Below are 251,660 nucleotides of genomic sequence, written 5' to 3'. Positions count from 1 at the left end.
TGGTACACTTACATTAACCATAATTTTGGAAGAACATTTAATTAGATGTATAGTTTTTACTATTTTTACAAAATTACAGAGTTATATTCCAATAAAAGAACTAGACAATGATTGTAGTTGTGTGCGATCGACCGCACAAAGTATATGGTGGTGACTACACAGATCTGGTCTGATATAACAACTTTCTTTAATATTTTATTTTCTTTTTTAGACGTAATGAAGTAATGAACGCAAATCGTCATCATCATCATGCACCAACAAATTTAATCAGTCTTACCCTAAACAAAAACCATAATTGGTACCAATTTATTTTGGAAATATACACATACACTAAGGGCGTATTAGATAACCCTACATTTATAATAGTGATAAATGACCTTGACCTTTAAACTACTCCATTCTTACCATTTTTGACCAACATAATTTCACAAAATTAAAGTGCGTTCAAATATTTTCATCAATCAATTTTGCCAAAAATTTATTTTAGAATTGCTTTGGTTTGAATTCTCAAATATCGGTCGTCTTCTATTTTACACCGCATGAAGAAAATAATACATATAATTGGGCGTATATTATTGGGTCTCATCTCATGCACTAATTAATTACGTTTGAAAACATAAGTTTATTCTGCTGTAATTAATTGGGTCAATATCATTGAACAATAGTCGTACTATACTAGTATTAGTATAACATAGAGTATTATTTTCATGCGTTTCGCGAGCTAGGAGGAGAATATATTGAACTCATGGTGTTTCTCAAAGCAGAACAGAGAAAATGATTACTAATTTTCTTTTCTCAATTTTTTTACTAATTTCTTTTTATAGGATATGAAATAAGTATGAAAGAGCAAATACGATATATGATTGTCATAATCACCAAATTCGGATATACTAATCTAATCGTGGACAACCAAATAATTAAGCAGTCAGTTAAATAAAGGAACGTGTGTGATCTCTAATCCAGTACTGCTTAATTATTATATGCAAATTAAAAATATATATATATGACTCATGCAAATGACCAAGAATGCACCACAAAAGGTATAGACCGGTCAAGTATGTTAATCTCATAATTCCTATTTTTAAAAAAACGAAGAATACACGTAGCATTGTTAACTTAATTTCATATACTTCTCTTGTCATCAGATTTATAATGTTTGAATTGTTGGATCTAACAAGAAAACATAGTTATAACACGAAGATTGACTTAAAAACCGTATATAGATGGATACGTTACATGCATGTTTTCCGAGGTTAACTAGCCGATGAACATTATACGTATCTTATGTTGTCTCTTACTAAATGCTTAGTCTCTAAACCGTACAAAAATTCAACAAACCCTAAATTAATGTATAGTAATTATGATTATTGAATATGCGTTTCTATCTCAATAATTTTTTCACCAGTTATATTCTAGTCTCCCATATAGTCCCATTTACAACAAACATCATCATCTAACGAGAGATAAATAAATAAAATGCGAAAAAAAAACGTAAAATAAATAAATAAAAAGTAACGAGAGATGAGCATAATGGAAATGTGGGAGGCGTATAGAATAAGAAGAGTTCATCTGAGGAGGGTCTCAATCATTTTCATAAGCTCAATACTTGGACCGACTCAGGTTTTTACGGAATAAAGAGAGAATCGATCATAAATTTTTTTTTTTTTTTTTTGTGATCAAACTTTATCGATTAATTATTAAATGAAAGTGTAATTAAATGAAAATGTTGAACAAAAGAGAAAGAAAAAACATGCTGGTTAGTCTCCCACACCGAGTCAGTCAGCATTTATTTAATCACCCCAAAACCATTTTGATTCAATTGTTTGACACGTGTTATTCATCCTACAACTCTATTCATAATTTCTTTGACCAATAGATCTTTTAGTCAATACACCTCCCCTCTCTTCTACTATTCATTATTTATTCAATATGAGTAATATTTAGCTTTTAATTTTGTTTTCTTTATAAACTTCTCATAGGTTGATGAATGGATGGATACCCAAACGCATCTTATTACATTTGTTGTGTCTTTAAGGTCCTTTTTGTGATAAAACTACTATTTACGTACATAATGACAATGATATACGTACGCATATACAAATAGTACTATATGCCATATGGATCACGCATGCGTGCGTGTATGTATATACAAACAACATCACATGTAATATGTATATGTATATTTGTCTATGTGACTATGTGTATAAATATATAAAAGCATCGCCACGCTTCAAGTTTGTCTCTCTTTATATATTAAACTGAGTTTTCCTCTCTAACTTTACCTTTTTTTTCTTCCTCATCCTCTCTTGATCTCTCTCAAGAACCCTAATTAAAATTTAATCGATCAATGGAGATTTTACCGGAGAACTCTTCTAACTTGGATCTTACTATCTCCGTTCCTGGCTTCTCTTCCTCCCCTCCCTCCGGTAATTAAGCTTCTTACATACACACACATATAATTAAACACTATAATTATAATCTATTATTTTATTATATTGATCAAATGATATATATCTATGTAATTAGGCTTGTGTTTGGATTCTATGTTTCTTTTCGATGATGACCTGACTATATATTCTTTCGTTTGAATTACATGGAAACATCATGAGTTCTCTAAGCTCTTATATTGGCAAAAAAGAAAATTTTTTAAATATATATATAGAAGTAATGTTTATATCATCTTATTAATTTCTCTTTGGCCACAATATTTTCGTTTAATTTCTGTCGTTGTTGATATAGTAATTAATGGTATGAACACAATAAGTTTCAGATGAAGGAAGTGGCGGAGGGAGAGAACAGCTAAAGCTAGACATGAATCGATTGCCGTCGTCTGAAGACGGAGACGATGAAGAATTCAGTCACGATGGCTCTGCTCCTCCTCGAAAGAAACTCCGCCTAACCAGAGAACAGTCTCGTCTTCTTGAAGATAGCTTCAGACAGAATCATACCCTTAATCCCGTAACTAACTATTCACAATTTTACATATAATAATTACTTATGTTTTTTTTATAGCTTTGTTTTATTTTTATTTATAGTATAACTTTAGAACAAAAAGAATTGTAATGAATGTTTTTTTTTCTCGTAAAATGTAGAAACAAAAGGAAGCACTTGCTAAGCATTTGATGCTACGGCCAAGACAAATTGAAGTTTGGTTTCAAAACCGTAGAGCAAGGTACGTTTTTGTGTGTGGCCAACTTTTGTTTGTTTTTTTACATCATTGGTGAATAAATAAAATATCTGACTATATAATATATATGAGGTTAAATAATAAGCTGGTGGTTGATGATTAACGAGAGAGTTCACATAAGTGTTAAACGTTGACGGAATATAAAAATAAAGCAGAAAACAAAAAAATGAAATCTGAATCGGATTCGACCCACCCCGTTAACATATACTTATACAAGTCGTACCCTTAAATAATAAAAAGTTAACCTTGTCCTTTTCATAACATTATTATCTCAATTCCTCCATCAAATTTTTTTGGTTATTATATTGCTTTCCTTCTAGGTCCTTCTTAAATTCTCGAAGAGTCACCACTTGTAACATGGAATATATACAAGGAAAATGTCAATTCATTTGACCAAATCTTTTGAAGTCAAACAAGTTTACAGAAAGAAGCTAACAGCCACCCAATTAAACACACATATTAATCAAAAGTAATATACTAGTGTTGAAGTAGTTATATATATCAACATCACGTACATATGTGTTGTTGCATGGTTATTTTCACAAGTGACAACAGCATTTTGGAGCCGCCAATTGTGATATCCATTAACACGTTGTTTTTAAAAAAAAATGTGTGATGTAACTCGGAGCCAGTTTTGTTTTGAGAAAAACACTTTGGCTCCTGTACGTCAATACGTGTATTATATACATTAATAGTTTAATACATATACATATGTATTCACGTGTCGAGGTCTCACGAATGTTTCATACCATTAGTCGTTTTATTACAATATATTTTTTTTTTGGTAACGTATAGTTCTTTAATTAATTTCTGCATGGATCTGTTTGTTTCATGTGTATAACATATACTATTTGTTATACACATGAAACAATAATAGTATATGTTTTGATTGTGTATATACTATTATTGTGCATGGATCTGTTTGTTATATATGATTAGTCAATCTATAATTCGTTAGTCATTGTTACAAGACAAATTGATAAACTGGTTAAAAATTTTAAATATCTTTCTTTTGAACACAAAGAAAAATAATTTTATTTATTTAGATCCCACAATAATTGTGAACAGATGGGAAATGTGAATGGTGCAATAAATAAGAAGAGTTTCAACACTGGTCGTATTACTATTATGACGGTTTCCCAAAACATAGCTATAATCATAACCACAACCTTTTTACTAGTATAATAGAAGTACACTGTATTTTCTAGCCTCTTTTTTATTTTATCTTCAATTTCAGTTTATTTAATTTATAAATTCCGAGCAATTCAATCAATGTGTTTTCTTTTATTTTTCTGCCTCGTGTACTTACTTTCTCATCAATGCCCTTTGACTCATAATTCATTGGGCAGTTCATGCGTTTTCATTTTCCATGATTTTTATAAAATATAGTTGCATCGTCGACGAAGCATTTGATCTTTGTTTGGATGTCATCATATATTTACAAATCGTCTACGAGTTTAATTAATTATGTTAATATTCGCATAATAAATAACTAGTAACGTACTTTTTTTGGATTTGTTTGTTTTAATTAGGAGCAAATTAAAGCAAACCGAGATGGAATGCGAGTATCTTAAAAGGTGGTTTGGTTCACTAACGGAGCAAAACCACAGGCTCCATAGAGAAGTAGAAGAGCTTAGAGCCATGAAGGTAGGCCCACCCACAGTGAACTCCGCCTCCAGCCTCACTATGTGCCCTCGCTGCGAGCGAGTCACCACTCCAGCGAGCCCAGCTTCCATGGCGGTTCCGGCCAGGAAAAAGTTTCCGCCGCAAGAGCGTGACGATTGATATATGTATCTTAAATATTGGAGTATGGTTTAGGAGTCGACGAAAGTCACCCATTCAGCCCCAAAAATATTTGATGATCACATAATTTCGTGTATATAGTACTTAGAGATCTTGTGCTGCACATCAACTCTTTGTAAATATTATTATTTTTTTTTAAAAAATTAAAAATCCAATATCCTTAATTTGGAAATCGAAATAAGAAATAAAAACAAAAATCTATTTTAGTATTTTCAAACAGTTCATTACCACAAAATCCAATTGTTGAGATAGTGCTCTCAATTAAAAAAAAAAAACATTGAACTAATAATACGTAAACTCTATCTTCACTATTTCAGAAAGCAAAACGTAAACTGGAGAACAACATACGGCAATTTTATGAGTTTGATCACCAGTCACTGATTTCGAAGTACCGATAAGATTACAATTACGAAAGGAAATGAAGAACAACCAAAAAAATATACCATTCCAGGGGAAAAAAAGGGATGCTCCGGTTTTACACTCCCAACCACAAACCAGTCATCTAACCAAATCCAAGGTGAAGAAAGGATGATCCTTTCTCAATGGGATTTTAGTTTCTAATTTTTTGTAGCTGGGCTTCTGGCATTGGGCTTTTTCTTTTATTTAGCCCTGTAAAACTCTTTGGTCATGCTTTAATTTGAATGCCCTTTAACAAAAAAAAAAAAAGAAAGGATGATCCTACGCTAACTGTCTAACTCCAACGACTCGTATAACAAACCCGGCTGCATGCCTTCCGCTTGATTACTTAAGCCGCCCCTTTAGTCTCAACCTTAATTACATTTACCTCATCGATGAAATTGGCCCATAGCCCATTAGAAAGGCCCATAAAGTTTCGAGTCCATTTTATATCTGCAAAGTTTTGAGAAAAAAGAAAACCTAAATCCTTGGTCGGTCGGTGGGTCGATTTCTCTGCTCATCTGATGTTTTGATTGGAGGATTAAATACTATAACTGCGATTAATTTTCCCCATTTTTCATTAAACCAGTGTCAAATAGTTCTCCTGTCTTCCTCGAGACAAAATAAGTCTCCGCCGCAAAAACTAACTTGCAACGTACGGTACCAACAATGGAGTTCTAGGGAAAGAGTTTATATGTTCTATTTTACATCATTCTTAAACCATTTTGCTTATTTTTAATTCATAGCTGCATCTAGCTGATTTCGATTCTTAGATTATTTCAATTTTTAGCTGCGTTTAGCCGAAACGCTTATATTCCTCAAGTATTCAACATGCAAATGATGTAACCATTTTAAATTCCTCAACAATACTTTAACAAATTCCTCTAAAATCATGTTACCATTTAAAGCCTAAATGTTAAAATTTTAATATATTGAAAACAAACTGAGCACCGAGATTAGACATCTAGTAGTGAAAAAATTGAAACATTTATCTTTTTAGAATACAAATTATAGTGTTAGGACTTAGGAGTGGAGATATTAAAAAGTGACTCTCTTAGGCTTATGTGCCATTGCAAATTTCACATTTCCACGCCAGGCCCCATAAAGTACTAATGGATTTACCCAAAAATCTACGGTCATAGAAAAAGAAAAGGAAAAATTGGGAACTGAGTACAAAAACTTTGAGAGGCCTTGGGGTTTGGTAGCGACGGGGACGACCCGGCGCGAAGTAGAAAGGCATGTATAGGAAATGGACCACGTGCGTGTCACGTGCCATCATTATGGTAGCTTTATATCCAGACACCAGTCTTGATCAAGACCACGTTGACCCCTCTCGTTGGTTGGTTTGGTTGGTTAAACCCACCAGCGTGTGTTTTAGGGAATAAGGACGCTTTAGCTCTTTTGTGAAAAACAGAGCGCTAGCTGTGATCTTTTTCATGGGTCCAGAATACAGATCATCGTGTCTTACCATTAACACGAAAAATTTATTAATTAGTGAGATACTTATTATCTACAACGAACGAACATGCATGTGTTTAAATATTATAAGCATACGAAAAGAGCATTGATTTTGTAGGTACGCCAAACTCGATACTCTCTATCCAAGGGTCCATAATAATATTTATTTATAATATCGTAATCTTGATACTATAATTTAAATGTAATTGATTGGTAGTTTATTTGTAGTTTATGTAAAGAACCAAAAAAAAAGAACGATTTGATTATTGGTGATGTGACTCGTGCTCTCGTTTTCTCCGGTCTTCAGCATGTGATTTGGTGTGTGTTAGAAAATGTCTCGTTAACAAATATACTTCCTCTTTCCCGCAAATGCATGCTCTCACACTCTTAAAACAATTTGCAGCAATAGCATCCCATGATTATTGATTGGGTTGTATATATCAAGTAGTATTCGGTCAAACTATATCCGTCTAGCTAGAACAAAATATAAGGATATAAAATCGTATCTATGTGATTGGGTTGGAACATAATGGAGGTGTCTTATGCGGGCTGTTCGATATAATTTGATTTTGGACGGAAAGTGATATTATCAAGTGCTTAACCAGTAAGATCCTTTTGAGTTTGAATAAGATTATCTAAATACAGGTTCTGGTAGAGAGCTAACTATGACTGTTTCAAGGTCATTACCTACAACACATTAGTTATCATTAGCAGAAAAAATGTAAAATCACATTCTTAAGACTATTTTGGTTACCAAGCAATAATCACATTTATAAATATTGTGGAGAGAAATAAAAACTAAAATTTTTATTACCAATCATTGGATGCCATTTGTGGCCGTAGTTGCCAAGATCTGATCGAGTTTGTCCCTAGGTATGTAGAGACGTAGAGTTATAGAATCTAGATAAAATTGTACTCTCTCCCTGATAAATTGATGTTTAGAAAATATTTTTTGTCTCTAAAAAATTGATATTCTAAATAATTTTAATACTAAAAAGGTGTAAAAGTAGAAAAGTAGAAAAAATGTCAGAAAAATAAATCATCACATATGCATGAGATGACCAAAAATAAAAAATAAAAATCATAAAGAAAAAAACTAAATAATAAATTAATCATATACACCATCATCTTAATATGTGTGAAAAATTATAAACATCAAACTATTAGAAACAGAGGGAATATTAAGAATCATCCAAATATACCCTAATCGAGAAGAAATAATATGAGATCAACGGTTTGCCAAAAAAAAAATAATAATAATATGAGATCAACGATCACAATTGGCTAATTAGCAAGACTGGCCAGAAGCTGAGAGACTAGTCAGACGTGTCTTCGTGGGAGATAGTGAAGCTGATCATCATTCATCATAACAGTTTTTCACTAGTAAAAGCTAAGAAGGAAGCCTTAAATTCTTGCGGAAACTATATATAAAGCTCAAAATTACTACTTCTACTCAATTGTCTTGTGTAAGCAAAAGAAAATTATAATAGAGATCGCAAGTGAGATAGATACCTTTAAAAACGGAATAAATATTGTGTGCTTATAATTAAATTCAACGGTCCAGCAGCAGTGGTTTGGACCTAACACTAATGACATTTGTTCGTCTTATCATTTTGTTTCCCTGTACCACCAACGAAGACAAAACCTATTTAATCGTATTTGGGAATCAGACGATTATTACGTTCTACGAAGAAAAAAGGATTACAGAAACAGTAATCCGTATTATTTCTTAATAAAGTGGGATGAATCGGATCTGGTCTTCTATTAGCTAAATGCTTAATAAGAAAATATCAGCCTTTTTCTCTCTAATTGCCCAAAATTTTGGCTCCTTTTATCTGATAATGACGTATACTATATATAGTGGGCCAATGATCTAGGGTTTCTTCCAATCCTTTGTAAAATTACGATTTTGCCCCTGCGGCCTATTGGGCCAAATCCAAAATTTCTGACCCAAATCTTCCTGAAATCTTCTACTTGGACTTCTATAAATGTTGGGGGCAAAGCCCATATCCAACACTAACTTTGGTTGTCAAGTGAAAATAATAGTAGTGTATATATATTCTCCTTGGCAACTTTAAAAAGTGCAAAAAGACTTGACCACTTTTATTTTTTCTTAAGTAGCAAAAAAGAAAAAGCACACGAGGGACTATTCCAATGATAAATAAAACTGTCCACGTACCGCCAGAAACTCCCCCATATGCGATCTGCCACGTGTCCCCACTCAACAACACACTATGATATCATTATCATTTTAATCTCACATAAAGTAAATTAACTAATTATTATTCGCTTAATTAAAAAAACGTAATCGTGTGCAAACGAGTGATGATGATGATGATGACGGACACTGTCACTGCTTCAAAACCTCTCTCTATATATATGATGAGTCTGGTGATGAGGGAGGCCCCCCTCTCTCGTCTCCTAAATCCTTTCTAAAATTAGTATCATCTCTCTCTCCTAACGGTTTCTTTATTCTTCCCACTTTGCCCTTCTCCTCCCTTCTAATTCCCCCTCTCATGCCACTTCTCTTCTAAAGTAAATCCCACCGGAATAAAATGATTACGTGGCACGACTTGTACACCGTCCTGACCGCGGTGGTGCCGCTCTACGTGGCTATGATCCTTGCCTACGGATCCGTGCAGTGGTGGAAGATATTCTCCCCTGACCAGTGTTCCGGCATCAACCGCTTCGTCGCCATATTCGCCGTCCCGCTCCTCTCCTTCCACTTCATCTCCACCAACGATCCTTACGCCATGAACCTCCGCTTCATCGCCGCCGACACGCTTCAGAAGATCATCATGCTCTTCTTGCTTGCTCTTTGGTCCAATCTTACCAAGAACGGTAGCTTGGAGTGGATGATCACCATCTTCTCTCTCAGCACTCTCCCCAACACTCTCGTCATGGGCATCCCTTTGTTGATCGCCATGTACGGTACTTACGCCGGCTCTCTCATGGTCCAGGTCGTTGTTCTTCAGTGTATCATCTGGTACACTCTCCTCCTCTTCCTCTTCGAGTACCGTGGCGCTAAGCTTCTCATCATGGAGCAGTTCCCTGAGACTGCCGCCTCCATCGTCTCCTTTAAAGTCGAATCCGACGTCGTTTCCCTCGACGGTCATGATTTCCTCGAGACGGATGCGGAGATCGGAAACGACGGGAAGCTTCACGTCACGGTCAGGAAATCAAACGCCTCGAGGAGGTCGCTGATGATGACTCCACGGCCTTCCAATCTCACCGGAGCTGAGATCTACAGCCTCAGTTCGACTCCCAGAGGTTCTAATTTCAACAATTCCGATTTTTACTCGGTGATGGGGTTCCCCGGCGGGAGGCTTTCTAATTTCGGTCCGGCGGATCTGTACTCCGTTCAATCTTCTCGTGGTCCGACTCCGCGGCCTTCCAATTTCGAAGAGAACAACGCCGTCAGATATGGATTTTACCCTAACCCGGCGACGGCGGGTTCGTACCCGGCTCCGAACCCGGAGTTCTCATCCGGTACGACGGCTGTTTCAACTAAACAACCTAACAAAGTCCCGCAAGATAAGGATAATAACAGCAAAGCGAGCCATGACGCTAAAGAGCTTCACATGTTTGTTTGGAGTTCAAGCGCTTCCCCTGTTTCCGACGTGTTCGGTGGAGCCGGAGGTGCCACAGAGCAATCTGAACAAGGCGCCAAGGAGATCCGGATGGTTGTCCCTGATCAACCTCGAAAGAGTAATGCCGCCAGAGGTAGTAGGTTTCTTTTATTTTAGTACTATACATATCAAATTCATATTAATCCTAATTTTTGTGTGTTTTGGTCAGGTGGTGGTGATGATATTGGCTGTGACGATGGTGGAGAGGGTGAAAGAGAGATAGAGAAAGCTACGGCAGGGCTGAACAAAGTGGGGTCTAATTCCACGGCGGAGCTAGAAGCGGCCGGAGGAGATGGCGGCGGCGTCCGCATGGGAACACATATGCCGCCTACAAGTGTGGTGACGAGACTGATTTTGATAATGGTGTGGCGAAAACTCATCAGAAACCCGAACACATATTCAAGTCTTATCGGTCTCATCTGGGCTCTTGTTGCTTACCGGTCAGTCAGTTAGTCAGTCCAATCATTTTCTGACTTACCCATAATGGATATATATTATTATCATTATAAAATTGGAAATAACATAATCAATCATATAGTATTCATTCACATATATGCATGGAATAATTGTAATGGGAACTAACTAAACTAATAATGAGTATGGGTTATTGTGGAAGCAGGTGGCATGTGGCTATGCCCAAAATATTACAACAATCCATCTCCATACTCTCAGATGCTGGTCTTGGAATGGCTATGTTCAGCTTAGGTAAGTCAAAACTTCTCCATCTTTCTTTTAAAAGGACTAGACTTCTGTTGATGATGATCTAATCTTAAAGATTAATATAAAGCGTAATGCTGGGTCCAATTTGTTGTCAATCATATCTGTTAAAACTTCATTTAATGCAAAAGGTGGGTCTGGGTGTTTATTTAGTCGTAGTTGTCCAGCTTGTAATTGGTAAAAAAAAAAAGTCATATGGACTGTACAAAGCACTTACCCTTAAGAGAATACGGACCCTCTCTGACCTTGTGACCCAGACATGTTGGTAGGTCCGGTCCCCCCCCCACTGGCTGTGTGTACTTATTTGGGTCTTACCAAGTAGCTGGCCTAACTCTTGCTGTCAATTTCTCAAAATCCCTTAATTAATTCATTGCTTATTTTTGGTCTATTCTTAAGGTTTATTCATGGCACTTCAACCCAAAATCATTGCTTGTGGGAACTCCGTCGCCACGTTTGCCATGGCAGTCAGATTCATAACCGGTCCGGCCATCATGGCTATTGCTGGGATTGCCATTGGGTTACACGGGGACCTTCTCCGTATAGCCATCGTTCAGGTATACATATTTATAGTGTTACATATGCATGATATATGTCTATAATATAGTCTTACATGATCATGATGATGATGTTGAGTGCATGAATTATATATATAGGCTGCGTTGCCTCAAGGAATAGTTCCGTTTGTGTTTGCAAAAGAGTACAATGTGCATCCAACGATTCTCAGTACTGCGTAAATTCCAAACTTATTTATATTACTGTTACAAAATCGTTATTTTTGATCAAGTAGTATATTAAGATATTAACACATGTATATGTTGGTGAAAATGGATGCAGGGTAATATTTGGAATGTTAATAGCCTTACCCATAACTCTGGTCTACTATATTCTTCTTGGCCTCTGAATTGGTCCCTTCAGTTTCAACTGGCTTTTGAGAGCGCCTCGGAGATTGGGTTCTTTATTCCTCCTCGGTAACCAGGAAATAAACAAATCCTTTCTTTTCGTGGGAAAGAGTGGAAGGTGGGTGAAGAAGAAGATATGCCTTTGGTTTTTGGTTCCAATATTTGTGGAACACAACAAAAGTACTTAGGATTTCGTGAACAAGATTTGAATGGATTAAGGATCTTGTCTCCGTTAGACGCCAAAACAAAAACAAAAAAACTCTTCCATCTATCTTTTTCTTCTTCTTCTGTTTATGTTAATTTATGTGTAGATCCTAGCTAAGCATATATGTAACACATTATTACACACCCGTATGTGTATATGCACCTTTTTCTTAACTGAATCTTATAATCCAGTGGTTTGTACTAGAATAATCACCGTGTAGTTTACTTTGATAAGAAATCGATGATGCGCGAGAGTGTGAGTTTGTAAATAAACGATACAAAAACAGTACTACTAGAACTAGCTTTTGAATTTTGTTTGGGTTGGAGTACAGGACATACAATATATTTGCACGGCCTACGATGCATGTTTACAGTTCCGTTGTTTAAAGCATCCTAATTCCTAAGATGTTCACTCGTGAATTATCACTATTAATTCGGCCGGTTCATAAAGCGAATTTGTAGAGACACTACAAGAAAATAATTTTATTAAGACGAAATATTTAGTCACAATACAAAGTATTTAGTCACAATATAAACATTGTTACGAATTTGTGACGATTTTTGAATGGTTGCAATACAATGGTCACAAATTTTTATTTGTAACAAAAACGTCACAAGAGTTGCAAGGAATATATTAGTAACCATTTTGTCATCAAAAACTACGACACCAAAAAGTAACAAAACTGTCTTAATTACAGACTAACAAAACGTCTTTAAATCGTCACAATTCATGTTTAAAATAACGTTTTAATTATGTATCTTATTGTTACGAAACTATAGTCTCAAATGGTTGTCGCAAAATTTTAAGAAATACTCAAAAATAATGATATTTTGTGACTATCATAATGTCCAATTTTATCATTAGAAGTTATTTTCAAATGGTGTTATTAATAAAAATTCATTGCATATGATAAAAATTATAACTAAAAAATCAATCTCAAAACAATATTATTTTTTAAATTTATTATCATACAAATTTTTTATAATCATAAACATTAGATATACATTATAAGCTATCTTTATTCTTACAAAAAAAAAAATCACAAATTCGTCCAGATGAACATATTCGATGATAACTTCCATGTTATAACTCCTATGGAAACGATTTCAGGCTTTCTGGAAAGGTAAGACTCAGATCTTTCCAACGGTTGGTAGATCAGCTTCTGGTTCAATTTGTAGCAGTGGAAAACGATTTCACAAGATGACTGATGTTAATTCGCGGATCTGCGCAGAATAGGTTTGAAAAAACATGTATAACTTTTAATCTACAAAAGGGGTTACAAAATCCTTTGGGGAAAACTTACATCTATGGGTTGGGAAATTGCTCACCAAAATTCGTCCATAAAAGAGTCCGTTTACCCCTTATTTTCCACCATCTCCTAGAGCATGTAAGATCTGTCCTTAATCTCAATTGTGGCTCCTTGTTCTGTTTCTCTCAAATGGTTCTCTCTCTCTCTCTAGGTTATGGAGGCACGAAATTATAAAGAATAAAACCCTAATCATCTCTTAAATAAGTCTTGTTAAATTAGGGTTAGAGACTTGGCTTAATGGGCTTTGTATAAATGATATAACAATTTATACTATTTTATGACTAATGTTTACTCATTTTTATGTCACAAACTGTGACTTGCATATCTTTTATAAGTTCATAACTAATTTGCAACAACATATTGGTCACAATGTAGTCATAATAGTGACAATTAATATTATCGTAGCATATTCGTACTAATTGTGACAAACTTTTGTTACTGAGTTTTTTCGTCATAATATAGTGACAAAAATACTATGAATTTGTTACAAATAAACTTAGTCATAATATCGTATTTAAAGTGTCACAAATTTGTGACGGAAATTTTTTATCTCAAAAATACGTCTCAATAAACTTATTTTCTTGTAGTGAGAGAAAGTCTTCGGAGTTCGGATTATCAACCATAGTCTTTATGCCAAAGTAGTGTGAATCTCATCTTATTTAATAAGAACCTAGATTACTCGGATCAACGCAAACATTTTAGTGTTGAGATTTTCGTATTAGGGTTCGTCATTAATAGAGTTAATATATTTACATACTTAATATATCAGTACTATTTTGGTAAAAGGCATCAAATTACTACATTTATAAAACAGAGCAAATCTTTGCCCAAAAAAAGAAAACAAAGCAAATATTCCGAAACTAATAGAGAGTGAATATGAAAGAAATTCAATGAATGCAAATCTAAGAAGACGATCGACCAACATGGCAGGCTTCCCCCGAAAGCGACGAGGCATTTTTACTCAACGACAAAAGTTAACTTTTTCTAAATATCTTTTTTTGCAAGTTTATATACACATATGCCCCCGATATTTTCAAATTCTTATATTATTAGTATATACTCCCTCTTTTTCACAAAGAGTGTCATTTTGGGAGTTTTTCTTTGTTTCACAAAGACTGTCATTTTGTATTTCCAATGTGATTTTTAACATCAAATTTTCTAATTTACCCTTACCCCAAAGCTTTTCTTATTGAATTTCAATTATAAACTACTCATTAAATAGGGGCATATATGTATAATTTAATTTTTTCTTAATTTGTGTGTAGTTGGTCAAAATGACACTCTTTGTGAAACAGAGGGAGTATGTATCAACATATGTCCTCCTAACTTTTTGTCCAAAAAAAAAAAAAATGTCCTCCTAATTTCAGAGTAGTTCTTTACTTCTTTTGTCTCAAGAAAATTTTCGACAATTATATTATCATTAAAAATATCTAACTCTATTGTGATGGTATCTAATTATATGTGATTGTGATAAAAAAATATATACAAACAATAATTTTGTGACGTAACTTTCCAGCAACACTCAGATTTACACATACGGTTTTGCATGTAATGTATGATATCTTTATGATTCACATACTATTCCGACAACACATAAGATCACATCCAATAGTTTTACATGCAATATTACGGACTCTTGGTAAAATTTACACCATTAATCTATAAAAAAGCTCTATTTTTGAAAAGTCGAATCTCTCAAATCTAGTAAAAAGGTAAAATTTTAAATCTTTGACCAAGTTATTTAATTTACTTAGATTTTAAACAGGATTGTAAGAAAGATATAATTCAAAATTTTAGGTAAAAAGAAGTAACAAAAAAACCTCCCACATGTAAATCCATACAAAAAAATTCGAGCATCAAAGAATGATAACAAACATGGACCACACTTTTACTCGCATTTCAATTATATCATACTTAACTAAGCTAATATACTTTTCCCTGGAACTAATCAATAGTCAAAATGTTGAGTAGTTTATCGGTTTTATCATGAAAAGAGATTTTACATCCGCTCAAAAAATAACTTCGATTACGTATCCACTTTGAGAGTAGCAGAGATTTTTTTTGTCTCGTTATCTTTTTCTAATTTAATTATAACTAGATTTTAACTCGCGTTACACCGCTGAATTATTTTTTTATTAAAATCATTAAATTTTAAATTGTAATTGTTAGTTAATTTTTTACGTTTTATTTGAAGTTTAAGATTGTATTATTGTATTTTGATTGTTAATTCTACGATTTAATCTGCAGTTTATATACAACACAATAATTTAAATTTGCTATAAATTAATTTCACCAATCCAAAATAAAAATATTCGGAGGATGAGCCAGAATTCATTACAAAACTTATTAATATCCGTTTATATTATTAAGTTGTACCCGTTTGTTTATAATAATCATGTATATAGAGGTGTCAAACAGGTCGGTCCACATTTCTTTTTTCATGGACCGCAGCGGGTCAACCTGCTAAGACCGTGGTCGTTAAAGTTATGCCCAAACATGTCCTCAACCTAAATTTTATATTTGTAGTTTTTGGGACAACCTGCCAGCCGCAGACATACCATGCTAAAATCCGTAATCCCGATAGACTTAATTGTAATGACCATCTTTTAACGGTACACCACAGACCTATATTTTCTATATAAACTATATCTTTAGAAATTTATTACTTTTTAGTATAATATACTGATGGTCGTAGCGATGGATTATTTACATTTTAAATTTATAAGAATATCGATCATAACCCGTCCTATAATAATTTAAATTTATTAAAGTTTATTAAATAATATATTTAAAACATTTATAAAAATTAAACTATACAGAAATCTGGCTGTTTAGAAATTTAAAATTTTTTTGTTTTATGTATTTTTTAGGGATTTTATTTGGTAATGTTACTTTTCTACAAATCTTGTTATAGATTAAATATTTTATATTTAGTAGAGAAACTCTTTAGATTTTCTATATATTAAAGACGGAAAATCTGGAAAATTTTTTTTAAAAATTAAAAAATTTGAAGTAATTGAATATGATTGATTGAAATGAATATAGAGTTTTCTATATCGGAAAAGCGAAAATTTTGTTTAGTTTTGCAGAAAATTAGATTTAGAGGTGGAGATAATTTAGGAAAATTATATTGGATTGATAGGAGAATATTTAATTAACATATCTTATTTGCATATTTCGATTTTTTGTTTTATTTTTTTTTAAAATATATTTTTATGGTAATGGCATTGGTTGTAAATACTTTTGAACTCCAAGCCTTCTTCTCAAAAATGCTGTGAAATTAATAATATAGATTATAATATTCTATTTATTTGATTATAAATTTGACAGGTGGCATAGGGTAACAAAAATTTACTTTTACATTTATTAAAATAACATTAAAAGTAGCAGAATACTTAAAATTCCTAAAAAAAAAAATAACGGTAAAAAGTATATAGTAAAACCATTTATGTCACTGTTAAATATTTCAGTAGTTTTTTTTACTATGATCATCAAAGTGTATACTAATCAGTCCTTCTCCATACATGAATGTTTTCACTCGAAGTTATTGGTTAGAACTAGTCTCATCGACAAATCTAAAATTTCTCAAGCTCTAGTCAATAGAACGAACCTACTTTCACAAAAAAACTTCATCCATCTAAAAGAAAATACAACTTTATTAAGTATTGGACCATCTATAACAATTATCTCAATTTTACTAAGTTATTCAGTAATTCTCTTTAGCAATCACCTTGTTTTGGCAGATCTCATAATCTCAATATTGATACTTCTATATTAATTGGCATCGTAAGTATTGCCGCAAATCACAATGTGGACCTCATGAAATCCAGTAAATAAATATGGTCTGAAAAGATTGTATTCAAGTGGTCGTTTGGCTGTAATAATATGTACTTTTGCTTGTTTTGGACCAATACTTCTGTTATATATTGCGCTCAAGTTTCTTTTCAGTCTAATCGAATATTCTTACTTCTCTCTCTCTGCTAGATCTGATTTTCTCAATTACTGCAGCATAATGTATTCTAAATTCATGAAGCAAAAAAAAAATTAAGTCGTGCAAATACAAAGACTAACAGCCATATATATCAGATTAAACGATTTTACATACTGATACGGCCATTGGACATAAAATTTTGGAAAAAGATACAGGCTGTAAAATAATTGAATATAATTTTATAAAGTTTGAAGCGCATTAATATTTTTATTAAATGCTACTATATGATTTATCGTTAGCGGATTATTGGTCCTTTCATCGTTATAACTTATATGTTTATCGGTTTTGGATTTCCAAGTTTTCATATCTCAATTTTCATTTTTGAGGTTTACGAGTAGAGATACCTAATTCAGCTATTCTTTTTTTTTTCATAACACAAAAAAGTTTTGAACTGGGACTACGATGGGTTGTATTGTATACTTTGTTGTACATAGTATATCTCTAATAGTAATATGAGTTTTGTGAAACGAAATTATGATTTGAATAAAATGAATTGAAAAAAAATGCAAACAAAGTGAAAAGCACCATCTATAAAAAATATAAATCGAATAAACAATAAAAATAAATTAATGGGGATAGAGTGAGAGGGAAAGGTGATGGGCAATGTATGAGGAACCACGAACACTGGTCTAAATCGTAGGGTCGTTCTCCTTACATTTAGATGCAACGGTCCAAATAACAGAACATGCATAAGATTTACATCTCAACGTATCTATCATATCCAATTTAATGTCTTATGGATAACAAATCCATGCGTGTGCATACAAACAACAAAACACCAAGTACTAAAGCCTTATATGTCTGGTGTGGTGGTGGCCAATTGGCTATATATATCGTATACTACATAGAAGTTTTTTTTTTTTTGTTTTGATTATTCTAGTGCACATATATAAAAGAATACCAAATTGATTTTCACGTAGCAACAGTTCAATAGTTATAAGTGATGAATACTGAAAAACCTTGATTTATCTTAAACCACGATTATAAGAGTTATACATGTATCGTGTTCACTTGCAAACAGTGGCCATCCATGTTTTGCGCTTGTTTTTTTTTTTTTTTTTTTTTTTTTTTTTTTTTTTTGTTTTCTGGTTTTATTGGAAATCAACCATTGCTGTGTAGATAAATGTGAAGCAGAAAGAGACAATTGTGGTTTTTTTTTTTTTTTTTTTTTTTTGACGATCAAACCCCATATATTAAGTTATCGGAGATGATTCTCTTCGAGAGAGAACCAATTAGGTACCGACGAGCTTACATGGGAAAAACAGAAACCTCGTGCTCTTGCACATTTCGCAAGTTTATTGGCACGGATATTATCCTCTCGGGAAATATTTTTAATACTAAAATTAGCAAATCTATCTCTGAAATGAATAAAATCCTTCAATTCTGATGAAAAGGTCGGCCAATCCTCGATGTTAGACGTCATCCTTAGGAGGTCTGAACAATCCGTAGCAAAAAGAGCTTTATCCAGGTCCAACACTAATAAGCACCCCATAGCCCAAATAAGGGTATCTAGCTCTGCATGTAATGGGGATAAGCTTCTGCGCGATCCTTTTAGCCCCATGTGCAGGATTCTATCACCGATAGACGCAATCCAGCCATGCCCACTCCTATCCACCTTTGTATGCCAAGATCCATCTATAAAGCATACAAGAGATTCTTGAGGAATTGGGATCGAAGGTATGCATGCTTCTACTACCGCTGGTGCTAAGTCTCTGTTATTTGCTCTTCTCCAAACTTCTTCTTCTTGGATAGCTTTCTCCAGTGTATCTTGCGGAGATTCGGAGATATTTTCAAACACTTTCTTATTTCTTGCCTTCCAAATGTACCACAACATCCACGGGAACGTTCTCAAGTTTTGATCAGTTGCACCAGAGTCTCTACCACGCCCATATAGAAAATCGAGGTTGCTATATAGGGAAGATGAAAGGAACACCATAGGATGGGAAGGGATTGTCGATAAAGCCCATACTTGACGTGCTGGGGGGCATTCAAATAGCATATGGTTTATAGTTTCCTCCTCCGCTCCACATCTAGGACAATTTTTATCTCTACCAATATGGTGATAATGCAGGCATTGACATGTTGCCAAGCACCCAGTCACACATTGCCACACGAAATGCTTAAGCTTTCGTGATGTTTTTAATTTCCATGCTTGCGCCTTAAGTGTCGTAACACTAGGTCCCTGAGAAGGGAGGTCGCAGGCAGGGCGAGAGATAGCTCTCGCGGCTTCGTATCCAGATTTAACGGTATAATTTCCTGACTTTGTCAGAGTCCAAGAATAGCCATCCCTCGAGGCATTCAAGCTCGGTTTAATCCCCAAAATAAGGGTAATTTCTTTTGGGGGGAAGAGTTCCCGAAGACGTTCAATCTTCCACTTTTTTGTGTTAAAATCTATCAAGGTGTTAACACAAATCAAGGGATTTCTCTCATTAGTTAAACTTTGGGGTGGCCGTGCTAGCGTATCTGGGATCCATGGTTCAGTCCAGATGCACGTATTAAAACCCAAGCTTATGGTCTTACGAATTCCGTACGAAAGAACATGCTTTGCTGCCAACATGCTTCTCCAACCATATGAAGGTCGATTAGATACTTGTATCTCTAATGGACTACAGTATTGAAAGTATCTCCCTTTTAGAACTCGGCTAAGAAGGGAATCTGGAAATCTCAGCAATCTCCATAGTTGCTTTGCCAAAAGGGCAAGATTAAATTCTTCTAGTGTTCTAAAGCCTAGCCCACCTTCTGAAAGTTGATTGCACATTTGCTCCCATGATATCCAATGTAGTCCTTTACTGTCTGCTTTATTGCTCCACCAGAAATTGGCTATTGCGCTAGTTAGTTTTGAGCATATAGTTTTTGGTAAGAGAAAACACGACATTACATATGTCGGAATTGCTTGCGCCACTAATTTGATCAGGACTTCCTTGCCTCCCTTGGATAGAGATTTCGAAGTCCATAAGTTTACCTTCTTATGGAGTCTATCCCTCACGAATGCAAAGACTTGTGCCTTTGACCCATGAATCTTCTCAGGGAGACCCAAGTATGTACCCATGCCTCCTTCTTGTGATATCCCAACAATAGTTTTGATCTCTTGACGTAGATGGGGCGGGACCTCGGTTCCAAACATGATGGAAGATTTGGAGAAGTTTATTTCTTGTCCAGACGCCTCGCCATAAAAGCGGATTATATCGATAATTTCCTTGCATTGCTGAGGGTCGGCTCTACAGAAGAATAAGCTGTCGTCTGCAAAAAGTAAGTGGGAAACACGTGGACTTGCGTTCGAAATACGTAAACCCTGGATCTTTCCCTCTCTTTCTGCGTTCCTAATCTGAGCAATTAAGGCCTCAGTACAAAGTATTAGAACACATGTATGGTATTAACTGATGAACTTATGTAGTTCAAGTTAGAATGAGAATTTGATAAGAAATTTAGAACCGAAGGGAAAAATAAGTAAAAGGGCCGACATATTGGTTATAGTACCTAAAACTTGGAATCAGAAATTGAAGTATTTGAAGAAAATGATACAAAAATAGTTGGTTAAATGAGGTCAACTGGTATAACTTTCATATAAAACTTAAAATCGCACGTTCAAATGACGTTTGAAATGAAACTATACATGCCCACGTTGAGAATTTTTTTTGAAGTTATTAAAATGGAAAAAATTGGAAATTGGGTTATGTTATGAAATAAGTGTGATTATCCATCACCACATGTGTCTTCCATTTTAATGACATATATCCCTTTGCTTGGTGTAACACTTGTTCACCACTTGTCCTTCATATTTGTACACTTGTCTTTGTTACCTTGTGTACTGCATGAGTCATCATAATCTTATCACTAGTATATATAGAGCTTATGTATGTGAGAAAAATGAGAGAGATGTAGATATAATAAGAAGAAGAGAAGAGAAATCTTATTATCTCTCTAAGTTTTCTATCTAGTTTCCCTCTAACTTCTCTCTAAAGTCCATACACTCATTCACTAGTTCTCTTCTCTTTTGATCCTTCTCATAATAATCATCTTATTACCTCCAAGCTTATGATATAGTTCACAACACGTTATCAGCACGATGTCTTTACCGTTGGAGCTTTTATAAGGTAAGTAAGTTTATATTGTTTCAATTTATGTTTATAGAACATAAATATTATAGACATCATGAGATTATGCATTTTTCCGGATTGATTGTTATAAGTAGTAGGCTTTGCCTCTTTTACAATCAAATATATAGCTAAGTGATTTCCGGACCGATCGTGAGATATATGGTAGGCTCTGCCTCCTTCATGATAAAAAAAAGCTTGTCTTTTCTGGATTGATCGTTATATATGGTAGGCTCTGCCTCCTTCACGATTAATAAAAAGCTATGTCTTTTCCGGAAAGTTTGTTTTATATGACAGGCTCTGCCTCATATACGATCAAATATAAAACTATATAAATTCCGGATTGATCATTATACATATATAGGCTCTGCCTAATCTATGAACAAATAAAAGGCTTTGTCTTTGCCTCACTAAAATGAAAATGAGGCCTCTTGAATCCTTAAATGGGAAGCTATGATTTCTATTTTATTTTTTAAAAATTTTCCATCTATTTATTTTATTCGCTAAATGATAAATATATTTTATATGAGATTTAATGAGATGTCTTTAAGATCAAAAATATATTTTTCTTGTGAGAATATATTAAGCACATGTCAGTATATTTTAGACAGTGCAAAACTAATTGGAAGGTATAGATGAGTTAGTCTCTCGACTTCAAGGCATCAGATTTATAATTATCGATGTCTAGTGTTCCCCAAAGTCTCAAATAAACTCATGAAGTTTCAAAGACATTCTGTCTTAATAAAATTATTAAGTTGAGACTATAAATAAATATGGTATCGCATGTTTGACCATATTGGAGACACGCATGTATATATAATTATATCATGCAAAAACAAAGATGGCAAAATGACAATAAATATGAAATTCTCTAATGCTTCAAGCATTGTGTTACCGTCAAGCCATCCCGGTCAATCAATGATATTAAAAATCATTGTGGATTTTTTTTGGAAAGAATTACTCAAATGTTATCCAAAAGTTGGTTTATTACTCAAATCTATAAATCTTTTGAAAATTACTAGAATGTTTAGTGCTCTGGGTGTAATTACAATTTACCCCTTGGGTTTTGTTTTCCGAATTTGAGTAAAAAAAAAAAAAATACACATCAACCAATTAAAATACACATCAGATATGAATTAACACGTCATTAAGCAGTTTTTTTTAGATCCACAGTTTTGTTTTCTCTCGTTTATATCAAAGAGAGGGAAAGTGAATAGTTTTAACTATTCACAAACCGCGAGAAAAAAAAATTATCGAAACTCTCGTCTCTCGTCGCCGGCGATACTGTCATTGTCCACTCTCTTGCCATCAATCTCCCGCCGTCATCTCTCGCCGTCATCTCTCGCCGTCATCTCTCACCGTCTTTCTTCGTCGTCGCACTCTCTTTCTTCAATTGGCTCTCTCTCTCTTTTCGTCTTCTTCGCCTTCTTCTATCTGGTATGTGTCGACTGTTTAATTTCGAGTTTTCCGGCTGAATGTGGGTTTTTTCGATGATTTACGGCTGATTGTCGCCGTTGTTAATGACGGCTGATTTGTTAGATTTATTCGATTCGATGGCTGATTTACTTTTTGTTTTATGTTGCGGCTCAGTTATTTTAGGGTTTACGGCTGATTTGTTAGATCTATTCGATTCGATGGCTGATTTACTTTTTGTTTTATGTTGCGGCTCAGTTATTTTAGGGTTTATGGCTGATTTGTTAGATTTATTCGATTCGATGGCTGATTTACTGTTTGTTTTATTTTGCGGACGGATGAGTTGTGACTGAGATATTTTGTGCTTTAGATCTGAGTTATGTGTTTGTGGCTGAGTTATGTTATGCTTTATGTATGAGTTTGTTTTATTTATGGCTGATTTATGTTATGATTTACTTATGAACTATAACAGATGTCGATGGTGATTATTTCTTCTGAAGAACAAGCAAGGGATTACCCCCCAAGACTATACGCTAAAATAGAGTCTAGAGATATAAACACAAATTTCAGGATGAAAGAATTCCCTCAGATTAGGGAATCAATAGGACTGGATGCGTGGGATGAAACGAAGAAAGTACCAATTGGAATAATCTCTAAGCTAGTTGATAGCCAATTCGTCTGGTCTGGTAAGGTTGTTTATTTCCTACTATGTAACCAGTTAAGGGTACATAAGAAGGAGCTTTGGTTTGTGGTCGGCGGTCAACCTATCAGGTTTGGGTTGAATGAATTTCATTATCTGACGGGGTTAAACATTGACCCAATGCCTACTGAACAGTTTGAACTTGAAGAGGAACACAAAAAGTTCTTCCGACTTTTGAAAGTGCCTGGTGGGGTAGGTCCATCGCTACTTGAACTCAGGGAAGCATTAAAAGTGTGCCGGGGATGGGTTAACCTTGATCATCATAAATGGTTGGGGCTGTTGCTTCTTCAACACATTGGACTTTATGGTTTGCATCATAACTCTAGAATTCCATATGAAAGTGCCAAAAGAGTTTTTGATGATGAAGCAATGAAGACGTATCCGTGGGGTCGGTCAGCATTTGAAGCTCTTGTTGATTCCATAAAGATGCTGAACCCTACGGGAAAGTCGTACACCCTTAGCGGGTTTACACCCGTGTTACAGGTTTGGGCGTATGAGTCCATCAAATGCTTTGGAGAACGGTTTGGGAATGCATCAGCTGAAGATGGTGGCATACCGATGCTTTAATGGGGTGGAAACCATACACGTTCATCGCTGGAAACCGCAATTGCTGAAGAGATCAAAGCGCTTGGTGAGGTAAGGTTTATATCTGGTTGAGTGATTGTTTAGTAATGGATGAGTATGATTAGTTATGGCTGAGTTATTGTTTAGTAACGGCTGAGTTATGTTTTATTAATGGCTGATTTATGCTTTAGTGTTGGCTGAGTTATGTTTTAGTAATGACTGATTTATGCTTTAGTCTTGTCTGAGTTAAAACTTACTGATGGGTTTCATAATCTCTTATGTTACAGCTGCGTGTGATTAATATGGTTATGAAGGAAAATGGCTGCGAGCTATTTCATTCGTGGCCAGAAGAAGAAGACGACCCAGCAATCGATCGCCTGATCGAAGACATACATCTGAATACGTTTGTTAAAGGTTTTTGGGATGTTAAGGGGAGTGATAAGAAGAAAAGGAAAAAGAAAGCTGAAGCAGTTGTTGAGTCTGAATCTCCTCCCGCAAAGAAGCGGAAAGTTCAGAAGATGAAAGTTTACAACAGTCAGGAAACTAGTGAAGGAGTTGCACAGGAGAGGAAGAAGAAAGAAAAAAAGGTAAGTGAGGAGGAAGATGTTGGAGAAGATGTTGGGGAAGATGATCTCTACGAATTGATCTCTAAGTTATACACAAGGTTTGACACCGTTGATAGGAACATTGAAAATGTATCGGCGAATCTGGAGAAGAAGATGGATGAAAGGATTGAAACCAGGCTTGGATCTTTTGAGACGGACCTCAAACAGATGAAAGAGCTCGTGCTTCCAAAGAGCACGACTGACCAAACTTTAAAAATGGGACAGGAACTAAACAACCTGGGACATGGACAGGAACTTCAGACATCAAAAGGTCCACCAAAAGTTCCAGTAATGTCTGGTTTATCTTTGTTTTATGGCTGATTTTTCAGAATGTTTAGGCTTAGTTATTATAATTTTAATTGTCTTCGCTATGATATACAGGAAAAGAACTCTTTGACTTCTCCTAAGAAGTCTCCAGATGCTAAGAAACCAGCTGATACGAAAACAGGGCCTTCCACGAGGAGAAATGCCAAAGAGTTAGAGGCGTCAGAGAAAGCCAAAGAGTTAGAGGCGGGAGAGCCGGTAATGTCTGGTTTATCTTTGTTTTATGGCTGATTTTTCAGAATGTTTAGGCTGAGTTATTATAATTTTAATTGTCTTCGCTATGATATATAGGAAAAGAACTCTTTGACTTCTCCTAAGAAGTCTCCAGCTGCTAAGAAACCAGCTGATACGAAAACAGGGCCTTCCACGAGGAGAAATGCCAAAGAGTTAGAGGCGTCAGAGAAGGCCAAAGAGTTAGAGGCGGGAGAGAAAGTAATGTCTGATTTATCTTTGTTTTATGGCTGATTTTTCAGAATGTTTAGGCTGAGTTATTATAATTTTAATAACAGGAAAAGAACTATTTGACTTCTCCAGATGCTAAGAAGTCTCCAGCTACTAAGAGACCATCTGATACGAAAACACGGCCTTCCACGAGGAGAAATGTTAAAGAGTTAGAGGCGGCAGAGGAGGCCAAAGAGTTAGAGGCGGCAGAGAAGGCCAAAGAAGTAGCTGCGTTAAAGAAGCCCAAAGAAGTAGCTGCGGCAAAGCAGGCTAAAGAAGTAGCTGCAGCTGGAGGTAGAGGTGAAGGTAGAGGTAGAGGTAGAGGTAGAGGTAGAGGTAGAGGTAGAGGTAGAGGTAGGGCGCCTAAAAATCCTACTGCTGCTGTTGTGGCTGCTGGTGTTAAGCCGTTGAAATTTGTACTACCTGGAGGTTCAGAAGCTGGTGCAGAAGCTGGTGCAGAAGATATTACAGACGAGTATTTTGCTGAAGCCGACTCACTTGAACCTGAATCTGAGGATGATGAGGAGGAAAAGATTAGGCTTGATAGAATTAAAGCTTTAAGGCTGGAGAGTGTTAAGCTGTCAGCGGATGGGAGTGCATTGAATACACAACAAGATCATCCAAGCTGGATTTTCCCTAATATTGGAGACAACGGACTGATGTACATGAGGAAGAACTGTTCACGTGGACCTGGAATATATGATCCTCTGGCACCTGTTGATCCGGTCAAGGTTCAGAAACTTTTGGAGCACCTAAAGAAAGCCGAGTATGACCCTTTAGACCCTTTTGCTTAACAAGTTAATAACAGCTTGTTAACATTATATTAACTTGTGTTTATTTGTTTGTTAGGAATATCCCGTTAGGCAAAGGCGGAATGGAAATTGAATTCTATAGGGTGCTAATCACCGATCGAAAGGACTGGCCAGAGAAGCCAGAAGAATATGGTAGATATGGGTGGCTTACTGATGAAGTAAGTTTATCTTAATGTCTTAGTTATTGTTGTCGTTGTCTGACTTATATTACATTATGGCTGCGTTGTTGTTTACTACTCAGTTTTCTGTTGTACAACACTTGGGCGCGTTTATGAGAGCCCTTAGGTGTAGGTACAACGAGATCCCTTCTCATTTCACAACAAACGCATTGCGTTTATAGACCCGTGGTTCACCAGTGAAATGGTTCACCGTCATTATCCGATGTTCATGTCCGCACCTAAGTTTTTTACAATGACTGGCAATTGTTATGAAGAATTAGTTAAAGGTTTGATTCCATCAGACGAACAAACTAATTTGAAGTGGATAGAAGATGTGGATCACTTGTATATTGCTCCACAAACTGGAGGCGATCACTGGGTGGCGCTGCACGTGGATCTCAACAGAAGGCATATTGATTGCTATGATAGCATCGTGGGAGAAGTAACCGGAGAGAGTGAGCTTAGAATGCTGAATGCTTGTAGGGCGTTTACGCGGATGATTCCAGCAATGATGAACGCGAACGTTCCTCACAAAATTCGTACACCTACTTACAAACAGTTTACCTTCAGGAGGAGGACAGTCTCCAAGGTCCCGCAAAACGTACAGGTTGGTGACTGTGGCATGTACGCTTTAAAGTTTATAGAATGTCTAGCGCTTGGTGTGTCTTTCGATGGAATCTGTGATCAAAACATCCAGGGTATACGTGTTAAAATGGCAGCAGAAATCTTCGATGAGTCACCTGATTTTATGAATCAGTTCACTTAAAAAACATTTGTATTTCTTTTGGTAGGTAGGACTTGCACTTTGGATATGTAAAAAAACCTTTGCATTTCTTTTGGTAGGAATTGTACTTGAATAAACATATATGTTATGGCTGAGTTATATATTTCGAACGGCTGAGTTATCTACTTCATACGGATGAGTGAGTTATGGCTGAGTTATGTACTTGGTATGGCTTCGTTTAGTCTTTCGTGCCGTGTCTCGATATTACTAAAAGTGTTGTTGGGGAAGCCCAAACAATAATTCTGTGCCTGCTCAGATCCACACGCGTAATCAATTTATAAAGTTAGTTTTTTCACAATATATTATACAAAATAATTAAAAAATTGAACTCAAAATTCGAATAAAAAATCTTAAAATTAAGAGCATGGTTAAGGCATATTGATTGCTATGATAGCATCATGGGACAAGTAACCGAAAAGAGTGAGCTTACAATGCTGAATGATTGTAGGGCGTTTACACGGATGATTCCAGCAATGATGAACGCAAACGTTCCTCACGAAATTCGTACACCTACTGCCAGTCAGTTCGGTTTCAGGAGGAAGAGTGCCTCCAAGGTCCCTCAAAACGTACAGGTTGGTGACTGTGGCGTGTACGCTTTAAAGTTTATTGAATGTCTAGCGCTTGGTGTGTCTTTCGATGGAATCAGTGATCAAAATATCCAGGCAATACGGGTTAAAATGGCTGCAGAAATCTACGATGAGGCACCTGGTTTTTTTTATCCAGATTAAATAATGCATTATGTCCTTCCTTCGTTTCGTTTCTTTTGGAATTGTACTTGGATTTGTAAAACTTTGATTTGTCTATTTTCAAAATTATGGCTGGTTTACGGTTAAGTTACGGCTGATTTACATACTTCACACGGCTAACTTATAAAATATTTGTAAATTATAATTATTATAACTCAAAATTAAAATATAGAATGAAAAAGGAATATTACAATCACTATAAGCAATAAAAAGTAATAATTATAGACAAAGATTGATTTTTACACATTCTCACCAAAGATGTGTAAAACATACAACACATGACGTTTAGGGGTTAGGGTTAGGGTTAGAGATGTATGTTTCATATTTCCAACATTATGGGTTTTAATATAACAGTTTGGTTTTGGTTATATTGTGTTTGGTTTAAGGTGGTAATTTGGATATACTAATATGATAACCATTTTTCAAATCTTAAAAAAAATTTTGAAATTATTTTTCGGTTATTTCCGGTTAGTGTCGGTTAGACGACTATATAACCATAAATAACCCAAACGTTTCAAAATTAGGTCGATTAACTTAATATAACCGATATCAAGCCAAATATAACCGTAATTAACCGAAAATAATGGAAAAATAGTTTCCGGTTTGGTTCGGTTGGTCGGTTATTTATTCATTCTAATTTGGGGTTGGCTGAGTTATGGTAAAGTTATTGCTGAGTTATCGTTTACGGTATATTAATTTATTATATACCTTCTCGAGAAGACAAAAAGTATTGTTGGAGAGACACAAACAATAATTATATTTACTGTTAAGAACCACACGCGTAATAAGTAAGATTTTAGCGATTTTTTATTTAAAAAGAATTTAAAATTTGAATTTGAATTAAAATTTTTTTTTTTTAATAAAAGTATTTCTCAAACATTTGACTCATACGGCTGAGTTGTCGACATAAACGGCTGACTTATGAAATATTTGTAAATTATAATTATTATAACTCAAAATTAAAATATAGAATGAAAAAAAGAATATTACAATCACTATAAGCAATGAAAAGTAATAATTATAGACAAAGATTGATTTTTACACATTCTCACCAAGGATGTGTAAAACATACAACACATGACGTTTAGGGGTTAGGGTTAGGGTTAGGGTTAGGGTTATAGATGTATGTTTCATATTTCCAACATTATGGGTTTTAATATAACAGTTTGGTTTTGGTTATATTGTGTTTGGTTTAAGGTGGTAATTTGGATATACTAATATGATAACCATTTTTCAAATTTTTTTAAAAAATTTTGAAATTACTTTTCGGTTATTTCCGGTTATGTGTCGGTTAGACGACTATATAACCATAAATAACCCAAATGTTATCCAAATTAGGTCGATTAACTTAATATAACCGATAGCAAGCCGAATATAACCGTAATTAACCGAAAATAATGGAAAAATTAGTTTCCGGTTTGGGTCGGTTTGGTCGGTTATATAGTCATTCTAATTTGGGGTTGGCTGAGTTATGGTAACGTTATGGCTGAGTTATTGTTTAGGGTCTTCTCAATAATATGAAGATATGAAAACGTATTCTTCTTTCTTTCTTGGGTTTTTTGTTTTGTCAGATTACTAATAAGTATTAAAACGTCTCTCGATATTACAAAAAGTGTTGTTAGGGAAGCGTGAAAAATCACTAATTCTGTGCCTGCTCAAATCCACACGCATAATAAATTCATAAAGTGAGCTTTTTATCACAAGATATTATTGCAAATAATTAAATAATTATTTTTCGAATTTCGAATTTTATTTTTCTTAAAGTATTAAAACGTCTCTCGATATTATTAAAACGTTTCACACATTTTTATTTTTTGTAAAAGTATTTGTCCGACAATTTAAATTAAAATTATTATAACTCAAATCTAAATTTAAAATAATTATTCAAAGTGTTACGGTAAAGTGATGTCTGAGTTATTCTATATTGTGGTTGACTTATTGAACTTTATGTTTGAGTTATGATTCTGTGATGGCTGAGATATCGTAATAACGACTGATTCCCTTCCCTTATATTAATATGAAAGTACTAACAAAACGAAATAAAAAAGTAAAAAAACACAAAATCATAGTTCGTAGTTCATAGTTCATTAGTTCATGTAGAAGACGACATAAAAGTACAATGACAATCACTTTTTGAAACCGACGTCATCTGGGCCAAATTCTTCAAACATATCGACCAAATCATTCCAAACTATGCTAGTCAGCATCTTGGGTTTATTGCCACCACTCGCCCATATCCTCTTGAGAGCACGTATCTGGGATCTAAATATCGTTCTAGCCACCAAATTAAACTGCGTCCAGACCGTTAAAGTATGCTTTGGATCCCACGTGTATTTACGCTACAATTAAAGGAAAGGAACGATAAGAGTAAAGAATAATATCAATATGGTTTGTTTTATTGATCTTACCGCGAGGAGGAGAAACCACCGTCTCTTAAAGTGGAAGGGAATCAAGCGGTACGTCGGCCACGCATGGTACCAGTTGTGTTGAAGTATTCCTCCAATCGCGATAGAGAGAACGTGAAGGAACTTTAACCACGTAACAGTGGTTTTGCCAACCAAGGAACCCACACCAGGGTTTAGAACCAGAATATTCTCCCGACCAGTGGCGCAGATGATCGCTTCGACATCTCTAAAAAACTGTCCATCGATGTGAGGAACAACTTCCATGTCGATAGGAAGATGTAACAGATAGACAGATCTGTGATTTAAGAGAAGATAAAGAGAAACAATAGAAACGAAGAAGAGATGAAAGAGATGAAAGAGAGTCAGACATATGAATGAGAAAAATATAAAGGAAAAACAATAGGAAAAACGAAAGATCGCGTTTATTATTAGGTTAACTTATGGTTTCCCGCTAAAATATCGCTTGACGGCTGTGTTATAATATATACGGGAAACGAAAGGACATATTATAACTGAGTTATAGAGAGTAATGGCTGGGTTATTACAAGAAAACTTTTTAAAGGTAAATGAATGATATATATGATTTGACGGCTGAGTTATACTATTATATACGGGAAAACGAAAGGTCATGTTACGACTAAGTTATAGTGAGTTATGGCTGAGTTATCGAAAGAGTAATGGCTGATATATTCACTTTACAGCTGAGTTGTAATATTTACGGGAAAACTTTCTTGTACTCTGGTCCAACCAAATAATATAATATTATTCCATCTCTGTATATATACAAGTATTTCCGTTACTTTAGTCTATTACCTCTCAACTACAAACTAGAATAAAATTATTTTTTACAACACTCTGTCCGCTCGAGCACCCAAGATGCCGGATCTCCCCGACGATGTTTTCATAAAATTCGTTTCCCTTGTTGCAGAAAATGTTGCAGAATATGGTGAATGGTCCTCACTTGGTTCTATTTTAAGGGCTGGTCATAGGGGGAAAAATGCAGTATACAGTGACGAAGTTCTAAAGACAGCTGCTATATATTGGCTTTGTACTGATCCATCAGAAATCAACACATCCAATGCCCCTGATAGTAGCCTCAAAAATGAAGGGCGGCACAGGCCTTTCTTCGTCAAATGCTTTGAGGCCGGCAACCCCATTGCCATTTACTACGAAGGGTTACGGGTTGTGGCTGAGGATAGAGATATCCAGCGTGGGATTGATATTCTCAGTCGTATTGTAACGGTCGATGCTTATGCCACCTTAGCATGTGGGGTACTAAGTATTTGTCAAGGGAATGAGGATATGACCGTCCATTACCTCCAGCTGTTTGATGCAAATCATTATCCTCTGAAATCTTCGGATGCCATGTTAACCGGTAATTATTTTATGTTTGAGTTATCTCGTTATAAGACGGCCCGAAAAAACTCATACACAGTCTCCCTTCGCTATCCTGACAGCCCGCTACTCCCTTCACCGGCTTGTGTTGTGATGTGTTATTTAGAAGACGGTCTCCATCATCTCAACGGTCTCCTTCCTCTCCACTGTGGAGACATCTTTGAAATCATGTGCAAAAACTGTTACCTTTGGTGGTTGTCCGTCAAAGTCTCTGAGATCCTTTAGGGTTTCCAGCAGTGAATTTCAGTTTTACTTTATCAACTCGCGACTCTAAAGTCTGTTTATTTTAAAATAATTATTTTCCATTTCTTGTATTAAAGGCAAGTATCTTTTTTCATGTACTAAAGGTCCCTATTTTCCACAATTTAGTATCTCCTCTCCTCTCATTAATGGCTGAGTTATCACAAGAAACAATATGAAAGTAAATGAGTGATATATATGACTTGACGGCTGAGTTATAATATTTACGGGAAAACAAAAGGTCATGTCATGGCTGAGTTATCACAAGAAACAATTTGAAAGTAAATGAGTGATATATATGAATTGACGTCTGAGTTATAATAGTAACGGGAAAACAAAAGGTCATGTGACGGCTGAGTTATAGTGGAGAAGTTGATTGAACCAGAGGTCAGTGATGAGAGACAGACCATTGAATATCTTGCCAACCTCTACAAATCTGATAGGAGAAGGTTTGAAGCAATGGCTAGGGAGATGACTAATCAATACGCTGGGAGAGGAAACTTAAATATGAACTTAAATAGTTCAAATCTATTTTTAAGAACTCTTGAATAATTTATCTTGTATTTGTTCTTTTTAATTAAATATTTCAGTCTCTGCTGTTGTAAACTCCATTTTTAATTAAATATTTCAGTAACGTAATGGCTGAGTTATCACAACAAACAATCTGAAAGCAAACGACTGAGTTATACTAATGTATGGCTGAGCTATGGTGAATAAGGGAAAACGAAAGGTCTCGTCGATTAATATAACGGCTGAGTTATATTGATTTATAAATCCGCAATGGCTGAGATATCGTAATACCGCTAAAATGGTGTTGTCTAACTGGTGTTAGTTGCCTTGATACCGTAATACCACCAAATCATATAACTATTTTTTCCCGCCAAAATATAATTTTATGGCTGAGTTATTGTATTTTCGGGAAAACGAAAGGTCATGTGACGGCTGATTTATTATATTTACGGGAAAACGAAAGGTCTCGTCGATTCATGTGACAGCTGATTTATGGTTGAGATAGTAACATAATGGCTGAGTAAAGTGATATATATGACTTGACGACTGAGTTATAATATTTACGGTAGAACGAATGGTCATGTGACGTCTGAGTAATGGCTGAGTTATCACAAGAAACAATTTTGAAGTAAATAAGTGATATATATGACTTGACGGGTAAATGAATGATATATTATAACGGCTGAGTTATCAAAAGAGTTATATTATTTACGGGAAAACGAAAGGTCAAGTTACGACTGAGTTATAGTGAGTTATGGCTGAGTTATCAAAAGAGTAATGGCTGATATTTTCACTTGACAGCTGAGTTGTAATACTCTGGTCTAACCAAATAATATAATATTATTCCATCTCTATATATATACAAGTATTCGGTTACTTTAGTCTATTACCTCTCAACTACAAATTAGAATAAAATTATTTTTTACAACACTATGTCCGCGCTAGCACCCAAGATGCCGGAGCTCCCCGACGACGTTTTCATCAAAATTGTTTCCCTTGTTGCAGAAAATGCTGCAGAATATGGTGGATGGACCGCACTTGGTTCTATTTTAAGGGCTGGTCATAGGGGGAAAATGCAGTATACAGTGATGAAGTTCTAAAGACAACTGCTATCTATTGCCTTTGTACTGATCCCTCATCAGAAATCAACACATCCAATGCCCCTGATGGTGGCCTCCAAAATGAAGGGCGGCACAGGCCTTTCTTTGTCAAATGCTTTGAGGCCGGCAACCCCACTGCCATTTACTTCGAAGGGCTAAGGGTTGTGGCTGAGGATAGAGATATCCAGCGTGGGATTGATATTCTCAGTCGTATTGTACCGGCCGATGGTTATGCCACCTTAGACTGTGGGGTACCAAGTATTTGTCAAGGGAATGAGGATATGACCATCCATTATCTCCAGCTGTTTGATGCAAATCATTATCCTCTGATGTCTTCGGATGCCATTGTAACCGGTAATTATTTTCTGGATGATTTATCTCGTTTTGATACGGCCCGGAAAAACTCATACTCAGCCTCCCATCGCTATCCTGACAGCCCGTCACTCCCTAAACCCGTTTGTGCTGTGATGTGTTCCCGTTCTCTCTGCTTCAGAGACTTTGAAATCAAGTGCAAAAACTGTTACCTTTAGTGGTTGTCCCTCAAAGTCTTTAAGATCCTTTAGGGTTTCTAGCAGTGATTTCCAGTTTTACCTTATCAATTTGTGACTCTAATTTCTGTTTATTTTAAAATAATTGTTTTCCATTTATTCGTATAGTTTCCCATTTTTTCATGTATTAAACGTCCCTTTTTTTCTTCGGCTAATTCTATGTATCCACCTTTCATGCTTCCACATTTTAGTATCTACTCTCATGTATTGGCTGAGTTATAGTTTTACGGGAACATGAAAGGTCACGTTGATTCATGTGACGGCTAAGTTATAGTGAATAACGGATGAGTTATCAAAATGAACAATATATATGGCTGAGTTATCAAAAGAAAGGTCGATTCTATTATTAGGTTAACTTGCCAAAATATTGCTTAACTGCCGAGTTATAGTGAGTTATGACTGAGTTATAGGAACAATCTATATGGCTGAGTTACAGGTCATGTGACGGCTGAGTTATAGAGAATGATGACTGAGTTATCATTATAAACAATTTGAAGAAATGACCTTCGTTTCTAATGATAACTCAGCCATAATTCTCATCGATTCATGTATTGACTGAGTTCTAGTTAGTAATGGCTGAATTATCAGTAGGAATAATCTGAAAAGGTCTCGTCGATGCGTCTATTACAGGAATAACTTATGGTTTCCCGCCAAAATATTGCTTACCAATAAATTAGGTTAACTTGCAATAATTTTATTGTTTAGTTTCCCGCCAAAATATTGCTTTACGGCTGAGTTATAGTTTTACGGGAAAGCGAAAGGTCACGTCGATTCATGTTATGGCTGAGTTATAGTTTTAACTTATGGTTTCCCGCCAAAATATGCTTAACCCTAAAATCATTAGTCTATTTATTACCTCTCAACTACAAATAGAACCAAGTGTCTGAGTTATAATATTCCCGTTACTTTAGTCTATTACCTCTCAACTACAAACTAGAATAAAATTATTTTTTTCAACACTATGTCCGCGCTAGCACCCAAGATGCCGGATCTCCCCGACGACGTTTTCATCAAAATCGTTTCCCTTGTTGCAGAATATGGTGGATGGACCGCACTTGGTTCTATTTTAAGGGCTGGTCGTAGGGGGAAAAATGCAGTATACAGTGATGAAGTTCTAAGTACAGCTGCTATATATTGCCTTTGTACTGATCCATCAGAAATCAACACATCCAATGCCCCTGATGGTAGCCTCCAAAATGAAGGGCGGCACATGCCTTTCTTCGTCAAATGCTTTGACGCTGGCAACCCCATTGCCATTTATTTCGAAGGGCTAAGGGTTGTGGCTGAGGATAGAGATATCCAGCGTGGGATTGATATTCTCAGTCGTATTGTACCGGCCAATGGTTATGCCACCTTAGCATGTGGGGTACTAAGTATTTGTCAAGGGAATGAGGATATGGCCGTCCATTACCTCCAGCTGTTTGATGCAAATCATTATCCTCTGAAGTCTTCGGATGCCATTGTAACCGGTAATTATTTTCTGGATGATTTATCTCGTTATAAGACGGCCCGGAAAAACTCATACTCAGCCTCCCATTGCTATCCTGACAGCCCGTCACTCCCTAAACCCGTTTGTGTTGTGATGTGTTGTTTGTATTATGGTTTCCATTCTCTCCGCTATGGAGACTATGAAATCATGTGCGAAAACTGTTACCTTCTGTGGTTGTCCCTCAAAGTCTCGGAGATCCTTTAGGGTTTCCAGCAGTGATTTTTAGTTTTACCTTATCAATTCGTGACTCTAATTTCTGTTTATTTTAAAATAATTGTTTTCCATTTATTCGTATAGTTTCCCATCTTTTTCATGTATTAAACGTCCCTTTTTTTCTTCGGCTAATTCTATGTATCCACCTTTCATGCTTCCACATTTTAGTATCTGCTTCGACACGAAAGCACACGAAAGGTCACGTCGATTCATGTGACGGCTGAGTTATAGTGAATAACGGATGAGTTATCAAAATGAACAATCTATATGGCTGAGTTATCAAAATAAAGGTCGCGTCAATTATTAGGTTAACTTGCCAAAAAATTGCTTAACGGCTGAGTTATAGCTTTACGGGAAAACGAAAGATATAGTCGATTCATGTCATGGTTGAGTTTTAGTGAGTTATGACTGAGTTATCGAAAAAGACAATATGAAAACAAACGACTGATCTATATGGCTGAGTTATCAAAAGAAATGTTTTTGTAATTATTAGGTTAACTTGCCAAAATATTGCTTAACGGCTGAGTTATAGCTTTACGGGAAAACAAAAGACGCGTTTCATTAAATGTGTTGCACGGTCTTTTATAGTTATTCTCGGGACACAGCGGAATTTTCGCTGCAGTCTGATTGGTGGACTCAGCGGCGGTTACATCCCATGACTCTATATAAATAGGGATGAAGGTTGGGGGAATAAATCATTCTAACTTCCACCAGCGTAAGAAATAGAAGGATGCCAGCAAGAACTCGATCCGCATTGCTGAGACAGGCCCGGGAAAGGATAGCCGCCGCATCCGACAATCGGGAGCCGGAAAATCCCATTCCACAGGAGGTAGGAGAGACGTCCCGATCTCGTGAGGTCGCTCCGAACTCAAATACTGTCGACCCTAGTGTGTCTCCCCTTCAGCTAGAACTCTGAGAGTACCGAGCTCGGCGAAAGAGGATGGGCGCGTATATTCGGGCGCTTCGGCTGAAACTTGACCAGCTCCATCGTTTTTACCGTTTAGAGGGAACCATTCTAGTCCTGGAAGACCTTATCGTCGAAGGTTACTACTTGGCACACTGGCGAATGGTCCGTCTACTTGATGAGCACAAGGCGTGCAAAGAACTGGTCGATCAGATGGATGTACCCGATCTCCTGAAAGGTGATCGCGAACCCCTGAGGGAAACCGCCTTCCCGTTCGTGACGGATGTCTGGGCCTATCGAGCTTGCTTGACTAGGTTAATCCGATACGTCAATTTCCTGGAGTCGTCGGGTGAAGCCTTCCACGAGCGCCATCTTCTTGAAGGCCCATGTGCCTTTATAGAGGACATGATGTCCAGAGGCTCCAGATTGCCAATCGAAAGGCTAGAGGCCTTACAACGGGTACGAGATTTCTGTCGAATTGCGGTGAACGAACTCGCAGTGGAGGAACCATTGGAGACTGACATATCTGGCCCAGCTCCCGTTCTGCGATTGCAGGACCGTCCAGAACGCTAGAGGGTTGGTGGCGAAACTTTTCGATCGGGCTCCCCCGACCAGAGATCTCTCGTTTAGGCGTTGTTATTATATATATTCTTTGTTGTTGTTTGGATGAAGTGTAATGGAAACTAATCAAAATGATTTTAGCGAAGTTTAATGTCATGGCTGAGTTATAAAATTTACGGCTGAGTTATAGCTTTTACGGGAAAACGAAATATATAGTTGATTCATGTCATGACTGAGTTATCAAAGAAACAATATGAAAACAAAAGACTGATTTATACGACTGATTATATGGCTGAGTTATAGTTTATTACGACTGAGTTATCATGATACAGGACGAAATATCTCGTCGATTCATGTGATGGCTGAGTTATAGTGTGTTATGGCTGAGTTATACTACTTGACAGATGAGTAATACCACAAAATAAAGTAATAATACTTTGACAGATGAGTAATAACACAAAATAAAGTATAGAGCACAAGTTTTCGCATTGTGCCCAACTTGCTTACATCGCGAACATGCGTGTTGCTTCCTAGGGCGTTTATTTTCAGTGGCAACTTCCAAAGATGATTTAATCCTACGCTTCTTTGGTCTTCCTGGCTGGTTCACAACAATCGGAGGCAAGCACTTCTGATTATCCACAACTTTAGGAGCAGGGAATGATTCATCTGGAGGCATGATTGAACCAGCCCATCCGTTAACCAAATCGACACTCCTAAATTTCGTATCGCACATGGATATACGAGACACATCCATATGCTCTGCAGCTGCGATTGCATGGATGCATGGTATTTTCTCGTGGTCGAAACGACGGCATGTGCAACTTTTTATTTCTAAATTTACAACATGCAAAGATGATCCATATTTCACTTCAACACGTACAGCATCAATCGTTTGTACCTCTATAAGTCTTGCTCCGGTGACACGGTCCTATAAGGGAGTAGAACAAAAAACAAAAACGTTTTAGGCTGAGTTATGAAAGCAATTATGGCTGAGTTATTGAAACAACAATGGCTGAGTTATGGAAACTATAATGGTAATGGCTGAGATAAGGAAACAATTACGGCAGAGATATGGTAACTGTTACGGCTGAGTTATCAACATTGACGACTGACTTATGTAAAATTACCTGTAATAGTTTCTCAACACCACGAGTGAGCGTTGTTTGCTGCGATTTCGCATCCTCTCTCCATTCAGAAAACCATCTGGTCATCATATCCCGTATCGATTCTAGAAGTTGAACTATGGGAAGACTTCTAGCATTTGACAGTGCATGGTTCATTGATTCTGCAATATTCGTTGTCATTAAATTGTACCTTTCACCCGGGAAATGAACACGCGCCCACATTCGGACACCAGCTCGTTGGAGGTATCCATGTAGTTCGGGATGACGTGCTTCAATCACATTGAAAGCCTCATTAAAATCAGTTAGCCTAAAACACTTTGCCGCTTTTTTCACCAGAGGGAACAAATGTTTTCCTTTGAACTTCACCAAGATGTTCTTATACAAATGGTAAGTGCAAATTCCACGTGAAGCCAACGGATACACTTGTCGAATCGCTTTCCCTATTGACTGATGTCTGTCAGAGATTATCGCAAGATCCTTTTCGTCTGGAATGGCAACTTTGAGTTGTGTAACGAACCAATGCCAAGACTCATCATTTTCAGTGTCAACAACAGCGAAAGCTAATGGGAAAATTTGAAAGTTACCATCCTGAGCTAGGGCTGTTAGAAGTGTCCCTTTGTAACTACCATGGAGAAACGTTCCGTCGACAACAACAACTTTGCGCATGAAAGCAAACCCAGCAATACTCGCACCAAAAGCAATAAAAACATATTTGAATCTATCTTCATCACCTATTTGAAGACGCGTGACTGTACCCGGATTTTCCCTTTTTAACTTGTATATGTAAGAAGGCAACTCGCTAAAACTTTCCTCAGGAGTTCCCTGATGGATCTGCCTTGCATTCAGCAGCGTTCGATATGCCTTCCAATAACCCATCTGTCGACACCAACAAATTAATAAATCAGCCATAATATATAAATAACTCAGCCGATACATTCGAATAAGTCAGCCTTAAATAATCAATAAATGAGACGTAAAATGTAAATAACTCAGCCTATACATACCTATAACTCAGCCATTGTTATCAATAAGTAACTCAGCCTATACATACCTATAACTCAACCATTATTATCAATAAGTCAGTCGAAACATAGTAATTACCTTTAGACTAAATTGCTTATTGAAAATGACTCCGACACTTTTAGGTTTAACATCCAGACCAAGATCACCAAGATAGTCCCTGTAAAGACCTGCCAGTACATCAGCTGTTGATTGACGGCATCTAGTAGAATGTTCCGTCACAGAACATGTGTGTTCCGAATCGTATACACGAACATGAAAATCTGGGTCATCCCCTTGTACAGATGCACGAACTCTCCAAAGACATCCTTTAACCCAACACCTAAAAACCACTTGTCTCGGATTTGAGACTGGTACATTAAAATCAAATCCATCCCTACCCGAAATAAGTTTCACGTGATTCCTGAACTGCTTTTTGCTACTGTATCGTTGTCCTACAACAATTTTTAGCATTGACACCTCCAACCTAATAGCCTCCGGATTCATCTTCGATCCGGCAAAGTTATCATCTCTATGAGCTTTCTTCTGAGGAGGCGGAGTAGGTGGGTCTTCCACTGTACTCTGAGGCTCGCCCAATACAGAAAACTTCTCGTCATCAGATGACTCACCATCGGAGTCATCGAAAACATCAAATCGGGTTGAAAATTCATCGTCTTCTTCTTCGTCAGATGCTACTTCGACAGCTTCTTCTTCGTTTTCTTTGTCAACAATCTTACCATAATCAAAACAAGTGCCTTCAAATCCCCCACCGCACACTTCGTATGTAGATTCTGCTTTCGAGTCTCTGCTTCGCCGAATCATACTTCCTCTAGCTCCACTAGTTTCTGTAGACTCTTTCGCCGAAAACTCTACACAGAGACGTAGCTGATCGGTTTTCCATAGCCCCAAAAAACATTGCAAATGTCGATCATTGGAGACAAAAACTGGTGGAGTATCATGTGCCATATGTTTCATTGCCCTGCTCGAGAACATGTAGCTCAGCTTTAGCTCATGTCTAAACGAGTCCAATCCGTAGTCTTCAAGAACAAGCTTAACAAGCTTGTCGTATGTTGTGCCTCCATCTATCTGCACAACTATACACCCTCTCTCGTCGGAGTTAAATACATATCTCTGTGTCTTTATCCAATTACCGGACACAACTAGTACCGGCACTGGATCCATGAAATATAATGAAGAACAAGGTGGAGAAGAACAAAAGTAGAAGAACAAGGTGTGAAGAAGAAAGTGAAGAAGAAGTAGAAGAACAAGGTGAATAAGAAGGTAAATAGTTCACTTATTAACCAGTTGAAGAACCAGAGTCGAACGACGTTTCGTATTTCCGGAGAAAAAAGATGATGACATAGAATGCTGACATGGATGCTGCATCCGACGTGGCAAATCAGCCATGAAACAATACAATAACTCAGCCTAACTAAAACCCAGCCACAACACGAAAAACATTACAGTAATTAAAAAGCAAAAAAAATTGCTGCCAAACTCAGCCGCTTCATGAACTGAAAATATGTAACTCAGCGTATCGTTTGATAAGTCAGCCGTAACTGAAAAACATTCTAGTAATTAATCTTTTGCCAATAAGTCAGCCGTCAAACGGCTGACTTGTCGATAAGTCAGCCTATGACGGCTGAGTTATAGTTTTTTTACCATACCTCAGCCGTAACTACATCTCATAAGTCAGCCATTTTTCATAACTCAGCCAGTCGGAAAATGGCAACTCAGCCGTGTCGTTGTGATAACTCAGTCAAAATTTTGACAACTCAACCGTGTCGTAGCGATAACTCAGCCAAAATCTTGACAACTCAACCATCAGGTGAAAACTCAGCCATTACTACAGCTGAGTTATGCGCATAACTCAGCCAAATTAAATAAGTCAGCCATAACGCTTGGCTGACTTATGAGCATAACTCAGCCAGATTTTCCTAAGTCAGCCGTCCGCTCTTACTCAAATGTTTTTCCGATAACTCAGCCGCAACATACTCTGTATCGCGTTACGGCTGAGTTATGGTTACACGTCAGCGATTTCTGACGTGGCGTCTGACGTGGCAATGGCGTTTTTGTAATAACGTTTTTTCCGGTAACATAAAACAGGGGCACGCTGGGTATTTTGAAAATACCCGAAACATTCTAGTAATAAAAAAGTTTTTTGTAGATTCTGGTAATATTACCTAAAATGAGTAACATTTGAGTAATTCACCCTTTTTTTTGAGAAACAAATGAAGTTGTAAGCACACCACTTCATTCATATTTCAGGTAACATCTAATTTATGTTGAATTTTTATTTGTTTATTTAAATTTATTTATATTTATGGAGTCGATGGTTGTATACTTCCTCCTTAATAATTTGGTAGGCTATGCCTCAATAGTCATATAATCTTGGCCAAAATCACCATTTTTTAAACAAGCTCATAATATATATGATGGTTCATTTCTTTTCTACTCCCCATACTAAACCCCGAATACAACCGATCTAAAAGAAAGATTCGGTGCAAGATGAATAGTCATGAAAAGTCATCATCTTGAGAGGGGATGATACTATACCCACATCTTTATAAGGATCTAAGATAATACAAATGACCGAAATCGGTATGTTGTTGATCCTAATGTGGGATTCAGTACGAGATGAATGAACTCCAAGAGTTATCATCTCGAGGAGGAGAATTAAAGAATCCCAAATTGACAATATGTTGATAAATTTTGGTGAATTTGACACCCCATAGCGATATAACTTTGGTGAAGTCATATCCCATAATTTATCATATATATGTCACATGTGATAAAGTATAACATCCATGATGTTTACTCTCAAAATGAGCTTTAATGAATTGTTCATAGTGCAACTCCAAGAGATGGCAAAATGATTCATGGTGATGTAGTCTCTATGAGGCCAACGTTCATAAGAAAAGTTTTTCCTATGTTATGTATTCATGGTTGGAGATTAAATATTTCTCATTTTGAATCTTATGGGTGTGTGATATATATTGTAAATGCTCCTCTACACCGCATACAAATATCACCCAAAGAGGATGAAATATATAGATGCGGGAGATGAGTCTCCGCTCTAATAATATAGAGCCATCTTATGAGATTTGCATATCATCAAGTTGGATGATAAAAGTTCCCCTTTATTATGGGAGAATCATCGAATAGTTTTCGATCTTTGAACAAATGAATCTAATGAATATGAACTTGAAAGTTCAAAAGTTCAATAGATCACTATTCAAAATATATATTGCAAATCAAATGCAAAAAAAGCTGATGGATGAGATATAATTATTGATCCTCACATAAATAAATATGAACTTGAAGTTCTAAGAAATCTCACATCCTAGCTAAAAATGCTCCAATTAAAATATGTCTCTGGCGGATGACATACTAAGTCTATGACACATAAGAAACATGATAGACTACTTTGGTTCCTAAGATATATAAAATCCTCGAAAAGAAAAAGGAGCAAATTAAAAAGAGGATTATACTCTCAAAAGAGGAGCAAATAAACTCTTAAAGAGGAGTAGATAGACTCTTTAAGAAGAGCTAATAGACTCCCAGAGAGGAGCACAAAGACTCCTAAAGAGGAGCAAGATACTTCTCAAAAGGAGTAGAGAAACCAATTGATATGATTAATAATGAAATCAGGTACCTGTATAAAGTCATTTATATAATGATTAAAGAGATCTTGTTTAACCATGTCATTACGGGAAATATGGAACCAAAGACATAATGTCAACAATAAAATTATTATATAGCGCAATGTGATTAATGAGGATCATAAATCTCCGCTCTGTGAGCGTATAGAGATATATATTGGCCAATAAAGAGGTAATCAAGTCTATATAAACTCTTATGAAAACGAGTAATTTTTGGACTATTGGTCCAAGCATCAGAAGGGTATAATTATATATAACAAAATGGTGTGTCGCGCCATATTTTGTCAAAATACCTTATCAAACAAAATGGATGCTATATGGATGACTTGAAATACATCTCATGGGATGCTTAGAGCTTATCCCGAAAGATATATAATATCATAATTATGTTCGCGAGAACTCATTAATGATCATCAAAACCTTTAAAGGTTATTTGCAAGAAAAGATCTTGGAAACATCTTCCGAAATAGATGCTATAATAATCAATTCTAATAGAAGTCATATATATATAGTCATATAATATCATGTATAAATGCTGACGAGCATTTATGTATCTTATGAATTGTGCATAGCATTTTCTACTAATCTCTTTGCAGCATAAAACTCATTCTCTATGAGTAGATTTTGAGTATGAGTGAAAACGTATCTTTTATTGCAAAGTTATGATTAACTTGGGCTTAATATATTTTGGAACCCCCAAGTTTGGTTTAGTTGGTTTTGCAGATGGAAGATTTATATCGGATCAATATAAAGATATATCGCAAAACAACGACTTCACGACGTCAACCAATAGTTACCCGCTGAAGACGGGAGCCTCGTAACATGTTAGCGAAGAACTTTGAACTGAGGGTTCGATCAGCATCAACTAGTTAATGCTTGTTGAGACCCATTAACAAGAAGCAATGGAAAGGCAACAACTCTGTTTGAAGACTCTGTTGCATATGTCCCCCAAATCAAAGGAAGCTACACCAAGAATGACAAGACAAGACATATTCCTCTCTTACGCTCAAGACTTCGAGAAGAATAAGGAAGTTGATAGCCAGTCCATCAATTCAAGTAACAATGTAGCAGAGTTATTTACAAAGGTGCTTCTGAATACCTCATTTAGAATGCATATTCAGAGATCAAAATGCATCGTTTGAAGATAATACTTTCAGGGGGAGAATATGATGATTCGCGTGGCTGCACTCTTTTTCCCTTATCATTGTTTTTATCCCACTGGGTTTTTCCATGACAAGGTTTTTAACGAGGCAGCAAATAACACGCAAAAGATCGACCTTGAATGAGAATGTCAATAATGAAGGTGGAGATTGCATCACTATTCGTTGAAAACTACGAAGCATATCTACAAAATCATTTCCTACTTCAACATTGAGAAAGCATATTCACAGTATTGGAATGCGTCATCTACGAGGTCTTTGAAGTCTTTTCGAGGGGGAGCTTATGTCATTGTACTCTTTTTCCCTCGTCATGGTTTTGATCCTAACGGGTTTTTCCGTGACAAGGTTTTTAATGAGGCAGTGCATAACTCATTATTGGTGATGGATACTCAAGGGGGAGTGTTATGAAATAAGTGTGATTATCCATCACCACATGTGTCTTCCATCTTAATGACACATATCCATTTGCTTGGTGTAACACTTGTTCACCACTTGTCCTTCATATTTGTATACTTGTCTTTGTTACCTTGTGTACTGCATGAGTCATCATAATCTTATCACTAGTATATATAGAGCTTATGTATGTGAGAAAAATGAGAGAGATGTAGATATAATAAGAAGAAGAGAAGAGAAATCTTATTATCTCTCTAAGTTTTCTATCTAGTTTCCCTTTAACTTCTCTCTAAAGTCCATACAACTCATTCTCTAGATCTCTTCTCTTTTGATCTTTCTCATAATAATCATGTTATTACCTCCAAGCTTATGATATAGTTCACAATAGGTTAGTTAAAACTTCAACAATGATGATTTGTTAAAATTATTATGGTTTCAGAGAAAGAGCGTTCGGCCTGATTAGTCAATAAAGGATAGGGTAGATCCGTAGATAGAGAGAAAAGTCTATTAAGAACACAACGAATCAAATTGTAGCCCATTAGTTACATAAATGGGCTTGATCTCCTTTGAATAGATCGACTTGATGATTTCTGAAATTTCTGTAAAAAAATCAAACATGTTGTCGTCGTCGTCATCATCTTCCACTCGATGCAGATCGTTCTTCGTCTTCCCAATTCTCTTCGCCGTCGTCCTACTTCCGGCTCTCTCCTCCGCCGATAAGCGCCACGTTATCAGCTTCCGATCGCCGGGACTCTACCCGGAGGGATTAACCTGGGATCCAAGGGAGCAGCACTTTCTGGTTGGTTCGCTCCACAGCCGCACTATTCATTCCGTCTCCGACGCTGGAGTCATCGAAACTCTTATTTCCGATCCCGATCTACCGGAGAACGCTACTATCCTTGGTCTCGCCGTTGACTCTACTAATCGCCGTCTGCTTGCCTGCATCCACAGTTTGCAGCCTCACCTTCCCTTCAGTGCCCTAGCCGCCTACGATCTCCGCAGCGGAGGCCGTCGCATCTTCCTCTCTCCTCTCCCTTCGCTTTCCGGAGACGACGAAGACATCGCCAGAGATGTCGCCAATGACGTGGCGGTTGATTACAAAGGCAACGCTTACGTCACCAACTCAGCCAAAAACTTCATCTGGAAAGTGGATCGCGACGGCGCAGCCTCGATCTTCTCGAGATCTCCGGTGTTCAATTCGCAGCCTGTGGCGGCAGACGCTGACGAAACTTTCCGCGATTGCGGCTTGAACGGGATCGTGTACATAAGCAACGGGTACCTCCTGGTCGTGCAGAGCAACACGGGGAAGGTGTTCAAAGTGGACGAAGAGAGCGGGACGGCGAGGCTGGTGTTGCTGAACAGAGATCTGATTGCGGCGGATGGGGTGGCTAGGAGAAAGAGGGACGGCACGATCATGGTGGTGTCGCAGAAGAAGCTTTGGTTACTAAAGAGCCAAGACAGCTGGAGCGAAGGAGTGGTTTATGACGAAATTGACCTCGACGTGGAAGGGTTTCCGACGGCGGTGACTGTGGCGGGGAGGGATAGGATATATGTCTTGTATGGGAAAGTGATGGAAGGGATAATGAAAAGTTACAAAGGAGAAGGAGTGAGGGAATGGTTTGGGATAGAAGAGGTTTGGTCGGACAAGGAAGGTGGGGAAGATAAGGTTTGGTTGTATGTGTTGATCGGCTTTGGCTTCGCTTACTTCTGTTTCTGGAGGTTTCAGATGAAGAATCTCATCACAAACATGGACAAAAAGATCACCTAGTCTTGTTTCTTCTATTTTTTATCTTCTGTCATCATCTTAACACGTTTTGTAATAATAGGAAACCTATAGCACAGAACAGCATGTAGTGTCATTTACTCAATTGGGATGTTGGAATGAAAAGCTTTTGATTCTCACACATTGTGTCTCTAAGAGTAAACAAAAGAGAGAGAGCGAGGGAGAGGTTATTGCAGCATGTTTGCTTCCACCACAAGAGGAGGAGGAAGTAGAGGAAATACTTCTTCTTTCTCTAACTCTTTATCTATCTTTTGGTTTCCTGACTTGTTGGGCTCTGACTCTTTTGCTTTCGCCCTCAGCTTCTCCATTGCTTTTCTTCTGTTCTCCTTTCTCCCTACTCGAGCTTCTGCGGCTTCACCATTGAGAATGTTGATCCCTCCAAGAAATCCAGCCGTGAGATACAACATGGTGTTTCTTCTTGAAATATCTTTGGCATCAAGGACTTGAAGCTTCTTGGGTTCCTTAATGTTTGCTTCAAGTATAGGCTGTCAAAGAAAATGCAATTATAGACTGACCTCAGAGCTCTGCACAAACTAACAAAAACTGATGCTTGCAAATGCAGACTTACACTAATACCAATCTTCTTCTTTCTTCTATTGACTATGAGAAAACAGCAGAAGCAATCAACAAAACCAATCAACAAAACTACTTGGAATCATATAACAGCTGAATTCGATGTTAACCTAAAACAGTTGGATCGAACCTTCTTTTAATAGCTCAACCTAAAACTCAACGGTCTCGGATTCATTCTCACATAGACAGAGCACAACAAATCTCTCCGGGAAAAGAAAAAACTAATTTTGATCTTTGAAAGCTGTTGTACGAACCTGATGAGAACCTACGCTGGTGGCAAAAATCATCCGGCGTCGGGAAATTTTAGGTGATTCTCCGGTCATCGGAGAAAGTGAGATCAAAACAGGCGTCCAGATAGAGCACGATCTCGCCATCTCTTTTCTCCGGCGTTAGTACTCAGTCGTACTGCTAATCAATCTATCAGAAATGTCTGTCAATAAAATGAAATTTAATAAATGGGTGGTGGGCTTAAAACAGTATAGGCCTCATATTTGCACATTAATGGGCCTGGGTTAAACATATATCCTTCACCTGTGCTGAAATCAAAATTACAGATTTGTAGCAAAGAGAAGATCACATATCTTGTCTTCAGCATGAACATTTTCCCGGAAACGTGCAGAAGCAGCAAGACTCTTCTTCTCCTTCCTCAACAACGCTGTTTCTCTCTGGAAATCACTGGTTTTCTCAAGACCAGACAATAGAACATTGTATGTCCCCAGGGAAGGCATTATCTCTCGCTCTCTCATCTCTCCCAATATCTTCATTGCTTTCTCTGGACTCCCTGCTGAGATATAAACATCCATCAACGCAGTGTAAGCAGCTACGCCCTTTTGATCATCCGGAAGTAAGTCGAAAACCTCTGCGGCTAAGCGAGGTCTTCTCCCAAACCCGAGCCTGTGGATCAACATTGCTCCTTGGTACACACCGAGCGAGTGTTGCGCTTTTAGCATCTCCTTGACCACTTCAATCACTTTAGGAAGCTCGTTTACTCTCAGAAAATGACCAATTAACGCAAGATATGCTGACTTCTCGAGATGAATTCCCATTTTCGAGCTGTAATCAAGAGTCAACGAAGCCCCCTCAGTTCTACAACGGCCACAGTTTGTTTCTACGATAGCTGAAACAACAAAAGAATCCAACTTTATGTTCCTATCTCTCATCTGGTTAAGTATAAGATCAACTGCAACCAGATTCTGCTTCATCAAGAGAACAGAGCTGATAACTCTACTATCATCTGAACGCTTATAAGTGTCATCAACTTGGGCTGTTGGAGTCTCATCAATGTCATTGGAGCAGAAAGATTCAGCAGAAATATGCGAGTTAACTTCCCGTAACAGATCATCACTTTCGCCTGCGGCTTTCAGGGTCTCCAAAGCTTCAAGAAAGATAGGGTAACGAAGGACGATCCCATTTTGTTTCATATGTAAAAGAACTCGAGCTATGAATGATGTTTCCCCAAATTTACAGGCTTTTGCAATCAGAATATTGCAAGCTGCTTTATCTGGCTGCACCCCAATCTCCTGCATTTTAAAGAAAATGTCCAAGGCTTCCTCACATTTTCCTGCAATTCAAACGAACAAAACTAACACATCATCATCATCGTCAAGACAACAAAAGCATTCAGGAACCATTTTCTAGTCTTACTCCATATGTTTATTTCAAATCATTTGACATAAAGCAAAAGCTGTAAACTTCAGCTAGGCATTTTAACAAACAGTTGGTGTGCATAGAAAGAAGCTCACCTGTGCCGACGAGAAACTCCATCAAAACAGTATAAGTGTGACAATTGGGAGAAACTCGCGACCGTAACATATCCTTATACACCTCCGTGGCTTCTTCCACCCTCCCATCGGCGAAAAGAATCTTCATGTAAGCCGTGTAAGACACGACGGTAGGTTCGCACCCATTATCTCTCATCTCCTCCCAAAGCCTCATAGCTCCGTCGACATCGCCGGAACTTGAAACCCAGTGAATAAGCGATGTATAAGTAACCGTATCGATCAAGACACCCTTCTCCTTCATAAGGTGGAAGACGGAGAACATGGATTGGATCCGACCGGCTTCACCGAAGATATCGAGCATGGTGGTGTAAGTGAAGTGGTCGTGTTTGAAACCCTTGATTTGAGAAGCCCAGTTGAAAAAGAGCCAAGCTTTTTGCATCGGAGGGTGTGCTTTCAAGACACGGTTGATAATGTGAGAATCCCATCTGAGGCCGAGATGAGGGAGCTGTTCTCGAGCTGATTCCCAAGTGGAGTACTTGAGGATGTTATAGATGTTGGATACGACGTCTCTTGTGTAAACCCTGGGGTCGTCCTCTGGGGGAGTCTGTGTTTTCGCAAGTTTTGGTTTTTCGAAGGATCGCTTGGAGTTGGAGGGGTTTCTAGGTCTTGGTCGGGGCAGAGAATGAAGTAGCTTGACGGAGGAGCTCCTCCGGCGATTGGAGAATTGGATTGTGTGGTTGCGGAAGATGGTAGAGAAGCGCATGAAATTTGCAAGGTTGAATTGAAACTAACGCTAGTGTGCCCAGGAGAGAGCCAATATTTTTATTCCAACCTCTGTTTGTTTTTTTTTTTTGTTCTTTAACAAAGATCAATATATACTAAAATGCTTTTTTTTGTGAAATTCAATTATAACATGGTCCGTCAATAAAGCTATATCAGTGAAGATGTATGTAAACTGTAATTAATATTCATGCTTTTTTTTTTTTTTTGGTTAGGATTTAGTTTATGTTTTCTTTTTCCCCTGTGAAAGGGGTTTTAGAAGAAACTGAAGGCAGAGGGGTTGGTGAAGAAGATGACAACGACGATCTGTTTGGTGACCGACTGATTTTGAACACCCATTCGAGGGCACTGGTATGTTGTTTCCTCTTTGTTCTATCCAATTGACTTCTTTAATAATCTAAGTATTGTGTAGTGTGTTTTGATTCTAAACTGAAACCTTATTATTATGTTTTGGAGCTGAAACATTAGTTGTGGTTTGCTTTGTTTTCTGAGTGTAGATGAGCTGGCTGAGTTTGATGCTTTAAAATATGACTACAAGGTTGATTAGCACGTAAAACACCTGCAGAAGATAAGTTCGACTTCAGAAGAGCTCGAATTGAGGTCTGGATTAGAAGACTTGCTTGTATCAGAAGGATAGTATTTCTGAGAGGGAGGGTATGTGAGATAGAAAGCTGTATCTACACCACGAGTATGCCAAGACATTTCAGGATTAATGGGAAGGAACATGGCTAGGCTTGGAGAACTTTGGTCAGATATGTTGATGAGACGAGCAGAGGAAGCAACGTTGGTTACTCGGTTTAGAGGGAAGCAGTAGAAAGTGATTGGATTGGTAATGAGAAGATGGAGGAATCATAAGAAGAGAAATCAAAAGTAGATGAAGAACTGAAGAAAAGACAAGAATTTGTCATGTTGATGAGACGAGCAGAGGAAGCAACGCTGGTTACTTGGATTAGAGAGGAGCAGCAGAGATTAGGCCTTGCTGCAGAAAGTGATTGGATTGGTAATGAGAAGATGGAGGAATCAGAAGAAGAGAAGATGGAGGAATCAGAAGAAGAGAGACCAGAAGCAGGTGAAGAAGTGAAGAAAAGACAAGAATTTTGTGAGAGTCATGGCCTTGAATTTCCCGGTGTTGGACATCACGGCCTCCAAGAACAGCATCAAGTTTAACTGTTTTAACAGCTGTTGTTCCAGCTTCAACCTAAAAACATCAAACCATAAGTTAGTATAACATTAAGGTGAACAAATAAGCATCCCCTTTATTTTGTGTTGTCTGCGCAAACCATGTGTTGTCTAAACATAGCATGACATTTTGTAAAAGGGTCAAATTCTTTTTAGCCAATGAACCTGTCGGGTAAAAAAGAAACAGAACGAAGTTATAAGAAAAAATTGAGATTGTCATCTAAACTGAACTGGTTTGATATAACATATGCTAATAAGTACACAGACAATTACAATCTAGTTGGAGATGAGATACATACACCTCTTCATTAAGACGTCAGATTTTCTCTCTTTCTCTTTAGTGCTTTGCTCGAGCCGCAACCCATCAAGCGTTGCACAGTAATGTGCCTTCGCTAACAAGAAGAGCTTCAAAAGCTAGGCATCATCTAAACTGAACTGGTTTGATATAACATATGCTAATAAGTACACAGACAATTACAATCTAGTTGGAGATGAGATACATACCTCTTCATTAAGAGGTCAGATTTTCTCTCTTTCTGTTTAGTGCTTTGCTCGAGCCGCAACCCATCAAGCGTTGCACAATTACAATCTAATGTGCCTTCGCTAACAAGAAGAGCGTCAAGAGCTAGGCATTGAGCGTCAAGAGCGTCATTGAGAGCCTTGAAGCTTAACAGTGTTTATAGCAGATCATTGAATATATATTCTCCATCAATATGCAGATCATTGAGAGTTTTTAAACTCAAAAGTTTTAAAGCAGATCATTGAGAGCTTTTAAGCTCAAGAGTCATTATAGCAGAACTTTGAATATATCTTCTCCATCAATATGCAGATCATTGAAAGTTTTTAAAGCAGAATATTGAATATATCCTTCTAAGGACACCTTTAGAAAAGCCTTAGTATCATGCTGCCCAGCCAGCAATGAATAAAAGATAATGGCAGAGATTATAGGACAAGTCTTACTGTGTTAAACACATGCTTAGCGACATATATCTCTGTTTCACTCACACTCTTAGGCAACATTATATGACAAGTCTTACTGTGTTAAACACATGCTTGTCTTATGACAAGTCTTACTGTTAGATGGCAAGTCTTATTGTGATAAACACATGCTTGTCTTACTTGGGGACAATTATATGACAAGTCTTACTGAGATAAACACATGCTTGTCTTACTTGGGGACACTTATATGACAAGTCTTATGCAAGTCTTACTGTGATAAACACTTGCTTGTCTTACTTAATGACAATTATATGACAAGTCTTGCTGTTATATGGCAAGTCTTACTGTGATAAACACTTGCTTGTCTTACTTGGGGACAATTATATGACAAGTCTTACTGTGATAAACACTTGCTTGTCTTACTTGGGGACAATTATATGACAAGACATACTGTTATATGGCAAGTCTTACTGTGATAAACACTTGCTTGTCTTACTTGGGGACAATTATATGGCAAGTCTTACTGTGATAAACACTTGCTTGTCTTACTTGGGGACAATTTTCCCAAATTAGAAACCGGACAGAGCACAATTATATAATGTGTCATCCCTTTCTTTTGGGTTTGAAGAAAACAGAAAACGTTATTCTTGAAAATCGATGAAATATTGAACATAACAGAGTTCATGAGTCTGTTCGTTCATATGAAAAGAAAGTTTGATAAAAAGGGTTTCTTCTAATCCATAAAAAAAGGAAACAAATCGTTAAAACGTGATCCTTGATCAGAATCCAACACATGAACAAAAATCTTTCAAAAAGTAATTAAGAAATCAAGGATCTATAAAGAGGGCTCTTGAATATAGAAATTCTAATTTGTAACAAAAACAACGAAAGGTAAAATCTTTGAAGAACCTGAAACGTTAAAAAAGAGTGCTTTTGGTTTTGAATTTGCGAAATTTGAAACCTTGCAGAAACTATGAACTTGAAATACTGTCACCCAACTCAGAATCATACTTGTTTTGTCCCGATAGACTCTTCACCAAGATCAGACATATAAAGATTGATTAAAGGTAAAATAAAGGTCTAACCTTGAGCTCCTGTCTCATATTGGAAGCGGTATCATCAGCTGTAATGTATCAACAAACTGCTCAACCTGCATAGCAAACGAAAAGATAGTATCCATAAAAAAGAAAGAACTCAAAAACGCTCTGAAAATTTCAAGTATTACCATACCAGTTCGGATCCACTAGACAGACAAAGATGATTGCAGAACCAACTGATGCATATCTAACACCTTGAACATGTCTTCAACAGTCCCAGTTTGTCCAAGATAGCTATGAACGAAACGATCAGCTGTTCACAAGATTTGCAATATTCAATCTCTAGTTTTTTTCTTTAACAGTCAAAGAACATCAATGAACTTGAGAATTTATAATGAATCTAACACAAAGGAACATGAGAAATATAATTATAAAAACAAAACCCAGAAAAGTTGGGGAAGAATGTTAAACCTAAAAATCCAATTGGGATCTTTCCATTGCAAAACCTGAAGACTTGTAGAAACTACGAATCCAAACATTAGGGAAACATAATCACGAAAGCAAAACCCTAAAGAGATTAAAGAAAACACAAATCGCGGAAAAAGAAGTTTTTTTTTTTTTTCTTCATTCAAAATTCAATTGCATAATCAACATACAAATTCAATTTAATGAGAGATTTACTGAATCTATTGAAACAAAAAGAGAAGCAGACAAAATTGATGTTTATGGATCTGTTGTAGAGAGATTTCGAAAATTTAACAACACAAAATCAAACAATCAAAAGAGGGCTCGGGGCTCTCTGTATATTGCAATAAACATAAAAAAAAAATCACAAGAAAACCCTAAATTAATTCAAAAGAGCAAAGATAAAGAGAATGAAACCTGGCGATGATGGTCTTCGAAGGAACTCAGTATCGCCGCTCCGGAGAAGAAAATAAAAGAATTTATTTTACCCTTGCAAATTTCTAGTTTCTATTGATATCATGGCAAGTCGAATGTTTCACATATATGCCTTTTGCCATATCATGATGGTGGTGATCAAAGTTATCCATCTAACAGCCCCATATCATACTTGGAACTTGTCTTTGTTTCAGTTCACGATTTGGTTGGCTTATCATTTCAATCTGTTTTCACCGATGGTTTTGACATCTCCATCACACCAATGTTTTTCGCCTTGTGCTATGTCGATTCGTTTGAATCGTAAAGTATCTTTTAATACAAAATTTGTTTCCGGTGGTCTCATCCCCTGGCGTCATCTCCGGTTTGTAACCGATGAATCTACTCCTAACTTATGGTTTGGAGAAGTCATTTGGATATTCGATCCGGGAATCACGAAGGAATTTTTTACGATTGAAGGAATTGGCTTATGTGATAACTTCCTCATTCTAAGAAGGCGATTCGATGATGGTGATGTTCACGCTGTCCTCCGATCGGTTTCTACAGTTTTATGGAAAAAGAATTCATGGCCACTAAGCAACAACGATGGAGAGGGCGTTACAAAAGACATGATCCAAAACCAGTTCAAGCAACATATCAATGTACTCTTTTAATCAAAATGATGCAGGAAGCATTTGGGAGTTTCATCTATAAGATGTTAGCCTTTTACAAGTATATGAAGAGGAGACTTAACAGATTATGTTTGTTGCCAGTAAGGCTTCCGTTTGGAAAGCATGGTCACTTCCACTTCTTCATCGAAATTGTGTTCAATTTCCTTTATTTGGTTCAATGGTTGTATTTGAGGTTTTGTATTTCATGTATCTTGTAACACATTACTAATTTAATATAATTGATTTGCCGTTAAAAAAGAAAAAAAAAAAAAGAATTTATTTTGAGATTTTGATGAGATTGAGAGCCACAAATCAAAAGGGTACATAGAGGATCTAGTGACCGTTGTGAAATACATAAACGCGTGATCTCTCTCGCTTATGCTTATGTGTGTTATTGGGCTTGAAATTAACTTATAAAGGCCCAGCCCATATATTGATTGATTCATAATATCTTTTAGGCAGTGGCACAAGATGTCCTTATTATGTCACCTTCCAAATTCGTGTATTTTGCTGAGGCACAGTAACGGCGGACCAATGTGTATCAAAGGAAGGTCAGCTGACCTCCCCAAATTTAAAAATTTTCTTTAAGATCATGAGTTTTGTGTATTTTTATCCAGCCAATTTTGTTTAGTAACATAATATTTTAGTAATTTGACCTCCCTTAATTTTCTTGTGACATCAAAAGTCCATTAGTCCATAAGGAAAGAAGAAGATTTTATATTCCTTTTAAATTAGAAACAAAGTTGGCCTAATCTTTTAATCTTAGTATTAAATTATTAACCATTAAATTGAATTAAGAAGAAGAGATCATCACTTATATGTGCCTTTTTAGTTTTTTTTTAAAAAAATTTCACGCAGAGTAAATCAGTAACTGTGACTCTTCAAAATCGAGAAAGTTTACATTTTGGTGAAAAACTATACTTTGTTTTAAGAATTATATTAATGAGATTTTATTAAACTTTTGATAATACTTAGAATTGTATTACAATTTATGATTTTTAAAAGAGGAACAATTTGTAATTATAAATTTGAAATCATTTTGTTGCATAATCATGTGTAAAATTTTGGTTAAACACGATTTTTGGATGTTGTAGAATGTTTTATATTTTGTATTAAGAAAAATAAAATTTGTTTATGTTTTTCTGACCTGGGTAAAGAAAATTTCTGGATCCGCAGTACTGCACGTGAAAGCCATGACATGACAGACTCTTTACAAAGCCATCAACATATATCTCAAGGTGTATCAGTGGCAATGCACAAGGGCTATTAGCTATAGTTAATGATGAAATTATACACCTTTTTATAGTGTTTTTAATTTATGTCCAAAACATATTACACGTGCGACTCTTTTGAATTTGGAGGAGTCGGATCGGGTTAAATTATGTATAAGAAGAGAGATGAAAAAAAGAATAAAAATGACTGATCAATTCAAGGGCAAGCAACATAAGTGTGGGAATAATAAACTTTTGAACGAGAAAAAGGTTTTAGTTTGTTGTGACATAGAGAAGGCTGTGACGGAGGGACCGGACCTCGTTGGAGCTTATTATGCAAAGCAAACCTTCTTCCTATATCTTCATTCTTCATCCTCAATCTTGCCGTCGCGGCGCCTGTTCCTCTTGATCCCACCAAAGCTATAAAATACATCACTATAATGAATTTCCACATGACCCTCATGGTATAACGACGAAACAATAATAATGCAAAAAACTCGATATCGGTCTTGTACACGTGTGACGTTGGGACATAAAACCTAAATGAAATGAATGGGTTAGTGGTTGATAGTAAGGAAACGTTGAATTATCTAACAGTGGAACGTTTCGAGATAGAAGAAGATAAAGAAGATGAGAGATAAAAGCTGCTTTGATGGAGGAAATATATATGGAGAGGGGAGAAGTGACAATGGTTTTATTTGAATGTTGTTTGATGATATTGTGAAATTTTCAAAATAAACGAAAGAGGGAGGCGGCTTCTTCTAACTGTTTGACTTATTTTTTCTTACTTGTTACATGCTTTGTGTAGGTGTACTTGTTATGTTTTTATGTTGAATTTTGTTGTGTGCATATACTCGTCACTCTAGCAGCCTATTTAGAACCATTTCTTTATTTTATTAAAATTTTGCAGACATGTTTATATGTATACCTAGAATAGTATTTTATTTATGTCACACATTTTTTTCTATCGTTTTTTTTGAAGCAGTCAATTATTAAGAGATATTTTATAGTAGAACGACGTATATATAATGTAAGATTACAAAGTTGTCGTTTTAGTTGATTTAGATTTAGAAAAAACAAACCCTTGAATTAAATCGTATAATATTTCCATATCTAATCGTATATGTATAATAATCAAATTTCATCTATACTATTAATTGGGGAGTACAAAACAAGATTTTAGAAAGAAAAAAAACATATTATATATCCATGTTGCCAAACAAGTCCAGTTATTTATATAATTAAAAAAATAAATAAACAATATATGGTAAATAAAATCTGTTATTGGAAAATCTAATATTTATGGAAATAATAATTACGAAATTAATTATAAAATTAAATTAGCCGATATTTTTGGAAATGATTTAAAGTTGTTACCATAAAAGTAAATTATTAAATTTGAAATTGTATATATAACGTAAATGGTTCTAGATTTTGAGATATTTATAGAAATCTAATTTCATATTTGAATATTATACTTTATTTTAGATTTTTAAATTTTCTTAACCAAAAAAACTATGTTAATTAATTCATCTTAATACATATGGAAAAACAGAAAAAAAATATGAAAACCTTAGTATATATTTACTATTAAAAATATGAAAACCTTAGTATAGATGCGTATACAAATAGATTTTTTCAAAAAATGAATTTAATCAATTTGTTTGATATATAAGAAAATCACAATTTAATTCTACAGCCATATAAATAGAACCGATAGTTACTCAATATCTTTGAAAGCTATTTAAAGTTTGGTTCCATATATATATGTAAACATATTTGATTTGGTTTTATATTGTGAGATATTTACGAAAATAACAAATCAATTTAATACAATAAGATAAAAACAAACATTTATTTAGTTTAGATTTTGCAATATTTCCTAAACGAAGTTTAAGTAATTAATCACGATTAGTATAGAGAAAAAATAATTAAAAATCAAAATTTTATATATGTAAAAAAATTTAATTTGATTATATATTAAAAGATATAGAAAAGTGTATGTAGAGTCTCACATTAGCTAAATATATTTATACTATTAAAAGAGAAATATTTTTCATTATATAGTCATAAAGTTTTCTATTATTAAATGTAATGTCATTCAAGTTAGAACAAACAAAAAACAGAGAAAATGGTAGTTTGGTCAAAATAAAAACTAAAAAACCCGCGGATCCTAAAGTAACCCGGTTCGTTTGTAGTCGGGTTAAATAAAAAATATGCGGATCCTATGCTATCCGGTTTGAAAGGATTTGGATCCTATCCAGCGGGGGTAAAATAATAATACTCACTACAAACATATTTAATCCCTAAAATCACTCAAACTATTTAATGCATTTAAATGAAACTATCCAATTACAAACAACTAATTTAAAATTCAAATTTAGAAAAAGTAAATTTGTTACTATCAAAATCGGGCAATTAAATTTAAACTTATATATGTAAACATATTTAATTTAGTTATATATTTTGAGATAAAAGCCATTTGGAATTATTTTAGTCTAAAATTAAAATTGGTAAGAGCCATTTGGAATTATTTTAGTTTCGAATTGACATTTCATTTTTTTTCTTTACTTTACTTAAAATTTGTAATGAATTTTGAGACATCAAAAATGAAATTTGACTTATATATTCTGCCTTCTCATTATTATTCATTTTTTCTGTTTTTATGTTATAAAGTTCTCAACTGTTTCTTAAAAACAATATTGAAATTATTTAAGATTTTTTGTCTAAAAATAATATTTACAAAAACACATAATTCTCATAAGAAAAACAATCTACCCTTTTTTGTGTGCATAATGTTGATGGTGGTTACTGTGTTTGTAAATTAGTTTATTAATTATCTTTTAATAAACCGATCAAATAATTACATCCACTCCAAAATATTTGTGATCAAGAATTCCCAAAATTGAAAACAACCACAAAGCAATTAAAAGAAACTTTGTGATCCTTACTATTTATAATTAAAAGCAACATAAACTCTCACCTATATATATAATGATATACCTTTAGAACGTATTATAAATAATTATTATATCTAACCATATTATTTTATTTTGAGCTAATTTATCTATTTATTTTCCTCGAAAATATTATTTTATTTTTGAATTATATCGACGCTTACAATCTTATATGTAACATGTTTTTTAAAAGGCATTAAAGTGTGTTTTACAATATTAAAATTTTAAAAACAAAGAAACGTAATGCAATATAAATGAACCAGACATAAAATAATAAGAAGAAAAAATTCAACTAATTTTGTAAAATTGTTTTATTATATGATATAGAAATATACTATGAACTATATTTGTGTTTGTCCCAAATTGTATTTTGGTAATTTTTGTATTTGTTCCATCCCGTTTCCAATCGGGAATAATTTTTTTTGTCAAATATCGGAAATATCATATATCGAGAATCTTCACTATTGGGAATGAATTCTCTATACAACTAGAATTCAGGTACAAGACGAAACATGAATTACATCCACTCCAAAATATTTGTATCAAACATGTTTTAATTAATTTATATTTTTTTACATATACTCTTATGTCTTTTTTTTTAAAAAACAAAAGTTATAATATAAATGCTATATCAAGTCATTATTTTTGGGTACTCGGTGTACTAATCAGTTCTCAAATTTGTAACCCGCACTGACCCGAAGCCGATAGTACCCAAACTAAACCAAACCAATATATTGAAAAATACTTACTAGGTTCTATTTTCTAAACCCGTTTAACCAAACTTGATTGGATAATATCCTAACCTGAACGGGTTACCCGAAGGTCCGATTCTACTAAAAATAGGTTTGCAAAAATAATCCATATATACATTATATATTGAAAATTTGATTACAAATTTAGTTTTTGAAATTAACCCCGCACGTACGTGCGGGTCCGAACCTAGTTTTAACTCTTAATAGCCTTTTTATAGTGAAACTCAACAATTTAATTTGTTTACGTAAATAAACATGTTTTCATTGATTATTTGGTTGAATAATGAATATAATAAAAATATATGTCTAAACATATATTTGTTCATCTGCTAAAGCGTTAAATGCATTCTCTATCCAAAATTTCAAGAGATTTTTTTTTGTGCGTTTCAAGTCTCTCCTTTTACAGTACTACAATCCTCCTCGTGGTATAATGAATTTTCCACATGATCCTCATGGTATAATGCAAAAACTCGATCGGTCTTGTGACGTTGGGATTAAAACTAAGGGGGTGTTATTGGATTGAGGATTTTAATAGATTTTAATTAATCCAGGACATTAGTGGATTTAAAAGTCTAATGCATTTGTGTGGACTTTATAATGCATATAAGGTGGATTTGAAAGTCATTGATAATGTATTTTTGGTGATTGTTATGGATTTTTTAAAAAGTTATTGTTAGAAAAAAATATATATATATATCTATAAACTGTGTTATACACCAAAATTATATTAAATTAATAACACCCAGACTTTTACACATGTCACAGAAAACTTGAATTAAACTGTATTTGTTTTCAATCCAGATTTTTGGTGTAATTAAAGAACCCAGATGTCATGAACCCAGAAAAAAAAAATTAAAGAATACAAAAAAACACAGATCTGATGAATAAGTGTGATTATATACAAAGGGTTTGAAGAGGAAGAAAGAGAGATTGAACCCAGAAAAAAAAGTGTGATTATATCATAAACCAAAAAAAAAAGTTATAGATCATGAACCCAGAAAAAAAAGTTAAAGAACACAAAAAAAATTCTCAAAAATAATACATATCTGATGAATAAGTATGATTATATAAAAGGATTGAGAAAAAAAATCAAACAATAATATGTCAAAGGCTAGAGATACATCTGAAGAGAGGAGAAGAAAATGAAATGATTGAGAAAAGTGTGGTATTGTGTTTGTTCATATTTTAGAAGCAAAGTACGTTGAAATCCAAAATCACACAAAATCCAGTAGATATTGAATAACACTAGATTTTAATGGATTTTTAAAAATACCCAATTGAATAACACCTGATTCTTAAATAAATCAAACTCCTTTAAAAACCACGATCCAATAACACCCCCTAAATTAAATGAATTGGAAGTTGGATCTCATATTTCGAAAGCAAATAAAATGGGCCTTCTTAGGAGACATAAAAGCCCAATAGATAGTTTCTTGGTTCAAGTCAAACAACAACCAAACATCATCTCTCTTTTGAGACAGAAGACCACCACATCAACAAGAAACAGAGTTTCTATTCTTTTTTTTTTCCCGACAAAAACAAGAAACAGAGTTGAGTCAGTCAAGTAGCCTAAAATGATCTCTGTCTCTGTCTCTGTCTTCTCACCTCAATTGGCCGCAATTCCAAGGTTTTTTTATCCGACAAAACAAAAACCCAATCTTTTGGTTTGCCTTCATTTTCTCTGATAAAACATTAAAACCCAATCTTGATTGTTCTCAGGAGCTTTGTGAGAATGTCTGCTTCTGCGACTCAAACGACCGGAGGAGTTTCACAAGGTTCCATGGCCATCAAGCCTCCTTCACATCCTACTTACGATTTGAAAGCCGTTGTCAATTTAGCCCTAGCTGAAGATGCTGGTCATACAGGTTCTCTCTCTCTCTCTGTCTCTCTTCACTTGTTTCGGTCTCTAAAGTAAAAAGTTTCCATTTTTATTTACATTGTTGTGAAATTGATGATTTTTGAGTGAAGGAGATGTAACGTGTTTGGCCACGATACCGTTTGATATGGAAGTGGAAGCTTATTTCTTGGCCAAGGAGGATGGTATCGTTGCTGGAATTGCTCTTGCTGATATGATTTTTGAACAAGTTGATCCCTCTTTGAAGGTTTCCCATCTTTCACCCCCTTCAAAATCTGTCATTTTGCTGGAATTTGTATGTGTCTCTTTGGCTAAGTGATTAGTGTTGAATCTCTCAGGTTGAATGGATGCGAAAGGACGGAGATTATGTTCATAAAGGATTGAAGTTTGGGAAAGTGTCAGGGAATGCACATAAGATTGTTGTTGCTGAAAGAGTTGTCCTCAACTTTATGCAGAGGATGAGCGGAATTGCTACCCTTACCAAGGTCTTCTCTTTTTAGATTCTCAAAACTTATTACTGTCTACCGATTTGTGTGGTTGCATTCATATTATTAACCTAGGTGATCTTATATCTTAATGAGAAGGCTTTATTGGCTTAGTATTTGGTTTATGGTAATACATCTATATCCATTCCTTTTTTGGTTCTATAGTGCAGTGTTAGTAATGAGTGAATCGTTTTCATCTAATTGTTTATTGTCTGTTTGTAAGTTATATGGAGAGTTTTTAGATTGATGAGTTTGTTTTGTGCAGTTAATGACAGATGCTGCATGCCCTGCACGTATACTGGAGACAAGAAAAACTGCTCCTGGTTTGCGGTTGGTAGATAAATGGGCGGTACGTTCCACAGTTGCTTTACCGATTTCAAACCCGACCATTGAGACACCTTTGGATTTCTGAGATTATTATCTCTTGATACACCTCAAGTTTTCTTACTTAAGCTTAGGTTCTGATTGGTGGAGGGAGGAATCATAGGATGGGATTATTTGACATGGTGATGATAAAAGATAACCATATCTCAGCTGCAGGAGGTATAGTAAATGCCATCAAATCCGTTGACGAATATCTACAGCAAAAGAATCTCGAAATGGATGTAGAGGTAAATAAGTTTTCTTGTGGCTGCAAGTAGTTACAAGTGAAACATGTTTTAATCACTATCTATATCTCTTTCTACTTGAAGGTGGAGACGCGGACGCTTGAGGAAGTGAAGGAAGTGCTAGGATATGTTAGTGGATCCAAGACTCGGTTGACTAGAATAATGCTGGATAACATGGTTGTGCCGTTAGATAATGGAGACATCGATGTCACAATGCTTAAGGATGCGGTAGAGCTAATCAACGGGAGATTCGAGACAGAGGTATGTCTGTTAGTGTGTTAGAAAGAAAGAAAGATGACACATTTCTTAGTGAAACTACACTCTGATGGAAGACTCTACTCTGATTTCATGATGCAGGCTTCGGGGAATGTTACCCTTGAGACAGTACACAAGATCGGACAGAGTGGAGTTACATTCATTAGCAGGTAAGAATTTTTTTCTTCAAACCGGTTTGATTTACGCATTTGGAACTTTGGTCAGATAAAAACTGAAAGAATATATGAATGCAGCGGAGCTCTGACGCATTCGGTGAAAGCACTAGACATATCTCTGAAGATCGATACAGAGTTGGCTCTTGAGGTGGGAAGAAGGACAAAACGAGCATAAAAGAGCATATATGAGTTCCACGTATTTTTACTTTCTTTTATTACCGGCAAACACAGTAAAAAATGTAACCAATAAGGTGAGACAAACTTATAAAAATTTACTGTTTCTTGATGTAATAAATAAACTCTGAATACATATATATAGTGGAGACATGCATGGATGAATATTGAATAAGCTTTCTCTCAAACGTTTTAGCGTTGTTTATGTACATAGAATTTGCAAGAAACGTTGGGAAGCACTCTTTCTAATAGCGTATATATATTATCTAAGCGACGGTGATCTCGCTCCCTCCCTCTCTTTCCGCCATGAAACTCACTCGTCTCTGAAACATACCAATATCATCAATCAGTCAACATTGTTGTATACAGCAATTTATATTATTTTTTTAAAAAGTAAGAATCTAAATTTGTGTAATAATTTTGTCCTATCTGGAAAGTAACAACAACAACAGTATAAAAGTGTTAAAAAGTAAGCATGCAAAATTTGACCCCAACAAGCATTTCTCTATATCTACTCCAACTTTTCCGAAAAAAGTGCTTAATTTTTAACACAACTAAATTCAAAACTAGCTATTTGCCACTCTAAGTTAGTAGTCGCCATGTAACTACAAAATATTTTTGCTTGTTATTACCAAAACCATTTAAAAAAAAAGAGAGAAATAAATATAAGGAACATACCAAACGGGATTTGACTTCTCTCGTGGTGGCGGCGTTGGAGACAGTGGCCGTGGGCTCTTCTGTATTGTGAGGCGGTTCCTGGTGGTTCTGTTTGGCCATAAAGAGAGCAGCTATCTTTTGGGTGGCTTCGGCCTCCGTGGCTCCTTCCCTTACGAGCCTTTCAAGCTCCGCCTTGGGAACCCTCACCTTCACCCTAACCGCACCTCCTTCTTCTTCTGACGTCGTCGTCCATCCTTCTGCTGGTTTGAGTATGGAGAGATCTGAAGAGGATCTACGGGCAAGCATGAGGCTCTCAAGCCTCTCCTTCGCACTCACGTGGATTCCCGATCTTACCCTTCTCGGTGGACAATCTTTAACAGGCTCCACCACGAAATATAGCCGCTTCGCCTGCAACCTCTGCTTCCCCTGAACCCAAAAAACATTAAACGCCTCAGTTTTTGTCCATCAAAACATATGCATGGTTCGTATAAGTTCACAAGAAAGTACATCATACTATATATAGTAGTTTTGATATATAAAAATCATACCTCAAGTGGTTTGGCTCGGGCACCGTAGTGCTTGACGGATTCGGAGTCTAACACAACGTGGCCGGGAAAGTCTTTCAAGACCTCCTCAGCCGTCACCGGAGTTTTCAGCTTAAAACTCTCGCCGTCTATTTTCATGATTTTGGTCGTTTTCTTGCCGCCTAAACTGTTACCCATCTTATGCACCCCTAAGATCAATTGCTCTCCCCACAACCAAACAAAAACGGATAATAAAGGTTAATACGGAACCTTGAAATGAGGGCAGTGAGACAACAACTCGGTTGGGGGGTTTTTAAATGATGGGGTTTGCAGACATGTGCAAATTGGGTGGTCGATTTATATAGTTGTAGTAGATAGATACGTGGAAAAGCTGGTCCATTTTTTTTAATGTCAAAATTAATGGACAATTTACCTTTGACTAGCACGATACGATTTTTTACAAGCCTTAGTTAATTTAAATGATTAGGATATGCTTTTAACAATTAATATTTCGAATTTTGTTAAATTATAGTATATACTACTATTCAACAAAAGATTGTACTTGTGTGAATCACCTGCAAACTATTATTAATCTATTATAGCTTGTAGTGCCATGTTTATTTGAAGAGAAATTATTATTATTTAAAACAGAAGAAAAAATCGCCGTTTTCCTATTCAAACTTTTTTTTTTTCTTCCTATGCCAACGTTGAAGTTGTTGCATTTTTGTAAGAATCGCCGTATTTGACTCAGTTGATGAAGGTATAAATGTCACCATAAAACCCCAACATTGTTATAGAAAGACAGGCTATATATATATATGTTAATTGAGGATCCCTTATGATACTATTTAAAATGAAAATAATTAGTGATAAAAGTGCTAACTTTTTGGGAAATGGATTCTAGGTTGGAAAAAACAGGACTCTGTAAGCAATTTTCAACTTGACAACATCATGCGGATGCGTTACAACTCTTCTACTCTTGTGGACCATATACATCAATGCTTTGATTTGATTGATATTCGCATGCCTTATGCATACATGTTCAAAGCTTAATGGGTTGGTAATTTGCGATAATCATTGATCTTTTGCCTTTACGTTGATTACGGAAGACAAAAGGTGCATGCCAAAGAAAATTACATATTTCTCTCATTTACTATATACTATAGATGCACATTTTTGTCGATGAAATCTGAAAGTGTACTTGTCAGGTACATTTGTAAATACACTTTACACACAGGTGTAGTCGTGTCTAAATTCTTAATTATTAATTATGATCCACTAACGAGAGAGTTAAAAGGTAACATGCATATTATTTGGTTGTGGACCTAACCGCAAGTGTCGACTGATACTACAAAGATGAGAAAAGAAAAGTCCAAAATGATGGTCTCCTTTGCAACTTGGAAAGCTCATTAAATACATAACAGCTGACACAATATTTCCACATACTCCTAGCTTTATCATATAAACTATATATATAGAGGGTTCCCAAATATCATTAATCATCGATTATGAATTGAATAGTGTACAAATAATCACGAATTCATAATCGGGTTGCAAATATTTCCACATATACTCCTATCTTCATCATGGGGGTTTCCAAAAATCATTATATCATCATCGATTATGATTTATGAGTTGTATCAGTAGATTTTTTTTTTCCTATATCAACTTGCCAATTATTTGTACACTACATATTGAAAGTCAGTCGGCATTTATGTAGCTTGATTTAAAGAAAACAAAAATTAGGCTACATTTTTGACGAAATCATAAGATAACCTGAACTTGTGATCACATACAATAATAATAACATGTTTATATATGCAGTATAAACGCTCTATATACAAATACAATTAAACGTGGTTGTTTATAAATGCTGACAAGGAGAATCTAGAAGTAAGAAATGTTCAAAGAACGTGGCAAGACCATGAGGGTTATTATCCAAACAAAAATGAAAAGACCATGAGGGTTAGTTAAACAAGTACGTAACGTAATCACTGCGTGAGAAGCATATATATGGGCCCTTAATATCGATAAATATGTAACTTGTAAGCTCACGCAGTAGCATTTCCTGCGAAGTTGCCTTACCTCGTCCACTAATAATGACTTAAAACATTTGAATCTTTCTTTATGGTCAATATCGGTCATCAGTAAGTCTTAAAAATATACTTTTCGTCTGGAATGGATTTGAGGTCTCGAAATACATTCAACAACAGAGGAGTAACAATTTATTATTATCGATACAATATTGAACATAATCTATGTACGTATTAGTACTTTAATTAATAGTATAAAGATTATTTTATAATTTGCTGATATATGGATACGTACGTACATCGTGGTTCAAATTAAACAGCTACAGCAATTAAAACACATTATTTACACGTGCATCATCCGGTATATATAAATATATATCTCGTAATTCGTAGTTGTTAAAAGCATAGATCATAATATCCTTTTGTCCGGACGATCTTTGATGATAGTTGTTAAAAGCATAGATCATCCATCTTGGACGTAACGTAAGGAACAAAAATTCAACAATGGTTTCTATGAATCATACTACTTCCGCTGCTCGACTTTCGTAAGCACCTGAGCTTCACATGAACCGACATCACTCTTGCAACAAAGATGGATCTTTTCCACGTAATTAACTAATTAAGAGTATCAAAAATAAGAATAACAAACAAATATGGTGTTGACCCGGATCGGAGTGTGTTTCCTTGATAAGCAATCTCTATAAGTCGGATATAGAGATTTCCTTATTGTTACAAACAAAAGACTAGCTAGAGTAGAGAACTAACTAACTCATATGATGATCATATATATCATTTCCTAGCAGCTGCTAGCTGCTCTCCTAAAAGCAGCTGTTGTAACGGAAAATGCACATTTTGAGCTTTGTACGTTGAAAATGATCGATTTTGATCATTTGTATAAATCAGAGAGCTCTCGTGCTTTAAACGTGATCATGCATACATTTAGACCAGGTGAGGAGAAGCGAACTAGTTAGCAAATGGTAGGGCCACAATTTATTATTACATTTTATAATGATGAAATACAACATGAAAAGAACAAACCATGACGACAAACTCAATAACCATTGGACGACCTGAAAAAGATGGATTGCTACTCAACCAGTTGTATGACAAAGAATAAAACCGACTTATACATCAATTTGTGTGAATTGTTTATGGAAGACTCTTATCTCAATATATGGTTTGCCCATTTCATAGTTTGATCTGTTTTAGTTTCAATTTGGCATTTTAATTCTCTTTTAGCCGTAGAAGCTCCTTGCCCCCCTTAAGCTTTTATAGTTAATTTTGTTCCATTTTGGTAATACAACTTCACATTTTTTTTTTTTTTAAAAAGAAGCTGAAACACCTAGAAAACGGTTCAAATTTTAGTGGGGAAAAAGAAATATATATCAGTTAATGATGCACTCACACAGGAATTAAAATTTAAAGACCACAAAATTCACATACATAACCGAAAATGTTAAACCGGACCAAAAAACCCGGTAAAACTCAACATTAGAATTGTTGATCATAGAGAGGGAGAGAGATGGATGAGTCAACGCTGGAGCCCCGACAGCAAACAGGTAATGTTATTAGGGATGTCATATGCTTATATAATAGCACACTAATCTGGTAGTGCGGTACTTGCAAATTTGCAGGTAAAGCTAAACAACATGTTGTTCCACACGGCTCGTATAAACTGCTTGGCATGGTCACCAAACAACATCATGGTTGCCACTTTGCGTCATTGTATACGAAGTTGACAAGCCAGCTTCGAGTCGCATAACTGTAAGAAAGAATGTGTCTGATGACTCACTCTACTTCTGTAGTCAGTCAGGCGATAAATGTGTCTGATGAGTGTTTGCTGTTATTTTCTCTCGTTTCAACTGAAAAACTAGTGAACTAATATTATGTGATAATAATATTATGGTTTTGTGAATGAACTCTTCAGAAGAGTTCTTAAAGCCTAGCTCGATTTCTATATCAATTTTCTCAACTTGTTGCAAGAATAATGAGACATCATGATCGTCTGGGTGTTCTTCCAAACCATAGTACCCTCGATTAATCTTCACTCTACCCAAATTGAGTGTCAAAACTCAAGAATCAAAATATACAATACAAGTATAAAATATCATCTCTTAATACAATCCAAAATCATAACCATCCTCTTCCTCTTCTTCCATTTGGTCTTCATAGAATTTCTCATCTGTGTTCATCTCGTATGGTGCTGCGTCATGTTCTTCATGTTCTTCATCTTCTTCATCTTCTTCATCTTCAACAGTCTCATGCTCTTCCTTGTTCTTCTCTGTCACTGTCTCGGTTTTCGATTTCTTCTGTGACTTCTCAGCTGGCTGAAAGAAGAAACAAGAACAAAATTGTATGTATAGACCTGGAAGTGATGAGAAGTAAGGAAACAAGAATAAACTTACGCAATTAGTATCAAAGAGCTCGTCCAGGACATTGTAGTTGATTAACCCACTGAGTCTCTGTGCAAGACTCAAAATCAGAAACACAGGAAAACTCCAAACGGTTTCTATCGAAAGCTATATATATTTTTGACAAAAGATACAAATAGATATTTTACCTTCCTCTCAAGTGTTCGTCGAACTGCTTCCCCGACTGTAGCTGGTGGAGGCGCGTTCTTTGCTTCCTCAGCACGTTTTTCTCGCTTTTCCTTTCTAGATTTCGCCACGGCTGCTTTAGAAGCTTCGTCAAGGTTGCCCGAGTTTAAAGCCTTCCGGGCTGCTTCCTTCGCTGCTTGCTCCTACCAAAACAGTATAAAATTCTTCTCAGAGTGTCTGAATCCAAGAGAAGATAACTATAGCCTATATATATTAACCACCTTAAGATAGTCTCTGTTTTCTAGATTCCAGCCCATCGTCTTCAGCTGCGTTTCTTTCTCATCAAGAAGAATATCATCCACCTGGTAAGTATTATGACCAACGAATCAAATGTTAATAAGTTAAAACTCTAAGTACTAAAAGACTGCTCCATTTCATGTCGACTTAATTAACATCTAATACAAGACAAGAAAGCAAAACCATTGCCCACCTCAGAATCATCGGCGTCAGAAAGGTTGCCTGATTCATCCGACGCCCCATCTATTTCTCCATCTCCTTTCTCTGGAACAATGCACGCACACAAAGAGCTCAAAACAATAGCTAATCTGCTGCTGATTATTAGACATCATGCAAGTACACTACTCACCCTGACATTGTTTTTCCCTTTGGCTTACATTTACTTGTTCATAGCTACCAGTTCCTCCCTCGTTTTCTTCTCTAGCCGCTTTTTCCATTCTCTCTTTCTCTGCTCGCTGGAAAGCAGGAGGATCCGACCCACCAACAACTCCACCAGAAATTTTAATGAACTGCCGGAAAAATTATTTCTGATTGTCAGCTCTCGATCGGAGCCATTAATTTGTCGCCAGTTGCATAACCATAAAATAAAAATGGAAAGAGACAAGTCCGGAGACTTACATCATCGTGACAGTCCTTACATAATCCATAACCAAAAGGTTTTAAATCCTTATGTTTACAGTTCACTACTCCTTCGTCAGAATTTGATGTTCGGGTATAAGTTTGTTTACGCAATATGTTTTCGCTTTTATCAAGCTCATCAACCTAGACAAGCATGTACAAAGAATTGAAAAAGGATCAGCATAAACTCAACAAGTAATAATATATATGAGGCAAAAAAAAAAAATTGACAACATCTAATATATTAGCGTATAACTCTACAATTAGAAACGATTTGTAACATAATCCTGCAACTCACAGTTAAACTTGCAGCCTCGGTATTAGCAAACTCATTCAATCTTTTGGTTATTGTTGCTTCACACATATGCACCGTTTTTGCCTGAAAAATATTTAGAAACACACACATCAAATCGAAACATCTCCTTGCTCTCTCATCTTTATAACAATACAATATTCTTTAAAAAAGAGGCTTAAAAGATCATATTCTTACAATATCTGCCCTAGAGCACGTGATACCATGAGAAAGTGCAGCTATGTAAATTGCTGCTCCACATATTCCACTTGGTTTCCGGCCGGTCTGCAAAGCCAATAAATAGTTGGCCAGCATCAACACAAGCCATAATAATAAATAACTCTAAGACAAAAGAACATGTAGGAAACTATCCTTGTAACAATAAAAATCGCACCTGCATCCAATCTCTCTTCATACTAGATATAATGCTTGTAACCGTTTTCAAGAAATTTTTTGGAATATTGTTTGCACCTTTCAATAAGCCTGCAAGTGTATAATGAAACAAGGATTTGATATAACTGTTTGTATTTGGACTGATATGTTCACACACACCAACTAAAATATATATAAAAAAAAATAGAATGTTGTGCATAGATAAAGAAAAAGAATGGGAGCCAAAAAGACGACATACGTACTGTTTACGAATCGAGGAATGTAGATTGAAGGATCAACAAGCTCCTCATAGTTCCTGTTTTCCACAAGGTACAGCAATTCGCAGAGTTGCAAGTAGACAGAACCTAACTCGTAACTAGACATGAAACCAATATATACCAGCATTACTCAGACTCTGCATGCAGTAGTCTTAACAGGCACGCTAATTAGGCTATCAAATAAAGAGAAAAGTAGTATGGAAAGAAAACAACTCATCTTACACGCTAACTCGAAGGTAGCTTGAAAAATCAATAAGAAGTAACGGAATTTTCTCTGTCCTACCAAGTAAAGAGAAAGTATTTTGGTTAACATATATACAGCGAAATAAGGCATCACCCGTAACATCATAACTCATCAGCATGATATATAACGAGGGAAAGAAATCTGTAAGTAGGATTTTACTAAGATTCTAACCTGCAAGTCCTGCAAGTCAAGTAGAGACAGGAAGACTGTACAAGTTCAGTTCTGCGCCCTTTAGTGAAGTTTTGGTGAAGTGCCATCTTCAGAAGATAAATACAAAGTTAGACAGAATCCTGACAGATTGACTAATAAATAATATTCAGACGATATGTAAAAACCTAAACATCATACTTCAAAGAATTTGGCAGCCGTCTCAATCAAATAATCTTTTTCATCACCAATTCCCAAGGCATCTTTCAAATTCCTTAACTCATCTTTAGCTGCCAAAACAACAAAAGGTAAAAGCATGTCTCTGTCAGAGCAAAACAAAGGATGGCCTCAAATTTGGCAGGATGTGAAATACAAGTAGAGAATAAGGAGTGAGGAGGCTAAAAGATGAGCCAGCAGTGAATGTGTGCAAGTGGTAAAGATCAAACCGAACATAAACGAAAGTTGAAGACTAGCTAGATCATGTATCAGTGGCAGTACTATTAAGGCCAGGCCAGCAGTGAAGAGAAGAAAGTCTTATTATACCTATTCTCAATCTCCTTTCACGTGAGACTGAAATCCCACTCTGAACACTCCTCACAATGTTACCAGACGCTTGGCTCTGCAGACACAGAAATAAATAATTTCAAACCACTAGCTAGGGAGAAGAACATCATCATCTTCATATCTTAGAAGAGATTTGGCAAATAATAATAAATATATAGTCTATTTGATCACACCACCACCACGTACGTGGATTCAATTCATTCTAGGTCTAAATAAGAGTGAGCTTTGCGTAATTAGATAGACCTGTCCAGCCGCATTCTTAACGAATGTAACATCAGTAGAGAAATTGAAGTTTTCCAATATCCTCCCACATAAATCACATGCCCTACAAAAGCAAAAGCTCATCATAACTCGGAGCTATAGAAACCGCAAGTTTTAAAAATCCAAAATACTTACAAACCACCGTCAAAGGGGCGAATTCCGGGAACATTCTTGGCACAATGGTTACACCACACCATGGCTGCCCCTTCTCTAAAACTCAAAATACAGTACTATTAAGGAATTAATATTTGAAACAAGAGTGATTTCATTGCTACGAAAAGCTCGCGAGCAAGTGTAAAGGGAATATTCATTCGTGTTTGAAAATATAAACTCACTGAATATATAACCAACATACCCGTGCTAGCTGTGACGGTGACGGCGACGGCGACGACGGCGGAGGCGCGGAAGAAGGCAGAGAAAGCTGAGAGATTTTGCGATGTGTAAAAGTGTAAAGTGTAACGCAAAAGTTCGCCTAGGATGTTAAAATGGGCCATAATTTCGCGGGATGTAAAAATGGGCCATAATTTCGCAGGCCTGTCTTATAAAAATTAGCTTGATCCTTATAATCCCAACCGTTCGATTCTTTTTCAAACTTTTTTTTTCTTCTTATGCCAATTTGTTAAATTTTTGTAAGACTTAAGTTATTGACTCAGTGAATGAAGGTTTAAATGTCACCATAAAACGCCCAAAATTGTTAATTGAGGGTCCCTTATAATACTATCTAAATTGAAAATAACTAGTGATAAAAGTGCTAACTTTTTGGGGAATGGATTCTAGGTTGAAAAAAACAGGATTCTGTAAGCAATTTTCAACTTGACAACATCATGCGGATGCGTTACAACTCTTCTACTCTTGTGACCATATTCATAATCGGGTTACATATATTTCCACATATACTCGTATCTTCATCATGGGGGTTTCCAAAAATCATTATTTCATCATCGATTATGAATTGAGTAGTTTTTTTTTGTTCTGAATCAACTTGGCAATTATCTGTACACTATTAAAAGTCAGTCGGCATTATGTATTAGCTTGATCTAAAGAAAACAAAATTAGGCTACATTTTTGACCAAATCAAAAGATTACCTGAACTAATGATTACATATTTACATGCAATAATAAGATGCTTATATATACATTATGAAATCTCTATATACAAAATAGAATTAAACGTGGTTGTTTATAAATGCTGATAAGGAGCGAGAAGTAAGAAGTGTTCGAGGTCAAAAAAAAGTAAGAAGTGTTCAAAGAACGTGGGAAGACCATGAAGGTTATTATCCAAAAAAAAAAAGACCATGAGGGTTAGTTAAACAAGTACGTAACGTAATCACTGCGTCAGAAGCATGGGCCCTTAACATCTGTATGTAACTTGTAAGCTCACGCTGTAGCATTTCCTGAAAAGTTGCCTAATAATGACTAAACATTTGAATCTTCTTAGAGCATCATTACTAGTAGTTACTTTCCCAAAGTTCTCTTATTAAAAACTAATTAAAAACTATAAATAAGAAAGAGAAAGAAAGAAACCGGTGCTCAAATTACTTAGGAAAGTAACGTTTTTAACCTTTTTTAACAGATGTCATTTTCCTATAAGTTATATATTAAAATATTAATTTTTCTTTTTTCTGAGTAACGATTAACTTGTTCTACCAGTAAAGATGGTCTAAGGTCAATATGACAATATCATGTCATCAGTACGTCTTAAAAATATTTTCGTCTGGAATCCGAATGGATTTGATGTCTGAAATACATTGAACAACAGAGGAGTAACATTTTATTATCATTAATATGATATTGAACATAGTTTATATACGTATTAGTAATCTATATATACATTTTTGGAGACATTTATGAAATAAATCCTCAAGTTCAAACATATTTACAATCATGCCATTGACATTAAATTTTACAATTATTTTTTATTTTAAATAATATCAAATTCAGAATCTAATTGAAGAAAATTTTCTCCTATTCAAATTTCCAAAAGTATCTGCCCAACATCCATTAGCATTAAATATTTTATATTTAATTAATCCATTTTCTAAAAAACAGTACTAAATATTAAACACAATTGATTAACCATAGACAATAATAATATCCTAGATTTCCGATTAAACTTCTTGATTTAAAAAGACTTTACAAAAAAATACTCCACCATTTTAATCGACTTGCACAACTATAAATACAAAAGTGTTAAATGATATAGAAATAAAACTACAAAAGTTACAAATTAAATGATATAGAGATAAAACAACAAAAATTACAAAATCAAATTATAGTATACTCGTATAATTATAAAAATAGAATATATTATGTAATATTATTATCTCTACATTGTAAATGAAAAAAAAAATCACAAAAAGTATATTTATTGACTAAATTAAATTTAATGAACAATAAAGATATCCTAACTATATAATACACCACTACATTTGATAATGGAAGCTATACACTACATAATATAGTAGATTTAAAAAATACAAAATATATTATTTACATATATAATTAATTTAATAAATAAATTCTATATTGCTTTTTTAAACAAAAAATATAGCTCTGCGGTGTATATCTAGTTTAGTAGTATAAAGATTATTTTATAATTGCTGATATATGGATACGTACGTACATCGTGGTTCAAATTAATCAGCTATACTAATTAATACACATTATTTACACGCAGGACTGTTTACACGTGCATCATCCAATATATATAAATAGATATTTCGTAGGTAGACGAAAGATGTTATTCATTTTCTAAGTTAAGCTGCTTCAAATACTGTATTAGGAGTTTTTATTTTTATTCTTAGGCGAAAAGTGTTTAAATTCATTTCATTAATTACGGTAATTCGAATATCAAAAGTTTTAAACCAATATCCAAAAAATAATTGTAACGTATGTTCTGTGAAAGCTTGGCAGAAAGGACACTTTATATGTTCTGTTCGTATGGGTGGACCTAGGTATAAACAAGGAAGGTAGGTCACATGACCTGGGTAAATTTTTCAATTTCCCTAATTGTTCTTGAGAAAAAAAATAACACATTTACCCCATCAAATTTTTTTCTTTTGTTCTATTTGACCTGGTTTAGAAATCATCTTGGGTGACCTTTTGTTCCAGGACAATATTCTTTGATGATAGTTAAAAGCATAGATCATAACTGTTGTAAATGTTTGCTTCATATGGGCTTATTTGGTCTGAACCAAGAACTGGGCCTTTATTGGTGTGAAGCCCATATAGGATCTGTGTTGTGTGGCCTACAGGACTAAACCGACATAAGCTCTAGGGTTTCACTATAAAAGGGAAACTAGGGTTGAAGAAACATGTATGCTGAAGAAAGCCGCAGAGCACGCACTAAAGAAGCTGGAGGTACATTGGTGACGGCTGTAGGGCACAGCGCAGGACGCTGTGCATGGCAGACACAGAGACGCAGGACGCAGGGCGCAGTGCAGAGAGCATGCGCAGGGTGTCGTACATGGAGCTTGAAGCTGTGCGCAGAACCATGACAAAGGAGCAGAAGCTCGGCTGGGGTCGAAGGGCAGAGAGTCGGACATAACCTTGTCTAGGTTTAAGGTGTCTTCAGGACACTCTGATGAGAGACGAAGGTAGAGCTGCTTCTTTGGGGTTATGGAGGTGTTTATGGGTTATACATGGAGGGGAGAGCTGAACCAGAGACAGAGAGAGGAGAAGAAGAAAAGCTAGATCTATTATGTGTTTTCTTCTTTAGGTTCTCTGTAGTTGTTAGTTCTCTATGCTTTTATATGTAACACTGTGTGTAAACCTTGGTTGATTGATAGTGGACGTTTGTGGGAGAAGGTTCCCACACGAGATGTACCCTCTGCATGAGGGGAACTCTTTAAATCTCTGTGTTATGTTTATGTTATGCAAACTGATCTGTGAAGTAGAAGAGGAGTAGGGGCAGAGTCGCGGTCTGCGGTTCACTACAGAGGTGAATTAGGGTCTGCAATTCTCAACAAGTGGTATCAGAGCACAGGCTCAGGAATTCACAGACTCAGGCATGACGCTAAAAGCATACAAGGAGGATCCGGAGACTGTTGTAGAAGACTCGAAGGTTGAATCAATTATGGGGTTGGTTTAAGGTGGAGTTATCTGCAGAATATGATTCAGGTTCATGGATGGATGTGTGAAGGTGATTTGCACATGGCTGTGAAGAAGGAATTGAAGCATCATCCATAAGGCTCAAAATTTATCAAAACAGGAGTTCAGTTTTCCGCTGCGGTCACAAGGTACATGTGATGTTCTGTTTTGAAGCTTCTGAATACTCAAAGCTGTTTCAGTTTATGGAATCTAGACGCTAGGAGAACGCAAGGATGTAGACGTCTTCAACTATTGAAAAGTCAGTTTTCGGTTGTTGAAAGTCTGTGTAGTGGTGTTCAGAAATTGGTTGAAGGTACAATTATTGGAGTCACAAATTTCCTAAGGGACGCCTTCAAAGGTAAATCTGTCTAAGAGGGTTGTTAGGTCAGCTAGTTGTGTCGAAGATTCAAATGAGTATGAAGATTGACCAGGCAATTTGTGTTGAAGTGGTCAGATTTGAGAGGTGTTGGGTGAATGGTGAAGTCTCAAGAATGGATCAGGTTGTTAGAGATTTGAAAGGACTACAATCAAGGTAGGTCTATAGAGAATGGGAATGCAGAAGAGTACCAAGAGTCGAAGTTGCAGCCAATGCGATTTTATTTGTCAAGGTGGAGTTGGTTCTTCAAGGTGACTTAAAATCTCTGGAAGACTTTTGTAGACGTTGCAGGACTGTGCAAGAGTTTGCAAGTAAGTGCAAGAATCTACAAGGCTGGCGGAAGGTGACTGGGGTTAGGTTTTGCATTGAGAAGAGAATCAGGAACAGAAAAGTTTTGGTTCGCCTGTTTGCATCTACAGAGATGATCTGGTGGATGAATCTTCTGAAGGTATCACTTGTAGGAAGTTTAAGTGTTTGTTGACACTTAATAAGGAAGCATGTGAGTATAAGGGGAGGATTCAAGTAGATCTCTGGTGGTTAAAGATGCAGGTTATGATAGACAAGACTAGTAGAAGACTAGTGGGTCTAGCAACATCATTAAGTTTTCTCAGGAGAGTCACTTACACGAAGGTTAAGTGAGGATTCATCAATGGTAAAGACATGTCAAGTTGTATTGATGAATGGTGAGAAAAGGTATGATGCTGGTACCAAGGTTCTTCTTGGTAAGGTCTGCAAACGTGAAGAACTATTGCAGGGTTATGTTAATAGTGGGTGTGGCTTCAGGGATTCTAGAGTGAAGCACTAAAGGCTGTTACAAGGAGACTAGCAGAGGTTTTTAAGCTGTTGGTCGGACATCTGTTTTTAACATGTGGTTGAACAGGAGGTTGTACTGTCAGATCGTACAAGCTGGATTCAAGAATCAATTGGTTAAACAGATGGGATGTAAACTCAATCTCAAGAGTAATGCATTGGGTTGAGATTGTTTACATGATGAATCAGAGATTGTTTCAGGATTGAAGCATGTATGATTCATGTGTTCTGCATGAGATTCAAGGAAGTTTGGTTCAAGCTCAGTGCACATGAGGGGAATCAAAGGTCGACCAAGTGAATCAGGTTGCAGACGGATACAGATGATATACAATCATGATAACAGGTCTGTGGTATTTATCAGAAACCATGAAAGAGGTTGTGTGATTGTTGTAATCGTGTTCTGAGAGGTTGATGTCTCAGGTTTTACTAGTTCTAAAAGTTTCAAGATCAAGGTTCCATAAGCAAGCAAGGTGTTACTTGCGGGTGAATTAGAAGTTCTGGTTCTAGGTGGAGCTGTTGTGAGGAACAGGAGAATCGAGTAAAGGTCTTCATAAGTGTTTCTAAGACCAGGAGAAACAAGGTTGAAGAAGATGATTCGTGTAAGGAGTGACACGAACTTGTTGGGACAGCTGAAGAGCATCATAAGCTATTCAGAGAAGCTGTCAAGAACAAGGTGAAGCTGTATTGCTTTGCAAACTGAAATTTCAGAAAGTTCGAACATAGGGACAATCATGACAGTCTAAAGATTTGATAGGTGCTGGAATTTCAGAGCAATAGAGGATGGCATTGAAGAACACAAAGGAACATTAAACGGTTGGTTGTGTTCTGTATTGATTATCAAGAAACAAGGTTGTAAGGGTTTCTTCAGTTGTCGGGTTCAGTGGTCGGAGTTTGTTGTAAATGTTTGCTTCATATGGGCTTATTTGGTCTGAACCAAGAACTGGGCCTCTATTGGTGTGAAGCCCATACAGGATCCGTGTTGTGTGGCCTGCAGGACTAAACCGACATAAGCTCTAGGGTTTCACTATAAAAGGGAAACTAGGGTTGAAGAAACATGTATGCTGAAGAAAGCCGCAGAGCACGCACTAAAGAAGCTGGAGGTACATTGGTGAAGGTTGTAGGGCACAGCGCAGGGCGCTATGCATGGCAGACGCAGAGACGCAGGGCGCAGTGCAGAAAGCATGCGCAGGGCGTCGTACATGGAGCTTGAAGCTGTGCGCAGAACCATGATAAAGGAGCAGAAGCTCGGCTGAGGTCAAAGGGCTGAGAGTCGGACATAACCTTGTCTAGGTTTAAGGTGTCTTCAGGACACTCTGATGAGAGACGAAGGTGGAGCTGCTTCTTTGGGGTTATGGAGGTGTTTATGGGTTATACATGGAGAGGAGAGCTGAACCAGAGACAGAGAAAGAGGAAGAAGAAAAGCTAGATCTATTATGTGTTTTCTTCCTCAGGTTCTCTGTAGTTGTTAGTTCTCTAAGCTTGTATATGTAATACTAGCCCTGGGCGTTCGGACATCGGGTCGGTTTCGGGTCGGGTAATTTGGATTTCGGATAATTTGGATATTGATTCTAATATCCATACGGATTATTAGGCATAATTGTTCGGATGTCGGGTCGGTTTCGGATCGGGTTATTCGGATTTCGGATAATTTGGATATTGATTCTAATATCCATACGGATAATTTATAAACTTCGGATCGGATTTCGGGTCGGATTTTTCTTGTATCGGATATTGTTTTCGGATATTTCAGACCCGATTATTATTTTAGATGTTGTTTGAAATTTTTAATAAAGCAACATCTTAAAGCAATAACATCCGACTTGGGGGAAAAAAAGCAATAACATCTTAAAGAATTCATAACATCTTAAATTGAAACCATGTGAATGTCGATAACAGCTTAAAAATTTGAAAACCAAACCTATAAGGCAATAACATCCTAAAAAGGTAAATCACCATCGTAAATTTCAAAACCAAAGTAGAGCACCATGCTAAAGAACAAAGATAAATAGAAAGATAAAAGATGATCTTGCAATAACAACCTCCAATGCAAGCCACCAACAACGACCTCCTCAAGCTTCTTAGTCCCATACTTCGACTTCTTCATGCCCCTAATACACCAAAGTAACAAATTCTTAGTTAAAAACCAGTGTAACAAAATCTTAGTTAAAAACCAGTGTAAGCATCCTTAAACATTTACATTACATCCGAGTGATGTGTTTATGCAAGTCTTCTAGTTTAAGTCTTCACCTTCAAAGTCTGAAAAGAAAGAAAAATAGCAATTGATAAGTGACGGTTTTAAAAACAAATAACTACTAAGGATGAAGTAAGTAGGTTTGGGCATACCTTTCTCAAGTTTATCAAGCAGTTCAATGTCTGCAAGCAATTGTGCATTTGTAACAATTGCTTTCTCACCAAAGTGATTCTCATTCTTCATCCACTGCTGCAAGCATATCAAAACTTCCACCATATAATGTGTTAAGCAACTTCTGTGTGGCTCTATGACCCTCCCACTAGTACTAAATGCACTTTCAGATGCAACTGATGAAACCTGCATTGCAAGAACATCCCTAGCTATTTCTGATAAAACTGGATACCTACCACAGTTGAGCCTCCACCAAGACAACACATCCCACTCGGAACCAACAATAGTTCTAGGATTTTCCACTTTTTCATTCAAATACACATCCAACTCATCCCTACCATCATCAACCCCAATCTCATCAACCAACTCCTTATAAGCAAAGTCCATCCTCTCATACGCCCCCATACTATCAGACATTAAATCAGTGGACTCACCTTGGCTAACAGAAGTTGATGTCTGAGTGGACTGTGATGATTGACCACTTGGTACTTTCTGAAGACGACTGCTATACTCCTTAAACAGAGATGTCAGAAAAGTGGTGATTCTATCACTCATCTCCTTAGAATCAGTTGTATCTTTCCCATAAAGCTTGTCAAAGCACATCTTCGCAAATTGCATTTTCTTGCGTGGATCAAACACACTTGCAACAATCAGAAAAACATTGATGTTTCTCATTCCATCCCAGTACTTCTCGAATTTCAACAACATAGCATCGGCTTTTGATTTCAAATCAGTATCAATACTATTGCTAAGTGACATTAAATTCCTCTCTATAGTTACTATCTCTCCATAGCACTTAGAAGAAGCAACTGAGGTTGAAGCAGACACAACCAAAGTAGAATTGTAGAATATGATTAGAAATCTCACTAACCTTTCTACAGCACTCCAATCAGCCCTTGTAGGCGGCCCAATCTTTTTCTTCCCATTCTCGACCTCATTGAAGTAGTCATTGTACATCTTGTCCTCCGCCTCCATTCTATCAAATGCCAATCTAAAATCAATAGCTCTTGACAACATTAAGTATGTCGAATTCCACCTTGTTTTGATGTCCACTGGTAAACTCCCTCTAGTCATCTTCCCAGTGACAACTTTCTGCTCAAAGGAATCACATCTTGAAGTAGAAGACCTCACATACTGAACTGCATTGCGTATGGCTGTCACATTTTCACTCAACTCATGCAAACCGTCCCTAACAATCAAATTGATTATGTGAGCACAACACCTCATATGCATACTCTCTCCATTTAAAACAAATGCTTCACTGTTCCTTAAGCTGAATGCCTCCTGAAATTTCTTCAAAGCAGAAGTATTTGCAGTTGCATTGTCGACTGTCACAGTTAAAATCTTCTCTATGCCCCACTCAGCCAAACAGTCAAGAAGAACTCGTGATATTGTTGCTCCTTTGTGATCGGTAATGTACTTAAACCCAATAATCAGCTTCCTCAATCGCCAAGAAACATCAATAAAGTGTGCTGTAATCACCATGTAACTAGAACCTGTAGCTTTAGCAACCCAAATGTCAGTTGTCAAAGAGACTCTTGGCTTACTAGCAACAATCCAAGTTCGCAGACTTGCTTTCATCTCCACATACATTCTAACAATGGCCTTTGTAGCTGTTCTTCTCGAATGTGGCTTGTAGAGGTTGACTCTGTTGCAGAAATGCTTCCAACCGATGCTTTCAATGAAAGCAAGTGGCAGCTCTGACAGCACAATCATCTCATTTGAAGCCTCCCTGAACACTTCTTCAGTAACTTTTCCACTCTGAAGCTGTCCCTGACTGTTAATCACAGTCTGTGATTGTTTCTGCTTCCATGCTTGAAAATGCTTGCAGCTCTCCATATGAGCCTTCAAGTGAGAAGTCCCTGACTTTGAATCACAACCGTAAGACTTGTGGCAGTAATTACACTTACATCGCTTAACATTGTCATCAAATCTTGTGAAATGTCCCCAGACAGTAGATCTTGTACTCGGCTTTCTCTTTGGTTGGTCCGGTTGTGTTGAGCCTCCACCATCTGCTGGACCATCTTTCCTTTTGTTTCCACTCTCAGGTATCAAATTTGGGTCAGCTTTCTCCTTGTCAATGTTGTCTGCAAATGTTGAGGAATCCATCTAAAAATAAAAAGAATGCAAGTTAATAAACCAACTTATACGAAGCATATGAATTTTGTTTCTATCTAAACATGAAAACCAACTTAAACGAAGCATCAACTGTGTTTCTAACTGGACAAGAAAACAATAATACTCACTAGTCACTACTAAGAATCGGGATTGCGTACAAGACATATACGGATCATACTTATCATTCACACTACTCAAAAAAAAAAATTCTTTCTATCGGATCATAACTTGAAAACTAACTTAAAAGAAGCATGAACTTTGTTTGTAAATGGAGAAGAAAACAATAATACTCACTTGTGACTTATACGGATCATAAGTATCATTCACACTACTCAAAAAAAAAATTTCTTTCTATCGGATCATAACTTGAAAACTAACTTAAAAGAAGCATGAACTTTGTTTGTAAATGGAGAAGAAAACAATAATACTCACTTGTGACTTATACGGATCATAAGTATCATTCACACTACTCAAAAAAAAAAATTCTTTCTATCGGATCATAACTTGAAAACTAACTTAAAAGAAGCATGAACTTTGTTTGTAAATGGAGAAGAAAACAATAATACTCACTTGTGACTTATACGGATCATACTTATCATTCACACTACTCAAAATTTTGTGTCTATCGGATCATAACTTGAAAAATAAACTTATACGGATCATAACTTTGTTTCTAATTGTGGAGCTGAGAACTATAATACTCAAAATCGGGATCGAGCAAACCATTAGCTAATCTAATTTAGGAGTTAAGAATCAAGCAAATTGAAACACAAAATCAAGCAACTAACATACATATTTCACACAAAATCAAAATCACGCTCAACAACTTGAATTCCTCTCAAGGAAAAAGAAGAATAATAGAATAACTTAGACTTACTGATATCGATTTCTTGATGCCTTTGACGGAGAAGACTGGGGCCACGAGAATTGTATTAGGGATTCCATGGAAAGGGTTTTGCCTTTATATGTAGAGAGTCGCGAGAGATAAGGGAAGAAGATCATGGATACAATCATACCGGTGTATGGATCGCGAGAGATAAGGGAAATGGAGATCGATGTATATCGGAGTGTATATCGGAGGATCTCGAGAGAAAAGGAAATGGGGATCGGATGAGTTCGGTTGTTCTTCGGGTTTCGGATTTTATCCGATCCGGTCCGATGTCCGACGGATTGATAAATCAATAACCATTCGGTTATTGTCTTCAGTTCGGGGTATATCCGTATCCGAGTTTTTCGGATCGGATACGGTTCGGGTAATCGGATACGGGTAAAAGGCCCAGGCCTATGTAATACTATGTAAAACCTTGGTTGATTGATAGTGGATGTACCCTCTGCATGAGGGGAACTCGTTAAATCTCTGTGTTATGTTTATGTTATGCAAACTGATCTGTGAAGTAGAAGAGGAGTAGGGGCAGAGACGCGGTCTGCGGTTCACTACAGAGGTGAATCGGGGTCTGCGATTCTCAACAGAGTTCGTCTGCAAGTGGGATTACAGTCATCAGAAGAAGGAAGCTTGAAGGAGAGTCGCAAATCTCTTTAAGTTTCTGAAGATGAAGTTAAAAATTCCTAAGGTGGACAAAAGATAAGGATCATTGGGAGTTGCAGGTTCTACAGGAGAAGACAAGCTTTGTTTTTCTTTTCAGGAAAGAATCAACACAAAGGGGATTTTGTGAGTTGGACCAAATGAAGCAAAAGGTGGAGTTTGTTGTAAATATTTGCTTCATATGGGCTTATTTGGTATGAACCAAGAACTTGGCCTTTATTGGTGTGAAGCCCATACAGGATCCGTGTTGTGTGGCCTGCAGGACTAAACCGACATAAGCTCTAGGGTTTCACTATAAAAGGGAAACTAGGGTTGAAGAAACATGTATGCTGAAGAAAGCCGCAGAGCACGCACTAAAGAAGCTGGAGGTACATTGGTGACGGCTGTAGGGCACAGCGCAGGGCGCTGTGCATGGCAGACGCAGAGACGCAGGGCGCAGTGCAGAGAGCATGCGCAGGGTGTTGTACATGGAGCTTGAAGCTGTGCGCAGAACCATGATAAAAGAGCAGAAGCTCGGCTGGGGTCGAAGGGCTGAGAGTCGGACATAACCTTGTCTAGGTTTAAGGTGTCTTCAGGACACTCTGATGAGAGACGAAGGTAGAGCTGCTTCTTTGGGGTTATGGAGGTGTTTATGGGTTATACATGGAGGGGAGAGCTGAACCAGAGACAGAGAGAGGAGAAGAAGAAAAGCTAGATCTATTATGTGTTTTCTTCTTCAGGTTCTCTGTAGTTGTTAGTTCTCTATGCTTGTATATGTAACATTGTGTGTAAACCTTGGTTGATTGATAGTGGATGTTTGTGGGAGAAGGTTCCCACACGAGATGTATCCTCTGCATGAGGGGAACTCTTTAAATCTCTGTGTTATGTTTATGTTATGCAAACTGATCTGTGAAGTAGAAGAGGAGTAGGGGCAGAGTCATGGTCTGCGGTTCACTACAGAGGTGAATCGGGGTCTGCGATTCTCAACAATAACCATCTTGGACGTAACTGAACAAAAATTTAACCATGGTTTCTAGGAATCATACTACTTCCGCTGCTCGACTTTCGTAAGCACCTGAGCTTGACATGAACCGACATCACTCTCGCAACATATATAGCTGGATATTTCCTCGTAATTAACTAATTAAGAGAGATGAAAAAAGAAGAATAACCAACAAATATGTGGTGTTGACCTGGAGTGTGTTTCCTTGATAAGCAAGCAACTATATATGTTGGATATCATGTAGTAAGGAGGATGCTTAAGAGAGATTTCCTTATTGTTACAAACAAAAGACTAGAGAGGCCGAGTCGCCGAGAACAGAACTAAGTAACTCATATGATGTATATCATTTCCTAGCTAGGCTGTTTTAGGAGAGCAGCTGTTGTTACGGAAAATACACATTTTGAGCTTTGCACGTTGAAAATGATCGATTTTGATCATTTGTCTAAATTAGAGAGCTCTCTTGCTTTAAATGTGACTATGCATACACTTAGACCAGGTGAGGAGAAGCGAACTAGTTAGCAAATGGTACGGCGCCACTAAATTATTCTTACATTTTTAGAATGATCAAATACAAAATGAAAAGAACAAACCATGACGACAACCTCATTAAGTAAACCATTGGACAACCTGAAAAAGATGGATTGCTACTCAACCAGTTGTATGACAAAGAAAGAAACCGACTTATACATCAATTTGTGTGAATTGTTTATGGAAATGGAAGACTCTTATCTCAATGGTTTGCCCATTCATAAGTCTTTTTCATCTACTAGTTTTATAGTATGGTTTAGTTTAAATTTGGCTTTTTAATTCTCTCTTCGCCGTAGAAGCTCCTTGCCCCTAAAGCTTTTATAGTTAAATTTGTTCCATTTTGGTAATACAACTTCACATTGTATTAAAAAAAAAAAAAAATGAAACACCTACCTAGATAACGCTTCAAAGTTTAGTGTGGAAAAAAAAAAATCAGTTAATGACGCACTCACACAGGAATTAAAAATTAAAGGGCACAAAATTCACATAAATAGGAAAAGCTAATTGAGATTTAAGCTATGGTCAAACCAGCAACGAAATAACCGAAAAAATGTCAAACCGGACCAAAAAAACCCGGTACAACTCAGCTGAGTCAAAATTAGAAATGTTGATCATAGACGCTGTTTAGCTGAGCCTGGAGCCCCGAAAACAAACGGGTATTGTTATTAGGGATGTCATATGCTTAAAAGCACGCTAATCTGGTAGTGCGGTGTTTTGGGTTTGCAGGTGAAGCTAAACAACATGTTGTTCCACACGGCTCGTATAAACTGCTTGGCATGGTCACCAAACAACAGGATGGTTGCCACTGGGTCCACACTTGCGTCATTGTATACGAAGGTTACAAGCCAGCTTCGAGTCGCATAACTGTAAGAAAGAATGTGTCTGATGACTCACTCTACTTATGTAGTCAGTCAGGCAATGCATTTGTCTGATGAGTGTTTATTATGATTCTGTTATGATATATATGTTTGCTGTTATTTTCTCTGGTCTCAACTGAAAAACTAGTAAACTAATATTATGTAATAATAACTTTATAGTTTTGTGAATGGAATTCTCCAGTTCTTAAAAGCTTAATTAGCTCGATTTCTATTTCAAATTTCTCAACTTGCTGCAAGAATATTGAGACATCATCGTCTGGGTGTTCTTATGTTTTCAATGCTAAATTTTGTCGACCACATAACGATTTGAGTTACTCCCGTTGTAATATTTCCATTTTGATTTAAGTCCGATAGAATGCGACGTATGTTTTAGTAAGAAAAATGAATCAAAATATATACGATAAAGTATCATTAGTACAATCCAAAATCATAACCATCCTCTTCCTCTTCCACTTCGTCTTCATAGAATTTTTCATCTGTGTTCATCTCGTATGGTGCTGCGTCATCTTCTTCATCTTCTTCATCTTCTTCATCTTCAACAGTCTCATGCTCTTCCTTGTTCTTCTCTGTAACTGTCTCGGTTTTCGATTTCTTCTGTGACTTCTCAACTGGCTGAAATGAAGAAGAAACAAGAACAAAATTCTAAATAAAGACCTGAAAGTGATGAGAGAACTAAGGAAACAAGAAGAGAGGATAATAAACTTACGAAAGTATCAAAGAGCTCGTCTAAAGCATCGTAGTTGATACACCTACTACTAAGTCTCTGTAAGAGACGACGAGTCAAGACTCAAGTCAGAAAGAGGAAGAAACACACTCCAAAAAGTTTTCTTCAGAGCTATGTATTATTAGATATGTTCCGGTTTCAGGGTTTAATTTCGCAGATGGTAATTGCTGAATAAACTTGGTTACATCACAATACTCCGCTTCTAATTATTAAAGGCATCAAAGAAGATGCATAGTTTTACCTTCCTCTCAAGTGTTCTTCGAACTGCTTCCGCGGCTGTAGCTGGTGGAGGCGCGTTCTTTGCTTCCTCAGCACGTTTTTGTCGCTTTTCCTATATCAAGAGAGAAAAGAGAACAAGAGTTTGATTGAGAGAAACCATATAGGTCATTAATGGACATCATAATATTTTCCATAAGTCAAATACTTGATATAAAGCATGAACATAATAATTGCAAACTTTCAAATCGAGAGCACCTTTCTAGATTTAGCCACATCTGCGTATTCTGGGAAATTAGCATTGCTCGCAGCTTCACTAGCTGCCTTCTTAGCTGCTTGTTCCTAGAAAACAATATAATTTGGTAAGATTCTTATCTTTATAACAACTCAGAAGGAATACAAGAGAAGATAGATGATATATACCCTAAGATATGGTCCGTTTTCTAACTCAAACATGGTCTTCTTGAAGAGTATTTCGTCCTCATTGAGAAAACAGCCATCCACCTGGGACACAGTGAAATATCAAATCATCAAATGTAAAGTTAAAATGTTGTAAGGAAAACAGACCGAGATAGAGTGAAAAGAATTTTTCCATTTCATGTTCCATCTTTCCAGGTTAAAACATTCTACTTAGAATCTAATACAACACAAGGAAAAGTATTGCCCACCTCATCATCACCATCGAGATAGGAAAGATTGCCTGATTCATCCGAAGCTTCAGCATCCCAATCTGTTTCACTTTCACTTTTCTCTGAGACATACCACAAAAAAAAATTCTCAAAGGCTCAAACAATAGCAAAAAAAAAGAAAAAAACTCTAATCTATTTCCATAGTTGTTCATCGTACCAATTCCTCCCTCGTTTTCTTCTCTAGCTGCTTTTTCCATTCTCTCTTTCTCTGCTCGCTGGAAAGCAGGAGGATCCAACCCACCAACAACTCCACCAGAAATTTTAATGAACTGCCGGAAAAGTTATTTCTGATTGTCAACTCTCGACCGGAGCCATTAATTTGTCGCCAGTTGCATAACCATAAAATAAAAATGGAAAGAGACAAGCCCGGAGACTTACATCATCGTGACAGTCCTTACATAATCCATAACCAAAAGGTTTTAAATCTTTATGTTTACAGTTTACTACTCCTTCGTCAGAATTTGATCTTGGGGTATAAGTTTGTTTACGCAATATGTTTTCGCTTTTATCAAGCTCATCAACCTAGACAAGCATGTACAAACAATTGAAAAAGGATCAGCATAAAATCAACAAGGCAAAAAAATTTTTTTTGACAACAACTAACTAGCGTATAACTCTACAACTAGAACGATTTGTAACATAATCCTGCAACTCACAGTTAAACTTGCAGCCTCGGTATTAGCAAACTCATTCAATCTTTTGGTTATTGTCGCTTCACACATATGCACCGTTTTTGCCTGAAAAATATTTAGAAACACACACATCAAATCGAAACATCTCCTTGCTCTCTCATCTTTATAACAATACAATATTCTTTAAAAAAGAGGCTTAAAAGATCATATTCTTACAATATCTGCCCTAGAGCACGTGATACCATGAGAAAGTGCAGCTATGTAAATTGCTGCTCCACATATTCCACTTGGTTTCCGGCCGGTCTGCAAAGCCAATAAATAGTTGGCCAACATTAACACAAGCCATAATAATAAATAACTCTAAAGACAAAAGAACATGTAGGAAACTATCCTTGTAACAATAAAAATCGTACCTGCATCCAATCTCTCTTCATACTAGATATAATGCTTGTAACCGTTTTCAAGAAATTTTTTGGAATATTGTTTGCACCTTTCAATAAGCCTGCAAGTGTATAATGAAACAAGGATTTGATATAACTGTTTGTATTTGGACTGATATGTTCACACACACCAACTAAAATACATATAAAAAAAAATAGAATGTTGTGCATCATCAACCCGATAGATAAAGAAAAGGAATGGGAGCCAAAAAGACGACATACGTACTGTTTACGAATCGAGGAATGTAGATTGAAGGATCAACAAGCTCCTCATAGTTCCTGTTTTCCACAAGGTACAGCAATTCGCAGAGTTGCAAGTAGACAGAACCTAACTCGTAACTAGACATGAAAGCAATATATACCAGCATTACTCGACTCTGCATGCAGTAGTCTTAACAGGCATGCTAATTAGGCTATCAAATAAAGAAGAGAAAAGTAGTATGGGAATGAATGAATGAATGAAAACAACTCATCTTACACGCTAACTCGAAGGTAGCTTGAAAAATCAATAAGAAGTAACGGAATTTTCTCTGTCCTACCAAGTAAAAGAAAGTATTTTAGTTAACATATACACAGCGAAATAAGGCATCACCCGTAACATCATAACTCATCAGCATGATATAACTTGGGAAAGAAATTGTAAGTAGGATTTTACTAAGATTCTAACCTGCAAGTCCTGCAAGTCAAGTAGAGACAGGAAGACTGTACAAGTTCAGTTCTGCGCCCTTTAGTGAAGTTTTGGTGAAGTGCCATCTTCAGAAGATAAATACAAAGTTAGACAGAATCCTGACAGATTGACTAATAAATAATATTCAGAGGATATGTAAAAACCTAAACATACTTCAAAGAATTTGGCAGCCGTATCAATCAAATAATCTTTTTCATCACCAATTCCCAAGGCATCTTTCAAATTCCTTAACTCATCTTTAGCTGCCAAAACAAAAAAGGTAAGCATGTCTTTGTCAGAGCAAAACAAAGGATGGCCTCAAGTTTGGCAGGATGTGAAATACAGTACAGAATAAGGAGTTAAGGCTAAGAGATGAGCCAGCAGTGAATGTGTGCAAGTGGTAAGATCAAATCGAACATAAATGTAAGCTGAAGACTAGCTTGATCATGTATCAGTGGCAGTACTATTTAGGCCAGGCCAGCAGTGAACAGAAGAAAGTCTTTACTATACCTATTCTCAATCTCCTTTCACGTGAGATTGAAATCCCACTCTGAACACTCCTCACTATGTTACCTGACGCTTGGCTCTGTAGACACAGAAATAAATAATTTCAAAGAAACGCAAAAGGGAATGAAAACCAAAAAGAGATAAGCATCCTAGAGAGAGAAACAACTCTCTAGATATCACTGAAAAGAAAGATTTATGAACGAAAATCCGTTGTCTATTAATCTCTATTATTCATATATTTCTAATGATTTGTAGCCAATTAAGGTGGTGTTTCATGTTTTGCAGTACTCTCTCTCGGGTAGTATAGTATATATAATCTGGCACCATAACAGCCTGACCGAAAAGTATTGGTATATCTAATTTACTATCAGTAGACACGAGTCTAACTTGTCATACAATACAACATCCTATCCTAGAAGAGATTTTGACAATCTATACTAATAATAATAGTCTCACATCCCTCCTCTAATAATATTGCATCCTATTGACCACATTACCACACATACGTCTTTCTAGGTCTAAAGAATAAGAGCAGAGCTTTCTTTGAGAATATGTATACGCAGGTGTACCTGTCCAGCCGCATTCTTAACGAAGGTAACATCAGTAGAAAAATTGAAATTTTCCAATATCCTCCCACATAAATCACATGCCCTACAAGTACAAACAAACAAAACTCGGAACTAGCAAGCAAGCAAAGAAACCCTCAAATCTAAAATCCAAAATACTTACAAACCACCGTCGAAGGGGCGAATTCCGGGAACATTCTTCGCACAATGGTTACACCACACCATGGCTGCCCCTTCTCTAAACTTCACAAGAGATTTTTGAGATTGTTAGGAAAATCTCTGATTCTTTCTCCCGAGTAAGTAAAAAAGGATCCCTATATTCATATTCGCGTATGAAAATAAAAATAAAAACTCACTAACTACATATATACCGGTGCTAGCTCTGTGACGCAAAAAGTAAGTTCGCTAGGATGGATGTTAAAATTGGGCCTATTTGTGTCTCGTCGGAACCGAATCGGCGAATCCGAATCAGCGATTGAATCAGAACTCCAATTCGGGAGAGAAGGATCTGATCTATATATATATATATTGTGTCGTGGAAACCAATATCAACGATGAACCCGTACTATAGTGGCGGAGGACTTCTCCGTCCTTGAAAAATCGCAGCTTAACTTAAGTTTAATTCCCCTGTGTGCTTTACAATTTACGATTGGAACCATTCAAGTTGTGCTGTGACTGCTTTATATCGATCGAGTTCCTCGGGTCGGAAATGGATTTATTAAATGGGTTTTCACAGGCCTGTTTAATAGATTGGTTGGGATTAATAAATGGGTTTTCACAGGCCCGTTACAATTTCATTTCCGATTCCATAGTTGGTAATCTCTCTCTCTCTCTCCTTCCGCCAAGTGAGACAGAATCGTTCAAAATCCTCAATCCTTAATTTCCGCCATTGTTTTTCTTTTTTCTCCTAAACTCTCTCAAGAAGAAGAAGAAGAGATGACGCACGCATTCCCTTGTCCTCCCTCTCTTCTACCAATTCGACGATGGCGAAACTGCTCGAAACCTTCCCTTGCGTTCCCTCCACCGAACGAGGCAGGGGTATTCTTATCTCCGGCGACCCCAAATCCGACTCCATTCTCTACTGCAACGGCCGCTCCGTCTTCATTCGTAGCCTCCGCCAACCTCAAGACGTACAGGTTTACGGAGAACACGGCTATGCCGTTACCGTCGCTCGCTACTCTCCCAACGGCGAGTGGATCGCTTCCGCTGATGTCTCTGGTACGGTTCGCGTTTGGGGAACGCACAACGGTTTCGTGTTGAAGAACGAGTTCAGAGTCCTCGCTGGTCGCATCGATGATCTCCAATGGTCCTTCGATGGCCTTCGTATTGTCGCTTCCGGCGATGGAAAGGGCAAATCGCTTGTTCGATCCTTCGCGTGAGTTCCTCTTCGCTGATTTCTAGATTCAATTTCGAATTGTATGCGTTTCCTTGGAAATTTGGCTAGTTAGGTTCCATGAGGTTTTCTTTGATTAGATTATCTGGAACTATCTATAGAGGCTTGATCAGTATGCGTTTGTTGTATAGATGGGACTCAGGGAATACAATGGGAGATTTTGATGGCCATTCTCGTAGGGTCCTGAGTTGTACCTTCAAGCCAACGCGACCTTTCAGAATCGCCACTTGCGGGGAAGACTTCTTGGTTAACTTTTACGACGGTCCACCTTTTAAGTTTCACTCTTCCCACAGGCAGGACATTTCTTTTCCTCAATCTATCATATAATCTCGGATAATCAACTCTTATGTTTGTATTCTTGACTAATTGTAATAATACATCTGTGCTTCACAGGGAGCATTCCAACTTCGTCAACTGCATCAGATATTCACCTGACGGTACTAAATTCATTACTGTAAGCTCCGACAAGAAGGGTATGATTTACGATGGCAAGACTGGAGATAAAATTGGAGAATTGGCCTCCGAAGATGGCCACAAAGGCAGCATCTACGCTGTTAGCTGGAGCCCCGACAGCAAACGGGTAATGTTATTAGGGATGTCGTCAATGTGTTGCCAAACTCTCTATTTGCAATTTTACTGACATTGATGAGTTTTTTTTAGGTGCTCACGGTCTCTGCTGATAAGTCTGCCAAGGTATGGGAGGTAGCTGAAGACGGAACTGTTGGGTCTGTGATTAAGACATTGACGTTCATGGAATCTGGTGGAGCAGAAGACATGCTTGTGGGATGTCTTTGGCAGAACGATCATCTCATTATAGTGTCTCTTGGCGGTACCATGTCCTTGTACTCTGCTGATGATATGGATAAGCCTCCCTTGCTCTTTTCAGGACATATAAAGAACGTCACATCTCTGGCTATTCTCGGGACAGACCAGAAGACGATTCTGTCTTGCAGCTATGATGGTCTCATTGTTAAATGGTTACAAGGGGTTGGGTACTGTTGCAAGCTACAAATGAAAGATAACACCAAAATCAAGCGCTTAGCGGCTACTGAATCTGGCCTTTTCTTAACCGGGTTTGATAACAAGGTAAAAAAAGTTATGATCTCAAAATGCATGTCTTTCTTTAATGGGATTTGAGTTTGGATCGTTGTTGAAGTCGGTTACATCATCGAGTATGACTTCTTCAATTCTTGACAGGTGTGGAGAATTCCATTAACTGGCAACGAATTTGGAGCTGCAGAACATGTAGATATAGGCCATCAGCCTTTGGACATAAGCATAGCCGTTGATTCGCCTGAACCCACAACATTAGTCTCGTTTGATTCTGGAGTTGCATTGCTGAATGGTCTGAGCATTTTGAACAAGATCGATCTGGGTTTTGCGGTAGCAGCCTCTGTGATCTCACCTGATGGGAGAGAAGCGATAGTAGGAGGGCAAGACGGGAAGTTACACATTTACTCAGTCTCAGAGGACAACAGCCTCAAAGAAGAAGCAGTGCTTGAGAAGCACAGGGGTGCTTTGACAGTGATACGTTACTTTCCTGACTTAACAATGTTTGCTTCTGGTGACGCCAACCGCGAAGCTGTAGTCTGGGATCGCGAGACCAAACAGGTGACGGGATTAGAGGCGTTCTTGTGTCTCTTATATGGTTAATCATATGCTTAAACGCACACTAATCTGGTAGTGCGGCGGTGTTTTGGATTTGCAGGTGAAGCTAAACAACATGTTGTTCCACACGGCTCGTATAAACTGCTTGGCATGGTCACCAAACAACAGGATGGTGGCCACTGGGTCCATAGACACTTGCGTCATTGTATACGAAGTGGACAAGCCAGCTTCGAGTCGCATAACTGCAAGAAACGCTCATCTTGGCGGAGTGAACGCAGTTGGCTTCGTCGATGAATGCACAGTAGCAAGTTCCGGGGAAGATGCTGCAGTTCGTTTATGGCAGATCGAGCCTCAATGACCCAAACCAGAGTTGTTGTCATAAGCTTTTTTAACCATCCTTGAAAAATTGTCGTAGTCTCTATCTATTTTTGACTGTGGTTTGTTTGTATTTTAAGCTTTTAATAATAAGTATCTTATCATGGAATGCACACGTGTCTAAAATCGAGCCAATCTCAATGGTCAACTCACTCCGTCGTGGTGATTAGTCTCTAAAATGATGACGAGTCAAGGGACACAAATGGTAAATTAATTAAGGGAAAATTAAAATTTAAACAAAGGTTAAATAATTAAGGGGAAGAGATAATGTTTGTTTTGGAGCCTAGCCTCTTGGTTGGTTCTTACTTGTTACTATTTGCTTCGTACGGCGTTGAAGCTTTACCTCACCGGAGGTTCCAAGGAGAAGACGACACTACACTGATACAGCGAAACATATTACATATTATGGCGCCTTTTGGCGGGAAATCCATAGTCGACGCTGTTTCTGGCATCGGAGGGAATGGAGTTGGCCGGGCGCTGGCCGCGGTGGCCGCCGCTCTGTTGGTCCGCCTCTTCGCTGGACCCGGCATCGCTCTCCTTCCTGAAAACGAAGCTGACGATGATTACGCTGAGGCGGAAGACGGTGGTGATTCTTCTCCGGGTAAAATTCGCCCGGTGACAATCCGTTGGAGGAACATCACCTGCTCTCTCTCCGATAAGTCCTCCAAATCGGTGAGCACATTTCTTCCTCCTTTTTTTTTTTGCATGTTTCGAAGACGCGCTGATATGAGTCTTTCGAACTCTTGCAATTTGAACATGATGTATATCCATTTCGATGTTGTATTGATCTTTTTAGCTGAATGAATCATACTTGCTTTGATTACTATGTATGTGACTCTCTCAGGTGCGGTTCTTGTTGAAAAATGTCTCTGGAGAAGCAAAACCAGGGAGGTTGCTAGCGATTATGGGTCCTTCTGGATCTGGGAAGACAACATTGCTCAATGTTCTTGCTGGACAGCTTGGTTCATCACCACGTTTGCATTTGTCTGGTCTCTTGGAGGTCAATGGCAAATCCAGCTCTAGCAGGGCTTATAAGTAGGTCTTTTTTCTGTGTTATACAAGTCTTATAGTTGTGTTCATTCTTATCTTTTTTTGTTTGACGGAGTTTCTTGCAATGGCAGGCTTGCCTTTGTGAGACAGGAGGATCTCTTTTTTTCGCAGTTGACTGTCAGGGAAACACTTTCTTTCGCAACCGAGCTTCAGCTTCCGGAGATCTCTTCTTCTGAGGAAAGGGACGAGTATGTGAACAACCTCCTGCTCAAACTTGGTCTGGTGAGGTTTCCATTCATCTCTGCATTTTCTAGATAATCTGGTGGTGAATTGACAATCTTGGAATTTGTTTCTTGATTATTCTTTGTTTCTCTCCAAAAGGTCAGCTGTGCAGATTCATGTGTTGGCGATGCAAAAGTCCGTGGGATCAGCGGTGGAGAAAAGAAGCGGCTGTCACTTGCTTGTGAATTGATCGCTAGTCCCTCTGTCATATTTGCTGATGAACCCACAACTGGTAGATTCCTGCTCGTGTCTGATTCTAATCATTTTGATGGGTTGGGTTTAAAAACTGATGAAATATTCTATGTGGTCTTCAGGGCTTGACGCCTTCCAGGCTGAGAAAGTGATGGAGACATTGCAAAAGCTTGCACAGGATGGACACACTGTCATCTGCTCCATACACCAGCCTAGAGGTTCCGTGTACGCTAAATTTGACGACATTGTGTTACTTACGGAAGGAGCTTTAGTCTATGCTGGCCCTGCAGGGAAAGAACCTCTGTCATATTTCGGGAACTTCGGGTTGTTTTTTCTGAACGCTTCCTTTTAATATATCAAGCAAGTGCTTTAGGATCGTCATCTGAAAATTGTTCCTCTGATCCATGAGCAGGTTCCTTTGCCCAGAGCACGTAAACCCGGCTGAGTTTCTTGCTGATCTTATATCAGTTGACTACAGTTCTTCAGAGAGTGTCTACTCTTCGCAGAAGAGAGTACATGCTCTTGTTGATGCGTTCTCTCAGCGTTCATCATCGGTTCTTTATGCCACTCCCCTCGGCATTAAAGATGAAACAAAGAACAGCATGAAACCTCGCAGAAAAGCCATTGTTGAGAGAAAAGATGGTTGGTGGAGGCAGTTCTTTTTGCTGCTTAAGCGTGCATGGATGCAGGTATGCTCCTATCTATGCATGATTTAAAGAACTCTTTCTATAACATGTTTTCTCTAGACTTCAAAGTAAAACTTGACAGTTTTTCTGATATATTTCTTCATATGACTCCATAGGCTTCTCGAGATGGGCCAACAAACAAAGTTCGTGCAAGAATGTCTGTTGCATCTGCTCTGATATTTGGGTCCGTTTTCTGGAGAATGGGGAAGTCTCAGACGTCAATTCAGGACAGAATGGGTTTGCTTCAGGTCTAGCACATTTTTTCTTTTGCTATATACATCTCTCTTATTTGTGTTGTTTGAAGCAATATTTAGTAAGCGTAGCTTTTATATATATACTAAGCAATGATATATGTTGTATACTTCAGGTTGCTGCAATAAACACGGCAATGGCAGCTCTCACAAAGACAGTTGGTGTCTTTCCTAAAGAGCGTGCCATTGTGGATAGAGAACGGTCCAAAGGGTCTTATTCTTTAGGCCCTTACCTGCTCTCCAAGACAATAGCTGAGATTCCCATTGGAGCTGCATTTCCTTTGATGTTTGGTGCTGTACTATACCCCATGGCTCGCCTAAATCCCTCTTTGTCAAGGTAATTCCTATGATTCCGATCTTTTGCTGTTCCTGTGGCCAGGTGGTCCCTAACCTGCATGGCACTGATAAGCCATTCTTGGGTTTTCCCCGTGTACTTGACCAACCAATGAACTCTTGAGAGATGTACATGACATGACAGCAATGTCCCTAACAAACAATTTTCTTGGCAGATTTGGAAAGTTTTGTGGGATAGTGACTGTGGAGTCTTTTGCTGCTTCTGCAATGGGTCTAACTGTTGGAGCTATGGTTCCAAGCACAGAAGCTGCAATGGCTGTGGGACCATCTCTCATGACAGTTTTCATCGTGTTTGGAGGTTACTATGTCAATGCAGACAACACCCCAATCATCTTCCGTTGGATTCCTCGTGCTTCATTGATCAGATGGTGAATCACCTCAACATAAATTACTATACAGAAATGATAACCCTCTCGCGTATATAACTACTCTATTTACTCTTAGCATCCATTCTTCTTTGTTCAGGGCCTTCCAGGGACTTTCCATCAACGAATTCAGCGGCCTCAAGTTCGATCATCAGAACTCATTTGACGTCCAAACTGGAGAACAGGTAACAACGAGTTTATATCAGTTTCATTGTCCTTGTCTTTGAGGTCATCGGAGTTTACGTGTTTGCTGCAGGCATTAGAGAGACTGTCGTTTGGAGGAAGACAGATAAGGGAGACGATAGCAGCTCAAAGCCGGATTCTGATGTTCTGGTATAGCGCCACGTACCTTCTCCTGGAGAAAAACAAGCCAAAGTATCAAAAGCTTGAGCTTCTTTTTGACAATGGAGATACTGAGAATCCAAGAGTGCAGCTGGATGAAGCAGAGGTTGATCAAGGGGAGGAGGAGCCTGAAGATGATCTCAAGCAGCCACTTGACGAGCAAAGTAAAACATCGGACTCAGATGAGCTTGACGAAATCCGTCCCTTTGTCCTCGAAGGTTTGTAAAATTGTAGTTGCCTACTAATAATCATTGAAAAGAACATACTAAGAACAAAACAGGCATAATAACTAAAAAGGTGAAAGAGAAAGATCAATGTATACATACTACACATTCGTGATAGCTTATTACAGTTAGTAAATTGAGCATTGTGGTGATTATGGATTCATCTCCATCCTCCAGCAGGTAGCAAGTGAGAGAGAATAGAGGGATTTGAATAAAAGAGTTGCTCCTCTTACCTCTCTATGTCTTAAACCCGATGTAAGACCCATCTCCGTTTCTTTAGGCTTCTTCAAATCTCTTGTTCTATCCACAATAAATATATATATTAAAAAAAAAAAAACAAGGTTTTGGCACTAATATTCATAATTTAGTATAGATTTTAGGTGAAGAAAAGGTCCTTTGCGGTGACTTTCAAACAAAACAAAAAAATGTGAAGGAGGAAAGAACGTAGTATATACTACACTGAACATTAGCTGAAAATTCAAATTCGATACTGGTAACGTCAGGACCGACGTCTGAAGATTCCCATTCAACCAAATTCAACTTAAAGATTTATTTTGATTATACTAATAACCCAATTAATTCACTAACTAAAGAATTGAATTACGATAATAATAGTATATATATATATAAGCCGCCCATTGGGAGAAAGTCAAACACCCATCTGATTCATGATGAGTGGACGTGGCGTCCGGTTCAAACATTCTCGTACCCTTTACGTTGCCAACAAGTATGTAGTAGTATATTTTTTTAACAAACTAAAGAAGACCAAAACGAAGACAAATAGAAGCTTCGACTTGTGTACTAATAAAACATCCAATATTAAGCGCAGGATTGAAAAGTAGGGCACCGACTTGTACGCCTTTTCAGGTGCAATTACATAAACAAATGGGAAGGTCAAATCTGTTATAAATAAATGGATATAATATTCTAGATTCTAGAGAGTTATATTTTTATTAATATGGTTGTAGGGAAGAGTCGCTATATGCATTTTTGGGGTACATATACATCAATTCATCATGTGCTATTATTTGTTAATGGAGAGGGGTTCTCTTCTCAATTTCACATCACTTTCCTATTCCCGTGTCTCCCAATCCAACAAGCTATCATCAAATTAAGCTAACGTACCGTATGAAGTTTTCACAATGCATATCAATTGTACAAACCTTGTCAATGCATCGTCATCACCATCTTTCTTTTATCATTACCATATCTTATTTGATTGGACATTATTCTAAATCATCGAACGAGAATGTACAGATAAAATCTAAAATTTGAAGTGTCTCAATTCCGGAAGCAGGGGATATGTATCATATCATTAACAACAACTAGGTCAAAAATATGCATATAGTATATCAATTGAAAATTCAACATTTTCGAGCTGGATCAGAGCAGAAAAATGAGAGTACAAAACAAGAATGGAATGGAAACACCGCCAAAGAAAACATACATATAAAGCAGAACCGAATCAAATCAAAAGATAATATAACACAAGTTGGTTGATTTTAATTTGATGGTGACTAGTAAAAAAAACGTGTAATGTAAGCAGATTTTAGTAGCATCACCGAAATCCAAATGATACGAAAATGAAAATGACGTGAAGGAGAAGGCAGGCAAGTGGTTCCAATTAATCAAATTGAGAGGATGGCAACGCGCTTAATCATAAATCATATACAACCCCACACCAGTTATAATTAAATAAATAAATATATTAATTAATGGATGTACTTTAATATACTTTTTTTTTGTTAATATAAAAATTGTTTAATTATTGTTAATATAGATGATTCGGTTATAAATACCATTTCCAACTGTCCATCATCTTCTCCAACCAACAACACATTCCAATCAAAATCATAACACAACAATCAATTTCATAGTTACGTACATACAATGGAGGCTACACTGCTTTCTTCGCTAGCTTCGGTTTCACCACTCCGTTTCCACCCATTGGTGTTATCATCATCACGGAGAACTACGACTTCCAATAAGAAGATGAAGATGATGAGCGTCTCTGCTGGGGCGTCTTCAGGAAAAGACCATTACTACTACGGAGGAGGGAGGTTGGTGGACGAGAACATGATCGTTCTTAGGAAACGCATACACGAGACGAAGATGGTTGAGCGTAACTACGAGCCTCCTTCTCACTGGATGGATTGGGAGAAACGTTTCTACAGCAGCTACGACTCTGTTATCTGCGACTCCGTTGGTCTCCTTCAGAGCTTCCTCATGAACTCTCGCCCCACCGTAGCCATCGCAACGCTTCTCATCCTCCTCGTCAGCGTTCCCGTTTCCTCCACCGCCATCGCGTTTCGCCTTGCTGACCTCCTTCAGTGGCTTCTCGCCGCCGCTACATCTGCCAGCGTGGCCTGATATTTGATTATGTTAAATGTTACTTGCTTAATTTGTAAACCAACCCATATTCTTTGATTATTTATCTGATGTTTTTTTCTACATTAGCTTAAGCCGTAAGATATGTACTGTACAGAGCTCGTTATTTATTCTTTCATGTGATTTTGTAATTTTCTTGATATGTCCTAACTATATGTCAATTAATGAATGCGATGGTAATAAAATATTTGTTGACGAAGTTTAGTGGACTTTTTTTTTTGTTGGTCCAATGTAATAATTTTGTTGGTAAATTTATTTTCTACAATTTGTTTCATTATTTTTTTTCCCCATAAAAGAAGGCGAGTGGACGATAGAACGGCGTCCCTGGTCGCTCCTTTTTGGTCCAAACAACTACTGCTTGACCTGTGACCATTTATATATAATCTTAACTTATAGTAATAGTAATCTAATCTAAAATGGTACTAGTATTTAATCAACCCACTACAATATTTCGATCGATATATGAACAACGTTGTCCCAATGTTTTTCCTCTTGCTCAAAAATTGACCCGTCAATCTCCGCCGTCACGCTTTTTGATTTTATAGCTCCATCATACTTAAAATCGTTTATTCTAATATTAATCTAGAGAAAACCATCAAATGTATCATAAACAGTGTTTTTCTTTCCAAATTTGCTATAATTGATTAAGTTTTTCAAATCTGCCGAAACTTTCTTAAAAAATATGGCATATTTGACAAAAATTCCATTAATCTAAGCAGCTTTACTAATTTAGGGCGTGTGTGCGTCAAAAGAGTTCAAAATGGGAAGGTACTTTGGAAATGTTGATTAGAGTTAAGAGTAGTTTATGCAAAACAAGGACAATAGAAATAAAATAACAGAATCCGAAAGATTCGGGTCTGTCCTGCCCTCATTAATAACTAGGACCTCGAGAAAGACAAGTCTGTGTGTGTGTCTTTTATGGTATTCGTCTGTTCTCTCTCTCTCTCTCTCTTCTCCCCACAGACACAAACACAAACCCTATCTTCTTCTGTCTTCAGTCATATCTTCTTCACTTTAATTTTACTTTTCTCCGCCACCACACAAAACCACATTCTTCTTCTTTGCATATTTCTCACGCTATTATTTATTTCTTCCATCTCTATCTTTATATATATATATACACACTCCACTCATTCGACCTTGCATATACATATCTTCCCTCAATCCCTAAATTAAAAAAAAAATCAAACCTTTCTCTCCCAATTCTGCTTCTCCATTTCCTTTTCTTCTTTCTGCAAAATCCATCCGAAGAGGGTTTCTTGCCAATGGCGCTTGCGTATGATCCTCTCTTCATTTCCTCCTCCGACAAATCTTTGTCCGCCATCGATGTTGTCTCGCCGCCACACCCCATGGTTTTAACCCAAGACGAGCTCAAACGTATCGCCGCTTACAAAGCCGTCGAATTCGTCCAATCCGGCATGGTCCTCGGCCTCGGTACCGGCTCCACCGCCAAACACGCCGTCGACCGCATCGGCGAGCTTCTCCGCCATGGCAAACTCGACAACATCGTCGGTATACCGACGTCTAAGAAGACCCAGGAGCAGGCTCTGTCTCTCGGCATCCCTCTCTCTGATCTCGACGCACACCCCGTCATTGATCTCTCCATCGACGGCGCCGACGAGGTCGACCCTTATCTCAACCTCGTCAAAGGCAGAGGAGGGTCTCTGCTTCGTGAGAAGATGATCGAAGGAGCTTCCAAGAAGTTCGTGGTGATCGTGGACGAGTCCAAGATGGTGAAGCACATTGGTGGGAGCAAGCTTGCTCTTCCGGTTGAGGTTGTGCCCTTCTGCTGGAAATTCACGGCGGAGAAGCTCCGGAATCTGCTGGAAGGGTACGGTTGTGAAGCCAATCTCAGATTGGGGGAGAAAGGTAAGCCCTTTGTGACGGACAATGGGAATTACATAGTGGATATGCACTTGGAGGAGGACATGGGTGATTTGGGAGCAGTGAGTGATGCCATTCTGAGGCTTCCTGGAGTTGTGGAGCATGGAATGTTTCTGGATATGGCTTCCACTGTTATCATTGCAGGTGAGCTTGGTGTTAAGATCAAGCACAAACACATCACGACCTCCTCTTGATTTTGTGTTTGGAGAATATTTTAGGATTGTTTAAAAGAGGATTGGTATGGGAGAAACGGATCTAGAGAGTATCAATCATGGTTGTTGTATTGATTTAGATAGGTTTTTGGAGGATGTCACTGTGAGTGTGTGAGGAGTGAGGAGGGATGATGATTATTATTCACACAGTTTTGGATGCATTGACTATTCACAATTGACATCATTCATTATCATATCAATCTTTGTGAACGGCATTTTGTTGCTTCATTGCCCTTTTGAGTTTGAATGCTTCTCTTTCTCAAGTACTGTTGTTGGGCTTTGCTTTTGATTCATAGGCTCGCTACTATATTTTCAATCAAAAGCCTTAAAACTACAATCACATGTTGGGTTTGAATCCATAGATAAAAACTATATTCAGACAATCACTCACTCACCCTAGTTTTTGCAACAAAGTAGACAGATTATACAGCTACTATATTTTTTTTTCACAAGAGCAATAATACTCGACGCAATGGTTGGGCCATATGAGGTTGAGAAGGGAACAAGGGATTATCATTTTAATTGGTTTTGGTGAAGTATTGGTTGGCCTAGAAAAATCAAATACTATATCCATAAACAAAAACTGTTGTTATTTGGTTAGTTTATCAACCTGTCAAATGATGCCACAACTCATTCCACCGTGACACGGTCACATACGTAACATTGACACGTGTCGTGCAGTTCATGAAGAACAAACAAAACAAAAACAAAAAAGAGGGAGAGAAACAATCCAACAAATTTGGTGGCTTTTTGTCAATTTCATATATTGTTTTAAGGTATTATGTTTGGGTTGTTTTCTTGGCCTAGCTACTTCCCACGAGTCACTTACCTCTTTGAGTATCTCCAATTCATTTCTATATCGGCTTTTATATTTGTTGAAAAATATAGTAATCTCTATTTTACAAGTAAAATTTGTTTTAATCCATCTCTATTCTCACCTCTAATCTATATCTATATTTGTTTTTATAAGTAAAAGAAAAATATAACAATTATATTTTAGAGACAAATTTATTTCAACTCACTTTTATTTTCATCTCTAAAATAAATATTGCTATATTTTTCTCTATTTATAGAAACAAAAAAAATAAAAGTCCTCTATATATAGAGTAAAAAATAACAATTTCTATTTCAAAAATAATAATAGAAATGGATTGGAGTTAAACTCATATTTATTATAAAGTTTCTAATTTTAAAGATAAGAATAGGAAAACCATATAAAGATGGCTATGTTTTTCACTATAATAGAATTCATCTTTATTACAATTAGAGATGATTTTATATTACTATTTAGTATTCAAAAGGCCACGTGTATGTGTATCCATGTACTACTACTACATACGGGATACGTCTCCAAAACTGTTAATGATATTTTTCTTTTCTTTTGGGGGGGGTATAATAGAGTAAACTAACAATCATAAGATTCGAGAATCTATTACTCCATCTCGTTGCTTCATCTGTAAACACACACAACTTTATCTTTGATGCCCCTCTCTAAATCTAAACCTGAATGAGAATAATTCGGAAATCAGAGAGAAAGAAAGGAAGCTTTTGTGAAGGCTTTAGCGTCAGGAAAGGTAAAATTAAAATAATAAAAAAATACGATTCTCGTCTTTTAAGTCTCCTTTTTCTTCGCTTTTCCACTTCTTCTTCTTTTCTTCTTCTCTTCTTTTCAGACAAAATAACAGAACAAAACGGTACAACAACCATCCTTTGCTCTTTTCCTCCCTGTCCTAAAATTTGGCTCTGCCTCTCGCTTCTTCCTCTGTTTTTGGTTTACTTTTTTTCTTCTTTGCTTTCTATTATTATTTTTTCTCCTAAGTACGATTTCATATAAGCGTATTCTTGATTCATTCAAAAGCTTCTTTAATTTTTGGGGGTAAAATTCAGATCCCTTACGACGTCCTTCTTGTTCCTAGATTTTTTAACTTTTTACTTTCCTTGTTTATATAGTCTCGAGTAAACCGTTTCGATAAACTTGTGCAGCTTATTTATCTGGTCAAAACTCAAAAGAAAAGTACAGCTTTTGTGTTCTGGTAACCAAACCAGCTTTTGATTTAGCTTTACCTTAACCACCATGGCTGGCAGAAAACTGTTTGCTTCAATCTAAATGTTTATCTTCATTAATGAGCAGCTTCTAATTTAATCCACATGTTCATGTTGCGTACGGAATCTCCTTTAGCATTGAATGCAAAATGCTGACCACTAACCCCATTATTTTCTATTCGCAGCTAAAAAAGAAAGGGAAAAAGATATATAAGAGTTGTTTCTTCAGCTGCAAGTTTCTTACTATACCGTAATAATAGAGAGAGGCAACATGGGAGATCATTTCGTGCTGCTGGTGGATCGGTTGATAACAGAATCCACCATCGAGGCTGCCATTCAGAGCAGGAACCGTATGTTGCAAGCTAATTCACCCGTCGAGGAATGTACGGTCCTCGATGAGAAAACCCTTGAGAAGCTGCGTAACGGTGATTTGTCAATGGCGCAGTGCAGGATCTGTCACGACGAGGACTTGGATTCAAACATGGAGACTCCTTGCTCTTGCAGCGGCAGCTTGAAGGTAAACAGATAAACGTTCCCCAGTTAAGAAAACATAGGTCTGATACTCTGATTAGATGATCCATGTTGTTGTTGTTGTTGGCAGTATGCGCATCGGAGGTGCGTGCAGAGATGGTGTAACGAGAAAGGTGATACAAACTGCGAGATTTGCCATCAGGTTTGTCCCCTCCTTCTCCGTCTCTCTCTCTCTCTTTCTCTTTTCCTTCTGAATGCAGTCTCATCTGATCATATATGTATGATTTGTTCAGGAATTCAAGCCGGATTATACAGCACCGCCTCCCTTGCTAGAGTTGGGTCATGTTCCTCTCCATTTCAGGGGAAACTGGGGAATATCTCAACGGGACCATCGTTTCATCACAGTTGTACCTGCTGATTCCACTTTTATCGACCAACAATATCCTCTTTCTTCCACCACAAGCTTCATATGCTGCCGTTCCCTTGTCCTCATTGTACGGACCACCACTATCCTCTTTTTCCCCCACCAAACCAACACTTTGATGTCTTTACTCATCATGTTTATGTTTGTAATCTGCAGTTCATGGCTCTTCTCATTCTCCGACATACCCTCCCTCTAGTCCTCACCGGATCAAACCTCCATGTCTTCCCTTTGTTCACGGTGAGTTTATCACTCTCACAACAGATTCAAAGGGAGTAAATTGATGAGCCCTAATTTGATTACTTTGGTTTTCAGTTGTTGTTTCTAAGAGTACTCGGAATCATGCTACCCATCTATGTCGTCACCAAAGCAGTCGCTACCTGCCGCCGCCATTCTCAGACCTTAGACACCTCTTACTCCGAAGATTCATCGGATGATGAAACAGAACCATGGCGCCTGCCTCAAACGCAATCTTACATTATAGGCGTGCGATGAGCACCATTATTTTCTTACACACACACACACAAAAGTCAAATGTCACTGTAAATATAATTTCTGGCTTATACATGTAAAATGTTGGATTGGTTTAACAGATTGAAAAAAGAAAAGAAAAGTATCTCATTGGCAAAGCTCCCTTCTCTTTCCCAGATCTGCAAATTGCGTATGCAGATAGACAAAGACTCACCTTGAATTTCTTACACAACAACTCTAACCAGATAGTCCGATACAAAATTATAAAACACTATAAAGACTCCTATAAAAAGATCCCAACATTCACAAGTGTCTCTGCGTGTGTATCCCAAAATTCAAGAGAAGAATCGGGACTATCTTTCAAAATCAGAGACAAAAGTTACAAGGAAAGGACCTGCAGCAAGCGACTTCGGGATCCCAACTCCAAACAAGAACCCTTGTGTTTGTTGTCTGTAAGTGATGAAAACATCAAGAGCTTCTTGTAGTTTAGTTCCAGCTTCTCCTCGGCCTGAAAAGAAAAGATGGCCACAATTGGTAAAGAAAACAGGAGTTGGTAGATACCGCTAGATTTATATAGATAGATGGAAGTAATACTTGCGATTCTTCTGCTGTGTCCTCCAGTAACAGGCAAGCGCCCCAAATGCACAGCTGGCGATGGCTATTGCTAATGCAGCTCCAATCGGCACAACCAAAGCGCTGGTGGCTACTGTCAAGTCTTCAGTGGCTGGAACAGTTTCTTCCTTGCTCCCGATGACACTCTTTTCCTTGTAAAGGGAGACGAGCTTAGACCCATAGTAGTTCTTCAAAAAATTGTAGACATGGTCGTGGTCCCACTCTATGCTTTTCTGATTACTTGAGAGATAACACAATGGGCAAAGCTCCTTTGGTGGCCATATGATCTTGGGGAACTTGGGGTCACCTGTACCAAGAGAAGCTTCGTCTTTCATAAGCCTCTCGTTGACCTTGTTATGTGTGCTCCACACCCACAAGACAAAATCACGTGCCTTTTTGAAAGGGGTTTTGACACTATCCATGAAACGCATGGATATGTGTGGCTTAGACGTTTAGTTGAGCAAATACCACGATTATTCGAGCTATGAGTTGTGTTTTTATTGTTACCTCAAACACATGTCGTTGAAATGCAGGCGGCATTCATCACACATGAAGAAGTTGTTGACGAAATCGCATATTGCCGTGAATGCAAAATGACTTTCTCCATCCTCAACCCTCACGGAAAGTGAATGCATCAGAACCCATAATCCACAGCTACAGTCCAGCATTTGAGAAATACTTCAGATACATACCAGTGGGGAAAATGGAATTGAAGGATCACGGTATTAAATTTAGAAACAAACTACAGTACCTGAATCCACGAGTATCGTTCTTGCTGCCACGGCAAAACATCTACCAAATAAGATATTAGGATAATCAGATCTCTAATGTGGATATACATGAAAACAGTAACAGAGTTGGTAGCTAGCACTCACGTAGTATCCACGTGGAACATCCTTTCCACAGATAGGGAAATTTCCCAAGGTATCTTTCCCTCCAGATTTTTCGTAAGAGCAATTTCCCGAAGGGCATAAATCATCATAGTTAACTAGAATTTCTGCAGCTCCTTTCCGACACCTATAGAAAATCAATTCACAATTAGTGTGGAAAAGGAGATTGTGACGGCATTAGAGTGATGAAACTTTAGTTTACCTCCTGGAAAGATGATGTGCTGCTAGAAGCTGGATAAATCTTATAAATGAAGCACTTGTTTCAGATGACTTAATGGCCTGTAGATGTCATGAAACTACTTATTCATTGACAAAACTGAACGAAAGGAAGAAGGTAATATACATACACAATAATCATACAAATTTCTCTACCTTCTGCACTAAAATGATATCAAAAGCTTCTGCGGTTGCTTCCTCAACGTCATACACAGCCTGAGAAATCTGTGGCAAATCAGCACCCGGAATATCTTAAAGCTGTTTAATCTTAAAAGAAATGCTAATAATCTCAGTAAAACTAAGCAGAGATCAGTCTCGAAACCTGGTTGTAGTCGGTAAGATTCGACAGGGCATGTTCGTTTTCGAATTTCTGACCATCCAAGGCATAAGAACTGCAAAATATCGAGAAATAAAAAACAGAGATAAGTCGGATGTGATTTTGCCAAACTAGCTCAGGAAACACTTAAAAGCTGGAAAAAAAAGTTCGAATATGTTAGATACATTTCGAGCCAGTGCTGAAGATAAAAGTCCAGGGCATTCACGGCACAAACCTGTCTATCTGCTTGTTAATCCAGTTGAGCAAACGCTCAGCTGTGCGGCCGTCATCAATAACAAGGATCTCGCTTTTATCCTTTTTAGGTTCCCAAGTGGCAGAGACAAACTTAGTAGGAGGACCCCAAAAGAGCATTGGATAATGAGAAACAGAGAACTTGTCACAGAGCTTGGTATTCGTCTGTGCATCAGAAAACACCATGATATACATAGCATCAGAAAGTCATGATATGGACGGACTTAGCATCAGAAAACAGTGAACCAACAACAACATGATATACATAGATGAATTTAGAACCGACCATGAAGTAAGTACCTTCAATGCACAATCAACTCTGGTCATCAAAACGATTCCGGGATGTATTGCGTCTGGTCCATTGAAGAGCCTTGCTACTTTCTCGTAATGAGGCTGCAGAGTATAAAAAGGTTTTAGGGAATTTCAATTAACAGGTAGAAGAACCAAAGATGGCGCTTTGAATAGTTATGTTACCTTGTAGTTTCTACAGGCAGGACACCTAGGATAAAGTACACAGATCAGTATACGTCAAAAACTAGTACTGTGGAAAATAAAATAAAAAGCATTTGCTAATCATCTATTAGCAATGATTAGAAAGAAGCATCACGAATAGTAAGAAGGACCATAAAGTTAAAAACTCTAAATTCTGATAAGAACACTTGCAACGCTAGATCCAGCAGCACCAAACTTTAGGTAGAAAAAAAAGTGCAAAAGAACCCCCCCACCCACCAACCAAACCAAACCCAAAACTGGAGATTTTAATTTCAAAGCAATCCAATTTTAATAATAATTAATGGTAAGCGGGATTAGGGAGAACTGACCAGTGAGCGAAGAATTCGACGACGGCATACTTGGCGGGGGTGTCTTTAAGAACTGAATCGAAGTTGGAAGTGTTCAATTCAACAGCTCTGTCTTTTTGATCGGCGATTTCCCGGAGAATCAAGCGCGAGCCAGGGGAAGAAGACGCCGCGATTACAAGGCCGAAGAACAAAAGCAGATGCACCAAAGACATCAAATCGAATCTTGTTGAAGACGAACCCCTCCCTCCTCTCAGATTTCAAAGTTTTTTTTTTAATCTTTTGTTTTTGGTTTTCTTCAACAAAGAGAGATGGGAGAGAGACAGAGGAGGAAGCGAAGAAGATCTACAGAAAGCTTCTTCCCTCCTCTTCCATTGAGAAAACGAAGCGCTTTGTGATATAGAAGCTCTAGAACGACGTCGCACTCTTTGAACTCTCCGTTACTTTTCATAATGGGCTTTATTCACATAACTAACTCTGTTGGGCCCTTTTGGGTTATCTATCGTATCACAGATCACCTTATTCGAAAACTTGATCATATTTGTAAAATATTTTTCTAATCCAATTTTTTTTATATTAAATTATTATTAAACTCATAATTTGTGGTGGACCTTGGAAGCCAGGCAAAAAGAAGACTATAATTAGGTGGTCATATGTGCACATCCCTCTAATAGTAAATAATAAAGGCTACTTAACTGATAAAACTAGCCGGCTATTGCAGAATGCAGCAGATTCACTTGCACTATATAATTAGTACAAACATATGAAATTGATTGCATTTCACTCGTATCAAGAGTTTTATGTTAATCTATCATGTAAGTATTATTATTTGACTATAACAATTTGAATGCCTAAAATATAAGAAAGACCCAGCAATTTAAAATGTTATGTTACTTTGATGTCATTGTCAATATTGAATGATGAGCGTAGTAGTAGTAGGTGGACAAATGCATTAGTTGAATCAATCTTGAATGGTATAGTAGTAGTTTATATTCTTGAACATTGTGAAGCTTATCTCTACGAACGATGGAAAAAACCAAAAAGAATTAAAAATAGGATGGAAAAAGACCAAATGTTTTACAGCCATTCTTTTGTTTCTTTTAGCTGACTAAAAAAAATATGCCAATTTGCCATATACAGTACTATATATTTAAATCATCTTGTCAGCATATCTAGCAAGCAAGCAGGCAGTATCCACCATTAATTTTAAAAGAAAGAAGCAGCCTCCCCTCTACCCCTAATATTGCTGGCTTTTGGTGATATATGTCTTTCTCTTTTTTCATATATTTCTCATCTGTTTTTATAGGGTTTTTACATTCACAACCTCAAATTATTGAAATGCAGCCGAGCAGTCTAAAATAGGTTTGCATTGCCTTATGATTAAACCTCTTTTAAGTGAAGGCGTAAGTTTGAATAACCGAAAGTTTGGGGGTAAATCTGTAATGAAAGATCAAATATGAGGGAGTAAATGTGGTAAATCCAAAATCACAAGGGGCTAAATGTGTTAGGCTTTTTTTTCTCTCTCTCCCTCTCCGAATACGAGAGAACCAACCAATCGAATTCTTTTTATTTTTTATTTTTTTTTATTTCTCTCTAGAGCCTAGTCATTTCTGCTTCATTGACCTCTCCTTTATTTGAAAATCCAGAAACTCATCTATTTCTCTCTCTCTCTCTACATTACCCGAATCTCTCTCTATCTATTTGGATTCCCTCTTCCACTAATCGTTGCCTGTTTAATCGGAGCTTTAGATATCTCATCAAGGAAGGAGAGGCTTAAGGGGGATTTCTCATCTTTTTTTTTGCTTGGTTCAATCAATTCGATCCATTTAATTATTTTCCCCAATCTTGGAATCTCCGATTCGACCACAGCTTCTTCGCCGTCACATCGATCGGAGACACATATTCACCTTCTTTTTTTTTTTTTTCAACGCCCAATTGGAAAAAAAAAAATCAACTCATTAAACTTAGATAGATAGATAGATTTAGATAGACCTCAGGTCAAATCAACTACAACGAGTGCTGGCGGCAAGGACGGACTGTGTGTTAGCTGTTTAAAATCCGATCGAACGATCGAAGTCGGAGATGTTGGGGGCTGGGTTTCAGTTGACGCGTGGTCGACACGGCGACGATCCTTTCTACTGTTCCGCAAAAGCTCGCAGGGCCAATCATCACCGCATCGATCAGCTCCGTCAAAGCGACGACGACGTCTCTAATGTCCCCCCATCTGCTCCTTCCAAGGATTACCTCCACGATTCTCAACATTTACTCCCGTCCTCCTCCGCTTCTTCTTCGTCTTCTTCTGGTGGTAATCTTCAACGGTTTTTAGACTCCGTCACACCATCCGTTCCCGCCCAGTATCTTTCTAAGGTTTCTTTTTACATACTCAAATTTCTCATACTTGGCTTCTTTGTTGTTATACCTATGTATATGGATATGGTCTCTGCAGACATCGCTAGGGGAAAGAAGAGCCGATGCTGCTGCTGCTGATTATAAACCTGTGCCTTACTTTGTGCTTGGAGATATTTGGGAATCATTTGCTGAGTGGAGTGCTTACGGCACCGGAGTGCCTCTTGTTTTGAATAACAGCAACAACAACAACAACAACAAGGAGGATCGTGTTATCCAATACTATGTCCCTTCTTTGTCTGCCATTCAAATCTATGCTCATCCTCATCATCCCTTTAATTCCTCTCTTCAACCAAGGTTGGTCCTTTTTATGCACCAATATATCCAAAAACATGTTTCGTTGTTTTCATAGCCTTGGCTCTTATATACACTTTTCCTGTGGCAGGCGTCCAGGTGATAGTAGCGACAGCGATTTCCGGGATTCAAGTAGCGATATCAGCAGCGATAGTGATTCTGAACGTGTTTCTGCTAGTCTGCACCATATCTCATTGAGAGATCAACTTCTCGAAGATTCATCCAGTGACGACGGCGAACCTTTAAGCTCTCAGGGTCGTTTGATCTTTGAGTATCTTGAAAGAGACCTTCCTTACATCCGCGAACCTTTGGCTGATAAGGTTTCTTCCTTCATTTCTCTCTACTAGAAGAACCTTGCACATTATATTTCAAAAGCATACCCTAGATACTAATTACTCATTAGGGGATTACCAAATACTAAGATGGTTTGTCTGACCAGGTAACTTGAAATTTAAAAACTGATGCTTAGAGTTGAAAGATGGTTGATACTTACCCCTTAATTTGGGTCAACTGTTGGCTATCAACTAATCAGAACTGTTCAATCTTCTCACGAACTGGTCATCCTCAACGTAAACTAGACCACATTCTAAACTCACACAAAAATAGGAACTTGTGTGAGCCTGTTGTTAATATATGGGCTCCCACTCATGACTAGTGCCTATTTTGTAATACAGGTTTTTGACCTCGCAGCTCAGTTTCCCGAGCTGAAGACGTTGAAAAGCTGTGACTTACTTCCGTCAAGCTGGTTCTCTGTGGCATGGTATTGTTACTTGTACTTTTTCGTACCAGTTTGCTTGCACTGTGCCAATGTATCTGTTTATGTCTCTGAGAATCCATTCTATTATATACTTTTGCAGGTACCCAATTTACAGAATACCCACAGGACCAACACTCAAGGACCTGGATGCTTGTTTCTTGACGTATCATTCCTTACATACACCCTCTGGAGGTAAACCATAACTGTTTTATTCTATTCTGAGGAAGCTTGCTTAGGAATTTTATCTTATCAGCCATGGTTCATTTTTTACGAATGTTGAAAAATATACCTGAGTGGATGCATAATGTAGCAATCTTTTAGTAGCATCATTTGACTATTGATCAACTCGACATCATAACTAGATGGATGTTCAGCACAAGAGTTAGAGTCAGGTGTTGCGAAGTCAAAATTTCGTTTGAAGGATAATTGTTTGGTAGATAGATGTTTTCACATCGTTGACCTATTGTAGGTGAAGATAGTGCACAACCAAGGGAGAGTGAGAAGATGTCATTGCCTGTATTTGGGCTTGCTTCATACAAGTTAAGAGGTTCTTTATGGACGCCCAATGGGGGTTCAGAGCACCAGCTCGTGAACTCTCTGTTCCAAGCGGCTGACAAGTGGCTGCGTTCTTATCATGTCAGCCACCCTGATTTCCTCTTCTTCTGCCGCCGTTGAGTAGGATTATAAAAGGAAGTTTCGATAAGGAAAATTGCGAAAAGATATGAGCTTGTTCAAACTGTTGATATGGGTTTGTTGTCAGCCTCAGGTTTTTAAAAGAGTTGCTTTTTTTATAATTAATTTAAATCTGTAAGTTATATAGATAAACGAATTTTGTTTGGTCAGATGATGTATGTGAACCCTGGGCTAACCTTTTTGTTGTATACACCACCAATACTATTGTTGTCTGCAATTGAAACTTGTGGAGTAAAAATGTGAAATGTTCAAACAAAGTTTAGTTGACAAGGGAAAATGAGATGCCAATGTCAGGTTAAAGAGTAAACAGCTTAACAAGAAGAAGAAAAAAACTAAACAATGCGCTTGTCAGGTTATTCACTTCGGCTGGGAGATAGATGTTCCCAGAGCCATTCAAGAATTGTCAAGAAAAAAACTACAAATCTCAAAAATTGGGCCTAATCAATTTGAATCACGAATAAGACTGATAGGCTTTTAACAGATAGGCTCAATAATGAATAATGGGCTGGTGAGGCCCATAAATTTCATACTTTAACCCTAATTTGAGAGGCAGAGAGCATATATATAAAATCTCTCATCGCCGTATCGCCTCTGAGAAAATCCGTTCCGAGTCGAGTAGAGAGAGAGAGAGCTCCTACCACACCGAAGGAAGAGGTTAGTGTCGTCTGTCTTTGTATTCGTCTCTCATCACTTCTTCATCCATCGATTAGTATCGTGTTCATGTATCTCGGATTCCGAAGGTAAAAAAAAAAAATCAAAATCTGGTGTTGTTGATGTGCAGGATTTAGGAAATGGCAGAGTCGAAGGTTGTAGTTCCGGAGTCGGTGCTGAAGAAGAGGAAGAGAGAGGAGGAGTGGGCTTTGGAGAAGAAGCAGAATGCTGAGGCTGCCAAGAAGAAGAACGCTGAGAACAGGAAACTCATCTTCAAAAGAGCCGAGCAGTACTCTAAGGAGTACGCCGAGAAGGTTACATATCTCTCTTTTTTTTTTCCCTTGAAGAAATGAATCCCCAAATCTAAGATTTGTTTTTGAAAGTGAAGTTGATCTGTCGTTCCTCCTGATTTTACCAGGAGAAGGAGTTGATCTCGTTGAAACGCGAGGCCAAGCTTAAGGGAGGTTTCTATGTTGACCCTGAAGCTAAGCTCTTGTTCATCATCCGTATCCGTGGGTATGTTTGCTCTTTGTGTGAGTATTATCATTTCCAAGGACATGTTGCGATGTTGTTGTTGTCCCTTAATCTGTTGTTCCTTGAATTATTTTGCAGTATCAATGCCATTGACCCTAAGACCAAGAAGATTCTCCAGCTTTTGCGTTTGAGACAGGTTCGTGTTCATTTATTTTTATGTTGTTGTTGCTGTGGTATATTTCTAATGATAGGGTTTGTGTAAATGATGAGTCTTTTTGAAAAATTGTCACTTACTGCTAGTGTGTTAAAATTGCTATGCAATTAGGTTTAGGACCTAAGAGATGGAAATGATTCTGTTGTGTTTAGTTTATTGATAATCAAGTGGTCTGTTATTGGTCACTTGTCTTAGCAAAGACACTATACAAAATGTGCCGTTTGGTAAAATTGAATTTGGCATTGTCTAATGCAGATCTTCAATGGTGTTTTCCTTAAAGTCAACAAGGCCACAATGAACATGCTTCGTCGTGTTGAGCCCTATGTGACTTACGGGTATACATCTTAGTCTTTCTAACCTTAAATCTTAGGCCGTGATAGCAAGTCTTTTATTCACAGTCTGACCTCTCTTATTTTTTAGGTTCCCTAACTTGAAGAGTGTCAAGGAATTGATCTACAAGAGAGGTTATGGAAAGCTAAACCACCAGAGGATTGCTTTAACTGACAACTCTATCGTAGAGCAGGTTTGTAGTCTGCCTCATTAACACTAACTTCTCAAATGTTGTTTTGTTGTGATGTAGTAGTTGTAACTCACGATTTCTTCTTCCATACACAAACGAAAACAGGCTTTGGGAAAGCACGGGATCATCTGCACTGAGGATTTGATCCACGAGATTCTAACAGTTGGACCTCATTTCAAGGAAGCCAACAACTTCCTGTGGCCATTCCAGCTCAAGGCACCACTCGGTGGCCTCAAGAAGAAGAGAAATCACTACGTGGAAGGTGGTGATGCTGGTAACCGTGAGAACTTCATCAATGAGCTTATCAGGAGGATGAATTAGGATGTTTTCTTTATCAATGTCAAACTTCTCTGTGTTTTCATTATATGCCTCCTTGATTTTGATCTTCTATCTTAAGTTAAAACGACATTTTGCATCTTCTCTTTTATTGTCTATGGACCTTATTATGGGTTGTGGACACCCCCTGGTGTTACCACACTTTTCTCAATGGCTTTTTTATGACACAGTCCACTTCTTGATGTCGATTTTTGTGTATCAATCGTTGACAAAAACATCTTTTCTAAACATCTGATCCAACAGTTGGTATTCACACACATAAAAGAGAAGGCACTGGTCCGTTTAACTCTCTCGAGTCCGCAATATTAAGCTCTAAATCATCGAACCATAACCAACAAAATTATCATATCACTAAAGTCAACCCATTGAGATATAATCAGTCTGATCTTCAATTTGGTTCTTCAATTTGTATCCTATATATTTTGGTTATTGAAAGTTGGATTGAATTTCTTCATATGTATAATAATAATATCGTATATAGCAAATAAACATAATGTATTTATACATTCATTTGAAATTATGTAAAAAAATTAAGAGATGTATATACTGTAATTTAAAATGGAAAGATATAAATGAAAAAGGTAATATATTGCTGTTTAAAAAGTAGATACAAAATGGTTGTCCAAAAAAAAAAACAAAAAAAAAAGATACAAAATTAGAGAACCGGGTTTAGGTAAAATATCAACAAAGTTACAAGATTTTTTTGCGTGCAAATGTTGTATAGAGTGTAGGAAACGAGGCCCGTGGCGTTTGGTATATTAATTGCTAGTTGCTACCATAAATAAGCAATGATTACAGTTTAATTAAGACTAAAAAGCATGCCAAAAGAAGCTGACATGAGGAGATTAAATGGAGATTTATCTTACTTATATATTCACGACTGACTATGGCTTATGAATTATGAACATTGCAAATCTCGTTTCAAGAATCAAACACAGCATAACCAATGTCTCTTGTAAATAAAATACTTGGTGAAGGGGCAGGTAACATTATAATCTGCTTTATCATTTTCTTATAGAAACTCTTTCTTCTCATCTACAGCTTTACATACTAATACTTTTTGAATAAATGTATTAAAGAAGAGACTTACACGCTTTTGAATAAAAAATACATTGGAAATGTTGTTGCAGTGGCGGATCTCTGTGTGTGGAAGGACAAGATAAACTCGGGGATAACACTTGTAACGGCAACACTTTTTTGGTTCCTCTTGGAGGTCATGGAGGCTCGATTTGTTCCACTTCTCTGTTCGATCCTGTTTCTCTTCATGCTTCTACTCTTCTTTTGGGCCAAGTTCGGACAACTCTTTACAACACGGTACGTACCAAATACCAATATATACATATCTTTTACATTCTAGTACGTCATTTATTCTGAGAAATGAACTTAGAAAACCAACACTAGAGCTCTCTCGTTTCACCAATTCTGTGATCTCACACAGGAGGCCTCCCACTCCAGAAGAGATAAATCTACCAGATTCCCGACTTAGAGGCTTTTTATTAAAGATGGAGGGCCTTCTTCTTATGCTCTATGAGATTGCATATGGGAAAGATATCAAAACCTTTCTCTGGGTGAATCTTTGCTACCTATGCTCACACTATTTTCTTTAGTTTCCATACAAAAGATTCATTGTTCATTTATAATTAAACTTCATTCATGTGGCAGACCATCCTTTATGTGGCCATCTTAGACATCATTGGGAGCTACATCAGCCTCCTCACAATTTTGTATATAAGTAAGAACACAACCTGTTAATGTATCTCTTTCTCTTTTGATCATGTCCTCCATTTGTCTCTAATAAACTATATCAACCAACACGCTTCCAGGCTTAGTCTTCTTGATGACAACTCCGGTTTTGTACCTGCAATTTCAAGAGGCCATTGACAGTTTCATCGGGACGGTATCGGAAGAGAAGAACAAGATACTTGGAGTATTCAAATCCAAAGTTGTCTCAAAGATTCCTAGGGCCATCAAGGTGGAGTAGTTGAGTTCATGTGAAATGAAAGCACCTCTATATGCTACTATCATAGTTTTAACTATATTTGATTTAGAAGGGATACTTGGCTGTTGTATTCCTTCCTAGCTACTAGCTAGTACTAAAAATCCGTGTTTAAAGGATTACAGAAACAGAATAATAAAACTTTTGGGAGTTCTTGGACACCTCTATACAAAGTATAAGGTTGCAACTACAGTAGTATTACACACAAGCATTGCAAGAACAAAGAAAATATCCTTTTCCAAGCTGGTGCAGCTCGTTTGTGCAATACGTAAGCATTCCATAATAACTAATAAAATGGAACAATAAAGATCATATCAAAAAGCAACTGCACAGAAGAAACTGTCTTGCGACCCCAAAACTTAAATGCGGGTCGAAAAGTCATTAATTCGTGTATTATGAAGTAACACCCCCTTGGTTTTTTCTTATCTCGGTAGAGGATATATCCATCCGGAATTTTTCTGCTGGAATTGAGATAAACATGTCGATTAATTCCTCTGGAATATCCAGATCTTCAAGAACCTGCAGAGGAGCAAGGATAAGGCATTAGGCATACAATCTCATAGACAACCCTCAAGAGAGTAAATTTGAATTAATCGAAGTTCTACTGCTCAAGTCAAACCTTAAATACACCATCTACATTGCGGCCACCAACAAGGAAAGTGCAACCTGTCCGTTTGCAATCACCAAGTATTTCCAACATCCTTCTGTAGCTTCCTTCATAGTACTTTGGCTGCAAGAAGTTCAGTTCCTTAATCATCTTTGATAGTACGGAATTGGAAGATAATAGAGCACCTCAAATGTCTGTGACTCATTAAGTTCTTAAGTGGCTGATCGCAACAGTGTAGCTTAAAATATAATTGTAGTTCAAGGAAAGAAACAAAAAGAGGATCAGGAAAAGTTTTAAGTAATTACATACATTGACAAGCCTTGCTGCAGTGTCAGCGCCAATTACAAAACTGCTTCCTGGGAAGAGCTCAGCTTTCTTGTAGAAGTATGGCTGATTTGAAACTATTACCGTCTTTCCTGCCAACCAGATACTAAACCAATATCAAATGATGGCACAAGCAAATAGACATAAAATTGCATTGCAAACATTTATAGCTCGATTCTGGATCACAAAATTGATTGGTCTTTCCTTTATTGGACGCAACTGGATCATAAGATTGTTGTAACTTAGAGATGCCAAACAAAAGTGGTGCACGGAGTTGAAAACATAAATAGATAGTGCGTGAATAAAAGATCCGCCTACCAACTGCTTCAAATTGCTTTACACGATCTTTAATCTGTGCAACTGAAAGTGGTGGTTTGTCTGCATTTATTGCGGATATTTCAAAGCATGGGTACCCGCCGCCACAAACGCTGCATAAAAAAATATGCTAGTAAGATTGTTTACATTTTATGTTGCAGAGAAAAAGGACAGTTATCTGATTTGCTGTACAGCACGTTTAAAATGCCAGAGGTCTCTCAAACTCCAATCACAACATGTGGAGCACAACGAAAAAAAATTATGAATTACTACTTACCTTGCACAAAATAGCATATTAGATTCAACTAAGAAACAGAGAGTCAGCATGTCAAAAAAGAAACATAGAGCCAGCAAAGAGCCAAAGACAGAAAAGATACAGAGAAGGCTTAGGTTATACATATGATTAACATCAACCAGTGTTTTTCTTTTAAACATGTTCACCTGAAAGAGAAATAGGTACTCGTTAAGCAAAAAATAAAGACATACTAGCCTACCTCATAGCAACTTCTAACAGCTTGAGGTGACCGTCATGTAGTGGGTTAAAAGAGCCAGGCAGTATAATCTTTCTATCTTCATCAGACCCGTATGCTTCTGCCACAAAGTTAGAACTACATCATTACTGGCAACGAATGCCAGATTAAGTTTGAAAGAAAAATTATAAGTCTCATCGGGTCAAATGACAAAAACCTTACCACCAGAAAATGGATAAATCTTACAGCACAACTCCCCATTTATAAGCTGTTCTAGTTCTTGTTCTTCACTAAACTGGGTTTCAGACTCATAAGGCACCTCAGTCTCGGTCAAGCCCGAGTCAAGAGTCCCAGAAACTTGGCATGCCTTGGCCATAGCCTAAGACATCGACAAGAAAGGTTTTAAGAACTCAGTCCACATGATGAACCTCAAAATACAATGCTTTTCGAAAAGTTATGCTAGGAACGTATGAACAACAACTGCTCCAGAAAGAATATGTATTTTTAGTATTATTCAGTAAAATGGAACAGAAACGTCAACAGGTACTTGAATCTAATACAAGTAAGTGAACTAATTTGCCAGTTTTCTTTTTTCCTTAAAAGCAGAGAAATCATACAGCAATGCACTAGGCAGATAGGAGGTTGTATAATTTAGCTATGTAACAAACCTGGATCAGTGCACAGCTTGACACCTTATCTTCTTCCTCTCGGCTCCGTAGATTCTAAAGTATTAGGCAATAAGATAAAAGACATGAGTAGTTGATATTAAGGAGTAAAAGAGGACGGGAGAAAGAAGGTCGTAAAGACCTTGGTTAGAGTGACAGAAGATTCCCAGATCCGGTCGGATGCTCTCATAGACAAAAAGAACCTACTCGGGCAGCAACAAAACAACAAGTATGAGTAATAGAAAGCAATCGAAGCGGCCATGATAGAACATCAAAATCCCTAAAAATGATATGTTTGGATAACAACCTACTGTGGTAGCCTAGGCATTAAAACATTTCAAGAAAATCATAAATATTATTAAAGGAGCAGGAAGCAAAAGTTTTGCATAACCAACCTGTGATCCCCACGCTTTGGAAGAGAAGTTGCCAAAGATCCAGTAAAGCCCACACCAAGAACCGGATATCCTATAAAAAAAACACCACCAGATAAAAGACAAGTAAGACCAATCCGGGGTTTACTAACAAGCAAGCAAGGCAACAACGATGAAGAATGAGACCATATAATATGAGAAAACCTGGTCTAGAGAGCTTAAGAGCCCGATTGTAGGCTAACAAGGCCATCTCCTTGGCCATTGCTTGGCTGCAGTGTTGGCTCGGAACCTAAGAAAAACCCAGGTGAGATAATGGAGAAGAGAAGAGGATTGCTTGCTGCCATATAAAAAGAGAGAGAGAGAGAGAGGTATGTATGAGATTACTGATTACGAACCCTGCCGAGTAATTGGACCATAGAAACTCTGGAATAAGGAACCACGGCTTCGAGAAGCGTGTTGGAAGCTCCAGGAACCGACATCAACCAACCTAAAGCCTGCGAATACATATATACAGTTTTCGTATCGTATCACTCAAAGCAAAGCCAGAGGCAGAGAGCAATCACATGTATATTGAAAGCGAGAGTGAGAGTGAGTGAAACCAGAGAGGCACCGCCGGAAAGATAGACGACGGCCTGCGTCGGAGATGAGTGAATCGCTTCGACGATGGCACGAATCGCAGCCTCTCCCATTGTTTCTCTCCGTCTCGTCTCCGACTCCCATTGATGATCGTTCCCAATCAAATCGTGTCACTTGGAAAAAAACAGAAAAAAAAAAAAAAAAAAAAAAAAAGCCAAATTAGCCCCAAATGTTAAAGTATTTACTATCTGTTCCCCAAAATAGTTGAATATTACGCTAAAACCACAATTGTTTGAATTACTAGAATGTGCACCCCTGGCGCTCCCTCTCGCCGTTACTCGTCGTTAGTCCGTGACTGGGAAATTAGGCCCACTGACTCTCTCTCTCTCTCTGTGTATAGAGGTGTTTAGGGTCTCTCTCTATCCTACTCAACTACGAAACGAAAAATCACACTCCCCCTTCACAATCACAAGTGTCCTCTACCTCTAGTCTCTCTACTTAAAATTGAGTTTTTTCCTAATGGTATCATGAAAACGAGTATAACGACAATAAGGGCCGGACAAAGTGTGTGTACAACATATCTGTACTCTCTTTTTTGTTTTTTTGGCAGTTTTTTTTTAACTACTAATTAATAATCCTTCAACATCAGTGTTTGATCAATTTAAGCTTTTACCATTTCTTCTTTGAAAAAACTAGTCTCCGTCTATTTATCTTTTAAGATGTAATGGCATTGTGAATCCTGACAACTTATATGTATATTAATAAGAGAGATAGATGAGCTGTGATTTACTTCTTGAATGGTACTTATGTGGTAAAGTAATAGAACTAAAGATTAAGAGAAGCCTTGGGGAATAAAGAAACAAGGAGCGTGGTATCCTATTATGGTGACGTTCTCTAGTAATAATTTTTTACACTATGATTTATTTTTTTAACGACCATAATTTTGGTCAAAAGGAGCTAAGAAATGACAGAGAGATGTTAATCAATAAAGAAAAGGATTAGTGGACAAATTAGCGTATGGATTAGTCCACCATGGGCTTCTCTTTTGTCCAACTTTCACCTCTTTTCTCACAAACTTGGTCTGTCATTTTTATTTTGTTGTTGCTTCTCTTCTCCCAATGCAAGGAAAAAAAAAAGCAGAGCTCTTTCTCTCTCTCTCTTCCTTTTGTATTCTTTCTTCCTCCTTTTTCTTCAACGAAGGTATCTTTTGTTTATTCTTTATACTTTACTCTTTTACTCCATCACTATCAGTCTCAATATCACTCTCTTTTGTACAAAGTCTTCTTAACTCTCGTCTTTTTGTTATAATTTTGCATCTGAAATGTTGGCTTTGCTGATAATCATCGTTGCTCTTCTCTGCAACTACAACTACATCCCCCTTGTGACTGTTAGTGGCTTAAACGACGAGGGCTTCGCGCTCTTAACGTTCAAGCAGAGCGTCCACGATGATCCTAGCGGTTCCCTCAGCAATTGGAACTCATCGGACGAGGACGCATGTTCGTGGAACGGTGTTACTTGCAAAGAACTCAGGGTGGTGTCTCTTAGCATTCCAAGGAAGAGCCTTTACGGTTCTCTCCCTTCGTCTCTAGGGTTTCTCTCCAGTCTCCGTCACTTGAATCTCCGGAGCAATAGGTTTTATGGGTCGTTGCCTGTTCAGCTTTTCCAGCTTCAAGGACTCCAAAGTTTAGTCCTTTATGGCAATTCCTTTGATGGGTCCTTGTCGGACGAGATCGGTAGGCTTAAGCTTCTTCAGACATTAGATTTGTCGCAGAACCTCTTCAACGGGTCGCTACCGCCTTCGATTCTGCAATGCAGCAGGTTGAGAACACTCGATGTCAGCCGCAACAACCTGTCTGGTCCTTTGCCTGATGGGTTTGGCTCAGCGTTCGTCTCTCTGGAGAAACTCGACCTCACCTTCAACCAATTCAACGGTTCGATCCCTAGTGACGTCGGAAACCTCTCTAATCTACAAGGAACCGCTGACTTCTCTCATAATCACTTCACCGGTTCAATCCCACCTGCGCTGGGAGATCTTCCTGAAAAGGTTTACATTGATCTCACTTTCAACAATCTCTCCGGTCCCATTCCTCAAACTGGTGCTCTTATGAACAGAGGACCAACGGCGTTTATCGGCAACACTGGGCTATGCGGCCCGCCATTGAAAGACCTTTGCCCAGGATATGAGCTCGGCCTCAATGCCTCTTACCCTTTTATCCCAAGCAACAACAAGCCCGAAGATTCTGATAGCAACTCTGAAGCCAAACAAAAGTCAAGTGGTTTGAGCAAAAGCGCCGTCATTGCCATTGTTCTCTGCGATGTTGTCGGAATCTGCCTCGTGGGTTTGCTTTTCACTTACTGCTACTCAAAGTTTTGTCCTTGCAACCGCGAGAACCAGTTCGGATTCGATAAAGAATCCAAGAAAAGGGCTGCAGAATGTCTATGTTTCCGGAAAGACGAATCTGAAACGCTATCTGAAAACGTAGAGCATTGCGACATTGTGGCCCTTGACACTCAGGTTGTGTTTAACCTGGAGGAGCTACTAAAAGCGTCAGCCTTTGTTCTAGGCAAGAGCGGAATCGGGATTGTGTACAAAGTGGTTCTAGAGAACGGTCTCACACTGGCCGTCCGGAGATTAGGTGAAGGAGGGTCTCAGAGATTCAAAGAATTTCAGACTGAAGTTGAAGCCATAGGGAAACTGAGACATCCTAACATTGCTGGCCTTCGAGCTTATTCTTGGTCTGTGGATGAGAAGCTTCTCATCTACGATTATGTTCCCAACGGTAACCTCGCAACCGCCCTCCACGGTGAGTCATTCTTTTTCTCATTTCGAGATGCATCAGCATCCTTCGACTGCATCACATCATGTTAAGTCACTATATATGTGGGGTGTGGTGTGTTAAGTCACTATAATATATATGTGCCTGTGCAGGAAAGCCAGGCATGGTGACTAATACTCCCTTGACATGGTCTGTACGGCTGAGGATTGTGAAAGGGATTGCGACAGGGCTTGTTTATCTCCATGAGTTCAGCCCAAAAAAATACGTCCATGGAGACCTCAAGCCCAGCAACATTCTCATCGGACAAGACATGGAACCTAAGATCTCTGATTTTGGACTTGCACGGTTGGCTAACATTGCTGGAGGATCTTCTCCGACCATACAGTCTAATAGAATCATCCAAACGGATCATCAGCCGCAAGAGAGGCAACAACACCATCACAAGAGTGTATCTTCAGATTTCACTGCTCACTCTTCGTCTGGATCCTACTACCAGGCACCCGAGACTCTCAAGATGGTCAAACCATCACAGAAGTGGGATGTTTACTCTTTTGGGATCATATTACTGGAACTGATCGCGGGTAAGTCTCCAGCAATGGAGGTTGGGACATCAGAAATGGATCTAGTTCGGTTGATACAAGTATGCATTGAGGAGAAGAAACCATTATGTGATGTTCTTGATCCTTGTTTGGATCCTGAGGCAGATAAGGAAGACGAGATTGTCGCTGTTCTGAAGATTGCAATCAGTTGCGTGAATAGCAGTCCAGACAAAAGGCCTACCATGTGGCACGTTTCTGATACTCTCGACAGATTACTTGTGGCCAGCGATTGAGACATTTAGAGATATGCACATAAAAGCTTGTTTTAAAAGATGAAGCTGCAATCACTTGGAGCATTTGCACCTGACGATGCTGATGTGGTTACCATTTGTTTTGTTTTTTATTTTTACTTGTCCCGTCTTTGTTAGTGGTTATTAATTAAGTTGTGCCACTCTTCATAATCGTTTTTATAGCTTAAAGTTTCTGGTACATCAGATGTTAAATATTAGAGACCACAAGTAAGCTAATTTGAATCTTAGATAAACAGTGAACTCCCTAGAAGAGAGAAGCTTCGACTTAAAAGCTTAAAAGGGAGGAAGAACATGGTTTCTTCTTGCAATTCTCATCCGATCCACGCTTTCGACAAACTCCCTATTGAGTTTCAGGCAAATTACAAAAGTGATTTACTTAAAAAAATTCTATAGAGAAAGTCTAAGAGCTTACTTCCATGGAATGTCCCCAACAGTCCTCCAGATACCTTCGATGTCTCTGTAGACTAAAGAGAACTTAGACTCAGTCTGGAACAGCCTCAATCCTGACACGGTCTGCATCCCTGCAAATTCAAATTGATGTGGCAAAAGCTTTTGAAACATACTAGTAGCTGGAAGCACTACAAGAAAAATCATTATTCATAGCACACGATAATGTTTGATAGCGTTTTCATAAACGCTAAGTTCTCGGCAGCTATCTTAGGTACCACCTATATTATAGCGTTTTTATGGTATGCTATTATTGGGTCTATCTACCATAGCAGTTTTGTTATACGGTGCTATAACATATGTAACCCTATCATAGCGTTATTCACATGCCATAGTTTGTCTTTATCAATTATGCTCTTATTGCTATAATATGCATTGTTATGACTCTTATATTATGCAATGGTATAAAGCTAATCAATTTGGTGGAACCTGCTTAATTTGCAAAATATCCAATTTATATATAATAAACATCCACAAGATACACATCATTTCATAAAACAAACATTATTCACCCATAACACAAGTCTCAAAAAAATACTTAAAAGCTATCATCCTTTAATATAATGATAGATACCAGACTCTTCATTAATGTTAATGTTCTCCTGATCTGAGGTCCTTGGCATGATTCAAACATTCTCAGAGAGCTTGGAACCCACTACTCCAAAAGCTGGAAGCTTCTTTTTTTGAGGAAATGATTTGGAGTATCACAAACCGACCCATGTTGGAAACTCCAAATAGTCAGACACTGCACAAACAAGAAAGATTATAAGTGTCTATAACCAAGCTCTCACAAAGCAGATAAATGGAAGTCTAAAAGTAAGAATTTAACTTTATCATCTGTTTTTTTCAGCCATTGAGACATTGAGACACTATAACCAACACACAGATGAATAAGAATAAGAATCAAGCGAAGTGAGACACAGATGAATAAGACATTAAGACACTATAACAGATTCCAAGAAATAAGCGAAGTGAAAAAAATATATAATTTAAGAACTAGATCATAGAGGCAAAGAGAGAAAACTAGTAATGGACAAAAAAAAAAGACAAGACACTAGATGAATTGCTAGACATGAAAGTATTTTAAAAACCTGCACATTCAAGTAAATGTCAGACCAAATGCAGCAATACAAATTGGTAGGAAGCGGACTATCTAGCTAAGAATTTCAAGGTCTTGTTTAGTAACAGTAACACAGACCATACATGTTTCTTAGTCCAATCGTATTGTCATACACCAGCTGAAGGAGCAAACTGGAGCAGTTGTACAATTAGAGGCTCTTTGATCTTTGGGAGAGAGACTTACGTCTAAAGCCACAAACTCTGGTGCTCTTGGATCTACTGTTAACGCAGCTTTCCTTTGTATATCGAATGAACAACAAAAAATCTAGCAGGGGATCCTTCAGCTATCAAAATGAAACAAAGAACACAAGTAAGCACCAACTAATAACGAGTTTCACACACGAGCTCCATGTCTAGATATAAAAAGACTTCTCTTTTTGGATCTTAACAAATTTCTCGTAACTAATAGTTTTCAAACTTCCAATTTCAAAATTTTAACAAAGCTAAAAACCTAAAGTAACCAAACCTAAAGTAACCAAAACAGAAATATGCGTAAGACCTCAAGGAAGCACGAATCTGCAAGATAAAAACCATAAGAAAAGCGAAAGATCTAACAAACCAAATTGGTTTGATGTGATGGTGTGAAGTTTCATTCACCTGTTTTTTATGTCAGATTCTCTTCTTCCAAGCCTTGGAGTATCAACGGTAAGAGCGATCGCTTTAAATCCAGCTTCTTCAGCTCTTTTTACAAGCTGTCTTACCACATTTCTATCCTTATACACCTGCATCAAGAGAACAAACAGACGATTCAAAGCCAGATTTTCAAAAGACCAAGTAGAACTATATGAAACTGACATAAAGTTGTTAAAAACGAATCCCTGGTCCTGTGGAAGCAACTTCCGCAACACTACAAGTAGCCCACGAAGATAAAGTCTGAAAACATCAAAGAATACACAAAAAATGAATACATAAAAGAGATATCTAATCAGGTGAAAGAGACAGAGACGGCAAAGAATCAAAACCATATTGTTCCAGCAGCAGAAGAAGCTCTCGCGGTTGCAAGCTCGCCTACAACGATAACAAAACCACTTCCCATAGTGAACTCAAGATCTTTAACAGTATAACAATCTAATCTAAGAACATCAGATAAACTGATAAAGTAACTGTAAACCCTAGAAACTCAGCGAGTCCGGTTCACTGATTAAAAACGAATCCATTAAAGAGAAACGAAATGCTTACCAGAGAAGAAGACCTCTTCCCATTGTATATATAAAACCACCTTGAGCAACAAAATCGACTAGGAAGAAGGACCAGACAAACTCCGGCAGACACTAGCGAAGAAACTCAATGGGAAACCCTAACGAAAGGACGCCACTCTCTAGACCCCGGCTCCATCGTCTCCGCTTATCCCGTAACAATCGCGTCGCATCCGTCGTATTCGCCACCGCCGTTTGCCAGGACGCCACTCTCTGGACCCCGGCTTCGCTTTCTCTCATCGAATTGCCGCTGAATCGCTTTTCCACATCTCAATCGATATTTCTAACTCTAGACCCGGAGCTTCCTACACGAGAATTTATGGCTAATAGAGGTACCAAGAAACCCAAATCGTCCTTTGAAGGTTGTAAAGTTATAATTAGCTTAGAGAAAACTATGAGGAGAACTGGGGAAGAAGAGCTTCACTATTGTGAAGATCTGGGTTTTGATTCGGTGGAGAAAGGGGATTTAGGGTTAAAAGTTTTTTTTTTCCTTGCTCTATAGCTTTTTTTTTGGACTCTACTATTTCTATGTAAAATAGTAGAGTGGTTTTTTAGTCCATTTTTATTAAGTGTGGACGGAAAGAATGGTTTTTGTTTTCCGCTTACATATTTTGAGGTATAGCATTTTAAAAACGCTATATATAAACTCATTTTTAAAACTTTTTTAACGATAGCATTTGTGAAAACTGTGCTATGTTTTTCTGCTATCAATGTCCATATTTCTTGTAGTGAAGCTTTGGGGATAAGAACACGGCTTACCAAACATATCGTCAAGCTGAAGGGCAAGAGTTGAGTAAGCTCCTTGACTAAGAAGGCAAACCTTGCGGCCCACCACTAGGCCATCTAGATTTACCTTTACATAAGTCAATGTTCCTCTGCTCTCTTTTTCATTATTGTAATATCCCTGAGCAAGTCTTTGGTTTCCAGTATTCTCACTCTTCAGCTGCGTATTTTTGTTATATCTGGTCTGCGACCAGTCTATGAAATCTCCATACCCGTCAAGACCTATCACTTTGATTCACATGTAGATATTGAAGATACCAAGTAAGGATGAAGAAAAGTAGTAACTAACAATGAGGTGAAAGCATTCAGCAAAGAAACTCACTCTATCCCGATGATGGGAGGTAAGTTTCATGTTGTATGGTCCTAAGGCTTAGACCTAGATCGATTACCCCACCACCCTTCTTGGTATGTGAGTAATATGTATGAAACTTGGAAGATCCTTGGAAGAAGTCTGCAGGTGTGTTTGGGTCCATTGCCTGATGCTTCGTTATGTCTAAAAAGATGCAGAGAAGGGAAAGTAGGATGAGAAAAAAAAAAGAGCACATTGATAAAGATTTATAGCATGAAGCTGATGCTGAAAGAGTGTCAGAAAAGTTTAAGAAAGAAAAAGACATAATTGCAGACATGAAATAGACAAACGACAAGAAGAACCCATTTAAGATACAGTTGGTTTGATGCAAGGGATGGGGGAGCTGACAACAAAGAGATTTGGTTCAGATTTTGTAACCCAACCGGGCCAGCCGGTACTTCAATGCTTCTGATGCACAAAATCACAAAAATACATATCTCCCTCCACTCAGTGAACTGCCAGAAAAAATATCTGAGACTACGGATAACTCGATTCAGGGAGAGGCTGTGTCTTTGTGAAAGAGCCGTGTAGTGCAAGAGTAAAATATCCTGAATCGAAAGTATGGGTAGAGAGAGCGAAAGGGTTGGGTCTGGTGTTACATAATGACACAAGTGCTCTCTCTTTCAAAAGAGATAGTTATGTTGCTAAACTGGAAGACAGGTCAACTTTGTCACTACCTTCTTCACCCACACCTTGTCTGAGAAGTTGTAGGGTTGTGTGTACTTTTGCAAGACCACACACATGGATTCATGTCTGTACTTATGCTCCCATGGATAAGAAAGAAGAAACGACGAAGAGGAAGACATGCATTATTCCAAATATTACATGTTATACATCTCAGATTCTCATGTGTCTTAAATCTCTGAGTCTTTCTAAACAATATTAGAGCCTTGTTAAGTCTCCAACAAGTACGAAAACAAAAAAAGGGCGATGATCAAGGAGTGATACATTTACAATATAAAATGTATGATAATAATATGATATAAGATCTAGGAAAATGGTAAGAGCACAACCAGTATCAATTGCAACTATAATGTAAAACCCCACGAAGCAGCACTACTTCCTTATTTTCTAATTACTCACACAACACTTACAACATAATCCATAATACCAAACCAACACGAAGCCCGACTCTTTTTTGATGCAGCAACTTGTAAAAAAAAAAGTAATTTATATATTTATACGTTTAAAAACCAACCCGGGTTTTCTTCCTCCAAAATTGTGTGGTTCATCTTCATTGTTCTGTGTGTGTCACAATGGCTGTGAACTCCGTATCTGTTGAGTCATGTTCTCAGCTGGAAGCTTAGCAGCAGCAGAACCATCAGGCATCACCATGGCAGGTGGAGGTCCGGTCATTGTCTGGTACTGTGCGTGTCCCAGAGGTTGGGTATAGTATATTTGTGTATGAGCATTGTCAGCGTATTCATATCCATAGTTAGGAATCCCAGCTGAACCCGACTGAGGTGGGTGATGGATCTGCGAATACCCCATGAATTGCTGCTGGCTTGTTGGAATCTGGTGAATTATCTGAGCACCGCTCACACCTGGGGCTGTTGTGTAAATCCCAGCCTGTCCCATCTCAGGTTTGGCACCAGTAACACTTCTCATGTGGTTGCTAGGAGGTGGAGGCATCATGGTAGAGTTGGGAGGTGCCTGGAGATGGTTAGAAGACAGAGAACCTGGAGCCTCGCTAACAGTTGCAGATTGTGGCACAGGCATACTGTAGGGCCTAGGTGGGAGTGGAGCAGTAACATAATAAACAGGATAACGCTGTTGATCCAGTCGACCATGGTGCTGGTGGAAAGACTGCTGGTGCTGCTGCGGTGGCTGTTGTGAAGAGTACACCTGGATGTAAGTCTGGAGAGGAAGGCCGCTAGAGGGATGGTGATGAATGTATTGAAGTGCAGCAGTAGTGTGTATGAACTGTTGCTGCTGCTGCTGCTGTGGCTGAGATTGCTGCTCGAATTGGGGGTGAAGGATGTAGCCTGGGTCCTGATTCTGATTGGGGGATAAAAGCGTGCTTGGATCCGAGGGGTTGATCATACCAGTAACAACGGTGGAAGCAGCAGAGGACATCTGAGCAATTGGTTCTTGATAGACAGAAGGTCTTTGGTGAAACATAGGGTTGCTCATACCGCTATCACTGAGGCAATAATAATAATAATATAGCAAACACAATCAGAAACTAACAATATACCAGTCAAACAAAACAGAGGCACATGCAAGAAGAAGAGGAGGTACCTGGAAACGGAATTGGGTGATGGCAGCTCGCTATTAAATTTGAGCTGAGGCGGCAGATTCTGCGGCTAGGAACGCGGAGTGGGAGGTTTCCTGTATCCAGCAGGCACACTGTGATCGGATCTCTCATCGTCAGAGATGAACCGCGTGTGGGACTCATTTGAAATGGTCGCAGCAGGAAGCGCGATTGTGACAGGCATCGGCGGTGGTGAGGACATGGCAGCGAATCCGTCGTCCTGCTGTTGCTGGAGCTGCTTACTCCCAACGTTGAAGCGTGTGAACTGCTCCTCGATTCCCAGGTTTTTCTGATCTGGGAGAGTCCTGACGCCGGTGGGTTCCTCAACATGAACACGAATCGGAGGCAAATTGGCGAGAGAGGGAGAGGAAGAAGTAGAGCCAAAAGAAGAGGAGGTGTCCAACATGGGAGAATCAGGCAAGCAGTGAACATCTTGACTTCCTTGCGGTTGCGGTTGCTGTTGCGGGGTAGGAGGCTGCTGGATCTGCTGCTGCTTGGCGCTTTTGACGGAGCCATCATCGCGGAGATCTCCTTCTCCAACATGGTCCAACCCAAGAAAATGATTGACGTTGGTGTCAGAATCAGAGAACCCTCGGTTGAGGAGACCAGCGCTATTGAGAGCGTTGAGGAACCAATCGTCGCTCTTGGCAGAGCTCTCGAGGATCTGACCCATAGACTGAGTAGCCTCAGGCTTGGAGGTGAAGAGAAACAAACGGAGGCGCGAGGGTTTGGTGGAATTGGAGGCGGAGATGGTACGGTCGTACTCCTCGATCATGTTGTCCAGATCTTCGTCGGTGGTGACGGAGATGAGAGAGTCAAGGTCTTCGCTGGGTAGCTGGCACTTGAGGGTGAAGGAGCGGCCGTCCAGGAGCATGTTGGAGAGGCGAGCAAGGAGAGAAGAGAGAGAGGTGTTACGGTCAACGACTATGATGCGAGTGTCACCGACCATGTAGCAGAGGGATTTATCGTGAGGACGAGGGAGGATATGACCACCGTAACTGCACATGAGACGGATTTTAGAAGAGACGGTGCTTCCGCCGCCACCGCCGGAAGGAGCAGGGAGGTCATCCCAGCCATCGGTGGTGCGAGAATGAGGGGAGGATTCAAGAGACTCGGGGTAAGATGAAGTTACATGAAGTGGTGGAGGAGGAGGAACAAGTGCGGTTGTGGCGAGGATGGAGGTGGATGCCACCGCGGTGGAGGATAGAGAAGGAGGTGGTGGTTCCATGTAATTCAATTCAGCCACTGTTTTACAAAATTCGACCAAATTATAATTAAAGTAATATTACTAAAAGTTTATATACTAATTTTTATATTAAAATAAAATAGCAAAATTGAATTTGGAGAATTTGTTATATCTTCTAAAATACTCTAACTACGGAGAGAGAGAGAGTTATAATAGGTGCTGGTGCTGGTGCTGGGTGTGCTAGTCCACGATTCGTATGTCTACTAATGTAAGACTACAGCTGTTTTTTTTCTTTTTCTTTATTTTCTCTTTAAATTTAATTTAAATATGGTAATAAAATATTAAAACTATATGCTTTGCTGTTTAGTATTTACCCTATTTGATGAGATCATGGACGGCTCAACCGAACCACACGGATCTGAGGAGCAGTTTGAACCAGAGGAAGCACCGGAGGAGCAGCTTGAACCAGAGGAAGCACCGGAGGAGCAGCTTGTACCAGCGGAAGCAGCGGAGGAAGCACTAATCGTTCCGGCGGGTCCTATAACAAGGTCACAGTCCAAGAGGTTCAACCAATCAATCCAAAGACTACTCAAGGAGCTGGACAAAAAGCTAGAAGACGAGACTCAAACCACTTGGACGTTGCTCACAGCTCAAGGTGCTCGGTAAAGGATAAAGTGTTACTTTGGTGCTCTTTTTCCCTTGGTCAAGTTTTGTCCCATTGGGTTTTCTTGACAAGGTTTTTAATGAGCCCTAAGTAACATTTTCAAGCCCCCTTTACCAGCCCAAATCGTGGTCCAAGGTTCCCCACAAAGGCCTTGGCCCATTTTATATCTCTTTCTCATTCAAACTTTACATTTATTGCTTTGTAATTTCCTAGACATCTTGCATGAGCTTTAACTTGAACTTGCAAGGTTGTCTAGGGTTTTCTCTCCTCTATCTCGTCCTCCCCTTCTCCTATTTAAAGACCATGTATCTCTCTTTTATTTCTCATCAAACATTTTAATCAAAAACCTTTCTTTTACTTGTTTGATCTGAGAAGTGTGTAATATCTTCTCAACTTGTTTTCTTCTTAGTGAGACATATCTAAGTTGAACTCGAGCCTGAAGTCTAAGAGATTTTCATCTCTCTTGGAAGTTCACTTCAATCCCCCTTTCTATCCGCTGCATCATTTCACCATTCCATCTCTTTCAATCCGCTGCATAATCAACCCCCTTCACCTTCCATTTGTCCGATCTATTGCATCTTCGGTCTCTTGATCTTCATCAGTCCGATCCATCTCCTTCAAAACCCTGCGAGTGTGTTCTTGGGAAGCAGATTCCTCTTTAGGAGTCTATCACTATTATGGTGATATTTCTTTCTCTTTCTAACCCTATTTCTTTCAGTTTTTTTTTATTCACTTTATTTAATAAATGATTTTTAATAGAATATCAGAATAACATTTCATGGAAAAAGTATCTTACGTTGTTAATCACATTATCATATATATAAAAAATCAATATTTTGGATATGTTTTATTAAATAAGTAGAAAATTTATTGTTGAAAAATGGTTTTTTCAATGATTAAAATGTTATCTTTAACAAAATCAACATATAACCTTTGGAAAAAATTAATCGAGACAAACATGTTCTTGTAAATGGATACATTTTAAAATATTTACATACTGTATAATGCATGATCGATTATGTAGATTCTTCGTCAAACAATTAGTACAATTTATAATTTAATCTAGCTAGATTTTGGGAATAAGAGTTTTCAACAAAATCAACATACTGTACGACCCAACATTTGAAACTATTAATCCAGAAAAATATCATTTCGGTTAAACAATAAATATAAATTTAACTAGAATTGGGAATTAGTATTTTCATATATATTAAATTTAAATCGCAAATTTTTGTATAAAGCGAGCTCTAGTTTAAGAAAAATATTTGTAAAATGAAAAAATATGTTGCAAAATAAATCATTCAGATGGCGATCACAATTATCAAAATATTTTTAGTAAGTAGAGTGATTTTTTAAAGGGAGATTCTCAAAAATAGCACCAAAATAAGTTTTTGTTCCAAAGTTAGCACAACATCTCTAAAATTCCAAAAATAGCACTAATTAATCTTTTAAAATTAAATTCTAAATTCAAAATACTAAACCCTACCCCTTAAAAATATACCCTAAATATGAAATTGAGAACCCAAACATAAACAAACAAATTCTAAAAATTAATTTTAAATATTTTAATGTGTTAAATAGTGCTATTTTTGGAAATTTATGGAATGTGTGCTATAATTGTCCATAAAACTTGGTTTAGTGCTATTTTAGGGTATTTCTCTTTTTTAAAAGAAAAGAAATTAATTGATGGCAATTTAGTTTTTTTACCATATATATATATAAAGATATACCTTTATTCAGCCGTTATAAATAGAACTAGGTCACATGAAAAGGATGAATAAAACCCCCAAAACAAATATATTGTGGCATATAGCAACAAATGCAAGGAATTATTAATTTTTTCCAGTTACTTTATTTTTAATACGTTGTTATTGTGTAATAGAAAGAAAAAGAAAAACGTATTAAATGAGAATAGAGTTGCCTAAAACGAAACGAAATGAAATACTAATGTGTTTAATGTATGTGGGATCAGTAAAAGGTGAGAAGGCGTGTTCATGATTTGATTACTACTAAGGTCATCTCTAACTTCACTCTAGTTTAGAAACAAAACTTTATTATAACGTAATATTTGTTTTATATTACTCTATATATAGAGTAATTCTATTCTCACCTTTACTTTTTATACTAACTCAATGCTCTATTTTAGAAAAAAAAAATAGAAATATATATTGGAGATGGTCTAACAAGGAAGAAAAAAATAACCGGTGCGATGGAACACTTAGAGGGATATTGAACTTAAGATTTTAAAGGAGTTTAAAGTATTCTTAAAATCCTTTCTTATTCAGTTGAGGATTTTAAAAAATCTTATGAAATCATATGTTATTCAATTAATATTTATATAAAATCCTTTAAAATAATTCAGAATCTTTTGTTATTCAATCAATAGTTTATAAAAACCAACTTCAAATCTCTTGTTATTCAAAATATCACAACTGCTTTTGGAGGGAGTATTTATATTTTAAAGGATTTGGTAAGATTTTAACATTTTAGAATTTTGAAAGATTTAGGAGATTTTTAGGAGATTTAATTGTGTTTTAGATTTTTTTTTTCTTTTTAGAAAATGAAATGTGATTCTATGAGATTCTATAGTAGTTTACAACACAAAAAAAATTCTATAGCAAAATATTTATTAATTAATCGCTTATTTGTGAAGTTGTAAGAGATACCATAGAGTCTAAATCCTGCAACAAAGAAACGAAGCTTTAAGTGAGATGAAGAACAGAGGAAGAAGCTCAGTGAAGAAGATGAGCAAAAGGAAGAAATGTCATGAAGAAGGTTAAGGACACATTAGGAGAAGAAGGAACAAGTCAACAAGGAAGTTAGGCTTGGTGGTTTTGTGTGTGTGTTGTAAGAAAAAATCCACGTGATCCGATATTTCAATGGATCTCTCAAGAACCAAAACAGAGTAGAGAGAGAGAGAGAGAAGCAAACGATCAAGAACCAAAACAGAGAGAGAGAGAGAGAGAGAGAGAGAGAGAGAGAGAGAGAGAGAGAGGAGCAAACGTGAATGTGAGGAAAATAAAAAAACAAAGAGAAGCAAACGTGAATGTGACAAAAACCAAAACAGAGGAATTAAAATTTCGTGAATGAAAACAATCTAAAATAAAACATAGTCGTCTGCATCAAACATGAATGTGACAAAAACCAAAACAGAGGAAACAAAGTGTCATGAATGAAAACAATCTAAAATAAAGCATAGCCGTATGCATCATGACCCCATATTCATAGCATCATTCCACATGCTTGCAGCTATATTTGCTCTCTAGGAATTAGCAAGCACTCTTTGTTGTTCTTAAGTACCATGAATCTGTTCTTCCTCATTATTCTCCTCACCATTTCTTTGATCAATGTTAGTTTCTTCGAGAACATCTTCTTCTGGAGGAAACAAATCGGAACAACATTCTTTAAGGAGATAATTATGTAAACCAACATAAGCAATTACTAACTCTACTTGCGTCTTATATATATGGAAAGAGTGATGCATATTTGAAGATGTGAAATCTGGACTTGAAGATACCAAAAATCCTCTCTATTACATTTCAAAAGCTAGAATGACAATTGTTGAACAACTCATTTGGATTTACTGGATCTTTCCCTTGTCCTATAAATTCTTTGAGATGATAGCAAGTACTTCAAAATGGAGCTAATAAAAACTGCATCGATTGGCAAATCCACAATCAACTAGATAAAATATTTTTAGAGTTTAAAACGCATAAAAATATAGGTGAGATAAATTGCAGGTAAAGAACATAACAATTTAGTTTTATACAAAGATAAGTGAGACATACCTTCAGGAACTATTAATTTGTTTGTGTTTCTTGTTAAAGCATCCTGTAATACCTTTGCATCGTAAGCTGAATCTTCCCACCCGCTAAGAACATATGTAAATTCTACATCAAAAGTACATGCAGCTAACACATTTTGTGATAATTGTCCTTTTCGATTACGATAGCTAGCCGTGTATTGTCCGAGTATCATTGCAAGGATATGAGTTCCATCAATAGCCCCCACACAATCCTAAGAATAATAGAAACAAAATATCCATCATATAGTTTATTGAAATACTTTGGAACGAGCAAAAGAAAAAATTCTCATATCTTGAAATAATGATAAAATCGAGTGTTGTCTTTTATTTTTGTAGGAACTGAAAATCTAGGCTTAGCCATAAATCTTGGAGCAAGTGCTTTTAATGCCTTTAGAATTGTGTTAAAGCTCATACTTATCGAGAATTTCGATCTCTGAAATCTATCTTCAGCTACAACGTACCTCACATTTTGACCAACTATGAACAAATATGTGGCAAGCATTTCTTCAACATAAACATATGTTGTGTCGGTTAATTCCATCTTCAATCTAAGAATAGAGCATAGTTTCAGAAGTGCTTATAGATACATATGATATAGCTCTCGAAATCCTCACGTTTTTCACCCAATGCATTCTGTATATACTATATACTCATGTCCAAGTGTTGTTGCTGATTTTCTAATCTGACGTGGTATATGCGGTACGAAATACCAAATTTTCGCTGACAAAACCAATAACATAATATCAACATCTAGCTTGAATTTTCTCCTTCTTTTTCTTTTTCTTTTAGATTGTATTTGTTCACTTTCATGAACAATGCGATCCATAGTCGAAATCCTACACAAAAAACATAGCTATGAATCATAAGAAACGGCTCGTAATAAAAAAAAAAGAAACCAATGAAAGCAGCGAGTATATAAGATTTATAAGCATAATAAAGAGAAATTTACACAAAGTCACATACGTAAACAAAATGTGTATTGTAAACAGAAAAAAAAGCATATAACAATGAGAAAATTTGGAACTTACGAGGAATGATTGACGGCTAGTGTGGAAAAAAAACAAATGAAGGTGAGCGGCTGAATATATATATTAACCCTACCTCTAATGGGTTTGCCCGCCACAATAGTCCTAAAAAACTATATTTTACCCGCCACAATAGTCCAATCTAGAACATGAAAATAATGCAAACATGTACGTAGACTTATTTTAAGTATCTATATATACATTTTTTGAGACAATTATGAAATAAATCCTCAAGTTCAGTACTATTTACAGGGAATGCCATTGATATTAAATATTTACTTAAATTTATTTTTTTAATAAAAGCTAATTGTTATACATAGTAATTGTTAGAGGAGCATATGCCATAAATTTTGGTTTAATTGTTATAAATAAATTCGAAATGTATTTATAGAAACTAATTAGTTCTACCTAAATTATTAAATAAAATAAATATACCTTTTATATTTTAACACCATTTAAAAAAATGATTATTTCTATGTTAAACTTAATAAAAATTAAAATATTATGAATCTTTAGATTTATAAATGTTAAAAATCTCATAAAACAAGCTTTATTTCAAATCGGGTTATAGCAACATTAGCATAAATTTTAAATTTTATTAATCAAATGCTAGAACATAGGTTAAATTTTAATTAATGTATAAATATAAGGGATAAAGATTTAAAATATACAAAACATTAGTCATATACTCATATATATATATATATATAGTTAGTCTACTAATTAAATTATATTTTTCTTTTCTAAAACAAATATAGCTCCGCGGTGTACCGCGGGATAAAATCTAGTGTAGCACAAAACTTGTAAATATATTCTTTGCTTTGCATTTCTCTTGTGAAATATATGTTTATATAAAAATAATTTAAGTTGATTTATATGTAAAAAGAAAGAAATAATCATGACCAATCTCAAATAAATAAATAAATAAAATAAAGGAAAGCTCATCAAGTATTATTAAAATGAAAATGAAAAATTATAAAATATCAAATAAAATGAAAACGGAAAAGTAATGAAAATAGAAAAGTATAAAATATTAAATATGAAAAACCATCTTCAGTGCATGCATTCAACTTCATTTTCATGGTTTATGAAGGTTTCGTATAATCCATCATTTACGCTCTGCTATCGACATATGAACGAACCCATATTTCATACCTAAGCTGTGAACAAGTGTCATGGCTTCGTAACAAAAATCGTCCTCCAAATCAAGCATTTCTTTGATAGCATCCCACACACTATTAGCCTTCTCCTTAGCTTCTTTTTCTTCAGATTCCTTTTCCCACCTTTTTGTATCATGTCAAAAATATGGTTACTAATTTATGTCATTGTGTTCACTTCATCAGAATCCTTGGTCGAATTAAGCGCAACAGTTCTAGCTTTCTTTCTATGGGATAGCTTTTCCTCTCTTCTTTTCTCTAATGAAGCAAAAACTTCATGAACAGAAGTATCTTCGTATGTTGTTTCCTCTAAATCATCCTCTATTTGAACATGAGTTGAATCATTTATCCCTTCATTGTCTCCAACTTGATATGGATCTTCAGCTACAACATCACCTAATCCCATAGCATTTTTACCAGTTGCAACATTTGTTGAAAATATCATGTGTAAATCTCTGAAATCTTCATATGACTCATCACATAGATAAGTTTTATTGGAATGAGCCTGTTCAAAACATAAATACCATATTAGTAATTTCGGTACATAAGCAACATTACTATATTCACAAATTTTATGCTATAAATTTTCTTACCTTCAAAAAGTCATCCCATACTTCATCTCTAGCAGTGAATTTTTTTGTTTCAGGGTCCCATCCAAAACCAGAGCTTAAACGAAAAAGTTCTGCCAAGCCGTTGTACCTCCCCCTCAAGACCTTCATCCTATTTGTGTAACCTTATAAGTTTTGGTAATTCCAAGATTTTTGTTTATAGTTGATAATACTTTTGTCTCCACAGATAATTTGCTGAACTTGCCACTAACATCACGATAACCGTCATTGATTGCATCCACTAACAGCCGCACTAAGATCTTGCTTTCTGGTTCTAACCAATGATTATATGAATTTTTATTTTTTCACAACCTCCTGTGAATTTTCCATGGTATTATGGCCACACAATACAAAACAAAAAACAAAAAACCAAAGACATTCATATGAGTTATGACAGATCCTAGATCTTAACAAGTATTATTATTAAATAGCCGTCAATACGTTTTTAAGCTTAACTAACTTGAAATTGCTTTCGTTGGAAATTACTAACTAGGAACATATTTTTCTTATAAATTTCATGATACAAACGTGAAAATACACAAAAACGTGGAAAGTAAATTAGTAGTCAGTTTTTAAAAATACTCACCTTACGGAGATGAACCTTGATGATGATAATTGTGCAGGGAGAAGAAAGCTACTAATCGATGTGTACCCCGATATATATATATGCTCCAATAATTTAACCCTAATAAGAAAACAAGATAAAATTCCATATACTATATAATCTTTTTTCTAAAAAGAAGAGCCCATTAAGAAGGGGACCGTACGGCGACTATGATTTACGACTAGAAGATAATACCATTATCTTGCCCAGACAGCAAATTGCAGTACAAAACTGAGAGATTCAAATTAGAGGGAGAAAAGAGAGAGATCTTACCAAATAGAGATGGTGGTGGTTTGATTCACAGGAAGATACAAAGCTTCATGTTCACCGGTGGAGAAGGTGGATGCTGATCTGCGGAGATTTGAGTTGCCGGAGTTATCTTTTATGATTGTTTTTTTTTAATAAAATCCTTTAAAATTCTACCTCAAAGGGTATGATTTTGAGTGGAGTATTTTTCAACTAAAAAAAAAGTCTCATATAATCACAACTATGCTCTATTCTTAGATTGAAGATGGACTTAAGCGACACAACATATGTTTCTGTTGAAGAAATGCTTTCCACATTTTTGTTCATAGTTGGTCAAAATGCGAGGTACGTTGTAGCTGAAGAAAGATTTCAGAGATCAAAATTCTTGATAAATACGAGCTTTAACACAATTCTAAAGGTATTAAAAGCACTTGCTCCAAGTTTTATGGTTAATCTTGGACTTTCAGTTCTTACAAAAATAAAAGACAACACTCGATTTTATCCTTATTTTAAGGTATGAGAATTTTTTCTTCTGCTTGTTCCAAAGTATTTTAAAAAACTATATGATAGATATTTTGTTTCTATTATTCTTAGGATTGTGTGAGGGCTATTGATGGAGCTCATATCTTTGCAATGATACCATGACAATACACGGCTAGCTATCGTAATCGAAAAGGACAATTATCGCAAAATGTGTTAGCTGCATGTAATTTTGATGTAGAATTTACATATGTTCTTAGATGGTGGGAAGATTCAGCTCACGATGCAAAAGTATTACAGGATGCTTTAACAAGAAACACAAATAAATTAATAATTCCTGAAGGTATGTCTCATTTATCTTTGTATAAAACTAAATTGTTATGTTCTTTACCTGCAATTTATCTCACCTATATTTTTATGCATTTTAAACTGCAGGAAAATTTTATCTAGTTGATTGTGGATCTACCAATCGATGCAGTTTTTTAGCTCCATTTTGAAGTACTCACTATCATCTCCAAGACTTAAGAGGACAAGGAAAAGATCCAGTAAATCCAAATGAGTTGTTCAACAATCATAATTCTAGCTTGGAAAATGTAATAGAGAAGATTTTTGGCATCTTCGAGTCAAGATTTCACATCTTCAAACATGCACCACCCTTTCCATATAAGACGCAAGTAGAATTAGTAATTGCTTGTGTTGGTTTACATAGTTATCTCCGTAAAGAATATCGTTCTGATTTCTTTCCTCCGGCCCTCCAGAAGAAGATGTTGTCAAAAAAACTAACATTGATCAAAGAAATGGTGAGGAGAATAATGAGGAATAACAAATTCATGGTACTCAAAAATAACAAAGAGTGCTTGCTAATACCTGGAGAGCAAATACAGCTGCAAGCATGTGGAATGATGCTATGAATATGGGGTCTGATGCATACGACTATGCTTTATTTTAAATTGTAAACTCTTATAATCTTTGATTCCAATGGAACACTAGAATCTTCGATTCTCTCGTCTTCTCTACATCTCTCTCTTGCCTTTTTTTTTCTTCTTCTTCTTATAACCCCCTCCTCCCGATCCCCCAAATCGATTTGGGGATTCTATAATTTATTTTCATATTTCAATTATTTTAGTTTATTAAATTTTGTTTTAGTTTTATTAAAAAAAAAGATGCATGTGGCCAATAAACCAAATAATTCAACAGAGTTAACTCTTGTTAACTTGCTCAGTTAAAGGATTCATAAATTCTGTTAAATATTGTGGTCTCATGAACAAAGAAGCCAATTTGAGATATTATGTTATGAATATTATCACTTTAAGTTTAAGGTATAAAAGTGGAAGTGCAAAATCTCCAAAGTTTAAACTGGGAGCTGATGTCACTTTAAGGTTTTTTTACTGGGATTTTCCCTAATCAAAATATTTATTATTATTAGTGTCACTGTTTTCTCTCCTCAATCAAATGATTTATTTTCTGATTAGTGATTACTAAACTAAATATACTTACCCCAAATGTAATAATGGTATCTTTTTCTTATATTTCTTGAGCTATATAAAATTTATAATCTACAATTGTTATTGTGAAATACTGTATATGTTTTTGTGTTTTGTTTTTGGTAAGAAACTGGTGATATATAGTATTCCCTCTGTTTTATAATATAGGATGTTTAGAGAAGATTTTTTGTTTCATAATATATGATGTTTTCAAGTTTCCATGTAACTTTTAGATTAGTTTAATACTTTATCTTATGCAGTCTTGTTTGTGATTGGTTAAACTTTTTTAAAGTGATCATTTTTTAATCTGCATGTTTTACTCTAAACATTTTATATTTTGAAGCGGAGGGAGTAATATATTTACAAATTTTAAAAATAAGTGAAGTGAAATTGGTGTGTGCATTTTGACACACGAAATATACAGGGTCGACCTCTTTTCCTCAAATACGTGTATGAGGTTTTTTTAAAATACGAGGATTTGACAATACAATCCCCCCTTGCATTCAACAAAAGAAAAAATGACAACAAATTGTAACTGACAACGTCGGTTATTATATCTGCATTCCCATCATCCTATTCTATGGGCCAAATACGAAGGCGGAGCCATCTCACTCCTATGTGACGTCGTGGGTGGAGACATAGGAGAGAGAGAGAGTAAAATAAGGTACGACGCAGTTTTCACGCGTTTTGGAATTTTGTTTTTAAATAATAAAAAAGAAAAAGGCGCGTGAGTTAAAAGTTCAGACAAATAAAAAAACTCGCGTCAAAGCTCCATCCAAGCGGCGCTCATGCAAGCAAAATAGTACCACTTTGCAAAAACATTGTCATACTAGTATAATTTAATCTCATCTTTAATCTTTTTTATTTTTATTTTTGTGTGGTAAAACCTCATCATTAATCTTTTACACTTAGTTAACAACATCGTAGATTAATACGTATTACTGAAAAGAAAAATCAAAAGAAGGTGGGTTGGTTGATTAATTGAGAAATACGATCGTATTGTAATCTTGCAAGCAACACAAAACCTTAAACTATATACTACCACTAGTTTACAACCAACTCTAGCTGTTTTACATATTTACATTACCGAGGGTAGTAAACATACATCTTTTCCTTGTACTATAATTTTATTTATCTTTCTTCTTTCAGTTGTAGTCAAGACTTTTTAAATTTTCATTTTTATTGAGTATATAATTCCAACGGGGTCAACTCTCTAGCTACGTACGACATGTGCTTTGTGTAAGAAGAGGTGATTACGACATTAAAAAAAAAGAAGAAAGATGATATAAATAGTAGTATATCTATAAATTAATAAGCATAAATTGAGAAAAAGTAAGTAACGTCGCATTCGAAACTAACGTTACATTAATTTCATGCCAAAACACGATAAATATGCATCCAATCTAAAAGAGCTTGTTTTAATTGACAAAGATGGGGGAGGTTGGATTATTCCAAAAATGGTTGATAAGAATTTTTTTTTTTTTTCCTTTTTTTTGTTAATCCAAAAGAATATGATCAGGCTTGCAGATATGCTGATACTATAGTTCTTGGAGGGGTCCACCACGCATATATTTCGTCAATTAGATGGAAAAGAAAAAGAGAAAGAAATGAATTATCCATTTCATCATAACAACAAAACATGCATTATGGAAAATATAAGAATATAAAAGAAAACACTGGTGAGTATGATGAATAGATTTTTGTTAGACCATTAATATTGGGATGAAGTTTATCCAACTTTTTGATATGATCGGGATTGTCAGTATCAAAGAGTAGACGCTTGTTCTTGTGTGCAATTCTTGAGTAGACCATTAATAGATTTCTGTCCCTCAGTTGAATGGGACGATCTCTCATTTATAATCTATGAAGAAGACTAGTTAAGAAAAGAGTAGACGCTTGTTCTTGTGTGCAATTCTTGAGTGTCATGTATATATGAGTTGTCTTTCTTCTCTTCTCTTCTCTCGATTAATAATAATATGCAAATAGACCGTCAGGGGTGTGTATATTGCATTGTTGGTGGGTGTGATAATTGAAAGAGGATTATGTTTTAAAAAATAAAATTAAAAAGTGAAGGAAACTAAAAAAAAGAAAAGTAAGGATGAAACTATAAGGGCATGTTTATAGGGAGATCAGTTTAGGGTGTTCTTAGAGTATAAATATTGTAAAAATAATGTAAGATCAGTAGTTAAAAACTTTTGTTAAGAAGTTAGTTATTGGGAGAACATGTGTAAAATCTTAAAATTTAATAATATGATATTCTTATAGAAATTTAATAATATTTAATAAATACATAGATTAATGTTTAATAAATAATTTAAGAATGTTTAATACTATTTAATAATATAATATTTATTAATATTTTTAAACATATTACAATTATAAAAATTTATAAAATAACATTTTATTGCAAACTTATAAAACTTTTACTAAAATTCAAAATACAATGCCATATTTTTATGAAACAAAAAAAAACATTGTAAATAATTAAAAAAAAAAAAACAAATATATTACTTAATTAATTAAACAAGACAAACATTTTATTTAATTAATTCTTTTCAATCCGAGAGAGACACGTCACACAAGATCAGGCCCAAGAACAGTTCTAGAATAAGATCAATGAGCATGATCTTAAATCCACTATTCAATTATTTTCATTTTTAAAATGCCTAAGAACACCCTATCTAATCTCCCTATAAGGCCATCATTAACGGGACATCTTTTACACTGATCTTAGATATAAAAAAATAGAAAAAATTCAAACAGTAGAAGAACAAGGAGAGAAATGATCTTGAGCAAGATCTGATCTTGAGCATTGATCTTGATATTTTTCTCTTTTGCTCTCTCTTACCTTACTATAATATTATTATCTCATTATAATATTATTAAAATTATTTTAAGATCAGTTATGCCATTAAGGATGCCCTAACCATGGCCTAAGAAAAAAGAGAAGATTGGGTCCAACCAACTCAGTGGTGGAACAAACAAACGGACAGCTCAGCCAAGGATGCTTTTTTGCAGCTGGCTTACCTTCTAAATAATCTTCCTTTTTTTTTAATAGTTATATAGTAAATATTAAATTCGTTTCATTACAGTTGTTTTTTGGTAGTAATTTTTTTTTTAATAGGTGCCTGACTCGAAGGCCGAGATGTCGTCAAACACCTTCGGATTGACCACTCTGTCTCTCCGTTTGCCTTTTTTTTTCTTAGTATATTTTCTTTATAAAAAATTACTTATAACCATAATTTTATTTATCAAAAAAAAAAATTAACCTTAAAAAACCGTCTTAAATAAAAGGACAATATTTATTTATCCAATGAAAGTATTTGCAGAGGCTACAAAAGCAATAATCTTGACTGTCTTTTTTTCCTCATCAAATAAAAATTATAGCGTGCAGCATTGCACATACATGAGATTAAATCTGTTTCTATAGTGTTGTAAACTTGTAAAAAGTTGAGGATTGAAAAAAAAGAAGAGATGCATCCAGTTTTAAAAGCCCACCCCACCTACTGGACCCACTCTGTAACGTATTACTCCAACTAGCCGTACTTTTTTCTTTCCTTAAACTCATAATAATTCGTTTTTGGTTTTCTGTAGTTATTTCTACCCTAATGCAATAAACAATAGCATATTATTGCATGAAATATGATTTCAGAAATACAACAAAATAAAAATAAATAAGAAGCTAAATTTATAATATTACTCTTATCTGTTACTATTAGAATCAGTAGTATTCCTTTTATATCACAGACTACAAATATATAATTGGTTGGTAAAAAGATAGGTAGGCAGGTAGCTGCAAAGGAAAATACGAGAAAAAGGTTGTTCTCGGTCCGATAACGTGCTCCACAAACTCATGTTCGAAGTATTTATTAGTTCAACCATAGATTTGTTTGAAAGTCCATCGACGTCACGTCCGAGTCAAGTTGCCATGTATGTATATGCAGACAAGAGTTGTGAGTTTGTGACTTTTCGACCCTCTCTCATTACTTACTTCATTTTGTTCAAGTCTCTGGGCATCCACCTCCACCCACCCCTACAGTAAGTTTCCACTTTCTTCGTCAGTTGTGATCCGATTTTGGATTCTTTCCTATTTGGGTGCGTTTCGAAGAAAATGCGGCTGGTATAGGGAGGGGATGGCTGGGCTTCCAAAATGATATATGGGCCGGGTATCAAAGTTTGAAATATGGATATGACTCACAGTCATCACTCGTAAACAAAATTTAAAAGATGTAAAAAAGAAAGGAGAGCAGTACTGAAGAAGGCCCAAATGAAGGCCCATGTTCTGATTTCCGAAACTTCCTAAAACATGCGGGGGGACCCACCACAGCACGCGGCTGAGAAGAAGGCCAGATTATACCGACGACGATTAACTGAAAAGTCAAACCACGCAACCGAGCGAAAAATATAATGAGTTTCTTTCTTTCTTCAACCGTCGTCGTCAGGTGGAAGGGAAAAAAAAAGAAAGAGATATTTAGAAATTTAACGAAGACACAAACGCGTCTTCTTCTTTTTCCTCGCTCCTCTGTTCCTATTTTAATGTTGTTATAACACACAGTCATCGCACCAAATCAGATTTATTTCGTCTGCGTCGTCTCTTTCTTTATTCCTAATAAGTTTCGATCCACATTGCTTCTTTTTTTATCCCAAGTCTGAAGTCTCTCTCTCTCTCTCTCCTATCTCTACTGGTCTATTATTTGGAGAAGCTTAATCGTGAGATCTTCACTTTCCCGATGACAATTGGCTCGTTTTTCTCTTCTCTCAAGTTCTGGGGCACTTCTCAGGTAACCAACCACCCACCCCCAAAGCGACTCTTCTCTGTTCTCTCCTTCCTTCAAAATTATCCTCTCGTTTTTAAAAAATTTATTAATCATTATAAATTCAAAAAAAATACATTTTTCTCTAGAAAGGAAAAACAAAACCAACTTGTTTGTAAGTTAAAAATCAAGTCAACGAAAACATTGTTAATGAAATAACCCTTACTACAACACTGTGCTTAGCACAACGAATCGGACAGACAAAAACTGGCTGGATCCAATTGATGTCGTCGTGCCTTTGACAAAGTTCCTTTTTGTGTTAAACTCTTCTTTCTGCCTTTTTTTTTAACCAATTTATTTTGTTCATCCGAGAGAGAGATGATGAATTGCATTCCCTTATTACTGTCACCCAAACCGGAGGTTTCAAACCCTCCTCATCCCCAAGTATTACGTACATTTCTTAGTTTGTTGTTTGGATCCAACAGAAATTAAATTAGTTGTGGTTGATTGTGATTGTACTTTCTTTTCTTTTTTTGGGCAGGAGCAGCAGGAGCCACAGAGAGGGAGGATGCAAGAGATCGATCTTGGTGTTCACACTATCAAGAGCCATGGAGGACGAGTCGCCTCTAAACACAAGCACGATTGGATCATACTCGTCATCTTGATTGCCATCGAGATCGGCCTCAACCTCATCTCTCCTTTCTACCGTTACGTCGGAAAGGACATGATGACTGACCTCAAGTACCCTTTCAAGGACAACACCGTCCCCGTCTGGTCTGTCCCCGTCTACGCTGTTCTTCTTCCCATCCTAGTCTTCGTCTGCTTCTACCTGAAGAGGACTTGTGTGTACGATCTGCACCACAGCATCCTCGGGCTTCTCTTCTCCGTTCTGATTACTGGTGTCATCACCGACTCCATCAAGGTCGCCACCGGACGCCCTCGTCCTAACTTCTACTGGCGCTGCTTCCCCGACGGCAAAGAGCTGTATGATGCCTTGGGTGGTGTGATCTGCCACGGCAAATCAGGTGAGGTCAAGGAAGGCCACAAGAGCTTCCCGAGCGGACACACCTCCTGGTCCTTTGCGGGGCTCACCTTCCTCTCCCTCTACCTCTCTGGCAAAATCAAGGCCTTCAACGGAGAAGGACACGTGGCTAAGCTCTGCCTCGTGATCTTCCCTCTGCTCGCCGCTTGCCTTGTTGGGATATCTCGTGTGGATGACTACTGGCACCACTGGCAAGACGTCTTCGCCGGAGCTCTCATCGGATCCCTTGTAGCCGCCTTCTGCTACCGTCAGTTCTACCCAAACCCTTACCACGAAGAAGGATGGGGTCCCTACGCATATTTCAAGGCAGCTCAAGAACGAGGAGTCCCTATGACCTCCCAAAACGGAGATGCCTTGAGGACGATGTCTCTGCAGATGGATTCAACTTCTCTAGAAAACATGGAATCTGGCACTTCCACTGCTCCCAGATGATGATGATGATGATCCTTCTTCTATTCCATTATTTGATTCATTATTTGTCTTTTCATTTTGGTCGTTTGTGAGATTGTGGATGGTACGGTATAGCTACGTTTACGTATGTATGTATGCATGTATGTGTGTATTCAACCCTCTACCCAAAACCCTTGCATTTGTAAATGTACTCCCTCGTTTTTGGGCTTTCGGCCCTTTCTCTTTTGTTTCAGTAGAGACAAATATATTTTGATGAATTCTAACAGACAGTTTGAGTTGGGTTTTCATAATGCGCAAAGGTTGAGAGTTAGGGGGATTATGTTCATGATAGTATGTGCTGGATCTAAGTGGACGATAAGGGAGCAATTTCCACCGTTGAAAACTGAAGAGAAGTTTTTTTTGTTAAAGCTGAAGAGAAGTTGATCCTCTCGTAACTGAGAGCTTATGCTATCTCCATCCGAATGAAGGCGGAGCCCCACACGGCTCTATTCTATTGAACACGGCATTTACATGTCGTGGTCGAATTAATTTTTGAAAGAAAATCATCTTTAACAACATAATACAAAATAATTAACGTTAAAATGATACATGTAGATCACATTGTATAGACTAATAATGTCTACTGCAATAGTTTTGTTTGTCACAAATATGGAATGGTGATGGTAGTATGAGGACCATGAAAATTGTCAACTAGAGATAGTATGGTCAAAGACTCTAACGGTTTTTTTATTCCTCGAGTTTTACAAATATAGTATAGAATTGTCTTAAAATCTATTATAAAAGGTAAAAGAAATAAAATAAACTTTGGAGCAGAACAATATCTCATCCGGAAGAATCAGACAGGTCAACAAACTAACAAGTGTGGACTCCGAGGATTATGGGCGGAGACTCCGGCGATTATCAGCCCGCCATGGATTCCGGTCAAGTCCGTCTCAAGGAGCTCGGCTACAAGCAAGAGCTTAAGCGTGATCTCTCGTCTGTCTCCGCTCTTTATTTTTTCTTCTTCTTCTTCTAGATTTGAATATCTGTAAGTTTTTTTTTTTAAAAACAATGGTTAGATATATTCTCAGGGTCTTCTCCAATTTTGCCATCTCATTCTCCATCATATCGGTGCTCACGGGGATCACCACCACCTACAACACGGGCTTGAGGTTCGGCGGCACCGTCACTCTTGTCTACGGATGGTTCGTGGCCGGCTCCTTCACAATGTGTGTTGGCTTATCGATGGCCGAGATCTGCTCCTCTTACCCAACCTCCGGGGGTCTCTACTACTGGAGTGCTATGCTCGCCGGCCCTCGATGGGCTCCACTTGCCTCTTGGATGACCGGCTGGTACGAATTTTTTTTGTAGTTAGTTATTTGTAATTTGAATTTGCAATGGAATCAATCAAACTTTTGATGTTGACCGTCTTTCTCACTCTCTCTCTGATTGACTTTTGATGTTGTTGCATTTCACAATCTTTCTCAGGTTCAACATCGTTGGTCAGGTGACCTTTCATCATCCTTCAATGAGGCAAGGCTTCACTTTTTTTTTTTATTAGATCACTGTTTAGGCTAAAAGTACGTTTTGTTTGCAGTGGGCTGTTACGGCGAGCGTTGACTTCTCTCTGGCACAGCTGATTCAGGTGATCGTGCTTCTCTCCACCGGCGGTAGAAACGGCGGCGGATATGAAGGTTCCGACTATGTTGTGATTGGCATCCATGGTGGAATCCTCTTCATCCATGCTCTTCTCAACAGCCTGCCCATCTCCGTCTTGTCTTTCATTGGACAGCTTGCTGCTCTCTGGAATCTCCTCGGTACCCGTCTCTTTCTTTCTTTCTTTCTTTCTTTCTCTTTTGTAACTTGCGTGTTTCATACCATACCATGCTCTCTTATCAACAACATCTCTTCTTATATATAAATATAAATATCCCACCACCAGGGGTTTTGGTGCTCATGATTCTGATTCCTTTGGTTTCTACGGAAAGAGCCACCACTAAGTTTGTCTTCACCCATTTCAACACTGATAATGACCTCGGCATCACCAGCTACGCTTACATATTCGTTCTGGGGCTCCTCATGAGCCAGTACACCATTACAGGGTATGATGCCTCTGCCCACATGGTCAGTCTCCACACTTGAAAAGTCATATTTTGTATTTTGTCATGATGGAAACCAAAAAAAAAATTGCAAAATTGCAGACAGAGGAGACGGTCGACGCAGACAAGAACGGGCCAAGAGGAATAATCAGTGCAATTGGGATATCGATTATCTTTGGATGGGGTTATATTTTGGGCATAAGCTATGCGGTCACAGACATACCTTCCCTTCTGAGTGAGACCAACAACTCTGGTGGGTACGCCATTGCTGAGATCTTCTACTTAGCTTTCAAGAATAGGTTTGGTAGCGGTACTGGTGGAATCGTGTGCTTAGGCATTGTTGCCGTTGCTGTGTTTTTCTGCGGCATGAGCTCTGTCACCAGCAATTCCAGGTATATATATATATTCATCTTTGCTTTAGTTATACTGCATTTAGGGCTTTGATCATATATGCATGTATGTTTGCGTTAATCAGGATGGCTTATGCGTTTTCGAGAGACGGAGCGATGCCATTGTCGCCGTTATGGCACAAAGTGAACAGCAGAGAGGTCCCCATTAATGCAGTTTGGCTCTCTGCCCTCATATCATTCTGTATGGCCCTCACCGTAAGTCCCTCTCTCTCTCTCTCTTTCTGTGTTGGGATTACTGTTTGATTAACGAGATGAAACTGGCAGTCCCTAGGGAGCATAGTGGCGTTCCAAGCAATGGTGTCGATAGCAACGATTGGACTGTACATAGCATACGCAATCCCGATCATTTTGAGAGTGACGCTTGCACGCAACACCTTTGTGCCTGGACCATTCAGCCTGGGGAGGTACGGAATGCTAGTCGGGTGGGTGGCAGTCGTTTGGGTTGCAACCATCTCCGTCCTCTTCTCATTGCCTGTAGCATATCCAATAACCGCGGAGACACTCAACTACACTCCAGTAGCGGTCGCTGGTTTGGTGGCCATAACCCTCTCATATTGGCTTCTCAGCGCCCGGCACTGGTTTACGGGTCCTGTCTCCAATATTGTTAGCTGAAACAACGTTTCCATCGTTATAGTAAAGCCATTCAAACTGTAATTGACTCTTTTTTTTCTTTTCTTTTTTTATGTACAACAAGCAACAACATCTCAGTAATCTCACATTTTCCCTATTTCATCATCACTGCTCTAAACTTTAACAAATGAAGTACTTACTAAAAATAATTAACACAAAAGTGTTGTTTTTATACGGACCTCGACGAAGCCCATCAAAGAAAACTAAGGCAAAAAAAAAAAGTCGCTAGAAGGAGGGGTCGAACCTCCGACCTTGTGGTTAACAGCCACACGCTCTAACCAACTGAGCTATTCCAGCATCTTGATTACTTAATTTGTTTATTACTTATCATTACTAAAACTATAAACTAAATGAGGTGCTATGATATTTTCTTGGAGAAATCGGGACACAATTATAAATATTTTCCTACCATTCATTCACTTGAATAGCAATAAATGCAAAGTGTGGAAACGAGAACAAAGTCCGCAAGATTCAAGCCCAGTATGTTGTTGATGTTCCCAGGACGGAGGCATATCCAAAAACCAAATCCAACCATAAACTAAGATGTCAGCAAGACTAGATGTGATAGTAGGCAAGAAAGAGAGGAGAGGAGACATGAAAGACAAATGGCTCGGATCGGAAATCTCAACAGCTTAACTAAAAAGTCCTCTTTTTATACTCTCATATGTAGATGTCAAAACAACTCTAAAGGGATCCTTAACTCACTAATTGTCAAAATGGTAACAATTCTTGTTTAAACTCTCCTAATGGATAAAAGATAGAGAGATAGAAAGTACGCAATATGAATTACTACTAGTTGTCAATCTTGTGCGAAATTTAGCATATTGCAAGCTTGGATTACTTACTAGTTACTACTTACTACTCTATTTCTATTTCAAGTTTCAACCCAAAAAAAAAAAGAAATTAATAAAAAAGATTCGATTCATCTAAAAACAATAAGACTAAATTTAATACTAAAAATTTACATGAAATCTGAAGAAGAAAGGACCTCTCCGATCTGAGGGGAACCCTAAAAAAAAAAAAAAGGAAAATAAAAAAAAAAGAGAGAGAAGGGGAGATTTTGAAGAATCTTCTTTAAGTGACGAAGAAAGAGGAGAAAAGGCGGCGAGATAAAAAAACATCCTCGGGGCTCCCTTCATCTTCTTCTTTAATTTCTTTGAACTACTGTTCACATATGAGACGATGATGAAGTAGTAGTGGTGGTGGTTGAGCCAAGATGGAAGGGTGAGATCGCCGCATCATCACTTCCACGACATGGACGAGGTAGCAGCAACGGAGATCTGCAGAGCGGGCAATTGAAGTTGAGATGTTGGAGCCAGCCTTCCAAACACTGCTTATGGAAGACGTGTCTGCAATCGAGCTTCCTCACTTCTTCTCCGGTCTTGAGTGTGGAAAGGCACACGATACAGTCGGAGGATGCGTTATCGGCGTAGCGGTAGCGGTAGGAGAAGAGGCGGTTAAGGTTGAGCTGGTCGGCGAGGGCGCTGATGTTTGAGAGTCCAGAGGTAACAACAACGGGGGCGGAAGAAGGGAGGAGGAGAAGAGAGCGGACGTGCCTGAAGAAAGTGGCGAGGAGAGCGACCAGCATCAGAGGGATCGAATCGGAGGATACGTCGGAGAGCTGACCTTGTAGTCCCATTTCCACTCTTTTTTTTTTTGCTTCTTCTTTTTTTTCTTTATGTTTGTTCCTTTGTTTGCATATATGCTCTTCTTTCTTCTTCCTCTTCTTCTTTATATGGATTAGGATGAACGAAAGACGAGAGAAGAGAGAGACAAAAGACAAATGACACAGGCCACGTGTTGTGGGACCCTCTGTTTTTGCTTTTTGTTAAGCCCTTTCGCTTTCAGTCCTTTTCATTTTTTTTCTTTCTGTTTTCATACTTTTCTCCCCGCTATCTTGTTTGTTTGACAAACATGCCCCAGAACATTTCACTTTTTCATTTCTCCCCCTCCCTTTCTTCCTCAAATTTCTTTCGGTTTTGTTGGAAGTAAGAGAAGTGAGAGAGAATAATTACAGTCTAAATTGAAAGAGTTAAAAGTAAATGACGCTAGTGTTTTTGAATTCACACGGACGAGGATGATTGATGACTGTCTATCTATCTATAAAGTCTAGCCTAGCTCCTTTGTATCCCAAAAGACCAAACAAAATTAATAAGTTTTGGAATTCAACTTCAATCATTGAGTTTTGGAACCTTAGACAAAACAGAGAAGCCAAACAAAAAAAAAAAAAAACTGGAAAATAAAATGATGATGGGTATCTCCTATTCTACTGTGTGGCGGTTCCTTGTGTAAATTGTGTTGCGTGGAAAATCATCAATCATGGTAACAATAAAGTACCAACATCCAACAAACACTACATGTTCTATTCTCATTCATCGCATTATCAACCCCAACCGACAAGACACTAAATGTTCTGTACCTCTTACGAATTACTTACACTGTTTGTGGAGTATTATTACATGACAATGCCACCACTTACTAGTTTAGTTTTACATTTTTATCATAAATCCAATAACAATACTCTAGTAATTTTTATTACTATTTTGTTTGACGCGCTACAAAACCTCAGCTAATTAATTAATTAAGTAGTAGTATGTTTCAATTACTATTTTTTTTTTTAAAAACGGCTTCATTTAATAATAATTCATCCATCTACGTCTTGTTTATAGATATTGATTTACTCAAGTGTAGAACATTGGAGAAGAAGCATTTCAGGAATATAAAAAGGAAGTGGGCGGTTTGTGGATTATTCTTAATCAACAACTGACAGGGAACCAACTAATTTTATATATAGATTAGCATTAGCATTAGATAGCTCATAGCTCTATTCATTTCTGGTGACTTGACGAATATTTTAGCATGATCCTCGCCTCGCTTCCTGTCTCCCCCGTGACGCATATCTAGCTAGCTACTTGTATAGTATTACCCTAATACTAGTCCACTTAATTACATATGTTTGATCTTGATTAGTTCTATTGACGCAAAATTCTAGTATTCGTTCACTTCGTGCTACCTATATTGAATGATCGATCATAAGCTTCTTTTTTTTTAAAAAAAAAAAGATAATTACTAGTATGATTTTGTTTAGAGAAAACAAAATTAAAATAAAAATAGAAAGTGAAGGTAGGTGTCCCGCCGTCCAAAAGGTTGTGGAAATGGAGATTAGCCAACCAGCGACAACCACATCGACTCTCTTTGACCTAATTATTTGACCCTCTCTCCACTTAATCTACATCATAAATTCATAATAAGCACTAAATCTTAACCACTTACCATCTCTCGTCACCTAGCCAGACAATCTGTCTGTGTCGTTGTTTTTCTTATAATTGTTATACTAGATTCTGACCCGCACATACGTGCAGGGTTGATTTCAAAATAAATCTAAACCGTATCCTAATAGTCATTCTCTAATATAATATTTTTTTTTACCCGTAAAAATTTGTCCCTTTAAACCAAAATAGTAAATATCTCTAGTTGCTCAATAAATAATTTTCTCTCATTTATTAAATATATTTCAAGCTAAAATTAATTAATTCTAATAATAAATAGTTTAACCATAAATACAATATGGTTTCAAAAAACTTAAATTTTGATAATTATGTCATATCTATTACAAATTATTATAAGATTTTAATACTATATATTATCTAGATAAGATATATAATTTGATGTTTTGTGTATTTTGAATAATATAAATATATTTAGTTATCCAAATTTTCAAATTCTCATCTGGTATTCAATCGGAAATAGTTTACAACATGTATTTTAATTTATGAATTACCGTTCACCTTTCATACTGTTAGTTGAAATAAATAGCTCTACGATATTTTTTGAATATATATTACTATCTCGTCCCTCTTGTATTTCCTAAAAACTTTTGAAGTTATCATAAATCATATGGATGCATTTAATTTACTATGGCAATGTGTGGTATCTAATGAATTATATAGGTTGGTACTTATTTGGCTTCATCGATTTCTAAATATTATGTATCACAAAGTTTTTAAATTTCTAGTGGTTATTTACATTTTTTTGACAATTCTTGGTTTCGTCTAGTTTTTTCGCATCCTATTATGTTTCCATTGTACTTTTAACTTGAGACATTAATAAAGTAAAAAAAATTATCTCCAAAATTTATGTTTTGTTCCCATTCTCGATTTTTTTTATCTCCAATTACTGTGTCCCAACCTTGACAAAAGATTTTAAGTATGCATGTTTGCTCTATATATAAAATCGATGAAGTGAAATTGATGAAAACGAATCACCTGAGTAAATTCTTTCTAAATTCTTCACGATTAAAAAATATTAAACGATTCTGAAGATGTTTGGAACCATTGTAGTGCGAAGAGCATATATACACTTGTTTACTTAGAAGGTTATGACCACAATTAAAATATCCACCAGAAATTAGCTTATATTATATTCTCTAAACATAAAGGTGTATTAACATAAATAAGAAGACAGTTCTGACTTCTCCTTATAAACAATTTATATAAAAATAACTTTTATAAAAAAAAAAAATTAGAACCCAAAATTAAAACACATAAGAGAAACCATAAATGTATAAAAACCAATATTTCTAACACCATACATTATAAACATACACTGCATTAGGAGTTAAGAATGGAGTTTGATGTTTTGATGATAAATTCTCTCAATTTGGCCAATATTCACGATCTGGAAATAAATAAAAATATTGGATTAGAAAGTATTTGAAAAGAAAACAGATACAAATTAAGTGAAAACATCTATGAAATCTTTATATTTTTTTGTGAATGGATCAATAAATCGACTTGTGATCAAGTATTGACCCTGCAACAAAAACAATAAGAATACGTGTAAGAGGTTAGTAGAATTTGGTAATATACATCTGAGAAAGTAAATTAATTGATTTACTTTTAACTTCCCACCTGAAATTAGAAGACAACACCATAGGCTTCTCCAACTATACTTTAAATCCTACATAAACACATCATAAATATTAGCTTATTTATTTAAATTATAACTGAGAATATATAATAATCATAAACTAAAAAGGAAAATAAATAGAACATCTAAACATATAACAATCTAAAAACAAAACAAAGAACAAATAAATTTTGACGACATAAAATAAGATTTTTATAAGGAACCTCTCTGTCTTGGGTGATTGACTTTTTTCGAGTATTGAGTTATTGTGAATTGACTTATTTATAGATACATAGTCGGTTACGTTATTCATAGGTTTGTCAAGTTTTGATAAAAAACTAATCTTAAAATATCTATAAGATTTGATTGTTTTTAATGTTAATTGTTCAATCAAGGAATCTTTTATATACGTTACTCCTTAAAATATGCTACATTGATCATATGTTAACTATCCGAAATTTAGGTGTAAAATGTCAAATTGATCACTTATTAACTATATATTTACTTATAAGAAAGATATTCTAAAACTGGATTTTCCTAATCTTAACGATATAATTTCAATTGTGTTATACGTTACATTAAATTCTAGTGTGCTAATTATGTGGGTAGATTTGTTTAGCTTTAATGGCATCTGCAATATATTATCGTTACAATAGTTTTATTTTCTATATATAGATATTTTTAAAACCGATTTATTGGGCAAACTTAACACAATTAATACCTATTTGGTTCCGATTTTGTGGCTATCTGTTTGGCTTCAAGAATTAGACATATCTTTATTCTTATTTGAGTGGCATTTCATGTAATAATCTCTTAATCTATGTCTATTTATTAAAAATGCTTATCTTTTAATAGTATAGATACAATTTCAACTTTTTTTTTTTCTTTTTCTTTAAGGAGCCAAGAACTATAATCTTAAGGAGGAACTATACTAGATCCATTCAAATTTTAGGCGGGATTAGAAGCTACGATCGATCAAAGTTTTAAGATGATTTATGCTATGCTTTTCACATAACCAAGAAACCAAACCCAGTTTCATTATTGTTTATCCACCGTCCACGTACGCACGGTGTTGTGAATAAGTATCATCGATGTAAATTTGTGTACAAACAATGAAAAAGTCATAAAAAAAAAGAAGATGGATAAAGCACAAGTAAGAATTGCCAAACTAAACAACAAGCGTACGTGGTCCTATCACCTTATGCTATCCCCACGCACCAAACCAGTCAACAATACTCAATAGGTTCCATTACAAGACAAATAATATAACTCAAGTCTTATTATTATTATTTTCCGAGTAGGAAACACTAACTAGCTTGTTTCTATATTTAAATCGTTGTTAAATTATGGAGCGTGGCGAAGTGTGAACACAAACACCGAGAAAGATCTGATGAGAGTCAATCCTTTCTTCTGGGTGACATGTGCATGTGAACTGTATCAAGACGCGTTTGGAGTTTATCGTTTAAAAATCATTAGATATGCATGACCAAAGTGTTAATCAAAGATCTTCTTCACCAACAGCTTATATATATATATATTATAAGACGCAGAGGCAGTGTATAGAAGGGTCTAGAAGAAGTAGGTGAATTATGATGACTAGCTACTGAGCATATGAGATCAGGCAATGGATTGGAATTTGGAACTTTAGGCATGTTTGAAATTTTTTTTTTCAAATTTGTCTTAAAATATGAAAAATACACAAGTTCTTAGATACTCCTTTTACAACTAAGATTGACACTTTTAATCATAATTTTTTTTCCACCAAAACCCTTAAAACACATATTTTGTTTTGGTTTTGCTTTTTTGCGCATGCAATTAGAAAAGGGAGAAAACAAGAAACAAAAGTGAACAAAGAGAGAAAACCGTATCCTAATTATAAGGTATTACGTATTCAAATATTTTCGTTGATTTATTGGACGTTGCATCGTATCCTAAATTCCTAATGTTCGTATCCTAAAACCGTATCCTAACGTGCATTACAACACACAACAAAAGACTAGGGACTAGAGAAAATGAGTGACAATGGGCGTTTATAATCGATCAAATATAACTGAAGCACCTGAACATATATAGTCTTGAATTTTGTTGTTGTTGTAAATTTAAATTTTACATGTGCATTTAAATTATGGCATGTAGGCTGTAGTTTTAGAAACCTTCTAATAAATGAAATAGTATACTTAAAAAATTTAGTGTAACAGCTGTTCGTAATAATAGACAGATTTAAAATCTAAATCAATAGAAATCTTTCTCTCTCTAAAAAGGCGAAAAGAAACCCTATCCCTTGCCTCTGCCGCTGCCGCCTCCGGTGGCGGTGCCCCCCAATATGCCTAAGAAACGCCGCTCCCCCGGAAAACCTCCAGCCAAAAAGCAAAACCCTCCCAAACCGCAAAATCCTCCACCCCAAATCGCTAATCCCTCCCATCCCCCTCCCTCATCGCCATCTGCACCTCCTCCTCTTTCCTCTGCTCCGCAAGTCCCCCCTCTTCCATTCCTGCCCAAAAGGCTAAGGATTCCGTTGGCCCCTCTGCTACTCCTCCTCCTCCTAAGGCTTGCTCATGAATGGAGAGATCTGCACCTCCTCCCCCCGAGGTCCCTTCCTCAGATCTGCCTCCTTTGGATACTGTGTCCAAAACTCAGTCTCTCCACTCCGCTTCCTCTTCTCAGGAGGACCAAGTCCAATCCAAGACTAAACCCATGTGGGTAGATCTGCTCAAGGATTCCTCAAGTCGGATGACCAAGAAAGGAGAAGCTTTCACCCTGGATTCTGGCGAGTTGTGTGTCCGAATTCCTAATGAGGTTATCACTCGTAATAATAAACGATGGGAACCCTTTATCATTGGTCAATTCCACGGGAATCTTCCCCCGAGAGGTCTTCTTCATTCCATTTTTAATGGTATTTGGAGCAATCGAACCTGTGACATTACCATCTCGCGTTTGGATCCAAGAACAGTTCTTATCCGCATTCCCAATTCAGCTACTCGTCAGAAAGTTCTCAGTCAAGGATGTGGCAGATAGAAGGACAAACGATGTTTGTTGCAGCTTGGGAACCTGGTCTGAATCCTGCACTTCCGGAACTTACCGAAGTCCCAGTTTGGCTTGAATTTCGAGGAGTTCCACCGCACTTCTTCTCTGAAGAAGGGTTCGAGCACATTGCGGGAATGTTGGGTCATCCAATCCGATGCCATCAAACTACCGTAGAAATGTCAAACATTGAGTTTGGAAAGGTTCTTACGGTCGTTAATCCTCTCTCTCCCCTTCCCGAAGCGGTCAATGTCCAGTTCTCCTCTGGAGAAATTCACCGGATCTCAGTTTCCTGTCCCTGGCTTCCTCCAATATGCAAACACTGCCAAGAGTTAGGCCATAGCATCAAACGCTGCCCTTCGGCTCCTATTACTTGCCTTGCTTGCAAGTCGTTTGCTCACCTTCAAGATGCTTGTCCTAAACTCCAGAAACTGAAAGCTACTGTACCTCCGGAGGTGGATTCATCCATCGCTAGAAAGGAATGGAGAGATAAGCTCAAGACAAAATGGGTGGCTAAACAACCCCAATCCGATAGTGATTTCTCTGTGAAGCAAAAGAGATCAAAGTCTAAGAAGGTAGCTCGATCCAACCCACTTCTCGAGGTGGTGCTAAACCCTCCTAGTGCTGTGGATACTGATCCTTCGAGTTCCAAGAGAAGAATGTCAAAGAGCTCACAGAAGAACCTTCCGCCTTCCTCATCTGAATCGCACTCCATGCCTGAATCTTCAACGCAGGAGAGCTCCCCGAGTGAGGCAGAATTCAGCGAAGAGGATGAAACACCTTACACCATGGTCCTCTCCAAAAAAGAAAAGCGGAACCTCCGGAACTCCTCGGAGAGGAGATCCAAACCATCTAAATAATATTTATGATAGACACTTTTTGTTTGAACGTTAGTAGTATAAACCAATTGGTAAAGCGTAGGTTCTTAAGGAAATAGATCAGGCTACACAAGCCTCATTTTGGTTGTATCATTGAGACTAGAGTCAAACTGCGGAAGTCTCAAAGATATGTTCATTATGTGTTTCCGGATTGAAATTTTGAAGGGAATTATGAGTATGCTGAGCTGGGAAGGATTTGGGTGGTTTGGGATCAGAGAGTTAATCTATCCATTCACTTCAAATCCGGCCAAATGATCACCTGTATCATCCGTATGCAAAACTCTAATAAGGAAGTGGTATACACTTACATCTATGCGGTTAACTGCAAGTATGGGAGGCAACAACTATGGAGCGAAATTGAGGATCTATCAAAGGATGCAATTAAATGCTCTAAGCCTTGGGTTGTTATGGGAGACTTCAATCAAACCCTCAATCCGCAAGAGAGCTCTGTTGGCTGTACAAGAATCACCAAAGGTATGCGGGAGTTTAGACAATTTATCGAGAATGCAGAACTCACATACCTGGCAATCAGAGGCAATGCTTTAACCTGGTGGAACAAAAGAGAAGCAAACCCTATAGCAAAGAAGCTGGATCGAGTCCTGGTCAATGATCACTGGCACATGGAGTTCCCTCTCTCCTATGCTGAATTCGGAGACCCCGGAATGTCGGACCACTGCCCTAGCTGCCTCAGAACGGGAATCGTCACCAGAACTAAAAAACCCTTTATGGTGTCGCATTTCCTCTTCCAGCATAAGGAGTTTCTTCCACGGGTCGCCGATTTCGGGAACTCTACTTCTATAGATGGAACAACAATGTTTCGTTTCTCCAAAAAGCTCAAACTCCTTAAAAGGGTCATCAAAACCCTTAATAAGGAGCACTTTTCAGACTTAGAAACTAGAGTAAAGGAGGCTCAGGATCTTCTAGCATCTCACCAAGCTCGTTTTCTGGCAAATCCTACCCCCCCTCTTAGCAAGGTTGGAGAGACAAGCTCAACAGAAATGGCACAGTCTAGCTTTAGCTGAGGAAGTTTCTTCTACAACGATCTCATATCAAGTGGATGACAAGTGGAGACAGTAACACAACTTACTTCCACAGAATGATAAACAGCAGAAGGGATATCAATCAAATCTACTATCTGGTTTCTGATTCAGGGCAAAGAATAGAGGTAGTATCAGAAGTACAAGATCATTGTGTCAGCTTCTACAAAGAGATGTTGGGTGATGCTTCTCAAGATATCTCGGTTGAGGATGAAGATCTCACCAGATCACTATCCAAGTATAAATGCGACCAAGCAACGAAGGATATGCTTCAAGCTGGGATTACAGATGAAGACATTAAAAGAGAAGCCTTCTCTCTTCCCCGTAGTAAATCACCTGGGCCAGATGGTTACACAGGGGAGTTCTTTCGAGCAACCTGGGATATTATTGGTCGGGATCTTACTCTGGCAGTCAAAGAATTCTTCAGTTCTGGCCAAATCCTCAAGCAGTGGAATGCAACAGCGATTACTCTCATCCCTAAAAGAATAAGAGCGGATAAGATTGGCGAGTTCAGGCCTATATCTTGTTGCAATGCTGTTTATAAGATTGTATCCAAGATTCTAGCCCAAAGACTCTAATCTCTTCTTCCTGATATGATCATTAACTCACAATCTGCTTTCATCAAAGGGCGTCTTCTGGTGGATAATGTCCTTCTGGCTACGGAAATGGTCCAAGGATCTAGCAGGGACTCGATCTCTCCCAGGGGTATGCTTAAAGTGGACTTGCGTAAGGCCTTTGACACTGTAAGCTAGGATTTCATTAGAGTTCTACTTGAGGCTGCGGATTTTCCTCCAATCTTCTCAACCTTGATTAAGAATTGCCTAACAACAACATCCTTCTCAATAAAGGTGAATGGTGAGCTTTGTGGATATTTTCAGGGTAAAAGGGTTCTCATGCAAGGAGACCCTCTTTCTCCTCCGCTCTTTGTGATGGCAATGGAGGTGTTCTCTAACCTCCTAGATACCAAATTTGCTCAAGGTAGTATCGGATACCATCCTTTGGGCGTCAACCCTCGGATCACTCATCTAGCTTTCGTAGATGACATCATGCTGTTCTTCGATGGTCAAGTCTCATCTCTGGAGGCAATAACGGAGACGCTCGACACCTTTTACAGCATTTCCGGTCTGGCAATGAACAAGGATAAAACTGAGCTGTACCACACTGTCTCTGTCATGATCTCTCGAACTCTCTCGCTGAGCTGGGCTTTAGTACAGGCAGCTTCCCGGTGAGGTATCTTGGACTACCCCTCCTTCCCACGAAGCTTAGTCAATCCGACTATTCTCCTCTTACTGACAAGATCTCTGCTCGGTTCAACAGTTGGACGACCCGATGCCTATCCTTTGCTGATAGGTTGCAGTTAATATCTTCTGTTATATATGGGCTAGTAAATTTTTGGATGACAGCGTTTAGCCTCCCCAAAGGATGTATTAAAGCGATTGAGAAACTCTGCAACAGATTCCTGTGGTCTGGTGATCACACTAAACGCACTCAACCTAAGGTCTCTTGGGCTACGGTCTGCTTACCTAAAGCAGAAGGGGGTCTTGGTCTGAGGAACATGCTCATGTGGAACAAAGTCCTCAACCTGAAGCTCATTTGGTTGTTATTCTCCAATAGTGGCTCTCTGTGGGTAGCTTGGATGAAGGAACACTATCTTAAACGAGCTACATATTGGAATGCAGTCCCTCAGAACAACTCCAGCTGGATTTGGTGCTCTCTTGATGTCACTATATTTTACCATATTTAAGGTCTTGTTTAGATCATGTTTTGCATCGGCATCATATATAAGTGATTCCTTAGGTTTTATAGCCATTTATGTCCAAATATGCACTTAGGATGTTTAGAAGCATGCATTGCATACATTTGTGCATTTGGAGTATTATTAGGTGTTATGGAGATCTAAAAGGGTAAGGAAGGACTTGGTGTTATTTCTGGAGCTAAACAAGAGTATTGAAAGTATCAGGAAGGGAAAAGAAGGCACTCGACCATACCATTCAAGCAGGCACACGGTCGAGTACATGGTCGGATTCATAATGAGGTTCTCAAAGATCCATTCGAATGAAGATCTTCCGTTGCGATTCAGCTACAGCCTTCTTCATGAGAGTTGTCGGAAATCGAGCTATCTTTCTAATGCCGGTGGTCTCAGGTCAATCGAAGCTTTCATTCAAGAGTTATTCCTGTTTTACTGAACCGATATCATTCCAGATCGAAGACTGGAGTTACTTGACGGACCAACCACTCGACCATGCACTCGACTGAGCATGGTCGAGCACTTGCAGCCAACTCTCTGTTTTGTCCTCTAGCTAACTAGGGCTTCCCCCTCTTTACTATATATATGTGCTGGCACTTGTGGCTGAAGAGGGAGACCATGTAGATATGTGATAACCTAATTTTTGCCATTTTTAGCTGTTTTTACTTTATTGCATCTTCTCTTATCTTTTCTCTAAATTTTCATAGATTTGTAACCTTCGTAACTTTGAATCTATTGAGTATTTGCTTGCACTTCTTTGTATTAAATTGTTCATCTCATCATTATCTATCCATCCATGTCTATATCATCATTTTCTGGGTTTATGACTTTGTTCATCATGTTTTGTGATTGTGAGTAGTGGCTTAGGATCTTAAGGATGGGTTAGGCTGGATGATGGTTTTGGTTGTTTAGATTGGTCAAGCTTGTTTGTTATAGATCTCTTCTAGGCTATATATTCTCTATGCTAATCTTATATCTGAGAAGGTAAGGTTAGATCTTAAGCATCTTAGCATCACACCAATGTCTAAGTTGTTAGATAAGGCTAGATCTAGAGATTATCATGAAGCATGCTAAGAGATTATATGTTTTGTTGATTTTTGACTATAATGATCTGTTATTTAATGCCTGCTTTTATATGATCTTTGCTAGTGAGAGCTAGATTGGGAGTATCTTAGCTTGATTGTTATTGCCAAGAGATTGGATTAACTTTTATTAGAAGATCATTGTCTAGAGATAGCTCATGTTTGATTGAGGTTTGTTGACCAGTTCTAGATAATCATAGCTTGAATCCAGCCCATGAATCCATCCTTAGGACCTTCCTTATCTATTAATTTACCTGTTGGAACCCTGTTTAATCGATAGTTGTTTGCTTTACTTTCGTCCTGCTCTGTTTTGTTGATGCTCTGTTTCGGTTCTGTTCATTCGCTTGTCAACTCGACCACCCACTCGACCATGCACTCGACCGAGTGCTAGGTCGAGCTCCAGTTTACTTTCTTGTTTATGCATTGTTCTGTTCTTGTTTTCTTCTACTTATTAGTCAATTCTGCTTAGTATTGTTTATTGCACTTGTTCTACAGTTTAATTCAGTATTAGTATTGTCTTAAGTTGCCTTAGTTCATTGCTTTTCATTATTGTCATTAGGTTGTTAGAAACAAATCAACTTGATATTTGGCTTAACTTGAATGCATTGATGAATGCTTACATATCACACTCTTTATGGATTGACATCCTTTATGCTACAACATCATAAGGGTATTGAAACACCTTGCATACATTTTGATCATCACTACTTATGTCTCTATTTGCATGTCATCATACATTCATTGCATAAGTAGAACCTAGAAAAAGTCCTTGTTTCATCTCTCCTGAAGTTGAAACCGTTGGTGCAGTCTCTAATTCGGTGTGATATTGGAGATGGTCGTACTGCAAGCTTTTGGTTCGATAATTCGTCTTCTCTCGGAACTCTCAAGGATTTTCTGGGCCCAAACGGTTCTGCTCTGTTAGGAGTTCCCATTACTGTTGTGGTAGCTGATGCTTGCTCTACTGAAGGTTGGAGATTACCGTCAAGCAGATCAAGAAACCCCCTGGTAGCCTCTCTGAGGAACATGATGCTTAACACTCAACCCCCTCACGCGGATAGGGGACAAGATACTTACCTTTGGGAAGTAGGAGGCGAGTCTTCCACCCAGTTCTCCACTAACAAAACCTGGAATCATCTCCGTCCCACAGCTACATTGCAACCTTGGGCTAAAGTGGTTTGGTTCAAACACTCTGTGCCTAAACATGCTTTTAATTTCTGGATTGCCAATTTGGATCGCTTGCCAGTTAAAGCTCGCCTCTGCAACTGGGGAATGAACATTGCTCCTGAATGTCTCCTCTGTAACTCTCAGGTAGAAACCCGTGATCATCTTTTACTCCACTGCACTTTCGCTGAAGAAGTGTGGTCCACAGTCATGACTCGACTTGGCCATCACCCCTACATCTTTGTCAACTGGAGTACCCTGATCTCTTGGTTAAGGACCAAATCACCTCACCTCTCTTCAACACTAAAAGGTTTAGCTGTTCAAGCCACCATCTATATGCTGTGGAAGGAAAGGAACCTCCGTCTCCATGAAGGAATGTCCTCCTCTGCTCCTGTGATCTTCTCCCAAATCGATCGTAGTATAAGGGATATCTTACTTGCTCGTATACACCGCAGAGGCTGTGGTCGTCTCCTTGCTTAGTGGTTTGCTCATGGCTACTAGCATCTCTAATTCCTATGACTGTTTAATTTTTTTTGGGTCATAGTTGGTTTAACCCAACTTTTTGTACTAAGTAACGTTCCTTTCGGTAAATAAAATTCACATTTTATCAAAAAAAAAAAAAAATAATGATAGACAAATTTGGAAAAATATGTAAAAAAGGAAAAAACACATGCATGTACGTTAATAAGGAGGGTGTTTAAAAAGTACAGATATATTTTGAGAAGAAATACTCTAACCATAGTGGGACTGAGACTTAAAAACAATTACACAATAATCACGGTCACAAAAGCAATTAATTATTTGCAGCTATGTGGTTCGATATGATTAGGGTTTAATTAGAGTAGATTAAAAGTGTGGCAATGTATATATATTTATGCTCGATTCTAAAAGAGTTGATTGATCTATACAAGATTTTTCATATTCGTAAATGCTATAGAGGAAGTAATTAAGAGAATCTGCTTATATTGTAATATATGAAGCAATTGGCTTATGGTTATAGTTAATCAACACTCAAACTCTGGTGTGTACTTTTATATATCCAACATAATGATGCTCACATTCATATAAAAGTTTTCAAATCGCCTAAAGAAGAAGGCATATGGTGGAGTTAAAATTCATGACATGTTTACTTTAATTAGTGCTAGATAGTAAGGAGAGATGAGCCATCAATGTTTGTGTATGCTCGATTCAGATGGTCAACGTAGCTAAGCCATTGTCCATTGATGTGTGCGATATGCTTGATTTGGATGGTCAGATTTTTTTGAAAACATTTTGTAAACGATTCTGTACAAATTATCTTTAGGAGGGTGGTTTAAAAAGTAAAAACCCGTCTAAAACTTGGAGAATTTCACCAAAAAAATTCATCAATTGCATGGATGCGGTGGAAATTTCTATTTTACAATGAAAATGTTCAAAATGGAGTTCTAAATATTTTCTGGACCTGTATATGATTCTCAGATAAGTCGATAAAGTAAGTATATGACTTTTTTTTTAAAAGGTTAACCTTGGTTTTTAAAAAAATTAAAAAAAGGAAAAAGTTTTGTACGTAAAAATAGTCATAAAAATAAAAATATCATCTAGTCAGAAAAGAATATTGTTTACTATATGTGGAAGAGCCATCAATGTTAAGAAATATATTATTAGTATATATGAAAAATGCATCAATGGTAAAAAAAAAGAATTGTAAACTTTTTTTTTGAACCACAAAAACCTAAATGCCCTCCCTATAAATAGAGCTTGCACTTACAATCTAAGAAATCACATAACAAATTTGTCCAATATTATACTACATTATATTTGATAACTTGATATATACAGCATACTACAAGCAAAAAAATGAGCATCACAAAAACTTCAGTGACCTTTTTACTTTTGATATTATTGACAACTTCTTTGTCGAGTTACAACGTCTTGGCTTCAGGTAACATTTTTATTTCTAGGCTGTTTTTTACTAATATAAATTTTATCATTTGAAAGCAAAGAGCATTGACATATTTATAATCTATATATGATTGTATATGATATTCATATATATGTGGTGACTTTGTGGACATATAGAGATCAAATCAACAGGGAGAATCAATGATATTTGCAGGACTACTTGTTCGGCAACTTACGAAAATAGTAAATATTAGATAGATTGTAGGAAGGCTGGCTTTGCATCTAGACAATGTGCTACTTCTAATATTTTCGCAAACAAATGTTGTTGCACCAATTGATCATAAAAATCAATCTTTGTCTTTGCAATTAACATTGATATATTTTTTGTTTTCTTTCTTTTTATTTTCCATGATGAACTACAAATCCAATAAAAAAATATAATATAATATAATATTATTTTATGTCTTTCTAATCAAAAGTACCAAGTATACACTATATCATCTATATCCGAGTATCCGACTGTCACCATGCTAATCGTGTCGCATCATTAATATTATATGTGTGTAACAATTTCTCTGAAGTAAAACTGTAAAAGAATAAAGTTTTCGCAAAACGGTCCTCGGAACTTGCATTATCTATCCCTCCTTTTTTATAACTTCCTCGCCTGTTACAAGAAACACCAATATATCTATAGCATGACTAGGGCTGGGCAAAATATCCAAACCCGAAAATTTACCCCGAATCCGATTAAAAATATCTGATGCGAACCCGAATCCGAACTTTAAAAATATCCAATTGGATGCTTTTTATAAATGAAATGGGTACCCGAACCCGATTGGGTATATTCGAACACTCGAAACAAATACCCGAAACTATCCAAAGTTATATATATTTAACAATAGGTTGAGTTAATTTACAAGTTTTGCAAATAATTTTATAATCACTAGTACAACTTACTAGATAAATTAGTTTTCATTTTTAAATATATCAATTTTCATATGTTAATTTAGATAGATTATATAGTTTTAATTTTGAATTTGATGTTGTAAGAAGTCAAAAATTATCGGCTTGTGAATTTGATATTTTGTTATTTAGAATTGTCCTTTTCTTTTAATGAATTCAATTTGGTTTGATAACTTTGATTTTATTATTTATTTATGATTATAATTATTTTTAATGAATTTGGATTGATTTAGGGATCTTTTCCTTTGGTTTGGATTAAAAAATTACAAATCCGATCCGAACTCGAAATATAATTTGAGATTTTGGGTGAAACCCAAAAATACTTAAACCCGATGGGTGTTTACCCGAATCCGACCCAAAATCTAAAAATATCCGAATGGGTCTTATGTTTCTAAACCCGAAAACCCGAAAACCCGAAATACCCGATTCGAAATCCGAAATGGTACCCGAATGCCCACCCCTGCATGACAGCCTTTGGGCTTTGGCGTGGGTTCATATTGTTTAACTGAAACTAAGCCTCATTATAACTGGGCCCAACTGTGAAAGAGAGGATTTCAGGTTGTTTTGTTTTAGGCATATTGTGCCCCAACGACATATCGGACCTCTAAATTTTCACACTCCTATTAGAGTGGTGGTTAGGGCTTGTAAGTATTGATAAATTTAAGAAAAATCTTATAGCATCATCCGAAATGTTATATTATAAAAAATGTAGTAGAAACTAATATTTGACTAAGACGAAGAGGCAAGGGCAGTTTGGGTAGACGAAATGGGGGATGAAATGGTTGAAACTGAGAAAGATAGTATAATCTGTATGAGCCCTTAAAATAGACTGTACTATTATTGTTTACACCAAAGAGTCAGAGAGACTCGGGTCCTCGAATCACGCACGATGGGGGTTGTCATGGGCCGGATTTGCAATTGTGTTTAGTTGTTACTTTTAGGCAAATCGTCGCTAGGAGAAGGTTAACAGGGTCATTTACGATAAAAGAGGGTAAGATGGTAAATAAAAGGAGGCGATTGGAGGAGGGTGGGGGTAATAGGTGATTTGATGCCAAAGTAGACGAGACGACTCGACTAGTAGTAAATAAATAATATTCGCATCAATCAGAAGAAAGAAGCATTTTTTGTTGGTTCTCTTTTACACTCTCTCCACACCAGATCCCTGCGGAGTCCCCGAGAGAGATCGATCACCACTTTTGTTCTAGCGTGCTGCTTTACTATGGCGTCTTCCACCTTTGTAAAGCCAAACACTCTCTCTTCTCCATGGATCGGCCAGCGCTCCGGCGCCCACCCCTCTGCTTCTACGCCTCCTTCTCGAGTCTCCTTCGCGATCCGTGCTAGTGCTTACTCCGACGAGCTTGTTAAAACTGCCGTGAGTATATACTTTCATCTCTTTGGTCCCTTTTTTTTCCAGCGCCTAGATCTCTCTCATGCCAAATTCCCTTTTTATTAATACGCTTTTTATTAGTCGTCTTGTCCACTCGATTCAACAAAGTCAAACGTTAGTTGTGATTTTAAGATTTTTGTGGTATTGTGATTTTTTTTTTTGTTGCGGTAATAGAAAAGCGTGGCATCCCCCGGGAGAGGTATCCTCGCTATCGATGAGTCGAACGCAACCTGTGGGAAGAGGCTCGCTTCCATCGGCTTGGATAACACGGAGGACAACCGTCAGGCCTACAGGCAACTTTTGCTTACCACTCCTGGCCTCGGCGATTACATCTCTGGTGCCATTCTCTTCGAGGAGACGCTTTACCAGTCCACCAAGGACGGCAAGACCTTTGTCGATTGCCTTCGCGATGCCAACATCGTCCCTGGCATCAAAGTTGACAAGGTTCCTTTCTTATGATGAACAACTATCCAATTCCATCCATATGTTGTATTCAATCATCATATATCTGTGTCAAAAATTGACAATCCACCTGTTGCCTCCTGAAGGGCTTGTCTCCTCTCCCCGGCTCCAACGACGAGTCTTGGTGCCAAGGCCTCGATGGATTGGCTTCACGCTCTGCTGAGTACTACAAGCAAGGCGCTCGTTTTGCCAAGTGGTATGTCATTCATAATTTCTCACCATATAAATCTCTTTATTCCTTCTTTGGTTGATATGTGAATCTGCTCTTCCTATTTAATAATTATGATGATGAAAATTGAAAAATGTGTGTGTGTGTTTCTCCAGGAGGACAGTTGTGAGTGTTCCTTGCGGCCCTTCAGCACTGGCTGTCAAAGAAGCTGCGTGGGGCCTTGCTCGCTATGCGGCCATCTCTCAGGAGAACGGTCTTGTGCCCATTGTGGAGCCGGAGATCCTTCTGGATGGGGACCACCCGATTGAGAGGACTCTCGAGGTGGCAGAGAAAGTGTGGTCCGAGGTCTTCTTCTACTTGGCCCAGAACAACGTCATGCTCGAGGGCATTCTGCTGAAGCCGAGCATGGTCACCCCAGGCGCTGAGCACAAGAACAAGGCCTCTCCCGAGACCGTTGCGGATTTCACGCTCACCATGCTGAAAAGGAGGGTCCCTCCAGCTGTCCCAGGAATCATGTTTCTGTCTGGAGGACAATCGGAGGCAGAGGCCACACTGAACCTGAACGCCATGAACCAGAGCCCAAACCCATGGCATGTGTCCTTCTCCTACGCACGTGCCCTGCAGAACTCTGTGCTCAGGACGTGGCAAGGCAACCCGGAGAAGATCGAGGCCTCGCAGAAGGCACTGTTGGTGAGGGCAAAGGCCAACTCACTGGCCCAGCTAGGCAAATACTCAGCCGAGGGCGAGAACGAGGACGCCAAGAAAGGAATGTTTGTCAAAGGTTACACCTACTGAGATTGTTCATTTTGTCAGAGATCGTCGTAATAAGAAGGACCCTTGTTGTCTTTTTTTTTGTTTTCTTCCAAATTTGTTGTACCTTTTGTGATTTTCTTATTTGTTTTTGGCTCTGAGAAAGACTCCACAAGTCACGATCATATCATAACGTATGTGAGCAACTTGAAACATCCTTTTATATAATTTCCTCTCAGCAGTTTTAAACTTTTAATTACTTTTTGCTTTTTTTTGTTGGGCAAATCATTTTAAAACTTACTTTGACTGCAAAAACCCAAACTGGCGAAATTTGTGAGGGGTAGTAAGGTAAAATTGGCACAGGCAAGTACAGTGTTGCTTGGAGATAGAGAGAGAAGCAGCGGAGAAGATCTTCTCTCTCTTTTGTTTGACTTGTTATCATCAGAGAGAGTTTGTGGATTTTCCGATGAAAGATCATCATCGTCTTCCTCCTTCCCTCTACGTTCCGCCTCACCAGCGCCGTCGTTCCGATTACACCTTCCATCCTCTTCCTCTCTCTCCCGTTCGCTATGTCTCCGCTTATGATGACCGCGTCTCCGAGGATCGCGAACCGGTAAACTTCTTCTTCTTCTTCTTCTTTTCTTGCATACCTTCTTGTAGAGCTTATTAATGCTCTTACAATGGCGGCTGTTGTATTGATTTTGCTGCTATTTCGAGTAGCAGCATTCTTTTTGAACTGGAACCATATACATATATCAATTTTGCTTTGCAGCAGGGTACCTTTCATTGTGCCAACTTGGATGAATGGAATAGGAACTTTTCTATGCTTTTGCAAGATTCTGTAAAGCAAGAAGTTGTTTCCAGGGAGAAAAAAGATAGAAGGGATTTTGATAAACTTGCTGCACTGGCTACAACCCTGGGATTGTATAGGTGTACCCCCTCCCCTCTAACATCATCAATCACACTCTTTTTTTTCTTCTCAAAAGTACAGTTTCTTTATGTATATATCTTTTTTTTTTCTTTTTCTTTTGACAGTCATGCATATGCTAAGGTTGTTGTGTTCAGTAAGATCCCACTCCCCAACTATAGGTTTGATCTTGATGACAAGAAGCCACAGAGGGAGGTATTATCTGCTGCTCCCTCGCTCTCTTATTGTTCTTGCGTCCTCTCTGATTTAAAATATACAACAAATTTGACAGGTGAATTTGCATACTGACTTCCTTCTAAGAGTCGAAGCTTACCTCAGAGAATACCTCAGTAAAAAATCAGATAGATTCCCTGCCAATTCCTTAGCAAGAACTAGTAGAATTAGCAGTCCCGATGAATGGCTTTTTGAGCAACCAGAGCCCATGCCTGCCAGCAAAAATACGCTGGACAAAATTCTTTGGCGAAGGAGTTTACAGCTGCGTGATCGACAGGAATATTGGGAGGTTCTGTGTACTCTCCTTTCTAATATTTATATTAGCCTATTAGGTCCTTGATACTAAACTTACTATTCTCCCTCAGCATCCATTTTATTTTTGACGTGTTCCATTGATTAGGCTTCAGTAGAAGGCCGAAGAATGGTAAAATCTCGGAGAAGTCTCCCTGCTTCCAAGCAAAGGGATTCAGTATTGACAGCAATTTCACAAAATCAGGTCTGCAAAGAAGAGAACGCTTGTGCTCAACTTGAAAATCTTCTTTGTTTTGTATTAGTTTTGACGATTACCCACATAAATGTTCGTCTTACAGGTTATTGTTATCTCTGGAGAAACAGGTTGTGGCAAGACCACACAAATTCCGCAGTTCATATTAGAATCCGAGATTGAAGCAAACCGTGGAGCTTTTTGCAGTATCATATGTACTCAGCCAAGGAGAATATCTGCTATGTCTGTATCGGAGAGGGTTGCTTACGAGAGAGGAGAGCAGTTGGGTGAATCCGTAAGTTTTAACTCTGCATGCTTCTATATGCTTCTATACTTGGAATTCCTCACTTATTTTACTACATAATTAAGCTCGATGTGGCTTTTTTTGGTGAAAGGTTGGATATAAAGTTCGATTGGAAGGTGTTAGAGGAAGAGATACCCGCCTACTCTTCTGCACCACAGGCATTTTGTTGAGACGGTTGTTGGTAGATAGAAATTTAAGAGGTGTTACTCATGTTATCGTGGATGAAATTCATGAGCGTGGAATGAATGAAGGTAAAGTTGTGCTTATCACGCAACTCCTCATTTGTAGGCACTTAACCTGATTTTGGTGTCTTACTATATTACTTTTGTGTTTCAGATTTCCTTCTTATCATTCTTAAGGAGCTGCTATCTCGTCGCCCAGAGCTTAAGCTGGTTCTGATGAGTGCAACTTTAGATGCTGAGCTTTTTTCGTCATACTTTGGTGGGGCAGGTGTCATTCACATCCCAGTAAGTAAGAAACAGAATATACTAGTGAGGAGGTTGTCTGGAACTATTCAATCTTCATGGGATTGGATGAATATTTTTGTTTATTCTCGCTAGAACATTTCAAATATTTAAATGTTGGCTGATTCGATATTCCTTGGATCGATATCCTCTGATTAACCTCAGTAATACCTACTAATATTTTGTCTTCCTCACTATATAGGGATTTACATATCCAGTCCGCAGTCATTTCCTAGAGGATATTCTGGAGATGACCAGGTATAGATTGACTCCATACAATCAAATTGATGATTATGGTCAAGAAAGAATGTGGAAGATGAACAAACAGATCCCAAAAAAACGCAAGAGCCAAATTGCCTTTGTTGTTGAGGTATTTGAATAAGAATATCAGTAGCTCAATTCTACATGATAGGTCCTCCTCATTTCTTTTTCCCTTATGTAAACAGGACGCACTGGGAGCTGCTGACTTCAAGGAGTTTAGCCCTGAGACTCAAGAGTCTTTATCTTGTTGGAATCCTGATTGCATTGGTTTTAATCTCATAGAATTTCTCCTTTGCGATATATGTGAGAATGAGGGTCCTGGTGGTATTTTAGTTTTTATGACTGGGTGGGATGATATCAGCTCTCTGAAAGAAAAACTGCAGATTCATCCAATTTTTGGCAACCCAGATCGGGTTATGTTGCTTGCCTGCCATGGTTCTATGGCAAGTTTTGAGCAGGTGATTTATACTTTTTTCTCCTGATGTCAACCCGTATCATATGCTAGTGTTCATCCGTTGCAGAGCTATTACCAATTCTGTGCACCTGGAACATGTATTTGAAAGAAAACATATCTATCATTAACCATTGACTTTATGTTTGAGTAAATGCAGAGGTTAATATTTGAAGAACCTGCAAGTGGAGTAAGAAAGATAATTCTGGCCACCAATATCGCAGAAACGAGCATCACGATTAATGATGTTGCTTTTGTCATCGACTGTGGAAAGGCAAAAGAGACCTCCTATGATGCATTAAACAATACTCCCTGTTTGCTTCCTTCTTGGATTTCCAAGGTTTCAGCTCAGCAGGTATTTTTAGTTTGTTAGAGTTGAGTTGATACCTTTTGAGAATCAAACTGTATTAATGAGACTACAGAGCCGATTCCCCATACTGTAGATTCATAATAGGAATGGCCATTAGTCAATTTTATGCGACAGGAACAAATAGAGGGATTAGTAGACGTAAAATTATCAGCTATTAGATGTTCTTTGTTTGTCTTATGCGGAGTTGCATTTCAAATACACTGGACCAGTAAAATTGAGTATGATTATTCATTGCCAACAAGTTTAATTCTCTGACAGCTCCGTAGGCTTACATTTAGTGATATATTTTGTTTTTTTTTTGTTGATTCTCATGCTCTGTTTGTGATTGCAGCGAAGAGGACGAGCCGGTCGTGTTCGACCTGGGCAGTGTTATCATCTTTACCCAAAGTGTGTATATGAAGCTTTTACAGAATATCAGTTGCCTGAAATTTTGAGGACGCCTTTACAGTCACTGTGTCTGCAAATCAAAAGCTTAAATCTCGGGAGCATATCCGAGTTCTTGTCAAGGGCGCTGCAATCTCCCGAACTACTAGCGGTACGTCTTATTTGTTTAATTCTTTGGTAAGATTTTCTGATTTAGAACTTTACTCAAGTGAAGGTGTTTGATTTGAACCAAACTTATAATAATCAACGAGACAGTAATTTTGTTTCTTCAAATTTTCCCGCAGGTTCAAAAGGCCATAGAATATCTGAAGATAATAGGCGCATTAGATGAGAATGAATACCTCACAACTCTAGGTATGAGGAAATATGCTGAATCATGACAGTTTTGAGCAGCAGGACTGAAATTTATCTCATGTTTTTGAAATTCTTTGCAGGTCGTTATTTGTCCAAGCTTCCCATGGAGCCAAAGCTTGGAAAAATGCTCATACTAGGAGCTATTCTTGGTTGCCTTGATCCCATATTGACTGTTGTCGCTGGCCTGAGTGTAAGAGATCCTTTCTTGACACCTCAGGACAAGAAAGATGTAAGTCCTTCTCCCACGTTGTACTGTATAGTTATATCATTTATCTTGAGTTAGTTACAGTAAAGCTCTTCATTAGCATTTATCGTTTTCTGTCTCTCTATTAGTCAAGGTGACTTGACCTTGAGTTAATTACGGTAAAACTCTTCTCTTTGGACGTAGTGTTGAGAATTCTTGTGTCCTCTGAAAGACCATAGAATATGATGTTTCGTTTTGAACTTTCCCAGCTCGCAGAAGCTGCAAAATTCCAGTTTTCACGGGATCACAGTGATCATCTTGCACTTGTTCGGGCATATGAGGGGTGGAGAAACGCTGAGGAAGAGTCTGCTGCATATGATTACTGCTGGAAAAATTTTCTGTCAATACAGTCGCTGAGAGCTATTGATTCTCTCCGAAAAGAGTTCTTCTCATTACTTAAGGATACTGGACTCATAGATGGAAACAAATCGATCTGCAATTCAGAGGGGAATGATGCGAATCTTACCAGAGCCGTTATTTGTTATGGCATGTATCCAGGAATCTGCTCAGTTGTGGTGAGTACTTCTCGTGAATTTAGTTGCCCTGCAGTGGCCTCTCTCTATTCAGCAGTTTGCTTTATTGAGCATCTATATATATGACACATGCAGCATAATGAGAGATCATTTTCCCTGAAGACGATGGAGGATGGCCAAGTTCTTCTTTATTCAGTACGCATCCGTCCAGTGAAAATTAATGATAGTATACTTTGGTTGGAAATTTATGACATTCATTTTTTTTGTTGTTTTTCTCATAGAATTCTGTAAATGCACGGGAAACAAAAATACCATATCCGTGGTTGGTGTTCAACGAGAAGATAAAAGTGAACTCTGTTTTCTTGAGGGATTCGACAGCTGTCTCTGACTCTACTCTTATCCTCTTTGGCGGTAGCATCTCCAAAGGAGACATTGTGAGCTTTTTACTCTATCGGTCTTTCTTGTTCTCATGTTTTTGTTGTTAGAATTGACAGCAATTTCATTCCCAACTTCTTGTTTTTGGGCTTTTTGGCAGGATGGCCACCTGAAAATGTTGGGAGGATACTTGGAGTTTTTCATGAAACCTGCTGTTGCAGAGATATGCCAAACCTTGAAGAAAGAGCTTGACGAGCTGATACAGAACAAAGTGAGTTTCACAAAACCTCAAAAGTACCCACCTTTGTGGCTTTGTTGTTGTTTTATTCTGTCAGGTATTTCTACTGTGATAACAGATCTGGTTAGGGAATCCACATCTGAGTTGTGATACTTTTAAAAAACATTCCAGCTACTTAATCCTAAAATGGACGTGCAAGCACACCGTGAACTCTTATCAGCTATACGGTTGTTAGTCTCTGGGGATGGATGTGATGGGAGATTTGTGTTTGGTCGCCAAATACGTAGGCCTTTAGAAACATCGGCTTTGTCAACAAAACCGACATTGCTTTCAAGGACCGAAAGTGGGCCGGGGGGTGACAATTCCAAGAGTCAGCTCCAAACAGTACTCACTAGGGCTGGTTATGCAGCACCAATTTATAAGACTAAGCAATTGATGAACAACAAGTTCCAAACAACAGTAGAATTTAATGAGACACAGATCATAGGACAACCTTGCAGCAACAAGAAGAGTGCTGAGAAAGATGCGGCAGCTGAGGCTATTCAATGGCTGAGAGGCGGGGCTAAGGAAAGTCATGAGCAGGTGAACCATATGTCAAAGCTGCTGAAGAAAAGCAAGACGGATCACCTCTGATTGCTTCTCAGAGCCTGAGACCATTGCCTTGTAGAAGGCAAAATGAAAAAGCCATTTTTATGGAGTCCATAATTTTCCTGGGCCAGCCTGGAAGCACAAGTGAGAAGAAAGAGAATAGACTCGGAGCAACTCTGTGTAATCAAACCTGGTGGAAGGGTGGAGCTGGAGAGCAAACTTCGTTGGTGCAACAACAGAAAGGGAGAGAGATAGAGTTGATCTGGAAATTGTGAATTAAGATGTTCAATTTGTATGGGTTTTAATTGTTAGCATGAGGTGTAATTGTATGAGTAGAAGGGTTTAATGATGAGACTCGAATGGGTTTGGGTGTATGTATTAGAGAAAGTTGCCTACTTGAAGTCTTGTTTGTGTAAAGATTGGTAATCAGAAACTGAGCAAGTATTGTTTTGACATGCTCTCTCCCTTTACATGAAAACACAAAGCAAAAGCAAAAGCAAAACTAAAACTAAAGATACTGTTTTTGAACCAAAGTAGCTTTTCCCATGAAGTAATATTACATATCACAGGACTTTCAGAGACTGTCTTATGCCAAGGGACAAAAACACAGAGATCAATGGTCCAATAACTTGAGAAGGATGGCCTGTTCCAGCGGAGGGAAAAATTATCACGAAGTTGAAATCAGTTTACAAAAGTAAAGAGAAGAAAAGGAGGGTATAGATGAAAAAGGAGGCTTACGGGGCAACACGCATGAGATCTCATTCCCTGATGAAGCTCAGAGGCTGATATCAAAAGCTTCATGGGACGGTACTCACCTGTCTGAGACTGTCCTCTATTCTCTGTGTAGCATATAACTTGTCGCTCTCTTAGGTGCTCAAATGCCTGTCATGTGAACCATTTAGACCACCACATATAAACCATGGCATCTCATGAGAGCTGTAAACATACCCGTAGGCAGACATTTTGTGCGTAGTAGTCCGAGGTTTGAAAAGAATCGTGTATCGTCTTATACTCTGGAACACATGAAATCTCAAATCATTTTCATAGTAGTGCAACCTGCATTTTCTATTAAGCCAAGCTTACAGATTACCTTTCATCACACTAATGATGTTGTATGCGCTTTGCTCCTTCACTTCTAGTCTCCTCATACATACCAGGAGATAAAGCTCCAGTATGGAACAATCTGCTCAACAAAGATAATGTCAATTGATGTTCCCTAGGAAAATGTAGAAGCAACACCGCAGCTTATCATACCTCTAACGGCTTCCAACTTTGGTTGCCTTTGCATACTTGAAAGTGCTGCTTTGAAGTTCTCAAGAGAGAGGAGGCCAGATTCCAAATTCATTAAAGAAACAGCGCGGAATCTAACATCAAGAGATAGACTCAACACAGAGGAAATGACATCTTAAGGAAACATCTCACTAACCGAAGAACTTACATAAACTTCAGCAAACTGTTCACGGTAGAATTGGCATTAAATAATGTCCTGAGTATGTCTTTAAATCTCGTGTCTGATGTTATATTCTGCACAGAAGGTGTTTTTATTTTTATTTTTTTTGAAATTGGTACAAGTATCAGTTCTTCAGAAGAAGAATTAACCATCACAGAAAAGCTAAGAGTGTCACAGTACTAATTGGGAGTGGATATTAAAACCTTAATCTTTTCATTGAACCGAGAAACATATCCGTTGGGGAAGCTTGAGTCTGCTGGTAGAGAGAGCAGGTGTTCCAACAAACTAGATATATAGTTTCGATTAGTTAAATAAGTTCATTGGAAAAATAGCTGACGGCTAATAAGTAATAACAGAAAAGAAGCTGGCTGCTCATTACCCGTCAAATTCTTCCCTGGATGGAGGAAGAAACAATATTTTTCTGTGTGAAAAGCGAGATCTCACTCTTTTCTCCAGAAGTTGGTCAGCGTCCTGTGGTGAGAGATATTATAAGATTTTGAACCAGAGTACAGTTAACAACAACCAAAGTCAGCTGTCATCAAACAAAAACAATATACAGTTGTAGAATGATAAAAGTAAAAAGAAACAATTTGTAAAACCCAAAACATGTATATCTATATAGGCATGCTCATACCAATCGAGAACTGATACCGATGACAACAGCTTGTGATGTTACAGATTGCATAGCATCCAGCAAACTGTATAGCAACCGCTGCTTTCCCTATTATATTATAACCAGGTAATAAATAGGGTGAGTGGATAGAAAACACCAATGTCCAATTCCTTTGTATATCAAGACAAAGGTTCTGCTATATCAAAGGGAAAACGAGTAAGAATACAAATTAGCAAGTTATAAGAAAATCAGAATTCTTGCCTGTGCAAACATGTCAAATTCATCAAGCACAAAGATGATCGTCTTATGTGCTAGTCCACATTCCCTGAAATACCTCTATCAGTTTCGTCTGCGTTAAATATCAAACATAGCAAAAAGGCTCATTTAAATGAACTCACCGCAACATGGCCACTATGAACTGTGAATTCTCATCCAATGATGCCTGGAAGAATAAGGCCAATTGAGGCATTGGCTAAAACAGCTAAGAGGAGAAAAAGAAAAAAGAACATTTGGAGAGAACAAAGGCATACCATTTTGGAGAAGAGCAGGTGGTGTTCCATGCACAACTGTCTGGCAATTTCCTGAAAAAATCAGTGTAAAGTCGGTGAATATATTATTATAAAGGTGTATCCTTAAGGAATTGAGAATTCTAAGGGATCAGACCTTAAAAGCACAGTTATCATCACTATGCAAGAGACCATTCAATCTGATCTGCACCATAATTTGAGATTGGTAGTGTAAGATACGATAAGATGGGATGAGATTAAAAAAACTGCGATAGATATCACACATACCAGTGATACTGAATCAGGGAACTCCTCCAATAAATCACCAGCAACGAGATCCAAGACCTGAAATCAACCCATTTAGAAGAAAATAAAATAAAACGCCAAGAAGGGAGGGGACGGGGAGAGAGTAGGGAGCCTTACAGCAGCTTTTCCAGAGCCACGAGGGCCGAGAAGCAAGATGGAATTGTTGCATCCCTCCGTGATAGAGGTTGATACAATGAACTTCAACTTACTGTGTGTTAGACAACCACAAATTTGTGTATTAGGTACGACTTAGGGTATAATAATATAAATCGAATTCGTTACCAAAGTGGTGAAGCAATCAGACCTGTAGTTGCTGTCTGACGAAGCGGAAAGAGGTCTGAAGACATAACTAGGATCGCAGAGTCTCCCGCGAATCAGATTTAGGGATTTCTCCGCCGCCGGAATAATCTCTTTGCCCATCCGGAACCCAACTTGGCGGGAAAATTACGCAGGCCAGCCCCCTCACTCACTCACTCTGCTGCTGAAACCAATCAACCATTAATTATCATTCATCCCTGTATGGGCCTTAATGGGCTATATCCAACAATCAAGGGCCATAGTGGTAAGGCCCAAAAAAGCTCCCTTGTTATCTCTATACGAGGTCGTTTTTACGGAAAAACGGATTTTTCATACCCCGACAATAGTCCTGTGTTGAATTCATACATTTGACTAATAATCTGGCCTAAACATACCTTATGTTTCTATATATTTGAATTCCACACCCCAACTTCGAAACTAATACACCAAGTATAATTTATGTGCCAAAAAATACAAAAACGTGTTTCACGACTAACTCTGTTAAGCTTCCGTTTAAGCGTTCTGACGTGGATTCCACATGTGCACAGCGATCCAGACGACGTCGTTTTGGCAAAACGGAGAATGAAAAATTTTGGCCAAAACGACGTCGTTTTTTATTTGTCTCAAAAAATCTCTCTTCATCTCTCCCGAAACTCTCTCTACGGCGGAAGAACCCTAGAATTTGGGGGTTTTCAATTTCGACCCAATCTGAAGGAGATGCATCCAATGTATTCATCATCTAGTTCGGGTAAGTAATAATTTGTGTTTTGGTTGATTTTAGTTATTCAATTTCGATAAAATATATGCGAATTTTGATTTGGGAATTTGGCTAAGGGTTGAAAGCGAGCTACAGTCGTCGTGGACAAGAAAGAGGGATACCTAGAAAATGTAGATGTGGTGCAGTGTCTGTAATCAAGACTTCAGAAACATTGAAGAATCCAGGGAGGATATTTTATTGTTGTCCTTATGGCTCGAAGGAGAATAGTGGTCATTTGTTCAAATGGACTGATTTATCTATGGTGGAAGAGATGGAAGAGGTTGAGAGTGTTGTTGAGAAGATACAAGTAGATGTGGGAAGCTTAGAGAAAGGCTTACATGATGTGGAAGCTGAGATGAAGAGTCTAGCAATGAAAAGCAATGGAAGTGAAATAGAAGGCATAAAAGCTGTTGCACAAGGATGTGAGAAGGAGATTGGAGAACTCAAAGCCATGATCGTTTGTTGTGAGAAAGAGATTCAAGCATTACGTAGCTTCAAAAATTTGATTGTGTGTATTGTAGTCATGTTTGTGCTATATGCTTTAATCTTTTAAGCAATAAGCAAAACCCGTTTATGTAATGGTAATGGAGCTAAAATGCTATAAAGAAATGCTATAGAGAGAGTTGTTTTAGATGATTCCATTTAGATGACAAAGATTTTAAAAACATCTGATTCAATAAGCAGACAAAAAACAAGCATCCTACATCTTAAACCATATACCAAAAAACCATCATCCTAAACATTCAATCCAAACAACATGATCCAAAAAACCATCATCCTAAACATTCAATCGAAACAACATCATCCTAATCATAAGCTATAAAACAACTAATCAGCAAGTGAAATCTGTGATGGTTGGCTTGATTGGCTTGGTTGACTTGCTTGACTTGCTTCACTTGGACCTTCCCCTTGTGTTTTCCTTGGCTTATAGCGATGGACTCCAATATTAGGACAACTTCTTGCGTTATGTCCTACCGTGCTACAATTAGCACAACGCAAAGTAATTTCTGCTCTGCTAATTTTCATCTTCTTTGGTGGAGCGACATCTTCTACAACCTTTGCTTTCTTTTTCCTTTTCTTTGGAGATTCATTTTTGCCCTTGATTCGTTTTTGTATCTTCTTCCGCCCTTTAGTTGGCTCTCTAGGTGGTGGTTGAAGCTCTGTTTCACCAGATTTTCTCCAGAAGTACATACCATTAACTCCCCTCATTGTCTCATTGTATTGAGCCACCCATCTTGATGTCAAATACCAGTCAGAGTTAACAAAATCCTCAGGCTTCAGATTCTTCTTCATCCCAATTACACGCAATACATGACGGCAAGGAATTCCTGTCATACTCCACCTTCTACATGCGCATGTTTTCGCATTCATATCAACCCTGAAACCATGATGAACATGTTCGGTCACCTCATAATGACCATTGCCACAAGGGATTACCTGACAATACTTCATGTGTCGCTGCTCTTCTTTAATGGTCTTAGCAACTTTCTTAGTATACTTCCCCTTGTGCTTTTCAGCCTTCTTTCTTCTCATTTCATTTCGGATCAGGCATTGTCGTCTTATGGTCTCCAACATTGCTACCAATGGCATCTCTCTTGCTTTGTTAATAGTATTGTTGTAAGACTCTGAGAAGTTATTCGAGACATCTTCACACACTGATGTGCAACCGAAGAAAGCACGGCTACAGTTCTCTGGATTCTTCGCCATCACAGCATCATAAACCCCTTGATCAAACTTCTTCAGTTCTTCAATGGCTCTGTTGTAGTCTGCGGTATTGAAACTTTTAGCAACAGCCCAAAATAGGTGTTTAGGCAGCTCTTTGCCCGGATACGCTCTCCTAAGGTTCCCATATATGTGGCGTGCACACATACGATGTTCGACTTTGGGCAACTCTTGTTCCACAGCAATAAGCAGGCCCTATCATAAAAAGAGTAAGTGTCTCAAACTCATATTTTAAGTATAATGTAGATTACGAGAGTAAGTGTCTCCAACTCACCTTTTGCCTGTCTGAGATGAGACTAAATCCTTCACCATCTCCAAGTTGCAAGTCTGTTTTAAGAAGCTTGATAAACCATATCCAACTATCTGTATTCTCTATTGGCACAATAGCCCATGCAACAGGGAAGAACTGGTTGTTGGCATCTCGTCCGATAGCTGCCAAGAGTTGCCCTTTGACATCGTTCTTCAAAAAACAACCATCTATCCCAAATATGGGTCGACATTGAGCAACAAATGTCTTCCGGAGTGCTGCCAAACAGACGTAGAATCTATCAAACTTCTCAATACCTTCATCAGTTCTAATTGTTCCCACTTCAACAGTCGAGCCTGGATTAGAACTGACAAAAAAATAAGCAAAGTTAGAGTAAGTTAGAGATGAGAATTGGTTTCGAAAAAGTAAATGCAAATCAAAAAAAAAAAAACTTACTCAAGTAGCTCTAGACGGTAGTCCTTTAGCCTAGCAAATTGCTCATCATGTTCAGCTTGAATCATTGCCAATGCTTTTGTCTTGGCTTTTCTACATTGATCTGGAGTGACCACCAAGTTATAACGGTCCTCCATTATTGCTTGTATTGCCTTCGGCTTGAAAGTAGGATCATTCCTAATGTCATCCAATACTAACTTAGCAATGACCCCATCCTTCACTACCTTGCTATACTTGTTTGGGACACATGAATGGAAGTCATTGCAGTACATGACTTGGAATGTGTTCAGTTCTTTTTGAAAAGAACAGTAGAGTCTGAATTTGCAACCACCACCAAGAGAGCATATGACTTCCGATTTCTCAGATCCCCATCTTGAATACTTCACATTAGTTCCTTCCTTAAGCGCATACTCAACAACAGCTTCCTTGAACAAAGGTATGCTGTCAAATACCTGCCCCAATCGTATCTCTCCACTGCCTTTTTTGTACCTAAGGTGTTTCTCGGATCCACCATCCTCATCATCTGAATTCTGAGGAGTGGCCTCAGAATCACAAGCCTCATCTTCCTCATCATCATCTCCTCTACCGAAACAATCCTCCTCATCATCACCTCTAGGAGACCAAGCTCTATCGTTGCCTTCACCATCTCCACCATCATTGACTCCTTCTTGACCAGCTCTATCATTGCCTAGATCTTCACCAGCTCCATCACCATTGTGTTCTTCTTCACCAGCTCCATCATTAGAAATCTCATCCTTCTCTATATAGAGTTCTATTGTTCTTGTCCACATCGCAGCTGAACACATTCTCTGGAAACTATCGGATCCATCATACAACAACTTCAACTCTGTGAACAACTCGTATGGGTATTTAAACCATATCCTTTGCCCAATCATAGACAACCCAATCGACTCCACCATGTTTGTAAATATTGTCTCCGCCTTGCATTCAAGACTATGAGTCTCGCCTCCAACATATGCAATCACAACACCATTGGCGACTTCAAACTTTCCATTATAGTAGATTATGAATATTGGATCTTCAGGTCTACAAAAAACAAAACCAAATATTGTTCAAAACCGAGATTTTATCTAACACACACACACAAATCATACACGACTTATACAAACACCCACTATTATAACACATTTTTGATGCAATTACACAATACAATTCAACAAACTATCCAATCGAGATTTTCTCTAACACACACACACGATAATCAATCGACCAACAATGAGGAGGATGAAAAAGATTTTTCGAAAATTACCGGTTTGGAACTCTAGGTGCGACTTCCGAACCACCTTCATCCCCGGGAATCATTGCTGTCGGCTTCAGAAGACGATAATCTCCTTCAGATTGGGTCGAAATTGAAAACCCCCAAATTCTAGGGTTCTTCCGCCGTAGAGAGAGTTTCGGGAGAGATGAAAAGAGATTTTTTGAGACAAATAAAAAACGACGTCGTTGTGGCCAAAATTTTTCATTCTCCGTTTTGCCAAAACGACGTCGTCTGGATCGCTGTGCACATGTGGAATCCACGTCAGAACGCTTAAACGGAAGCTTAACAGAGTTAGTCGTGAAACACGTTTTTGTATTTTTTGGCACATAAATTATACTTGGTGTATTAGTTTCGAAGTTGGGGTGTGGAATTCAAATATATAGAAACATAAGGTATGTTTAGGCCAGATTATTAGTCAAATGTATGAATTCAACACAGGACTATTGTCGGGGTATGAAAAAGCCGTTTTTCCTCGTTTTTACACCGTGTTAGCAAGTTTTGTGAGGAAAGTGTTCAACCGAAAAAAAAAAAAAAAAAAAAAAAAAAAAATGGCAAAATAAAGGATTGGGTTTTGGAAATATCAGATGTGGGCAACGAAACTCGACCGGAACCAATCGTTCCTTCTCTGAAGCTCTTGGGATTCTAGAGATGGGCAGCACAAGCACCACCAGCTCTGCTCTAGTCCACCATTTCCGCCTCACCACTCGCAACTTGGATTCGCCTACAAAGCCTCCTCACGCTGTAAATTTCTGCAGTTCGTGGAGGAGAGCTGGACTCCGATACGCTGTGACGCAACGCCGGAGCAAAGGCTTAGGCCGCTTGTCAGCTCTGGATGATAATTCTGACGATTCACCAACGGAGTCCTCCCCCGGCGCTGGCTCTGCTGTAGAAGACAGACCACCAGGTAATACGAGAAACTCTTACCTTTCTTTGATTGCTTTTTTTTATTATTTAAAATCAAATGTGTTGATTGATGGATTCCGTTACATACACAGCTGAGCAAGAAGATAGAGCAAGTTCGGTCTATGAGTTTCTCTATCCCCGTAAAGAGGAGCTCCCTGATGACAAAGAAATGACTATATTCGATCATCTCGAGGAGCTCCGGGAGAGGATATTTGTCTCGGTTTTGGCTGTGGGAGCTGCAATCTTGGGATGCTTCGCCTTCTCCAAAGATCTTATTGTCTTTCTTGAAGCTCCCGTCAAAACTCAGGGTGTGCGGTTTCTGCAGCTTGCTCCAGGAGAATTTTTCTTCACAACTTTAAAGGTCTTCAACTTCAACTAGCTAATTAATTATCAGATAGACAGATAGAGGCATCAAATGAACAAGAAAGATGATCTTGTTGTTCTGCGGTGCAGGTCTCGGGTTATTGCGGGCTTCTACTAGGGAGCCCAGTGATCTTGTATGAGATTATAGCTTTTGTCCTTCCCGGCCTGACCAAGGCTGAGAGAAGGTTTCTGGGGCCAATTGTCTTTGGTTCCTCCTTGCTCTTCTATGCTGGACTTGCCTTCTCCTACTGGGTATTAACCCCTGCAGCCTTGAATTTCTTTGTCAATTACGCTGAAGGTGTGGTTGAATCTCTGTGGTCTATCGACCAGTACTTCGAGTTTGTATTAGTGCTTATGTTCAGCACTGGCCTTTCTTTCCAGGTATGTGGCCCATGATAATATATACTTGGTTCTCAAACATTGCTTTTAGCCTTCTTCACCTGGAACTTTCCTGCTGCTTCTTGTTGGTTTACAGGTTCCAGTCATTCAGTTACTCCTGGGACAAGTGGGGGTGGTGTCAGGAGATCAAATGCTTTCAATTTGGAGATATGTGGTGGTAGGTGCCGTGGTTGCAGCAGCTGTAGTCACACCCTCGACAGACCCTGTCACTCAAATGCTCCTAGCTACACCGCTTCTAGGGCTCTACTTGGGTGGTGCATGGATGGTCAAGCTCACAGGTCGCTGAGAAACTTAGTTGTTCACTCATGTATCTTGTAGAGTATATTATATTACACTTTCCATGCATATTAGACCACAGTTTGGTACCCAAAGTGTTTATCTTCTTTGGATGTACAAATTAATAGACCTAAAAGAGCAAGGGGGATATAATTCAAAATCTGGATGAATACCTGCTGAGGGAAGTTCAAAGATAATTTGCATCATTCCCGAGTATAAAACAAGCCTATTTGATCAAAGATAATTTGCAACATGAGGAATCAAACCAAAAACCATTCTTGCGACAAATGTGAAACGAAAATCTAAGAAGAGAGACAGAGTGCTACAACAATTGTAATTCAACAGAATATTCATCATCTTTGGGTCCCAACATCTGAGTAGAACTCATGTGCTCGTTTAGTTACCACAACATCCTGATCTTATGACGTGAATTTAAAAACAAATACAATTTCCATTTTCATTTGTCCAAGTTGTGCTCGCTTTTCTCATCTGATATCCTTCTTCCATCAGACTCGGATGCTGAATCTCTGTCATATTTTTTATGCTTTCTCCTTCTTATTGCTCCATCGTCCTCACTTGAAGACTCTGCCCAACGATGCCTTCTCTTCCTACTTTTCCCACTATCTTCCGAGCCACTCGACGAAGCTGAACCTCTGATGTGCCAATTATATTTGCCTCGCCTTCTTCTTCCACTGTCTTCCTCACCATCACTTGAAGTGACCACCTCACTGCGCCTGTGATGCTTTAAATGTCTTCTGTTTACATCTTCGGTATTGTCGTCATCCCAAGTCTTTCTTGAGCTATGCCACTTGTGCCTCCGATGGTGCTTTATCTTCATCCTCAGCTCATCCTCTGACCCGTTTTTATACTCATCACTGCTATCATCGCTTGGATTCAAGGACCTTCGTTTCTGTCTCCTGGATTTCTTCTCTTTCCTCCTATCACTGTCATCTGAATCAGAGTGTGCATGTCTCCGGTGCTTATGGTGAGATCTTCTAGACTTTCTTCTCACCTCAGAGCTACTATCACTTTCTGAGCTAGATTCAGACGCACCTCTTTGTTTTCTCTTACTGACCACCTTTGACTTCTTTACTTTGGTGTCCGAGTCCGCTTTAGCATTGGCAGCTGCCTCTAGCTTCTGCTCCCATTTCAAAGGAGCTTCTTGCTTCTCTAGAACTCTTCGTTTCTTCTCCTCGACCATCTGGATGAACTTCTTGCAGTCCATTTGGATTGAAAAAGCAACTGAAAATCTGCATTTTGGTATGAAGATAACCAAAAGTGCATCTCACAAAAGAGAAGAAAAAACAATGTTAGCTCTTCCATCAAACGAGCGGTTCATGAGGCCAATAAATAGAGCCAAAGCACAGAGAATAACTATAATTCAGAGCACACAAGGAATTAAAAAAATCAAACTTTACGCTAAATTGCAGTTGTTGCTATTATATTAGGGTAAAAGCATTCCATCATACATAAAGGCTCTTCAATCAAACAACTAAAAAGTCAATCCAGAAGGGACAAATTATGTTTTGTTGATGATCTAGAAGGGATCAAAACTACAATTGTTGCTATTATAGGTTATTCCAACATAATAACAAAAGGCGAGCTGATAAGCTTTGAAACTAAAACGATAAGCCTCACTAAATCTAAACCAAACTTCTTACCTGATGCGAGTGAGAGGTTATGATAAACCAAAGAGGAGAGGCAATCCCACAACAAACAGATTACGAATCTGCAAAAGAGGGGGAACTCATATTTAGGGGCATAATATATATCACTAGAATCATCCAAACATCAGAAAGTATACGATAATAAGACTCTGGGCATGGAAGAGACGAAAAAAAAGCGACCTAGAGACGAGAAAACAGATCAACCGATTTAGTGGATCGGAGAAATCGGAACACAGATCTTAAAGATCGATGATGATCCGTGAGTGGCCAAGTCAGATCTTGATTTAAACTAGGAGAATCTGAAATCTGAGAGAGCTTACCTTAAGGAAAGGAACAGATAGGGGAAGACGGAGACGCTAGGCTAGGGCTTGGCTTGGCTTCGCTTCTTTTTGAGAACAAAAGACGACGGTTCGGTTCGTCTCGCAATTTTCTCTCTCTTGCTCTAAATATACTTATTTATATACAGGTAAACATATGGTTTGCGTGCCGTTTATGTACAATACCAAAGCACATCGTGACGTTTATGTACAATACCAAAGCACAGCGTGCCGTTTTTGTTTATGTGTCCCCTGGCTTGTGTGTCCTATCCCATCGTGCCTTGTTTTGCAGTTTGCTTGCACTGGCCACTGGGAAACAGGAGACCATTAAGGAGCAACCTCTCCTAATGAAATCTTTGGAGATTTGGTCATTTTAAATGCTACTTCATCGTTGATGTTTGGGGAATAAAACGATTCTTGATTTCAGAAATGTGTTGGATCGAGCTTACTGGGCTCACATCCGTGGACTGATTCAAGAGGAAAAACTCGAGTCAGTGAACAAGACTGGTAAAGGAGTTGGAGACGACGGGTTCAAGAAACCGAAATGATACACGCTTTGGGATTACTTACCAAAGAAAGAAGCCCAAAGCAAGTCGGTTATTAAGATTTTTTTTTATTGTTGAACTAAGGTTTTGGTATTTTAACTTATTTAGCATAAGTCGGTTGTAAGGGTTTTCCTATATAAGGAGACTCAAAGATCAATAAGAAAGGATCTTCCAAACAATTAACCTAATTCTCTAGAAAGAGGCTTGGGTTAAAAGGAAGTTAAACTTTCAATTCTCTTTGTCCTCTTTGTTCTTGAGCTATAAACTACGGGTGCTACTACTAGAGCTAAGGCTAAGGCTTTGGCTCATAACAACTTGGTATCAGAGCCAAACGAAACCATGGGAGATAACGAAGCTTTAGCTGCTCAAGTTGCGCAGGTTGTGAAAGCATTGAGGGATTTGACACAAGAGGTAAGAGACATGAAGCGGGACTTTGAGGAGAGGATGGATCCCATGGGAGAAACCCTGGGATCTATCCAAAAGACAGTCATGATACAACAAGCGGTGATAGCGTCGACGGTGGCAAATCAAGAAGAGTTACGTGAGCACACCCTCGCCATGGCAAATACAGTCCACAAGAAAACAAAGGAGTGTCGTGAAAGTGTGGTTGTTCAACCCAGCAAGAACCAAACGAAAACAGAGGAGGGTCGTGAATGTGTGGTTGTTCAACCCAGCAAGAAAAACGTGGTGGAAGACCAGTTTACCACCATACAGGAAGAAAAAAGAGAGGGTATAGGGTCAGCCTCTAAGATGAACGCAACCTATGGACATCAACCCTCTTACTCAGGGGGACCTTGGGCACGACGTTTTGTGGGAAGAGAGCAAGGGCACCGACAAACTGATGGAGGTGGTGACTGGTAGCAGTGGCGGATCCAGACGACATATTAACCTGGGGCACATATGAAAATTTTAATACTAATAATTATTATTTGTAGTATCTCATATATTTTAAAATATGAGGTTTTAAAATCTAAACATTACAAAAAAACATTTACGAAGAATACCATTTCACTGATTTCTTTATTTTTAAATATATATAATAAATCAAAAATTTACTAAATATAATTTTTATTTAATACATCATAACGTAGATAATAGTAATACTGGTTTACATTAACGACTTAAGACTAAATTGTTAAAAAAAATACTAAAGAATCAATATGTTTTGGTATATAAATAATTAAGTGAAAGCAAAAAAACATACAATACAACCAATCAGAAAAATATAAAAACATGAAAGAAGTGAAGTATTAAAATAAGGAAGAAAATATGTGTATCGAACTTGTTATCTTCAACTTCTACTATGGAACCAAGCACCACTTGACCTAACAAACAATTACGACGAGTGTTCAAAAATTTTATTTTCAATATTAGTATGGGGCACATGCCCCACCCTCCTCCTCTATAGATCCACCCATGACTGGAAGGTACGAGAGATTGGAGAAATAGCTGAAGGTGTTGGTTCTGATTTCCTTCCTAGTGATCAATCTGAGTTTAGGAAAGGTATGGGAGACAAGTCGGGGTCAGCTGGTTTCACGGTAGTACCTTCCAAAATTGAATTTCCTCCATACGATGGTACCACTAATGCCGTGGAATGGTTACAAAAGTGTGAAGATTACTTTGAAGATCAGAGAATTTTCAACGACGATGCTAAAGTCAGACAAGCAAGCTTTGTGCTAACCGGTCAAGCCTACCATTGGCATCAATATTTACGACGACTAGTTGTACATCGTATTGGGTGGGCCGAGTTCAAACGTGTCTGCAAGAGTAGGTTTGGGAAGGCAGATTCTGTCAACCCAGTGGGAGACTTATGTAACCTTCGACATACAGGAATAATAGATGAATACTGCAACCAGTTCGAGGTATGCTTGGGACGACAAACACGTTTGACTGGAGATCAATAGCTTTGGCAGTTCTGTGCGGGATTAACAGACAGTTTGCGGAAAGAGGTCGAGTATCTCCGCCCCAAAATAATCTTTGAATCTATGGAATATGCAAGGGACAATGAGTATAAGATTGAAAGGGATAGACGAACACGTACGTTTGGCGGACATCTGGCTCCTCCATCACGTTTTGTGACACCAACAACTCGACCTACTATGGGAGCTCGTGGATTTACTGGGGCTAAAGAGGGAGAGACGCTGGTTCCAAATTAAGAAGGACAAGGACCACTACCGAAAAAGAAAATTTACAAAAAGTTAACCAGCTCGGAGATGGCAGAAAGGAGAGAAAAAAGACTTTGTTTTAATTGTGACGAAGTGTTTACTCCGGGACACAAATGTCATCCAATTTTGTTCCATATAAAGACCATTGAAGACGACAAGGACTCTGTGGATGACTCATGTGAGGAGGGCGATATGGAGATTTCTCTTCATGCTATGAAGGGCGATAAAACAGGGAGCACCTTTCAGGTGAATGCGGAAATTGCAAAGGGGACGGGATGGGTGCAATTAGACACATGCAGCACCCACAATTTTATCAAAAGTAGTGTTGCGGAGGAACTGGGCATTCCCATACAACGAAGACCAGGCCGGATGGTGTCTTTGGCCGATGGAGGAAAATGTCCAGTTGACGGGTTTTGCAAGGGGCTTCCTATGGTGGTACAAGGACACCGTTTCGTCACGGATTGCTTTGCAATACCTCTCGGAGGATTCGATGTAGTGCTTGGTATTCGATGGCTCAACGCTCTTGGGTGTGTCATATGGGATGGTCCAGCCCATACAATCGAATTTGAGCATGAGGATAATCTCGTTAAGTGGCTCAGTGAAACTCCCGCGAAGTCAGAACAAGGGGTTACCTTACATGCTATTGGAAATGCAGAAGAGGAGTTAGACAGTTGGTTTGGAGAGGAACCCGAAATATTTACCACTAATAGGGTTGTTGAGAGCCACCAAGTACCACATCAGCCTGCGGCGTCCACACTATTGCAACCGGTTCGTGCTCCAACCACGTGTGAAAAGTTGGCTAAGTTGCTAGTGGAATATCAATATTTGTTTGTCAGTCCCACGGGGTTACCGCCACAACGACAATGTGATCATCGAATCCGTCTCATTCACGGTGCAAACCATGTAGCGGGTAGGCCGTATCGTTATCCGCATTTACTGAAAGATGAGATTGAGCGACAGTGTGCTGTGATGCTTTGGAATAGTGTCATTCGACCAAGCACCTCACCTTTTTCTTCACCAGTTTTGCTAGTAAAGAAACCCGATAAGACATGGCGTTTTTGTGTTGATTATAGAGACCTTAACAAGGTTACTATAAAGGACAAGTTCCCGATCCCAGTGGTGGATGAGATTTTGGATGAGCTACATGGAGCTCGCTATTATACCAAACTAGATCTTGCCTCGGGATACCACCAGGTTCGCATGTGCGAGGAAGACGTTGAAAAAACGGCGTTCCGGACTCACCATGGTCACTACGAATTCCTAGTAATGCCTTTCAGACTCTCTAATGCTCCTTCTACATTTCAAAGTCTATTGAACTCCATGTTTCAAAATGAGCTTCGAAAGTTTGTGCTTGTTTTATTCGATGACATTCTCATTTATAGCCCGACGTTAGATGAGCATGTACGTCATGTACGAACGGTCTTTGAGCTGTTACGTAGGCATCAGTTGTTGCTGAAACAAGCTAAGTGTTCTTTTGGCCGACAAGAGGTCGGTTATTTGGGACATGTCATTACGGGTGAAGGCATGAAGGTTGATGAAGCCAAAATTGCAGCCATTAGTGACTGGCCCACACCGACTTCAGTTCGAGCGGTTCGGAGATTCTTAGGCTTGTCTGGATACTACCGCAAGTTTATACGGGACTACGGCATAATCGCTTCTCCTCTCACCGGGTTACTTCGCCGGAATGGGTTTTCATGGACGGACACGGCCAAAGCAGTATTTATGTCCCTGAAAAGGCCTTATCAGAGTCGCCGGTGTTAGCTCTTCTCGATTTTACTAAGGAGTTTGTGGTTGAGTGTGACGCGTCGGGAAGTGGTGTTGGTGCAGTCTTACAACAACAAGACCATCCGATTGCATTTTTCAGTAAAAAGCTAGCAGATAGGCATTTCAAGCTTGCGGCCTATGAGCGTGAACTAATTGGATTAGCTAAAGCGGTAATTAATAGGAGACCATATTTGTGGGGACATCACTTTTTGATTCGAACGGATCATTATAGCCTTAAGTTCATCTTGGAGCAGAGGTTATCTACAACACCACAGATTCACTGGGTTAGCAAATTATTGGGTTTTGATTTCTGTGTGGAGTTTAGATAAGGACAAACTGATAAGGTGGCTGACGCCCTTTCTCGACACGGTGAGGAACCTCCTAAGGAAGAATGTGTTGTCTATGCATTATCACGGTCATCTAAAGGACTTTTTGCAAGGTTAAAAGCTGAAGTAGAAAATGTTCCATCTCTTGCAGAATTAAGGGATAAGGTTATTCTGGGGGAATTTTCAGATGTGTGGGAAGTTCGTGATGGGCTGATTCTCCATAAAGGACGTGCTTATTTGTCATCCGATTCTGAGTTGGTTAAAGAAGTGGTGTCCGTGTTTCACAATTTTGGCCATGAGGGAGTTCAGAAAACAATGGACCACAATGGACCGGATTCGACGAGATTTTTATTGGAAAGGGTGGAAGAAGACTATTCAGGATTTTGTTAGCAAATGTCAAGTTTGTCAAAAAAATAAGTGGGAAACATTACAACCAGCAGGGTTGTTTCAACCGCTTCCAGTTCCAACACAAATATGGTCTGATATTTCCATGGATTTTGTGGAGGCCTTGCCAAACGTTTCAGGAAAAATAACTATTTTGGTTGTGGTTGATCGGTTTTCGAAATATGCACATTTCATTCCACTAAGTCACCCTTACTCTGCAAGCTCCGTGGCCCAAGTTTTTTTTCGGGATATTGTCGGCTTCATGGAATTCCGGAAACGATAGTTACAGATCTAGATCCAATTTTCCAAAGTTTGTTTTGGCGTGAGTTATTCCGACTTCTGGGAACAGACCATTGCTTTACGACATCTTATCGGCCTCAATCAGACGGACAAATAGAGATTGTTAACCAAACATTGGAAATGTATCTCTGATGCCTTACGGGTGACTCGCTTCGACAGTGGCTCAACTTGCTCCCTTGGATCGAATATTGTTATAATACTTCATTCCATACAGGATTAAAAGCTACACCGTTTCAGGTGGTCTATGGACGAGAACCACCACGACTCTTGGATTATACAGCGGGCAGTTCACAGGTTGATGCGGTCGATGTAGCATTGGAGCAATGTGACGAGTTTCTGTCAATTGCACGCGAGAGACTGTTGGAAGCTCAACAACGGATGAAGCTTACTTATGATAGTAATCATAGGTTCATAGAATTCAATGTTGGTGATTGGGTTTGTCTCCGTATTCAGCCGTACAAACAGTTAACGGTGGCTAAGAAAGCATTCACAAAGTTGTCCCCTAAATATTATGGGCCATTTCAGGTGTTGGACCGCATCGGCTCGGTCTCTTATAGGTTGCGTCTACCAGATGGAACAAAATTCACAGTGTATTCCATGTTTCTTTGCTTAAGAAGCATAAGGGCACTATACCAAGTGATAGCCCTGTTTTGCCGTCTGTGTTAAACGGCCGAGTGGCTCCGCCAACACCTTTAAAACTCCTCAAAGCAAGGCTGCGTGGCGGCTCTCGACAAGTGTTGGTCCAACGGTCTGAAGATGCTGCAGAAGATTCAACTTGGGAAGAGGCATCCAAACTGTATGAAGCGTATATGGAGTTGGAGCTTGAGGACAAGCTCCTAGTCGAGGAGGGGAGTAATGATACACGCTTTGGGATTACTTACCAAAGAAAGAAGCCGAAAGCCTCTTGTTAGTTGGTTATTAAGATTTCCTTTTATTGTTGAACTAAGGTTTTGGTATTTTAACTTATTTAGCATAAGTCGGTTGTAAGGGTTTTCCTCTATAAGGAGACTCAAAGATCAATAAGAAAGGATCTTCCAAACAATTAACCTAATTCTCTAGAAAGAGGCTTGGGTTAATGGGAAGTTAAGCTTTCAATTCTCTTTGTTCTTGAACTATAAACTACGGGTGCTATTGCTAGAGCTAAGGCTAAGGCTTTGGCTCATAACACGAAACTAGTGATTCTGTCGAGAAACGGATCGAGGGAGATACTGAATGAGAGTATTTTGGTGGAACAAGCTGAGGGAATTGGATTCGAGGTTTTCAGACCGGATAAAACAACGGAGCTGGCAAAGATCTATAGATGTTTGAATCCAAGCAATGTGATGATCGGTGTACTTGGGGCTGCAATGACACATTTCCTTTTCTTGAAACCGAAAACAGTCTTTATACAGACTGCGCTATAGTATTTCCCCACTTGGGTGTTACAAGAAAAGACTGTTTATGAATCCAAGCAATGTGATGATCGGTATACAACCACTTATGTCTCTCTTTCTCTAACATACTGAAAGTTTATGAGTTTGATACATAACCGTACGTGTGGGTGGCACGTGAGAAGAAATCAAATAAAGAATCGGCTTATCTCAAGCGGTACACATGGAGGGTCGAGATAAAGCGGCTAAGAAGCCGTTGAGGGAAACATTAAAACCATGTGATTGTTCTTTTTGTTTTTCATCATCGAATCTTATCAAAAATTTGTAAACTCTTAAAAATATTTTGCTGGGTTTCTCCCAATCTGGGAGCTGGCGTTTCGATTAGTGTTTTATGAATACTCAATCGATTGTTTGGTGATTCTTGGTGTGTTTGTGCGATTGTGGATTATTTTGTATCAAAGGTATCAGAGCGTAGACGATTCTCGGATCAAGGATGGTTGGAACAAGATCTCAAGCGGGAGATGCGATGAAGGCAGAAATGGTGGATCTGGTGATGGAGGAGGATCTGCTAGAAGAAAGGATGTCGCGGTTGGAAGCTAAGGTTGACGAACAGCATCAGGAGACTCTACAACGATTCAGGGAACTATATGAGCTGCTGAGGCGAGTGACGACTCAACCATCGTTGGATGCGTCGGTGAAGGGGAAATCGGTGCAGATCTCACTAGAGGTTTCTCCGAAAGCAAAACCAGACGGATCGGCGTTTTCTCCAACCGTAGCTGAAGGATCGGGGCTCAGGGAAGCAAGGAGAGATGTTCGATCTGAACAGGTAAGACCTGAAGCTCAATACTACTATGGTGGGGTTACTAGGTTGGGAAATATCGATTTTCCTCGGTTTGATGGGTCTCGAATCAAGGAGTGGTTGTTTAAGGCTGAGGAATTTTTTGGAATAGATTTCACTCCGAATGATATGAAAGTGAAGACTGCTGCGATTCATTTCGACGGTCACGCAGCAGCTTGGCATCACTCTTTCATACAATCTGGGGTCGGTTTGGAAGTTCTATATGATTGGAAGGGATATGTGTTGTTGTTAAAGGAGCAGTTTGAGGATGTTTGTGATGATCCCATGGCTGAGCTTAAGCAGCTACACGAAACTGATGGAATCGTGGACTACCACCAGAAGTTCACTCTGATTAAGATTAGGTTGAATCTGTCGGAGGAATACTTGGTGAGCGTTTACTTAGCGGGACTAAGGTTGGACACGCAAATGCATGTGAGAATGTTTCAACCCTTGACAGTGCGCCATTGCTTCTTATTAGGCAGGCTGTATGAGAAGGCACACCCAAAGAGGCCTCCCAATACAGCTTGGTCTCCTAAACAGAGTATGGTTAGCAAGGTGAAACACACTTTGTTAGTGGTATGGATTGATGGATGTATGCAATGGTGAGATATGAAATGAATGAATGGCAGGGTGTTTCAATTCCCCTTATGCAATTGTAGTACAAGAGGTGTCAATCCAATCTGAGGGTTGTGAACAATCAGGATGTGTATATGAGCCTAAGTTAAGCCAAATATGCAAAGGATGTTTGTCACTAACAATCCTAATAATGAAATGTAATGAGCAGAAAGTAAAACTACTAGAACTAGATGCTGAATGTAAATGGAACAGAATGATTATCACTAAAATGAATCTAGAACAGAAATAGAAACTATGCTAATGAACCAATGCAAGACAATACTGAACAGGGAAATAAGTAAATGCAACAGTAATGCAAATAGAATGAGACTAGAGATAAGACAGGACAACTACAAATCATAAACAAGAGTTCTGGGGATGAATTCGAGCAAGCACTCGATCGAGTGCAGGGTCGAGCTGGATAAATCCATGAAACAGAGCAATGCAAGAAAAACAGAGCAACACAAGAACGAATCAAACAACAATCAAACAGCAGGATTAAGACTTAAAAATCAATAAACAGGGAAGGCCTTGAGGAGGGATTCATGGGCTGGACTAATGAATGAGGTTATCACACTTTGGCCAACAAATCTCAAGCAAAGCTTTGAGCTAATCTCTAGACATATAAATCTAAGACAAGTTTAATCCACTCTCATGGCAAGAAACAATCAAACCTATGCATCTCTAGACTTGATCTCACATAGTAAAGAGTATACACAAGCAGGCATTAAGCAATACATCTCATACCAAACTAGACCTCTAATCTCTTAGCAAGCCTAATGGTAAGCTCTAGATCTAGCCTTATCTATGCTCCTTAAACATTGGTGTGATGCTAAGATGCTTGAAATCAAACCCTAACCTCTCAGTTCAGGATTAGCATTAAGAACATCTAGCCTAGAAGAGATTCTACCACAATCAAGCTTGACCAAAGCAAACAAACCTCAAACACAGCCCAACCTAACCCATCCTCAAGATCCTAAGCACTACTCACAAGAACACATGATGAACACAAAAATCATAAACCCAGAAAATACTGAAACTTGCATCAAATGAAAGATAAAACAAAGATCTATAACATTCAAGAAGGAATGAAACTCGAATTCTCAATATTAAGAAAGTTATGAAACCAACAATATTGAAGAATCTAGAGTTTTTCTCTCAAGGAAGTACAAGATCTAAAAATAATAAAAGTGCAAAAGGAATAATTCCCAAAAAGGGTAAAAACTAGGTTTCTGACTATTCTAAAAGCTGGACTCTTTGGTGGCTGCAGGTACAATGCTTTATATAGGAGAGGGGGTGGAAGCCCTAAAAATACTAAAAGACAAAATAGTCAACGACTCGATCAACTCGACCCTGTGCTCGGTCGAGTGGCTAGTCGAGTTGGCTTTTCTTCTGCTTCCTCCATTCGGTCGAGTCCTCCTCTGCATACGGTCGAGTGTCTGGTCGAGTGTGGGGTCGAGTTGGACTCTGGACCTTGGTTCTTCAGCCTTAACTCTCTTGCTTTCCTTTCATGATTGCCTCACTTCTCCTCAGCATTGCTTCCATGCTCCTTAAGCTCCAAAATCACCTGATTATGCATGAAAAGATGCAAATGCAATGCAACTAAACTCTAATGCATGATTAGTCCTAAAGCTATGCAATAATGGTAAAAATGGATAGCAAAAGATGTAAAAGATGTGAATAAACTAAGGGAAAACATGGTAAAATATATGAACATCACAAGGGAAGTGGCGAAGGGGAAGTTAAGGCTGATCACGGTGGTAGAACATCTTTCAAGGCACCGGGGAATCCAGCTAAGAAATTATCTCAACAAGAAATGAGTGAATGGAGAGCTAAAGGACTTTGCTACTTTTGCGATGAGAAGTATACGGCTGAACACTACTTAGTCCATAAGAAGACTCAGCTGTTTCGGATGGATGTAGAGGAAGAGTTTGAGGATGCGTTGGAAGAACTGGGGGAAGAAGATGAAACCAATATGCCACGGATTTCAGTTAATGCTGTTTCAGGTATATCAGACTACAAAACCATGAGGGTGAAAGGAACCTATGAGAAGAAGATCATTTTTATGTTGGTAGACTCAGGTTCAACTCATAATTTTGTGGATCCGCGAGTAGCAGCAAAGCTGGGATTTGTGGTGGAGTCTGCTGGTCTTACTCGAATATCAGTGGCTGATGGTAGGAAGTTGAGAGTGGAAGGGACGGTCAGGAATTTCAAGTGGAAGCTCAACTCTACTCAATTTCAATCAGATGTCTTACTTATACCTCTCCAAGGAATTGATATGGTACTGGGAATTCAATGGTTGGAGACGTTGGGCGTCATTAACTGGGATTTCTTGAACTTGGAGATGCGATTCCGATTTAATAAGAAGAAGGTAAGGCTGAATGGCATTAAACAAGGCTCGGTGCGTGACGTGAAGGCACAAAAGCTTCAGAAGTTGCAAGATGAGCAAGCTCAATTCGCCATGTTGTGTGTGCAAGAAATTAAAGAGGGGGAAGTGTTGACTTCTTGTACGCTTAACACAATGATTGGTGATAGCAAGGAGGAGACAATAGTGGGGGACATTGTCGAGAAATTTCCTGATATTTTTGCTGAACCAACTGAACTACCCCCGTTCAGAGATAATCACGATCATCAGATCAAACTTTTGGAGGGAGCTAATCCTGTTAACCAACGTCCTTACCGCTATGCATTACATCAGAAGAATGAAATTGACAAGATAGTGGAGGATATGCTGACTGGGGGCACCATACAAGTTAGCTCCAGTCCTTATGCTTCTCCGGTTGTATTGGTTAAGAAAAAAGACGGTACGTGGCGTTTATGTGTGGATTACAGGGAGCTCAATGGGATGACTGTGAAGGACAGGTTTCCAATACCACTGATTGAAGATTTAATGGATGAACTGGGAGGGTCTAGAGTATATTCTAAAATCGATTTGCGGGCTGGCTATCACCAAGTTCGGATGTCACCTCCGGATATCCACAAGACTGCTTTTAAAACACATAGTGGGCACTATGAATATCTGGTTATGCCCATTGGACTCACAAATGCACCAGCAACCTTCCAAAGTCTTATGAATGCAGTTTTAAAGCCTTTTCTCCGGAGGTTTGTTCTTGTGTTTTTCGATGATATTCTCATCTATAGTTCATCTGTGAAGGAGCATGTTCATCAGTTGGAGAGTGTTTTTGAGGTTATGCGAGCTCACAAATTGTTCGCGAAGATGAGTAAATGTGCGTTCGCGGTGACCAGAGTGGAATACTTGGGTCATTTCATCAGTCATGAAGGTATTGCGATTGACCCCGCGAAGATCCAAGCAGTGTAGGAGTGGCCAGTTCCCACTACCTTGAAATAGTTGCGTGGGTTTTTAGGCTTGGCGGGGTATTATAGAAGGTTTATCAAGGGTTTTGGTGTTATAGCAGCACCATTGCACGCCTTGACTAAAACAGAGGCATTTAAGTGGTCTGCAAAAGCACAAAATGCTTTTCAAGAACTGAAGGACGCCCTTTGCAATGCTCCGGTTTTAGCATTACCCTTGTTTGACAAACCTTTTGTGGTGGAGACAGATGCGTGTGGTCAGGATATTGGTGCAGTGTTGATGCAGGACGGTCATCCGTTGGCCTATATAAGTCGATAATTGAAGGGGAGGCAACTTCACTTGTCCATCTACGAGAAGGAGCTTTTGGCAGTGCGTAAGTGGAGACATTACTTACTGTCAAAACATTTCGTGATCAAAATGGATCAACGTAGTCTCAAGTACTTGTTGGAGCAAAGACTTAATACGCCTATTCAGCAGCAATGGTTGCCAAAACTATTGGAGTTTGATTACGAGATTCAATATAGGCAGGGTAAGGAAAATGTAGTGGCTGATGCGTTGTCTCCTCTGGAGGGAGCAGAGATTTTACACATGGCAATGTCTACTGTTGAGTGTGACCTACTGCGAGACATTCAAGCTGCGTATGTTACGGAAAGTGTGGTTCAAGACATTATTAAGCAGTTGAAGCAGGATCCTGAAGCTAAGAAGAATTATTCGTGGAACCAGGACATTCTTAGGCGTAAGAACATGATAGTCATACCAGCTGATGTTGCTATTAAAAATTCGATGTTGGAGTGGCTTCATTGTTCTGGGGTAGGTGGTCACTCGGGCCGTGAAGTTACTTATCAAAAGGTGAGGAGTTTGTTTTACTGGAAGGGAATGGTGAAGGACATACAAATGTTTATTCGTGGATGTAATGTCTGCCAGCAATGCAAAAGCGATAACGCAGCGTCGCCTGGTCTTTTACAACCACTACCCATTCCGGAAACGATTTGGAGTGAAGTGTCTATGGATTTCATTGATGGTTTGCCTGATTCTGCAGGTAAGACAGTTATCATGGTGGTGGTGGATCGGCTCAGTAAGGCAGCTCATTTTATCGCCTTGTCACACCCTTACAGTGCTCTTTCGGTTGCTCAGGCATACTTGGATAATGTTTTTAAACTACACGGTTGCCCTACTTCAATTGTGAGTGACAGGGACTCTGTGTTTACAAGTGAGTTTTGGAAGGAGTTTTTCACTCTGCAAGGGGTCTCTCTTAAAATGTCCAGTGCATACCACCCTCAGAGTGATGGCCAAACGGAGGTGGTTAACCGATGCCTTGAAACATATTTGCGCTGTATGTGCCATGCTCATCCTCACATGTGGTGCAAATGGCTCGCCTTAGCAGAGTATTGGTACAACACCAACTATCACACTTCCACCAATATGACTCCGTTCGAGGCAGTATACGGCCAAGCTCCTCCTGTCCATCTTCCATACTTACTAGGAGAGTGCAAAGTGGCTGTTGTGGCTTGTTCGCTGCAGGAAAGGGAGAATATGCTGAAGTTTCTTAAGTTCCACCTGCTTCGAGCACAACACAGAATGAAACAAGTTGCAGATAAACACCGCACTGAGCGTGATTTCGAAATCGGAGATTATGTGTATGTTAAGCTTCAACCATATCGACAACAATATGTGGTTTCAAGGGCCAATCAAAAGCTCTCTCCCAAGTACTTCGGTCCTTACAAGGTCACTGACAAATGTGGAGAGGTTGCCTATAAGCTCGCTCTTCCATCTTCTTCGCAGATACATCCGGTTTTTCATGTCTCTCAGTTGAAGGTTCTCGTGGGTAATGTGCTCACCACTACTCAATTACCAACAGTGATGTCCGAGGTCTTTACCAAAGAACCTGAGTTGATTGTGGAAAGGAAGATGGTGAATAGACAGGGACGAGCAGCTACTAAGGTTCTAGTGAAGTGGGTGGGCGAACCTTTGGAGGAGGCTACATGGGAGTTTCTGTTCGATCTGAAGAAGAAATTCCCTGCAATTGATGTTTAAACCTTGAGGTCGAGGTTTTGTTAGGAGGGGAAGTTGTGATACAGAACCGTACGTGTGGGTGGCACGTGAGAAGAAATCAAATAAAGAATCGGCTTATCTCAAGCGGTACACGTGGAGGGTCGAGATAAAGCGGCTAAGAAGCCGTTGAGGGAAACATTAAAACCATGTGATTGTTCTTTTTGTTTTTCATCATCGAATCTTATCAAAAATTTGTAAACTCTTAAAAATATTTTGCTGGGTTTCTCCCAATCTGGGAGCTGGCTTTTCGATTAGTGTTTTATGAATACTCAATCGATTGTTTGGTGATTCTTGGTGTGTTTGTGCGATTGTGGATTATTTTGTATCAGAGTTGCAGGTCATATAAAAGTCACTGGAATTGCAGAAAAAACGATAGAAGGACTTGTATCCTAATCTCTATTTGCCAAGTCAAGGGACCTGAGAAACCTCGGCAGTCCTTAGATGATCTGAGGGGATACAAGCAATCTCACTCAAAGAAGCTTTTGTCTTTCATTTTTTCGTCTGAAGCCTTTTACAAGATTCTTCCTATCCATTGTAAAAATACATATAGTCGTAGATATTACCTCATGATATACGTACATCAAAGTTACTTTGTTTTGTGACTTTGTCGAAAGAATACAAGATCAATCAGTCTTTTGTTACATTTTATGGTAAGACAGGGAGGTCTATGGAACTGAAGGAAAAGAAACTGGCACGGCCCTGAGCGATAAGGCAAAACATTAATTGTACAGCTATGCGTTTTTGCAGAACTTTAATATCTTCTCTGCTTGGTGGAGAGTCCCTGTAAAAGAGGATGAGCATATTGAGTAAGATGTGTAATGCAAAACTTGCTCCCATAGTTCCAACAAACGAAAGCGCTTACCCCGAGAAGCAAGCCACAAAGCTCGGTTCACCAGGAGAAGACTTCTTGAACCGGCTATTCGGCAAATACACGTCATACACCGCTTTCCCATCACAGATCTGCATATCTCCCAAGATTTTAGCTACAGTATCCTTGTCTTCAGGACATTCACCGGAACGAACTGTAAATGCAGCATCCTTTGACGTCCAAGAAACCCCATGTCTGCCTACGATGTAACCAAGACCCTTTAAGTATCTATAAATCTCATAGTTTTCCCAACAACAACCGCTTTTTTCCTCTGCAACTTTCTCATACAAGTCCTTCAATGGGATCACAACATCATCTTCACTACCTAAGATCTGCAACTCTCCTATTTCACTCAAATACCTGCCACGAGAAGAAGAGAATCCTAAAAAGGAACATGCTTCAGAAATATGAATATTTCAGAAATATGAATATTTCAGAAATATGAAATATGAATATTTCAGAAATCTAAGATCCATAAAACTTTAGTTTGGCACATACAAAGCCTCTTATATGAAGCAATATGTCTTTCCACTACGAATGATTCCAGTAGTTGTCCAAAGTTTCCCCCTTTTAACCTCAACTTCAGCCATTCCTAATTCGGCAATCCAACGAGCCTTCGAAGATCCTACTCTACATGTTGCAAGCACCAATAAAAAGAGAAACTAAGCGTATGAACTGTTGATGTTATAGATTCCGATAGATCTGATTACGCAATTGATGAATGAATTGAATTAAAGAATAAACGAATTCGAGAACAGAAAAGAAAGAACACACGCGATTTACGAGTTCAGGATCCAAACCGGAATCCTACGTCTCGCCGGAGTAAACCTCCGGAATCCACTAGAACTCTGAGAAACAATCCTTAGGTTACAATCGCTCAGAACCTCTCTCTCTTTCTTCTTCTCTTCTCTCAATCTCTCTCTAATGATCTAACAACCTTGATCGAACTAACTGAATTAGAGAAAGAGGAAGAAGACGATATAAATCCCTAAAGAGAGAAAAGACCGTTGTGCCCTCCTGAGTTTGTTACAACTCTCACAACATAGCACGTGACTCCCACGTGACAAATTCATTCTTCGAGCCCGTGTAACCTTCTCTATCACTAAGAGACTTTCTCACACTTAAGCTTTCCTGAAGAATATCTAAGTCACTTCTTCAATTCTCCACCTTGACTTTGATAATCTTCTAGCCTCTCTTCTAGTACTTGGATTCCCTCCGGTACCTGAGCTATACCACCCAGCTATGAGCTTCACCGCTCAACCTTGTGAGCTTTACTGCTCAGTTATCAGTTACTCGGAGCATCTCCAATGCTCCCTGAAACTTATCCACCGGTACAACCTTAGTGAAAATATCAGCAGGATTGCATTCGCTTGCAATCTTCACCAACTTAACCAAACCTTCACTTACGATATCCCTGATGAAGTGTAGACGAATATCGATATGCTTGGTTTTCTCGTGATGAACTGAGTTCTTAGCAAGAGCAATAGCACTCTGAGAATCACTATGAACCTCCACAAAATCTTGTGAGAAACCAAGCGCTCCAGCCAATCCCTTGAGCCAGATCGCTTCCTTTACTGCTTCAGTAAGTGCCATGTACTCCACCTCTGTAGTAGAGAGAGCAACCACCTTTTGTAACTTCGACTTCCAGCTGATAGTGTTGCCTCCTACAGTAAATACAAACTTCAGTAATAGACCTCCGATTATCTGTATTGTTAGCATAGTCGGAGTCACAATATCCTCTTAACAAGAAATCATCCTGCTTCCTGTAACACAACTTCTTACCTTCTGAGCCTCTCATATACCTCAAGAACCACTTGACCGCTTGCCAATGATCCTTCAGAGGACGGCTCATAAAACGACTTATAATCCCTACTGGGAACGCGAGGTCTGGTCGAGTGCCTATCATCGAGTACATGATGCTCCCAACTGTGTTTGAGTAAAGCACAATCTTCATCTTTTGAAACTGCTCTTCAAACTCTTCATTTGTTGCCGCTCTCAACTTAAAATGAGCTCCCATAGGTGTCTCAACAGACTTAGCTTTATCCATCTTAAACGTCCGTAACACCTTCTTCACATAACCCTCTTGTGAAAGAGTTAGCACACCTGCAGCCCGATCTCGAGTGATCTCCATGCCTAAGATCTTTTTAGCATCTCCTAAGTCCTTCATCTCGAACTCACCACTAAGCAATTCTTTCAGCTCCTTTACATGTGACTTACTCACAGAAGCAATAAGCATGTCATCCACATATAAAAGTAGATAAACATAAGCTTGATCACCAAACTTCTTCCAATACACACAACTGTCATAAGCACTTCTAGCAAATCCTATCTCCACCATGAATTCATCAAATCTCAAATTCCACTGCCTAGGAGACTGTTTCAAACCATAAAGAGACTTTTTGAGCAGACATACCTTTTCTGGAAATATTTCATCTTGGAAACCTTCAGGTTGAGCCATGAATATCTCCTCATCCAGATACCCGTGTAAAAACGCAGTCTTCACATCCATCTGCTGCAATTCCATGTCCAATTGGACCACCATAGACAGAAGATACCGAATGGACACATGCTTAACCACTGGAGAAAATATCTCCGTGTAGTCTATCCCCTGTCTCTGAGTGAAACCCTTGGCTACTAGTCTCGCCTTAAATCTCGGTGCCTCTACCCCAGGTATTCCTGGTTTTCTTGTGAACACCCACTTACATCCCACCACTTTGACTCCTTTAGGTTTGTCTCCAAGATCCCAAGTATGATTCTTACGCATTGACGACATTTCTTCTTTCATTGCTTCCAGCCATTTCTCCCAATCTGCATCCAACATTGCTTCATGATATGACTTTGGTGCATCTTTACCATCATCTTCAATATAACACGCATAGCCAACCAGGTTTGACTCGTTATACTTGGGATTATACTTGATCGTCCTTTTAGCTCTATCTCTGACTAATTGATCGTCACTGAGATCTACTTCCTCATCAGACTCTGTCTCTTCACCATTTCCTTTTTGATCATTATGATCTAACACTGTTGAATCTGTAGTTTGAGAAGCTTCACCTTGAGTGTTAATAGATTGATCAGCTCCACCTTGAACTGAAACACCTAGACCATCAGTCCCAGATCCTTCTCCTACAGAATCAGAAACATAATCATAGATTCCAACTGGCACTCCATTCTTCAGATCTTTATACAAGACTTCCTCCCTGAATACCACATTTCTACTAATGATGCATTTACCTTCCTCCAATAACCACACCTTATACCCTTTCACTCCTTCAGGGTAACTCGTGAAAATACCTTTCTTAGCTCGAGGATTTAACTTCCCCTGATCCGCATGCACATAAGCCAAGCAGCCAAATCTTCCCAACGAACTTAAATCAGGTAAAGTAGAAGTCCATTTCTCCTCTGGTAAATCAAAATCAATCGCCGTCGAAGGAGACCTGTTAATCAGGTAAACCGCAGTTGACACAGCTTCTGCCCAGAACTTCTTCTCCATGCCACTTTCACTCAACATACTCCTCACCTTTTCCATTATAGTTCGGTTGAGTCTCTCTGCAACTCCATTTTGTTGTGGAGTATAAGCACAAGTCTTATGCCTTACCACTCCTTCTTCCTTGCAGAAATTCTCAAATTGAAGATTGCAGTATTCTAACCCATTATCAGTTCTTAACTTCTTGACCTTCTTATTAGACTGAGTCTCTACCATCTTCATCCACTCAACAAATTTTGCAAACGCTTCATCTTTCCTCTTGAGGAAATAAACCCATACCTTCCTCGAATAGTCATCAATGAATGAGATAAAGTATTGACTATTACCAAGAGATGGAGGATTGTGAGGAGACCCCCACAAGTCTGAATGTACATATCCCAGTTTCTCCTTAGTTATATGTTGTGCAGGGGTAAAGCTTACTCTCTGATTCTTCCCATACACACAGTCCTCGCAAAACTTCAACTCCTTTATCCCAGTTTCTCCTTAGTAATATGTTGTACATATCCCTTTTTAACTAGAACCTCCATCCCCTTCTGACTCATGTGACCAAGTCTGCTATGCCACAATGCTGTCTCATCCTTAGAAAGCTCAGATGAGTTCACTTCTCCAACTTCAGCTCTTCCCTGAAGAATATACAACGTATCTCGCTTATGTCCTTTAAGTAACATTGAACATCCCTTAATCACCTTGAGAATCCCATTCTGCGACTTAAACCAGCAACCCTTGTCTTCTAATGTCCCAAGTGAGATCAAGTTTCTAGACATCGTTGGCATATATCTCACATCGGTCAAAACAACATAAGTTCCGTCTTCATTCCTTATCTTGATATTCCCTATGCCTTCAACTTGAGCGTAAGTATTGTTCCCCATTTTTACAACACCGGAGCTCAGTACTTTAAACTCAGAAAACAAATCCCTCCTTGGAGACATGTGAAAGGAACATCCCGTATCTAAGACCCATTCACTTGCAACATTCCCTGTCACTAACAGAGACTCACCTTCAGCCATCAAAACCATAGCCGCATCTTGCTCTGTCCCTGACTTAGCTAAACTCGCTTATGCTTTTTAAGAACCCTGAACCTTTCCTTTGTTCTTGTCTAGCCATTTGTAACACTGCTTTTTGAAATGACCTTCCTTCCCACATATCCAACATACTCTTTTACCATCTCTCGACTTAGAACGAGATCTTCCTTTACCTTTTGGAGACTGATTAGAATATTTCCCTTCTGATCGTCCTCTTGCAAAGAAACCCTCAGCAACCGTTTTACCATTCTGTGCCACCTCTCGTTCTTTGTCTCTCGCAGCAACCATTACATCATCCAATCTCAACTTCTCTCTACCCGTACTATATTTCAACGTCTCAACCAAACTATCAAACCTAGCTGGCAACGAACTCAACAAGATAATTGCCTGTACCTCATCTGAAACCTCAATCTACAGATGATTCAGATCCGCAACAATCTTCAAGAAATCATCTATATTATCATCAATCTTCTTATTCTCTTGCATCTTGAAAGTATAGAAGTTGAGTTGTGAATAAACCCGGTGCGGCAGAGACGTTGGCATGAACATCTTATCCAAAGTAGCCCAAGCTTCCGCTGCAGTCTCACATAGCTCAATGTTTCTTAAGACCTTATCTGCTACATTCAAGAATATCACATTCTTAGCCTTATCGCACCTTTCTAACCTCGCAGCATCCTCCGCCTTTCGCTTCTTTTCCTTCTCCGGATCTTGTAACTCCTCTTCGGTTAGATCAGGAACCGGAGATCTAACTGCCAATACATCCTTTAAACCGATGACACTAAGATGTGCTCGTATCCGCATCTTCCATAGAGAGAAATCACCCGATCCGTCAAACACCGCAATCGGAACTCCAGACATCTTGAAATCACTACCGCTCTATCGCCGGAACCTTGCTCTGATACCACTTGTTATAGATTCCGATAGATCTGACTACGCAATTGATGAATGAATTGAATTAAAGAATAAACGAATCCGAGAACAGAAAAGAAAGAACACACGCGATTTACGAGTTCAGGATCCAAACCGGAATCCCTACGTCGGAATCCCTACGTCTCGCCGGAGTAAACCTCTGGAATCCACTAGAACTCTGAGAAACAATCCTTAGGTTACAATCGCTCAGAACCTCTCTCTCTTTCTTCTTCTCTTCTCTCAATCTCTCTCTAACGATCTAACAACCTTGATCGAACTAACTGAATTAGAGAAAGAGGAAGAAGACGATATAAATCCCTAAAGAGAGAAAAGACCGTTGTGCCCTCCTGAGTTTGTTACAACTCTCACAACATAGCACGTGACTCCCACGTGACAAATTCCTTCTTCGAGCCCGTGTAACCTTCTCTATCACTAAGAGACTTTCTCACACTTGAGCTTTCCTGAAGAATATCTAAGTCACTTCTTCAGTTGACTTAGCAGTTTATGATGAGGGCTACTAAAACGAAAAATTAGTCGCGGATGTTTATTCACCTGAACTGTAACTTGGACACTGAACCACCAGAATGAAACTCTTCGTCATCATCATTTAGAAAACCAGCTTCGTTTTCGCTCGAAGAGGAAGATTCCCAGTCTTTTTCCTCAATAAGCAAGCCACGATGGGGCGATTCGTCGAACACTTAAAAAATCTGTTTCCTAAGTCGTGCTCGTGCCGTGTGTGTATAGTGTATTTCTCCAATTACTTGTTTGAGCTTTACTGTACCGAAGAAATAAGGATTCAAGACCCAAATCGGTTTAAAACGTATACGCTATATCGTCTTTCCTAAAACAATGTTAGCTCGTCAATCAAACGGTTCAAGAATAGAGCCAAAGCACAGAGAATAACTATGATGTTTGTTAATAATACACAGGGAATAAAAAAAAAACTTTACGCTAAATTGCAGTTGTTACTATTATATTAGGGTAAAAGCATTCCATCATACATAATCATTGCAAAGGCTCTTTCAATCAAACAGCTAAAAATCAATCCGAATGGGACTAACTACGTTTTGTTGATGATCTAGAAGGGATCAAAACTACAATTGTTGCTAATTAGGTTATTCCAACATATTAACAAATGAAAAGACCCGGCGAGCTGGATAAGCTTTGAAACTAAAGCGATGAGCCTCAGAACCAAACTTCTTACCTGATGATGCGAGTGATTCTTTTCCACTTGGGTGCTAACGAGAAAACTCCTTTACTAATCTTTCTTCTGCAGAAAAGTAGCATTGCACCGTCAATTACAATTGATGTGGGGAGCTTGTTTAAAGAACTCGAGTGTGTAACTACCCGCCGAGAGTGAAAACTGCTCTTTACTCATAGCTGGGCTTTTGCATAGTAACAACCTCTGATTGAGCCCGCAAAGTCGCCTTAGTGCTTGCGTGTGTAAGCCGTTCAATATTATTGAGTGACTTGTGAGAAGGTTTCCGGTGTATTACAAGGTAAACTGACGGAAGCCCCTTTTAAGAAGGATGCTCCGAAAGGACAATAAGACATACCAGGATAAAGAAAGCTTTACTGATAAAGGTTGTAAAGGAGAAAGATAAAAGACTCTAAAAGCCAAGCAAAAAGAATGACAACAAGGAGGTGGAGGCTGCTAAAAATGCTACAGATATAATAACAGGTTACAAAAGCGAATAAGGAGGTGGAGGCTTAATTAGAAAATCACTTTCACAAGCTTTAGACTCCTTAGTCTCTCTGTCACATGTTTTTAGACACTTGCCAAGGATAAGATAACAACAGGTTACAATGGGAATTATTAAGGAGGTGGAGGCTTGATTAGAAACTCACTTTTCACAAGCCTTAGACACTTGCGATGGATTGCTACCAAGATAGTCGATTGAGAGGTTGGTGGAACTGATCACGTATCTTCAGATATGTAATCCGAAAAGAACAGTCTCGGGTCATTTCAGTCGCATATTGACCATGTAAATTAAGTATTCTGAGACTGCTTTGCATATTGCGGTACCATCAAATCAAATGAATGGCAGACCATCCACTCTCGCATTGTAACCGAATCAAGAAAATCAATATTGAAAGCTATCTATTCTGGAGCAGTTCACTTCAACTTAGCAGCGTGTGATGCACGAGTATTTGCATCTCGTCGAATTCAACCAAACAGGAGAAAGCGTATGTCAGAGCAAACCTCACAAAAATTACTCAATATATTTGATATGTAGCAAGCGGATGAGCCAAGGGATTGATAAATAGAAACGAATGCTCCTTAGATGGGCCAAGGGATTGCAGCGTGAGTAAATTACTGGGTGAGTAAATTTATCTTTGGTAAATAAACATTGTTGCTTTTGCAAATTGAGCTTGTACAAACAAAAATTTCCCAAAGAAGCAGGTAAAGGATACCAATTTCTTTACTTACCAGTTTTGGCTGGGATCTTTTAGTCTTTTTGCAACTCCTCGCAGGCTGGGAGTGGTCAGTAGAAGAAATATATAATATATATATATATATATATATATATATTTATGTTACAGTTTGGAATTAGACGCTGAGGCCATCAAAGCCACATTGTTTGTAAATGAGAGCTTGCTTTCTGGGACTAATGCCTATCCCGCAATTGACCGATACCTGCAATGCATCGGTCGTTTTTTCACATCAATATCATTTATCAATATCAAAGGAAGGCGATGGCCGATGGATTATTTACAGCTTAATCAATATACATAGATGGATTATTATTTAGCTTTTTTTTTTAGGTGGTGGCATACGCATACGTACGTGGATCCTAGACAATATCAAAAGTGAAGGAGAAGCAAAGGCGAAAAGCAAAGCAGAGTGGGGACAGAGAGCATGACTAGTGGTGTAAGGAATCTATTAACTTAACAACTTCTTTTCTTTTTGACAAAAAAAAAAAAAAAAAAAAAACAACTTCTTTTCTTTTGTTTTTTAACTTTTACCGGCAATTGTTTTTACGAATGGGTGTGTGTGTTGACTGGGTGGTAATTTCTTTGTCAAGAGTCAAGAAGAGTTTAGTAGTGTTCACACTAGGCTTAGCTAGGCCAGATCCCCGATTGTGACGAAAGGGAAGAAGGGAGAAGAAGGAGAACCTGAACTCCCGGTGAATCGAAATTCATGACTCGGATCTTAGCGCCAACGTCTCCGCGGACTGTGAGCTCCACTCGGTCGTTCAAGGAAGCGTCTCTGACGAGATCGGCGGCGTGGGCTTGCATAAGATTGACTCTATCGACGGAAATGGTGGCCTCCACGTTCCTCGTACTGTGTGCGTCCTGGTAGAATCCGGGCACCGTCGCCCTCCCCAGTGGCATGCCTTTGTACATCACCGTGAAGCTTGACTCCCCGTACCTGATCCCGACCTTGTTGGGGTTGCCGGCGGTGAAGAGCATGCGGATGGTCAGGGAGAGGGAGGCGGTGGTTGGATCCAGAACAGCGCTAGGGTTAGAGATTCCCATGTACACCACTGCCACTTGCTGTAGATCGAACTGCGGCTTCTTCGGCTTCACCGCCAGTATTACTATGAGCACCACCGCCAGTACTAGCAGCGCCAGGAACGCGAACAGCAAAAACAAGCAGCAGCAGCATCCCTTCAGCGACGCCGACGACGAAGAAGACGAGTAGCTCCGGTAATACGGCTGCTGGTGCCTAACCACCACCGTCTCAGCAGCGATCGGAGGACGTCCATGTCCGTTGATACCTGGCCTGGAAGTAGAAGGAGGAGGAGGAGGAGGCATAATTATAAGTGAAAGCAGGAAGCTCCCTCTCCCTTTCCACTCTCACTTCAATCCACTTGCAATCTCTACTAATCTGTAAATGGCGGTGTGTTGAAGCACAATAAGAGAGATAGAGAGAGAGCGTCCCTGTTTCCGCGTCCGGACAGTAATTGACGAATTAATAATGCACAATAATACCAATTTTAACCACCAATAAAATACTAGTATTAATTTACAGCATTTTATTTTAGGCAAATCTCACCCTCTCCTCCTCATCTTACACCACAAACAGAATGAAAAGTTTTATCACTAGGGCCGTGTGCGATGCGATTTCTAAATTCTATGACAGCAACACCGGGCTGAGCTCAACAGAGAAGGATTAGATGACTCAGATGTTGGTTCTTCAATAAGGACATATGTTGCATCACAAAACTGATACTCGAATATTGCAAAGTTTTATCTGTACTTCAGAAAAAAAAAAAAAAAAATACAAACACACAATTACATATATGTATTAAGACGTCGTAGCTTTGTTGCTTTGTGCTATAGAGTTGACCCTCATGCTGATATTTCTACTTGCCTCAGCTCATGATCAAACACAGATGTCTAGCCGTTTCTTTGCTGACTCTCCTCACTCTCTCTTATCTTCTTCGACATCTTCTTCCCTGTCCGAGTCGGCATTCTTCTCTTGCTTAACTAAGCTAATATCACCTTCTTGCTTTCCCCCTGTCAGTGACTGACCTTCCTCGTTTTCTTCATCCACGTCTCCCGAATACGCATATCTGTCCATCATTAGTTTCATATTAGCATCCCTGTCACATCCTGGGACAACAAAGTGGACCAAGACTTCCCACAAGCAAGTAACTCGCAACTCGCAAAACCAGGCTTATTTATTGGTTGGTATGCTGAACAGGTATCAAAAAATCTTTTGAGTGATGGAATATACCTCTGGGAGTTCTGTGAGGGGGTCCAGAGATAGCAAATAATACATAGCAACAAGAATGCAATAACATCCCAGAAGGCAGTTATGGTCCAAGCAGTCTGCCATCGTTCATTGAATGGATCTGTTGCTTTGAAATACACCTGCAGGGAACAAATCATCAGGCAAGCTGGGAAGGAGCTTCTTTTTTCCTAGCTTGAATTTTACGCCAGTTTTAGGTGAACAGGTATCAAATTTTTTGTGCAATTCTAAGGAAGATTAGACTGGCATCTGCCTTAGCCCTGTCTCCCTCTCTAGGTTTCCTTAAAAGTAAGATTTGAGGTTACTAATTCAGCAACAAATCGGGCTTGACAGGATGGTACCTCATACACTATCCATGCAACAGAGACAACAACCATCACTGCAAGAGCATTTGAGAACTTGCGGTAAATTTCCAACTTCACCGAGGTCCTCTTCATCTGCGCAAGAAAAAAACAATTAAAGAAACTTTTAGCCACAAACAAAACCTTACAACTTACAGAGTCTGATCACAGAGTTGCTAATTTGGAAAGGAAGAGAAACCTGTAACTGTTCCAGTGTTTTCGAAAGAGAGGTAAATATCCACAAAATGAGGAATGCATCCAGGAAGGCGTCAGGAAGGACAAGAAAAAGTTTTGATCTTCCGGACATGTCGTCAATGATGCCAACGTGCTCAGCTATATCAAGCATCTCAGAAGCTATGAAGTAAGTAACTCCAACAAGGAGGACTTTAGAGGTGAGACCACCAAGAGTGGTTTTGACAACCCCAAATCCCATGGAAACACAGAGTATGAGAATGCGGGAAAAAGTCTTTCTGAAGGCGCCAATGGTAACAACCCATGTAGTGAGGGCTAAAGGCCTCATCCCCGTGTTGTTAAAATTTGCATAATCCAAGTACCAAAAGAGCATCTCAAGCAATCCGAGAACAAGGACAGCAGTTATGCAATGTTGAAGTGGCAGTATATCCATCCGGAACCTCAAATACTGGAAGAACCAGACAGCACTGAGCAACAAATATGCGAGAGACATATAGACATAGAAATTCATGAGGGGAGCCATCCTACCAGGGAGATAGCCGTCGGGATTTTTCCAAACAGTCTTTCCGGTCATTTTGAGGCCCTTGAGTTGTGGATCGCAGGATATGAACAAGAGGTTATAGATTCCAGTTTTGCTGATTAGAATCTCAGTGTCTTCCATCTTAGCAGACAAACGCCTTCCTTTGAAGCGGACACGTAAGAGGATAGGCCATCTAGGGTCATGTGCAGAAGGGATCCTAATGATCTCACCCTGCTTACAACCTTGAAGCTTGGCCAGATCCGGAGTGCAGCAAATAGATCTTTGGCCGCCGTAAGCTGAACCACCGATATTGTTACGATCGGAGGCTTCAAAGACCACTGCTTGGACTAACCCATTGCTGTGGCGGCGGTTACCAGTTGTAGTAATCGTTCTCCAGAGAGTGATGTTCTCAAACCTGCACGACGAGGACAGACCAATGAGGACAGCACAAGAGTTGAATGATACTAGCAAGGATATATAATATACCTACCTGATGAAAGATCGAGAAGAGGCGAAGATGCCCTCGCTGCCACCGTAGAGGAGAAGAGAATTACCGACATCGTGGAAGGGCTGGGAGGGGTAGATGTGGGTGGAGGCCCCTGCGATTTGAAAGTAGTGGAAAGAGAGAAGTAGCAGCAGAGATAGGTGGATCAGTTTTTCCATATTATCGGGGAAGGAGGAGGACGAATCGATTTCTCGCCTCTCGGCCTGGAAATGGAATTAACTGGGAAGCGGGAGAAGAGAAACAGCAGCTGCAGAGTCGCTGGTCTTCTTTCTACCTTGTGCTGACTTTGGTTGGACCCAGCCACCAACTTAAAATTTGGGCTTTAGGATGGTTTTGGGCCCATACCGAGAGGTCCGGCCCACCCAAAATAAAATCAATAGTCAAAATGACTGCTAGTGCTTGGAATTCTTCGATCGAACGAGAAAGAAAGAAAGAAAGAAAGAAAGAAAGAAAAAAAAAAAAAAAAAAAAAAAAAAAAAGTCTGGGACGACTGGAAATTTTCTTTTGAGGAGGACTCTGCTCTGCTGTGCTGTATCGCCGCCCAGTAAATCAATCAATCGGACTCACTAAACTACTCTATAACTCAGCAAAATCTATTTCAGATTAGATTAGATTGGGGAGTGTGTCGGAGTTCGGGAAATGGAGGAACGTCGTCTGATTCTTGTATAGATCCATCCCACCCTCTCCCCAACAGGTTCGTTCGTAGATTCCTTGGATTTTATTTTAATCTCTTAGTGACAGATTCCTCCGAAAACCCAGCCATGACCATGTGGGTCCATGTCTCTGATTTACACGGCTCTCAAACCCTCTGGTGGTGGTGGTGGATCGATCTGCCGGAGCAAGTCTTAAACTTTGACTTCACTGTTTTTACTACCTATCTGTTCTTTTTCCCAAAGTTACATAGTTTTCGTGCTATTTCGGTAAAATAACCAACAAAAGTCCTCTCAATCAAACAATTTTTCTTCATATGATGACATGACGGACTAGAAGAAATCCTTCCTTCCATTCCTATTTTATTTCTCTCTCTCTCTCTTGCCATTACATTTACTGCGATTAAATGACTGCCTCATACTGTAGTACTGTATATATTTCTGACAGAGCTTTGTTTTCCTTTCTTTCCAACAACTCATTTAATTTCCCTTGAACGTTTTTTTCATCTTAGCCAGCCCTCATGGAAGCAGACAACGGGGGCACCAATTCTAGTCATGCATCCAAACAACGTTTGCGTTGGACGCATGAGCTACATGAACGCTTCGTTGATGCCGTTGCTCAACTTGGTGGCCCTGATAGTAAGTTTCCTTTTTTTTCTTTCTTTCTTTCTTTCTGGCATGCCTTCTTTTTGTATAATCAGACAGTCTATGGTAAAATTAGTAATTCATATATGCACACCACACCAATATGATCAAATTGCTGTTTATGCTACTACTAGTCAGTAGTCATGAGAGGGAAATCTAAATATTTTTTCTTCCTTTGTTTTGCAAAGGAGCTACACCCAAAGGCGTTCTTAGAGTGATGGGTGTACAAGGATTAACTATATACCATGTCAAGAGTCACTTACAGGTATTCTCAAATGTGTGGCCTCCTGTCTCGTCTCCTCTCTCTTTCTCTTACCCGTGCTAATTTTTTTTGGCATTTGTGTTCCTCTTTTTTTTTTTTGGAGTCAGAAATATCGACTTGCAAAGTATCTTCCAGATTCGTCTTCTGAAGGTAGTAGGGTGGACAAATGATTTCCTTCATCTCTCTTTTTTTTTACCAGTTGCCTATTTTTACTTGAAAACTGTATCTTTTATAATTTTCAGGGAAAAAAACTGATAAGAAAGAATCTGGAGATATGCTCTCTGGGTTGGACGGCTCGTCGTACGTGAAATTTTCATTCTTTGAGTTGATTTTTTGTGATGCTATTACCCTGTTGCTTCAGATTAAGTGATCAGTATCTTTTCGAGATTACAGGGGAATGCAGATAACTGAAGCCCTCAAGTTGCAAATGGAAGTTCAGAAACGATTGCACGAGCAACTAGAAGTAATGCTTCACCATACTTACTTTTTAAGAAAGACAAGGAAAAACGAAACAATTAGTCAGGATTTCAGTGGAGCCGTTACATATGACATTCTTTGATGTGTATTTTTTTCAGGTGCAAAGACAGCTGCAACTACGGATAGAAGCACAAGGGAAGTACTTGAAGAAGATAATCGAAGAGCAACAACGACTCAGTGGAGTACTTGGCGAACCCTCAGCCCCAGTTACAGGGGAATCAGATCCTGCAACCCCTGCCCCAACATCTGAGTCTCCCCTTCAAGACAAGTCTGGCAAGGAATGTGGACCAGACAAGAGCCTCTCAGTTGACGAATCTCTCTCATCTTACCGGGAGCCTTTAACACCGGACTCGGGGTGTAACATTGGGTCTCCAGATGAGAGCGGAGGAGATGAGAGAACATCAAAGAAGCCTAGATTGGTGAGAGGTGCAGCTGGTTATACACCTGATATTGTAGTGGCGCACCCAATACTAGAATCAGGCTTGAACGCTTCTTACCATCAGTCAGACCATGCTCTCGCCTTCGACCAGCCATCTACATCACTGCTTGGGGCTGAAGATCAGTTGGATAAGGTTTCAGCAGATAATCTTTGAGTTTTATCACATGGCATCTGTTCAGTGTACCACATGTAGTGTTGTCTATCCTAATCCTTATTAGTTAGGAGTTTCCTCTTTTAATTCGAGGCACTGTCATGAGCATGAAGAAAGAATGAATATGTCTATTTAGTGCTGTAATTTGGTAAACACAAAACAACATTACTCTTATTCCCAACACACTGCATTCTTCTAAAGCTACTTTATCAAAACAGTAACGCATGCGGCATTTATACATACATATTTTTTTCGTTTGTTGAAATGTTAGCAACGAAAAACTATATACATAGTTTTGATAAGAAAAGCTGGAAAAGTAAACTAAGCTGAAAAACCGAGCATAATAGTTAGCTAGGAGATGAGAGCAAAACAGAGTATTACAAACTATCTCGTCAGTTACGCCAGCGTTCTGAAGCTTTGCATATTTGCTGACTGGTGACGATCTCGAATGGTCTCGTCGATGATGGTAATGAGGTTACTGCACGGGTTGTGCTCTTTATGGTGGCGTCTAGTGTTACGGTCTCTTTAAACGTGGTATATTACAGTGTGATATAGGATCGGAATCACACCAAGTCCTATTGACGACAAGATGTCAAAGTTGACAAGCAAGTTTCTGGTATGACAAACGGACGCCTCTGGGGAGCTCTGATTGACTTGTTGCGATCGCATGAAGGATGGAAGATATTAATCAAATCAGCACCGTCCATTTCATATTAAAGATTTAAAACAACAAATCAGCACCATTCATTTATTTCCCATGACACTTCTTTCTTACTTGGCATCAATACCCTCTTTCTATTACCTTTACATAAAGGAGATTCGCATCTCAACACTCCTTGGAGAGACATACCAGAAACATAAACTCCAATCGCAACATTTTCGTGTATTTGGATGGGGAAAGAAGCGGTTTAGTGTTGTGGTGGCGGTTACACTCTTATCTTAATTTGGTTCATATCGCTGTCTCAATTCCATTCATAATGCTTCATGAAATTTCAGCTGAATGTTCTAATCATACAAATTCTAACTTCCCAAGGCTTCTCACTTACCTCTCCGGATCTCGTGGCTTTTGCGTGTGATATAGCAGATAAATTGATCGAGAAAAATATGTATTCCCACTTCGTTAAAGTATCACTCTCTACCTCCCTTTCTCTCTCTCTAACACGATTATGTATCTTAATCAAGTAATAATTAACATCTTCAAGGATTATGCAGGATCATTTAGCTCCTAGTGGTTATATAAAAATCTCTACTGTATGTTTATTCACCATGCATATAGTTGAGAAGAATCATAGTATTAATTAGTTTTTAATTAAAATGAATCTTTGTAATTGGTTTCTCAGGATATCCCAGAGTTTATGAAAAGTTATAAGTTTAAAGAAACTAAACTTACAAAGCTTAACAATGAGATACCAAACCAAAGAAACTTAACTTACAAAGAGCATTTCACCCGCTTAAAGAACTTGGTACTGATTATGGTTCGGGTCTCCACAAAACAGTTCTCTACCTTTTTCAGTCGACTGAATCCTCTCTTGATATATTTGTTTGTTTTACAGTTTCATGATGATACTGTTATTGTTCCCAAAGACTCATCTTGGTTCGGTATTTACCCGGATGGTACATCTCAACCTCCTCTTCTCTTTGCTCAACAGACAAAGCTCTATACAGAAGATTGGATCAGTCTGAAAACATTGGACATAGCTGGAAAAGTGAAGTTTTTGAGTGTACCTGGCGGCACCTCTAAATAGCAACTACCGATATTATCAAATACGTCGTGCCTTATCTTCAACACCAACGTCCATCTTCCATATAAAGACTCAACCGAAAAACGAAGGAATCTTTGTAAAGAGCAAAGCTTGAAACGATACAACTTTGAAAAGTTGGTATCCAGATTCTGCTGCAACGGCTCATATCACCAGCTCTGCTCAACGCCTGCAACAAACTCAACCACACCATGGGACTGATATGGTAATGACAAGTGATGAAAATTTTCTTCCAATTACTCATGTTGGTGCTAATCTTCCTTCAATTACTCATGTTGGTCTCTATAAGCTGGATGATCCGAAGTATCAGATGTTGTACTCTACAAGACAAATCAAGACAAGTGATGAAGTTTGGCATCAGAGATTAGGACATCCAAACCAACAAGTGCTTCAATTTCTCTCTGCAAATAAGGCAATTCAAGTCAATAAAAGTACCAATAGTGTGTTTGAATCATGTCAGCTTGGGAAGAGTTCAAGATTGCCATTTAGTTGTTCTACTTTTCTTGTTTCAAGACCCCTAGAAAGAGTGCACTGTGATCTATGGTCCTTCTCCTGTTTCTTCTGTTCAAGGATTCAGATTTTATGCAGTGTTTATTGACAACTATTCCAGATATTATTGGCTTTATCCTTTCAAGAAGAAGTCTGATTTTTGTTCAACATTCATCAAGTATCAGCTTTGTGTTGAAAATTTGCTGCAAACAAAAATTGGAACCTTTTAATCAGATGGGGAGGAGAATTTATAAGTAAAAGATTTCTAACTCACTTGCAAACTGCTGGCATCCAACATTTCATGTCGTGTCCTCAAGCTCCGCAACAAAACATAATAGCAGAGAGGAAGCATCAACAGTTAACAGAAATGAAACTCACCTGTATAATTGCATTTATAAAATTTTAAACTGAAAATATTAGTTTATAACATAATAAAAAAGGAAAACAAATTTGATATTTCATAAAAACAAATTCTTTTACTCCAAATTTGAGTATCGAAAGACAATCACTAAAGAGAAAATAGTTATAATAGATTTTGAAAAGTAAATTACAGTCTAATATGTGTTATATGTGAGCCAGTAGAAGGTGAAAATAAAGTACATGTCGAAAGGCAATGAGTGCATTGTAGATAATGACGAAAGATTTCTAGTTAAAAGAGTTTGAAAATATATTAATAAAACTTGAAAAGATAATAATGCACATGATTAAATTAAAATCTTTGACATCTCATTTTGTAACATCTGTGAACCAAATTGGCTGGTTAAGGGGTGTGTATCGATCGACACAAGAGGTGTGTCGGTCGACACAAGCATCTGCGCTTTAGCCAATTTTGGTTTTAAATCGTCGGTTCGATGCGGTTTGGGTTTAGGAAACCCCTAAACCAAGGTATATAAGTGGTAAGTCAACCTAGGTTATTGGGGTAGCCTCATTTGTCGATTCCCAAGAAGAAGAAAAGAGAGAAAAGTTCCCTTTTGAGTGTTCTTGAGTTTTCTAAGCTGTTATTGAGAGATTCTTCCTTGTGAGTGGGGATCTGGGGCTGGGAACGTGATAGAAGCTTACTAGGAGTGTGTTTTCGTTGATAGCAAATGTGAGTGCATGACCATGGCTTATCTAAGCTTGAGATTCTCTGATTTTTGTGTTTATGTGATGTGTGGCTGATTCCTTTGTTTGTTGGAGTGTTTTTGTGGTACTTTAGACTTTGTGAGACTCATATGTGGCCCTGGATTGAGTTTGGTGCGTTTAGTAAAGGAGATATGACTTGGACCTTCGAGGAAGATGATTCTCGGCAGCTGTGTCAATCGACGCAAGGAGTGTATCGATCGACGCAAATGCGAGGTAGGCACGAGATACCTACGGAGCATTGATCGACACAAGTAGAGGTGTCGGTCGACACGAATTAGGGTTTCAGGGAAATGTCAAGCAGGCATCGATCGACACAAGCAGTGTGTCAGTCGACACCAGGCGACTGCATCGATTGACACAACCTTCGCCAGGTGTTAGTGTCAATCGACACCATCCTTCAGCAGCGACTGAGCTTTGTTTGTTGCCTGGTTTGTTTGTCTTATTTATTTTTTGTTGATTGGAGATCTCAATTGCTTCTGTGTATAGCCCAGTGGATGAGAAGATTGCCTCACACAGTATTTATGATAATACTAACGCATCTCATTTATATTTGTGCTGCAGGTAAATGCAAAGTGTGACCGTGAAATCAAGGCGATGAAGAGGAGGATGTTCTACTGGCTTGTTGATGTGTTGTCTGGCTTCTGTTAGGTTGCTAGAGTCTAGTCGTTAGAATGTTTCTAGGTTGTTGATTTAATGTTTAATGACTTTGTTGGATGGTTTACTATTTTTTTATGATGAATTGATCATTGTTTTATTGGTTATTGGTTTATTGGTATCATATTATGTTATCCGCTGTTGTTTAATTGGGGTTAGGTTCTCAGTGAGTATGAGATCACTAGTTTAATATCGTATTAAAAAAATGGAACGGGTCATTTCAGTTTAGTATCAGAGCCCTTACGGTTCTAGGTAGGGGTTCACTATGTTTCTGTTGTTGATGTGGTGGATTTGCTTGGATTGTCTACACGACTATGTCTAGTGGCAAGTACCACCTACTGACCGGCCATGTCCAACCTGAACGATGCAAGCCGAAGGCGACCGATCATCACAATCCTCATGTGATTGATGCCGAGAGTCCCCACTAGTTGTACCAACCGTAGCCGATGCCATGTGCTATGTCCCGCGTATCGTGTACCATGTACTGCACCACGCCCTACCATGCCCACCATTTGCTGCTGTCCGCGACCGTTCATCCGTGTACCGCGAAACAAATCCAACCCACCACCATCCTACCACCAACCATTACCATTCTTTTATTTAGGTATGTTTTTATTATTTTATTTTATCATTATTATTGATGGTTTTAGGTTTTTTTTCAAGGAGGATGCATTTAGAGATATATCAAATAGAATTTGACTGAACTTAGCCTAGTTCAAACTCGATGTCAAGCAACCAAAGGAAGTACAAATGGTTAGTTACCACATTTTCATTCTACAGCCGACCTCTAGACAATTTTTTGGCAGCCATTAAACATCTAAGAGTCGACACAAACATCATTCCATAAAGGTGACATTGTTCTTAAACCCTACACTTTTCCTTTTGATTTTTAATCCTCAACTCTTTCTTTTTTCCCACCGAGGACGGTGTGATTTAAGTCTTGGGGGAAGGATGTTCCATCCTATACTAATGCTACTTTCTATTTTGTTGACTTGAGACATTTTTCCACTTTTTACATCAATAATTTTGACATTTTTATTGAGTCACATTTTTTTGTTGAGTCAAAACTAGTAGGGGATTATGATCTTATTCTAACGGTTTATTTGACTTGGATTAACACTCTTATGACTCTTGATTATGCTTGACAACAGAACCAAAGTTTGGAAAGACTGTGAGCCCACTCAACAATCCCTCAAGTCCCTATTCGATGGATATTCAGATGATCTAACGTTGTCTCTAACTTTTATAGGACCTAAACCGGACTTAATTTTCAAGCCCTAGGAATTGGTATACATTGGACTATATCTCTACATTCAAGCCACACAAGACATATCACTTCTTCAAAAGTATGTTCCCCTCTCTCTTCCCTTCAATACTCTAAAAAAAGAGAAAAAGAAAAGAAAAAGAAAAAAAAGAGAAAAAAAGAATAAGGATATAGGTAGCAAAGAAGTGAGCCAAGGGATGTCGCGTAAACCCGTGCATACTTTGGATTTCATGGAAGCCTGTCCAATAAAAAAAATAAAAAAAGAGCAAGGGATCTATATAAAAAAAATGATACCCTAGAAAATTAGGGAAAGATAGATTCTTTGGAAATGAGAAAAGGGAGAGGAAAGGAATCATACGAAGAAAGTCTTGGCTTGAAGAGAGTCGACAAGCCTTTGATCGATTTTCCCTTGGTAAGATTTCACTTTTTATTATTGCTTAATTTATGTAAAGAGATGACAATGGAGATTCTAGAGACTCTAAAGAATTGTGGGATCAAGGAGCGTTGATGATTCTCATGGTGGATTACAAATGGAAGTTCCTAATGTCCAGGCGAAGAAGAGTGTAAAGACAATATTCCCAAAGATAGATGAATTCCCATTATTTTTAAAACCTCTTTTCCATAATTTATTATGATTATTTGCTTAAGGACAAGCAAAGTCTAAGTCTGGGGGAGTTGATAACATCATTATTTTACCTATTTTAGCTATAGTTTTAGTATGTATTTAGGAAGAGTTTTGTATGATTTCAAGACTTTAATGTCTATTATCTAGTATTTTAGGTTTCAAGAAGGTTTTACAGGTTTTTATAGCAAAAAGGACCAAAAGACAAGGAAAATACGTTTTAGGAAAGATTCAGAGCTTTACAGTACGTATAACTTTTTAAGAACTTTCAGAACTCACATTTTGACGTACTTGGTGTCTCTGGAAATCTGGAAGAGTCATCTTTCTCCCCTAAGTGAAATCAAGTAAATCCGATCACTCACCAGGAAGTTATCCCCGATTTACCGAGACGTGTTATAGACCGACGTAAGGAGACCCATTCAGCCAATGGGCTTTTATCGAATGCCTGACCAGCAACCATCACAGCGGCCCAGTCCAAGCCTTCACCACGTTCTAGAAGCTTCTCACGCCTCCCCTTTCCATGCATTAACAGGAAAAGACGTTTCTACCCTTACAAAAGCCTAAACCTAGACAAAACCCTATAAATACTCTTCTAAACCTAGGGTTTAGTGTGGGCCTTAAAAGTGCAATCATTGGAGCAGCCAGGAGACACGACCAGAGGAGCAGCCGACTACCAAACCTCTCTCCCTCGTTCCTCTCTTTGAAGCTTTGAGATCCACCAACTCTTTCTATTCTATTTGCTTTGTTATTTGTTTCTAAAGGAAGAAGATCCTACACTTTGTTTGACAATCATTGAAGTAATATCTAAGTCCCTTTTCTCTATATTTTTTTTTTTTTTTTTATGTTTATGAGTTTATTAAACCTTGCTTTGATGATTCCCTTAAACATGTTAGAGTAGTTTTCTAGCTGGTTTTAATGGGATAATCAAAGGGGGAAGATGATCTTAGTTTAGGTGACAATTTTTAGGGTTTGTTAGATTTATATCTTGTTTATTCTATGCTTTAATACTAAGTCTTTGCTTAATGCTTTAAGTTAGCCTCATGAATTAACTATGATCTAAAGTGTGTGTGCTTTGCCAAAAACTTGCATGTGTGCTTGACCTAGCTTAGATGTGTGAGGAGTCATAGGAAGCACATACCCATTACCTATGGAATTTCATGGATTAAAATCAAACCTGTTTAAAATGCTTTGATCTATGCGTCGTTGCCTGCGACAATTGAGTCTTGGAGTATAGTGATCTTAGACTGTTAGCTTGTGAACTATAAGTTAACGGTTCATTCGTGTTTCGTAGTCCGAGTTTTAGATAAACAAACTAATCCTAAATTTTTCTAGATAGATAGATCATTGATCCCCTGCGATTCCCCTTGATGCCCAACGCTTGTCTCAATTATTTTACTTGTTTTTATTTTCATTTATTTGCTTGCTACAACCGTGACAACAACAAAACCCCCATTTTTATTGAGTCCTAGTACCTTGATCCGCAAGTAGTCATGAATGTCGATGTCAATGAAAACTTTTTCTATGACACTCAAAAACCAATCACTTCAAGGAGCTCTCACACTGAAGACAAGCTCATGAAGATGATGGATGAACTTTTATCAAGTCAAGAGGAGGCTGATAAAGTTCTCAATGCAAAACTAGAGAAGATGAGTATTGAATTTGGAGTTAAACTCGAGATAATCACCAAGGATGTTACACGCTTGGAGGAGTGTATCAATGCCATCAACAATGAAGTTTTAAAACACTTTGAGGATTTACAAGATCATGGAACGAAGATTATCAACATGGGTTACACTATTGACACCATCGAGAGCCGCCTAGAGTGGAAAGTAGAAGCCCTATTCAACAATTCTAGTGAATGCAATAATCGGAGTGATGATCAACTATATCAACCTACTGATGCTGAAGAATAATATGGAGCCTCACCTAAGTACCCAACCGATCCTAACAAGTCCAAGGTGTGGACTAGAGAAAAAGATTATCCATCCGACGAGGAAGAAGGAGAAGAAAAGGAAACCCTTGACAAAAATGGAAAGCATTCATGTTTCCTTTTAGAAAAAGGAAAATTTTCTTTTATAAGACCACAAGAGAACCTGATAAACAGGTTTTCACCCAGGGTATCAATTCCCTATGCAGTTGTAATACAAAGGGTTATCAATCCAAATGGTTGTTTATTGCTAGCAGGAAGGATATGATCAGAACAGTGCAAATCAAGCCAAGCAAATAGGGGTTTAAACTAACAATCCTAAAGTGATAGAGGAAAAGAAAGTAAACAAAGAACCACACGACCTAAGCACTCGATGCAAGCATTCAAGTGCAAGATCAGGTGGGGGGGAATTGAGTAAGCAAATGAAATATGAAAAACTCGAGGGATTACTCGATGCAGGTTATCGTGTACCTGATCGGGTAAGAGATCGAGTGATGAAAGAAAATGCAAGCAATTAAAATATGAAAGCTTCTAAGGATGGGGTAATCGAATCCTAAGTATTCTTGACCAGTACAGATGCCTTACATGCCTCAAGCAAATATTTCCTAGACAATGAATCTCTAAAATCTTGTTAACACACTCTCGCACTAGAAACAATCAACCTTGATCACTCCCCCACCCAACTCTCGTTGGAGAAACATGACCAAGCAGGCATTAAGATCCGATTCATTATTGTCAGTAAACACCTAACTCATCTAATCTCTTAGGCTAAGTGAGTAAACCTCTAGCATTGGTTGATTCAAGCATCTCAACTACACCTCTCGATGGTAAAACACCTTAGATCGAATCTCAACCTCTCGGTCTATTGACAGCATTAAGAACACCAACCTAGAAGGAAATCTATCAAACACATACGATCAAACTAAGGCATCCTAATCGATCAAGAACACAAAATCATTTATCCCATCCCTAGAAACTTTACTACACTACTCGGAAATCATAGCAAGAAACATAACAACAAATATAAACGAGAATTGCATTATATTAAACGATAAAGTAGAAGAATAAGAGTAAAAGATAGAAATATAGAGAAATGATAAAAAGTTATGAAATAAAATCTAAAACAAAAGGGAAAAATGTTTGAGTCGCTCAGTTCTCTCACAGAAGCTCTCGCACTCTGGTTTGAGGGTCTGCGGCGTGCTCGTTTGCGAGGAAGAAGAGGAGGGGTTTCTATATGGAAACCTCTTTGACCTAGCTTCCCAGACCTGCCCGAGGGTCTACTCGATGAGGTACACGAGGATGAGGTCGAGTTCGTCCTCGGGTAGATCTTCGGGTTGTTCTTCATGCTTTTGGATCCTCCTCGATCGTGTTGGGGTTCAGACTTGTTCTTCCAGCTCGATGGCTCCTTCGGGTACATCTTCGGGTTTGTCCTTGTTTTCCCCATTTTAGGCTCTTAAGCACCTGTTTTCATCCAAAACATGCAAATGCAAAAATGCAACACCCTAAATGGCCTAAAAGTGAATTCCTACATTTAATGACCTAAAAATGCTAAGTTAAGGGTATGAACAATGCAAAATATGGACAAAATAGGATGCTAAAAACATGCAAATTAGAGAATTATCAGACCCCCAAGCTTAAATCTTGCTAGTCCTCTAGCAAGGAAGTAGGAGGGTGCGGTTTGAAAGCGGGGACTCATAACCTTTATATGCTAAGCGAAGGATTCAAGCTATAGTCCTTAAAGATAGTTTAATGGTGCTAAGATCAATCAACATACTTACAAATATTTTTCTATGCTTATTACCATGCATCGATCTAGTTCAACCTCTAACTAAAAGTAAAGAACATCTCTTTCACATTCAATTAAGTGTTTGGCGAATTCTTGCAAATGAAAGGTGAATCAAGCTCAATCGGTTTCAATGGTAAGACTTTTTAGTAAGGTGGTTTCAAACAAATTCTTTGGGTGGTTTTCTCTCAAAAGAAGGAATGCTAGACAGTTGTGAAAACTATCTAAGATTGAGAACAATTTGGGCATACAAAGCTTAACTCTTAATAATCTACCCTTTTCTCATTCACTTTCTTTTTCTTTTTATATCTCAAACCCCCTAGAATTACACTACCCACATCCTTGATTTTAACTCTTTTTTTTTTTTACTCCCTAAGGTTTAAACTTTAAACTTCTAGCTCTCTAATTTTTTTTCTTTTTCTTTCTTTGCTAAACTCCTAATATGTATATATATTTTATTTCTTTCTAGGCGACTATAACAAGATCTTTTCTCTTTTTTTTTTTTTTTTTTAATTAGAGACTTAGAGCTAATTGATTCTAACCTTAGGGACTTTTTTTCTCTTTTTTTTTATTCCTCAACCCAACCCTAAATAAACATTCTAACCACCTATCTTTCAAAACCGAATCTATTAGCTAGTTCAGATTCTAACTTAGCTAAATCAAGAGGCAGTTCTTTGTCGTTCTCAATACTCTCAAGGTTTCACAACCTATAGCACAATGAAAGAGGCTTCACTCAACAATTCACAAGAAGGTTTGAAAGAAAGGTTTGGGTTCATGGGTAGGACAAAAAAATCGGGTTAAACAAAAAAGATTGATGAAATGGAGTGCTAACCCGAATTTAGAGTTACCATGAGCGAGTATTCAAGTTCCATAAGCGAGACAATTAAAGTTCAAATTAAATCCAATAATATAGAGATGTTCTAATGTTCAATCAAGTGGAGGAAGCATTCAAAAGACACAAGGTTCTAAGCAAAGATTTTTCATTTTTTCCAAAGATTGATCTAGCAACAATGAACTGTGACTAAGGGCTATAGCTTCAATCCTAAGGTTTGATTTTAAATAAGGTAGTTTTAATAATTGTCCCCTAAGATGCATATACAACAATCCAATATGAAACAAACTAGACTTAATCCTAATATGTAAATGCAACTACATGAACACTTTTTTTCTTTTTTTTTTTTTATTTAAATTTTTCAATTTTTTTTTGGGTTTTTCAATGCACATAGATGCAGACTCAAATGAATTAAACTAGCATGCAAAAATTCTAAATAAGAAAATTAAGAAAAGAAAACACCAAGTTAAAAATATTATAGGACCCTCCCCCAAACTTAAATTACACAGTCTCTGTGTAAATAAAAGTTGGAAAAAGAATCCAAGAATCACACAAAATGAAATAAACTAAATGTAATGTTATTTACAAAGATCGGATGAAAGTGGTACCTTATGGGTTGGTGAAGAAGGAGGTTGCAACAGCCACCATACTTGCCAACGTGTAGCCAGGGTCGTCTCCGGCTTCAGCAGGTGCCGGTGTTTGCTCGTCAGAGAGCTCGGTGATATGCACGGACGACTTACTCGGACCAGCATCCGAGGGGTTGATCGAGGGTGGAATCGCGTAGCTCATCGGGTAGGGCATCGGGTAGTATGACGGGAATGGCGGAAGAGGTCCAGAGTGATCACCTGTATAGCCACTCGTAGGGTGCATCGTATACGGCATCGTGTATGGCATATGGTAAGGCGGAGGGAAGATTCCTGAGTAATCACCCGATTGTAAGTTCGATGGGTGCATCGGATAGTGCATCGTGTATCCCATCGGGTTAGGCGTCGGATAGGCGTCTGAATGGCTTCTCCGTGATGCTTCAGGTTGGGTGATGTTCTCCTCAGCCTGGGGCTCGTATGATGATGCTCTATAAGGTTCTGGAGGTTGCAGTCATCGAGTTCCTCCTAGCGGTCCGCTTCTCCCCATCCAAGTTGGTGCTTGTGCCGAGGTAGGAGCTGAGGCACAACTTGCCATGTCTTGCAGCTCCTTGATCTGACCTCCCATAGTCTTTACCAAACCGGTAAGATCTTTTACCTTTCTCACCAAAAACTTGTTCATCCTCTTCAGCCATCCGATCCTCTTGTGGGCTTCCCTCACTCCAACCGGTTGCTTTTGAGAGCACACATACTCCTCAAAGTCGAAATCTTCAGAGCTATCTCCCTCTCTTTGCCCGGTTGCCTCTCTTTTCTCAGCTTCGGACTCCTCCTCCGTGTTGTACAGCTCCTCCAAAGGTGGTTCAAAGTCGATGTTGTCTCCTAGCCGAACCTTGGTGCACATTACATTAGGTAGGATCATCTGGGCGGCTCCGGCGGTAGGGTGGACGAACTTGAAGAGCATCATATCGTTAGGCCTCTCATAGGCCAAAAATATCGCCAACACGAGGTAGTCTACGTCCAGCCATCTCGGTTTGTGCACTATTCCCTTCAAGGGCACATCGCATGCCACCAAAATCGGTGTAATCAGTCCTCCAATGGAGATCTCTCCGCCTCCTTCTCTTCTCTTAATCGCCCATGACTTGAGGTAGAGGAACTGATCGAGCAGTACAAACACCATACTAGTATCCGCAACATCTCCGACTAGTGGTATACCATCCCTAGCATTGTCCAAAACTCCACACAATGCAATATCCAGCAGTTGAAGCTCGTGATCGTTCACATTCCCAGTCTCTTTTCTAGCAAAAAGAGTGCATGCGAGGGACTTGTGAAAATACCTAAAGACAGGGCTCCTTATTTGAGCGGATTTGGAGCTTGTGGACTTGTAGGGGATCTTGTCTCCTATTGTCAGCCATAGGGACTTCATTTCCTTCTTGCTAACCTCCATTCCTTCTCCACTGCTAGCTTTGAACCCATACAGCGTCTCCATCTCTTCAAAAGTGAGCCGGTACTCTTTGTTCCTTACGGAGAAGGTGATGAACCCGATCCCCCCATCGGGTAGTAGGATCGGGTGGTCCTCAAAGTAATGCAACCGAAGTGTGGAGAGATAGTGGACCGTCTCCTCCTCATAGGCTTCAAGGTGGGTTCGCATCATTTGGCCCAGGTGGCACATGTCGAACAGGAACTCGACATCTCTTGCGATGCCCAACTGCTTCATTGTCTCACGGTGAGGGTATCGGATACCGACGAAGCTCATCTTCCGGAAAACCTTGAAGAGTTTTGCTGGAGTCTCCACCTCCTTCTGCTTCAGCCTCCGCGAGGCTTGGCGGGTTCTCTCTCTCTGCTCCTCCTCTGCATCTCGATCCTCTTCCTTAGCCTTCTCAGAGGCTGATCTCTTCCCTCTTGCAATCGTAGCTCTGCTCCTTGACCAAGTTGTTTAGATCTCCTCTTGATCTCCTCCACCAGCATCAGAATCGACCTCTATGGGGTCGGTAACGGTTCTTTCAGACGTAGACAGGTCCCTACGTCAAGGAGATCAGCGAACAACACTCGCCATCAAACTAGGTGAGCGAACTCGATGGTCTACACGATCGGTTGCTCGAGCACCGGATCGGGTGGAGGATCGGGTTGAGCATCATGTTGGGGAAGCAAAAATAGAAAACAAGATTCAAATTAATAAAAATGAAAAGAAAATTAAATAGAAGATACCTTTGGGACTTCCTCCCAAGTGAGCTTGTTTAAAGTCACTAAGCTTGACTCTTCATGCTCTTTAAGCATGGGATCCAGGTGGAAGAGGTTCTGGAATCCTCTCCATAATAGCAGGCTGGTTCAACTGATTCTCTAGGTTTTGTCCTGGTTCCAAGGAAAATGTAGTGTTGACCTCCTCAAGATGTTGCACTTTTCTCTGCTTTGTCTTAGTGGAAAAAGCTTGACCATCAATGGTTGGCCTCTTAATCCCCTTCTTCACATCAAACTCCATCTTGAAGTGCTCAACATGCTCAATTATGATCCTACCTTGCTTCACCTCAATCACAGCACCTACTGTTGCCAAGAATGGTCTTCCTTGAACCAGTGGATCGTCTGGTTCCTTGTCCATATCAAGGATCATGAAGTCAGTGGGGACTTCTATTCTTCCGATCCTGAGTGGCAAGTTCTCTAGGACCCCAATAGTATGTCTGACTTTCCTATCAGCTAGAACCAAATACAGACTGCTTGGTTTAAAACTGGTGAATCCCATCTTGTTGGCAACTAATAGTGGCATAATACTAACTGAAGCTCCAAGGTCGCACAAGCAATTCTTGAAAATCCGAAGTCCTATCGAGCATGGCATAGTAAAAGAGCGAGGATCCACCAATTTTTCCTCGATCTGCAGCTCAGGATCTAAGCACACTCCACTCCTGAGAATCTCAAACCCAATTTCCTTGACAGCTTCCTTAACCTCATTTTCCAATCGAGCTGCCTTCTTGGCAACTTCCTCCTGAAGCTCGTGTGGTGGCAAAAGCTTAGGTGGTGGAGCTTTACGCTTTGCCATACGCTCTGCAAGTGCCTCCAGCTGGATGTCAAGTGCAGCATTGAACCTTTCCTCTAGCTCCCCTTCTGCTGCTATAGGTAGTTGAAGCTGATCTCTCTTCTCAACATCTACTCGATGCATTATCCGATCACCATCATCGGGTAGGTCATCGGGTTCCACCTCGGGTGGTTCTTCGATTTGTGAGTCTCTAGCCAGTGCTCGATCATCAACTCGATCAGACTCCTCAAGTGAAGGCTTGGGTTCATACTCGGATATATAGTACTTGGCATCATTTTTCATTGGGTGATCCATATCCTCCCCATCTTGATCATCACTGTCCCCAGTGAGGTAGTCCTCATAGTCATCATCAAGGAAGATGGCTTGGGCAGTGGCATAATCCTTAGGGTTTTGAACAGCTTTACCTGGGAGTTGGTTGATCTTTGGAGCTGGTTGGTTTTTGTGGTGGCCTTCTAAGTACCTCAGCTTAGTGTTGAGCGAATCATACTTGGCGTTCAAATCATTGTATCCTGAATCTATCTTGTTGCTCATCTCCGCGAAACGTGTTGCAGTGTCCATAGCAGCTGATGCCTGATTCTGAATCATCTGCTGAATGAGGCCGCATAGGTGAAACAAGATATATTTGGTGGGTGAAGAGATGATGGATATATGCAATGGTGAGATATGAATGAATGGATGGTAAGGTGTTTCAATTCCCCTTATGCAGTTGTAGTATAAGAGGTGTCAATCCAATCTGAGAGTTGTGAACAATCAAGATGTGTATATGAGCCTAAGTTAAGCCAAATATGCAAAGGATGTTTGTCACTAACAATCCTATAGATGAACTGTAAAGAGCAGAAAGTAAAGCTACTAGAACTGGATGCTAAATGTAAATGGAACAGAATGATTATCACTAATATGAAGTTAGAACAGAAATAGAAACTATACTAATGAACTAATGCAAGTCAAGTAATGAACAGGACAATAAGTAAATGCAACAGAAATGCAACTGGAATGAGACAAGAGATAAGACATGACAACTACAAATCATAAACCAAAGTTCTGGGGATGAACTCGAGCAAGCACTCGATCGAGTGTAGATCGAGTGCAGGGTCGAGCTGGACAAGTCTGTGAAACAAAGCAACAGAAGAAAAACAGAGCAATACACAAGCGAATCAAACAACGATCAAACAGCAAGATTAAGACTTAAAAATCAATAAACAAGGAAGGCCTTGAGGAGGATTTCATGGGCTGGACTAATGAATGAGGTCATCTAACTTGGTCAACAAATCTCAAGCAAACTTTGAGCTAATCTCTAGACATATATTTCTAAGACAAGTTTAATCCACTCTCATGGCAAGAAACAATCAAACCTATGCATCTCTAGACTTGTTCTCACAAAGTAAAGAATCTACACAAGCAGGCATTAAGCAATATGTCTCATACCAAACAAGACCTCTAATCTCTTAGCAAGCTTAATGGTAAGCTCTAGATCTAGCCTTATCTATGCTTCTTAAACATTGGTGTGATGCTAAGATGCTTGAAATCAAACCCTACCCTCTCAGTTATAGGATCAACATTAAGAACATCTAGCCTAGAAGAGATTCTACCACAATCAATCTTGACCAAAGTAAACAAACCTCAAACATAGCCCAGCCTAACCCATCCTCAAGATCCTAAGCTACTACTCACAAGAACACATGATGAACATCAAAGTCATAAACCCAAAAAATACTGAAACTTGCATCAAATGAAAGATAAAGCAAAGATCTACAATATTCAAGAAGGAATCAAACACGAATTCTTAATATCTTGAAAGTTATGAAACCAACAAAATCCAAGAATCTTATGTTTTCTCTCTTAAAAGAGTACAAGATCTAAGAAAAATAAAAGTGCAAAAGGAATAATTCCCAAAAGGGTAAAAATTAGGTTTCTGACTATTCTAAAAAGCTGGACTCTTGGTGGCTGCTGGGTACAAGGTCTTTAAATAGAAAAAGTAGTGGAAGCCCTAAAAATGCTAAAAGACAAAATAGCTAGGCGGCTCGGCCCACTCAACCCGGTGCTCAGTCGAGTGACCGGTCGAGTTGGCTTCTCTCGTGCAGCTTCCACTCGGTCGAGTCCCTCTCTGCACACGGTCGAGTGTCTGGTCGAGTGGGCGGTCGAGTGGGACTCTGGACCTTGGTTCTTCAGCCTTAACTCTCTTGCTTTCCCTTCATGATTGCCTCACTTCTCCTAAACATTGCTTCCATGCTCCTTAAGCTCCAAAATCACCTGATTATGCATGAAAAGATGCAAATGCAATGCAACTATACTCTAATGCATGATTGGTCCTAAAGCTATGCAATAATGGTGAAAATGGATAGCAAAAGATGAAAAAGATGTGAATATATTAAAGGGAAAACAGAGTAAAATATATGAACATCAACACCCCCAAACTTAGTCTTTGCCTGCCCTCAAGCAAATAATCAAGACATAAGAAGGTAGGTGAGGTTTGAAAGTGAGATCTCAGCTCCTAAAGCTTGCAAATAGACCATCTAGAATCAATGTCCAAGTTACTAGTACTATGATGCAAGTTGAATGAGCTGTACTTAAAGATTTTAGACAAGCATATCACAACCTTTACTGATTTGAGCCTTAGATATCCACATGTATTCAAATCAACCATTTCCTTTAACATTCATTAATCAAGAACATGAATCAATTCTATGCAATGCTTAAACTCATTTGGCTTGGAGATAAAGGTTTAGAGACAATGATGGTCTCTTTTTAGAGTGGGGCTTATCAATATCAAGGTTCTCTCATAAAAAATGGATTGAGCTTTAGAAGAATGCTAAAGGTAAGAACAGTTAGACACATACAAGAACAAAACCTTGTCTACCCAAAGGCACCCCAAGTGTTTATCCTATCAATCTAAACCCAAATGATCCTAGTGCTACCCTTTAACTTCTTATTTTCTCTTTCACCCTTTTCTCTTTTGGTTTTCAGGTCTTAGGAGAGGTTTCTTATTTGATCTTTCTAGTGGGATGGAGGATTCTTACTTATTTGCTATGGTTCTCTTTTCTTCTTATTCTTAAGACTACAAGCTTTTTGCTAGACTTTTCTTTTCTTTCTTTTCTTTTCTTTAACTAGAACCATCTTCAATAATTTTTACTTCCTATCCTTTCACTAGACTTTGCTTAAACACATTCTCCTCTTAAAGACTCTACCCTTTTTCTTTCTCTTTTTCCTCTTTTCTTTTCAAAACAGCCAAGTCCCAAACCCAACAAGTGAACCACCTAGTCCTATCTAGTTTGAAAAATGCAAACTAGAATTACACAAGGCTTTACTCTTGTCAGTTCAAACCTAACACATTCTACCAAGCTCAATCCCAAAATAGGCTTTACACACTCAAGAATAAATTTGGCTTAAAAGAAGGATAGGTTAAGGGTAGGGAAACTGATTCTTAATGAGGAAATCAGCTACTTGGATCAACAAGAGTAGTAAAAAAGGAGAAAGATGATCCAAGTATGTATATGGTATCCATGAGTTTAAAGCAATGCACACATTGATAATTGAAAGTCAATATTAGGTTCTTATAAGTAGGAAATGGTGTCAAATCACAACATGCTTCAATTTAGACCAAATGCAATGCAGGAATTCAAGGCTTGGTTCAAACTTATGCTTCTAACCACTCAACTAGCATCAAAGTACTATTAACTTGGGCATTGATCCTAGTCTAGTGAATTAAGCAAGCTAACAAGGAAAAGCTCATCATAGATCCCCAATGCAAATATTATACAATCCTACATGAAACATGCTAAACAAGATCCTAATATGCAATGCAAACTACATGAACACTCTTTTTTTTTTTTATAAAGATTTTTGCAAAAAAATTTCAAATTTTTAGGGTTTTTCTATGCCTTAGATGCTATGCAAATACTAATATGAGGATGCTAAAAATTTGAAATAAGAACACAAAACACAATGTCAAATGCTATCTCAAACCCTCCCCCAAACTTAAATCACACAGTCCTTTGTGTGAAAGAAATTTGTAAGAGGATTCAAGACCAAAAACAAAACACAATTTCAAATGCAATGATATTTACAAGTGAAGGTGATAGTGGTACCTCAAGGATTGTGGAAGAAGTTGTCCACATCCATTTGCATGCTGTCAAAGGAGTAGTTGGGGGCTTGTTGGTGACTTGGAGGTGGAGATTGGGGCAGCTCGACGATGGCAATCGACCGTGACTCGGTCGAGTACGTGCTCAAATGGGGGGGGGGGGGGGTCGAGCTGGACTGCGTGCCTTCCTCTCTTCTTCTATTTAGACTCCCTTGCTTTCCTGACTATGAAAACACCAAAACAAAAATCAAAATACCAAAAATTCTAAGCAAAATAAACAGAGATACCTTAGGGACTTCCTCCCTAGTGAGCTTGTTTAGAGTCACTAAGCTTGACTTCTATAGCTCTTCAAGCTTGGTTTGGAGACCAAGGAGGTGATGAAATCCCCCCTGGTTCTACTTGATAACCTTGGTGTTCCTTCTTGATCACTACTTCCTTAACAATTGAACCATGTTTCTTCTTAAACTTGAGTCTTGGTCTTGCCTTCTTCAAAGACCTCTTGTTGAGCTGAGCTTGAAGTTCCTTCACTAAACCAGCTAGCACTTGAACTGAACCCTTTAGTTCTTGGACAGTCTTGGCTTGGGCTGAACCTTTAATCCTAGGGTCCTCTCCATCCTCAAAAACTTCACAACTAGCTTTTTCCTCTACCACAAAGTGCTGACCTTCAATAGTAGGTTGATGTGTTGAATTCTTGATGTCAAACTTCATAGTGAAGTCTTTAGCAAGGTGGAGCTTGATGGTTCCCATCTTAACATCAATTACAGCCCCAGCTGTGGCTAAGAATGGTCTTCCCAAGATGAGAGGATCTTCTGGCTCTTGGTCCATGTTCATGATCACAAAATCAGTTGGGATTCTAGCCTTCCCTATCTTTACTAGAAAATCCTCAATTACTCCAAGCACATCCCTCTTAGATCCATCTGCCAGGCCAATATAGAGATTGCAAGCCTTAAAATATTCATACCCCAACTTCTCAGCCACTGAGTATGGCATTAAACTCACTGAGGCTCCTAGGTCACATAGGCACTTGTTGAAGTGCATGTAGCTGATGGAGCAAGGTAGGTTGAATGAGCCTGGATCCTTAAGCTTGGTTGGGATAACAGCTTTCCCAATCTCTTTCAAATCCTTCATGTCTTGGTCTTGAGCCTTCTGCTTGGATAATTCAAGAATCACGTCCTCGAGTGCAGGATGGTGAGCATATTTTTCCAAAGGAGGTCCTCTATCTTCCTCCTTCTCCTCAATGACAACCTCTTGTTGAATGGCTATTACTTTCTCTTGTTGCAAAGCCATCATTTCCTTTTTCTCAATGGTTTCCCTTAGTTCCTTCAGCTTATGTGCCTTGAAACGTCATGGGAATGGTAGAGGCGGTTTGTAAGGAGGAGGAATGTACTTAGCAGGCTTAACAACTTCTGTGTCCTCAGCTCGATCGACCACTCGATCAGGCACTCGGTCGAGTGCTGGCTCGAGCACCTGGTCGAGTGCAATACCGGATTTAGCCTGCTCTGCACAATCTTCACACTGAGCTTCAAGAAATGACCAATCCTCCCCAGCTTAAACTTCACTGTCCTCAGTGACTTCTTCATCAAGGATATGAGTGGCAATTGCAGTGAACTCCCTTGGGTTTTGAATAGTTTGTTCAGGAAGTTGGTGTGGCTTAGGAGCTGCAGTAGAAGCAATGGAGCTCTCCATGTACTGGAATGTAGAGGTCAGACTCTCAAGCTTGGTACTCAGATCACTAGAATAAGAATTCAACTTTTGGGTCAGCTCATCAAACTGTCTTGCTTCCTCAATCTGCTTATCGGCTTGCCCAAGCAACATTTGTTGCATCATAGCCTGTTAGTCAGGTCCTTGGGCTTGGTAGGTCTGAAACATTGGAGGGGGACACCATTGAGCCTGGAACCCTGGTTGTTGTTGCGTGGGTACATAATGGAACAAACTGCTTTGAAACATGATTACTGACTCAAACTGACACTCGGTCGAGCACTAGCTCGAGTCGACTGGGAAGTGATGTCTATTTGTATCCGGCTTCTGACTCGATCAAGTGCTCGATCACGCACTCGGTCGAGTGGTGGTCGAGTTGATGGTCGAGCTTGTACCTGAAACTCAATCACAGACAAGCAGTAGAAGAAACGAGATCAGTAGTGAACAAGTGGATAAACGAACTTAATCTTAGACTTCTATTGATCCTAATTGTCACAAAACACACTGAAATGGGCAACAGCGCCAAATTGAAACAAGATATATTTGGTGGGTGATGAGATGATGGATGTATGCAATGGTGAGATATGAATGAATGGATGGTAAGGTGTTTCAATTCCCCTTATGCAGTTGCAGTATAAGAGGTGTCAATCCAATTTGAGAGTTGTGAACAATCAAGATGTGTATATGAGCCTAAGTTAAGCCAAATATGCAAAGGATGTTTGTCACTAACAATCCTATTGATGAAATGTAAAGAGCAGAAAGTAAAGCTACTAGAACTGGATGCTAAATGTAAATGGAACAGAATGATTATCACTAATATGAAGTTAGAACAGAAATAGAAACTATACTAATGAACTAATGCAAGACAAGTAATGAACAGGACAATAAGTAAATGCAACAGAAATGCAACTGGAATGAGACAAGAGATAAGACAGGACAACTACAAATCATAAACCAAAGTTCTGGGGATGAACTCGAGCAAGCACTCGATCGAGTGTAGATCGAGTGTAGGGTCGAGCTGGACAAGTCCGTGAAACAGAGCAACACAAGAAAAACAGAGCAGTACACAAGCGAATCAAACAACGATCAAACACCAGGATTAAGACTTAAAAATCAATAAACAAGGAAGGCCTTGAGGAGGGATTCATGGGCTGGACTAATGAATGAGGTCATCTAACTTGGTCAACAAATCTCAAGCAAACTTTGAGCTAATCTCTAGACATATATTTCTAAGACAAGTTTAATCCACTCTCATGGCAAGAAACAATCAAACCTATGCATCTCTAGACTTGTTTTCACAAAGTAAAGAATCTACACAAGCGGGCATTAAGCAATATGTCTCATACCAAACAAGACCTCTAATCTCTTAGCAAGCCTAATGGTAAGCTCTAGATCTAGCCTTATCTATGCTTCTTAAACATTGGTGTGATGCTAAGATGCTTGAAATCAAACCCTACCCTCTCAGTTATAGGATCAGCATTAAGAACATCTAGCCTAGAAGAGATTCTACCACAATCAAGCTTGACCAAAGCAAACAAACCTCAAACACAGCCCAGCCTAACCCATCCTTACGATCCTAAGCTACTACTCACAAGAACACATGATGAACATCAAAGTCATAAACAAAATACTGAAACTTGCATCAAATGAAAGATAAAGCAAAGATCTACAATATTCAAGAAGGAATCAAACACGAATTCTTAATATCTTGAAAGTTATGAAACCAACAAAATCCAAGAATCTTATGTTTTCTCTCTTAAAAGAGTACAAGATCTAAGAAAAATAAAAGTGCAAAAAGAATAATTCCCAAAAGGGTAAAAACTAGGTTTCTGACTATTCTAAAAAGTTGGACTCTTGGTGGCTTCTGGGTACAAGGTCTTTAAATAGAAAAAGTAGTGGAAGCCCTAAAAATGCTAAAAGACAAAATAGCTAGGCGGCTCGGCCAACTCGACCCGATGCTCAGTCGAGTGACCGGTCGAGTTGGCTTCTCTCGTGCAGCTTCCACTCGGCCGAGTCCCTCTCTGCACATGGTCGAGTGTCTGGTCGAGTGGGCGGTCGAGTGGGACTCTGGACCTTGGTTCTTTAGCCTTAACTCTCTTGCTTTCCTTCATGATTGCCTCACTTCTCCTCAGCATTGCTTCCATGCTCCTTAAGCTCCAAAATCATCTGATTATGCATGAAAAGATGCAAATGCAATGCAACTATACTCTAATGCATGATTGGTCCTAAAGCTATGCAATAATGGTAAAAATGGATAGCAAAAGATGAAAAAGATGTGAATATACTAAGGGAAAACAGGGTAAAATATATGAACATCAACAGGTCAGCGTCTTGTGAATTGTTCTGCGGGCCTTGGTGTTGTTGGAATCCAGGTGGTTGGTTATAGTTTTCAGAGTACTGCTGCTTAGGTGCATAGCCTTGATTGTACTGGACAAAAGGCTTCTGTTGAACCTGGTTTCCTTGAACTGCAGATACGTAAGTTTGGTCCTGAGGATTGGCAACATTCGGATTTCGGTAAGACAGATTCGGATTCGGCTTGTAGTTGTTGTACTCTTTGTTGTAACCTCCCTGGTTGTTGATGTAGTTAACATCCTCTATCTGTACAGTCTCCCCATCTTGTTGTAGAAACTGCTCTTCCTCTGATATTGCATGAACATGCTGCTGCTGGTTGAGGAGCTTATCGAGCTTGTCATTGAGGGCTTTCATGTCCCTCTTGTACTTGGCATCTTCCTCTCCTGTAGATCGCACAGTGTGATCGTATTCCTCATTGTAATTGCCATCTGAATGAGCCAAGTTCTCCACTAGGTCCCAACCTTCATCAACATCCTTGTTGAGGAAGTTACCATTGCTTGCGGTGTCCAGCAACATCCGTATCTTGGGGACCACTCCTCTGTAAAGTGTACTCAGCAATGAAGCATTCCTGAATCCATGATGAGGACATCGGGTAGTGTATCCCTTGAAACGTTCCCAAGCTTCACTGAACGTTTTATTATTCTTCTGAACAAAACTAGAAATGTCGTTTCGCAGCCTTGCGGTCATGGAGTTGGAGAAGAATTTGGCCAGGAATGCCTTCTTGCATGCTTCCCAAGTGGTGATGGACTCCTTGGGGAGTGATTTCTCCCAGATGTGTGCTTTGTCTCCCAAAGAGAATGGGAAAAGCCTGAGTTTGAATCCATATTCACTAACTCCATTTATCTTGGTGAGGCTACAGAGCCTATCAAATTCATCCAGAATTCCAGATGATCCAATGGGTCCTCCATTGGCAATCCATGAAACTTATTACTCTGATCATCTGGATGAGACTACTCTTGATCTCAAAATTGTTGTTCTGTACAGCAGGTGGCACCATACCATTCCTTTGAGTGTGAGTAGATGGAGCATCTCCTGCTCCTATGTTGGTCCTTGCTTGAGGAGCTGGTGGACCATTCTGATTATTCATTGTCTCCTCAATGATTGCTGGTTGCGGTTGAACTTGTTGTTGTCTGAGTAGCCTTGGTATGTCGATGTTGTCGATGAAAGAACTCAGGTTCTGGCTACTTCTGGATCGTGTTTGCATGCACAGGCAGGTGACCGAGTGTGTACACGAGGGTCTACTCGATCCAGGTGATCGAGTGACGGGTCGGGTGGGTGCTCGGGTTGTACCTGAGATTCAAAACAAACAAGAGCGAAAGCAAACAAGTTAGATTCCGAACCAATATAAACAAAAAGAACTTGATCTAGCAAGTGCTGAAATCCTAAACGTAGCAAAATGAAATCAACCAAATGGCAATGGCGCCAAATTGATAAACAGGTTTTCACCCAGGGTATCAATTCCCTATGCATTTGTAGTACAAATGGTTATCAATCCAAATGGTTGTTTATTGCTAGCAGGAAGCATATGATCAGAACAGTGCAAGTCAAGCCACGCAAGTAGGGTTTTAAACCAACAATCCTAAAGTGATAGAAGAAAAGAAAGTAAAAAAAGAACCACACGACCTAAGCACCCGATGCAAGCATTCGAGTACAAGATCGGGTGGGGGGAATCGAGTAAGCAAATGAAATATGAACAACTCGAGGGATTACTCGATGCAGGTTATCATGTACCTGATCGGGTAATAGATCGAGTGGTGAAAGAAAATGCAAGCAATTAAAATACGAAAGCTTCTAAGGATAGGGTAATCGAATCCTAAGTATTCTTGACTAGTACAGATGCCTTACATGCCTGAAGCAAATATTTCATAGACAATGAATCTCTAAAATCTTGTTAACACACTCTCGCACTAGAAACAATAAACCTTGATCACTCCCCTACTCAACTCTCGTTGGAGAAACATGACCAAGCAGGCATTAAGATCCGATTCATTATTGTCAGTAAACCCCTTACTCATCTAATCTCTTAGGCTAAGTGAGTAAACCTCTAGCATTGGTTGATTCAAGAAACTCATCTACACCTCTTGGTGGTGAAACACCTTTGATCTAATCTCAACCTCTCGGTCTGTTGACAACATTAAGAACACCAACCTAGAAGGAAATCTATCAAACACATACGATCAAACTAAGGCATCCTAACCGATCAAGAACACAAAATCATCTATCCCATCCCTAGAAACTTTACTACATTATAGCAAGAAACATAACAACAAATATAAACGAGAATTGCATTATACTAAATGATAAAGTAGAAGGATACGAGTACAAGACAGAAATCTAGAGAAATGATAAAAAGTTAAGAAATAAAATCAAAAACAAAAGAGAAAAATGTTTGAGTCGCTCAGTTCTCTCATAGAAGCTCTCGCTCTCTGGTTTGAGGGTCTGCCGCGTGCTCGTTTGCGAGGAAGAAGAGGAGGGATTTATATATGGAAACACCTTTGACCTAGCTTCCCAGACCTGCCCGAGGGTCTACTGGATGAGGTACACGAGGATGAGGTCGAGTTCGTCCTCGGGTAGATCTTCGGGTTGTTCTTCATGCTCTTGGATCCTCCTCGATCGTGTTGGGGTTCGGACTTGTTCTTCCAGCTCGATGGCTCCTTCGGGTACATGTTCGGGTTTGTCCTTGTTTTCCCCATTTTAGGCTCTTAAGCACCTGTTTTCATCCAAAACATGCAAATGGAAAAATGCAACACCCTAAATGGCCTAAAAGTGAATTCCTACAGTTAATGACCTAAAAATGCTAAGTTAAGGGTATGAACAATGCAAAATATGGACAAAAAAGGATGCTAAAACATGCAAATTAGAGAGTTATCAGAACCCTACTCCTCCACAACATCTCGACGTGAAAGAAGCTCCCCTAGAAGCTACATAACCTAAAAAATATTTTTTGAGAGATAAGCTACAAGTTTTGATGGAGACCAATAGTTCTATACCCGATTTGCAAGAGCTCTCTCTCGAGAAGATGTTTTGATCCCTACCAAGGATTGTTTTGCTGTAACAACACTTGAAGCCTCACCACCACGAGAGCTAGAAGGTCTAAAAGAAGAAGAAGTCCCACGAAGAAGAGGAGTATGAAACCGATTATGAGGATGAGTCCATTGGAGATGATGGATCCGATTTTTCTAACCATCAACAAGGAGAACTAGAAGCTGAGCCGATTGTAGAAGAAGGAGAGGAGCACAAAACCGCTGAGTTTGGATAGATACAAACAGTTTGTAGATGGGATGAGCCCCAAAGAGACAAGTTTAAAACCTTGATGAAAGTTACTCCACCTCACATCTCATTCGTAGAAGCATGGAGCAAGTTACCATTGAAGCATTTTTTCATGGAGAGCTATATTACTGAGGAACATGTGGAGGATCACTTTAGAGAGGCAAGACTATCTCTCTATCCAAACACACCAGCTGAGACACAAAAACTATGGCGTAGAAGACACATTAGCGAGGAAGATTTGGAGAAGTTCAACAAAGCCGTTAAAGCTTTACCCCTTGGTACGTATTTCGTGAATGCTTGGTGCCAACATGATATCTCTCGTTTATTTTTGGAAAGCAGAGAATCAGTAGAAGAGATTAGAGATCTGTTCCTCAAAGCTTTGGAACCTGAAGATTTGCGGACACTACATAAAGTGGAGAGCCCTGGATATCACTTGTGCTATCAATGGAGTTAAATTCGAAGATGCATTATGTGATTCCGGTTCATGTATCAACATCATGTCAACCGATGCTTCTAGGAAGATTGGCTTGAGACACTTATAACCCTTGGACATACGCATAGGACTCGCCAACTCCTCATTCACAATACCCGAAGGAATGGTCCGAGACATTCATGGGAGAGTTTGAATCTTCAATGTTCCAACCGACTTTCAAATTATCAATGCTAAGAAAGGAAGATTTACACCACTTATCCTTGGAGGAGCATTCCTAGCCACAGCTGGAGCCGTCATGGACTGGCCTAACCGAAGAATGACTCTTACCAACATCAATGGAGACATTTTCTATGAAGCTAAACCATTCAACCCGACTACTCGAAGGTGTAGAGAAGAAGATTATGCAAGAGAGCCACCTGATGCCTACATTGGAGAAAGATCGAAGAGAGCTTGTCTAAAGACAACCGACTCTCCTCACCCTGCTTGAGAAAGCAACTAACGTCGAGCCAATGACGTTAAACAAGCGCGTTTCTTAGGAGGCAACCCATGTCTAGTAAGTATTGATTTTCAGGATTTATTTTCTTTTACTTTTAATATTTTTGCATTTTAATTTAAGGTTTATAAAAAGAAAAAGAACACAAAAAAATAGAAAATAGAAAAGCCAAAAAAGAAGAGAAGGAAGAAGAAGGTCCATGGATTGTTGTCTACACGACTATGTCTAGTGGCAAGTACCACCTACTGACCGGCCATGTCCAGCCAGACCAATGCAAGCCGAAGACGACGGATCATCACAATCCTCATGTGATTGATGCCGAGAGTCGCCACTAGTTGTACCAACCGTAGCCAATACCATTTCCTATGTCCTGTGTACCGTGTACAATGTACCACATTCCATGCCCTACCATGCCCACCATTTGCTGCTGTCCGCGACCGTTCATCCGTGTACCGCGAGAAAAATCCAACCCACCACCATCCTACCACCAACCATCACCATTCTTTTATTTAGATATGTTTTATTTTATTTTTATTTTATCATTATTATTGATGGTTTTAGGTTTTTGTTTCAAGGAGGATGCATTTAGAGATATATCAAATATAATTCGGTTGAGCTTAGCCTAGTTCAAACTCGATCTCAAGCAACCAAAGGAAGTACAAACGGTTAGTCACCACATTTTCATTCCACAGCCGACCTCTAGACAATTTTTGGGCAACCATTAAACATCTAAGAGTCGACACAAACATTATTCCATCAAGGTGACATTGTTCTTAAATCCTACACTTTTCCTTTTGATTTTTAATCCTCAACTCTTTCTTTTTTCCCACAGAGGACGGTGTGATTTAAGTCTGGGGGGAAGGATGTTCCATCCTATACTAATGCTACTTTATATTTCGTTGACTTGAGACCTTTTTCCACTTTTTACATCAATAATTTTGATGTTTTTATCGAGTCACATTTTTTTATTGAGTCAAAACTAGTAGGGGATTATGATCTTATCTAATGGTTTATTTGACTTGGATTAACACTCTTATGACTCTTGATTATGCTTGACAACAGAACCAAAGTTTGGAAAGACTGTGAGCCGACTCAACAATCCCCAAGTCCCTATTCAATGGATATTCAAATGCTCTAACGTTGTCTCTAACTTTTATAAGACCTAAACCGGACTTAATTTTCAAGTCCTGGGAATTGGTTTACATTGGACTAGATCTCTACATTCAAGCCACACAAGACATTGCACTTCTTTAAAAGTATGTTCCCCTCTCTCTTCCCTTCAATACTCTAAAAAAAAAAGAGAGAAAGAAAAGAAAAAGAAAAAAAAAGAGAAAAAAAGAATAAGGATATAGGTAGCAAAGAAGTGAGCCAAGACATGTCGCGTAAACCCGTGAATACTTTGGATTTCATGGAAGCTTGTCCAATATATAAAAAATTGAGCAAGGGATCTATAAAAAAAATAAAATGATACCCTAGAAAATTAGGGAGAGATAGATTCTTTGGAAATGAGAAAAGGGAGAGGAAAGGAATCATACGAAGAAAGTCTTGGCTTAAAGAGAATTGACAAGCCTTTGATCAATTTACCCTTGGTAAGATTTCACTTTTTATTATTGCTTAATTTATGTAAAGAAATGACAATGGAGACTCTAAAAAATTGTGGGATCAAGGAGCGTTGATGATTCTCATGGTGGATTACAAATGGAAGTTCCTAATGTCAAGGCGAAGAAGAGTGCAAAGACAATATCCCCAAAGATAAGTGAATTCCCATTATTTTCAAAACCTCTTTTCCATGATTTATTCTGATTATTTGCTTGAGGACAAGTAAAGTCTAAGTCTGGGGGAGTTGATAACTTCATTATTTTACCGATTTTAGCTATAATTTTAGTATGCATTTAGGAAGAATTTAGTATGATTTCAAGGCTTTAATGTCTATTATCTAGTATTTTAGGTTTCAAGAAGGTTTTACAGGTTTGATAGCAAAAAGGACCAAAAGACAAGGAAAATACGTTTTAGGAAAGATTCAGAGTTTTACAGTACGGAAAACTTTTAAGAACTCACATTTCGACGTACTTGGTGTCTATGGAAAGCTGGAAGAGTCATCTTTCTCCGCGAAGTAGAATCAAGTAAATCCGATCACTCAGCAGGAAGTTATCCCCGATTTACCGAGACGTGTTATAGACCGACGTAAGGAGAACCATTCAGCCAATTTGCTTTTATCGAAGACCAAGCCACTCTCGGCGAAGCCCAAGTTGAAAACCCTAGCGGCAGCCACTTCTATATAAAGAGGACTCTCTCTTCCCCAAGAAAAAACCGATAAGTGCTAAAAACTTTTAAACTTCTTTCTTCTTACTACTTCTCTCTCTCAGACTCGAGTGTTCTAAGATTTTCGGGAACTAACTCTATTGATCTCGAGTTTAGCTTTTCTTTCTTTTTAAGGATTTTACCAATGGCACCAAAGATAAAGACCTACCAAAGGAAGGGGAGCAGATCAACCTCCGCCGCTGCTAGAACCGGAGGTGATACCGTCAAACCTCACGAATCCCAAGGAAAAGGAGACGTTCCGCATTCCCAACCGTTGGCTGGACGTTTCGCATCCCCAACCCGATGCTCAACCTGATCCGTCACCCGATCTGGTGCTAGAGTGACCGATCGTGCAGACCCCCGAGTTCGCTCACCAAGCCCGGTGGTGAGTGCTGTTCGCCGATCTCCTCGACGTATGGACCCGTCTACATCCGAACGAACCATCACTGACCCCATGGAGGTCGATTCTGATGCTGATGGAGGAGAACCAGAGGAGATCCAAACCTCGCGGCTAAGGAGCAGAGCTGCGGTTGCAAGAGGGAAGACACCAGCCTCTGAGAAGGCTAAGAAGGTGGCCGAGAGAGCAGCTGAGGAAGAGGATCAAGAGACAGAGGAGGAGAGCCGTGACCGAAAGGAGGAGCAGAGAGAACGCACACACCAGGCTTCGCGGAGGCTGAAGCAGAAAGAGGTGGAGACTCCGGCCAAGCTTTTCAAGGTCCTCCGCAAGATAAGCTTTGAGGGAACCCGCTTCCCTCACCATGAAACAATGAAGCAGGTGGGCATCGCTAGAGACGTCGAGTTCGTGTTCGACATGTGCCACCTGGGCCAGATGATGCGAACAACCCTCGAAGCTTATGAGGAGGAGACGGTTCACTTCCTCTTAACACTGCGGTTGCACTATTTCGAAGACCACCCGACCCTACTACCCGATGGGGGGATTGGGTTCATCAATTTCTCCATGCGCAACAAGGAGTACCAACTTACCTTCAAGGAGATGGAGAAGTTGTATCGTTTCAAGGCTGGGAGTGGAGAAAGCATGGAGGTGAGCAAGGATGAGATGAAGTCCCTATGGCTGACAGTAGGAGACAAGCTTCCCTAGAAATCTACAAGCTCCAAGTCTGCTCAAATAAGGAGCCCTGTTTTGAGGTATTTTCACAAGTCCCTCTCCTGCACTCTTTTTGCTAGAAAGGAGACTGGGAATGTGAATGATCATGAGCTCCAGCTGCTAGACATTGCCTTGTGTGGAGTGTTAGAAAATGCTAGGGATGGTACACCGCTGGTAGGAGATGTTGCGGACACTAGTATGGTCTTTGTGCTGCTCGACCAGTTCCTTTACATAAAGTCTTAGGCAATGAAAACTGAGAGAAGAGATGGGACAGGAGAGATCTCAATAGGCGGATTGGTCACGGATTGGTCACACCAATTTTAATAGCTTGCGATGTGCCCTTGAAGGGAGTGGTACATGAGCCGAGATGGCTGGACATCGACTACCTCATGCTGGCGAGATACTTGGCTTATGAGAAGCCAAACGACATGTTACTCTTCAAATTTGTCCATTCAGCTGCCGGAGCTGCCCAAATGATACTGTCCAACGTCGTGTGCACCAAAGTCCGGCTAGGGGATGTAACGCCCGCGTCCCGCGCTCCTAAAGGGGGGCAATTTGTTTTAAGGAAATTGATCGCTAGCTGAGCCTAAGTAGCTAAACTACTAGCTCAACTAGCTAGAATATGAGCTGTACGAGCTGAACGTGTTCGATGAACAAGCTAGCTCAGCTACGGACAGCTCTCGGCCAGCTGCGGACAGCTATCGGGCAGCTAACGGCAGCTCGACCAGCTGCCAGGAAGCTGCCACTAGCTCGATCAGCTGCCAGGAAGCTCGACCAGCTGGACAGTAGTGGACAGTGAACGAGTCAGCTGGGTGCTGGGAGCTCGGTCATGGGACGCGGCAACGAACGAGTATGGGCGAACAGTCGTGACCGAACAGGCACGACCGGACAGGCGTGTCCGAACAGGCACGACCGGACAGGCGTGACCGAACAGGCGTCATGACCGAACAGGCATGAGCGAAGAGGCATGACCGAACCGACACGGACGATCGGTCATGGCCGAACAGGCACGGCCGGACAGGCACGGCCGAACGTGTGCGAGCGAACGTACACGATCGAAGGGTCTCGTCGGACAGATACCTTTTGGGTCCAAGACTTCGGCCAGAACCCTATAAATAGAGGGCGTTGCCTTCATTCCAGGACACCAACCATCATCCTTCCATCGTCCATTAAAGCCTAAGTAGAAAAGGGGGTGCGGCTCGGCGAGTATTCTCGTCTGAACTGATGCGCACGCTACCTCTCTATCGAAGGTACGATGAGACGAGCGACGGGTCGGTAATCGGGCCGAGCCGATCGTGGGATAAGCGGTGTTTCGTCCGAAGAGTCGAACTGACCGCAGGATGACCGACGGTTCGATCATAGTGTCGGACCGATCGAATGGTCATTGACGATCTACGTCCACACACAGATCGATCAAGCGTCGACCAGTGATTCGATCGCTAGTCGGATCGGGCGATCTAAGGATCGACGATACGAGCCGTAGGTCGGATGGATCGGTCGGGTGGTCGATGAGTCAGTCGGAAGTATCGGCTTGGTCCGTGGATTAGCGATTCGATTATGGGGTCGGATCGTTTGATCGGACCTGGCTCTGATACCAAGACCGACGAGTCGACCGGGGTACCAAGATATGACCGATAGGTCAACGGACGGTACGTCCGGTAAGCTTCGGACACGAGTGGTACGGGAAGCCGATAGCGCAACCGATCTCTGTGAACCGAAGGGACTATAAGTCCCCATCCCTAAACTGTGCGAGCCTGTGGGGTTGGTTAGTTGTATGGCTATGCACCAAGGGATGGGTTAAGGTTAATATGATATTCCGCTGCGTATAAAGGTCCAAAGGCAAGGCCGCGAGCCAAAGCTAAGTGGACGGGTTAAAGGATATTCGGCCGGGAATAGGGCCGAGGGGAAGCCGTGACCGCGGACGCTGGGACGTCCGGGTCGGGGTCTTTCAGGAAGCCGTGACCGCGGACGCTGGGACGTCCGGGTCGGGGTCTTTCAGGGGACAACATAGACTTCACACCACCTTTGGAGGAGCTGTACAACCCGGAGGAGGAATCCGAAGCTGAAGAGAGAGAGCCGACTGGGCAAGAACATGGAGACAACTCGGAAGATTATGACTTTAAGGAGTATGTTTGCTCTCAAAATCAACCTGTTGGGGTGAGGAAAGCTCACAAGAGAATCGGAAGGTTGAAGAGGATGAACAAGTTCCTGGTTTGGAAGGTGAAGGATCTTACCGGCTCAGTGAAGGCGATGGGAGGACAAGTGCATCAGATTGAAAAAGGAACATAGCACACTTCGGTCAAAACCAGTTTGCCAAAACAGTTTCGAAAGAAACTTACACTTTCGGAAATGGCGGAGAGAAAGACAAAAGGTTTTTGGTTCAACTGTGACGAGCTTTATGCACCGGGACACAAGTGTCAATCAGTTTTATGGCATGGAGAAGCTGATGTTAGGGAAGAAGCTGATGTTAGGGAAGATAAGGGAGCAACTCTTAATACATTCAGTAGCAATGGTCCTTTGGAGAAATGGATCAGAGAGGACGAAGAGATTTGTACAACAATGAGGGAGAGTGAATCTGCATTTGTTTGTCAAAGGCCGTGTAAAGAGTCTAAGGTACACGCACTGACAACACAAACTACCCAGCATTGCTTGATGGACTACTGTTTGAATTTGAAGAATTGTTTGATAAGCCAACAGGACTACCTCCGCAGAGAGCTTTTGATCACAGGATTCGATTGATAGGCGGAGTAGATCCAGTGGCAGTGAGACCTTATCGCTACCCACATTTGTTGAAAGATGAGATTGAGAGATAGTGTGCTGAAATGCTTCGAAATGGGGTCATAAGACCAAGTTCTTCACCATTCTCTTCTCCGGTTTTGTTGGTAAAAAAAGCGGATAATACATGGAGATTTTGCATTGATTTCAGAGAACTTAATAAGGTGACAGTTAAAGACAAATTTCCAATTCCAATAGTGGATGAGCTTTTAGATGAGTTGCACGGGGCGCGTTACTTTACTAAGCTTTATCTAACCTCGGGTTATCACCAAGTGCGAATGTTTGATGAAGACATTGAGAAAACAACTTTCCAAACTCACCATGGTCATTATGAGTTTCTAGTTATGCCATTTGGCCTTGCAAACACACCATCAACGTTTCAAAGTCTCATGAATTCGGTGTTTCAAGGCATACTCCGAAAATTTGTTCTCGTGTTTTTTTATGATATTCTAGTCGTGGTGGATCATTTTTCTAAGTGTGCTCACTTCATTGCTTTAAGCCATCCTTACACAGCCGGTTCAGTTGCTCAAGCATTCTTACGAGATATCGTTTGCTTACATGGCATTCCTGAGACCATAGTTACGGATCGAGACAATTTTGAAGTTTGTTTTGGCGGGAGTTGTTTCGATTGGTGGGGATAGACTTATGTTTCACTACAGCTTACCGACCTCAGACAGATGGGCAAACTGAAGTCGTTAACCGAATGCTTGAAATGTATCTACGATGTTTAACGGTGACATGGTTTTTGTGGTTTTTAACCATGATATAAAGAGTGTTTTAGAATCTTTTGATTTGTTTTCTAGGATGTTTTTGAGTCTTTGCAGGTTTTCTAGGACTTTGGCACAGAAGGAGCAAAGTGGAGCAATTTGGATCATTTTGGAGCATAAATCTCGAAGAATCAATTTGGACTCGGATCAAAGCATTGGCATCGATCGACACCACTTAGGAGCATCGATCGACACCCTCTTCAGCCGATGAAGAATCACAAATTTGGAAGTTTTACAAAGTTGCCTGAAGTTTTCCATATTTGCAACACAAGTCCCTGACGTGTTTTAGGACATATAAATAGTATTTTTAGGTTTTACAAACCCTTAAGTTTTATATAGCAAGTTTTATTTTTCTGCGACCCTGTGAGATTTTGAGTGCTTTTGGGAGAGAGAGATCTGCTTTGTAGAGAAGAATTCTTGAACTCCCTCTTTACTCTTTTAATTTCAATTGCTTATTATTCAGAATTATGTCTTGTTCTTCATTGAACATGTCTGAGTAGTTTGTTTGTTAGGTTCAGGGTTTTTCACAGGGATTTTATGAATTATTAGATCTGTTTATTTAGGATTCATTATCTTTCTAGATCTTCATCTTAGGTTGTTCTTCATATTAATCCTTGATTGGCCATCTAGAATTAATATCTTAGGAAAATAAATTGATATGAGAATATAATTGATTTTCCTGATAAAATCCGTTCTAAAAATCGGTCTCGGCGGCTGATTAAATGCCGGTTACACGCTGGGCGGCTGCACACCGCCGGGATTTCATCATAATCGGCCAATAAATCGGGAATTAGAAAAAAAAATTTGAGGGCTTTTGAACTTCTATCTATGATTTATTTCCACAGATCTATTATATGAGGGTTGATACTATGAGAATAACAAGTTAATTCGAATACTATTTGAAAAAAATGAAGAAGCAGCTTGAAATTAGGGCTTACAGATCGACTGAGATCGACATAAAGGAGGAAGAAGACGAGGGTATTTTAGTCATTTTGCGTTTATTAATAAAACTGTAAAAGAAAAAGCGCAAAAAAATAACTATGGCATTCGAACCCGTGATCTAGGGATCTTTAATACATTTGAAAACCACTGGACCACACTTAACTCACGTTAATATGTTACAGTTATAACATATTAAACTTAATAATTATAAAACCCCTAAAACTAGTCCTTTATTAATCCCCGATTGAAACCCGATTTTCCGATTAATCGCTAGGCCCTGCCTCACCGCCCGACTAGCGCCTAGCGATTTTCAAAACAGGGGATAAAACCTTTTGATGAGCAAAATTACTTTCTGCAAAGAGATTTGATTTAGTAATTTTGTGAACAATCTAAACCTGTTTTTAAAGCAGATTTTTAACCTAGAATTTTGCAAAGAGATTTGGATTTTCTGGTTTTAAATTTAGATAATATTTGCAGTGAGAACTGATTTATTTTACAAAAGTGTTTAGAGTTCTAGATCTGTTTTTAATTGCTTGAATCCTATTTATTTCTTGATTTAATAATTTGTAATTTCCTGAGAAATTTCATAGGCCTAACTTTTTGATATTCTGAATTTACAACAGTTTTATTTAATATTTTGTATTGTTATTTCAATTAAATTTAATCTGTTTAGCTTAATTATAAAACTCTACAATTTATTGTGTAATCTAGAGTCCTTGTGGAATTCGACCCCGAAGTACTACATTGACCTCTTATTTTGAGAGAGTAGCTCTAGGGTTTAATTTGAGCATATCAAATTTTGGCACCGTTGCCGGGGATCGAACCCGGGGACCTCACACAAGGAGCAACAAGACTGATCCTAATGTGAATCTTTCAAACCAAGAGTTGGGAAAACTTGAGCGTGAGAATAGAAAAGCAGCCAAATCCTTGAAGGTGGTTAACACAATCATTCTGGTTTGTGATGAGGATGGTGCTTTGAGAGATCAAGAGGGCCACTTGCGCAATGAGCAGGGCCAAAAGCTTGATGTAGAGGGTAATGTGATTGTTGAACCAGTTGTCAACGAACAAGCTGTTGTCAACCAGCAAGCTGTTGCCGATGAGGAGGTTAACCTTGGTATCGATCGACGCCAACCAGAGGGTATCGATCGACGCCAACCAGAGGGTATCGATCGACACCCACCTCCAGCAGACGTACGTGGAGCTGCCAACCACGCTGACAACCCAGTTCGAAGACAGGAGCAAAACCGGGATCTGATCATGACTATTGCAGACTTCAAAATAGCTGATTTGATGTATGAAAACCGCTCTGCAATTGTTCCACCTCTATTCCCAAGGAATGACTTTGAGCTGAAGCCTGCATATTTCCAGCTAGTTGGACAAAGACCCTTTCTCTAACATGCCAAATGAGAAGGCTCTGGACCATATTGAGCAC

At 38.5% G+C, this 251,660-nt stretch overlaps 41 protein-coding genes, 4 long non-coding RNA genes, 2 other non-coding genes and 5 pseudogenes across 86 annotated transcripts; 28 read left to right on the top strand and 24 right to left on the bottom strand.

Moving 5' to 3' along the window:
• The first annotated feature begins 2,175 nt into the window (after positions 1-2,175).
• Positions 2,176-5,140, top strand: HB17 (homeobox-leucine zipper protein 17). Its single transcript, XM_087464272.1, has 4 exons — positions 2,176-2,426; positions 2,771-2,958; positions 3,093-3,172; positions 4,720-5,140. Exons 1-4 carry the CDS (start codon positions 2,348-2,350, stop codon positions 4,970-4,972), a joined length of 600 nt encoding a protein of 199 aa, XP_087320398.1. The 5' UTR covers positions 2,176-2,347; the 3' UTR covers positions 4,973-5,140.
• A 3,787-nt stretch (positions 5,141-8,927) lies between these two features.
• PIN4 (Auxin efflux carrier family protein) lies at positions 8,928-12,500 on the top strand. Of its 2 annotated transcripts, none has more exons than XM_087466581.1 (6): positions 8,928-10,567; positions 10,643-10,913; positions 11,093-11,178; positions 11,587-11,744; positions 11,844-11,920; positions 12,025-12,500. In XM_087466581.1, the coding sequence occupies exons 1-6, from the start codon at positions 9,400-9,402 to the stop codon at positions 12,089-12,091; spliced, it is 1,827 nt and encodes a 608-aa protein (XP_087322707.1). In that variant the 5' UTR covers positions 8,928-9,399; the 3' UTR covers positions 12,092-12,500. The 2 variants fall into 2 exon arrangements, with proteins under 2 accessions (XP_087322707.1, XP_087322708.1); XM_087466582.1 differs by having other exon boundaries at positions 9,129-10,567; positions 11,844-11,913.
• Positions 12,501-21,463: 8,963 nt separating this feature from the next.
• LOC147937531 (uncharacterized) lies at positions 21,464-27,612 on the top strand. 5 transcript variants are annotated; one of them, XR_015565814.1, is made up of 7 exons: positions 21,464-23,125; positions 23,574-24,437; positions 24,653-25,258; positions 25,352-25,492; positions 25,586-25,726; positions 25,829-26,501; positions 26,585-27,612. XR_015565814.1 is itself a non-coding variant. In XM_087464398.1 (7 exons), exons 3-7 carry the CDS (start codon positions 25,215-25,217, stop codon positions 26,718-26,720), a joined length of 1,143 nt encoding a protein of 380 aa, XP_087320524.1. In that variant the 5' UTR covers positions 21,464-21,688; positions 23,574-24,437; positions 24,653-25,214; the 3' UTR covers positions 26,721-27,612. The 5 variants fall into 5 exon arrangements, 4 of the variants coding, with proteins under 4 accessions (XP_087320524.1, XP_087320523.1, XP_087320522.1 ...); XM_087464398.1 differs by having other exon boundaries at positions 21,464-21,688; positions 24,653-25,241; positions 25,804-26,501; XM_087464397.1 differs by having other exon boundaries at positions 21,464-21,688; positions 25,804-26,501; positions 26,585-26,776.
• A 17,909-nt stretch (positions 27,613-45,521) lies between these two features.
• LOC104710043 (uncharacterized) lies at positions 45,522-46,842 on the top strand. The gene has a single exon (XM_010426579.3). It carries the CDS (start codon positions 45,522-45,524, stop codon positions 46,704-46,706), a length of 1,185 nt encoding a protein of 394 aa, XP_010424881.1. The 3' UTR covers positions 46,707-46,842.
• On the bottom strand, positions 46,773-47,711 carry LOC104710044 (uncharacterized). The gene is made up of 2 exons (XM_010426580.2): positions 47,549-47,711; positions 46,773-47,206 (listed from the first exon to the last, which is right to left on the bottom strand). Exons 1-2 carry the CDS (start codon positions 47,666-47,668, stop codon positions 46,889-46,891), a joined length of 438 nt encoding a protein of 145 aa, XP_010424882.1. The 5' UTR covers positions 47,669-47,711; the 3' UTR covers positions 46,773-46,888.
• Positions 47,549-50,009, bottom strand: LOC104710045 (pentatricopeptide repeat-containing protein At2g01390). Of its 3 annotated transcripts, none has more exons than XM_087464394.1 (3): positions 49,037-50,009; positions 47,826-48,855; positions 47,549-47,724 (listed from the first exon to the last, which is right to left on the bottom strand). In XM_087464394.1, the coding sequence occupies exons 1-2, from the start codon at positions 49,776-49,778 to the stop codon at positions 47,843-47,845; spliced, it is 1,755 nt and encodes a 584-aa protein (XP_087320520.1). In that variant the 5' UTR covers positions 49,779-50,009; the 3' UTR covers positions 47,549-47,724; positions 47,826-47,842. The 3 variants fall into 3 exon arrangements, with proteins under 3 accessions (XP_087320520.1, XP_087320521.1, XP_010424883.1); XM_087464395.1 differs by having other exon boundaries at positions 47,549-47,711; XM_010426581.2 differs by having other exon boundaries at positions 47,722-48,855.
• LOC147937530 (uncharacterized) lies at positions 49,097-51,199 on the top strand. The gene is made up of 2 exons (XR_015565813.1): positions 49,097-50,146; positions 50,293-51,199. It is a non-coding gene; the product is annotated as an uncharacterized LOC147937530 (long non-coding RNA).
• LOC147937529 (uncharacterized) lies at positions 51,034-54,468 on the bottom strand. Of its 2 annotated transcripts, none has more exons than XR_015565811.1 (5): positions 53,833-54,468; positions 53,144-53,263; positions 52,365-53,063; positions 51,479-52,310; positions 51,034-51,409 (listed from the first exon to the last, which is right to left on the bottom strand). It is a non-coding gene; the product is annotated as an uncharacterized LOC147937529 (long non-coding RNA). The 2 variants fall into 2 exon arrangements; XR_015565812.1 differs by having other exon boundaries at positions 51,169-51,366.
• Positions 54,469-55,925: 1,457 nt separating this feature from the next.
• Positions 55,926-56,171, bottom strand: LOC109126617 (uncharacterized). Its single transcript, XM_019230325.2, has one exon. It carries the CDS (start codon positions 56,169-56,171, stop codon positions 55,926-55,928), a length of 246 nt encoding a protein of 81 aa, XP_019085870.1.
• Positions 56,172-60,846: 4,675 nt separating this feature from the next.
• Positions 60,847-63,158, top strand: LOC104710041 (nicotinate-nucleotide pyrophosphorylase [carboxylating], chloroplastic). The gene is made up of 9 exons (XM_010426577.3): positions 60,847-61,044; positions 61,137-61,282; positions 61,386-61,519; positions 61,611-61,757; positions 62,023-62,106; positions 62,216-62,368; positions 62,450-62,626; positions 62,723-62,790; positions 62,875-63,158. Exons 1-9 carry the CDS (start codon positions 60,992-60,994, stop codon positions 62,969-62,971), a joined length of 1,059 nt encoding a protein of 352 aa, XP_010424879.1. The 5' UTR covers positions 60,847-60,991; the 3' UTR covers positions 62,972-63,158.
• On the bottom strand, positions 63,059-64,488 carry LOC104710042 (uncharacterized protein At1g66480-like). The gene is made up of 3 exons (XM_010426578.3): positions 64,176-64,488; positions 63,649-64,053; positions 63,059-63,293 (listed from the first exon to the last, which is right to left on the bottom strand). The coding sequence occupies exons 1-3, from the start codon at positions 64,347-64,349 to the stop codon at positions 63,237-63,239; spliced, it is 636 nt and encodes a 211-aa protein (XP_010424880.1). The 5' UTR covers positions 64,350-64,488; the 3' UTR covers positions 63,059-63,236.
• A 3,706-nt stretch (positions 64,489-68,194) lies between these two features.
• Positions 68,195-72,256, bottom strand: LOC104710040 (transcription factor IIIB 60 kDa subunit-like). 4 transcript variants are annotated; one of them, XM_010426575.2, is made up of 18 exons: positions 72,150-72,256; positions 71,930-72,004; positions 71,777-71,858; positions 71,513-71,588; positions 71,171-71,259; positions 70,994-71,079; positions 70,801-70,857; positions 70,564-70,676; positions 70,323-70,411; positions 70,127-70,213; positions 69,935-70,015; positions 69,637-69,780; positions 69,368-69,527; positions 69,212-69,282; positions 69,003-69,083; positions 68,745-68,924; positions 68,590-68,646; positions 68,195-68,511 (listed from the first exon to the last, which is right to left on the bottom strand). In XM_010426575.2, exons 2-18 carry the CDS (start codon positions 71,989-71,991, stop codon positions 68,299-68,301), a joined length of 1,728 nt encoding a protein of 575 aa, XP_010424877.1. In that variant the 5' UTR covers positions 71,992-72,004; positions 72,150-72,256; the 3' UTR covers positions 68,195-68,298. The 4 variants fall into 4 exon arrangements, with proteins under 4 accessions (XP_010424877.1, XP_087322435.1, XP_010424878.1 ...); XM_087466309.1 differs by having other exon boundaries at positions 71,720-71,858; positions 72,150-72,234; XM_010426576.3 differs by having other exon boundaries at positions 71,930-72,024; positions 72,150-72,233.
• Positions 72,257-85,785: 13,529 nt separating this feature from the next.
• Positions 85,786-90,579, bottom strand: LOC104710037 (transcription factor IIIB 60 kDa subunit). Of its 4 annotated transcripts, none has more exons than XM_010426569.3 (19): positions 90,293-90,579; positions 90,085-90,164; positions 89,925-90,006; positions 89,359-89,434; positions 89,023-89,111; positions 88,849-88,934; positions 88,660-88,716; positions 88,408-88,520; positions 88,155-88,243; positions 87,958-88,044; positions 87,766-87,846; positions 87,488-87,631; positions 87,267-87,378; positions 87,089-87,171; positions 86,844-86,924; positions 86,679-86,762; positions 86,446-86,535; positions 86,187-86,243; positions 85,786-86,092 (listed from the first exon to the last, which is right to left on the bottom strand). In XM_010426569.3, exons 2-19 carry the CDS (start codon positions 90,144-90,146, stop codon positions 85,892-85,894), a joined length of 1,674 nt encoding a protein of 557 aa, XP_010424871.1. In that variant the 5' UTR covers positions 90,147-90,164; positions 90,293-90,579; the 3' UTR covers positions 85,786-85,891. The 4 variants fall into 4 exon arrangements, with proteins under 4 accessions (XP_010424871.1, XP_010424872.1, XP_010424873.1 ...); XM_010426570.3 differs by having other exon boundaries at positions 90,085-90,159; XM_010426571.3 differs by having other exon boundaries at positions 90,278-90,574.
• A 182-nt stretch (positions 90,580-90,761) lies between these two features.
• On the top strand, positions 90,762-93,406 carry LOC104710038 (actin-interacting protein 1-1-like). Its single transcript, XM_010426572.3, has 6 exons — positions 90,762-91,296; positions 91,446-91,607; positions 91,708-91,894; positions 91,975-92,400; positions 92,512-92,925; positions 93,023-93,406. Exons 1-6 carry the CDS (start codon positions 90,905-90,907, stop codon positions 93,278-93,280), a joined length of 1,839 nt encoding a protein of 612 aa, XP_010424874.2. The 5' UTR covers positions 90,762-90,904; the 3' UTR covers positions 93,281-93,406.
• A 98-nt stretch (positions 93,407-93,504) lies between these two features.
• On the top strand, positions 93,505-97,320 carry LOC104710039 (ABC transporter G family member 7). Of its 3 annotated transcripts, none has more exons than XM_010426574.3 (12): positions 93,505-93,969; positions 94,142-94,332; positions 94,419-94,569; positions 94,669-94,801; positions 94,884-95,085; positions 95,174-95,450; positions 95,564-95,695; positions 95,815-96,035; positions 96,208-96,420; positions 96,518-96,602; positions 96,674-96,977; positions 97,164-97,320. In XM_010426574.3, exons 1-12 carry the CDS (start codon positions 93,565-93,567, stop codon positions 97,172-97,174), a joined length of 2,325 nt encoding a protein of 774 aa, XP_010424876.2. In that variant the 5' UTR covers positions 93,505-93,564; the 3' UTR covers positions 97,175-97,320. The 3 variants fall into 3 exon arrangements, with proteins under 3 accessions (XP_010424876.2, XP_010424875.2, XP_087322433.1); XM_010426573.2 differs by having other exon boundaries at positions 97,161-97,320; XM_087466307.1 differs by lacking the exon at positions 97,164-97,320 and having other exon boundaries at positions 93,544-93,969; positions 96,674-97,138.
• Positions 97,321-98,778: 1,458 nt separating this feature from the next.
• LOC104710036 (uncharacterized) lies at positions 98,779-99,570 on the top strand. The gene has a single exon (XM_010426568.3). The coding sequence runs from the start codon at positions 98,874-98,876 to the stop codon at positions 99,351-99,353; it is 480 nt and encodes a 159-aa protein (XP_010424870.1). The 5' UTR covers positions 98,779-98,873; the 3' UTR covers positions 99,354-99,570.
• A 568-nt stretch (positions 99,571-100,138) lies between these two features.
• RPI2 (ribose-5-phosphate isomerase 2) lies at positions 100,139-101,730 on the top strand. The gene has a single exon (XM_010426566.3). It carries the CDS (start codon positions 100,637-100,639, stop codon positions 101,447-101,449), a length of 813 nt encoding a protein of 270 aa, XP_010424868.1. The 5' UTR covers positions 100,139-100,636; the 3' UTR covers positions 101,450-101,730.
• A 1,120-nt stretch (positions 101,731-102,850) lies between these two features.
• On the top strand, positions 102,851-105,031 carry LOC104710032 (uncharacterized). Of its 3 annotated transcripts, XM_010426561.3 has the most exons (7): positions 103,139-103,343; positions 103,451-103,500; positions 103,696-104,027; positions 104,112-104,183; positions 104,275-104,475; positions 104,562-104,642; positions 104,718-105,031. In XM_010426561.3, the coding sequence occupies exons 3-7, from the start codon at positions 103,782-103,784 to the stop codon at positions 104,895-104,897; spliced, it is 780 nt and encodes a 259-aa protein (XP_010424863.1). In that variant the 5' UTR covers positions 103,139-103,343; positions 103,451-103,500; positions 103,696-103,781; the 3' UTR covers positions 104,898-105,031. The 3 variants fall into 3 exon arrangements, with proteins under 3 accessions (XP_010424864.1, XP_010424862.1, XP_010424863.1); XM_010426562.3 differs by lacking the exons at positions 103,139-103,343; positions 103,451-103,500 and adding an exon at positions 102,851-103,041; XM_010426560.3 differs by lacking the exon at positions 103,451-103,500 and having other exon boundaries at positions 103,107-103,343.
• On the bottom strand, positions 104,931-108,425 carry LOC104710034 (sulfhydryl oxidase 2). Of its 4 annotated transcripts, none has more exons than XR_015566467.1 (12): positions 107,981-108,357; positions 107,634-107,658; positions 107,460-107,552; positions 107,143-107,324; positions 106,914-106,983; positions 106,748-106,816; positions 106,578-106,654; positions 106,361-106,502; positions 106,237-106,277; positions 105,993-106,139; positions 105,468-105,792; positions 104,931-105,381 (listed from the first exon to the last, which is right to left on the bottom strand). XR_015566467.1 is itself a non-coding variant. In XM_010426564.3 (12 exons), the coding sequence occupies exons 1-12, from the start codon at positions 108,169-108,171 to the stop codon at positions 105,360-105,362; spliced, it is 1,491 nt and encodes a 496-aa protein (XP_010424866.1). In that variant the 5' UTR covers positions 108,172-108,425; the 3' UTR covers positions 104,931-105,359. The 4 variants fall into 4 exon arrangements, 2 of the variants coding, with proteins under 2 accessions (XP_010424866.1, XP_010424867.1); XR_015566468.1 differs by having other exon boundaries at positions 106,748-106,807; XM_010426564.3 differs by having other exon boundaries at positions 105,468-105,899; positions 107,981-108,425.
• Positions 108,426-109,133: 708 nt separating this feature from the next.
• LOC104710031 (uncharacterized) lies at positions 109,134-112,344 on the top strand. The gene is made up of 6 exons (XM_010426559.3): positions 109,134-110,323; positions 110,403-110,659; positions 110,748-110,976; positions 111,331-111,416; positions 111,514-111,605; positions 111,883-112,344. Exons 1-6 carry the CDS (start codon positions 110,039-110,041, stop codon positions 112,086-112,088), a joined length of 1,155 nt encoding a protein of 384 aa, XP_010424861.2. The 5' UTR covers positions 109,134-110,038; the 3' UTR covers positions 112,089-112,344.
• Positions 112,345-112,376: 32 nt separating this feature from the next.
• Positions 112,377-114,470, top strand: LOC104710030 (large ribosomal subunit protein uL30y). Its single transcript, XM_010426558.3, has 7 exons — positions 112,377-112,760; positions 112,888-113,071; positions 113,176-113,273; positions 113,370-113,427; positions 113,701-113,780; positions 113,866-113,968; positions 114,071-114,470. Exons 2-7 carry the CDS (start codon positions 112,898-112,900, stop codon positions 114,284-114,286), a joined length of 729 nt encoding a protein of 242 aa, XP_010424860.1. The 5' UTR covers positions 112,377-112,760; positions 112,888-112,897; the 3' UTR covers positions 114,287-114,470.
• A 668-nt stretch (positions 114,471-115,138) lies between these two features.
• LOC104710028 (reticulon-like protein B15) lies at positions 115,139-116,462 on the top strand. The gene is made up of 5 exons (XM_010426555.3): positions 115,139-115,284; positions 115,432-115,615; positions 115,740-115,869; positions 115,964-116,033; positions 116,125-116,462. The coding sequence occupies exons 1-5, from the start codon at positions 115,248-115,250 to the stop codon at positions 116,280-116,282; spliced, it is 579 nt and encodes a 192-aa protein (XP_010424857.1). The 5' UTR covers positions 115,139-115,247; the 3' UTR covers positions 116,283-116,462.
• On the bottom strand, positions 116,431-119,838 carry LOC104710029 (uncharacterized). 4 transcript variants are annotated; one of them, XR_015566564.1, is made up of 12 exons: positions 119,649-119,838; positions 119,445-119,543; positions 119,254-119,338; positions 119,074-119,143; positions 118,821-118,881; positions 118,682-118,735; positions 118,236-118,392; positions 118,038-118,134; positions 117,547-117,656; positions 117,214-117,334; positions 116,917-117,027; positions 116,431-116,816 (listed from the first exon to the last, which is right to left on the bottom strand). XR_015566564.1 is itself a non-coding variant. In XM_010426556.3 (12 exons), the coding sequence occupies exons 1-12, from the start codon at positions 119,736-119,738 to the stop codon at positions 116,691-116,693; spliced, it is 1,167 nt and encodes a 388-aa protein (XP_010424858.1). In that variant the 5' UTR covers positions 119,739-119,838; the 3' UTR covers positions 116,431-116,690. The 4 variants fall into 4 exon arrangements, 2 of the variants coding, with proteins under 2 accessions (XP_010424858.1, XP_010424859.1); XR_015566565.1 differs by having other exon boundaries at positions 118,038-118,131; positions 119,649-119,811; XM_010426556.3 differs by having other exon boundaries at positions 117,214-117,320.
• Positions 119,839-120,831: 993 nt separating this feature from the next.
• On the top strand, positions 120,832-123,430 carry LOC104710027 (receptor protein kinase-like protein ZAR1). The gene is made up of 2 exons (XM_010426554.3): positions 120,832-122,429; positions 122,555-123,430. The coding sequence occupies exons 1-2, from the start codon at positions 120,947-120,949 to the stop codon at positions 123,232-123,234; spliced, it is 2,163 nt and encodes a 720-aa protein (XP_010424856.1). The 5' UTR covers positions 120,832-120,946; the 3' UTR covers positions 123,235-123,430.
• Positions 123,394-127,452, bottom strand: LOC147937528 (auxin-responsive protein IAA32-like; annotated as a pseudogene). Its single transcript, XR_015566501.1, has 4 exons — positions 127,120-127,452; positions 126,774-127,025; positions 123,665-123,773; positions 123,394-123,592 (listed from the first exon to the last, which is right to left on the bottom strand). The product of XR_015566501.1 is annotated as an auxin-responsive protein IAA32-like (transcript).
• On the bottom strand, positions 124,137-126,591 carry LOC104710026 (uncharacterized). Of its 3 annotated transcripts, none has more exons than XR_015566502.1 (6): positions 125,998-126,591; positions 125,781-125,826; positions 125,614-125,691; positions 125,416-125,540; positions 124,903-125,102; positions 124,137-124,444 (listed from the first exon to the last, which is right to left on the bottom strand). It is a non-coding gene; the product is annotated as an uncharacterized LOC104710026 (long non-coding RNA). The 3 variants fall into 3 exon arrangements; XR_015566504.1 differs by having other exon boundaries at positions 124,898-125,102; positions 125,998-126,551; XR_015566503.1 differs by having other exon boundaries at positions 125,003-125,102; positions 125,998-126,551.
• A 625-nt stretch (positions 127,453-128,077) lies between the features above and the next one.
• LOC104710025 (protein PAL OF QUIRKY) lies at positions 128,078-130,844 on the bottom strand. Its single transcript, XM_019230143.2, has 2 exons — positions 129,388-130,844; positions 128,078-129,289 (listed from the first exon to the last, which is right to left on the bottom strand). Exon 1 carries the CDS (start codon positions 130,626-130,628, stop codon positions 129,453-129,455), a length of 1,176 nt encoding a protein of 391 aa, XP_019085688.2. The 5' UTR covers positions 130,629-130,844; the 3' UTR covers positions 128,078-129,289; positions 129,388-129,452.
• Positions 128,398-129,279, bottom strand: LOC109125021 (uncharacterized). The gene has a single exon (XM_019229819.1). It carries the CDS (start codon positions 129,277-129,279, stop codon positions 128,398-128,400), a length of 882 nt encoding a protein of 293 aa, XP_019085364.1.
• A 729-nt stretch (positions 130,845-131,573) lies between the features above and the next one.
• On the top strand, positions 131,574-134,358 carry LOC147937527 (uncharacterized). Its single transcript, XR_015566500.1, has 2 exons — positions 131,574-131,930; positions 133,904-134,358. It is a non-coding gene; the product is annotated as an uncharacterized LOC147937527 (long non-coding RNA).
• A 184-nt stretch (positions 134,359-134,542) lies between these two features.
• On the bottom strand, positions 134,543-135,881 carry LOC147937526 (uncharacterized; annotated as a pseudogene).
• A 1,276-nt stretch (positions 135,882-137,157) lies between these two features.
• On the bottom strand, positions 137,158-137,956 carry LOC104714863 (uncharacterized protein At2g29880 pseudogene; annotated as a pseudogene).
• A 7,035-nt stretch (positions 137,957-144,991) lies between these two features.
• LOC104710024 (lipid phosphate phosphatase 1) lies at positions 144,992-147,131 on the top strand. Of its 3 annotated transcripts, none has more exons than XM_010426552.3 (2): positions 144,992-145,440; positions 145,955-147,131. In XM_010426552.3, exons 1-2 carry the CDS (start codon positions 145,390-145,392, stop codon positions 146,885-146,887), a joined length of 984 nt encoding a protein of 327 aa, XP_010424854.1. In that variant the 5' UTR covers positions 144,992-145,389; the 3' UTR covers positions 146,888-147,131. The 3 variants fall into 3 exon arrangements, with proteins under 3 accessions (XP_010424854.1, XP_010424853.1, XP_010424855.1); XM_010426551.2 differs by lacking the exon at positions 144,992-145,440 and adding an exon at positions 145,623-145,857; XM_010426553.2 differs by lacking the exon at positions 144,992-145,440 and adding an exon at positions 145,642-145,833.
• Positions 147,132-147,424: 293 nt separating this feature from the next.
• LOC104710023 (amino-acid permease BAT1) lies at positions 147,425-150,089 on the top strand. 5 transcript variants are annotated; one of them, XM_010426550.3, is made up of 8 exons: positions 147,478-147,841; positions 147,937-148,197; positions 148,334-148,352; positions 148,443-148,662; positions 148,788-148,969; positions 149,047-149,336; positions 149,420-149,549; positions 149,619-150,089. In XM_010426550.3, the coding sequence occupies exons 1-8, from the start codon at positions 147,744-147,746 to the stop codon at positions 149,964-149,966; spliced, it is 1,548 nt and encodes a 515-aa protein (XP_010424852.2). In that variant the 5' UTR covers positions 147,478-147,743; the 3' UTR covers positions 149,967-150,089. The 5 variants fall into 5 exon arrangements, 4 of the variants coding, with proteins under 4 accessions (XP_087322430.1, XP_010424852.2, XP_087322431.1 ...); XR_015566466.1 differs by having other exon boundaries at positions 147,634-147,841; positions 147,925-148,197; positions 148,788-148,947; XM_010426549.3 differs by having other exon boundaries at positions 147,640-147,841; positions 147,925-148,197.
• Positions 150,090-150,207: 118 nt separating this feature from the next.
• On the bottom strand, positions 150,208-150,281 carry TRNAN-GUU (transfer RNA asparagine (anticodon GUU)). Its single transcript has one exon. It is a non-coding gene; the product is annotated as a tRNA-Asn (tRNA).
• A 606-nt stretch (positions 150,282-150,887) lies between these two features.
• Positions 150,888-151,773, bottom strand: LOC104710022 (E3 ubiquitin-protein ligase RHA2B). Its single transcript, XM_010426548.3, has one exon. The coding sequence runs from the start codon at positions 151,621-151,623 to the stop codon at positions 151,153-151,155; it is 471 nt and encodes a 156-aa protein (XP_010424850.1). The 5' UTR covers positions 151,624-151,773; the 3' UTR covers positions 150,888-151,152.
• Positions 151,774-157,918: 6,145 nt separating this feature from the next.
• LOC109126323 (uncharacterized) lies at positions 157,919-159,813 on the top strand. The gene is made up of 3 exons (XM_019229818.2): positions 157,919-158,704; positions 158,811-158,823; positions 158,957-159,813. The coding sequence occupies exons 1-3, from the start codon at positions 157,919-157,921 to the stop codon at positions 159,811-159,813; spliced, it is 1,656 nt and encodes a 551-aa protein (XP_019085363.2).
• A 5,841-nt stretch (positions 159,814-165,654) lies between these two features.
• On the top strand, positions 165,655-166,037 carry LOC109126322 (defensin-like protein 43; annotated as a pseudogene).
• Positions 166,038-167,464: 1,427 nt separating this feature from the next.
• LOC104710018 (fructose-bisphosphate aldolase 3, chloroplastic) lies at positions 167,465-169,686 on the top strand. The gene is made up of 4 exons (XM_087466303.1): positions 167,465-168,034; positions 168,224-168,493; positions 168,598-168,707; positions 168,836-169,686. Exons 1-4 carry the CDS (start codon positions 167,882-167,884, stop codon positions 169,473-169,475), a joined length of 1,173 nt encoding a protein of 390 aa, XP_087322429.1. The 5' UTR covers positions 167,465-167,881; the 3' UTR covers positions 169,476-169,686.
• On the top strand, positions 169,663-176,014 carry LOC104710019 (DExH-box ATP-dependent RNA helicase DExH5, mitochondrial). 4 transcript variants are annotated; one of them, XM_087466302.1, is made up of 19 exons: positions 169,663-170,043; positions 170,206-170,360; positions 170,466-170,553; positions 170,630-170,860; positions 170,972-171,067; positions 171,162-171,350; positions 171,451-171,610; positions 171,696-171,826; positions 172,026-172,193; positions 172,270-172,542; positions 172,696-172,890; positions 173,237-173,440; positions 173,574-173,643; positions 173,724-173,872; positions 174,097-174,402; positions 174,496-174,555; positions 174,642-174,794; positions 174,896-175,006; positions 175,092-176,014. In XM_087466302.1, the coding sequence occupies exons 1-19, from the start codon at positions 169,897-169,899 to the stop codon at positions 175,206-175,208; spliced, it is 3,003 nt and encodes a 1,000-aa protein (XP_087322428.1). In that variant the 5' UTR covers positions 169,663-169,896; the 3' UTR covers positions 175,209-176,014. The 4 variants fall into 4 exon arrangements, with proteins under 4 accessions (XP_087322428.1, XP_010424847.2, XP_010424846.2 ...); XM_010426545.3 differs by having other exon boundaries at positions 169,699-170,043; positions 175,145-176,014; XM_010426544.3 differs by having other exon boundaries at positions 169,709-170,043; positions 170,203-170,360; positions 175,145-176,014.
• On the bottom strand, positions 175,969-178,947 carry LOC104710021 (origin of replication complex subunit 4). Its single transcript, XM_010426547.3, has 16 exons — positions 178,741-178,947; positions 178,554-178,644; positions 178,419-178,475; positions 178,288-178,335; positions 178,155-178,205; positions 178,023-178,066; positions 177,886-177,949; positions 177,646-177,732; positions 177,391-177,482; positions 177,215-177,296; positions 177,000-177,085; positions 176,816-176,925; positions 176,652-176,744; positions 176,510-176,574; positions 176,300-176,443; positions 175,969-176,204 (listed from the first exon to the last, which is right to left on the bottom strand). Exons 1-16 carry the CDS (start codon positions 178,854-178,856, stop codon positions 176,175-176,177), a joined length of 1,260 nt encoding a protein of 419 aa, XP_010424849.1. The 5' UTR covers positions 178,857-178,947; the 3' UTR covers positions 175,969-176,174.
• A 441-nt stretch (positions 178,948-179,388) lies between these two features.
• LOC147937525 (uncharacterized protein At4g04775-like) lies at positions 179,389-180,051 on the top strand. Its single transcript, XM_087464357.1, has 2 exons — positions 179,389-179,481; positions 179,568-180,051. Exons 1-2 carry the CDS (start codon positions 179,451-179,453, stop codon positions 180,041-180,043), a joined length of 507 nt encoding a protein of 168 aa, XP_087320483.1. The 5' UTR covers positions 179,389-179,450; the 3' UTR covers positions 180,044-180,051.
• Positions 180,052-180,318: 267 nt separating this feature from the next.
• Positions 180,319-181,407, bottom strand: LOC147937524 (uncharacterized). The gene has a single exon (XM_087464190.1). It carries the CDS (start codon positions 181,357-181,359, stop codon positions 180,319-180,321), a length of 1,041 nt encoding a protein of 346 aa, XP_087320316.1. The 5' UTR covers positions 181,360-181,407.
• Positions 181,408-181,459: 52 nt separating this feature from the next.
• LOC147937523 (uncharacterized) lies at positions 181,460-183,235 on the bottom strand. Its single transcript, XM_087464188.1, has 3 exons — positions 183,183-183,235; positions 181,916-182,959; positions 181,460-181,826 (listed from the first exon to the last, which is right to left on the bottom strand). Exons 1-3 carry the CDS (start codon positions 183,233-183,235, stop codon positions 181,460-181,462), a joined length of 1,464 nt encoding a protein of 487 aa, XP_087320314.1.
• A 441-nt stretch (positions 183,236-183,676) lies between these two features.
• On the top strand, positions 183,677-185,292 carry LOC104710017 (sec-independent protein translocase protein TATC, chloroplastic). The gene is made up of 4 exons (XM_087466300.1): positions 183,677-184,095; positions 184,187-184,455; positions 184,548-184,838; positions 184,933-185,292. The coding sequence occupies exons 1-4, from the start codon at positions 183,840-183,842 to the stop codon at positions 185,140-185,142; spliced, it is 1,026 nt and encodes a 341-aa protein (XP_087322426.1). The 5' UTR covers positions 183,677-183,839; the 3' UTR covers positions 185,143-185,292.
• A 100-nt stretch (positions 185,293-185,392) lies between these two features.
• LOC104710015 (uncharacterized) lies at positions 185,393-208,753 on the bottom strand. Of its 2 annotated transcripts, XM_010426541.3 has the most exons (5): positions 208,422-208,753; positions 208,279-208,344; positions 187,120-188,550; positions 186,794-186,861; positions 185,393-186,416 (listed from the first exon to the last, which is right to left on the bottom strand). In XM_010426541.3, exon 5 carries the CDS (start codon positions 186,355-186,357, stop codon positions 185,590-185,592), a length of 768 nt encoding a protein of 255 aa, XP_010424843.1. In that variant the 5' UTR covers positions 186,358-186,416; positions 186,794-186,861; positions 187,120-188,550; positions 208,279-208,344; positions 208,422-208,753; the 3' UTR covers positions 185,393-185,589. The 2 variants fall into 2 exon arrangements, with proteins under 2 accessions (XP_010424843.1, XP_010424844.1); XM_010426542.3 differs by lacking the exons at positions 208,279-208,344; positions 208,422-208,753 and having other exon boundaries at positions 185,393-186,382; positions 187,120-187,247.
• On the top strand, positions 188,001-194,003 carry LOC147937522 (uncharacterized). The gene is made up of 9 exons (XM_087464186.1): positions 188,001-188,508; positions 189,036-189,523; positions 189,575-189,805; positions 189,968-191,542; positions 191,608-191,760; positions 191,935-192,174; positions 192,760-193,125; positions 193,218-193,396; positions 193,739-194,003. The coding sequence occupies exons 1-9, from the start codon at positions 188,001-188,003 to the stop codon at positions 194,001-194,003; spliced, it is 4,005 nt and encodes a 1,334-aa protein (XP_087320312.1).
• LOC104710013 (uncharacterized) lies at positions 201,258-202,072 on the bottom strand (the record flags this gene model as incomplete). The annotated part of the gene is made up of 2 exons (XM_019229817.2): positions 201,258-201,569; positions 201,651-202,072. Coding segments are annotated over 2 exons (558 nt in total), but the record flags the coding sequence as incomplete, so codon positions are not given.
• A 627-nt stretch (positions 208,754-209,380) lies between the features above and the next one.
• Positions 209,381-210,833, bottom strand: LOC104710014 (uncharacterized). The gene is made up of 2 exons (XM_019230371.2): positions 210,192-210,833; positions 209,381-209,712 (listed from the first exon to the last, which is right to left on the bottom strand). The coding sequence occupies exons 1-2, from the start codon at positions 210,831-210,833 to the stop codon at positions 209,626-209,628; spliced, it is 729 nt and encodes a 242-aa protein (XP_019085916.1). The 3' UTR covers positions 209,381-209,625.
• A 374-nt stretch (positions 210,834-211,207) lies between these two features.
• LOC104710012 (uncharacterized) lies at positions 211,208-213,810 on the bottom strand. 2 transcript variants are annotated; one of them, XM_087466299.1, is made up of 6 exons: positions 213,317-213,623; positions 212,835-213,241; positions 212,314-212,754; positions 212,115-212,210; positions 211,759-211,895; positions 211,208-211,594 (listed from the first exon to the last, which is right to left on the bottom strand). In XM_087466299.1, the coding sequence occupies exons 3-6, from the start codon at positions 212,737-212,739 to the stop codon at positions 211,444-211,446; spliced, it is 810 nt and encodes a 269-aa protein (XP_087322425.1). In that variant the 5' UTR covers positions 212,740-212,754; positions 212,835-213,241; positions 213,317-213,623; the 3' UTR covers positions 211,208-211,443. The 2 variants fall into 2 exon arrangements, with proteins under 2 accessions (XP_087322425.1, XP_010424840.2); XM_010426538.3 differs by having other exon boundaries at positions 212,314-213,241; positions 213,317-213,810.
• Positions 213,743-216,155, top strand: LOC104710011 (myb family transcription factor PHL7). Of its 2 annotated transcripts, none has more exons than XM_087466301.1 (7): positions 213,743-214,025; positions 214,498-214,620; positions 214,815-214,891; positions 214,996-215,038; positions 215,131-215,188; positions 215,282-215,351; positions 215,464-216,155. In XM_087466301.1, the coding sequence occupies exons 2-7, from the start codon at positions 214,503-214,505 to the stop codon at positions 215,956-215,958; spliced, it is 861 nt and encodes a 286-aa protein (XP_087322427.1). In that variant the 5' UTR covers positions 213,743-214,025; positions 214,498-214,502; the 3' UTR covers positions 215,959-216,155. The 2 variants fall into 2 exon arrangements, with proteins under 2 accessions (XP_087322427.1, XP_010424838.1); XM_010426536.3 differs by having other exon boundaries at positions 213,747-214,025; positions 214,494-214,620.
• Positions 216,156-216,712: 557 nt separating this feature from the next.
• On the top strand, positions 216,713-218,434 carry LOC104714860 (uncharacterized; annotated as a pseudogene).
• Positions 218,435-238,713: 20,279 nt separating this feature from the next.
• LOC147937521 (small nucleolar RNA R71) lies at positions 238,714-238,820 on the top strand. Its single transcript, XR_015567501.1, has one exon. It is a non-coding gene; the product is annotated as a small nucleolar RNA R71 (small nucleolar RNA).
• The last annotated feature ends 12,840 nt before the right edge of the window (positions 238,821-251,660 follow it).

This window comes from Camelina sativa, chromosome 9, assembly GCF_030686135.1.
Source record: "Camelina sativa cultivar CO46 ecotype springtype chromosome 9, ASM3068613v1".
Taxonomy (NCBI): domain Eukaryota; kingdom Viridiplantae; phylum Streptophyta; class Magnoliopsida; order Brassicales; family Brassicaceae; genus Camelina; species Camelina sativa.
This window is presented reverse-complemented; position numbering and strand designations above follow the sequence as displayed.

What these genes read in the sequence shown, in the direction of transcription:
- LOC104710023 (XM_010426549.3), top strand. Translation starts at nt 147,744, where the DNA reads ATGGGCGGAGACTCCGGCGATTATCAGCCCGCCATGGATTCCGGTCAA. An exon ending in TCTGTCACCAGCAATTCCAG is followed by an intron (nt 149,337 to 149,419) that starts GTATATATATAT and finishes TGCGTTAATCAG; the next exon opens with GATGGCTTATGCGTTTTCGA. An exon ending in CATTCTGTATGGCCCTCACC is followed by an intron (nt 149,550 to 149,618) that starts GTAAGTCCCTCT and finishes TGAAACTGGCAG; the next exon opens with TCCCTAGGGAGCATAGTGGC.
- LOC147937524 (XM_087464190.1), bottom strand. Translation starts at nt 181,359, where the DNA reads ATGTGTGCACGCCACATATATGGGAACCTTAGGAGAGCGTATCCGGGC.
- LOC104710040 (XM_010426575.2), bottom strand. Translation starts at nt 71,991, where the DNA reads ATGGTGTGGTGTAACCATTGTGCCAAGAATGTTCCCGGAATTCGCCCC. An exon ending in CGTGCTCTAGGGCAGATATT is followed by an intron (nt 70,016 to 70,126) that starts GTAAGAATATGA and finishes AATATTTTTCAG; the next exon opens with GCAAAAACGGTGCATATGTG. An exon ending in AAAACAGAGACTATCTTAAG is followed by an intron (nt 68,925 to 69,002) that starts GTGGTTAATATA and finishes CTGTTTTGGTAG; the next exon opens with GAGCAAGCAGCGAAGGAAGC.
- LOC147937531 (XM_087464397.1), top strand. Translation starts at nt 24,668, where the DNA reads ATGGTTATGAAGGAAAATGGCTGCGAGCTATTTCATTCGTGGCCAGAA. An exon ending in AAGGTCCACCAAAAGTTCCA is followed by an intron (nt 25,259 to 25,351) that starts GTAATGTCTGGT and finishes TATGATATACAG; the next exon opens with GAAAAGAACTCTTTGACTTC. An exon ending in GAGCACCTAAAGAAAGCCGA is followed by an intron (nt 26,502 to 26,584) that starts GTATGACCCTTT and finishes TTTGTTTGTTAG; the next exon opens with GAATATCCCGTTAGGCAAAG.
- LOC104710027 (XM_010426554.3), top strand. Translation starts at nt 120,947, where the DNA reads ATGTTGGCTTTGCTGATAATCATCGTTGCTCTTCTCTGCAACTACAAC. An exon ending in CCTCGCAACCGCCCTCCACG is followed by an intron (nt 122,430 to 122,554) that starts GTGAGTCATTCT and finishes GTGCCTGTGCAG; the next exon opens with GAAAGCCAGGCATGGTGACT.
- LOC104710034 (XM_010426564.3), bottom strand. Translation starts at nt 108,171, where the DNA reads ATGTCTTTGGTGCATCTGCTTTTGTTCTTCGGCCTTGTAATCGCGGCG. An exon ending in GAGTTGATTGTGCATTGAAG is followed by an intron (nt 107,325 to 107,459) that starts GTACTTACTTCA and finishes TCTGATGCACAG; the next exon opens with ACGAATACCAAGCTCTGTGA. An exon ending in GCACATCATCTTTCCAGGAG is followed by an intron (nt 106,503 to 106,577) that starts GTAAACTAAAGT and finishes GATTTTCTATAG; the next exon opens with GTGTCGGAAAGGAGCTGCAG.
- HB17 (XM_087464272.1), top strand. Translation starts at nt 2,348, where the DNA reads ATGGAGATTTTACCGGAGAACTCTTCTAACTTGGATCTTACTATCTCC. An exon ending in CTCTTCCTCCCCTCCCTCCG is followed by an intron (nt 2,427 to 2,770) that starts GTAATTAAGCTT and finishes AATAAGTTTCAG; the next exon opens with ATGAAGGAAGTGGCGGAGGG. An exon ending in AGAATCATACCCTTAATCCC is followed by an intron (nt 2,959 to 3,092) that starts GTAACTAACTAT and finishes CGTAAAATGTAG; the next exon opens with AAACAAAAGGAAGCACTTGC.
- LOC104710024 (XM_010426551.2), top strand. Translation starts at nt 145,792, where the DNA reads ATGATGAATTGCATTCCCTTATTACTGTCACCCAAACCGGAGGTTTCA. An exon ending in CAAACCCTCCTCATCCCCAA is followed by an intron (nt 145,858 to 145,954) that starts GTATTACGTACA and finishes TTTTTTGGGCAG; the next exon opens with GAGCAGCAGGAGCCACAGAG.
- LOC104710037 (XM_010426569.3), bottom strand. Translation starts at nt 90,146, where the DNA reads ATGGTGTGGTGTAACCATTGTGCGAAGAATGTTCCCGGAATTCGCCCC. An exon ending in CATTCCTCGATTCGTAAACA is followed by an intron (nt 88,244 to 88,407) that starts GTACGTATGTCG and finishes ATACACTTGCAG; the next exon opens with GCTTATTGAAAGGTGCAAAC. An exon ending in AGAAAACGAGGGAGGAATTG is followed by an intron (nt 87,172 to 87,266) that starts GTACGATGAACA and finishes GGTATGTCTCAG; the next exon opens with AGAAAAGTGAAAGTGAAACA.
- LOC104710031 (XM_010426559.3), top strand. Translation starts at nt 110,039, where the DNA reads ATGTTGGGGGCTGGGTTTCAGTTGACGCGTGGTCGACACGGCGACGAT. An exon ending in GCGAACCTTTGGCTGATAAG is followed by an intron (nt 110,977 to 111,330) that starts GTTTCTTCCTTC and finishes TTTGTAATACAG; the next exon opens with GTTTTTGACCTCGCAGCTCA. An exon ending in CTTACATACACCCTCTGGAG is followed by an intron (nt 111,606 to 111,882) that starts GTAAACCATAAC and finishes GACCTATTGTAG; the next exon opens with GTGAAGATAGTGCACAACCA.
- LOC104710025 (XM_019230143.2), bottom strand. Translation starts at nt 130,628, where the DNA reads ATGGAACCACCACCTCCTTCTCTATCCTCCACCGCGGTGGCATCCACC.
- LOC104710043 (XM_010426579.3), top strand. Translation starts at nt 45,522, where the DNA reads ATGATTTCTGAAATTTCTGTAAAAAAATCAAACATGTTGTCGTCGTCG.
- PIN4 (XM_087466581.1), top strand. Translation starts at nt 9,400, where the DNA reads ATGATTACGTGGCACGACTTGTACACCGTCCTGACCGCGGTGGTGCCG. An exon ending in AATGGCTATGTTCAGCTTAG is followed by an intron (nt 11,179 to 11,586) that starts GTAAGTCAAAAC and finishes TCTATTCTTAAG; the next exon opens with GTTTATTCATGGCACTTCAA. An exon ending in CCAACGATTCTCAGTACTGC is followed by an intron (nt 11,921 to 12,024) that starts GTAAATTCCAAA and finishes AAATGGATGCAG; the next exon opens with GGTAATATTTGGAATGTTAA.
- LOC104710018 (XM_087466303.1), top strand. Translation starts at nt 167,882, where the DNA reads ATGGCGTCTTCCACCTTTGTAAAGCCAAACACTCTCTCTTCTCCATGG. An exon ending in ACGAGCTTGTTAAAACTGCC is followed by an intron (nt 168,035 to 168,223) that starts GTGAGTATATAC and finishes TTGCGGTAATAG; the next exon opens with AAAAGCGTGGCATCCCCCGG. An exon ending in CTGGCATCAAAGTTGACAAG is followed by an intron (nt 168,494 to 168,597) that starts GTTCCTTTCTTA and finishes TGCCTCCTGAAG; the next exon opens with GGCTTGTCTCCTCTCCCCGG.
- LOC104710032 (XM_010426562.3), top strand. Translation starts at nt 103,782, where the DNA reads ATGGGAGATCATTTCGTGCTGCTGGTGGATCGGTTGATAACAGAATCC. An exon ending in CTTGCAGCGGCAGCTTGAAG is followed by an intron (nt 104,028 to 104,111) that starts GTAAACAGATAA and finishes TGTTGTTGGCAG; the next exon opens with TATGCGCATCGGAGGTGCGT. An exon ending in ACTGCGAGATTTGCCATCAG is followed by an intron (nt 104,184 to 104,274) that starts GTTTGTCCCCTC and finishes TGATTTGTTCAG; the next exon opens with GAATTCAAGCCGGATTATAC.
- LOC109126617 (XM_019230325.2), bottom strand. Translation starts at nt 56,171, where the DNA reads ATGAGGGTCATGTGGAAATTCATTATAGTGATGTATTTTATAGCTTTG.
- LOC104710015 (XM_010426541.3), bottom strand. Translation starts at nt 186,357, where the DNA reads ATGGACTGCAAGAAGTTCATCCAGATGGTCGAGGAGAAGAAACGAAGA.
- LOC147937525 (XM_087464357.1), top strand. Translation starts at nt 179,451, where the DNA reads ATGCATCCAATGTATTCATCATCTAGTTCGG. An exon ending in GTATTCATCATCTAGTTCGG is followed by an intron (nt 179,482 to 179,567) that starts GTAAGTAATAAT and finishes AATTTGGCTAAG; the next exon opens with GGTTGAAAGCGAGCTACAGT.
- LOC104710042 (XM_010426578.3), bottom strand. Translation starts at nt 64,349, where the DNA reads ATGGGTAACAGTTTAGGCGGCAAGAAAACGACCAAAATCATGAAAATA. An exon ending in CCCGAGCCAAACCACTTGAG is followed by an intron (nt 64,054 to 64,175) that starts GTATGATTTTTA and finishes TTTTGGGTTCAG; the next exon opens with GGGAAGCAGAGGTTGCAGGC. An exon ending in GAGAAGTCAAATCCCGTTTG is followed by an intron (nt 63,294 to 63,648) that starts GTATGTTCCTTA and finishes GGTATGTTTCAG; the next exon opens with AGACGAGTGAGTTTCATGGC.
- LOC104710014 (XM_019230371.2), bottom strand. Translation starts at nt 210,833, where the DNA reads ATGCCTCCTCCTCCTCCTCCTTCTACTTCCAGGCCAGGTATCAACGGA. An exon ending in TCGATTCACCGGGAGTTCAG is followed by an intron (nt 209,713 to 210,191) that starts GTTCTCCTTCTT and finishes GATGCATTGCAG; the next exon opens with GTATCGGTCAATTGCGGGAT.
- LOC104710029 (XM_010426556.3), bottom strand. Translation starts at nt 119,738, where the DNA reads ATGGGAGAGGCTGCGATTCGTGCCATCGTCGAAGCGATTCACTCATCT. An exon ending in TGGTCCAATTACTCGGCAGG is followed by an intron (nt 119,339 to 119,444) that starts GTTCGTAATCAG and finishes GGTTTTTCTTAG; the next exon opens with GTTCCGAGCCAACACTGCAG. An exon ending in GATTTATCCATTTTCTGGTG is followed by an intron (nt 118,135 to 118,235) that starts GTAAGGTTTTTG and finishes ACTTTGTGGCAG; the next exon opens with AAGCATACGGGTCTGATGAA.
- LOC104710030 (XM_010426558.3), top strand. Translation starts at nt 112,898, where the DNA reads ATGGCAGAGTCGAAGGTTGTAGTTCCGGAGTCGGTGCTGAAGAAGAGG. An exon ending in TTCATCATCCGTATCCGTGG is followed by an intron (nt 113,274 to 113,369) that starts GTATGTTTGCTC and finishes ATTATTTTGCAG; the next exon opens with TATCAATGCCATTGACCCTA. An exon ending in ACAACTCTATCGTAGAGCAG is followed by an intron (nt 113,969 to 114,070) that starts GTTTGTAGTCTG and finishes AAACGAAAACAG; the next exon opens with GCTTTGGGAAAGCACGGGAT.
- LOC104710011 (XM_087466301.1), top strand. Translation starts at nt 214,503, where the DNA reads ATGGAAGCAGACAACGGGGGCACCAATTCTAGTCATGCATCCAAACAA. An exon ending in ATGTCAAGAGTCACTTACAG is followed by an intron (nt 214,892 to 214,995) that starts GTATTCTCAAAT and finishes TTTTGGAGTCAG; the next exon opens with AAATATCGACTTGCAAAGTA. An exon ending in TCCAGATTCGTCTTCTGAAG is followed by an intron (nt 215,039 to 215,130) that starts GTAGTAGGGTGG and finishes TATAATTTTCAG; the next exon opens with GGAAAAAAACTGATAAGAAA.
- LOC104710045 (XM_087464394.1), bottom strand. Translation starts at nt 49,778, where the DNA reads ATGCGCTTCTCTACCATCTTCCGCAACCACACAATCCAATTCTCCAAT. An exon ending in GGAGTTTCTCGTCGGCACAG is followed by an intron (nt 48,856 to 49,036) that starts GTGAGCTTCTTT and finishes TTTGAATTGCAG; the next exon opens with GAAAATGTGAGGAAGCCTTG.
- LOC104710039 (XM_010426573.2), top strand. Translation starts at nt 93,565, where the DNA reads ATGTTTGTTTTGGAGCCTAGCCTCTTGGTTGGTTCTTACTTGTTACTA. An exon ending in ACAGAATGGGTTTGCTTCAG is followed by an intron (nt 95,696 to 95,814) that starts GTCTAGCACATT and finishes TGTATACTTCAG; the next exon opens with GTTGCTGCAATAAACACGGC. An exon ending in CGTGCTTCATTGATCAGATG is followed by an intron (nt 96,421 to 96,517) that starts GTGAATCACCTC and finishes TTCTTTGTTCAG; the next exon opens with GGCCTTCCAGGGACTTTCCA.
- LOC104710022 (XM_010426548.3), bottom strand. Translation starts at nt 151,623, where the DNA reads ATGGGACTACAAGGTCAGCTCTCCGACGTATCCTCCGATTCGATCCCT.
- LOC104710041 (XM_010426577.3), top strand. Translation starts at nt 60,992, where the DNA reads ATGATCTCTGTCTCTGTCTCTGTCTTCTCACCTCAATTGGCCGCAATT. An exon ending in CAATTGGCCGCAATTCCAAG is followed by an intron (nt 61,045 to 61,136) that starts GTTTTTTTATCC and finishes GATTGTTCTCAG; the next exon opens with GAGCTTTGTGAGAATGTCTG. An exon ending in GGAGTTACATTCATTAGCAG is followed by an intron (nt 62,791 to 62,874) that starts GTAAGAATTTTT and finishes ATATGAATGCAG; the next exon opens with CGGAGCTCTGACGCATTCGG.
- LOC104710038 (XM_010426572.3), top strand. Translation starts at nt 90,905, where the DNA reads ATGGCGAAACTGCTCGAAACCTTCCCTTGCGTTCCCTCCACCGAACGA. An exon ending in AAGTTTCACTCTTCCCACAG is followed by an intron (nt 91,608 to 91,707) that starts GCAGGACATTTC and finishes TGTGCTTCACAG; the next exon opens with GGAGCATTCCAACTTCGTCA. An exon ending in GGGATCGCGAGACCAAACAG is followed by an intron (nt 92,926 to 93,022) that starts GTGACGGGATTA and finishes TTGGATTTGCAG; the next exon opens with GTGAAGCTAAACAACATGTT.
- LOC147937522 (XM_087464186.1), top strand. Translation starts at nt 188,001, where the DNA reads ATGGGAGATAACGAAGCTTTAGCTGCTCAAGTTGCGCAGGTTGTGAAA. An exon ending in AATACTGCAACCAGTTCGAG is followed by an intron (nt 189,524 to 189,574) that starts GTATGCTTGGGA and finishes TAGCTTTGGCAG; the next exon opens with TTCTGTGCGGGATTAACAGA. An exon ending in TGGGAAGAGGCATCCAAACT is followed by an intron (nt 193,397 to 193,738) that starts GTATGAAGCGTA and finishes TGCTATTGCTAG; the next exon opens with AGCTAAGGCTAAGGCTTTGG.
- LOC104710017 (XM_087466300.1), top strand. Translation starts at nt 183,840, where the DNA reads ATGGGCAGCACAAGCACCACCAGCTCTGCTCTAGTCCACCATTTCCGC. An exon ending in TGTAGAAGACAGACCACCAG is followed by an intron (nt 184,096 to 184,186) that starts GTAATACGAGAA and finishes TTACATACACAG; the next exon opens with CTGAGCAAGAAGATAGAGCA. An exon ending in GCACTGGCCTTTCTTTCCAG is followed by an intron (nt 184,839 to 184,932) that starts GTATGTGGCCCA and finishes GTTGGTTTACAG; the next exon opens with GTTCCAGTCATTCAGTTACT.
- LOC109126323 (XM_019229818.2), top strand. Translation starts at nt 157,919, where the DNA reads ATGTTTGTTGCAGCTTGGGAACCTGGTCTGAATCCTGCACTTCCGGAA.
- LOC104710028 (XM_010426555.3), top strand. Translation starts at nt 115,248, where the DNA reads ATGTCTCTTGTAAATAAAATACTTGGTGAAGGGGCAG. An exon ending in AATACTTGGTGAAGGGGCAG is followed by an intron (nt 115,285 to 115,431) that starts GTAACATTATAA and finishes ATGTTGTTGCAG; the next exon opens with TGGCGGATCTCTGTGTGTGG. An exon ending in CCTCACAATTTTGTATATAA is followed by an intron (nt 116,034 to 116,124) that starts GTAAGAACACAA and finishes ACACGCTTCCAG; the next exon opens with GCTTAGTCTTCTTGATGACA.
- RPI2 (XM_010426566.3), top strand. Translation starts at nt 100,637, where the DNA reads ATGGCGCTTGCGTATGATCCTCTCTTCATTTCCTCCTCCGACAAATCT.
- LOC104710036 (XM_010426568.3), top strand. Translation starts at nt 98,874, where the DNA reads ATGGAGGCTACACTGCTTTCTTCGCTAGCTTCGGTTTCACCACTCCGT.
- LOC104710019 (XM_010426544.3), top strand. Translation starts at nt 169,897, where the DNA reads ATGAAAGATCATCATCGTCTTCCTCCTTCCCTCTACGTTCCGCCTCAC. An exon ending in CAGGTGTCATTCACATCCCA is followed by an intron (nt 171,827 to 172,025) that starts GTAAGTAAGAAA and finishes CTCACTATATAG; the next exon opens with GGATTTACATATCCAGTCCG. An exon ending in TGAATACCTCACAACTCTAG is followed by an intron (nt 173,644 to 173,723) that starts GTATGAGGAAAT and finishes AATTCTTTGCAG; the next exon opens with GTCGTTATTTGTCCAAGCTT.
- LOC104710021 (XM_010426547.3), bottom strand. Translation starts at nt 178,856, where the DNA reads ATGGGCAAAGAGATTATTCCGGCGGCGGAGAAATCCCTAAATCTGATT. An exon ending in AATTTGACATGTTTGCACAG is followed by an intron (nt 177,733 to 177,885) that starts GCAAGAATTCTG and finishes ATAATATAATAG; the next exon opens with GGAAAGCAGCGGTTGCTATA. An exon ending in GATCTCATGCGTGTTGCCCC is followed by an intron (nt 176,205 to 176,299) that starts GTAAGCCTCCTT and finishes CCGCTGGAACAG; the next exon opens with GCCATCCTTCTCAAGTTATT.
- LOC104710012 (XM_010426538.3), bottom strand. Translation starts at nt 213,489, where the DNA reads ATGGAAAAACTGATCCACCTATCTCTGCTGCTACTTCTCTCTTTCCAC. An exon ending in AAACACTGGAACAGTTACAG is followed by an intron (nt 212,211 to 212,313) that starts GTTTCTCTTCCT and finishes TTTCTTGCGCAG; the next exon opens with ATGAAGAGGACCTCGGTGAA. An exon ending in TTGCATGGATAGTGTATGAG is followed by an intron (nt 211,896 to 212,114) that starts GTACCATCCTGT and finishes TGTTCCCTGCAG; the next exon opens with GTGTATTTCAAAGCAACAGA.
- LOC147937523 (XM_087464188.1), bottom strand. Translation starts at nt 183,235, where the DNA reads ATGATTCCCGGGGATGAAGGTGGTTCGGAAGTCGCACCTAGAGTTCCA. An exon ending in GCACCTAGAGTTCCAAACCG is followed by an intron (nt 182,960 to 183,182) that starts GTAATTTTCGAA and finishes TGTTTTTTGTAG; the next exon opens with ACCTGAAGATCCAATATTCA. An exon ending in TACCGTCTAGAGCTACTTGA is followed by an intron (nt 181,827 to 181,915) that starts GTAAGTTTTTTT and finishes TTTTTTTGTCAG; the next exon opens with TTCTAATCCAGGCTCGACTG.
- LOC109125021 (XM_019229819.1), bottom strand. Translation starts at nt 129,279, where the DNA reads ATGAGCAACCCTATGTTTCACCAAAGACCTTCTGTCTATCAAGAACCA.
- LOC104710044 (XM_010426580.2), bottom strand. Translation starts at nt 47,668, where the DNA reads ATGGCGAGATCGTGCTCTATCTGGACGCCTGTTTTGATCTCACTTTCT. An exon ending in CCAGCGTAGGTTCTCATCAG is followed by an intron (nt 47,207 to 47,548) that starts GTTCGTACAACA and finishes TTTCTTTGACAG; the next exon opens with CCTATACTTGAAGCAAACAT.